This window comes from Aquarana catesbeiana, linkage group LG07, assembly GCF_042186555.1.
Source record: "Aquarana catesbeiana isolate 2022-GZ linkage group LG07, ASM4218655v1, whole genome shotgun sequence".
NCBI classification, from domain to species: domain Eukaryota; kingdom Metazoa; phylum Chordata; class Amphibia; order Anura; family Ranidae; genus Aquarana; species Aquarana catesbeiana.
This window is the reverse complement of record NC_133330.1, coordinates 246,883,857-247,172,214: the sequence shown is the minus strand read 5'-3', so window position 1 is coordinate 247,172,214 and position 288,358 is coordinate 246,883,857. Positions and strand designations below refer to the sequence as shown.

The 288,358-nt window shown below is 43.8% G+C and overlaps 1 protein-coding gene across 1 annotated transcript; it reads left to right on the top strand.

Moving 5' to 3' along the window:
- The first annotated feature begins 126,903 nt into the window (after positions 1-126,903).
- Positions 126,904-249,394, top strand: LRRC8C (leucine rich repeat containing 8 VRAC subunit C). Its single transcript, XM_073593179.1, has 3 exons — positions 126,904-127,199; positions 222,673-222,814; positions 243,674-249,394. Exons 2-3 carry the CDS (start codon positions 222,677-222,679, stop codon positions 245,936-245,938), a joined length of 2,403 nt encoding a protein of 800 aa, XP_073449280.1. The 5' UTR covers positions 126,904-127,199; positions 222,673-222,676; the 3' UTR covers positions 245,939-249,394.
- The last annotated feature ends 38,964 nt before the right edge of the window (positions 249,395-288,358 follow it).

Genomic DNA, 288,358 nt, shown 5'->3' with positions numbered 1-288,358 from the left:
CGAGTGGTGGGGTCTCCTTTCTCTTGCGAGGAGTGAGGGGTAAAACTTCCGCTGTCTACATTTCGCTCTAAGTGTCCCCAAAAGAGGGGTCTTAGTATGGGGAGGTGCCAGCCAGGTCCCAGACAACCCTTAAATTAGAATGTGTCTCCGCAACGACCGGAAATGACGTATATTCCAAAAACCGGAACTCGTAAGAGTGAATAGAGAGCCGAACAGACCTTGCATTCCAGAGGACGGAAGTTTAGGTTAAAACCCACTACTTTATATTAATCGGAAGTAACCCGCTCCTTCCTGTTTAGGAAATGATCCCCAACCAGGAAGACATATAACCGAAAAAGGCAATAATATCAAAATGTGTTCCCTAGCTGAAAATTAAATATAGCTCAATAGTTAATTCAACAGCAAAACTAATTACTGTCTAGGAGCTAAATAAAATTATCAAACAAAAATATTAATAAAAATTACATAAATTACACAAAAAGCGTCAGCACAAAACTTCCTCCGTAACAATAAGTTATTAAAGGTAATGATAAAAAGTGAATTCATTAAAAAGGAAAGATTACTTCCTTCTAAGGTTTAGAAATTCAATCTGGGCAGGGATCGTACGTGCATGTGAGCTCAGAGTGGCGACCTCTTGTGGCAGGTACATATAACAACCCAAAAAATTTTTTTTTTTTTATAAAAACAATAAGCAAAATAAAATAACTATCGTGGAGAGAATATAAATATTGCTCTATATAAATTATAACCAAACTTAACAAAGGAGATAAAACACGCCGACCAACAGGCCATCGTACTATGTAAGATACACATGAACCTCAAACAAGAGATTAAAAATGAACCATTATTAATAAATGCATTTATATCCCATTTGATATTAATACCGAATGGAGTATAAGTCTGGGCCTGATAGATCCACTTAGTTTCCAGTCGTGAAACTTCCCTAACCATGTTGCTACCCCTCCAGTGGCCACAAAACTTGTCTATGCCCAAAAATGTGGTCCCCTCAAGATTGCAATCATGCCTCCGTGCATAGTGATGGGAGAGGCTATGTTTAGGGAAGCCACGTCTGATATTAGCCACGTGCTCACTTAACCTCACATGTAGCATGAACATTTGATCACATAGACCACATATTTTGTCGCACATGTGATAAAGGGTTTAATGGGGAAGGTCTCATGAGTGGATGTTGACTGGAAAGAATCTATTCTCCTAGTTCTACATGCATTGATTTGGCAAATAGGACATTTTCTGCATAGATAAAAATCCCCCATATTTTGAAAAAATGCTTTGGTGGGTCGACAATATTCGGAGCGATTTGTAGCCTCAAAGGAGGAACACCTCGATATACAGTACAACTCGAGGTTGTTCAAGTAGAGCTGGGCTCTTCCTCTTCAGCTTTCTGTGAGTGGCCGCCATCTTGCTGGTAGGAAGCGCTGGACGCTTTCTGTTTGCCTGTCTTTTATATATCACATGTGAATTTCTTTCTACTTTATGTCAATAAATTAAGCTTGATGTCAGATGTTTGCGCAATGAGAGTCTTCCTTTTCCCTTTCTCATGTGAATACCGGGTTGTACCTTTGGGGACACTCTGCTTGGCTACTGAGTTATACTTACCTGGCTTGTCAGTGAAAGAGGGACCTCTCTAATGCAGTGAATCTTATGGAGCGGAGATCCAATCTACCATACATCTCTTACTGTGTATATCCAATGCACTGGCGGTAAGAGTCAGTATTATTGGGTGTTGGTGACGGCTCTTCCTCTTCAGCTTTCTGTGATGGATTTCTGAAATTTTTGTGATGGACTTTACAATCTATTAACTTGTTAGAACTATATGATGAATTAATTGCTCATTATTGCTATTTATTAGCGCTGCACTTTTTACCCTTTATCTTTTTTGTTGTACCCAGCAATATAGTGCTAGCAGCTCTTTATAAATTACACATTGCATGTTACTAGGTTTAGCGCAACAAATCTTCTTCTTTTGGTTATCTTTTTTGGTTATATTGTGTTGCAGCTGTCCAGGTGTCCTTGAATTGATATTTTTGATTTTTGGGCTTCTCATGCCATTAATACAGATGGTATCTTTTGTGAGACCATCTGTTTCAATGACGATATCAGCGGTCTCTTCATGAGATTGAAAAATCTAGTGACCACTGAACTTCACACAAAATAGGATATTGTATTTTTTGAACAGTATCTTACTGATAAAATGGTTCCCCGCAGCTTAAGATGGGATGTAACCCCTCTAAGTGATGTTTTAGATACCGCGGAATGGTTCCAGTTCTTTAATGATGCTGGTTTAAAACTTATTCAGTTTTTGGTTGAGAGGAAAACACAGAAATTGGTGAAGGTGGACACAGAGATCTGCACCCTCAAAGAAAAACTGAATCCATTTAAGGGCACTGGTGAATACGCCAATAAATTAGAATTACTGAAAAAGCACCTTGAAAAAGAGGAGCTAGAACAGAAATAAACAAAAGAAAAAATATATTGGAGACATGACTGATTATCAAAGTAAACAGGTATTTAAGTGGAAAAATAAAAATACCACTAACACCAATATAGAGTCAACAGATACTACCAATGGAGATAGGCTGATTGCCCCTAAACGGAGTTTGGGTGTAATTCGGCCCCCTCCATTATATTTAGCCTCTAGCCAACCTCAACCCCAGAGAACTTCCTCTGGGGTGAATCAAGGGGAGGGGGAGGTAAGAAGAGAGGAGGACAAGGTATGCCTCATATACCTTTCCCTACTATTACTCAGAAACGTTTTGGCCCCCTAAGGGATAGCCCCCATAATAATGATAGGTACATCACTGAATTTCAAGATGACTGGGGGAGCAATTATTATCAGCGAAATGGTCATCCTCCAGCAACTCCCATCAGGGATGAATGGTGGCAGGATATAAATCATCCATCTCCATCCAATTACCCGGGAAGGGATGGCCCCAAGGTTGGTGGACCCAATAATGTTTTTTTTCACAGGGTCCAGAACTCAAAAAGGGGTATAGACCAAAAAGGGGTTCCAGAGGGGGGAGGAGGATCCGAACAAAAAAGGAGGTGGGTTTGAAAGATTCGGGCCTCTTTAATCTCAGTAGGGCTACTCTTTCTAAGGAAGAGAAACATGTCCTTGATTATGGCCTAAAATTTGCACCTTCTAGACCTCTCAATAAATTTGAGACATTCATTGATGTCCAGAAATTCATTCAGAAAATCAACATCCAGCATTATATGATTTGTAACCCCTTTCTTTCTGATGTAGCAGTCCGTCCAAATATGAGGAATTCAGAACTAAGGAATGCTTCATTATTTAATCCTCCAGGCCCTGTGGCTCCTGCTATCACTGTGTTTAAGGATTTAGTCAACAGGGACCTGCGATCCTTGCAGATCAAGAAAAATAGGAGAGAATACACCTTTAAGAAAGGTTTGGAGTTGCTTAAAAACAGAGATGACATTATTGTTCGTCCTGCAGATAAAGGGGGGGTTGTTATCCTTGACAAAGAAGCCTACAATACGGAGATGTTGAGGCTACTGTTGGATAGAACCACGTATCAACCCCTTAGAGGGGATCCCACCACAGGCTATAAGAAAGAATTGGTTTCTTTGGTTGAGGGTGGATTTCAAATTGGTATTGTGTCTAAAAAAGAAAAGGCCTTTTTGGTCCCAACAGCACCGAGGGTCCCTGTTAGATATTACCTACCAAAGGTGCACAAGGACCCTGTTTGCCCCCCTGGAAGGCCAATTGTTAGTGGCATCGATTCGGTTACTCCCAGGGTGGGCAAATACATTGACCACTTTTTGCAACCGTTGGTTATTAAGACTCCCTCATACTTGAGAGATTCTACCCAAGTGATTAATACTCTCCAACATTTAGATTGGAAAGATACATATATCCTTGCAACTGCTGATGTGTCTTCATTATATACTGTGATCACGCACCAGCATGGGAGGGAAGCTGTTGAGCATTTTTTGCAACAGGATACTCTCCATGAAAAGCAGAGGTCTTTTATTTTGGGACATCTTGATTATGCCATGGAACGGAACTATTTCTGGCATGATGGCTCCTATTATTTGCAAAAAAGGGGAGTATCCATGGGAGCTAAATTTGCTCCGAGCATGGCTAATTTGTTCATGGCCAAATGGGAGGAGAATGTCGTCTATCAGGAGTCTGGACCTGAACTGGTACTCTGGAAGAGGTATATAGACGACATCCTCCTCCTGTGAGATGGCAGCTTTGAATCCCTCAATAATTTTAATACAGGCCTGAATAATAATGATAGGGGTATCATCTTAACACATGAAGCTAGCTGCACAGAGATTCGCTTTCTTGATCTCCGAATAAGAGCAGTGGATGAACAGATTATTACATCAACATATTTCAAAGAAACCGACAGTAACGGTTTCATTGATGTTAAAAGTTGCCATCACAGGGCTTGGCTGGAATCCATTCCCAGGAGTCAGTATCTAAGGTTGAGGCGAAACTGCACAAGTCTCGATGATTTCTGTAGGGAAGCCTCAGTCCTCAGAGGACGATTTCTGGAGAAAGTTTATGAGGAAAAGAAACTTGATGAGGCATTTAGTGTAGCCCTAAATAAGAATAGAGATGATCTGTTGGTTAGCAAACTCAGAGCTAAGGATGATACTTTTAAGCTTTCTCTTGTCACTGGCTATTCCAACCACCATTATGAAATAAAAAAGATAATGCGTAAACATATGTATGTTATATGTACCTACCACAAAAGGTCGCCACTCTGAGCTCACATGCACAGATTGAATTTCTAAACCTTAGAAGGAAGTAATCTTTCCTTTTTAATTCATTCACTTTTTATCATTACCTTTAATAACTTATTGTTATGGAGGAAGTTTTGTGCTGACGCTTTTTGTGTAATTTATGTAATTTTTATTAATATTTTTGTTTGATAATTTTTTTTTTAGCTCCTAGACAGTAATTAGTTTTGCTGTTAAATTAACTATTGAGCTATATTTAATTTTCAGCTAGGGAACACATTTTGATATTATTGCCTTTTTCGGTTATATGTCTCCCTGGTTGGGGATCATCGATTCGGTTACTTCCAGGGTGGGCAAATACATTGACTACTTTTTGCAACCGTTGGTTATTAAGACTCCCTCATACTTGAGAGATTCTACCCAAGTGATTAATACTCTCCAACATTTAGATTGGAAAGATACATATATCCTTGCAACTGCTGATGTGTCTTCATTATATACTGTGATCACGGACCAGCATGGGAGGGAAGCTGTTGAGCATTTTTTTGCAATAGGATACTCTCCATGAAAAGCAGAGGTCTTTTATTTTGGGACTTCTTGATTATGCCATGGAACGGAACTATTTCTGGCATGATGGCTCCTATTATTTGCAAAAAAGGGGAGTATCTATGGGAGCTAAATTTGCTCCGAGCATGGCTAATTTGTTCATGGCCAAATGGGAGGAGAATGTCGTCTATCAGGAGTCTGGACCTGAACTGGTACTCTGGAAGAGGTATATAGACGACATCCTCCTCCTGTGGGATGGCAGCTTTGAATCCCTCAATAATTTTATTACAGGCCTGAATAATAATGATAGGGGAATCATCTTAACACATGAAGCTAGCTGCACAGAGATTCACTTTCTTGATCTCCGAATAAGAGCAGGGGATGGACAGATTATTACATCAACATATTTCAAAGAAACCGACAGTAACGGTTTCATTGATGTTAAAAGTTGCCATCACAGGGCTTGGCTGGAATCCATTCCCAGGAGTCAGTATCTAAGGTTGAGGCGAAACTGCACAAGTCTCGATGATTTCTGTAGGGAAGCCTCAGTCCTCAGAGGACGATTTCTGGAGAAAGTTTATGAGGAAAAGAAACTTGATGAGGCATTTAGTGTAGCCCTAAATATGAATAGAGATGATCTGCTGGTTAGCAAACTCAGAGCTAAGGATGATACTTTTAAGCTTTCTCTTGTCACTGGCTATTCCAACCAGCATCATGACATAAAAAAGATAATGCGTAAACATATGTATGTTATATGTACCTACCACAAAAGGTCGCCACTCTGAGCTCACATGCACAGATTGAATTTCTAAACCTTAGAAGGAAGTAATCTTTCCTTTTTAATTCATTCACATTTTATCATTACCTTTAATAACTTATTGTTATGGAGGAAGTTTTGTGCTGACGCTTTTTGTGTAATTTATGTAATTTTTATTAATATTTTTGTTTGATAATTTTTTTTAGCTCCTAGACAGTAATTAGTTTTGCTGTTAAATTAACTATTGAGCTATATTTAATTTTCAGCTAGGGAACACATTTTGATATCATTGCCTTTTTCGGTTATATGTCTCCCTGGTTGGGGATCATTTCCTGATCAGTAAGGAGCGGGTTACTTCCGGTTAATATGAAGTAGTGGGTTTTAACCTAAACTTCCATCCTCTGGAACGCAAGGTCTGTTCGGCTCTCTATTTACTGTCATTTCCGGTCGTTGCATTCCACAGGCGGGGAATAGGTCATTTCCACCTTGTGGAACGCAAGACCATATCCAGTTTTCTTCCATTCATCCCCTTTATAAATGGCAAAGTCACACATCATAGCCACGCCCCTGAGGGTGCACGCTTGTGAAGAAACGTCGGGCGATACGAGGGACGCGTGACGTAGCAGCGTGGACGGGAGAGTGGCCGCCATCTTGCTGGTAGGAAGCGCTGGACGCTTTCTATTTGCCTGTCTTTTATATATCACATGTGAATTTCTTTCTACTTTATGCCAATAAATTAAGCTTGATGTCAGATGTTTGCGCAATGAGAGTCTTCCTTTTCCCTTTCTCATGTGAATACCAGGTTATATCTTTGGGGACACTCTGCTTGGCTACTGAGTTATACTTACCTGGCTTGTCAGTGAAAGAGGGACCTCTCTAATGTAGTGAATCTTATGGAGCGGAGATCCAATCTACCATACATCTCTTACTGTGTATATCCAATGTACTGGCGGTAAGAGTCAGTACTATTGGGTGTTGGTGACGGCTCTTCCTCTTCAGCATTCTGTGATGGATTTCTGAAATTTTTGTGATGGCCTTTAAAATCTATTAACTTGTTAGAACTATATGATGAATTCATTGTTCATTATTGCCATTTATTAGCGCTGCACTTTTTACCCTTTATCTTTTTTGTTGTACCCAGCAATATCGTGCTAGCAGCTCTTTATAAATTACACATTGCATGTTACTAGGTTTAGCACAACAAATCTTTTTCTTTAAGTTAGGACATACCTGGAGTCTCACGTTCAGCTCCACCTCTCACGCCTCTTCCATTCCGCCATAGTGAAGTACAATGGGTATCTGGAAGGGAAAAAATAATTTCCCTTCCCCTATAGGTTGTTAGAATAAGTTAATCCGCTGTGTCTACAATCTCTGCTCTCGCTTGTGAAGTCCGAGGGCCTAGTTTAAGGGATGGGTCTGCTAGTTCTAACAGGGCCACGTCTAAGCTGGAGTGTACCTAACCTGGGTTTGAGACATATGTTGTCCAGACTGACCAGGTGCTGGAAAAGCGGTCCCTGGTTCCCCTACAAGTGGCAATCCAGTCTTCTGCTTCCCTTATCTCATTCACCTTACGCTTCCGTTCCATCCTATTCGGGATTTGTGGGCTTTTCCAAAATATGGGAAGTAACCTCTTAGCTGCGTTCAATAAATGAGATAGGATACTTTTTTTTATATTGGGTTATCCGCATAGGGGGAATGTGCAATAGGTAGTGTATCAGGGAAAGAGGATATCCAGGTCCATAATGTCCTTAATAGGGATGAGCTGAACACCCCCCGTTCGGTTTGCACCAGAACCTGTGAACGGACCGAAAGTTTGAACTTTAGAACCCCATTAAAGTCTATGGGACTCGAACGTTTGAAATCAAAAGTGCTAATTTTAATGGCTAATATGCAAGTTAACTTAAAAAGGGTTTGGGGACCCGGGTCCTGCCCCAGGGGACATGATTCAATGCAAAAAAAAGTTTCAAAAACGTCCGTTTTTTCGGGAGCAGTGATTTTAATGATCCTTAAAGTGAAAAAAAAGTGAAATATTCCTTTAAATATCCTACCTGGGGGGTGGCTATAGTATGCCTGTAAAGTGGTGCGTGTTTCCCGTGCTTAGAACAGTCCCTGCACAAAATGACATTTTTAAAGGAATAAAAGTAATTTAAAACTGCTTGCGGCTTTAATGTCGGGTCCCGGCAATATGGATGAAAATCAGTGAGACAAACGGCATGGATACCCCCTCCCAGTCCATTACCAGGCCCTTTGGAAATTGGGGCCTTAGGTCTTGGTGTTGCCACAACACTGTAAGCCCTCACAATTACTCTTGGTGGGTGCAGGAACGGGCCCTGCTGTGAAATATTAGATCAAGAATTGTAATTACATGCTATTGTTGAACAGTGGTAGAAAAATTGGGCCTTTGTTGGTGGTGGTGGTGGTTGTGCTGGTGCCACAACACTCTAAGTCCTCTCAGTTACTCTTGGTGGGCGCTGGAACTGGCCCTGCCGTGAAATATTAGATCAAGAATTGTAATTATTTGCACCTGTTGAACAGGGGCAGAAAAACTGGGCCTTTGGTGGTGGTGGTGTTGCCACAACACTGTAAGCCCTCACAGTTACTCTTGGTGGGCGCAGGAATGGGCCCTGCTATGAAATATTAGATCAAGAATTGTAATTACATGTCCCTGTTGAACAGGGGCAGAAAAATTGGGCCTTAGGCACTGGTGCCACAACACTGCCACCCCTCACAAATGCTATAGCTGGAGCGCAGGAATGAGCCCTGCTGCAAAGTATTGCATCAAAAATTGTAATTATACGCCCCTGTTAAACAGGGGCTGAAAATTTGAGCCTTGGGCACTGGTGCTGGTGCCACAACACTGCAACCCCTCACAGATACTCTAGTTTGAGCGCAGGAATGAGCGATGCTGCAAAGTATTGCAACGAAAATTGTAATTACACGCCCCTGTTAACCAGGGGCAGAAAAATTGGGCCTTGGCCACTGGTGGTGGTACCCAGAACCAAAAATGTTCTTACAAGCTATCAGCATGAAAATTGAGGAGGAAGAGGATTGTCATTTAGCGTAACAGGATAGTCTCTCAGCATCAGAATAGGCAGTCTTGAAGGGATCTCACATTAAAAAAAAAATCAATCGGTTACATCAGCATCAGGTGCTTGGTAGCTGGTGATCCAAGACTGATTCATTTTTATGAAGGTCAGCCGATTGACCGATTCAGTGGACAGGTGCACCCTGTGATCGGTTACAAAGCCTCCAGCAGCACTGAATGTGCATTCCAAAAGAACGCTGGATACAGGACAGGCCAGTAGCTCAATTGCATACTGTGCAAGCTCTGGCCAGTGATCCATCCTCAAGACCCAGTAACCCAGAGGATTTTCGGTGGGAAAGGTGTCCAAGTCAGATCTTTCCCCTAGGTAATCCTGCACCATGTGAATCAGACGCTGGCGATAGTTGCTGGAACCATCAGACCTTGGGGCTGCGGACTAAAAAATTGTCTGAACGCATCGGTCAGACGGCCACCTTCTCCACCGCTCCTTCTGTGACTGACAGAAGCCTCAGCAACATGTTGTTCAGGAGGACCAGGAAATTGTAACCTCCCAGGCTCTGGAAACGCGTTGCACAAACCTTTCTGCAAGGCCTCCCAAAGATGTTTCATCCTCTGCTCCCTCTGCGATGGCAAGATAAGGTCCGCAACCTTACCTTTGTAACGTGGATCAAGGAGGGTTGCCAGCCAGTAACCATCCGTCCCCTTGATACCACGAATACGAGGATCCTTCCGCAGGCTTTGCAGGATCAGGGAGGCCATGCAGCGTAGGTTTGCTGAGGCATTCAGTCCAAAGTCCTCTGGGTCACTAAGGATGACATGATCCGCAGCCACCTCCTCCCAGCCACGTACAATCCCTTGAAGACTGCTGCTGATGCTGAGTGCCAGGCTCCACCTCCATGCTGATACAATCCTCCTCCTCCTCGTCCTCTTCCTGTGTGATCGGTGGGCATGCAGGAACACTGTCTGGATAAAGGGGGCCTTGAGAGGTAAGGAAGTCCTCCTCTTCCTCCCTCTGTTCTGCCTCAAGTGCCCTGTCCATTATTCCACGCAGCGTGTGCTCCAACAGGCGGACAAGAGGGACAGTGTCTCTGATGCATGCACTGTCACTTCTCACCATCCTCGTGGCCTCCTCAAATAGTGACAGGACAGTGCATGCATCCCTGATCATAGCCCACTAGCATGGGGAAAAAAAACAAGCTCCCCTGACCCTGTCCTGGTGCCATAGTCGCATAGGTACTCATTGATGGCCCTCTGCTGCATGTGCAGCCGCTGCAGCATGGCCAACGTTGAGTTCCACCTGGTGGGTATGTCACAGATTAGGCAGTTCTTGGGCAGGTTAAATTCCTTTTGGAGGTCAGCCAGCTGAGCACTGGCATTATATGACCTGCGGAAATGCACACAAACTTTCCTGGCCTGCCTCAGGACATCCTGTAAGCCTGGGTACCTGCCCAAGAACCGCTGCACCACCAAGTTAAGGACGTGAGCTAAACAGGGCACATGGGTCAGTTGTCCGTGTCGGAGGGCGGAGAGGAGGTTGATGCGATTGTCGCAAACCACCATACCTGGTTTAAGCTGGCATGGCGTCAACCACCTCTGAACCTGCCCCTGCAGAGCTGACAGAATCTCTGCCCCAGTGTGGCTCCTGTCCCCCAAGCACACCAGCTCAAGCACCGCATGGCATCTTTTTGCCTGCATGCTTGTGTAGCCCCTTGAACGCCTACGGAGCACCGCTGGTTCCGAGGAAAAATCAGTACAGGAAGAGGCCATGGAGGAAGAAGAAGAGGAAGGGGTGGAGGAGAGAGGTGTGACAGAATCACCACTGGTAGAATTTTGGAGGTGTGGTGGCGGAACAACCTCCAACACTACTGCACCCTGTCCTGCATCCTTCCCAGCTGCCAAAGAGTCACCCAGTGCACTGTGAAAGATAGGTAACTTCCCTGTCCATGCCTGCTGGACCATGAGTCAACGGTAATATGCACCTTACCGCTGACCGCCCTGTCCAGCGAGGCCAAGACATTGCCTTCCACATGCCGGTAGAGAGCCGGAATCGCCTTCTGTGAGAAAAAGTGGTGTTTGGGAACCTGCCACTGAGGAACCGCACATTCCACAAACTCACGGAAGGGGGCAGAGTCTACCAACTGAAAAGGCAGCAGTTGAAGTGCTAGCAATTTAGCCAAGCTAGTATTCAACCGCTGGGCATGTGGATGGCTGGGAGCGAACTTCTTTCGGTGGTGCAGCAGCTGGGGCAGGGAAATTTGCCTGGTACAATCTGACGTCGGTGTACCGATAGCAGATTGCCCGCAAGTACTTGGCTGTGACACACCTAATTCTACACCTTCATTCCTCTAAGTGCAGGTTTCAGAGAGGACTGAAGGTATAGTGGGGTTGGAGATCCCAGCTGATGAGGAGCAAGGAGAGGTCCGCTTTGTTCCTTGGTGTGGGTCTTTTAGGTACGCTTGCCAACGAACTACATGGCAGGTCGACATATGTCTGGTCAAGCATGTGGTGCCCAAGTGGGTGATGTTTTGGCCACGAGAGATACGCTTGAGACATATGTTGCACATAGCAGCGGTGGGATCTGATGCACTCATCTCAAAAAAGGCCCACACCAAAGAACTTTTGGAATAACGCGCAGAGACAGCAGCTCCCTGCACATTTGGAGCTCTGCGGTGTGATGCAGTCGGTGTGCTGCCCTTAAGCTGGCTCCTGGAGGGCATCCTGCCTCGTTGGAGATGTGCCTCCTCCTCCTCGTCCTCCTCCTCTGTCCTATCAGGCACCCACGTAGAGTCAGTGACCTCATCATCCCCTCCCTCCTCATCACTGGAGCAAATCTGGCAGTATGCTGCAGCTGGGGGAACATGACTGCCAGATTGCTATCCTTCTTGGGCACCCCCTCTCTCTGGGCTCACGTTACTGCCTTCCTCTAGCTGGGTACCATCATCGGAACCTTCAAAATTCTGGGCATCCTCCTGGATCATGTACCCAACACTGTGGTCAAACAGTTCGGGGGACTCCTCAGGAGGACATGGTGAGGCTAGCGAAGGAGTGACTGATGCCATTGAGCCGAGGGTAGAATGGCCGCATTGGCAGATGCTTTGCCAGACAAAGTACCCTGAGCCTGGGTGAGAGAGGATGAGGAGGATGAGGATGGCTTGGTCATCCACTCTACCAAGTCTTTCGCATGTTGTGGCTCAACACGGCCAGCTGCCGAAAAAAAGGACAAGCGTGTCCCACGGCCAAGTGCTGATGAGGATGCACCATCTCCACGACCAGCACTGTTGCCTCCAGACACAGAGCCTGCTTGCTCTCTTTTATTGGCTTGTAACTGTCTGTCTCTCCTTCCAGAAATGCTAATGGCCTGCAGTGAGATGTAGCTGCACAAAGCTGGGATGTATATATATACTGATACTGCAGCTAGCAGAATCAACTGCCTGCCTGTAGTATTATTAGTATGAGAACACCAGCATTTGTCTTCAGGTAGCTTTAGGTGCACACTGTGCAGAAGACACAGTACACTAACTGTAAATACTGCAGCTGCCTGCCTGTGGTACTAATAGGATCAGAAGAACACCAGCAATTTTCTTCAGGTAGCTTTAGGTGCACACTGTGCAGAGGACACAATACACTAACTGTAAATACTGCAGCTGCCTGCCTGTGGTATTAATAGGATCAGAACAACGGCAATTGTCTTCAGGTAGCTTTAGTGCACACTGTGCAGAGGACACAGTACACTAACTGTAAATACTGCAGCTGCCTGCCTGTGGTACTCATAGGATCAGAAGAACACCAACAATTGTCTTCAGGTAGCTTTAGGTGCACACTGTGCAGAGGACACAGTACACTAACTGTAAATACTGCAGCTGCCCGCCTGTGGTATTAATAGGATCAGAACAACAGCAATTGTCTTCAGGTAGCTTTAGGTGCACACTGTGCAGAGGACACAGTACACTAACTGTAAATACTGCAGCTGCCTGCCTGTGGTACTAATAGGATCAGAAGAACACCAGCAATTTTCTTCAGGTAGCTTTAGGTGCACACTGTGCAGAGGACACAGTACACTAACTGTAAATACTGCAGCTGCCCGCCTGTGGTATTAATAGGATCAGAACAACAGCAATTGTCTTCAGGTAGCTTTAGGTGCACACTGTGCAGAGGACACAGTACACTAACTGTAAATACTGCAGCTGTCTGCCTGTGGTACTAATAGGATCAGAAGAAGACCAGCAATTTTCTTCAGGTAGCTTTAGGTGCACACTGTGCAGAGGACACAGTACACTAACTGTAAATACTGCAGCTGCCTGCCTATGATATTAATAGGATCAGAACAACAGCAATTGTCTTCAGGTAGCTTTAGGTGCACACTGTGCAGAGGACACAGTACACTAACTGTAAATACTGCAGCTGCCTGCCTGTGGTACTAATAGAATCAGAAGAACACCAGCAATTTTCTTCAGGTAGCTTTAGGTGCACACTGTGCAGAGAACACAGTACACTAACTGTAAATACTGCAGCTGCTTGCCTGTGGTACTAATAGGATCAGAAGAACACCAACAATTGTCTTCAGGTAGCTTTAGGTGCACACTGTGCAGAAGACACAGTACACTAACTGTAAATACTGCAGCTGCCCGCCTGTGGTATTAATAGGATCAGAACAACAGCAATTGTCTTCAGGTAGCTTTAGGTGCACACTGTGCAGAGGACACAGTACACTAACTGTAAATACTGCAGCTGTCTGCCTGTGGTATTAATAGGATCAGAACAACAGCAATTTTCTTCAGGTAGCTTTAGGTGCACACTGTGCAGAGGACACAGTACACTAACTGTAAATACTGCAGCTGCCTGCCTGTGGTACTAATAGAATCAGAAGAACACCAGCAATTTTCTTCAGGTAGCTTTAGGTGCACACTGTGCAGAGAACACAGTACACTAACTGTAAATACTGCAGCTGCTTGCCTGTGGTACTAATAGGATCAGAAGAACACCAACAATTGTCTTCAGGTAGCTTCAGGTGCACACTGTGCAGAAGACACAGTACACTAACTGTAAATACTGCAGCTGCCCGCCTGTGGTATTAATAGGATCAGAACAACAGCAATTGTCTTCAGGTAGCTTTAGGTGCACACTGTGCAGAGGACACAGTACACTAACTGTAAATACTGCAGCTGTCTGCCTGTGGTACTAATAGGATCAGAAGAACACCAGCAATTTTCTTCAGGTAGCTTTAGGTGCACACTGTGCAGAGGACACAGTACACTAACTGTAAATACTGCAGCTGCCTGCCTGTGGTACTAATAGGATCAGAAGAACACCAGCAATTTTCTTCAGGTAGCTTTAGGTGTACACTGTACTAAGGACACAGTACACTAACTGTAAATACTGTATATACTGTAAAAACACGTGCCTGCCTGTCAGTAGGAAGAGAATAACAGGAACACAACACCTAGGATGCATATATATATACACAATACACTGTAAGTGCAGCTAACTGACTTGCCTGCCTACTCTATCTAACGTAAATCAAATTACACTGTCTCTCTGTCTATCTCTCTCCACCGCAACACACTACACAAGGCGGCCTTATATAGTGTGGGGCGTGTACTAAACCCCCTGAGCCATAATTGGCCAAAGCCACCATGGCTTTGGCCAATTACGGCTCTCTGTACAGGTGGCGCTGTGATTGGCCAAGCATGCGGGTCATAGTGCATGCTTGGCCAATCATCAGCCAGCAATGCAATGCCATGCCGCAGTGAATTATGGGCCATGACGCGCCACTCGAATTTGGCACGAACGGCCCATAACGTTCACAATTCGACAAACGGTTGAACAGGCGATGTTCGAGTCGAACATGGGTTCGACTCGAACTCGAAGCTCATCCCTAGTCCATAATCTGGGACTTGATGTCTTCCCAATATGGTCTGACCACCGGGCAGTCCCACCATATGTGCAGGAGTGTACCCCGATGGCCACAGCCCCTCCAGCACCGATCCGTTGTGGAGGGGTAGATCTTTACTAGGTCTTCGGGCACCCGGTACCAGCGCGATAGTATATTATAATTTGTTTCTTGAGTTTTGGAGTGAATTGAGCTGGATCTGGTGAGTTGATAGAGGTGGGACAGTTGGGTAGGGGTGAAGACTAGCCCCAGATCCCGTTCCCAGGATCTGATGTATATGGGCTTCATCCCAGAAGCCTCTGATCCAATCATATGATAAAGTTCGGAAACCATATGTGGGAGTGGATCCTCAGTTATGAATATACGTTCAAAGGGTGTAAGACTAGTGATATCACGTATGGAGCGTCTGTGTGATTTAAAAAAATTGTGTAATTGTCTATAGAGCCAGACGTCCATATGGAAGCTACGCAAAGTTTTTCAACCTAAAGAGGAACTGCAGTCTGCTCACATAAATTGTAATAAAAACATCTTTGCCATTCTGAAGCTTCCCTCCAACCACTTTGCATATTATGTTATATATACTGTGATTCTGTACTTGCCAAATATGCTGCAGAAATCTCCCTCCGCTAAGTATGGCTGCAACCATTTTAACTGTGGGCAGCTGAAGCTGCTGTCTGTTCACTTCCTGGATTTACACAGACACACACCTCCAGCTCTGCAGCTCTCATTGGCCCTCTTATGACTCATCCCCCTCCCTTCGTGGCAATCTCTCAGGAGAGTGAGAGCTGTGCATGATGTCATAAGGCAAGGCTTCTTACCAGACAAGAAACATCAAGTGGGCTGTATAAGATATTTACTGGCAGAAAAAAATGTTTTATTGTCTAAAGTTAAAACAACAAGGGCAGAAGATTTAATAGATGGAAAGATGAAAAAATGACTGAAGGTCCACTTTAATGCATAGAATGCATTAAGGTAAAAAACTTCAAGGCTTTAGAATCACTATAAATCTGCTAATACATTTAGCATTCCCCCCTTCCACCCCAGACTGACAATGCTGCTGTCTGCATTTACACTGTGCTCCTTCATCCAGAGTCTAGGAACTCTAATACAGAAGGTGTATTACTGGCCAGATCACCAGGTAAAAACAGAGGGAAAAAAGCCTAATAGAAAAACTAATGCAGCCACTACATCTAATGATTAGTAAGCTGCAATATATTACATTTTGGCTTTGGGTTTAATACGGCTTTAATAATGATAAATGATTCCTAAAGACTCATAAGTTGCTGTGTAAAATTGGGAAATAAAACAGGTGCATTTTAAACTTGTAGGTAAACATTTATGCATCAGCTTTAACTGTGCTCACAGTGTGGTCACGAATGCATGTCTACATACTGCAGTCCCCTCTGGTAATTACTCAGTGCCTACAGCCACCTATGTTGATGTAGTTAAACAAAGAGAGAGGCACCTCTAGGTGCAGAAGTATTATAAGTTTAATAGCACATAAGACGAACAACTCACATTTGGAGGTAAAAAGCAGGCATATAGTTTGTCCCAGCACAGTGGGGAGTAGAAGAAGGTGTCCTCAGTTGGCGCTCCAATCCTAGATAGGAGGCGCTGTATCCTCTTGTTCGCCGCTCACTGCTGCTCCGCTGTTGTGGGGGCCGGTGTTCTGCCGAGAAAGTTCCGCTCAGCGGATAAGGACCCCCCTCTACTGCGCAGGCGCTGCGCCTGCGCAGTAGGATCCGGCGGAAATAGCCGAAGATGAATAGGTGAAAATCAGCTGTACATGGCGCCTGTAAGAGGGCCCCTCGCCACGCTTCGGGCACGGCCTTGCTTCGCTCGGCTCTTTTTTATTCCCCCTCTAGGTCCACTTGGATGGTGGGGAAGGAACCTGGACCTTGGGCGCAGGCGCCGTGTACAGCTGATTAAAGATTTTGAGCTTCGGCTATCTCCGGCGGCTCATGGTAGTTCGTACTGCGCAGGCGCTGCGCCTGAGCAGTACAGGGGGAGTCCTTATCCGCCGAGGGAACTTTCTCGGCAAGACACCAGCCACGGTGGAAAGGAGCTCAGAACGAAGCCTGGAACGCTGGTGGTATGCAGGACGAGGACGGATGTCATCACTGGCAAGCAACGCATTTCCCGAGCATGCGCACTTCGAGTGACAGGGCAGCCACGCTCCTTTATCAAGCTTACCACTTTCTTCTACTCACCACTGTGCTGGGACAAACTATATGCCTGCTTTTTACCTCCAAAATGTGAGCTGTTCATCTTATGTGCTATTAAACTTGTAATACTTCTGCACCCAGAGGCGCCTCTCCCTTTGTTTATTTGCAGTGTACTGGAACATGGCTTCTGTTCCCATATGATGGCTGCCCTGAGCGGTGGATCTCTACACCCTCCTTGTGGTCTGTGGACTTTTCTTCCATACCTGTTGGACATTTACATATATATCATTGCATTCCTTCCACACTCCTCCCCCTCCCCCCTTTTCTCATTTATTTGCCTCATTACCTATGGGTTAAATTGTGTTCAGTTCTTTGCGCATAAACTTGTCTTGTTGATGTGGTTACAATGTGAAATTAGCTCAGAAACAGACATTAAATCCCTTCCATCAGGAGAAGTCCCCTGCAGTATCTCTTGTTTGTCACAAGATGTCCTTGCACTTCCGTGTTGAATGACGCCCAGAATTTTTCAAACCAGAAGATTGAGGAAAGGCTGGAAATGCAGGTCATCATGGCCATGTCCCCTGAGCATGGCTCCCAGCACTCACAGTATATTGATGCATAGAGTATGAATCAGGAGTACCCAAGGAGGACGAAGACCCAGTGATCCATTTGAACGGCCAGAAGAGAACTTAAAAAAGATTTTTAAAAAAAGCAAATATTGCCAGCTGGGACCCCAAGTAGTGAGCAAAGGGTCACTGAGGGACGGGGAGCATGGAGTATAAAGTTAGACTTTATATTAGGTCTTTGAGGCTGTATAGAGAGGTGGAGGCAGAGCGGTTAAATCGCGCTCTTCACCTCATCCAATCAGAGAATTCTTTGCATTCATTGAAAAAATCAGCCAACCTCCTTTGCTCACAATGCAGCAAGGCAACCACTTGGCACAGTACCCAGAAGCTAGTGGAGAAAACTGGAGAAGTGGAGTCCACTACAGTGATTTCCCGCTTCTCGTGGGATACCGCAGGTACAGTATATACATAAATGCATTGGCCTAAGCCAGTTGCGGAACTACCAGGGTCGCAAAGGTCGCAATTGTGGCTGGACCCTAGCATTCCGCCACCATGGAGGAGGGTCCCAAGAGGGATAGATACTGCTTGGGTTCGGGCAGGCTCAGGGGCCAGGGTAAGCACTTGGTGATGTCTGTAGAAAGTAGGAGGGTAGGCCAGCAAACAGTTGCACACCACACACACACACACCAGCTGCTGAAATGAGAATCCTCCACATTTTCCACGGAACCGCACTCCAGACACTGGCTTGGACGGAAGCTCTCCATCCCCAGGAGCTCGCCCTTCGCCAGGCCAGGCCAATGTCTCCATTGCCGCCACCATTTTTTTAAAGTCTGCCCATATATAAAGAGTGGAGTTGATTTTTAACAATTTGGCACCCAAAGCCCCAAATATAGGACAAATGTTACTTGTTTTGCAGCATCCTACTGAATGGGGGACTGGAGAAGTGAACCTACACTGAACGGGTGGTTAATATAAAGAGGGGGAGTGGGAGCACTAGGAGGAGAAGAGAATGATGGAGCAAAGCCAATGCCTGTCTGACTGAACCTGCCCTCAAACAATGACCAGGGTGAGGTGAGTATGACATCTTCAGCCAGGCCACACAGTCTATGGGGGGGTCACTGTAGTCACCAGAGACCCCCCTCCACATCATCCCCTTTACATCGAAGTCTGCAGGATTCCCCCTTACCTTAACTCTGCGGACCCTGATGCTGCAGACCCTGATATAAGTGTGAACTCTGATGTAAACGGTAACGCTGTGGACTCTGATATAAAGGGGGCTCTAGTGTCCAGTGACCACCTTACATCAGAGTTCCCTTTTACACCAGAGTCCGCAGAATTCCCCCTTGCATCATGGTTCGCAGCCTTCCCCTTAACATCAGGATCCCCACAGTTCTCCTGTACAATGAAAGGGAGGGCCCTGCAGACTCGGATGTAAGGGAGAACTTTATGGACTGTGAGGGGAACTCTGGAGTCTAATGTAAGGGGGATGTAAACTAGAATGCTGCAGACCATGATGTGGGGGGGGGGGGGTCAGGGGGACTCTTCATGGTTTCTTGCACCGGGGTTGTGAAGGTTGTAAATATAAATAAAAGGTATTAAATATGTAAAAAAAAACATACCTAGAATTCATCTTTGAGTATGAAAAACTATAGGGGAAACAAATATTCAAAGGCAGTTTCCTAACATTTTGGAAAATACCAGTGGCGGCTGGTGGGTTCTTTTTTGTTGGGGGGCGGTAAACAACCCCCCCCGGGGATCTTGAGGTCGGTCGATCACCCAGCAATTACCCCATCTAGGTTCCAGATGGGCAGCGCTCCTATGGGCGGTGGGCGTGCATCTCCTCTACCTCTGCATCAAGGTGGCTTCTGCATGCGTCTCCTCCCTCCTCCTCCTAGGCGTCCAATAAGATCGCCTGTCCTTTCAGCTAATTGGGTGGTGGGTCTCACGACCCGCTTGCTGACTGGCCAAGAGGAGGATCAGTGTAAAAATAGCGAATATTAATTCGCTATTGTAAAATAACTGGGTAGGCTTGGAGCACAGTGCTCTGCGCCCCGAGCCCACCCTTTTTTGAAGCCTATTAGAGCCTCTGGCTCTAATCATGTGCTTCAAACCCCCCATCCCCATTGGAATCCATGCATTTGGTGCCCTGCATGTAGATTAGGTGGCTGGACGCATGGATGGGGGGGTGGTGCCCATGCGCCCCTAATGGATGGGCCGCCACTGGAAACTGCCATCAGTAAGAATGTAGCAGAAAACAAGAACAGTTAGAGAAAAGTAGGAAATGTAACAACCAAGAAAGAAAGCAACAGCACAACTAACAAAAAAGTATGGAATCGATTCAGGCCACATGCCCACCTTCTGGGGCAGAAACTAGAGACATCAAACAATATCCATCTCCATGTTGTGTAACTGTATCCAGAGTTCCCATATATGTATACATTTCTTATGCTTGTCTTCTAGGATACTTGAAGAAAACTCATTTACCATTATATTATCTACCCTCTGCTTGAGCTCTGGAAACAGTATGAGCTGCTGCTTCCAATTTCTAGTTAAAGTTAGTTGAACTGTGAAGAAAATATGATGTGTTAATGCATTTTGTGATTCAAAGGTAATATGTAAGAGAGCCTGCCAATGGTTCTTAGTAATATCTCTGAAATAATGATCTAAGCAGACAAAAAATGCCACAAATGAGCAGACCCAACAAATATGTAACATATCTCTAACTGCATGACAGCCACAGAAACAACTACAGTAACAGAGCAACTAGGGTTCAAATTAGATATTCGAGAGGTGCATGCATGTGTATTTCAACTCTGTATTTAGTGGTTTGCTTGGAACATGAAGTGAATGTGAATTGAGAGACCTTACCTGAAACAGACCCTGTTTAAGCTAGAGAGTGGCAAGATGATCATACGTGTGTGTGCTTTCAGCTGTGTGACTTCTGCATAGATCATCAAAGTGGTTCACTTTAAGCAAAAAAAATAAAAAATGGGTATCTTCTTTTTATGGGATCCTGAAATGATTAGGTACAGTGGTAGGGCCTCATGGTCTAATAGTAGGGCCATTGTTTTTTTGTGTCTAGTTCTGGATAAATGCATAGGGGTCTATTTCTAAAACATTACTTCCTATGATTGTTAGCTTGGTCTAGTGGACATAATGCAATATTTTCTTGATAGGGGTATTTTAGGAAAACACTGCATTATGGCCACTAGATGTAGCTGCTGACCATAGGAAGTAAACATATTAAACAGATTACAAGCATTTAACCTGAACTTCGAGGATAGAAACATGGCAACTGCTACATGCTTGTTCCTGGACTGTCGTTCTAATTATATCTGACTAGGACAAGAATGCAGGACAGAAGTTCAGATTTTTCATATTTCACTGTCTACACATTTGTTCCATGTCAGAGACTTACAAAGCAGTAAAGCCAGAATCAGAATGAGGGCCCTGAGCTTTTGCCTTTAAAAAAAACTCACCAAAGCAGCTACCATATTTCAGTTTTGGGAGAATATCAGTTGGTTGTATATGGGGTCCTATATTCATTATGTAGTGCCACCCCCAGAGGAGCAGCTAAATTGTTTTGTGATTTCTCTTTGCACTTGAAGATGACACACCTTGCTCACCAAACACATACTGACACACCTCGAGGTATTTCATTTTTTTTTTTTTAAACCAAGCATAGCCTAATTGAAGAGAGGTTTAGCAAGTGTACTTATACAAACAATCAATAAAACAACAATACTCTGAGAGATATGGTTAAACATCAGTAATGAACAGAACTGAATTGTTTTCATCTAGCAACAGTATATAAAGACAGTATTAACTTGATATAACAGTCACAGTTTTATCCCACTGGCCAGTGACTGATGAAAAAAACAAGTTGGCTGGTAAAGTTGGGGCCCTTGCAGAAAGCACAGCAGTACCTAGCAGACAATAGATTATCTTGTTCAATGTTAGTCTCTTACCAGACCCAGGGCTCCCTCTTCTGGGTCTTTGGACATGTGCTCTTATTCAGTGCAAGTCCTCAGATAGGGATAGGAGTTGCTGTGATATCTCTCTTTCAGTCCTGCTGAGACCACCCATATTTACCTTCTTTACACGTGGTAGGAGTGCTCTCTAGTACAGTCTGATCTCACCAGGCATTCTAATCATACATCCCAAAGAGAAGCTTTCTGGTCTCTAAGGCAAGGTCTTGTGCGATGAGAAGTCTCTTTGCTTCTCTGAGGTCTCCCTCAATTGCGGTCAGCTATGGCAGGGTTCCATTCAGCCAGCAGCCCAGTCTTTTTTCTGACCCCCCTGATAGCTTTAAGACGATCTTCTCCTTTCTTCTCAACAGCCTGCAGACTTTGTTGCATCAGCCAATCGCTGTCCTCCAGGACCGATCCAGACCCAGCCAAGATGGCTGCCCTCTGCACTGGATACACTCCATAGACAAGCACTGTAAAGTGGTCTCTTAAAAAATGGCTTCTGAATAAATGGATGATACAGACGCAACAAAGAAAGAATTTCCACAGTACTTATCAGCAACAGTCCAAGTTGTATCCAACAATCCAGATGTATTCACCAGTAATATTTGCTTTAACAGCCCCATTCCTTTTGTAAAAGCACCACTCTGGACAACAGGCAAAATTTGCCCTGTCAGTGGAGCCTTCCCGCAAGAGTAAATGTTTGTTAAGACTACAGGTAGAAGAATAAGCTGTAATATTTACTTTATTTCTTGCTCACACAGGCTTCCACCACCACTCTGGCATCGCAGGCTTTTAGAAATCTTTATGTACAATACAGGGCCAGCAATCCTGTACTGTATATGAGGACAGCGAGGGCCGTGCACAACCTGCAGCATAGAAGAGAAGAGCGCTGGCTTTCAGGAGAGGCGAGGATAAAGGTTGGGCTAGGTGAGGATGAAGGCTAGGTTAAATGAGAATGTAACTCCTGCAGTGTTTTTATTTCTTTTTCATCCCACAGTTCAACTTTAAAGTGTATTTCCACTGTTGCAGCCAAATTGGGATAACACCTACTTTATATTTGTTACATGTTCAAATTAACATACCAAAACTTATGAAATATTTAAAAAATGCTGGTTACCTTTATATAAGTATATTTTACATGCTTAAAAAATCGTACATGCTCTCCCTGCTTTGTGATGTTTAGGAGAGGGCTGTTGAGTAATATTTAACATACTTAACCCTGTCTGTGCTGTGCTCACCGTTCTTCGATATCAGCTGTCGACAAGATTGAAACACTGTCTGTCCTAACACAGGGTTAAAAATTTAGAAGCCCCCTCCTGCATTGTATGGTATTGAGGTATAGCTCATTCTGGGTGGGGCACCGTGAGAATATCCAGAAATTCTTAGAATCAGGCATAACACCTCTTCTTTAGAAACACCTAAATGGTAAGTAGTATTTAAAAAAAACATTTTTTTTGAGATTCTGTTTGAATGGAAATACATAACAAACATATAGTGGATTTTTCTCAAATCTGACTGCAAAAGAAGAAATACCCTTTAAGACTAGAAAATAATGGTGTCTCACTCTTCCTTTTGCATGCATGATCATGTAAAATTCATGAACAGAAATAACCTACCTAATGGTTACATTGGCTAGGCTGACCTGGTAGCTCAGGGATCTTGTTGCAATATGTTATTTCTTAGTTCCAAAGAAATAAAATAAGGTAGTGGGTAATGCAGCCCATCCAAAATTGAAAGATCAGTTTTGGATGTACTTTTAAATTCCATATTTCTTGTTGTATCGTTTTGATACTGTAACCTTATAAGAAGGGTTTTCAATTCTGTTAAGCTGTACTTTGACCATATGAAATTGAGTTTATTCTCAGAACATGATACAGCAGACAAATATATTGAATTTACCTGCCTCACAATTGAATTTTGTTTCTCATGATTGTCTCAAGATCTGGTCTGCACTTACAAATTATTATGGTGTGTTTTATAAAGGTTTATTTGCAACTACCCTTTATTTTTGCTTTGGAGCTCTTTTAAAACGGTAGTAAATTCTATTAATTTTTAAAATGCCCCCCTGTAGTATTGTGACAGATTTACCTGCCCTCCAGCGCTGAGATCTCACCACTCTCGGTGCTTCCGTCTTCTCCCGGTCTTCCTTCCAGGTTCATGCTCTCTAAATAACCAAGCCGCAATGATGTCACTCCCACACATGGGCACGGCAATACAATGCTCTCTGCATTCATGGCACACTCAGTGCACTGTAAATGCTGAGCGTACTGCACATGTGCAGTAACGTCATTGGCTAGAGCTGATGTAAATATCTACTAAATGGCGCAAGTTTAGTACTTAGTCATCAAACCTACAGATAAGACTTAGCTATAGCAGGCAGCACTGATCGAATGGCAAAAATTCCAAAAGAGTGGTTGTGCAGAAGTAGATCAGTAAATCCACTTCTGTACAACCATCCTTGGCCGTACATGGTTTGAAATTTGGTCAGTCCCTGCTGAATTTCTATCTATGTGTCAGGGAATTAAGTAGACCAGACTGTGTGGACTGCACAGAGAAAACCAGAAGCACATGTAAATGAAAAACAAGGGTGTTTATTATTAAATGGGTGACAAATAAGTGAAATATATACAGTGCAAACCAACCACAGACCCACAAACAAATGGTATATACAAATGGATGGGAAATACCGTAATCGTAACAAAAGCTGGACCGAGGTCATACACAAGGAGGTCAGTCAGATGGGAAAGGACGGGGAACCAACAGGACAGGGAGAGGATGGATGGATAGGCTGCAGGGCAGGGATCAGGGAAACCAGGAAACTGGAGGGACAAGAACAGGATGTGCTCAGGATAGGGATCGGATCAGGTCAGGACAGATGCAGGCTCAAGGACAAAATACAGGCAGCAAGATCAGGGCACAGGGAGAGAGAGATACCAAGGCAAGCATGTGAGGGCTTACCGGGTATTTATAAGGCTGCAGTAATGGACCTCATGTTACACCTGAGCGCAGAGGGTGCTGTCTGCTCCACACTGCTGGAGTACACCCGCTGGTGAACACCAGTACTACGGCCCAAGGATGCAACAGTGTCACCAGCAGATGAGTCCTCTTACTACAGGTCCTAGGTGTTGGAAGACACCCGCTGGTGGACACTGGTACTGCGGTCCAAGAGACTGATAGCACCACCAACGGGTAAACCTTCTCATGACAGTACCCCCCTCAAAGGAGCAGCCTCCGGACGCTCCAACAAGATGAAATTGTCCAAAGTTCATGGCCTCAAACCAAACAACAGATGAGGGCACATCAGGCTGGGCATCGGGTACATCAAACTGGACAGCGGGCACATCCGAGCAGACAGCGGGCACATCCGAGAAGACAGCGGGTACATCCAAGAAGACAGTGGGCACATCCGAGAAGACAGTGGGCACATCCGAGAAGACAGCGGGCTCCGGGTCGTCGAGCTGGACAGCAAGCTCCGGGTCGTCAGGCCAAACAGTGAGCACCATCAGGGCAGGTTGGATCACAGGCACCGGCTCAACAAACTGGGTAACGGGCCCCGGCCCAGTGGGCTGGGTAACGAGCCCCGGTTCAGGGAGCTGGACACCGGGCACTGGTCCGGCAAGCTGAATAACGGGCACTGGCTTAACGGACTTCGATTTAGCAGACTGGGTTAAGGGCACCGGTTCAGCAGACTGGGTCAGGGGCACCGGTTCAGCAGACTGGGTAACGGGCACCGAAACTCCAGGCTGACACACGGGCATTGAAACTCCAGGCTGAGACACCAATATCAAGACATCTGGCTGGAAGGCAGGCAATGAGACACCAGGCTGGAAGGCAGGTACCAGGACATCAGACTGAGAAGCGGGCACATCAGACGGGGAAGGGGAGACATCAAGCTGGAAGGCAGGCTCCGATACATCAAGCTGGAAGGTGGGCCCATCAGGCAGAAAGGTGGGCACATCAGGCTGGGAAGCGGGCACATCAGGCTGGGAAGCGGGCACATCAGGCTGGGAAGCGGGCACCAAGACTTCCGGCTGGAAGGCAGGCATCAGGACATCAGACTGGAAAGCGGGCACATCAGACTGGGAAGCGGGCACATCAGACAGGAAGGCATGCACCAAGACTTCGGGCTGGAAGGCAGGCATCAGGACATCAAACTGGAAAGCGGGCACATCAGACTGGGAAGTGGGCACATCAAACTGGAAGGCATGCACCAAGACTCCGGCTGGAAGGCAGGCATCAGGACATCAAACTGGAAAGCGGGCACATCAGACTGGGAAGCGGGCACATCAGACAGGAAGGCATGCACCAAGACTTCGGGCTGGAAGGCAGGCATCAGGACATCAAACTGGAAAGCAGGCACATCAGACTGGGAAGTGGGCACATCAGACTGGAAGGCATACACCAAGACTCCGGCTGGAAGGCAGGCATCAGGACATCAAACTGGAAAGCGGGCACATCAGACTGGGAATCAGGCACATCAGACTGGGAAGCGGGCACATCAGACTGGGAAGCGGGCACATCAAGCTGGAAGGCAGGCACTGAGACATCCGGCTGGAAGGCAGGCACATCAGACTGGAAAGCGGACACCGACTGGAAAGTGGGCACATCAGACTGAAAGGCAGGCATCGAGACATCAGGCTGGAAAGCGGGCACATCAGACTGGAAGGTAGATACATCAGGCTGGAAGGCAGGCACCGAGACTTCGGGCTGGAAGGCAGGCATCAAGACATCAGACTGGAAGCGGACACATCTGACTGGAAGGTAGGCACATCAGGCTTGAAGGCAGGCACAGAGACTTCAGACTGGAAAGCGGGTATATCAGACTGGAAAGTGGACACATCAGACTGGAAGGTAGGCACAGCAGGCTGGAAGGCAGGCACCGAGACTTTGGGCTGGAAGGCAGGCATCAAGACATCAGACTGGGAAGTGGGCACATTAGACTGGAAGGTAGACACATCAGGCTGGAAGGCAGGCACATCAGGCTGGAAGGCAGGCACCAAGACTTTGGGCTGGAAGGCAGGCATCGGGACATCAGACTGGAAAGCGGGTACATCAGACTGGAAAGTGGACACATCAGACTGGAAGGTATTCACATCAGGCTGGAAGGCGGACACATCAGGCTGGAAGGCAGTCATCGGGACATCAGGCTGGAACAGGTTGGTTGGTGTGGAGGCAGGTTGGGTTGCTGGCAGGATGGTGTGGCTCAGGAAGAACTTTCGTTTCTTTTTTGGTTTAGCCACTGCAGCTTTGTACGTAGGTGCAGAGTCATAAGAGAAGTAAGTAGCTGGGCAAAAGGAAGACCAAGGAACAGTGGCTAGAAGAGGGTTCTGTGGGGTTGTTACAGGTGGAGGAGAAGAGACAGGTGGATTAAAGGCAGGATAGGTGCAGCACTTGGAGACTGGGTAGTAGTATTTGGTAGGGAGCTGAGAAAACTGGACTGTAGCTGAGGTTGCCATGGGTGACGGGGAGATAGATTTTTGGGAAGGCAGGTGTTTGATGGCAGGGTTGGAATGTTGAGGCTTAGCTAAGTGCAGGAGATTTGACCATGTCTGTAGTACAGGTTGAACAAATGCTGATTCACACCCGGCCTGACTAACCAGGGATTGCACTGAATGGATGCAATCAGACAACACCTGCTGTGAACAAGCGGAATAATGTTCCATAAAAAAGGCTGGATCATCTTCTAATAACCATACCAGGGATTCGACTTGGCCATAATTGAAGGGGGGAGAAAAATCATCGCTCCCTTAGGGAATGCAGGACAGGGCTGGTTTTGCACATAACTGGATCAGGGGCTGAACATCTTCAAATGACATATACCCCTGATCCACTAGGGAATGAGCTGATCGGATAGTTTCCATCAGCTGGTCACTAGTCCACCCTTTCAAAATCTGGCGACAATATTCACCATCATCTTCTGCCAGCAGGGAATAATAACTGATTTCATTGAAATCCATATTAGCAAAACTAACAACCCGGATGGTTCCTCAATGCAACCACGTCTGGTCAGGGATGGCCTTGGTATACTGTCAGGGAATTTAGTAGACCAGACTGTGTGGACTACACAGAGGAAACCAGAAACACATGTAAGTGAAAAACAAGGGTATTTATTATTAAATGGGTGACAAATAAGTGAAATATATACAGTGCAAACCAACCACAGACCCACAAACAAATGGTTTATACAAACGGATGGGAAATACCGTAATCGTAACAAAAGCCGGGCCAAGGTCATACACAAGGAGGTCAGTCAGATGGGAAAGGACGGGGAACCAACAGGACAGGGAGAGGATGGATGGATAGGCTGCAGGGATCAGGGAAACCAGGAAACCAGAGGGACAAGAACAGGATGGGCTCAGGATAGGGATCGGATCAGGTCAGGACAGATGCAGGCTCAAGGACAAAATACAGGCAGCAAGATCAGGGCACAGGGAGAGAGAGATACCAAGGCAAGCATGTGAGGGCTTGTCCGGTATTTATAAGGCTGCAGTAATGGACCTCATGTTACACCTGAGCGCAGAGGGTGCTGTCTGCTCTACACTGCCGGAGTACACCCGCTGGTGGACACCGGTACTACGGCCCAAGGATGCAACAGTGCCACCAGCAGGTGAGTCCTCTTACTACAGGTCCTAGGTGTTGGAAGACACCCGCTGGTGGACACTGGTACTGCTATCCAAGAGACTGATAGCGCCACCAACGGGTAAACCTTCTCATGACACAATGTGTGGTAGGCTAAAGAAATATTAGGAAAAAAGAGAAAGATGCTAGAGGATAGGGTCTCCACAGTACCGTCAGAACAGAGGTGAGCTGCATCACTTAAGCCTATTACACAAGCATTAAGCACCTATCAAGATCACTAGGAAGATAATATTCTATCCATTGGGACCAATCCTGCTCAAATTTGTGAGATTTATCACTACATGTCATTTTTTGTTTCACCCAAGCAATCATCGAAGTAGAGGACCACCGCGCTCTCACCAAAGTTTGTTTTACCGTGGTAAATAAAATACCGCATTTATCAGCGTATAACACGATACAGGCGTCTAACACGATACAGGTGTATAACATGCACCTTCATTTTAAAGAGGGAAGTTTCAGGAAAAGCAATGCCCATCTGCAGCCTGATCAATGTCCATCTGCAGCCTGATCAATGCCCATCTGCAGCCTGATCAATGCCCATCTGCAGCCTGATCAATGCCTGAGCCATCATCTCCTGTTTACTCGGCTCTCACTCGGCAGTCACACACTGTTACGTACCTAAAGGGTGAGCCCGAATTGCAGAGGATGGCCTCTCCTACGCCTCCGACTCGAGAGCCCCTGATAGTGGTGACAGGGGTGCAGGAGTGCGGAGTGGTATGAGTGCCTGGCAGGATCAACAGCAGAAGGATCAGATGGCCGGCACAGCTGATGGGATGGATCAGTAGACAGGAACTGCAGACTGGACGACTCAGCAGACAGGACAGCAGACTGGATGGATCAGGCAGACAGGTGAGCAGCCTGGATGGCTCAGCAGACAGGCCCAGCAGACTGGATGATCAGCAGACAGGTGAACAGCCTGGATGGCTCAGCAGACTGGATGATCAGCAGACAGGTGAACAGCCTGGATGGCTCAGCAGACTGGATGATCAGCAGACAGGTGAACAGCCTGGAAGGCTCAGCAGATTGGGTGGAAGTCCAGGATCGTCAGACAGGCCGGGTCGGTAAGCAGGCTGGCAGCAGAGGTACAAAAGGAACAGGCAGAGGGATCGTCAAACAAGCCAGGGATCAGGTACAGGCAGATAACAGGAATAGTCTCAAAGCAAGCCGGGTCAAAACAGAAGCAGATATCAGGTTTGCAGGGAACACATACACAGAGCTGCAGAGCAAACAGCAATGATGCAAGTGCCAGACAGGTTTAAATAACCCGCCAGACACTAACGAGTGCATGTGCGCGTGCGCATAGACGCCCGCAATCGTGCACCGATGGGTCTACTCTGCCTGTTACTGGCAGGATCTTCATGACATTGCCCCCCCCCAAGGGGCAGCCTCCGGATGCCCATCCGAGCCAATTTTTCAGGATGGGACCTTTTGAAGGATTGAACCAGACTCTCAGCGTGGATGTTTTCTTCAGGTTCCCATGAATTCTCCTCGGGCCCATAGCCCTTCCATTTGATCAGGAATTGAGTTTGATTGTTTCTCCTCCTGCAATCCACTATTGCTTCTACCTCAAACTCCTCTTCCCCATCTACTAATACAGGATCAGGAGGGTCAGAGCTTCGGCCAGGAAAGGGATTAGCAACAGAGGGTTTTAATAGTGTTACGTGGAAAACAGGATGAATTTTAAGTGACTCAGGAAGTTCCAACTCGTAAGCCACTTCATTGATTTTCCTCTTCACAGGAAATGGGCCTATGAATTTAGGACCCAGCTTTTTCGAAGGGCATGCCATCTTCAGGTTCAGTGTAGACAACCAAACTAGATTACCGGGTGCCAGTAACAGTTCTCCACGTTTCTTTTTATCAAAAACTTCTTTATTGTGTTCCTGTGTCCTGGCCATAGTTTCTTGCAAGAGCTGATTGTTGACAGAAAAAAAATTAATTGTTTCATGAACTGCTGGTACAGGACATTCTGGGATGGAGCTGGGCAGGAATGATGGATGGAAGCCATAATTGGCAAAAAATGGGGTTTGTTTTGTAGCAGAGTGTGTAGAATTGTTGTAGGCGAATTCAGCCAGCGGAAGCAAAGAGATCCAGTCATCTTGAGTAAATGAAGAAAAGCAGCGGAGGTATTGTTCGAGGGTTTGGTTGGTCCTCTCTGTTTGCCCATTTGTCTGGGGGTGATAAGCGGAAGAGAAAGATAGCTCGATCTTCAAAGCTTTGCATAAGGACCTCCAGAATCGGGAAGTAAATTGTACCCCCCGATCTGAGACAATGTTGGCCGGTACTCCATGGAGTCTGATAATTTCTCTGATGAATACCTGTGCAGTCTCAGAAGCAGAGGGAGTGCCTTTCATAGGGATAAAGTGTGCCATTTTTGACAACCGGTCTACCACCACAAAGATGGTGGTATGGTCCTCTGCTGGGGGTAACTCTACAATGAAGTCTATGGATAACATCTTCCAGGGTCTATCCGGAACAGACAGTGGTCTCAATAATCCCCAGGCCTTGGCTCTACTGCTCTTGTTCCTAATGCAAGTGACACAGGATTCCACAAACTTCTTGCAGTCTCTGCCTACCTGAGGCCACCAGAAGGTACGTTGTACCAAATCGGTGGTTTTAGTTATGCCAAAATGTCCAGCTAGTGCGTGATCGTGACAGAGTTCTAATATAGGGACTCTAACGCTTTCAGGTGCAAAAATCTTGTCCCTGTACCAGAACAACCCGTCTTTTGCTCGTAGTTCCGATTTAGCGGGGGGCGTCCACCCCAGAGTAGCCTGTTTGATCCGGGAGAGAAAATCTTCCTGCAGCAGAAGAAAATTCCCTGGAGAAAGGATGGTATCGGGGGAAGTCATTTCTTTGGATTTGTGAAACATTCTGGACAGGGCGTCAGGTTTTGTATTCTTAGAGCCTGGCCGGTACGTAACATGAAAAGAGAACCTGGAGAAAAACAACGCCCATCTGGCTTGCCGTGGCTTCAACCTCTTTGCCGACCTCAAGTACTCTAAGTTCTTATGATCAGTGAAGATTAAGATTGGGTGAGTTGCTCCTTCAAGTAAGTACCGCCATTCTTCAAGTGCCGATTTGATTGCCAGCAGTTCCCGATCCCCCACATCGTAATTCCTTTCGGCAGCCGAAAGTTTGCGGGAGAAGAAGGCTACTGGGTGGAGCAGTGCCTTGGTTCCTTGGCGTTGGGAGAGTACTGCTCCAACAGCAATCTCAGAAGCATCTACCTCAAGTACAAATGGCAGGGCGGAATCAGGGTGTTTTAGAACAGAGGCAGATGTAAACAATTTTTTGAGAGATTCAAAGGCAACTTGAGCTTCTGGGGTCCAATGGAAGCGAACCCCCAGTTTGGTTAATTGGGTAATAGGGGCAATGATGGCAGAAAACCCCTTAATGAATTTCCGGTAGAAATTAGCGAATCCAACGAAACGTTGGATTCCTTTTTTGTCAACAGGAACTGGCCAGTCAAGTATTGCAGCGATCTTCTGCGGATCCATCTTGATACCTTCTATGGAGATGATTAATCCCAGGAATGGTATACTCTCTTGTTCGAATTCACATTTTTCTGACTTCGCGTACAGGCCATGCTGTCGAAGTCGTGTCAAAACACACCTGACGTGTCTGCGATGAGCATCTAGGGAGGAAGAAAAAATTAGAATATCGTCTAAGTAGACGATGACAAACAGATCTAAATAATCCCGGAAAACATCGTTAATAAAATACTGGAACGTGGCAGGAGCGTTACATAACCCGAAGGGCATTACTAGGTACTCAAAGTGCCCAAAACGGGTGCGGAACGCCGTTTTCCACTCATCTCCTTCCCTGATGCGGACCAAGTTATAGGCTCCTCGAAGATCAAGTTTAGTAAAGATAGTAGCTGTTCCCAGTCTCTGGAATAACTCGGGGACCAAGGGAAGGGGGTACCTGTTCTTGACGGTAATTTTATTTAGCTCACGGTAGTCTATGCAAGGCCGAAGTGTGTGATCCTTCTTCTCTACAAAAAAGATACCCGCACCTGCCGGGGAAGTGGATGGACGAATGAAACCCTTCTTTAAGTTTTCATCGATATAGTCCTTAAGGGCCGCCTGTTCTAACTCGGTTAACGGGAAGATTCTTCCGAAGGGAATTTCGGCCCCTGGAAGGAGCTCGATAGGGCAATCATACGCCCGATGGGGAGGTAGAGTTTCTGCTCCTTTCTTGCTGAACACATCAATGAAGTCATGGTAGGCTTTCGGGACAGTTTGGCATAGCTCAGCTTCAGTGTCCAGACATAGCAAAGGAAAGGGCCCATGGGGGTCCTTTGAGGCACAGAATTGCTGGCAATAAGGAGAGGAAAAGGTGACCTCCCCTGTGGCCCAGTTGACACCAGGATTGTGGGCTTGAAGCCAAGGCATTCCAAGAATTACAGGAAACAGAGGTGAGGAGATAATGTCCATACGAAGCAGTTCGTGGTGGGCACCGGCAATGGTGACTGGCAAAGGGGAAGTCTCTTGGATAACCGGCCCAGATTTAATAGTGGACCCATCAGCTAGGTGAATGGACAGTCTTTGGGTCCTAGGAAGCAGAGGAATCTGATGCCTTGTTGCAAAAGATGAGTCCATAAAGCAGCTGCAGGCTCCTGAATCAATAATGGCGGGCACTAACAGAGTCTTTCCTGGAAGCTGCAAAGAGATAGAGAGGGCAAGATGAGAAGAGGTCTGGATTCCAGTAAGCACATGTTCAGGAGATTTTCGGAAACACTTACGAAGTTTAGTAGGGCAATTCTTGACATAGTGACCGGGTTCCCCGCAGTAGAGACATAGATTATTTGCCCGGCGACGTTGGCGCTCTTCCATAGTAAGAGAAGGGCGAAGCACCCCCAACTGCATGGGTTCCGAAGTGTCCGTTGTAGAAGTGGACTGAGAGGTAGGGGCCGGATGCAGGTGACTGGGCACTCTAGGTAACATCCAGGTTGGTCGGGAAAATTTTTCCGACCTACGTTCCCTCAGCCGCCGGTCAATCTGTATGGCAAGATTGATTAATGCGTCTAGGGTCTGGGGTACACCAACTCGGGCTAGCTCGTCCTTCAAGGGGTCAGACAGTCCCATGCGAAACTGGTAACGGAGCGCAGCGTCATTCCAGTCAGTGTCTGCGCTCCACCGCCGAAATTCAGCCACATAATCTTCCGCCGCCCGGCGCCCTTGCTGAAGGGCGTGCAGTGCGGCTTCGGCAGTTGCAGAAAGCTGAGGGTCTTCATACAGTTGAGCCATGGTATTAAAGAAGGTGGTAAGGTTGGTCAACACATCGGCTTTCTGTTCCAGGAGGCGATGGGCCCAGGTTTGAGGTTCACCCGAAAGTAAAGAGACGACAAAGCCCACCTTGGTGGCTTCCAAGGAGAAGGTACGTGGCTGGAGGGCAAAGTACAGTTCACAGGAATTGCGAAACGCCCTGAATTTGCTACGCTCCCCAGCAAATTTTTCGGGTGTGGGGACACGTGGTTCGGGCGGAAGCATCACCACTGTAGGAGAGGATGCGGTGCCTGTAGAAGAGGTAGAGACTTGAGGGGTTCCTTGAATTCCAGTGGGAGAAGACAGTACTTGGACCCGTTCCTCCAACCGGGTGTATCCTTCCTGAAGGCTTTTGACAGCCTGGGTCAGGCCTGCTAAGTGCAAACAAAGTTCCTGCATAGGAGAGGTTCCCTGCTCGGGCTCAGACATGGCTGTTTGCTACTGTTACGTACCTAAAGGGTGAGCCCGAATTGCAGAGGATGGCCTCTCCTACGCCTCCGACTCGAGAGCCCCTGATAGTGGTGACAGGGGTGCAGGAGTGCGGAGTGGTATGAGTGCCTGGCAGGATCAACAGCAGAAGGATCAGATGGCCGGCACAGCTGATGGGATGGATCAGTAGACAGGAACTGCAGACTGGACGACTCAGCAGACAGGACAGCAGACTGGATGGATCAGGCAGACAGGTGAGCAGCCTGGATGGCTCAGCAGACAGGCCCAGCAGACTGGATGATCAGCAGACAGGTGAACAGCCTGGATGGCTCAGCAGACTGGATGATCAGCAGACAGGTGAACAGCCTGGATGGCTCAGCAGACTGGATGATCAGCAGACAGGTGAACAGCCTGGAAGGCTCAGCAGATTGGGTGGAAGTCCAGGATCGTCAGACAGGCCGGGTCGGTAAGCAGGCTGGCAGCAGAGGTACAAAAGGAACAGGCAGAGGGATCGTCAAACAAGCCAGGGATCAGGTACAGGCAGATAACAGGAATAGTCTCAAAGCAAGCCGGGTCAAAACAGAAGCAGATATCAGGTTTGCAGGGAACACATACACAGAGCTGCAGAGCAAACAGCAATGATGCAAGTGCCAGACAGGTTTAAATAACCCGCCAGACACTAACGAGTGCATGTGCGCGTGCGCATAGACGCCCGCAATCGTGCACCGATGGGTCTACTCTGCCTGTTACTGGCAGGATCTTCATGACACACACACACACAGTCCCCCCTCCGCCATCGGCATTGGACCAGCTCCTGTGATAGACAGAACACTGGTCCAATGGTGGTTGCAGAGGGGGGACAGTGTGTATGACATGAGAGCCGAGTGAGAGCCGAGTGAAAGAGTAAACAGGAGATGTCGGCTCAGTGAATTTCGGCAGCACTCGTCCCCCTCCTTCCCCTCCGAGGTACACTATCAGCGTATAACACGCACCCGTGATTTGCCCCCTATTTTCAGGGGGAAAAAGTGCGTGTTATATGCTGATAAATACGGTAGTTAAAAGGCAAAATTGCTAATTGGTGTAATCAGGTGGTTTCAGATTCAACAGCGCTTCTTTTGGTGATTTCTGTATGCCTTTACCTAATAGTGAATATATTACCTGATATACTGTTACATAGTTACATAGTTACATAGTAGGTGAGGTTGAAAAAAGACACAAGTCCATCAAGTCCAACCTATGTGTGATTATGTGTCAGTATTACATTGTATATCCCTGTATGTTGTGGTCATTCAGGTGCTTATCTAATAGTTTCTTGAAGCTATCGATGCTCCCCGCTGAGACCAGCGCCCGTGGAAGGGAATTCCACATCCTTGCCACTCTTACAGTAAAGAACCCTCTACGTAGTTTAAGGTTAAACCTCTTTTCTTCTAATTTTAATGAGTGGCCACGAGTCTTGTTAAACTCTCTTCTGCGAAAAAGTTTTATTTCTATTGTAGGGTCACCAGTACGGTATTTGTATATTGAAATCATATCCCCTCTCAAGCGTCTCTTCTCCAGAGAGAATAAGTTCAGTGCTCGCAACCTATACTCATAACTAAGATCCTCCAGACCCTTTATTAGCTTTGTTGCCCTTCTTTGTACTCGCTCCATTTCCAGTACATCCTTCCTGAGGACTGGTGCCCAGAACTGGACAGCATACTCTAGGTGCGGCCAGACCAGAGTCTTGTAGAGTGGGAGAATTATTGTTTTATCTCTGGAGTTGATCACCTTTTTAATGCATGTCAATATTCTGTTTGCTTTGTTAGCAGCAGCTTGGCATTGCATGCCATTGCTGAGCCTATCATCTACTAGGACCCCCAGGTCCCAGAGGTTCTCCCCCAGTGTATAGATTGCATTCATATTTTTGCCACCCAAATGCATTGTTTTACATTTTTCTACATTGAATCTCATTTGCCATGTAGTTGCCCACCCCATTAATTTGTTCAGATCTTCTTGCAAGGTTTCCACATCCTGCGGAGAAGTTATTGCCCTGCTTAGCTTCGTATCGTCTGCAAATACAGAGATTGAACTCTGAACTTGCCCTTGTAGATAGTTTTCAATCCATGTACTCACCCTATGGTCCATGCCAACGGAACTTAATTTGTACAGTAAACGTTTAAGGGGAACTGTGTCAAATGCTTTTGCAAAATCCAGATACACCACGTCTACGGGCCTTCCTTTATCTAGATGACAACTCACCTCCTCATAGAAGGTTAGTAGAACGATTCTTCATGAATCCATGCTGATTACTGCTAATGATACTGTTCTCATTACTAAAATCTTGTATATAGTCCCTTGTCATCCCCTCCAAGAGTTTACATACTATTGATGCTAGGCTAACTGGTCTGTAATTCCCAGGGATGTATTTTGGGCCCTTTTTAAATATTGGTGCTACATTGGCTTTTTTTCAATCAGCTAGTACCATTCCAGTCAGTAGACTGTCAGTAAAAATTAGGAACAACGGTCTGGCAATCACTTGACTGAGTTCCCTAAGTACCCTCGGATGCAAGCCATCTGGTCCCGGTGATTTATTAATGTTAAGTTTCTCAAGTCTAATTTTAATTCTGCCCTCTGTTAACCATGGAGGTGCTTCCTGTGTTGTGTCATGAGGATAAACACTGCAGTTTTGGTTACTGAAGCCCCCCGATTCACTCGTGAAGACTGAGGAGAAGAATAGATTCAATACCTTCGCCATCTCCCCATCCTTTGTAACCAGATGTCCTTCCTCATTCTTTATGGGGCCAATATGGTCTGTCCTCCCTTTTTTACTGTTTACATACTTAAAGAATTTCTCAGGATTTTTTTAGCTCTCCTCCGCTATGTGTCTTTCATGTTCTATCTTAGCCGTCCTAATTGCACCCTTACATTTCCTGTTGCATTCTTTATAAAGACTGAATGCTGAGGATGATCCCTCAACCTTGCATTTTTTTAATTCCTTCTCCTTTGCTTTTTATATGCATTTTTACATTGGAGTTAAGCCATCTAGGACTTTTGTTCGCTAAATTTATTACCCAATGGGATACATTGGCTAATGCCCTTATTTAATAAGCTCTTAAAGCAAACCCATCTCTCCTCCGTATTCTTTGTTCCTAATATTTTATCCCAATTTATGCCTTTTAGCAAGGTTTGTAGTTTAGGGAAGTTGGCTCTTTTGAAATTCAGTGTCTTTGTATTCCCTTTATGTTTCCTATTTGTGTGATTTATACTGAAACTAATTGACCTGTGATCGCTGTTACCTAAATTGCCCCATATTTCCACATCCGTGATCAGGTCTGTATTGTTGGTAATCAGTAGATCCAGTAATGTTTTATTTCTAGTTGGTGCGTCTACCATCTGACCCATAAAATTGTCTTGCAAGACACTGAGGAACTGGTGAGCCTTAAATGAATGCGCGGTTCCCTCCGCCCAGTCTATGTCTGGATAATTAAAATCCCCCATTATGATAACACTTCCCATCCTTGCTGCTAATCCAAATTGTGATAGGAGATCTGTCTCCACTTCCTCCCTCAGGTTAGGGGGCCTATAGCATACTCCCAGTATTATTTTCCCCTTAGCTTCATCCCTTTGGAGCTCTACCCATAAGGATTCCACCTCCTCCCTAGCTCCCTCAGTAATGTCATCTCTCACATTCACTTGTACATTATTCTTGATATACAGGCATACCCCTCCCCCTTTTTTACCCTTTCTATCCTTGCGGTAAAGGGTATACCCTTGAATGTTTGCCAGCCAATCATGAGAGCTGTTGAACCAGGTCTCAGAAATTCTCACAAAATCCAAAACCTCCTCGTACAACAGTATCTCTAGTTCACCCATCTTGTCTGCCATGCTCCTGGCATTGGTGAACATGCCACATAGTTTAAACTGGTCGCATATTGTCCTCATATTGGGTGTTTCGAGATTGCAACTAGGACTTGCTACTATACTTACCTTGTGTTTTTGTGCTTTGGTCAACCTACCACTAATGCCCCAATACTACCCTCTGGAATATCTTCCGCGTTGACTATCTCTACCTCTGGACCCACCCCCCCATCACCTAGTTTAAAAACCCCTCTAACTTTTTGGCCATCTTCATTCCCAGCAGATCTGCACCCTCCTCATTTAGGTGCAGTCCGTCCCTTCTATAGTAACGGTTATTGACTGAGAAGTCGTCCCAGTCCTCCAGGAACCCAAACCCCTCCTTACTACACCAGCTCTTCAGCCACTTGTTTACTTCCCTAATCTCCCTCTGCCTTTCTGGTGTGGCTCGATGTACCGGTAGTATTCCTTAGAATACTACCTTAGAGGTCCTTTTCCTCAATTTAGCTCCTAAGTCCCTAAAATCGTTCTTTAGGACACTCCATCTGCCTCTGACTTTGTCATTGGTGCCAACGTGCACCATGACAGCTGGGTCTTCCCCAGCCCCTCCCAGTAATCTGTCCACAAGATCCGTGATGTGCCGAACCCGAGCGCCCGGTAGACAACATACTGTTAGGCGCTTCAGGTCTTGGTTACAGATTAAAAGAAAAATAAAAAAAAGACTGCGCTAAAAAGAGAACACATAATTGACAACATATATGATTATGTAGATAATAAAAAATTCAATCAATCAGGTGATCAAAACAAATATTGTGAGTATAAACAATACAGTAAAAATGAATTATCAATGTAGTAAACCAAGTATAACACAAAATTGTAATATTGAAAACAAATGTGTCAAATGGCAAAAAGTATCCAAAAGTATAGTGGAAATGTTCGAAGGGAATTAGTCCTTAGAGCCAAAGCAGATAGAATAGGTGATCCTACGGTTAAACACCCAGCACCCAGTGAGAAATCCTCCACCTTAATAGATGTACGCTTACCAGAGGTAAGCTAGATAACAGCTTATCTGTGGACATCCACACAGGGGACACAGCTCCTTAGATCTCCTCACACGGAAGGGGCAGACAGGAACTTTCTTTCAGCAAACATAAAATCGTAGTATAAAGATCAAGAGAACAGCCGGCCGGCTTGCATACACCCGTTCTAACGAGATAGGATGGAAACGATGACGTCAGCGCGTCGACCTTCCGACGTACGTTTCGTCCTATTGGACGTCGTCATGGGAACGGGCGACGCACTGACTCATCGCTACTTATAGGCACAGAACGAAACCAAGCCTCGCTGTGAAGCTCGGATGGCGTCACCACAACATCCTGTTAGGGGAGGATGTGTGTGTCGAATACTGGTGGGATAGGCAGACGATTCACCCATCCGCCAATCACAACCTCCCGATACCAAGGAAGGGTTTATATTGTTAGAACATTAGAGGACACATAGAAATACTCACACGTGCCCTCTAGTGGAACAAATAGAATTAGCACTCAGAGCTAAATTCCATTGTGTGGAATAATGGATCCTAAATTTGAAGCTAAAAAAACAGCAATTATTTGTATTAAAAATATTGAAAGTCAAAATCTATTATCTAGTTGTTGGAAAAAATATTGACATACTAACGCCACCAGAGAATCAAAGCAAGTTCACAAAAGTTTGATGAACATCATCAAAATACACAATATGCAATGTAACCTGAAAATAGAACCATCCAATTACTGTATTAAATATATCGCCCCTCTCACCCCAACACATTAAAATAAATGGAATAATGATGGAAAGATGGGATTAAAAACATACAGTATAATGATTTATGAATTATCCAAAAAGGCATTTAAATCTACATCAACATTAAGCCCAAAGGGGGTATAACACTTCAATCTGTGTATCCAGGCCATCTCGAGCCTGGAGATCCCCCGTACAACAGACCCCCCCTCCAATGTGGGGTGTATCTATCGATACCCAGAAAGATGGTCTTCCTGGGGTCTCGGTCGTGTGCTTCTAAGTAATGTCTGGAGACCGGGTGTTTGGGGAAACCTGTTAGGATATTAGTGATGTGCTCGTTAAGCCTTACAGATAGGGGGCGCTTGGTTCTTCCCATGTATTGTAAACCGCAGGGGCATTGGAGAAGATACACCACCCGCTCTGTGGAACATGTAATGAATGATCTAATCTCAAATTCCGTCAGAGTGCTGGTGGAAATGAACTTATGTGTTCTTCTATGGGTACATCCACTGAGAGAACACACCCTACACCTCCTGCATTGGTAAAAACCAACCATGTATTCAAAAAATCCCTTCTTAGTAAGAGGAGGGTCCAGAACATTCGGGGCCACTCTGCTTCTAAGCGAGGGGGCACCCTTATAGACCACCTGTGGCTTGGCCGGAAGAATAGGACCAAGCACGTGGTCATTCTTAAGGACATGCCAATGCTTCCTTATTAGCTTAGCTACATTTTTATGTTGTAAGGAATAGGTGGTAATAAAAGGAATTGTGGGTACCCTCCCACAGTCTGGCATCTTAGTCTCAAGTAAAGTGCATCTATCAATGTTGGCCACTTCCTCTAATGTATTCCTCAGAGAGGTCTCTAAATAGCCCTTCTCTAGGAAACGTTTTAATAAAATATCTGCTTGGGCTAAAAATTCACCATGGTTAGAACAGTTACGTTTTAAACGGATAAATTGGCTCTTCGGCACAGACCTCAACCAGGCCTCATGATGGCAGCTGTCAGTCGGTATATAGGAATTTCGATCTGTGTTTTTAAAAAAAGTAGCTGTGGTAAACTCCCCATCCTTAACTCCAATTTTAAGATCTAAGAAGTTGATCTCAGACTGACTGGCCTCATAGGAGAGTCGGATCCCCCGGTCATTGTCATTCAACCCCGTCATGTATAAATCGAGATCCTCACGATCACCGTTCCATAGGAGGAGGATGTCATCTATGTATCTAGCCCACAACACCACCTGAGGTTTCTGTTGGGCATAGATGACATCCTCCTCCCACAGGGCCATAAAGAGGTTCGCCAAGCTGGGGGCATATTTAGCCCCCATGGCGACACCTCTATCCTGCCTGTAAAACTGACCCCCAAACCAAAAGTAATTCCTAGTGGCCACAAAATGGAGTAGTTGCATAATAAAACATATTTGTTCATCGAACAGTGACGAGTCACGTCTGAGATAATATTCAACCGCAAGCAGCCCCAAATCATGTGGTATTACGGTGTATAATGAGGCGACATCCGCTGTCACTAGCCACCAACTAGGGCCAGGAGTGTAGTTAGAAAGTAAATTAATTACATGGCGAGTATCCTTTAAGTATGACGGCATCTTTGTGACCAATGGCTGCAAATAGAAATCTATATACCTGCCCACCCGGGACGATATGGAATCAATTCCACTAACGATGGGACGTCCCGGGGGGCAGGTAGGATGCTTATGGATTTTTGGCAGGTAATAAAGAACAGGGGTGCGAGGAGCTTTTGGTACCAGATAGGATTTCTCCTTGCTGTTTAAGATACCCTGTTCTGACCCAAACTTGATCAGCGCCTCCAATTCTTTTTTATATTGAACCTTAGGATCTGATCTGAGGGGGGTATATGTATCTCGATCCCCCAAAATTTTGGACATTTCCATAAGGTAATCCTTTCTATCCAAAACAATAATACCCCCCCCTTTGTCCGCTGGTCTGATTACTAAGTTTTTATTCAAACACAAAGAATCCAAACCCGATTTCAGATTTCTATCGAAATATACTCTTTTAAGGGGTAATTGTTCTAAATCCTTGAGGACTAAATCTTTGAATACCTTCAGTGAGGGGGCTACAGCCCCGGGGGGATTGAAAAGGGAGGCATTTGATAACCCGGAATGACGGTACTCATTGGGACCAGTTATAGTGTTAGTAATGGGATTAGAGGCTAGATATCTTTTAATATTGACCTTACGGACAAATTTGTGTACATCAATATAAGTTTGAAACTTATTTAGACCTCTTGGGGGTGCAAATTTGAGACCCTTATTAAGTAAGGATTTCTCAGAATCACTCAGGGAGACTGAACTTAAATTAAATATACCATTGCTGGTTATGCTTTTTTCCTTTTTTGATCGCAATCGCCTCCCCCCTCTAGTTCCTCTCTTTGATCTGCTGGCCTTTTGGTGCCTTGGCTTGGCCTGTGAAAACCCCATTGTTGATAGTTTGAATTTGAGGGGCCCGGTTTACTTCCATCATCAATGGGTCCCAACAATCTAGGATAAGACTGTGAGGCTAATTCATTGCGTTCTTCCACAATGGTGGAACCGGTAGGAGGGCCATCGAGGTCACTTAAGGGGTAAAACTGATTGTGGGTACTGATATTATACTCCGAGTACCCTCTACTATTACTCCTGGGTCCAGGATTTTGAAATTCCCGTGACCTTCCTTCATAGTAGCCTGTGTTGGGGTCATAGTTAGGACCATAAGAACGGTCTGGGTGAGGTTCAAAATTGAAAATGCGAGGAGATGGCAGATGATCCTCATACCCATTGTACTGGTCGTGTGATCTGCCCCCAAAGGGGCGACCGCCTGTAGGTCCCTTATTACCGAAACCTCTACCTCTACCACGTCCTCCATGGTTGGAACCCCCTGTCCCACGGGATCGTCTTGGTAGAGAGGGCGGGTAATAAGATGGAGCACCTCCCCTCTCTCCGCCCCCTCGTCTAGAGGAAGATGGTTGTGTTCCCTGTTGGGATCTGCCCGAGGGGCCATTGTGGCCTCCCGGGAAGGACCTTGAAAGGTTAGGCTGTGGTGGAGGGGGGGCATATACCATAGCTGGGGGTGGTCCCCCTACATTGGACGGACCCCACTCCATATTATCAGCTGAGGTTTGCTCTGCTAACAATTTTTTTTGCCATTCGAAAACTACTGCCCCTTGATAGTCAAGTAGGTCTCTGTTATATTTCTTTTTCTTTTTAATTCTCTGGTCCCTCTCTTCCTTTTCTAATAAAGTAAGAAGGGAGAGGGATCTTTCTTTATAGTCATTACTCTCCTTGAGGGGGTTCAATTTCTCTTTGATGTTTTTGATCTCATCATCTAGTCTAGTGAGTTTGGTCTTTTTACGACCAATGAGAAATTTTTAAAAAGTCAATTCCCGCTGTGTTAAAATAACTGAACCACTCTTCAAGCTGGACATCACCTTTCTGTGGGCTGACCTCCCACCTAAGGCTTCTGGGCACCATACCACCTTTAACATATGTGTAAAGATAGGCTATGTCCCACTGAGTGTGTATTTCAGATATTGTCAAGTTCTTAAGCCTTGTAAAAAGGCCACTGAGGTCTCCCTCATCCTCTTTATATGACTCAAATACACCATCAGTGTTAAACTGCCTAGCGGCTCTATAATCAAAAACGTCCATTGAGATGCCGAGAAAAACCAATAAAGGACACTAGTTACAGTGGACACCTAATAGGTGAGAACCTATATTATGTAGCAGCAGTAATAAAGCCACAAATAGCGAAAAGACAAAATAAACCACAAAAAATTACAGCGCTACTCTTAAAGATGTGCTACTAATAATTAGTAGGATATTTCAAGCTGCAGTCCTAAAGTGAGGCGTGCACACATATATACAAAGAAAAATCAAAAAAAGACTGCGCTAAAAAGAGAACACATAATTGACAACATATATGATTATGTAGATAATAAAAAATTCAATCAATCAGGTGATCAAAACAAATATTGTGAGTATAAACAATACAGTAAAAATGAATTATCAATGTAGTAAACCAAGTATAACACAAAATTGTAATATTGAAAACAAATGTGTCAAATGGCAAAAAGTATCCAAAAGTATAGTGGAAATGTTCGAAGGGAATTAGTCCTTAGACTAATAGGTGATCCTACGGTTAAACACCCAGCACCCAGTGAGAAATCCTCCACCTTAATAGATGTACGCTTACCAGAGGTAAGCTAGATAACAGCTTATCTGTGGACATCCACACAGGGGACACAGCTCCTTAGATCTCCTCACACGGAAGGGGCAGACAGGAACTTTCTTTCAGCAAACATAAAATCGTAGTATAAAGATCAAGAGAACAGCCGGCCGGCTAGCATACACCCGTTCTAACGAGATAGGATGGAAACGATGACGTCAGCGCGTCGACCTTCCGACGTACGTTTCGTCCTATTGGACGTCGTCATGGGAACGGGCGACGCACTGACTCATCGCTACTTATAGGCACAGAACGAAACCAAGCCTCGCTGTGAAGCTCGGATGGCGTCACCACAACATCCTGTTAGGGGAGGATGTGTGTGTCGAATACTGGTGGGATAGGCAGACGATTCACCCATCCGCCAATCACAACCTCCCGATACCAAGGAAGGGTTTATATTGTTAGAACATTAGAGGACACATAGAAATACTCACACGTGCCCTCTAGTGGAACAAATAGAATTAGCACTCAGAGCTAAATTCCATTGTGTGGAATAATGGATCCTAAATTTGAAGCTAAAAAACCAGCAATTATTTGTATTAAAAATATTGAATTGGTTACAATATTGGTTACAGATTGCCCTCTCTGTCCTTCTAAGAATTGAGTCCCCTACCACCAGAATCTGTTTTTGCCTTCCCTTCGCTGCCCCCCCACACTCACTGGAGGAGTTCTTCCCCCGGCAGCTAGGAGAGTCCCTCAGCTCTAGCAGTGCTGGTCCCTGACTGGTTTCACAAATGTCACTCAATGGAGCGTACTTATTGGGATGCTCCAGTTCTGGATTGGCCTCCCTGGCACTTCCCCCTCTACCCTTCCTGACTGTCACCCATCTACTCTTTGCTAGTGCCTGCACCTCTTTGTCTCCACCCGCCTCTGTGCTGGCCCCTGCCGGCACCTGCTGTGTAGGTTCCTGGCTCTCCTTTAGTATGGAGGGACTTCTCAGTGCTGACAGTTGCTTTCCCAGATTCAGAACCTGGGCTTCCAGGGAAACAATGTGCTTACATTTTGTACAGCAGTATTCGCCCTCGATCGGATGATCAAGGAACGCATACATGCAGCAAGATGTACAAAGAGTCGCCTCTCCACATCCACCGGGCATCATACCTATTAAATTTAGCGAGGATTGGGGATTTTACCCTGTACTGTATGTTTGTCCAAAACCTTTTAATTTTGGAACAATCCCACCAGATATGCAAAAGGGCACTTAATGATCAACATCCCCTGAAACATTGTGCCAAAGTTACGGGTCTAAATTTCACCAAGCTTTGGGGTTCTATGTACCATCTTATAAGCAATTTGATATTGGACTGCAATTTTTACATTTTCACTTTGAGGCTGGTTATTTGGTGATAACTTTGTCATTTTATAATAAAAATACATCAAATATTTATTTTTTGGTGGGGCAAACTTATTTTTAATGTTTTGTCAGTATTGTCTTGCAGAAAATATTTTATTTTCTCTGTAAACTTTAGACAAAAAAAAAAATTATATTTTGGAGTAGTGTTGAGTAGTAGTTAAAAAAGTAGCTTTGCTGTAAATAAAAAAGTATACCATTTATTATAAATGTTTTTATTTGAGCCCACAACAGGGATGCTCCCGTCTGCTTCTCCTTTACCCAATACGTCTGGCCCTGTGGTTGTTCCCAAACAAACATCTTTGCCCAAGTCGTTTCGCCTACGATCACGTAGGTTCCCCGACCTTAATACTTGCCCGGAGATTTGAGCCTTTCTCCGAGCAACAATCAATGACCTTAAGAAACAGAAATGGCCTGATTTCCCTTCGAACCTTGATCCCAGTCAAACCCGAGCCCTTCGATCCCTGCAGCAACGCTCAGATGTCGTGATTAAACAATCGGACAAGGGCGGTAACATTGTCCTTATGACCAACCACCAATACCAATCAATGTGCCTTGCCATCCTCAACAACAAAAATTGGTATAGACCCATTTCTTCTACCCATGTATCCTCCTTTGCACAGGAACTCCGGGCTCTTTGCACTGAGGTCTATTTCACAGGCCTCATTGACAAAGACACCTTGGAGTTCCTGGTCCCCAAATTTCCCCGTACCCCCACCTTTTATTCCTTACCCAAGACCCACAAGAATGTGCAGACCCCCCGGGAAGACCCATAGTTTCGGGGATAGGCTCGCTAACAGACAACGCTAGTAAATTTGTCGATGCATTTTTAATGCCTCATGTCCGTAGCCTCCCATCCTACATTAGAGACACTACCGACCTATTGCAACGCCTTGAGGGAATCCAGATCTCTCCAGACGCCCTGCTCGTGGCTGTCGATATTGAGGCTTTGTACTCTAGTATCCCCCACGAGCAAGGCGTACGGAAGGCTGGTTCCTTTTTATTTGAACAAGACACAGCTACATGGCCCCTAAATCAGTTTGTACTTGCACTACTGTATTTCATTTTAACGAAAAATTATTTTACTTTTAATAACCAGTTGTTTTTGCAAATACAGGGAGTTGCAATGGGGACGTCGTGTGCCCCAGCATACGCAAACTTATATTTAGACACATCCATGCTCATGACCAATATGTGGAATTCCTAAACGATATCCTTTTATGGTATCGTTATATTGACGACCTATTCATAGTATGGACGGGTCCCAGAGACAAATTATTACAATTCCTGCGTGAACTAGACATCAACGATCTAAATCTCAAATTTACTTTTAAGATCGAGACAGAGCAGATCCCCTTCCTAGACCTGATGATTATTAAAAAACCGGATGGAACACTGGGCACTGACCTTTACAGAAAACCAACTGCTGGCAATACTCTTTTGTTTGCCACTAGCGCACACCCGAGCCCCCTGGTGCGGAGCATACCATATGCTCAGTACCTACGTTTACGTAGAAACTGTACACGCAACAGCGACTTTAAACTTCAGGCCGGGGCATTACATGAACGCTTTTTATTACGTGGTTACTCCTCTACAAATTTACACAAAGCATACAACAAGGCCATGTCACGCTCCCGGACCTCCCTACTTTTTAAAGGCAGGGAACCCTCTCCTCCAACAGAAACCGTAAGATTCATCACGACCTATTCCGCACACCAAAACTTACTCCGTAATATTCTAACCAAAAATTGGCATCTTCTGGCGGAACATCACACACTGACCAAATACATCCGACCCACTCTGGAAGTTGTCTTCCGTAGAGCTCGGTCGCTACGTGATCAACTGACCGCTAGCCATTATACTCCTACTAGACCCTTGAGGAGTGGACCCAACGGCACATTTAAATGCGGGGATTGTCCCCGGTGCCCTTGGGTCCACGAAGGCAGACACGTGGTTTAACCTAATGGGGAGACCTTGGAAAATGGAAAATTGACTACCATTGGCCGACATATTGGCCTGCACCACAGATTTGACAACTCTGTTGTCAAGTTTCTGGTGCTGGAGGTAGTTCAACCCAATCCCAGGGGTGGGGATTGGGATCGCTCGATACTCCAAAGGGAATCCCTTTGGATCGAGCGACTCAACGCTACTATCCCCCCCGGCCTTAACGAGTCAGTGTCGTACAAGGCCTTTCTGTGAGGCCCTGGGTTTTCTTCTCCCCCGTCCCCTCCCTTGTCCTTCCTCCCCGTCCCCTCCTTTCCCCCCCCTTATCCCCCTTTTCCCCCCTCCTTGATCCCCTTTTTCCCCTTCCCCTCCCCCCCCTTTTCCCCATTCCCTTCCCCTCCCCCTCCTTGTCTCCCTTCCCCCTCCTTCCCCCCCCCCCTTTCCTCCCCCCTTTTCCATTCCTTCCTCCCTACCCTTCCCTGTTCCTCTTTCCCCCCCTCTTATCCGGTTTTCCCTTCCGGGTTGGGGAGCTTCCGGGTTGGGGAGCTCTTATAGTGGCCAGCAATGGCTGCTATGTGAGCCTCACAGCCTCTTGACGCTGCGCTGGCTGAGGATCGCCCCTTACAGGTGAGTTCCCTCTTTCTCCCTTGCTGTCTGTTAGCTTTCCCGTTCACTCCCTACCTTAGGTCCCACACGATCGTAATCTTGCTTGGCGCCTACTGCACAGTCTTGTATGTAGTGTCATCAGACACTCTGTTCACTGCCATATCCTGACTGTGTATTCCTTCTCTCTGATACTAGCGCCTCCTAGCCTGGAGAAGACTGCCTTATACTAACTGTTACAGTCTTCACTACTTTTTCTTCCCCCATGTAATTAAAACCCTGTTTAAATGCAATTGATCTCCATTGTCTGTATTTGCAGCATTATGCTATCTGTGGAATAACCCCTTTTTATATCAATGTGTATTCTAATCTTTACACATTAATCTTGATTTCAGCTGCTGTGACTCCCTTGTTACGCACACGGCTCCAGCTCTAGGGGGCTTGTATTGCTAACGTTTCCATGGCCCTTTTTGACCTTTTTGCCCTACGGTCCTTTTAATGGGAAGCTTTCATCCATCCCAGCTTATGCGTCATATAGTCGTTTAATCTCTAGGTGGTGAGTGCCAGTCTTAATACTATCAGTGTGCAGTCTTTTTAGTCCTTTTACTTTTTTTCTTGCATGGATGGGATCACTGGGTTCCTTTTTCTTTCCTGGCCCCCCGCTTTCTCCCTTCCCTTTTTCCCCCCTCTCTCCCCCCATCCTCGTCCTCTCCCTCCCCTTTTTCCCCCTGTCCTCCTCCCCCCTCCCTTTCCCCCTCCCTCCTTCCCCCCCCTCCCTTTCCTTTCTCCCCTCCCCCTTCCTTTCCCACTTTTTTCCTCCCCTCTTCCCTTTCCTTTCCCCCTCCCCTTCCCCCCCCTTCCCTCTTCCTGTTGCTCCCCCTCCCCTCCTTCCTCCTCTCCCTCCTCCTGTTTCACCTTCTTTCCTTCCCCCCCCTTCCCCCCTTCCCCCCCTCCTCCTTCCTTCTCTCCCTCCTCCCTTTTCTCTTTCCTGTCTCCCCAGTACTTTACGTCTATAAGTAACACCACACAAATCCCCTCCACTGCACCACTTTTTGGGATTTTCTGACAGACATGTTACTGGCACCTATACACCCCACCTTTCTTCTGGATATCATAGTCTGGCGACTTGTACAATTCATTAATTCAAAATTTATTCATCAGAGGCTGTTTGTCATCCCCTGTGTCCGCCGCAGGGGGAATCACATGGGGTCTTGCATACCCACAGAGAATCCCTGAATGGGTGAGCTTGTCCTTATTGTTTATATTTTGTATGGAATGGTTTGATGTATCATTAATAACTCTGCTGCATTAATAATTTTGTTATATGTACTTGAGATGTCTGTATATGTTACAATTACTTTATGTCACATTGTAGATATGGCTCTCCTGAAGAAGCAGTGATAACCGCGAAACCGGTCGAGAAATTAAGCTGTATACATATCTACCATCAAAATTGTGTGGAATCCACTGGTCCAACTCTGTGGTACCCCCCCCCCCCCCCCCTCTTTTTTAAAGAAGTTTATTGAGTATACAATGTTATAAAGATACATAAAGTAAGTTTACAAGGATCTATAAAGTAAGCTCATTGTTTTACAGTAGGGTTTATATAGGTAAATATCATGAAATTTCAAATATTAAACATTGGGTTCACGTAAACCTAAATTAAAGATATATATCATTTCCTTAGTTACTTTTGTAGGTATTTAAATGATTTATACCTACTATACATATTGTTTACAAGTAGAGTGTATATAGGTCAAATAAATTCTGATAATGAGCTTTAATCGTAAGGTGGAGAAAAGGAAAGAGAAAGAAGAAAAAGGGTTGAAAGGTAGAGGTATGGTCCACAAGGTTGTCCCGCTCGTCAGTTTATTATTCTTTTTAGTTCTCTTTGAAGCCTTAGAATGGGTGTCTCTGTAAGTCATTTAATCTGTTACCATGGCAACAGGACAGAGTCATTGAAGTTTGACAGGAACTGTTGTTTTATCTAAGGATGCCAAAGTTTTTCAAATTTTGGAATTTGATTTTGATCGATGGCTACCATCTTAGCATGGGACATTGTATTATTCATTCTGTGAATTGTTTCTGCTAGTACCAATGTAGGAGATTTCCATGCCTTGGCCACTGTTTGTTTTGCAGCCGTTATTAGTTGGATCATAAGTTTGAATTGAGAGCGTGTTAACCATTCCGGTTTTAGATTAAGTAAAGTTAAATATGGATCTGGTTGTATTATTTTTTTAAATATTTTAGATGCAATCACGAAGACTTCCTTCCAGAAGGTTTGGATTACTGGGCACGTCCACCATATGTGTAAATATGTGCCTATTTCTGGGCATCCTCGAAAACAAAGAGCTGAGGTATTAGGTGAATATTTTGCCACTCTAGCGGGTACAAGGTACCAGCGAGTTAGGACTTTATAATTTTTCTCCAGTGCTAAGATGTTGGGTGAAGATGACTTAGATGTGAGCCATATGTTAGACCAGTCCGTGTCTTCTAAAGTTCGTCCCAGGTCCTCCTCCCACCTCTGAACGTAAGAGGGTCTATTAAGATTTGCTACTCCATATAATTGATTATAAAGTGATGAAATTGTACCTTTAGCAAATGGATCTTTTGTACAGATTGATTCAAAAATGGATAATTGGGATAAGGGTGTATCCCCCTTTAGGAATGGTGTATAGAAATTTTTGATTTGGAGATATCTAAATATCTCAGAGTTTGGTAGATCATATTTTTCTCTAAGCGATGGGAATGAAAGGAATGATTTAGATGCTATGAAGTAATTTAGTGTCTGAATGCCTGATGTTGTCCAAGCTTTAAAAGAATTTGGGTAGATCCATGCCGGATAAAAGGCCGGATTTCTGATAAAAGAAAGGAGAGGATTGTGTGGAGATTGTAACTGATATTTGGTTTTTAGTTTATCCCAGAGAGATAAGAAGTGTTTAGTTATGGGATTATGAATTTTAAAGCGGTCTTTAGGATCAAGCCATAATAAATTTGATATTAATAGAGGGTCATTTTCTGAAGCCTCTATAAATACCCATAATGGGATTTCCTGTTTTGCATGGTATTTGGACAGACTGGCCAAATGTGCTGCTCTGTAGTAGTTAGTAAAATTAGGGTATCCCAGGCCTCCTTTATTTTTGGGAAGATGTAGTGTGTGTATAGGTATACGTGGTTTAGAAGAGCCCCATATAAACGAAGTTGCTCTTTTTTGTACTATTCTCAAAAAATAGGAAGGAATTGAAATAGGGAGGACTCTGAATAGATAAAGCAATTTGGGTAGAATAGTCATTTTGATTGCATTAATCTTCCCTATCCAGGATAAAGGAAGTTGGAACCATTGTTTTATTAGATTTGTGATCTGTCTTAATACAGGAGGATAATTGGTTGAGAATAAGTCAGAATGAGATGCTGTTAAATGAATTCCAAGATATGGGATTGATTTTTCTGCCCATGTGAATGGGAGTGCAGCCCTAGCCGGGATCAATTCCATGTTTGTGAGTGAAATATTAAGCACTAGGCATTTCTTAGGATTAATCATAAGGCCGGATAGGGCTGCAAATCCATCAAGAGCTGGTATTAAGTTAGGACCAGAGACCTGTGGTGATGATAGAAAAAGTAATATATCGTCTGCAAATATACATAATTTGTGTGTAATACCTCCTACTTCAATGCCAGTTATAGTTTGGTTTGTTCTGATGTATTGGGCCATGGGTTCGAGTATAAGGGCAAATAATAAGGGAGATAATGGGCAACCCTGTCGGGTACCTCTTTCGATATTAAAGGCTTCAGATTTGTATCCAGCATATTTTATATAGGCTTTGGGTTTATTATATAATGCTTTGATCCATGTTAAAAAGTGGGGTCCAAAACCCCATTTTTGTAATGAATATTGCATATATTGCCAGGATACTGTGTCAAATGCCCTCTTAATATCGAGAGATAGAAAACATAAAGGGATTTTCCGTTTTTTAGCAATATGTGCCAATAACACTGCCCTGCGTATATTATCGCCTGCCTGTCTATTTGGCATGAAGCCTACTTGATCTCTATGTATTAATTTTCCTATAATGCTATTGAGGCGTTTTGCTATTATTTTTGCTAATAATTTAATATCGAGGTTTAACAGAGAGATAGGCCGATAATTCACACAGGAAGTATCATCAGAAAGGGGTTTTGGGATCATACAAACAATTGCCATTAGTGTTTCTTGCCGAAAAGAATGTCCATCTAGAAGTTTGTTAAAAGTTTCAGTGAGAATGGGAGAGAGTATTTCTGAGAGTGTTTTATAGTATAAAGCCGAGTAGCCGTCTGGGCCTGGTCTTTTGTTAAGTTTTAGGTCTTTTATGGCGTTAGCAACTTCATCTATAGTTATAGGCTCATCCAAACTGCTTTTTTGATTCTGAGATAACTCAGGTAAGGTTATTTTTGAGAAGAAGGATTCAGCCTCTGTAGGATTAAATTCATTGTTTGTCTTGTATAAAGTTGCGAGATGTGAGTGAAATTTATGGACTATTTTAACTGGATTACAAGTGTAAACATTTTTTGATAATTTCAAACGTATTGGTTTGAAAGATTTGTTAGTTGAATTTAATGCCGAAGCCAAATATGCACCTGGTTTGTTTGTATTCATGTAGAAATTGTGTTTGGAGCGTTTGAGGGATTTATCAACTGACTCAGTGAGAAATAGATCGTATTCCAATCTAGATTTTTCCAGATGAGATTTTGTACTCTGAGATGGATTATCTTGAAATAATATGTAGGCTGCATTAAAATTGAGTTCTAGTTTTTTTGCTAGATTTTTGCGTTCCCGTTTAAATAGTGCCATTTGTCTTTGTATTGTACCACGCAAGACAGGCTTATGAGCTTCCCACAATGTTATTGGGGAGATGTCTGTTGTATTATTAATTGATATGTATTCCTTTAAAGCTTGTTCAATGGCCATCTGATGTAGTGGGTGTTTGAGCATTATGTCCGGTAAGTACCACGTTGGGTCATGCGCTTTTGGTATGGCTGAGGCTATAGTAGTGTATACTGCATTATGGTCAGACCACGGAATCGGAATTATATCTGATTCAATAATTTCTGGTATCATTCCTATTGTTAGAAAAATATGATCTATTCTGGTGAAGGTTTGATGAGGGTGCGAGAAATAAGTGAATTTCTTTTTCATTGGGTTACTTTCTCTCCACGAATCTACCAGATTGTATTTGGAAAGAAGTTGAGAAAAAGGTAATCTAGAGGTTATTTTGGATGGTGTAAAAGGTGATTTATCTAGAAATGGGAGGAGGACCTGGTTTGAATCCCCACACATTATCACTGTTCCTATTTTGTGTGTATTAATCACTTGTAATATATGTGAGAGGAATGGTGTAGGTTGTTTGTTAGGAGCGTAGTAGGAAATCACCGTGATTGCTGTATCCATTATATAACCCATGAGTATCAGGTATCTACCTTCTGGGTCTTTAATTTCTGATGATAAGGTGAATGGTGTGGATCGGTGAAATGCAATTAGAGTTCCCCTTTGTTTGGTACAGACAGAAGCCGTGTAAATTTGTTGATAAAAAGGAGAAATATATTTTGGAGTAGAATCTTTGGTGAAGTGTGTTTCTTGGAGGCATACTATGTGAGCCTTCTTGTTATGGAAAGTACGGAAGACTTTGGTCCTTTTTTGAGGGACATTTATTCCCTGAACATTCAGGGAAAGTATATTCAGTGGTGCCATGGCAACAGATCAAATAGTTTTGACTTACTTTTTGTTATGCAGAGCTGACTGCGCAGATCAACCTGTGTGGACTGAAGAGATGAATAGATAGAAAAGAAACCAGTGAATTCTGGAGTAAAGAGTAAACAAAAAAACATATGAGATTAGATGGTACATTGTATAAATTATTTTTTGCAAGTAATCACAATTTACCCGTGAAAGAGAATAAATATCTCTCTCAGGGGAATAAGTGCCTTCGTCACAATCCCACATAATATGGTTGGGAGAATGAGGAGGGCTAATGGGGGTACACGGATCTTCCGCTTACAGGAGAGAAGTGCTATGTCAAAAGACATCAAAATGATGTTTCATTAATTGGAATGCAGAATATAGTTTTTGTTGAAATGATTTATTCCAGGGTGGTTGTATATGGTTAGTCTTGCCCTAGGCTAAATAATTCAGTTAGAAAGGTACTGTTAATAACTTTGGTATTGATGAAGATAGTTTGAATTATTTTGGGATTTTAACCCTTTTAGAGTAAACAATTACATATTTTATTCATATGTAACTGTTTAGATATGTTAACTCATAAAATTGAGGTTGTATTGCTTCAGATTAGAATAAACAAAAACATAATTCTAGGAACTAGTAACTGAACAAGAATTTCCTTATTTCACTTATATATTCTAAGGCTATATGAATCAGAAGTAATAAGAAATATAACTGGAATGTAACATGATCCCACACAGTGTGTGACTATCAGAATGCATTTACATTCAGTTATAAATACAGGTTTTTTATAGAGAACCATCTCTTAGTATAATAAATGAAGAGATATCAGGAATTAGGATGTCAGTCCATTGAATCTTCTTGGTCCATGGATGATGTGGCATAACGGCCTCTTTTGTGAGAATGATGATTCCCATTTTTTTCTGAAATTTTCTGAGTACTGCCTGAAGGTGAAGATGATGCCATTCTTCTGCGTGTGGGAGAGTTGCTGCTTGTGGGTTCTGTCAGATTTAATTTTAAAAGGGTTTGTTGTAGTTCATCTGCTGATCTGCTTCTGTAAATTGTACCTTGGTAGTTAAATCTGACTGAAAAGGGGAAGCCCCATTGATACATAATGTTGTGGCGTTGCAGTTCCATTAGTTGGGGTTTCATGGATCGTCTTTTAGTAATAGTAAGTTGGGATAGGTCAGCAAAAATTTGATAATTGTGTCCTTGAAAATTAAGTTCCTTTTTTTCTCTTGCAGCAATTAGTATTTGTTCTTTTGTTCTGTAATAATGAAATTTTGTGATTATATCACGTGGGGGTCCATCTTTCTTTTTGGCTGTGAGGGCTCTGTGTACTCTGTCCAGTTCTAAACGTTCAATAGGGATATCTGGCTTTAGTTCTTGTAATAGAGCAGTAATAGTAGATTGCAGGTCTGTCACAGTTTCAGGTATTCCCTTATGTGCAAGTTTGAACGTCTGGCTCTATTTTCGTAATCTTCCAGCTTAGTTTGAAGTATTAAATTCTCTTCTTTTAATTGTTCCAATTCTGTTATATTTACTTGGGTTGTAATTTCAGTTTCATCCATTTTTATTTCTAGGGCTGCGGTGCGGTTTCCCAGCTCTCTTATTTCTTTGGTTAGGCTTTTTGTTATTTGGTCTGAGGTTTGTTTTAAAGCCTTATGAAGCATCTTTTCAAATTGTAATAATATTACTGGGGATGCTGAGGAGGCTTGTGGAGAAGTTTGTGAGAGGATTTGTTCTGTATCTGACTCAAATGGAGAGTCTTGCTGTGACATTTTCTGTCTGTGAGAGCGCCCTGATGCTGTATATTGTGAGGTGACTGGAGCTGCTTTAGTTGCAGTGAGTGCCTGTGAGCTCTTTGTGAGGTGATTTTTATTTCTGCCACGGTTTCCTCCCAGTACCATATTTCCTGCCCAAACTTTCACAGTTTGTTCCCTGGGGCAAAAAGGTTCAAATGGATACCTTTTGAGCCTGCAGGCTCCGCTTTGTCCTTCTCTTCTCTCCTCAGCGGTGCGGAGCTCTAACAATGCATGTCTGCTCCGCTAGGCTCCGCCCATCTCCCCCCCCCCTCTTTTTTATGGTTATATGTAATGTCGTTGTTTTTTCCAATTGCAATTGTATGCGGTATTGTAACTTTTTAAATACTGTTTCTATTAAAAGTGAACTTTTATAAAACCTGTTATTTCCCTTTTTACCTCTTATTTCTACTGCATACCTACACTGAGTACCGTAATAGTCCCTTTCTTTTCCCCGTCGGGGGGTGGAGACATTGGCTGACAGGAGCAGCAAACTGCGGCCGTCACCCTTTCCCTTCCTTTTCTTGATCTTAACACTTTGGGATGATGGTACCTTTACCCTTTGAAATAACCTTGTTAACCTAGGCGGCTTTTCTTATTATAAATGTTGTCCTAAAATTATGTTTCTGGTACAAAGCATGGCAAAGTTATTTATAAATGAAATAAAGGTGTTTTTTCCACTTTGCTCATTTTCTTTTTATGTGGCACTGTAAAAAATAGCAAACAAAATTAAAAAATGAAATATTAATAGTACAAAAGGTTGAATTAACAAACAAAAAAATCTGAAGAAAAATAATAGAGGAGAGGGCTGATTACAGTTAACCATTAATAAGGGGGTGAATAGGAATACATTTAAAAGAAATATATGTTTAGTTGTAAGGTTTCATCTAATTGATATTGTATGCAAATCAGAGGTCACACCTTTGATCTACAGTGCCTTGAAAAAGTATTCATACCCCATTGAAATTTTCCATATTTTGTCATGTTACAACCAAAAATGTAAATGTATTTTATTGGGAATTTATGTGACCAACACAAAGTAGCACATACTTGTGAAGTGGAAGGAAAATGATAAATGTGTTTCAAAATGTTTTACAAATAAATATCTGGAAAGTGTGGTGTGCATTTGTATTCAGCCCCCTTTACTCTGATACCCCTAATGAAAATCTAGTGGAACCAATTGCCTTCAGAAGTCAGCTAATTAACAATTAGAATCCTCCTGTGTGTAATTTAATCTCAGTATAAATGCAGCTGTTCTGTGAAGCCCTCAGATGTTTGTTAGAGAACCTTAGTGAACAAACAACATCATGAAGGCCAAGTAACACACCAGACAGGCCAGGGATAAAGTTGTGGAGAAGTTTAAAACAGGGTCAGGGATAAAACAAATATCCCAAGCTTTGAATATCTCACGGAGCACTGTTCAATCCATCATCCGAAAATGGAAAGAGTATGACAACTGCAAATATACCAAGCTCCTGCAGCTCCTCCAGATGCCCATGGTAACTCATGGAGGAGCTGCAGAGGTCCACAGCTCAGGTGGGAGAATATGTCCACAAGACAACTATTAGTCGTGCACTCCACAAACATGGCCTTTATGGAAAAGTAGCAAGAAGAAAGCCAATGTCAAAAGAAAGCCATAAGAAGTCCCGTTTGCAGTTTGTGAGAAGTCATGTGGGGGACAGAGCAAACATGTGAAAGAAGGTGCTCTGGTCAGATGACTTTTTGCCCTTTTACACTGTACATCATCCTGAACACACAATGGAACATGGTGGTGGCAGCATCATGTTGTGGGGATTCTTTTCTTCAGCAGGGACAGGGAAGCTGGTCAGAGTTGGTGGGAAGATGGATGGGGCCAAATACAGGGCAATCTTAGAAAAAAACCTGTTAGAGTCTGCAAACGACTTGAGACTGGGGCGGAGGTTTACCTTCTGGCAGGACAATGACTCTAAACATACAGCCAGAGCTACAATGGAATGGTTTAGATCAAAGCATAGTCATATGTTAGAATGGCCCAGTCAAACTCCAGACCTAAATCCAATTGAGAATCTGTAGCACGACTTAAAAATTGCTGTTAACAGATGTTCTGCATCCAATCTGACAGAGCTTGAGCTACGTTGCAAAGAAGAATGGTCAAAAATGTCACTCTCTAGATGCACAAAGCTGATAGAGACATCCCTAAAAAGACTTGCAGCTGTAATTGCAATGAAAGGTGGTTCTACAAAGTATTGAAAACAAATACATGCCACTTTTTTAACATAGTTATTTGTAAAAAAAATTGAAAACTATTTTCCTTCCACTTCACAATTATGTGCCACTTTGTGTTGGTCTATTACATAAAATCCCAATAAAATACATTTACGTTTTTGGTTGTAACATGCCAAGATGTGGAAAAGTTCATGAATAATAAGTGCAAACAGAGAAAATTTGGTGGGATTTTGTAGGCGCCAGGTAAGTAATTTTAAACAGACATCACAGCAATAAAAAATATCAATTACATTTTATTGAACATAGACAAGGTTTAAAAAATTATGCTGGCTGTGCATAATATAACAACATAGAAAATAATGGGTCACTCAGCACTTATAATCCCTACATGTTTTGCCCGTTGGGGCTTCCTCAGGGGATATGTGTTGAGGGACCAAGCTGGATATATCTCTAAGTAGAATAAACATACAGTTAGAAACCATCAACAAAAGAAAAAGAAAGAAAAAAGAGGTGAGGGGAGAGGGAAAAAGGGGCACAGGGAGAGGGGGTGAGGGGTGTGAAGGTGAAAAAATAAATAAAAAGGTGAAATGTGAATAAGTGCAACCAAGAGATGTTGGTGGTAAAAAAAGATGAAGTAATGCAGTGATAAAACTGGATTAAATAAACCAGAGAAAGGACATACTTACACAGGACCAATTGAGTCTAAAGGGAAGTAAGGGCTGCCAGATAGGAAGTTTATCTGATTGAGGAAAAGAAGGGCCAATAATGAATGACTGTATTAATAAATGCTGATTAAAAGAAGTGTGTATGGGGAGGAAGGGTAATATCAAAATAGGGTTAATTCAGAAAGGAAGAAAGTTTGTAAATACTGTCACTTATATTGGTCATCCATATAGCAAAGTCAAAACCCTTTATACAGATCGTCTAAAACCATCTACCAAACGAAAGGTGAGAGGAAAAGTTCCTCTAAAAGACGGTAACAGGTGCTTGTGTTTAGTGAGTGGTTCACATGAACCAGCATAGTTATACAGATAAAGCAAATGGATTCAGAGGGAGGGTCAAAAACAATAGGCAGCAGATTTATGTTGGAAGGAATGGCAACAGAGGAAAAGTTGTGGGAAATACCTTGTGCAGGAGGATACACCAAAGTGGCAGCCTGTTCGTTATCTAAATGTGATGTAGTGAGAGAGGTTTAAGTACACTTTAATGCCGGTCACGTGTCTGCCGACATCCAATGGAGCGGGGGACACTGGAGAATGGCAAACAGACACATGAGAATGGGAGTAGAAAACTACATTACCCATAAGACAGCACGGCTGTGTGGGGAGAAGGAGGGGGCGGGCGCTTGAGCAGCTGACATAGCCCATTTAGTGGGCACACCTCTATCCTCTATCATGAATAATAATTTTTATGAATTCTTTTTCAAGGCACTGTACACATGACTGTAATAGTAAATACAATTAAACAATCTATTGTTACATTTTATTTACTCAATGACAATTGCTGACAATCTGCAGTGTCGTTTTACATCTTTAAAGATTTTTATTGGATTATCAGAAATATAACAAAAATAAAACGATACATTGCAGTTACAAATCTATCCATTTGTGTCACAAAACAATATATTGTACTACAAGTATCTTGTTTAGTTAACTTTAATCAATCTGAGAACTAGTAGTTGAATGATCATTAATATAATCCCTGTTTACCCCAAAGGGAACACGCTGTAAACAAGGAAAAGTTGCTCAATGTGATAGAAAGAAGAAGAGAAAGAATGGTTGGAAGTTACTTTATATATCACCGAAATCTTGGAGAATTTTACAGTGCAATATCAAATTTAATAGTTCTTGTGATCTTTTAGGTAAATCGAAGCTCTGGGGTGTGTGATCCAAGTTTGCCATAATTTTATAAATTTAGCAGTGGTGCAATTTTTATGAGCCAAGGCTCATAAGCTAATAAGGCCATTGCTGGTGTGAGTGCAGTTAAATTTCCCATAAGGGACTCCATAAATGTGGAGATTGTCTTCCAGAAACTGTTTACAGATTTACAATCCCATAATGTATGTATTAGATTACCAATATGAGTATTACACCTCCAGCATGTGGAAGGTGAGGATGGGAATATCTTGGATAGCCTGTATGGGGTCAGATACCAGCGATTTAATATTTTCTGGGAATTTTCCCAGTATTCGATGCATGATTTTGCTGAGCTATTTATCTTTATGGCTTTCTACCATGATTCCCATGGGAAAGTTTGGGATAAGTCCTTTTCCCATTTCATCATGTTGGTAGTTTTGATGTTGTACAGAAAGGAGGTGAGAAGTTTATAGAAAAGGGAAATGCCTCTTTTATTCTTGACCTTGTTGGAGGTGAAGAATTCCCAAATCAGAAGAGGGATTCTCTATGCTCACTTCGGGCTTAAAGTTTTTGAGATTTTTTTTATTAGTCAACTTTTTAGAGATCTGGGTTTTATAAGAGTCAGGCAAGTTAATACAGAAATTAATTCCCTGTTGAGTCCAGGGCTTTACATTAGGATGTGCTTTGCATTACTCAATAACTCTAATCGGTAGTGGTGTAAGGATTCCAGGCAGTTAATGTGGATCTAATTGTTAGAAAAATGTTTACTTTTGGAATTAGATAGTAGGCAGTGGCTAATTAAAATAAATCATTACCTTTAGTTTTTTCAAGTTCAATATTCAGCCACAATTTATCATTGGAATGTTTAAACCAGTATTACATCTGATCTAATAATGAAGCATAGTAGTATAGACGAATATCAGGGAGGTTCATACCTTTAGATTTTGCTGTAGTCATAATTGAGAATGCAACTCTGGGTTTTTTCTCTTTCCAGATAAAGTTGCTCAGCTTTGAGTTGATTTGTGTAAAAAAAGAAGATACTGGTATAGGGAGAGATCTAAAGTAATATAAAATCTTGAGTAATGTTTGCATCTTGAATGCTGCTATTTTTCCGATCCAAGAAAATTTAGTTTTTTGGATGGACTGGAGGTCTTTGTTAATTTGACCCTAAGAGATTGGGATAATTGACTGTGTGGTGGGTGAGTTGAATTCCCAAATATGAAATAGAGGGGTTGTTCCAGTTATAGATATGTTTATGACACAAGTCATCATCTTATTTAGGTGTAATATTCATTGGCAAGGCATAACATTTGTTAGGGTTCATCTTATAATAGGAAACAGATCCAAAGGCTTCTAAAGTATTTCTAACCTCATTTAGAGAGGTATCAGGACTGGAGAGTGTTAACATTATGTTATCTGCAAATAAACCTAGTTTTAATGCCAGTGATATTGGGGATATATCTAATGGATGTCGTAAGGGGCTCAATTACTAGTTAGAAAATAATGGGCGACAAATGACATCCTTGTCTGGTTCCATTAGACAGTGTGAAGCTTTTAGAAATGTTGCCAGATGTAAATACCCTGGCTGATGGTGTCGTGTAGAGGGACATTATGGCTTTGTGAATGAAGCCAGAAAATCCAAACTTTCTAAGGTCTCCACGATGTATCCCCGGTGAACTCTGTGGAATGCCTTCTCTGCATCCAATCCAATCTGCAGAGAAGGGATTCGATTGTGCTCTATATTATTAATCAAGTTAATCATTCTCCTGGTACTGTCAGGGCCTTGACGTCCTTTAACAAATCCCACTTGATCTTGTTTAATAAGATGAGGTGTTATTTCTAGCAAGCGATTGGCTAGTACTTAGGAATAGATGTGTAGGTCAGAATTTAATAATTAGATGGGCCTGTAATTAATAGGTGGCATTGGATCTTTTCCCTGTCTTGGAATCGTAATGATGACAGCTTCAAACATGTCTTTGGGAAATGACTGATTATTTACAGCATAGTTGAATAGTTCAACTAGGTGGGATGGTAAAGTTTTGCTGAATGTCTTATAGTATTCACTGGACAGACCGTCTGCTCCTGGGGCTTAATTCATTGGTAGGGATTGGATAACCTTATTCATTTCTTCTACCAATATTGGCTCGTTTAAAGTTTCCAGGGTAGAAGAGTCTATAGTTTGGAGGTTGATCTTGCTTAGGAATTGAGTAATATGTGAGGGTTGAGGTTGGAGGGTGTCTTTGTCATTTTTTAAATTATATAATTCTTTCAAATATTCTGCAAATGCATCTGTTATTTCTTGCGGATTATGTATGACTTTCCCAAAGTTATGATGAGTTAATTTCTGTGTTTTTTGTTTATTTTGTCTATGGCTTAGTTGGGAAGCTAGATAGTTACCCGCTTTGTTTCCTTGTGAGTAAAAATTCAATTTGAGGATATCTTTTGTGGTTGGAAATTAGGTCGCTCGGAGTTCGTTCCCTGCGTCATTAATTTGTTGGAGAAGGGGAGATTGTTTTGGGGAAGTTTTGCATTCTTCTTCTAGTTTCTAAATGGTAGCTAGAATGTTACTTATTGTGTAAGTTCTTTTTTGTTTTTTTTTCTAGAAGCCATTTGGATCAATAATCCCCTAGCATATGCCTTATGAGCACACCATAAACTAGAATCGGAAACAGATTCATTATCATTAATTTCGAAAAACTCTTCTAGTCTTTCTTTCATCACCGACATTAGTCTCTCCTGAGATAGAATGTATGTATTTTTTCTCCAAAGAGAGGAGTTAGAGGTTTGTTGCCCTAGATCAATGATCATTAAAATTGGGGCATGGTCGGACTGTGTTATGTTATGGATACGGGTATCTGTGATTTTTTTGTAGGAGAAGTCTGTCGGTGATGAAAAAATTGATTCTAGTATATGACTTAAGAACGTTAGAATAAAATGTGTAGTTCTTTTCTGTTGTGTGAAGACATCTCCATGGATCATGAAGGTCTTCCTGCGAGAAGATGTTTTTCAGTCCCTTTCTTTTAGAGTGACTTCCTTTGGTGGTGTCCATAGTTTGATCCATTGGGGCGTTAAAATCTCCACATATTACAACATTTCCCCTTTTAATTTTACTAATTAATTTAAGGACCTTCTGGAGGAATTGCTGGGGATTTTTGTTGGGAGCATATACATTAGCAATTGTCAGAATTTAGTTTTCAATATTAGCGACCAGTATGACATATCGCCCTTGAGAATCTATTTTGGAGTCTATGGGGGTCATTTACTATAGCGCCAAAAAATTCTCCTGCAGTACCAAAAAATAACTCTCAAAAAAGGCCAGAAAGACTTCAACTCTCAGAAAGTCAGCGATAATGCAAATGGAAAGCAGCGCTATTGCGGTAATAATGCCTGTCAGATCACATATGCTGGAATAGTGGAAGTCAATGGGGCGCGAACCTGCAAAATCCAAAGTTCTCACTGAAGGCTTATATGCAAGTTCTTTGCCATAAAAAGTGTCTGGAGACCCGGGTCCTGCCCCAGGGGACATGGACCAATGCCAACATTTTTTTTAAAAATGGACGTCTTTTTGGGAACAGTGATTTTAATAATGCTTTGAGTGAAACAATAAAAGTGTAATATTCCTTTAAATTTCGTACCTGGGTGTACTCCTCTTTTATGGAAGAAAGGTTATCTTATTGGCCTGGAAAAAGCCAGAGGCACCGAGTATTTCATCCTGGAAGGGCCTAGTAAACTCCATGTTATCTTACTACAAGGCTACGTATGAGGCTAGAGGCTGTATGAAGAAATTTGATAGAGTGTGGCAAACGTGGTTTAAGTCTAGCACCACGGTGGGATAGTGGAGGAAGTTTTCTGACTGAAGGTGCTATGTTTGGATGAATGTGTCTTCTGGAGGTCTCATGTATTTCAAGGCTTGCTTTTAGAGGCGTCTAAGACCGTAATATATGTATACTTAAATAAGCTTCTCCTTTAGTTTATTGATGGGAAACTAAAGATCCTGATATCTTGTCGAGCTGTGGTTCGTGGGTGGTGGGAGGGGGGAATTAGGGGGGAGAATGGGGTGTTTTAGTTAATAGGTCTCTGTTAGATAGGTATGAGGTCATGTTGACCTAGTATGGACGTTGTCTTAGTTGGCATGTCCAAATGTTTTATGATATGCTTATAAAACCAATAAAAAGAATTAAAAAAAAAAAAAAAATGCCTGTAAAGGGGCACGTGTTTCCCGTGTTTAGAACAGTCTGACAGCAAAATGACATTTCAAAGGAAAAGAAGTAATTTAAAACTACTCGTGGCTATTAATGAATTGCCGGTCCGACAACACACATAAAAGTTCATTGATAAAAACTGCATGGGATTTCCCCACAGGGGAACCCCGAACCAAAGTTAAAAAAAAAAAATGACCTGGGGGTCACCCTAAATTCCATACCAGGCCCTTCAGGTCTGGTATGGATATTAAGGGGAACCCCGGCCAAAATTTAAAAATAAAAATGGCGTGGGGTCCCCCTCAAAATCTATACCAGAACCTTCAGGTCTGGTATGGATTTTAAGGGGAACCCCGCGCCAAAATTAAAAAAAAAAAGGCGTGGAGTCTTCCCAAAAATGAATACCAGACCCTTATCCGAGCATGCAACCGGGCAGGCTGCAGGAAAAGAGGGGGGACGAGAGAGCGCCCCCCCTCCTGAACCGTACCAGGCCACATGCCCTCAACATTGGGAGGATGCTTTGGGGTAGCCCCCCAAAACACCTTGTCCCCATGTTGATGGGGACAAGGGCCTCATCCCCGCAACCCTTGCCCGGTGGTTGTGGGGGTCTGCAGGTGGGGGGCTTATCGGATTCTGGAAGCCCCCTTTAACAAGGGGACCCCCAGATCCCGGCCCTCCCCCCCTGTGTGAAATGGTGCTACCCCAAAGCACCATCCCAATGTTGAGGGCATGTGGCCTGGTATGGTTCAGGAGGGGGGGGCGCTCTCTCGTCCCCCTCTTTTCCTGCGGCCTGCCAGGTTGCGTGCTCGGATAAGGGCCTGGTATGGAATTTAGGAGGACCCCCTACGCCATTTTTAAAAAAAATTTTGGTTCGGGGTTCCCCTGTTGAGAATTCCCATGCCATTTTTATCAATGAACCTTCATGTGTATTGTCGGACCCGCAATTCATTATTAGCCGCGAGTAGTTTTAAATGACTTTTTTTCCTTTGAAATGTCATTTTGCTGTCAGACTGTTCTAATGCGCCCCTTTACAGGCATACTATAGACACTCCTCAGGTACGAAATTTAAAGGAATATTACACTTTTATTGTTTCACTTTAAGCATTATTAAAATCACTGCTCCCTAAAAAAAGAGCCATTTTTAAAACTTTTTTGCATTGATACATGTCCCCTGGGGCAGGACCCAGGTCCCCAAACACTTTTTATGACAATAACTTGCATATTAACCTTTAAAATTAGCACTTTTGATTATTCATGTCCCTTAGACTTTAACTACTTGCCTACCAGGCCAATTCTGACATTTCTCTCCTACATGTAAAAATCATAATTTTTTTGCTAGAAAATTACACAGAACCCCCAAACATTATATATGTTTTTTTAGCAGAGACCCTAGAGAATACAATGGCGGTCATTGCAACTTTTTATCTAGCACGGTATTTGCGCAGCAATTTTTCAAATGCATTTTTTTAGGAAAAAAAAACAGTTTTGGGCTTTAAAAAAAGAAAAAACAAGAAAGTTAGCCCAATGTTTTTGCATAATGTAAAAGATGAAGTTACGCCAAGTAAATAGATACCCAACATGTCACGCTTCAAAATTGCACACGCTCGTGGACTGGCGCCAAACTTTGCTATTTAAAAATCCCCTTAGGCGACGATTTAAAAATTTTTACTGGTTACATGTTTTGAGTTACAGAGGAGGTCTAGGACCAAAATTATTGCTCTCACTCTAACGTTCACGGTGACACCTCACATGTGTGGTTTGAACACCGTTTTCATATGTGGGTGGGACTTATGTATGCGTTTGCTTCTGCATGCGAGCTCACGGGGACAGGGGCGCTTTAAAAATTTTTTTTTTTTATTGTTAATTGAACTTTTTTTATTTTAGCTTGACACTTTTTTTCCCCCAAAAATTTTTTTGATCACTTTTGTTTCTATTACAAGGAATGTAAACATCCCTTGTAATAGGAATAAGCATGACAGGTGCTCTTTACAGTGAGATGTGGGGTCAATAAGACCCCACATCTCACCTCTAGGCTTAGAAGCCAGAAATTAAAATAAAAAAAAAGATCTCCCCTTCCCAGCCGAAGCGGCGCCGTTTTTTTTGAATACAGAGGCCGGGCATGGCATCATAACATCACGCCCGGCCTCCGAACGATCATAGAGATTCCAGCGACCATCTGGTCCACCGGAAATCTCTATGCTAAACATCCGGGGCTGGCGGATCCTGTGACCGACTCACCAATCGTAGCAGTGAGTCGGTACAAGCACCGGAGGGTGGCGGGAGGGGGGGACGGCCCCTCTCGCCTCCCGTAAGAACGATCAAGCGGTGGAGCAGCTGCTATGATCATTCTTATGGTGTGCAGAATCGCCGGCTCTAAAAGACGATATCTGGATGATGTCTGTAGCTACAGGCATCACTCAGATATCCATGCTCAAAACCGAGGACGTCATTTGGCATACGGCGGGCGGGAAGCAGTTTTAATGGTGTTCGCACAAATTTTTTGTCTGTTCGCATGTTCTGCTGCAAACCGAATGGGGGGGATGTTCGGCCCATCCCTAGTTATCATTGAGAATCATAGGGTACAACTTGTCAAGCAACTCGGAGGTCCAAAGTCGCCCAACTGTGAAACAAGTCATATATATTTTAATAGAAAGGAGCTCTCATTTATACTTGCATTTACATCAGCAGAACAAATGCAGGAAGTGATGTGTGCACATGGGCCAGAAGCAAATGTGTGGGGATGCCAAACAAATCAATAAATCCCACCCACACCAAATCTAACTACCACGTCCACCCCTGCATTGATTAAGCACAAGTACATATCATACCCTTATCTGGAAAATGAGCAGCGACTCCTCTTTGGTAAAGAGGGACCTCACCATGTCCACCTAGATGCAGTGGCATCTCCAGCTTTCATATTTAGGGGGGGCACATGGGGGGACAGGGACAAAAGTAGGGGGGCAACTATAAAATGCAAATATATATATATATATCTCCTGGGGCCCTTTACTACGACCCCACAATGGCCCTTTCACATGTTCTGCAGTGAGTTCCCTTCCTACTGTATTGGGGCCCCCCAGGGTGGCAGAAAACAAGAGATATATGTCACCAGCATACCAAGAAAATATAAGGATCCAAAGCAGTGGGAGAACTATCAGGGTTGCAAAGGTTGTCTTGCCACCGGGCCCTGGTGTTCTGTCACTGTAGGGTTCCCCAGCCTCCTCTTGCTGTCCTGCCCCTGCTATTGACAGCGCTGGTCTGAGAAATCAGTCTGTTTTTTCAGTAACTGAGAGTCCTGGTGGAGTCCTTCCTGCAACTCGCTCTTCTCCCTGCCAATGAGGATGGAGGGGAAAGAGCAGATTGGGCGGCCGTGGTTGTGTGAGCGCTTGCATTATGCAGTGTCAGTGAGCAGAGGGAGGGGGGAGGAATCACCCGCAGGAGCTGACTGGGGACTCTCTCCCTCTTAGACATTGATTTTTTGTAAAAAAAAAAAAAAACATTTTTTATTGGGGGGGGGGGGGGGGGGGGCACAGCATAATGTTGGGGGGGTTAGGGCCCCCTCTAGCCCCCCCCCCAGGGATGCCATTGCCTATATGGAGATCTTGACCAGCACTGGGACTTCCGCGTGATTACAATTACTTATTTCTGGGTCAGAAGGCGAAACCACACTCTTTTGATCGCTGCTGCGAATATTTGATCGCAACCACTATTAGAATTTTATTATTTTTGTTTATTTGCAGATATGCAAATTTGTATTTCTACTTATGATATTTAAAGGCGTTCGATAATAAATGGTGTCCCTGGGTTAGCAGCGGGAGGAAATCGTTCATTCCCGCATGTCAGTCCCGACTGCAGGGGGAATTTCAGAGACATCTGTGCAGGTTTCTGCATCAATATCAATACAAATTGTACCCCAAAGTCGCACCAATTAAAACAGTGCAATTGTCACCGCTTTGATATGTCAAATCGCACCAATGTGCACTAAAGCTGACACATATAACACTGCCTATCCACCAGCTGAATTCATTACCTGCAATTCTCCACAGCTGTTATATATGAAGATTCCACCTTTATCATTAACTTGCAGGTGCCTAGGTTTACATTGGAGCGATTTGTCATGCGATTTGAGAGATCAAATTGCATGACTATTGGCAGCAATGGCACTGTTCCAATCGATGCAACATTTTTTTCGTGGCACCGCACCAATTTGCTAAAGTAGTTCCTGCACTACTTTTGCCGATTTCAGGTGTGACTTCGAAAATTGAGTACTGTCCGTGATACTTTTTTTTATTTGCACTAACATACAATTTTTCAGGACAAGCTTTCGGGGTATGTCCCCTTCTTCAAGGTCCAAGCAGTACTGCTTGGACCTTGAAGAAGGGGACATACCCCGAAAGCTTGTCCTGAAAAATTGTATGTTAGTGCAAATAAAAAAAGTATCACGGACAGTACTCAATTTTCTCTGTCACAATTGCACTAATACGGCTACAATCAAATCAGGTGTGACTTCAATAGACATTTGTGTATGAAGCCACACGGATGTCTATCAAGTAGCACCTGAAATCATACTGACCTTGCTACTTTGAAATTGTGCTACTTCAAGTGAAGTAGCGCGATTTCAAAGTAGCATCAATGTGAACCAGGGCAAAGAGATTCATTTTTTGGTGCACAAATACATATTGAAATAAAATAAGATATTGCACTTTCCCAAAACCACCACCCACAAAAACTAAAGAGAAGAAAGTAAAAGAAAAAACCACCACAACAAAGCTCAATAATGTACTTTTATTTTACCAGCAGAAAAAACAAACAAAAAAAAAATTTACATTCATTTACTAGCTTCAAAAAAATTTGGACAGGATATATGGTGCTACATTTAGCAATGGGATTTTGAGGGCCCTGCTCATAGGAGCTTACAATCTAAAATTTGACAAAACCTTAGAGCGGACACAGCTTTAATTTCAGTGTATAACGGGCAACACATCACATTTTTATCTGCAAGATTATAGAAACATACTTAACAGTCATTCTTACAAAGCATTCCAACATAATATTAAAAGATTTATTCAAAACACCCACCACCAGCCCACAATCCACACATACATACATTGGTGACCATGTTCTGCTGGAAGCTGCATTTTGGTGTACACGATTAAACAAGATCAAAAAGAGTAGGTCAGCAGATGCTTCCAAGCAATGTTTGCATGATCAGACAGGAACAATACACACACAACATTGACAGCATGGCCACATAAGCCCACTTTTGATTGAAAAAATGCACAATAATTTCATCAAATCTCCCAATATCATTCCTTCTCCTCCACAAATCACAGCAAAAAACCTGACCTTCTCAGGCCAAACAAACACCCCTGCTGCAGGCCTTTATATAAGAGAGGTTGTATTGTTAGCACACTGACACACCCAATAGAAGTACACGCCCACCAGTATCTTTCAATCTATCTCTTCATGTATGTCTAAAGTGATTGCACCTGATGAGCAGGAACACATAATAGTATTTGCAACTGTGTTAGCCCTTGGCTATGTGCATCAAATCTCCAACTACAGGCCAAAGATCAAAGTCTATTTGCATCCACATAAAAAAAAGCAACAGTTTTCTAAGCATATATACCCGTGCAGTGTAAACCCTAAAATTTGAAATGTCCAAGTCCCTGGGCATGATTAGTGCTAATAAACATTAACATCAGTCCCTGGCTGCAATGAGCTTCCAATCTAAAGTCCAAAATTAACTTTCTTACATTAGAACCTATTTCAACAGGAGACAAGTAGGGTGCCAGCATGTCTTTGGATTGTGGTGAGAAACCCACACAGGGAGAACATATAAACTTCAACACAAGGATTAGCATGTTGGGGAATTGAACCAACATCCCTGGTGCTGCTAGACAGAACTGCTACCCACTTAGCCACCAGGCAGCTCCACACATGTTCTCTGCATCTCTGTGGTGTGAACCAGTCCTAAGTCCATAGCCATGCTCAGTGTCACAAGCAATATACAATATATTGGCCTAAGTATTGGGAAGCCTGCCTTTAAACGCACATGAACTATAATGGCATCCCAATATTAGTATTGGGTTCAAAACTCATTTGGCCCACCATTTGCAGCTATAACAGCTTCAACTCTTCTTGTCCACAAGGTTTAGGAGTGTGTCTATGGGAATGTTTGACCATGTGCATTTGTGAGGTCAGGCACTGATGTTGGATGAGAAGGCCTGACCTACAGTCTCCTCTCTAATTCATCCTCAAGGTGTTCTCTTGTGTTGAGGTCAGGACTCTGTCCAGGTCAGTCAAGTTCCTCCACCCCAAACCCCCTCATCCATGTCTTTATGGACCTTGCTTTGTGCACTGGTCCAAATGATTTGGTGGAGGGGGGATTATGATGTGGGGTTGTTTTTCAGGGGTTGGGCTTGGCCTCTTAGTTCCAGTTAAGTGAACTCTTAAGGCGTCAGCATACCAAGACATTTTGGATAATTTCATGCTCCCAACTTTGTGGGAACAGTTGGGGAAAGCCCCTTCCTTTTCCAACATGATTGCACACCAGTGCACAAATCAAGGTCCATAAAGACATGGATGAGCAAGTTTGGGGTGGAGAAACTTGACTGGCCTGCACAGAGTCCTGGCCTCAACCCGATAGAACACCCTTTGGCTGAATTAGAGTAGAGACTGCGAGCCAGGCCTTCTCATCCAACATCAGTGCCTGGCCGCACTTCTGGAAGTTCATGTGTGTGTGTAAAGGCAGGTGTCCCAATACTTTTGGCTAAATACTCTATCTGGAAAAGACTTACAATGGTGGTGGAACCCTCCTACACATAAATACTACATTTAGACATAGTTATAGGACCTGGGAGATGAGACAACTTCTCTACATGAAGCAACATGGGATACTAAGCAGAAGTTTTAACCTCTAAGCCACAGAGCTACCATGTGTGAGAACCTCCTACACATAAATACACATAAAAACACATAAATACCGCATTTCTTTGGACATACAAGTGATGGAATTACATTACTCAAGAGTTATTCTTCTTGATTTATTCTGTGATATTTGGTGTTTTTTTGTGGCTGAGAGTAGAATATTAACCTCAAATTTTTGGGAATTACATTTTGCTTTCTGATGTTGGTACACATATCACATTTTTTGGGCTCAAATTATGAATATTTGGAAATAATAAAAAGCACAAAAAATTGTGATCCATTTTAAATTTGCATCAGCAATGGTATTGTTTGTGGATTATAAAGACACCTGTGTGAGTTTGGTTAAAGATTGTTGTGAGATGGAGAGTAACAAGTGAAAGTGACAGAGAAAAAACGGAAAATTGTATACTCACCTTTCCGTAATTTTCCTTTCCTGTCGTATCTTCATGGCAGCATACACTTTGGGTTGTGACTCCACCCCCACAACCTGATAGGACTACATAGCTATAAATTGTAGAGGTGGCCCCTGCCCAGTATTCTCCGTATATATATCACCTTAGACGGGTGGGAGATTGTATGCTGCCATGAAGATACGACAGGAAAGGAAAATTACGGAAAGGTGAGTATACAATTTTCCGTTTTCCTGTCGCATCATGGCAGCATACACTTTGGGGAGTAACTCGCAAAGACTGGGTGGGAATTCAAACTAAGTTTATTTAACAAAGAATAGAGGAATTGGCCTGGATAACGGATCTTCCGAAATCCACCGTGGATAAGCAGGCGGAATCCACCTTGTAATGAGACATAAAGGTGTTCCTGGAGGACCAGGTAGCCGCTCTGCAAATCGTCTCCGCCGAGACTCTACAATATGCCGCCCAGGAGGTTGCCACTGCCCTGGTGGAATGTGCCCTTAAGCCCTCAGGTACTTGATGGTTACTCAGTGAGTAAGATCTCTTGATGGTCTTTACTAGCCATGAAGCAATGGTGCGTGAGGATGCCGCTTGACCTCTCCTGAAACCATGTGGGATAATTAGGAGGCTCTTCGACTTTCTGATAGATTTTGTTGCCGAGAGATACTCCATGACGGTACCTTTAACATCTAATGGATGGGGATCTCCCTGATCCGTGCTGAGTGCTGGAAGATTAATCTCCTGGTTAAAATGGAAAGATGAGGATACCTTGGGGATGAATCGATCCGAAGGTCTTAGGACTAGCCTGTCTGGAAGAACAACCAAATATGGTTCGCTAACCATTAGAGCTTGCATCTCTGACACTCGCTTCGCCGATGTTATGGCTATTAAAAATGAAACTTTCAGCGTTAGATCCCAGAGGGATATGCTCTGTGTTGGAAAAAAGGGTTCCTTGGATAATGCCTCCAGAACGATTGAGAGATCCCAGACCGGGAATGACGGTTTCCTAGGGGGCCTCAGCTTTAGACAGGCCCTCTGAAACTGAATCACCAGAGGCTCTTGCGCCCATTTAACTCCTGTCAAGGCGGACAGGGCCGATACCTGGACCTTCAGGGTGCTTGACCTAAGGCCTTTTTCTAGGCCTAGCTGAAGGAATTCCAAGATCTGAGACACCGACGGGGAGGACGAGTCCCAACCTTGCTGCTGAGAGAAGGAGACAAATTTTTCCCAAACTCTTCTGTACGTGATGTTGGTAGTAGACCTTCTGGCCTGGAGTAAGGTATCCACCACCTTCTGGGAACAGCCCTGCTCTAAGTACCTAGCCCTTTCAGCCTCCAGGCCATCAAGTGTAGCTTCCCCGGGTTCGGGTGAAGAAGATGTCCCTGGGAGAGTAGGTCTGTCGTCAAAGGGAGAGGCAGAGGCTCTGCCGTGTTCAGCTGCATGAGGGTAGTAAACCATGGCCTCCTCGGCCAGAAAGGGATCACTGCTACCACCAATGCTGTTGACTTCTTGAGCCTCAGGAGGAATCTCGCTATGAGAGGCGTCGGGGGAAAAATGTACCCCAGGTGAAAGTTCCAGGGGTGTTGGAGGCAGTCCGTCCCCTCTGCCGAAGGAAACGGTACCCTTGATAGGAATCTCTGGCATTTTGTGTTCTCCGGAGTTGCTGCTAGGTCTATCTCTGGAGAGCCCCAGGTCCGGGATATGAGAGCATAGGCTTGTGGACTCAGAGACCATTCGTTGTTGGAGGAGAAATTCCTGCTCAGCGAGTCGGCTAAGGTGTTCTGGACTCCCGGAACATAAACCGCCCTTAGGTCCAGTAGATTCAGCTGCGCCCATTCCAGAACAGGACGGACCTCCTGCAACATGGACCTGCTTCTGGTGCCCCCCTGCCTGTTGACGTAGGCAACAGCCACCTTGTTGTCCATCCTCAGGAGGACGTGCTTCCCCCTCAAGTGAAAACTGAAGGCCAGGAGAGCCTGGAATGCTGCTCTCATCTCCAGAACATTCGACACTGTATCCTGTGCCCTGAAAGGCCAACGACCCTGAGCCGCAAGGTCCTGATAGTAAGCTCCCCATCCCTGTAGACTGGCATCTGAGGTCACGATTTCTTGATAGGGAGTGATTATATGCCTGCATCTTCCCAAGTTGTGAGGTCGTACCCACCACTTCAATGATTGCTTTACCTCCTGAGAGATGAAGATTGGTTGGGACATTGATGTGCCCTTCCACTGACGCAGGAAGGAGATCTGGAGAGGTCTCGAATTCCATTGTGCCCATTGGACCATTGGAATGGTGGAAGCTAGGGAGCCCAGGATGCTGAGACATGTCCTGGCCGGGAGCATTGTAGCAGAGATTGCCCTTTTCACCTTTTGAATTAGAGGAGGGATTTTTTCCTCCGGAAGTTCCACTGTGTTCTCCCTCGTGTCCAGTTCGGCTCCCAGAAAGACCATTCTCTGTGTGGGATTGATGTTGCTCTTCTTCCAATTTATCAGCCACCCTAGGGACTGTAACGTGGAGACGAGGATTTCCCTGTGAAGGACGAGAGAATCCTGGCTGTCTGAGAGAAGTAGGATGTCGTCCAGATAATGATGGACCCTCAGCCCCCTTTCTCTCAGGTGGGCTATTACAGGTAATAGGACCTTTGTAAACGTCCTGGGTGCGGTAGAGATCCCGAACGGGAGGCTTCGGAATTGGAAGTGCCGATGGTTTAGGGTAAACCGGAGAAACTTTTGGAACTCGGAATGGATAGGGATATGCAAATATGCGTCCTGGAAGTCGATTGACAGCATCCAATCTCCCAAGTTTATTGCTTGGAGGATTGATTGAAGGCTTTCCATCTTGAATGTTTCTATCTGTATCGACCGGTTGAGGTTTTTTAGATCCAAGACTGGACGAAGGTCCCCTGATTTCTTTTTCACTAAGAAGAGTGGGGAATAGAAACCCTTGCCTCTTTGAGATAGCGGTACCTCCACTATTGCTTGTTTTTGGAGCAACTCCTGAATATACTGGACTAAGGATAGTCTTTTCTGTTGAGAAGGAGGAAGTCTGGTTGAGCAAAATTGGTCTCTTGGAGGACGACCTCTGAATGCCCACGTGTGTCCGAAATGAATGGTGGACACCGTCCATGGGTCCTTTATCATTCCCGCCCAGACCAACTTGAACTTTGTGAGTCTGGCACCCACTACCGCTGGTTGGGCGGGCGAACCTTCAAAAGGACTTCTGGTCATTGGAGGCAGGGGTCTTGGGTTTCTGGAATTTGAGGAAGGACGTCTGGGGGTTCTTCCAGCTCCTTCTGTATTCCTTCCCGGGTCTATAGGATTTTGCATCCCTGTATCTCTCTGGAAGATTACGTTTAAAGGGAGGTGGCCTTTGTTGTTTCGGCCTTCTGTCCGATGGTATGAGACCCGACTTCCCGCCTGTCACTTTAGAGATTGCGGTATCCAGCTTCGTCCCAAAGAGGTTCACCCCGTCATACGGAATCCTGCACCAGTTAGATTTCGAGGCGGGGTCAGCCGACCAAGGTTTGAGCCATAGTGCCCTTCTGGCCATTACAGAAGCTAACATGGACCTTGATGTGGATCTGATAGTATCTACGGAAGCTTCCGCCACGAATTCTCCCGCAAGGCTCAGTTCTTGTAAGGCCTTAGTGATCTGCTCTTGATCTGCGCCCTCAGTGACGAGTCTCGCTGTAGCTGAGGACCAGCTGGAGATAGCTTTCCCAACCGCCGCTAATGCCACCGCTGGCCTGCAGGCACCTCCTGCGAACAGGTAAGCTCTCTTAAGGTCTGTATCCACCTTCCTGTCAAGCACGTTCCTGAACGTTACTGCATCTTCAATGGGGAGCGTCACGTGCCTGGCTAGACGCATCAAAGATGCATCCACTACTGGAGGAGAAAGTAAAGGGGATACTTTGGGTTCCTTGAGTGGGTACAGTTTGATAAGCCTGTTGGGCAGACTAAACTTCTTTTCAGGATTCTGCCACTCCTCCTTAATCAGTTCATCTAATTCGTCGATGAATGGGAAGGCCTCCGGGACCTTCTTGAGGTTTGGGAAATACTTTCTCTGTTTTGGCTGTGTCTCCTCAAGCTCCTCCCAGTTAATCGCTTCCTTAACCGATCTGATGAACGGTTCTATGAGCGCAAAATCAAAGCCAGCTGAAGCTTCCAGCTCCTCACCATCCGACGGGAGTTCTTGATCCCTTGATGCACTGGGAATGGTGGGTGAGGTGCTATAGGCCGTAAACTCTACATCAGGAGTTGAGACCTGGGGAGTAGAGACTCCAGTGGGTTCTATGGAATCCGGCTCTTTCTCCCTGGTGGCTTCATCCATGCACTTGCGGCAGGCTAGTTTGTCTGGGAGGGCCGTGGCCCCGCATACCCAGCAAGCGTTCCCAGCTGGGCGGGAAGGGTGCGCAGAGGATTGGTGTCCTCATGCAGGGGATCTTCTGTGGTAAGAACGGCTATGTCTTGAATGGGATCGACTCCGTCTACGACTCCCCTTGTGGCCTGAGCGACTTCTTCCGCGTGAGCGGCTGCGTCTATGGCCGGAGCGGCTTCTCCTGTGCGAAGACTCTCTTCGTCCTGACTTGGATGATCTTGCGGACCTGACAGGGCTGACCAATTAGGTAGCGTTAATACGGTCCTGCTCTCTTTTTCAATCTTCTCTACTTACCACTGGAATCCCCCCCCCCTTACCTATTAGGCTGGTGGTGATCTGCTGGGGCAGCGGCCTCCATAGGAGAGGAAGGTGAGCACCTGAGAAGGGTATAGGAAGGTAAGAGCATGCAAACAGGCCCCAAAAAGACAGTGCATAAGTATTAGACACTTACCCAGAGAGGGGATACTTTAGGGATGCAGCAAGTCAAAATACAGCAGTCAGAAGTCTTCCAGGAAGCAAGGAGAGCTCAGAAAAGACAAACAGGGCTTTTAAACTTGCCGCCATGGCCGCCGAGGTCACGACCCGCTCGCGCATGCGCAGTAGCGGCGCGAGGCGCCCGGCGCCATCTTGGAAACTGGCAAAATCGAAAGGACGCCCTGAGGGTGCGCACTGCGCATGCGCGGAAGCGCCGAGACGCCCGGGAAGCCTGAAGGGAGGCACAGAGGGACCACAGAGCCCAGCAAAGGAGGAGAAACAAACGAAAGTGAAACAAAGTGACATGGAGACCGCTGCACAACAACTAAGCCTGTTTAAGGCTTATACTGGAGCCGCAACATACCCCCGAGATCACCAGAGCGGGGTTCCTTCCATCTAGCTAGTTTAGAGGCTGTACAGGTAGGACTTCCACCCAGGAGAGGCTAGAACCTGGCTGGGGCGAATTCGGTAAGGGGGTGCTTCTGATATGTTCAGTCCTTCAGGTGAGGAAAAATAAGAGAATACTGGGCAGGGGCCACCTCTACAATTTATAGCTATGTAGTCCTATCAGGTTGTGGGGGCGGAGTCACAACCCAAAGTGTATGCTGCCATGATGCGACAGGAAATTTATTTTACCAAAACATCAAAACATTCCACATTCTAGCATTCTTGAAATCAAAATATTTTAAGTAGAAGCAACAATGTTGCAAAGGAAAATTTATTTCACAGAAAGATACATTTCATCTCAACATTAAAAGTTATTTTTGTGAAAGTTAGAATTGTTCTATTAGAATCAATGGCTGAAACTTCATTTTGACTAAAATAGAGCAGATTTTCATTAAAAAAAAAAAAAAAATGCTCTCTAATTAGCTCTCTTTTTGGTATTTACTATAGCGCCGGCTAAAAAAGACACTTGAGTTAAAATGAGAGTTTTTTCAGGTCTGAGCACGCTCAGTTGTGTTGGCACCTAGTTGTCCAAAATGGGGAATTTTTCACTTCTCAGACTTTTAAAGATATTTCAGTGTAGAAATCACTTTTTCACAAAGTTTAAAAGCAGATTACCTTTAAATAATATACCGCATATTTCAGTACCAAGCAATTTAGGCAATTATATCATGCTCTAAACATTATTTCCATGTGCACTACTCCAGGTTTTAGCAGAGTAAGGGTTTGGGCGCTATTTGGTTTCAGGGAACTATAGTAAATTCGATTTTGTGAGTATTTTCTCACCAGCGCTATAGTGAATACAGTTTTAGCGCTAATTCGTGCTAATTATCGTGTGAATTAGCGCCGCAGTTCTATAGTAAATGACCCCCTATAAGTTGAAAAGAGACAGAGTCTTTAATAATTGTTGGAAAAAAAATATATAAAAGGTGGCGCTAAGCATATACAAGTGGATATACTGTATATATCATGAACCAAAACCATGAACATAGATCACTGAAAAATAATACATATATTGTTGAACATATAGCAAGCTAAAAAGTCCAATACACCCGAAGTACTGACAGCCTATTTAATTTCTTGAGACCCTAACATGCCAGAAAAGTACAAATACCCCCCAAATTACCCCTTTTTGAAAGAAGACATTCCAACGTATTTAGAAAGATGCATGGTGAGTTTTTTGAAGTTGTCATTTTTTCCCACAATTCTTTGCAAAATCAAGTTGTTTTTTTTTCTTTTTTCTTTTTCCACAAAATTGTCATATTAGCAGGTTATTTCTCACACACAGCATATGCATACCACAAATTACACCCCAAAACACATTCTGCTATTACTCCCGAGCATGGCGATACCACATGTGTGAGACTTTTACACAGCGTGGCCACATACAGAGACCCAACATGCAGGGAGCACCTTCAGGCGTTCTGGAGCACCCAGGCCAACTCTGACATTTCTCTCCTACATGTAAAATCATCATTTATTTGCTAGAAAATTACATAGAACCCCAAAACATTATATATGTTTTTTTAGCAAAGACCCTAGAGAATACAATGGCAGTAGTTGCAACTTTTTATCTCGTATGGTATTTGTGTAGCAATTTTTCAAACGCATTTTTTTTTGGAAAAAAAACAGTTTTGTGCTTAAAAAAAACAAAGCAGTAAAGTTAGCCCAATGTTTTTGCATAATGTGAAAGATGAAATTACGCCGAGTAAATAGATACCCAACATGTCACCTTTCAAAATTGCACACGCTTGTGGAATGGCGCCAAACTTCGCTACTTAAAAATTCCCATAGGCAACGCTTTAAAAAAATTTTCTGGTTACATGTTTTGAGTTACAGAGGAGGTCTAGGGCCAAAATTATTGCTCTCGCTCTACTGATCGCAGTGATACCTCACATGTGTGGTTTGAACACCGTTTTCATATGTGGGCTGGACTTGTATGCGTTCGCTTCTGCATGCGAGCACACGGGGACAGGGGCACCTTAAAAATTTTTTAGTTTTTAGTTTGACACTTTTTTCCCAAAAATTTTTTTTTGATGTAAACATCCCTTGTAATAGGAATATGGCATGACAGGTTCTCTTTACAGTGAGATATGGGGTCAATAAGACCCCACATCTTACCTCTAGGCTGGGAAGCCTGAAATAAAAAAAAAAAAAAAAAAAAGAGATCATGGTTTCGATCGTAGCGGTCAGTCGATAGAAGCACTGGAGGGCGGCAGGAGGGGGGGACGACCCCTCTCGCCTCCCATAAGAACGATCAAGCAGTGGAACAGCCGCTATGATCATTCTTATGGTGTAGGGAATCGCTGGCTGAAAAAGCTGATATCTGAATGATGCCTGTAGCTGCACCCATCATTCAGATATCCCCGCACAAAGTCAAGGACGTCGTATGACAGCCGGCGGGCGGGAAGTGGTTAAAATGCATTTTTTTTTAACACAAAGTTGTCCATTTATGCAATATTTCTAAAACATAGCATGTACATACCAAGAATGACACCCCAAAATAGATTCTCCTACTCCTCCTGAGTACGGCGATACCACATGTGTGAGACTTCCACAGCCTGGCCACATACAGAGGCTGAGTACAGCTGAGTATGGCTGAGCATGGCTGGGTATGGCAGGGTATGGCTGAGTATGGCAGGGTATTGCAGGGTATCGCCGAGTATGACTGTGTATGGCAGAGTATGGCTGGGTATCACCGAGTATTGCAGAGTATGGCTGTGAGACTTCCACAGCCTGGCCACATACAGAGGCCGAGTACAGCTGAGTATGGCCGAGCATGGCTGGGTATGGTTGTGTATGGCAGGGTATTGCAGGGTATCGCTGAGTATGACTGGGTATGGCAGAGTATGGCTGGGTATCACCGAGTATTGCAGAGTATGGCTGGGTATGGCAGTGCATGGCTGAGCATGGCTGGGTATGGCTGGGTATTTCGGGGTATTGCAGAATATTTCGGGGTATTACAGAGTATTTCGGGGTTATTGTGGGGTATTGCAGAGTATTGCGAGGTATTGCAGAGTATTGCGGGGTATTGTGGGGTATTGCAGAGTATAGCAGAGTATTGCGGGGTATTGCAGAGTATTGCAGAGCATTGAGGGATGGCTGAGCATGGATGGCAGTTGTCACAGAGCAGCGCTGTGGGCACTACAGATCCAGCCCACAGCGCTGCTGCCATCTGATCCCTCCCCCTCTCCACTCAAAGTGTACCGATTGGTACAGAGAGGGGAGGAGAGGAACCAGCGTCATGAGATGACGCCGGTTTGTTTACATGTGATCGCTCCGTCATTTGACGGAGCGATCACATGGTAAATGGCCGCGATTAGCGGCCATTTACCGGGATCCATGATGCGCCGGGTCCAGATGTTCTCGGATGCGCGCCTCAGGGGGCGCGTGAGCAGAATTCTGGGAGGACAATATTTCTAACACATAGCATGTACATACCAAAAATGACACCCCAAAATAGATTCTCCTACTCCTCCTGAGTACGACGATACCACATGTGTGAGACTTCCACAGCCTGGCCACATACAGAGGCTGAGTACAGCTGAGCATGGCAGAGCATGGCTGTGTATGGCAGGGTATGGCTGTGTATGGCAGGGTATTGCAGGGTATCGCCGAGTATGACTGGGTATGGCAGAGTATTGCTGGGTATCACCGAGCATTGCAGAGTATGGCTATGAGACTTCCACAGCCTGGCCACATACAGAGGCCGAGTACAGCCGAGTATGGCCGAGCATGGCTGGGTATGGCCGAACATGGCTGGGTATGGCTGAGCATGGCTGGGTATGGCTGAGTATGGCAGGGTATTGCAGGGTATCGCCGAGTATGACTGGGTATGGCTGGGTATGGCGGGGTATTGCAGAGTATTGCGGGGTATGGCTGGGTATTATGGGGTATGGCAGAGTATTGCAGGGTATTGCAGGGTATTGCGGGGTATTGCGGGGTATTGCAGGGTATTGTAGGGTATTGCGGGATATTGCAAAGTATTGCGAGGTATTGCGGGGTATTGTGGGGTATTGTGGGGTATTGCAGAGTATTGTGGGGTATTGTAGAGTATTGTACAGTATTGTGGGGTATTGCAGAGTATTGCGGGGTATTGTGGGGTATTGCGGAGTATTGCGGGGTATTGCAGAGTATTGTACAGTATTGTGGGGTATTGCAGGGTATTGTGGGGTATTGCAGAGTATTGCACAGTATTGTGGGGTATTGCAGAGTAGTGCAGGGTATTGCAGAGCATTGAGGGATGGCTGAGCATGGATGGCAGTTGTCACAGAGCAGCGCTGTGGGCACTACAGATCCAGCCCTCAGCGCTGCTGCCATCCAATCCCTCCCCCTCTCCGCTCACAGTGTACTGATCGGTACAGAGAGGGGATGAGATGACGTCGATTTGTTTACTTGTGATCACTCCGTCATTTGACGGAGTGATCACATGGTAAACGGCCGCAATTAGTGGCCATTTACCGGGATCCATGATGCGCCGGGTCCAGATGTTCTCGGATGCGCGCCTCAGGGGGCGCGCGTGAGCAGAATTCTGGGAGGACAATATTTCTAACACATAGCATGTACATACCAAAAATGACACCCCAAAATAGATTCTCCTACTCCTCCTGAGTACGGCGATACCACATGTGTGAGACTTCCACAGCCTGGCCACATACAGAGGCTGAGTACAGCTGAGCATGGCAGAGCATGGCTGTGTATGGCAGGGTATGGCTGTGTATGGCAGGGTATTGCAGGGTATCGCTGAGTATGACTGGGTATGGCAGAGTATTGCTGGGTATCACCGAGCATTGCAGAGTATGGCTATGAGACTTCCACAGCCTGGCCACATACAGAGGCCGAGTACAGCCGAGTATGGCCGAGCATGGCTGGGTATGGCCGAACATGGCTGGGTATGGCTGAGCATGGCTGGGTATGGCTGAGTATGGCAGGGTATTGCAGGGTATCGCCGAGTATGACTGGGTATGGCTGGGTATGGCGGGGTATTGCAGAGTATTGCGGGGTATGGCTGGGTATTATGGGGTATGGCAGAGTATTGCAGGGTATTGCAGGGTATTGCGGGGTATTGCGGGGTATTGCAGGGTATTGTAGGGTATTGCGGGATATTGCAAAGTATTGCGAGGTATTGCGGGGTATTGTGGGGTATTGTGGGGTATTGCAGAGTATTGTGGGGTATTGTAGAGTATTGTACAGTATTGTGGGGTATTGCAGAGTATTGCGGGGTATTGTGGGGTATTGCGGAGTATTGCGGGGTATTGCAGAGTATTGTACAGTATTGTGGGGTATTGCAGGGTATTGTGGGGTATTGCAGAGTATTGCACAGTATTGTGGGGTATTGCAGAGTAGTGCAGGGTATTGCAGAGCATTGAGGGATGGCTGAGCATGGATGGCAGTTGTCACAGAGCAGCGCTGTGGGCACTACAGATCCAGCCCTCAGCGCTGCTGCCATCCAATCCCTCCCCCTCTCCGCTCACAGTGTACTGATCGGTACAGAGAGGGGATGAGATGACGCCGATTTGTTTACTTGTGATCACTCCGTCATTTGACGGAGTGATCACATGGTAAACGGCCGCAATTAGTGGCCATTTACCGGGATCCATGATGCGCCGGGTCCAGATGTTCTCGGATGCGCGCCTCAGGGGGCGCGCGTGAGCAGAATTCTGGGAGGACGTCACTGTACGTCCTCCCAGAGTTACGCAACCGCCCTGTAGCCTTCATTCGGCTATGGGCCAGTTGTTAAGTGGTTAAAAGGTGGTCAAACACCTGTGGTGAGTTGCCACTTTTCCAATGAGCACCTGTGGTGGAAGAAGTAGAAGCTTAATTTAAAAGCATTTTTTTGGTGCTGGGAACACTATCACTAATGGACTTTTTAGCTTGCTATATGTTCAACAATATATGTGTTTTTTTGCAGTGATATATGTTCATGGTTTTGGTTCATGATATATACTATATATTCACTTGTATATGCTTTGCGCCACCTTTTATATATTTTTTCCAACTTTTTTGTGACTTGTTCACCTTCAAGGGGCAGCTTCATTTGTATATTCCTCATTCATAGGGCGCCAGTTCAAGATATACAATCACTTTAATAATTGTGATAACTCCTTTTTTTCTTCTAGCGGTTGTTGGACGCAAATATATGTGGAAATTTAATATGTGAACATTTGGGAGGATTGTCTCTTGCAAAATGAGATTCTTTTATAAAAAGAATATTTCTGTCAAGTTTTAAAGTGTCCTTCCACAGAGTTTTCCTTTTAACCACTTCATGCAAATCGCCGTACCCGTACGTCGGTACTTTAATGATAAATACCAGGGTTATGGCAGCAGCTAGCTAGCTGCCATAACCCTGGTATTTTTGTAAACGCTGTGGGTTTCTCTTTACGATAAAAGTGGTCTCCACGGCGCATTTACCGCAAGATCACTTTTATCGGTGGCGGGAGAGGTGCCCACCCCCTTCCGCTTCGGATGTCTCCACTGCTTACCGGACCCACCGGTAGTGGCAGAGATGATCACGTCCTCTTCCGTGGATGGCTGGCTGCCGACTGAGGGGAAGATGGCCCCGGCTCAGCTCCATGTCAAATGTCACTTCCGCCCATAGCTCTTAAAGTAGAAATTTATTTTATTTTTTTTTAATTTTTTGTTATTGCATTTTAATGTAAATATGAGATCTGAGGGCTTTTTGACCCCAGATCTCATATTTAAGAGGGCCTGTCATGATTTTTTTTCTATTACAAGGGATGTTTACATTCCGTGTAACAGGAATAAAAGTGACCCATTTTTTTTTTTTTTAACCACTTCAGCCCCGGAAGGATTTACCCCCTTCCTGACCAGAGCACTTTTTACAATTTGGCACTGCGACGCTTTAACTGCTAATTGCGCGGTCATGCAATGCTGTAACCAAACTAAATTTGCGTCCTTTTCTTCCCACAAATAGAGCTTTCTTTTGATGGTATTTGATCACCTCTGCCATTTTTATTTTTTGCGCTATACACGGAAAAAGACCGAAAATTTTGGAAAAAAATGATATTTTCTACTTTTTGTTCTAAAAAAAATCCAATAAACTCAATTTTAGTCATACATTTAGGCCAAAATGTATTTGGCCACATGTCTTTGGTAAAAAAAATGTCAATAAGTGAATATATATTGGTTTGCGCAAAAGTTATAGCGCCTACAAACTAGGGTACATTTTCTGGAATTTACACAGCCTTTAATTTATGAATGTCGTTTCTTGAGGTGCTAAAATGGCAGGGCAGTACAAAACCCCCACAAATGACCCCATTTTGGAAAGTAGACACCCCAAGGAAATTGCTGAGAGGCATTTTGAGCCCATTGAATATTCATTTTTTTTGTCCCAAGTGATTGAATAATGACAAAAAAAAAAAAAAAAAATTACAAAAAGTTGTCACTAAATGATATATTGCTCACACAGGCCATGGGCATATGTGGAATTGCACCCCAAAATACATTTAGCTGCTTCTCCTGAGTATGGGGATACCACATGTGTGGGACTTTTTGGGAGCCTAGCCGCATACGGGGCCCCGAAAACCAATCACTGCCTTCAGGATTTCTAAGGGCGTACATTTTTGATTTTACTCCTCACTACCTATCACAGTTTTGAAGGCCATAAAATGCCCAGATGGCACAAACCCCCCCCCAAATGACCCCATTTTGGAAAGTAGACACCCCAAGCTATTTGCTGAGAGGCATGTTGAGTCCATGGAATATTTTATATTTTGACACAAGTTGCGGGAAAGTGACAATTTATTTTTTATTTATTTTTTTTTTTGCACAAAGTTGTCACTAAATGATATATTGCTCACACAGGTCATGGGCATATGTGGAATTGCACCCCAAAATACATTCTGCTGCTTCTCTTGAGTACGGGGATACCACATGTGTGGGACTTTTTAGGAGCCTAGCCGCGTACGGGACCCCGAAAACCAATCACCGCCTTCAGGATTTCTAAGGGTGTACATTTTTGATTTCACTCTTCACTGCCTATCACAGTTTCGGAGGTCATGGAATGCCCAGGTGGCACAAACCCCCCCCAAATGACCCCATTTTGGAAAGTAGACACCCCAAGCTATTTGCTGAGAGGCATGGTGAGTATTTTGCAGCTCTCATTTGTTTTTGAAAAAATTTTTTTTTTCTTTTTTTAATTTTCAAAACTTTGTGACAAAAAGTGAGGTCTGCAAAATACTCACTATACCGCTCAGCAAATAGCTTTGGGTGTCTACTTTCCAAAATGGGGTCATTTGGGGGGGGGGGTTGTGCTATCTGGGCATTCCATGGCCTCCGAGACTGTGATAGGCAGTGAAGAGTGAAATCAAAAATTTACCCCCTTAGAAAGCCTGAAGGCGGTGCTTGGTTTTCGGGGTCCCATACGCGGCTAGGCTCCCAAAAAGTCTCACACATGTGGTATCCCCGTACTCAGGAGAAGCAACAGAATGTATTTTGGGGTGTAATTTCACATATTCCCATGGCATGTTTGAGCAATATATCATTTAGTGACAACTTTGTGCAAAAAAAAAAATTTGTCTCTTTCCCGCAACTTGTGTCACAATATAAAATATTCCATGGACTCGACATGCCTCTCAGCAAATAGCTTGGGGTGTCTACTTTCCAAAATGGGGTCATTTGGGGGGGGTTTGAACTGTCCTGGCATTTTATGCACAACATTTAGAAGCTTATGTCACACATCACCCACTCTTCTAACCACTTGAAGACAAAGCCCTTTCTGACACTTTTTGATTACATGAAAAAATTATTTTTTTTTGCAAGAAAATTACTTTGAACCCCCACACATTATATATATTTTTAAAGCAAATGCCCTACAGATTAAAATGGTGGGTGTTTAATTTTTTTTTTTCACACAGTATTTGCGCAGCGATTTTTCAAACGCATTTTTGGGGGAAAAAACACACTTTTTTACATTTTAATGCACTAAAACACACTATATTGCCCAAATGTTTGATGAAATAAAAAAGATGATCTTAGGCCGAGTACATGGATACCAAACATGACATGCTTTACAATTGCGCACAAACGTGCAGTGGCACCAAAATAAATACATTTTTAAAAGCCTTTAAAAGCCTTTACAGGTTACCACTTTAGATTTACAGAGGAGGTCTACTGCTAAAATTACTGCCCTCGATCTGACCGTCGCGGTGATACCTCACATGCATGGTGCAATTGCTGTTTACATTTGACGCCAGACCGACGCTTGCGTTCGCCTTAGCGCGAGAACAGGGGGGACAGGGGTGCTTTTTTTTTTTTTTTTCTTTATTATTTTTTTGCTTTTTTATCTTATTTTAAAACTGTTCCTTTCATTTTTTTTTTTTTTATCATTTTTATTGTTATCTCAGGGAATGTAAATATCCCCTATGATAGCAATAGGTAGTGACAGGTACTCTTTTTTGAAAAAATTGGGGTCTATTAGACCCTAGATTTCTCCTCTGCCCTCAAAGCATCTGACCACACCAAGATCGGTGTGATAAAATGCTTCCCCAATTTCCCAATGGCGCTGTTTACATCCGGCGAAATCTAAGTCATAAAATGCTCGTAGCTTCCGGTTTCTTAGGCCATAGAGATGTTTGGAGCCACTCTGGTCTCTGATCAGCTCTATGGTCAGCTGGCTGAATCACCGGCTGCATTCTCAGGTTCCCTGTTGAGACAGGAGAGCCAGAGAAAAACACGGAAGACGGTGGGGGGGGGCATTCTCTCCCACTGCTTGTAAAAGCAGTCTAGAGGCTAATTAGCCGCTAGGATTACTTTTACATGAAAGCCGACCGCTGGCTGAAAAGAATGATACCAAGATGATACCTAAACCTGCAAGCATCATTCTGGTATAACCACTCAAAGTCGTGAATGGCGTACCTGAAGACAAAAAAATGGTTAACAATAAAGCACAGTAAACGGTAAAGTATAAAAAATTGCATACCTGAAAAGCAAACATGATAAAACATAATAACAATAAAACATTGCAGAATAGAATACAGTAAAAAAGAGCAGAAGAATAGAGAGAGAGAGAATAGAGAGAGAACAATAAAACGACAACTATTATTTTTTATTTTATATTTTTGTTTGTGTTTTTTTTTTTTTTTACACTTTTTTTGTAACTGTAACTTTTATAACTGTAACCGGTTCCAGGTTCGGGTCTCTCAAAATGCGATGGCATCTTGGGAGACCCTGTGAAAGTGTGCCTAGTCTGTGCAATGCTGTACCCTACGCTAATACTCAACTAGTGAATGGTAGCGTTCAAAACATTCACCAATGCAAAGACCAGGATTGTCAGGACAGGAGGGACAATAATAGCGGGTGTCACGCCTATATCCGCGTTTGCTGCAGACACAACATCTTTTTTGGGGGGGTTCGTTGGGTAGGGGTACTCGGGAGGACATAAAAATGCCTCTCATGCAGCCGACTGCATTTGGTTGGGGATGTGAATGGGGGAAGTACGGGCGCTGCAGAAGTGGTGGGTTCCCAATTAGGATTGGCGAATGCAGCAGGAAGGGCATTATGGGCACGACGGGCCTGTGTTTGTCTTCTTGGTGGCAGCGGGACACTACTTGTGCTTGCCACCTCACCAGCTTGAACTGCACTTATGGGACTCGCCACGTCACCAAGTGTTACTGCAGTGCTGGTTTGACTACGACCGGGGTGTACTAGGCCGCTGGCGCTTGCCAGTTCACCAAAACGCTACCAAAAAAACTGTTAGCGATCGCAGGGATCAGGCCTGACTCTGCGAACGCTGCAGTTATGCATTTAGTGTTTTGTAAGTGACAGTGATCGATCGATACTGCACTTGGGTGGGCTGGGCTGGGCCTGGCGGAGGGGCAAAACGCAGGTGCTAGCAGGTATCTGGGCTGATCCCACTAACACTGCGTTTTTGGGAACCCTAAACTGCTGGGGACGCCAGTATAGATCTGATCGGATCAGATCAGATATTGATCAGTTCAGATACTATACCACTAAGGGAGGTGTACGGTGCGTGCGTGGGTGTTAGCGCTACTGGCACTAACCTGACGCTGCCTGGGGCTGGTGCTTGCCAGTTCACCAAAACGCTACCAAAAAAACTGTTAGCGATTGCAGGGATCAGGCCTGACTCTGCGAACGCTGCAGTTATGCGTTTAGTGTTTTGTAAGTGACAGTGATCGATCGATACTGCACTTGGGTGGGCTGGGCTGGGCCGGGCGGAGGGGCAAAACGCAGGTGCTAGCAGGTATCTGGGCTGATCCCGCTAACACTGCGTTTTTGGGAATCCTAAACTGCTGGGGACGCTAGTATAGATCTGATCGGATCAGATATTGATGCGTTCAGATACTATACCACTAAGGGAGGTGTACGGTGCGTGGGTGTTAGCGCTACTGGCACTAACCTGACGCTGCCTGGGGCTGGTGCTTGCCATTTCACCAAAACGCTACCAAAAAAACTGTTAGCGATCGCAGGGATCAGGCCTGACTCTGCGAACGCTGCAGTTATGCGTTTAGTGTTTTGTAAGTGACAGTGATCGATCGATACTGCACTTGGATGGGCTGGGCCGAGCCGGGCGGAGGGGCAAAATGCAGGTGCTAGCAGGTATCTGGGCTGATCCCGCTAACACTGCGTTTTTGGGAACCCTAAACTGCTGGGGACGCTAGTATAGATCTGATCGGATCAGATATTGATCTGTACAGATACTATACCACTAAGGGAGGCGTATGCTGCGTGCGTGGGTGTTAGCGGTACTGGCGCTAATCTGACGCTGCCTGGGGCGACGCATATCACAGCCGGGCGATCAGGGGGCTAAATCTTTATTCGGTAATAAACGGCGGGTGCCCTGACACTATAAAAAATAAACAAACTAACCAGCGTCACCCGTAACGGTTATACGGTGATCAGTGGTGAAAGGGTTAACTAGGGGGCAATCAAGGGGTTAAAACATTTATTCGGTAGTATATGGGGGTCCCTGTCGCTATAAAACGCTGACGGCGAACCTAAATATTTACCTCACTAACTAGCGTCACCAGCGACACTAATACAGCGATCAGAAAAATGATCGCTTAGCGACACTGGTGACAGGGGGTGATCAAGGGGTTAAAACTTTATTAGGGGGGGTTAGGGGGGTATCCTAGACCTAAAGGGGGCCTAACACTCACTGCCCTAACACTGTAACTGTCACAAACTGACACCAATCAGTAATCAGAAAAAAAAAAAAAAAAACAGCTTGGTGTCAGTTTGTGACAGGGGGGGGGGTGATTGGGGGGGGATCGGGGGGCGATCGGGGGGGGGGATCGGGGTGTTTTGTGTGCCTGGCATGTTCTACTGTGTGTGTGTGTGTTGTGCACTTACATTACAGTCTTCTCTCCTCGGCCCGGAACGGAAAATGCCGAGCCGAGGAGAGATGACATCATTTCCTCTGCCTCTGTGTACAATACAGAGGCAGGGAAATGATCCCATTGGCTGGGAGCGATCGCGAGGGGGGGGCCACGAATGGATGGCCTCCCCCTCACCACCGATCGCCGTGGGAGATTTGCCGACCGCCGCAGGCACCGGGGGGGGGTCCGATCGGACCCCCCACCCGCGGACAGGCAAGGACGTACCTGTAAGTCCTTTTGCCTGCCCGTGCCACTCTGCCGACGTATATAGTCGTGCGGCGGTCGGCAAGTGGTTAAACTGTGTCAAAATAAAAAACGAAACGTTAAATGAATAAGAAAAAATATGTTTTTTAAAGTGCCCCATCCCGATGAGCTCGTCCACAGAAACGAACGCATACGTGAGTAGTACCCGCATATGAAAACGGTGTTCAAACCACACATGTAAGGTATAGCCATGATCGTTAGAGCGAGAGCAATAATTCTAGCCCTAGACCTCCTCTGTAACTCAAAGCTGGTAACCTGTAAAAATTTTTAAACATTACCTATGGAAATTTTTAAGGGTAAAAGTTTGTCGCTATTCCATGAGCAGGTGCAATTTTGAAGCGTGACATGTTGGGTATCAATTTACTCTGCGTAACATTATCTTTCACAATATAAAAAAAAAAAAGGGCTAACTTTACTGTTTTATTTTTTTTATTCAATAAAGTGTATTTTTTCCAAAAAAGTGCACTTTTAAGACCGCTGCATAAATACAGTGTGACAGAAAGTATTGCAACGACCACCATTTTATTCTCTAGGGTGTTAGAAAAATATATATATAATGTTTGGGGGTTCTAAGTAAATTTCTAGGAAAAAAATATTTTAACTTGTAAACAACAAGTGTAAAAAAGAGGCTTTGGGGTTGAAGTGGTTAAAGGGCCTTGAGTCCTTTTACATTCAGTGATAAGAGCCTAAGTTTAGCCATGTTGACGATTTCTATCCTGTAAGTGTTGGTTAAATCTTATAGGTAGTAGAACCGTTGAAATTGTAAGAGTTCAAAGGGTGGTATAACTTCCGTGAGAAGAAAAAAACAGCATAGGTCCTTTAAGGAGGCAGATAGTAAGATGATTAGACTTCTGGTCTAAAACAAAATAGAACGTGTAAAAAACATTAAGTTGCCAGGCAACTCTCGTGTGCAGCATATTTAGCATCTTAACTTGTGGGACAGAAATTAGCATGAGGCAAGAGGGCACAAGGTATCCCTGAATACCGAAAACCTGAGGTGGTCAATAAAATGACAACATTGAAGTGATGATGAAGGAGGGGACCTCTATTGAAGGTTGTTACGTATTTCTTTCATCCATGAATAATACTCCATTGGGGTGAAATTTTTTCCGGAGGGGTTTTATTTTAGGTAATTTCTTCATCATTTGGGAGTAGGCCTCACAATTTCAAAATTTTAAGGCCATCTTCAATTGCGTAGGTCGAGTAGGAGATGTTGTTATTTATGTCTATTATCAATTTGGTGGGGAAGTTCCACTTGTATATTATCTTATGGTTGCATAGTATTTTAGTGTTAGAGTTCAGTTTTTTTCAAGCCAGAATGGTTGCCTGAGAGAGGTCAGAGTATAAAACTATCCCTGCATAGGGATCTGGTAGCGGTGAATGATGTCTTGCAAATTGCATCAACATATCTTTTACTTGAAAAAAGTGAATCTTGGCGACCACGTCTCTTTCCAATTTTTCAGCTATGTGTGATAGTTTTGGCAGCCTATGAGCTCTATCCATCACCAATTCTTGGTTTGGTATTGTGGGGATTACATCTAGGATCATTTTCTGCAAGAATTGTTTCAGGTCAGCGTTCTTGATTTTTCCAGGAATACCGCAAAATTTGATATTATTATGTCTAGATCTATCCTCTAGGTCTGCCACTTTAAGTTTTAGTTGTTTAAGTTCATCCTCAAGTTCAAAGTGTTTGTCTACCAGTTCAGTGTGTGCTTCAGTAAAGTCGGTCATTTTATGCTCTATATAGTCTACTCTCTTTCCCAGTTCAGCTATTTCCATTTTGGATTTATGCATAAAGGCTCGCATGTCATGTTGAATTGCTCCTCTCAGGAACTTTAGCATTTCTTTATTATCTGTATCTAATACTGCTTTTCCTGAGGTAAGGAAGGAATCTAGGTTTTCATCATAAGGGTTACCAGCAAATTCAGGATCACAGTCAATGTTAATATCACTTAAATGACCTCTGAATCAGATATTCTTTTTCTCTGTTTCACAGGACTGGAAACTTCAGGCTGTGTGTCACTGTTGTGCTGCAGTTGCTGGAGCTGGGTTTGTCCTCTCCCCCTTCTTCCAGAGTGAGCAGCCTGTGTGAATGTGGGAGGAAGAGCCAGCGCCATCTTCCTTCCTGGGAGTCCCGGCCGGGCTGTGGAAATCGCCAAATTTGCGGGGTCCATCCCACGATTTACGTTTTGTTCTCCTCACCTTTTCAGGATCAGACTGTGTCCTCAGGTTTGCTGTGGGTCGCCGCTACCCACGTCAGGGAGCCTCGGTGTCCTTGAGCTCTGCTAGTGTGCCCCCATTCACCTCCACCACCCACGTCCCCTCCTGCAGTGTTTAAAATAGGAGTAGCTGCATTTTGACAACTCCTCCTGCTGTGTAATACAAAGCAATTCTCTGCCACCTTTTTGACAGCCTGTAATTACAGGTAATAGCAGGATTCTCTTTTTGGATAAGATGGAGAGGTGCGGTAGTGATGCCATGATCTCCACCTTGTCCAATCAGAGAACGTCCTGTATTTAAGGAAAAAAATACAAAGCATTCTGTGAATGGTGGCAGTGACTCCCTGTGGTTGCTTTGCAGAAGAGCACTGGACCTGGAAGACTGCTGCTATTACTGTAGTAGTAGTGGCTTCTACAGTGATTTTCAGGCTTCCAGGGGGATTGCTCAGGTATAAGCTGGCCCAATGTAACTATGCAATAAAAGGCATACTTCAATTTCAGCTTAAGCAAAGAATACATTTTTGAAATGGAAATATGAATTAAGGTTATTATGTTTTTTGTATATATTTTAATTTATGGCTACAACTGACCATCACCTAAATACTATTTCAGCTTCACATTTTGTTCTTTACCAAAAAGAATCATGTGAGCATTTTATGTACTGGAGCCGCCCTGCAAACCATATTATCATAAAGTATTAATAAAACTTCACTTGCAACATTAAACTGGCGCCTAATACAACTTCATTCCAGCAAGCGCACAAGAGAAGCATTGTTTGCTGTCAGTAAATCATTTGAGATCGTTTCACTAGCTTTTTTCATGTATAAAGCAAATTATAGTGTAAACAAAAAAAATAACAATTTAAATCAATTAGTGCAATAAGGAGAGCCTAAATTGTGTCCCCTGACCCTTCTAGAGGCCCGCACAATAACAGTGAATTTTTGTGAACTGAGGTGCATTTCATCAAGTTAGGCAGCCCATTCAAAATGAATGCAATGCACACTGTAGAATTTGAAGTACAATAACCCCCAGCACTGATGTCAGTTTCAGTTATAATAACCTCCAGCATTGGTGTCAGTGGACGCAATAATAACCCCCAGTATTGGTGTTAGTGTGTGCAATAATAACCCACAGCATTGATGTCAGTGTCAGTAACAATAACCCCCAGCATTAGTGTCAGTGGGCACAATAACAACCCCCAGTATTGGTGTCAGTGAGTGCAATAATAACCCTCAGTATTAGTGTCTGTGTCAGTAATAATAGCCCCAAGCATTGGTGTTAATATCAGTAACAATAACCCACAGCATTGGTGTCAGTTTCAGTAACAATAACCCCCAGGATTAGTGTCAGTGGGCACAATAATAACCCCTAGTATTGGTGTCAGTGAGTACAATAATAACCCTCAGCATTGGTGTCTGCATCAGTAATGATAGCCCCAAGCATTGGTGTTAATATCGGTAACAATCACCCCCAGCATTAAGGTTATTAAGCAAAGAATACATTTTTGAAATGGAAATATGAATTAAGGTTATTATGTTTTTTGTATGTATTTTAATTCATGGCTACAATTGACCATCACCTAAATACTATTTCAGCTTAACATTTTGTTCTTTACCAAAAAGAATCATGTGAGCATTTTATGTACTGGAGCTGCCCTGCAAACCATATTATCATAAAGTATTAATAAAACTTCACTTGCAACATTAAACTGGCGCCTAATACAACTTCATTCCAGCAAGCGCACAAGAGAAGCATTGTTTGCTGTCAGTAAATCATTTGAGATCGTTTCACTAGCTTTTTTCATGTATAAAGCAAATTATAGTATAAACAAAAAAAAAATAACAATTTAAATCAATTAGTGCAATAAGGAGAGCCTAAATTGTGTCCCCTGACCCTTCCAGAGGCCCGCACAATAACAGTGCATTTTTGTGAACTGAGGTGCATTTCATCAAGTTAGGCAGTCCATTCAAAATGATTGCAATGCACACTGTAGAATTTGAAGTACAATAACCCCCAGCATTGGTGTCAGTTTCAGTAATAATAACCTCCAGCATTGGTGTCAGTGGACGCAATAATAACCCCCAGTTATGGTGTCACTGGGTGCAATAATAACCCTCAGCATTGGTGTTTGTGTCAGTAAAAATATCCCCAAGCATTGGTGTTAGTATCAGTAACAATAATCCACAGCATTGGTGTCAGTTTCAGTAATAATAACCTCCAGCATTGGTGTCAGTGGACGCAGTAATAACCCCCCAGTATTGGTGACAGTGAGTGCAATAATAACCCCCAGAATTAGTGTCAGTAATAATAGCCCCCAGAATTGGTGTTAGTGCCAGTAACAATAACCCCCAGCATTAGTGTCAGTGGGTGCAATAATAACCCCCAGTATTGGTGCTAGTGAGTGCAATAATAACCCCCAGCATGGTGTCATTGTTAGTAATAATAGCCCCCAGCATTGGTGTTATGCCCTGTATACACGGTCGGACATTGATCGGACATTCCGACAACAAAATGCTAGGATTTTTTTTCCGACGGATGTTGGCTCAAACTTGTCTTGCATGCACACGGTCAAACAAAGTTGTCGGAAAATCCGATCATTCTGAACGCGGTGACGTAAAACACGTACGTCAGGACTATAAACAGGGCAGTAGCCAATAACTTTCATCTCTTTATTTATTCTGAGCATGCGTGGCACTTTGTGCGTCGGATTTGTGTACACACGATCGGAAATTCCGACAACGGATTTTGTTGTTAGAAAATTTTACAGCCTGCTCTCAAACTTTGTGTGTCGGAAAATCCGATGGAAAATGTGTGATGGAGATTACACACGGTCGGAATTTCCGACAACAAGGTCCTATCACACATTTTCCGTCGGAAAATCCGACCGTGTGAACGGGGCAGTAGTATCAGTAACAATATTCCACAACTTTGGTGTCAGTGGGCGCAATAATAACCCCCCATAATTTGGGGCAGTAGATGCAATAACCCCAACATTGATGTCAGTGAGGGCAATAATAACCCCCAGCATTAGTTTCAGTGGATGAAGAGGGGAAACATGTAACAAATGCAGCAGGGGCTGCCCCCTTGGACTTTAAAGGCAGAAATAGGAGTAATGGAGTAGGTAAAAGGCAGCAGAGTGCCATTTTTTTGAGTACGCAATATGTAATAAATTTTATAGACATGAACAGTGACATTAAAATATACAAAGTATACCAATGAACCAGTTATTACATAGATACATATAGTCAAACCCAAAGCTAATAATCCAGGCACTGCCAGAGTCAAGCTGAGGTCAGTCCATGAAGATTTGTAGCATACATCCCGACATGTTTCGGAAATGTATTGGTATATATTTTTCCTTCATCAGGGGAGGTTTAAATTTGGGTGACTTTATCTTTATCTGCAACATAGATACAGTTACATAGTATTTGTACTACAATACATAAAAGGCAAGTAGTTTTACATAGTGAGCTAAACAGTTTTTTAGGCTTAAAGGTACTTACATACAGGGTTCATTGAAGGACATGGGGAAATAGTAAAAACAATTGTGAGGATTCCACGTTGGCTGAGAGAGACAGCACGGACAACATGGGTGGACAGGGATGCAATTCTGGACCAGCCACTGATTCACATCCACAGGCGACACCCTGACTTGCTGTCTATGTATATGGGCCATGTACTTGCATAGCATCGCTACATAGATGACGTGTTCATAATTTGGGATGGATAAGATGATCTCCTACATGAGTTTATGGCCTGTATTAACATTAATGAATTTAATTTAAGTTTTTCCATATCACAGTACAACTGAGATCACCTTTTTAGATGTACTTATTAAAAAACAAACAGATGGTAGCCTTTCAAGTGCACTATACCGTAAATCTACAGCAGGGAACTCATTATTACACGCATCAAGTTTCCATCCTAAACCCTAACTTGCACCAATCCCTTACAGTCAATATTTGAGAGCTCGCCAGAATTGCTCGGATGATGCCAGCTTCAAAAATGAGGCTGACACCCAGAGAAATAAACTTCTAGAAAGGGGATATTCAAGTACTTGTCTTAAGAAAGCCTATTGAAAAACAGTTAATCTATCCCGCCGAGATTTATTAAATGCACATAAACAACCTTCAAATGACGATACAACTAGCATTATTACAACTTATTAGACACAGCACAAACAAGTCAGGCGTATCTTCAACAAGTACTGGCATCTACTAATGATGGACTCATTACTTGCTCCATTTGTTTTTATCCTGCCAGCTGTCACCTATAGGAGGGCCCCCTCTGTGGGTGACAAATTGGTAGCTAGTGAACACAAATCAGTCAAGGGCGACATATGTAAAACCTTGGGAACCTTTGTGTGTGCTGGATGTAGCTGTTGCCAATACATGGACAGGTGCAATCACACCTGATCTACCTAATGGATGCAATTTTCATCTGAAACAATATGTAAATTGCAGGACTCCCAGCATAGTGTACCTACTCACTTGTGAATGTCGGTGCTACTATGTCGGGAAGACCATAAACAATTTACATAGTGTTTAGCTTACTATGTAAAACTACCTTTTATGTATTGTAGTTCAAATACTATGTAACTGTATCTATGTTCCAGATAAAGATAAATTCACCCAAATGTAAACCTCCCCTGTTGAAGGAAAAATATATACAAATACATTTCCGAAACATGTCAGGATGTATGCTACAAATCTTCATGGACTGACCTCATCTTGACTCTGGCAGTGCCTGGATTATTAGCTTTGGGTTTGATATATGTATCTATGTATTAACTGGTTCATTGATATACTTTGTATATTTTAATGTCACTGTTCATGTCTATAAAATGTATTACATATTGTGTACTCTATAAAAGTGGCACTTTGCTGTCTTTTACCTACTACATTACTCCTATTTCTACCGTTAAAGTCCAAGGGGGCGGCCCCTGCTGCACTTGTTGCACGTTTCTTCTCTTCATGTTTTAAGGATATTGGCAGTCCCATACACTCAATTCCCATAAACAATTTTTCTCTTTTATAATTGGGTAGCAAATACCTGCTTAAGACCCCCGCTCACTGGGATATTGATGTGTGTGTATATATGCATAGGCTATAACAGGCAACAGGGTTCACTCACCCTATCCTTTTCTCCTCCTTCCCCCTTTTTTTTTTTTTTTTTTTTTAATTACTTTTTTGGCATGGCGTCCTATCAAGGAGATCAATGGACCAACTTCATGTGCAAACTACACCATGATTTTGAGCAAAAAGAATCCCTTGAATCTGAACTAGCATCAGTTTTTTCCAATATAAGTCAAACTTTGGAGAAAAAATCCCTATTGTATTGGCACATTAAATCATTTGAGGACTATATCACTGAGAACCTGAACCCTTTTGGGCTCAGAATCCAGATTTTTCCTTCCTTTGATAACATCGACCCTGTATTCAAAATTGCTTTGGAGGATAATTTGAAATTATGCTCCAGGACAATGATGTCATTACTAATTGATGAATACCGCAAACACATGACTGATTTAGATGGCAAATTGGAGAAATTACAAAACCAAATGATACCTCTACAGACACATATGCTCTTTACTGAGATTGAAGAAAAAATAAAAGGCCACCTAGAACAATTCAATAGAAATATTTTGATTAAAAAGGATAAAAAGTTTCAACGTGATAAGAGGGCCTTTGGGGACAGAAAAGCCTATAAATGGCAATTAAATCAAACCAATAATTTTCCTAAGTATTAAGAATAATAGACGCATAAATGTTCACGAATTATCTGTACACTCACCTATTTCTTCTTTCTTCGAGTCTTCCACTCAACACAAAGGTCGGAGACGACAAAAAAAATGTTGCCATCACGGTGACGAGTCACATGATGATTCCTTTCATATGGAGGGTTCTCCCCTACGGTCAGGTAACAGTCATGGTAGCCATTCTCGTCACAACACTAATAGTGACACATCGGACACACATACACTGGCTAGTCACTGTAGATCATCCTCGAACACATCACCCACCACACTGTCCACCCCACTTCCACAACAGCCACTAGGCACTTTTTTAGATCAAATGAAGGGTCGAATACAGACCCATCAAAAAAGTCTCAAGCACACCCACCCACAATACACAAACCCGATACGCACAAACTATGTTAGGGGGTTGTAAATCTGTCCTCTTATTCTTTGGATCAGGATGAGATGGCTGTCCTTGCACGTGGCCTCACTTTTTCCCCAGACTCAAGTCTTGACAAATTTGAGGCCATCAAAGACATCCATCTCTTTATACGCAACTTTTTGCCTAAAAGTCTATATGCTAAGAAACGAGCCCTAGAACCTGGGCAAACTAATGAAGACACACAAGCGCTGGATAATTTGATATCATTATTGGAAGAAAATGAACCGGAAAGTCTAATTGACTTACTTGATATAGAGGCTCTTCTTGCAGCTGTGGACAATTCATCCACTGCACAAGGCAGTACGCATACTATTGATCCCTCCTTGAAAAAGAAAGCCACATACATCCTCCACGTAGCTCTAATCATAATGCAGCAGTATTCTTAAAATTGGTATCTACGGACATCCAGAGAATTAAAAACTTTTCTGGATCTCATACCAATCTCAATCATAATGAGAAAAGGGGGCTAGACTCGTTGGCTCGTAACATTGACATTGTCATCAAACCCTCTGACAAGGGCGGCAATGTCGTGGGTATGAATAGTGTCTTTTATATTGAAATGTGTCTAAAAATACTCAGCAATTCTGAATGGTATTGACCTATACATAGGTCGCTGCTAGATAAATTTACTCAAGATTTTTATTTGATGGTGGATGCGGCATTTTACCATGTCATATCCAAACAAATATGGGAATTTATAAGAGTGGGCTCCCCTAGGGAAGCCACCTTTTATACTTTGCCTAAGTTGCACAAGCACTCTACGAATCCCCCACGTAGACCCATCATATCTGGGTGTGGCAATCTAACTGAAAATCTCAGTCGTGTAGTGGACAGTCATCTTAAACCCTTTGTAACATGTATGTCATCCTATGTATGAGATACTATCCATTTTCTGCAAATCATCCAAGATATGCACATTGAGAACAATACACAATTGGTCGCTATAGATGTTGAGGCCCTGTACAGTACCATTCCTCACGAGAAGGGCCTTGCAGTAATATGCCATGTACTGTCACAATCCAGTGAATGTGAACCTAGTTACACTGATTTCATTTTAACATCTTTAGAATTTATACTTCACCACAATGCCTTTTGCTTTGATGGTTTCCACTACCTCCAGATACAGGGGGTGGTGATGGGGACATGCTGTGCCCATCATACACCACCCTACACCTGGGGGAGTGGGAACATTCACTGCTTACTATTGACTCGCTGTCTATGTATATGGGCCATGTACTTGCATGGCATTGCTACATAGATGGCGTGTTCATAATTTGGGATGGATCAGATGATCTCCTACATGAGTTTATGGCCTGTATTAACATTAATGAATTTAATTTAAGTTTCACCATGTCACACAGTACTACTGAGATCACCTTTTTAGATGTACTCATTAAAAAACAAACAGATGGTAGCCCTTCAAGTGAACTATACTGTAAATCTACAGCAGGGAACTCATTATTACACACATCAAGTTTCCATCCTAAACCCTAACTTGCATCAATCCCTTACAGTCAATATTTGAGAGCTCGCCAAAATTGCTCGGATGATGCCAGCTTCAAAAATAAGGCTGATACCCTGAGAAATGGACTTCTAGAAAGGGGATATTCAAGTACTTGTCTCAAGAAAGCCTAAAAAACAGAAAAACAGTTAATCTATCCCACCGAGATTTATTAAATGCACATAAACAACCTTCAAATGAAGATACAACTAGAATTTGTTGTGGAAATTTTTATATTAATGTATTCTCATAAGAGTCTCCCAGTGTCTGTTCTCTCGCAGCCAGCTCTAAAGAGCTGACTGGAGCAGACTGACGCTGGTTGAGACCTGTTAGGTAGTGTAAAACTTTCTGGTGTTTGGAGAGAGGTGTTTGCCGAGAGAAGACATGTCCACCAACAAAGGGCCCCTGTGCAATGCACAGAATGATCGTCTGGTGGGGGTGTGTTGGCTCTGCAAAGACATTATCGGTTTAGCGGTTGTTTGCTTTTGTCACCCCGGTATGCATGATCAACATATTTGGGGTGCCATGATGTACACCTGCAAATAATCTCCCATCCACGAGGAACTCTAGTCATCGTCATTTGGTTAATGGATTGTTGTATTTTCCTGTGTTGAAAGTCATGTCTTTATTTGGTCATGTCCTTATGTGTTCATTTCCTGTGAGGTCACAAGCTTTGTAAGAGGTGTTTGGCTGTTGGAAGCCCAACCCTCGAGTTTTGGGACTTCCTGTTATGTTAATAAAGAGCCAGGACACTGCTCGGCAGGGGGAGCTTGCTGGCAGAGTGATGCTGGAGCTGAGAACGTAAGGATGTGTTGATGTTTGTGGGTAATGGGGCACACACCAGAGGATGGGCTATGGCAGAGGGATGGCATACGATCAGAAGGTGAGATGCATTTATATCATTAGACGAAATTGTTATTAATATTAGAAACAGGAGATTTGGCTGTGTGCAGCCAAATTTCGATAACAATTATTACAACTTATTCGACACAGCACAAACAAGTCAAGTGTATCTTGAACAAGTACTGGCATCTACTAACAATGGACTCATTACTTGCTCCATTTGTTTCTATCCTGCCAGGTGTCGCCTATAGGGGGGCCCCCTCTGTGGGTGACAAATTAGTAGCTAGCGAATACAAAACTATCAAGGGTGACATATGTAAAACCTTGGGAACCTTTGCTTGTGGTGGATGTGGGCTACTGCCAATACATGGATAGGCACAAACACATTGATCTACCTAATGGACGCAATTTTCGTCCAAAACATTACGTGAATTGCAGGACTCCCGGCATAGTGTACCTACTCACTTGTGAATGTGGGAAGACCATAAACGAATTTTGGAAATTAATATACCAACATCTATCCACCATATGCAAACGAGACCCCGATGTCCCCATTGGCTATTTAATTTACAGGCCACTTCACCACCTGTCCTAAATGAGGCATTCAACTTTAATTCTTCACTTCTGGGCTTTGTTTCAGGGGGCAGTGAATTAAACTTATAGCTTCCCCTTTAACGGCCTGATTTCAACTATATCTTAATTCTCTTATTCCATGTTATATCATTTATACCATGGTTTCACAGACCCATCAGCTATATAAATGCCCCTTCTGACAATATGGGGATACTATGATTAGTGACACTATGGTTTACCTATACTGTGATGCATCTCTTATAACACAATCCTGTGATTGCATTATTGTCCTCATGTATATAATATGGATGGGCTCCACTTACGCAATGGCTGGTGGATGACAGGGATTCTCCTGTCTCCATACAGGCCATATGTGCAGGGAGGAGCTCCTACCTGTCTCCGCTGTGTCACTCATCATTTGATTTCCTATATATCAGCGCTCACACACAGCAGGCATGTCTCGGTCTGAGCACGGCCGCTCTGATGTCTGCGCTTCCACCACTGTATTGAAAGGTAATGTAATACTCAATTACAGGCAATTCTGGGCAATATACACCTTTGTTTTGCTGCCACACGCACACTGGTTGTGTCTGTGTACTAATTCTAAAACCCTGATTGCCTTCCTTTCACTTTTATGGTCCTCTAGAAAGTATTATCTTAGTCCTGGTGTAGCCATCAGGGTGTCTCCTGTGGATGTGTATCAGTGGCTGGCCCGGAATTGCATGCCTATCCACCCATGTTGTCCATGCGGTCTCTCAGCCAATGTGGAATCCTCACAATTGTTTTTACTATTCCCCCATGTCCTACAATGAACCCTGTATGTAAGTACCTTTAAGCCTAAAAAACTGTTTAGCTCACTATGTAAAACTACTTGCCTTTTATGTATCGTAGTACAAATACTATGTAACTGTATCTATGTTGCAGATAAAGATAAAGTCACCCAAATTTAAACCTCCCCTGATGAATGAAAAATATATACCAATACATTTCCAAAACATGTCGGGATGTATGCTACAAATCTTCATGGACTGAGCTTGACTCTGGCAGTGCCTGGATTATTAGCTTTGGGTTTGATATATGTATCTATGTATTGCCTTGTTCATTGGTATACTTTATATATTTTAATGGCACTGTTCATGTCTATAAAATGTATTACATATTGTGTGCTCAATAAAAGTGGCACTCTGCTGCCTTTTACCTACTCCATTACTCCTATTTCGGTCTTTAAAGTCCAAGGGCGCAGACCCTGCTGCACTTGTTGCATGTTTCCTCTCTTCATGTTTTAAGGATGTTGGCAGTCGCATACACTCAATTCCCATAAACAATTTTTCTAGTTTCAGTGGATGCAATAATAACCTGGTAGTGAAAGGTAACCCCCCCCGCATTGTTGGTCAGGACAGAGAAATGTAACCCCACCCAATTTGGGGATCAGTACAGGGCCGATCCTAGGGTCAAAGACGCCTGGGTGCAGAAATATTTCTGGTGCCCCCACATGGGTGTGGTCATCTTACCAACTCCTCCCCTTTACAAATGTTTCTATGGCAACGACTCAAACACAGAGATGCTCCCCTAAGAAGTCTTAGTTTCCTTGGGATCCTCCCATGATCTCTTAACAATAAAGAAAATACAGGAAGAGAGTACACTAATGAGACCTGGAGGGGAGTCTCTCTGATGCACACACAGAGGGCTGTCTGTTAGAAAGAGCCCTCAGACATAATACAGGATATGGTCAAAGACTGTAGACATGATACAAGAGACGGTCAGAGACTGTAGACATGGTACAAGAGACGGTCAGAGACCGCAATCATGGTATGGGAGATGATCAGAGACTGTAGACATGATACAAGAGATGGTCAGAGACTGCAGACATAATACAGGAGATGGTCAGAGACTGCAGACATAATACAGGAGACGGTCAGAGACTGCAGACATGATACAAGAGACGGTCAGAGATTGTAGACATGATACAAGAGACGTCAGAGACTGTAGACATGATACAAGAGACGGTCAGAGACTGCAATCGCAGTAGAGGAGATGGTCAGAGACTGCAGACATAATACAGTAGATTGTCAGAGACTGTAGACATGATACAAGAGACAGTTAGAGACTGCAATCATAGTACAGGAGATGGTCAGAGACTGCAGACATGATACAAGAGATGGTCAGAGACTGCAGACATGGTACAGGAGATAATCAGACTGCAGACATGGTGCAGGAGATGGTCAGAGACTGCAGACATAATACAGGAGATGGTCAGAGACTGCAGACATGATAGAATAGATGGTCAGAGACTGTAGACCTGATACAAGAGACGGTCAGAGACTGCACACATGGTACAGAAGCTGGTCAGAGACTGCAGACATGATACAAGAGATGGTCAGAGACTGAAAACATGATACAAGAGATGGTCAGAGACTGCAGACATGATACAAGAGATGGTCAGATACTGCAGACATGATACGAGAGATGGTCAGAGACTGCAGACATTATACAAGAGATGGTCAGAGACTGCAGACATTATACAAGAGATGGTCAGAGACTGCAGATATAATGCAGGAGATGGTCAGAGACTGCAGATATAATACAGGAGATGGTCAGAGACTGCAGTTCCTATGGACGTTATTAGATAATGGCCGATCGGCTCTCTCACCTGACCCAACGATACAGCAACGGTTCCTCTGATCAGGAGTCAGCTCACTCTGAATTGCCCGTGGCAACTTCGCTGGGTAGCACCCAGATCTTCTGGCAATGACTCCATTCCTTTCTCCGCCAGGGATGGTGCTAGGCCGTGTGGCTTTCCCTCTGGTGGCGCAGGGCAGTGGGGTTCTCTCTCTGATGGTATTCTCTCAGCACTGCCCTCTCCCTCTGGAGTCCTGGGTGTACTTCCCTGAAAGCTTTCCCTGGCTCCTGGCTCTCTCTCTCTCCCATTTAGCTGAGCATGCTGTGTGGACTGCAGTTTCCGTGTTACAGTGGGGCTGTCAGTCCTCGGGACTACATGTCCCACAATCCTCTTCTCTGCTCCTTTTTCTATTCTATTTCTTCCCTGGCTGATATGAAGGCGGGGGAAGAAACATAGTGGGAGGCTGTGCTGGCCAGCGCCACTTACTAGTACAGCAGTGCGCGTGAGAAGGAGACGGAGAGGGAGGGGGAGGGGGGAAAAAAGAGCCTGCAGCTGCAGTGGTGTCGCTAGGGCTGGTGTCACCAGGTGCGGTATAACATGGTGTCATTCCCCCTTCCACCAGCTATAGTCGCCCCTCAGTACAGACCCCCCTCCACTAAGTATAGACCCTCCTTCGTCAGTGCAGACCCCCCACTAAGTATAAACCCCCTTTGGTTTATACTTCACCCCCTTCATCAGTATAGACCCCCCCAGGACAAACCACCCCCCTTCATTAGTACAGACCCCCACCAGGACAAACCACCCCCCTCCATTAGTACAGACCCCCTCACCAGGACAAACCACCCCCTCCATTAGTACAGACCCCCACCAGGACAAACCCCCCTCCATTAGTACAGATCCCCCAGTAAAAACCCCCCTCCATTATTACAGACCCCCCAGGACAAACCCCCCCATCCAATAGTACAGACCCCCTCAGGACAAACCCCCCTCCATTAGTACAGACCCCCCAGGACAAACCCCCCTCCATTAGTACAGACCCCCCAGGAAACCCCCCCTCCATTAGTACAGACCCCCCAGGACAAACCCCCCTCCATTAGTACAGACCCCCCCCCAGGAAACCCCCCCTCCATTAGTACAGACCCCCCAGGACAAACCCCCTCTTCATTAGTACAGACCCCCCTAGGAGAAACCCCCCTCCATTAGTACAACCCCCCCTCTATTAGCACAGACCCCCCCACCAGGACAAACCCCCCTCCATTAGCACAGACCCCCCCACCAGGACAAACCCCCCTCCATTAGCACAGACCCCCCCACCAGGACAAACCCCCCTCCATTAGTACAGATCCCCCAGGACCCCCCTCCATTATCTCCATTATTACAGACCCCCCAGGACAAACCCCCCTCCATTAGTACAGACCCCCCAGGACAAACCCCCCTCCATTAGTACAGACCCCCCTGCATTAATACAGACCCCCCAGGACAAACCCCCCCATTAGTACAGACCCCCCAGGACAAACCCCTCCTTCATTAGTACAGACCCCCCAGGACGAACCCCCCTCCATTAGTACAGACACCCCCCCACCAGGACAACCCCCCAGCTCCAGATCCGCGGACTGCACACTGCCTGGGGCCTCCCCGCCGGACGCCATGTTTGAAGCCTCGGCCTCAAGTCCGGACCCCTTCTCGCAGCTCTCATCTGAGGACCCCGAACGGTCTTCCGCTGTCAGCGGGGACCCGCTCCAGCAGCCATCATTGCGGGATGCTGATCTCCTCTCCCGTTTTAAGATAATGCTGCAGGCAGAGCTTTCTACAGCCACCACAAAGCTGGCTACCCACCTCACTAAAGAGATCAGGGAGCTCAGCTCCCGCACCAATGACCTGGAAGACAAGATGGATGCCGCAGCCACTGTTCTGGAAAACCATGAGCAGGACATCTCTGATATTAGAAAAGAACTGGATGTAGCCCTACTACGCCTAGAGGATTTTGAGAACAGGGCCCGCAGGGGTAATCTGCGCTTGAGGGGCATCCCCGAAACGGTCATGGATCTCACTTCCACTGCTACGGCCCTGTTCCAGGAGCTTGTCCCAGCCATCCCCATTGACAGGCTGGAATTCGACCGCATCCACCGGTCACTTGGCCCCAAGAAATCAGAGGGACCACCCCGTGACATCATTATAAAGTTCACCTACTACCGCACCAAGGAAACCCTCCTCCGCGCGGCCCGGGACAAGTCCAATCTCACGTTCCAAGGATACCACTACCAAATTTTTGCGGACCTCTCCCAATCCACGATCGTGAAAAGGAGACAGATGAAGCCCTATACCTCAGCTCTCCAGTCTCATCAAATTCGCTACCGCTGGGGCTTCCCCTTCAAGCTCTCCTTCACGTATAATGGTCGCAGCCACACGCTGACCTCACTAGACGAAGCACAGTCCGTCCTGGACTCTCTCCAACTGCTACCATCTGGTAAAAGCACCCGAAGCCCAACTGGATCAACCCCCCCTCGGCCCTCCACCAACCTCCCGGGTCGCGCATGGGAAAAAGTCAAGGGGCCAAGACGCTCTCCCCCCCCCGCTCCGACCGTAGCTGGCTCCCAACGTTCTGACCCAGGATGACCTCTGAAACCGTGAATCTTGTCTCCCCCTTTGGTCCCCTGGACCTTTTTGTATTTTACCAACCATCTCCCGTAAGTGATGGTTGGACCGTACCCTCCCTTGTCACTGGCTTTTGATTTACCCCATCCACATACGCCCAATGATGGTCAAGCTTGGGTTGGGTTATGTACCCTCCTCCCCATCACCTGCCTGCCTCGACTCAATCTGGTGGGGAGGACCCTGATGCCTCCCTCTCTCCACCCTTGTTTATGACTACCCCCTCCTTCTTTTACACACTCTTATTGGAACTCCCTGCGCACTCCCATTTGCTTTTGCACCCTGCCAGACTTAATTGTGTTGCTCCGGAACTTTCTGAATGCATTGGTATACTCCAAGTTGTGCAGCACCTGACTCTTATTGCCACTCACCACCCGAATTACCTCCTCAAAACCTCCACTCTGGACTTCCAAGTCATCTTACTATCAAACGCTCCATCGCACCTGAAACCCCACGGTTTTGTCTTATTTGAATTACAGGGTTCTCCCCTATCCCCTCAAGCAGAGGGTCTTGTAGATGCTTGATACCTGGGAGCCCACCGTGCTCCTTCCCCCCATGCTTCCCCTCTACCATCCCTATCCCCCTTTTCCTCCTTCCTCCCTTCACTCCCCTCCTTCCCCCTCCTTTTTCCCCCTCACCCTCCCCTTTTCCCTTCTCTCTTCCCTCCCCCCCCCCTTTTTTTTTTCTCTCCCTTCCCTCCTTTTTCCCTCCTTCCCCACCTTTCCCTCCCTCCCCCCTTCTTCCCCCCCCCTCTCCTCTCCCCCTCTCTTTCCCTTCCCCGGTCTCTTGGGGTCCTGACCCCCCTTCCCTACCCCCTGTATGTTTTTGCCTGAGCTATAACCGGCAATGTCTCTGCCCTTTACCTCATCGGGGGTCTCCGGGGACCCGTCCCCCGCCAGCGATGGCGGCTGGGGGTCGGCCCCGGGGGGCTTCCAGATGGACCCCATAACAGAGCCCCCTAGCCGGATGGCTGGGGATTAACCTGACTGCATGAGGTACTTCACAAATGTTATTTACCAGTTATGTTTAATACTGTTTCCAGATAGTTCTGAACTATTTGTTTATTAAGTGCATAATCCCTGTGACTCATTTCCAGGTGGATAATTAATGTCCAGCCTCTAATACTAGTTTAGTTGGGCTCTCTGGAGGCCCGCCTCCTAGTGACGATTGGACCTGGGGGCGGGCTTCGGGAGACCCCCTGATAGACTTTAGGCCCGATGTCCTGGGCTGGATGATTGGGGCCTGGTCTCGTTATATGACCCGAATCACAGAAGTTGCTTTTTTCATTTGTGCTCTTTATTGAAATGTAACAATTTTATGTTTAAAGTTCGACTGGTAATCCTTTGTTGTAGCTTATTCTCGGATTGACAAAAATTTTCTTTTGGTTCACTCAACCGGTGATTCCCCCCCCCCCTTCCCGATACCCCCCTCTTCTTGCTAAACCTTGAGCTACCTAGACCTAAAATGACCATGTGTCCGGCGGTCGAGCCCCCCCGCCTTACACGCCTTGCCGAAGACGTGGTCCACGCCCACCGTGGCGTACTTAGTACGTTCGTACTGTTTTCGTGTTCTTTTTGTGTTTTTTTTTTCTTTCCCTCGTCCTGTCTCTAGTCTCTTGTCTTGCGTGTTTCTTTGTCTTTCTCTTTTCTTCTCCCCTCAGGCTGGAAACCCACAAAAGTTGTTGACCAGGATCCCTACCGACCTTAACTGCAGCTGCTGGACACCATCACGTGGGCTAACCTTCATCTCCTCACTATGACCCAACCCCCGCTGAAGTTTTATTCCCATAATATCCATGGATTTAATTCACCAGTAAAACGTTCCAAGGTATTTCATCACCTAAAATCTAGTTGCGTAGACGTAGTATGCTTGCAAGAGACCAGGTTCTCCTCCTCTTCTGCCCCAAAATATGTTTCCTCTCACTTCCCTACATTTTTTCAAGCTTCCGCCCCCGAAAAGCAGAGGGGGGTTCTCATAGCCTTTAGACGCAATCTCCTATTTTCATGCTCCAAAGAATTAGCGGATCCAACCGGTAGATACCTGCTACTCCAGGGCACATTAAATGGCCAGAATGTAACCCTAGTTGGGTACTATGCCCCCAACCGCTTCCAACATAAATTTTTCTCCCACCTTCTCAAGGTTGTATCCCAACACAGCTCCGGGACCCTCATTTTGATGGGTGACACAAACGTAGCTCTGGACTCCTCGGTGGACAGGAAATACTCATCTGGATCCTCCCCCTCCCATGATTCGGTCGTGGAGGAACAGATGAGATCTCTTTTACAATCCCATGGCCTGGTGGATGCCTGGTGGGAGCTCCATCCCCGCGATCGTGACTTCACCTACTACTCTAGCCCGCACGATAGCTTCTGTAGGATCGACCACGTTTTCGTTCCCCTACGCCACATCTCTAATATCCACAAAATTACGATCCCCCTTCCGTGTGGTCAGATCATGACCCTATTGTTTTTTCATTTACCCTCTCAGGTCTGACACGCCCTACTTTTCAATGGCGATTGAATGACTCACTCCTTACAACACAAGATGCCCTTCTTGAGATCCAGACACGACTTAAAACCTTCTTTAAAGAAAATGTAGGCTCCGTGTCCTCGCCCATCCCTCTTTGGGAGGCCCACAAGGCTACCATGAGAGGCCACTGCATACAACTGGCATCCTCCCGCAAACGCCACAAAGAAAAGCGGACCCGGGAACTTACAGTTCTTTTGGCCTCCGCGGATGCGGAGTGGAAATCCCACCCCTCGCTAGCAAACAGAAAAGCTAGGGACACCCTAGCAGCCGAATTAGACTTGTTGGCCTCCGATCAAGCCGAAAAGGCCCTGCGGTGGACTAAACATAAATTCTATTCCTGCGCAAATAAACCGGGAGCAATGCTGGCTAAAAAACTCAACGCTACATCTCGCAGCCATAAACCAATCCGCCTTTGTGTTGCCAACGGAGACCTCACTTCGGATCCGAGCAAAGTCACCGCAGCCCTGGCAGACTTCCTAGCCTCGCTTTATAGCAAGCCTTCCCCCTTCCCTCTCAATCTCGCGGATGACTTCTTCCGTGACCTTCATCTACCACCTCTCTCCTCAGCAGCCTGTGCGACTCTTAACGCTGATATCACTGAACTGGAGGTGGCTCAGGCCATCAAGGGTATTCGTGTTTCAAAGGCCCCGGGCCCAGATGGCTTCATCGGACTATACTATCGCAAGCTCTCTCCCCTCTTGCTCCCCCACCTGACGGCCTACTTCAACAGCATGAAACAAGGTGCGCTGCCCTCCTCGGACTCCTTGCGAGCTCATATCTCCATTATTCCTAAGACCACGGAGGAGGCTCACGAACCTCAGGCGTTTCGCCCAATTTCCCTATTAAATGAAGATGTGAAACTTTTGGGGAAAATCCTGTGCTTTCGCATTAATAAATACTTGCGCTCCTTGGTTCACAGAGACCAGGTGGGCTTCGTACCTGGCCGTCAGGCGGGGGACAATGTCCGGAAGGTTGTCCACGTAATCACCCTACTACAACAACGCAAAATCCCAGGCTTTCTCCTCTCTCTCGACATATATAAAGCTTTCGATACCCTCTCATGGGACTATCTACGCTACGTGCTACAACGTTGGGGCTTTGGCAACTCGATTCTGTCATGGTTGTCGGCCCTTTATTCAACCCCCTCTGCCTCAGTTCGTTATGCTGGTTGCCTCTCACCTTCTTTTCCTATCTCTAGGGGAACGAGGCAGGGCTGCCCTCTATCCCCGGTCCTTTTTGTTCTTGCCCTCGAGCCGCTAGCTATTGCCCTTAGGGCAGACCCTAATATCACGGGCATCCCTTATGCAGGTGACAACTATAAATTGAATATGTTCGCTGATGATGCCCTCTTGACCCTCACCAATCCTATCATCACCCTACCAAATCTCCAGGCCCTTCTAACACGCTTTTCAACCATCTCCGGCCTCTCTATTAACCCACACAAAACTACCGCCCTGAATGTAACTCTCCCAGACCCCCTAGTCTTACACCTCCAATCTTCCTTTCCTTACCGCTGGGCAAGCTCTTCCCTAGACTATCTGGGCGTCAAGCTGACCCCCTCTTACGCTTCCCTTTTCTCCGCCAACTACTACCCACTCTTACGTACAATTACTACTCTCATGTCATCTTGGCGATTCCCCTCCTTATCCTGGATCGGACGTATCCATGCGGTCAAGATGACCATCCTTCCGAAGATTCTTTATTTTTTCCGAACCCTTCCTGTCCTGGTCCCTACCTTCTATCTGAGGCTGCTTCAGAACAGACTTCTCGCCTTTATTTGGGCACATAAACGCCCCAGGGTTTCCCGCTCTACGCTCTATGCTCATAGGTTATGGGGTGGGCTGGGCGTTCCGGACGTTGCAAAGTATTATCAAGCAGCCCAAATCTCCCAACTCTCCATGCTCCACGCCACTTCTGATGTCCCCTTATGGGTTCTCCTGGAGGTACCCAATTGCGCGCCTGTCCCCATCTCCGCACTATTGTGCCTACCCCCTAAAATGCGACCGCCTTCTGCCAGCCCCCTTATGATACACAGTCTGAAATTATGGGACTCGATACGATACTCGGGCAAGCTTATGTCCCCATTTTTACCGCTGCTTCCCCTCTTGAATAACCCTATGTTTCCACCTGGCCTAGAACAACCCCACATCTTCTCATGGTGGCCCACCCATGGGTTTTCCCTGGTTCGCCACTTTCTTCATACCCGCGCCTTTCCCACGTGGACCTTGTTTCGAGAGACCCATGAAGCCCCACCTGCCGAACTCTTCCGTTATATCCAACTACGACATTGGATAACTTCCCTTCGACGCCTGGGCTCCTTCCCGTACCAAGTGACTGCCTTTGAACACTCCTGCCAACATTGCCCAGGTGCCCGTGGCACCATTTCCATGATATACTCCTTACTAACTGCCGGCAACAATTCCACTACCCTCTCCTATACGCTAAAATGGGAACGCGACCTATCCCCCATAGATCCCGCAGATTGGAGTAAAGCCTGGTCCAGCATAGCAAAATGCTCCTTTAACACTGCCACGCTGGAGGCGGCCTATAAGGTCCTCCTGCGCTGGTATTGGGTTCCAGCCCATATCGCCAAATCAAATCCATCATACAACGACAGGTGCTTTAGGGGTTGTGGTCAATGAGGAGATGAACTGCACACGTGGTGGTCCTGCCCCCGTCTTATAGGTTTCTGGTCAAGGGTCTTTGGTCTACTCTCCTCCCTATTTCATGCTCCCTTCCACAAAGACCCCAAATTTGCATTACTCCATTGCCCGCTCCCGGGCCTCTTTTCTCATCAACAAAAACTAGCCACATACTTATTTATTGCCGCCAAACGAACAATAGCGAGGGCTTGGAAAAAACCCTCTGTCTCATTTGCAGAGGTGAAGAATTCCTTGACGACCCTCATGATTCACGAAAAAATGTCCAGCATCCTCCACGGCTCCCATGCTAAATTCCTTAAGGTATGGGCCACGTGGTGGTCCTACACATTCCCCAATCTAAATCCGACTAGTCTAGGTCTGTAGATCCAACTTGAATCAGCCTCCAGCCTGAGGGACCTCTTTTTCCCCCTCCCATCCCCTCTTCTTCTGGACCTCTTGTCCGCCGCTCTCTGTTCTACTCTTATATCTCTTCCTCCTTCCCCCTCTGTTGCTGTACATGTGTTCTTTTCTCCCTTTTTCTCCCTTCTTCCCCTTTTTTTTTTTTTTCTTCACTCCTCCTTCCTCCCTTCTCATGCTTGTTTGTCTCCCCCTATCCTGTTTTGCGGATAACTCTGTTCACTTTTGTCCGCCTTAGCCCCTGGGCCTTACGGCTTGGGCATAGCGCACTGACCACCGGCCCTGGCCGACGGGTCAATGTCAGAACGATAAAATGCACTTAAAAATGTTCATTATGTGCTTTTATGTAAACCTGTTTCCTATGTTTCTGTACATATCCCCTGCGTGGGAACTCATTATCTGGGGTTTTTCCCTTTTTATATTTCAATAAAAACATTGTACCAGAAAAATAGAACCACTTGTGGGTTTAACCATTTATTTTTAGTACAATTCTCCATTAAGGGGGCGTGGTAGGGGGTGTGTCCTATGCCTACATACTTTTGCTAATAGGTGTCCCTCATTCCCATCTCAGAAAGTTGGGAGGTATGCAGAAGTATGTTTGTTTTTACACCCAAATATCTATAGTATTTCTATTTTTTTTTATGCAGCCAGTTTGGTTTTGTCAAATATTGCATGTCTTCTTTTCCTGATGGCTGGTTCAGACCTGAATCGCACAGGAACGCGTTCCTATGTGCCTCAGTGCAGTGTGATTTTCAGCCCATCCATATGAATGGGCTGACATTGCACTAGATTGCACCAAAGTAATGCATACACTACATTCAAAAAACGCAGTACCATGTGATCCCGTGCAGGCAAATGCACTGCGTTTGCGATCAACTTTTGAACAAGGTGTAGGAAACGCACATGGAACGTGGGCTTTCTAGCTCTACATTCCAGTGTGAACGAGCCCTAAATCAGAAATTCTACATGTTTCTTTCCAGGGCATATTTCAATTAAGTGAGCTGTATCCCCCTAGTGTCTGAAACTTAAGACTGTCAGAACTGCTGACTTTGGAGAACATATGCATATCTGAACCTGGGATAGCAACTTGATGGTTAGACATTCACACTGCACATCTCATTAGCAATATTACATTACAACTATAGGCAAAACTTTGTTTTCAGTTTTGGATGGAGTAGAGAGGGACTAGGCAGCTGTCAGATTTTCTTATTGCTGTCTATGTCCCACTAGGGAGATTCACCCCCTTTATTTGTTATGTTTACAATTGTCACTAAGAGTGAAAAAGAAAATCCCAAACTCTGGGTTGTCACCAGAACAGTAATAGAGGGAAAATCTAGTTCTGGTGACAACCAGGGATTCCCTCACTTTGGGGGATTTCTTCTCACTTCCTGTTTTGGCTATGAGATAGGAATTGAAGGGAAATCTCCCCAGTGGGACACAGAGATCTATAGCCCTCCTATACTCTATCCAAAATATTAAAAAAAAAAGCAGCTTTGTCTTCTACTTTAAGGGCTTGTTAACACTACAAATGGTGACTTGCAATTTTCTGCACTTGTTCAAAACCAGTCACCGCAAGGGCACACTTCTTTCTCTTCTTTCCTAGAGCTTCTGGGACAGATCAGAGTGACTCTGATTGGTCATGTGCTGGCATGTGTCCACTTTGACCAATTGGAATCGCTCTGATCCCTCCCAGAAGCCCTAGGGAAAGAAAAAGAAGAAGTGCGGGCTTTCAAATCCCCAGACCACAGCATTGACTGTGTTGGCGGTGACAGCTGATCACCCATGGAAGTAAGTACAGCGGGGACCAGTGGGAGGTGGGGAGGTTGCAGGGTGTTAGTTAGCCTTTTCATTTTTTGTGAAAAGGTAAACTTACACTTTAAGGCTTATAAACAAGGCCAAGAATAAATCCAAGGAAAAAAACAAGCTTAACTTACCGACCAGCCCGCAGATAACCAATTAAACCTGTCTAACTGTATGCGTTAAAAGCAGGGGTTTAGTCTGCACACATTTGCAAATGCATGCGTAAGCCACAGAGCCTTGTCAAGGCACCCTGGTATTTGTGGTATCTAACACTAACTTATGAGTGTCCCCACAATGGAGGCACATGCATTCTGATGGATAGGTGAGAGCAGGTGGACTGAAGGGGAGCCACCCCTTCTTAAAGGTACAGGGGCACATCAAACACTCAGCATATAGCACAATGGCTTCAAAGGTGTCAGTGCGTTGCCTGACCATAAAACACAACAGTGTTACAAAAAGGGTACACCACTTGCCCCCATCTATAGCTGGCTATCATAGTAAGAAGCATTGGAAGGCTAACAACATTTATAAACAAGGCCAAGCATAAATCCAAGGAAAAAAACAAGCTTAACTTACCGACCAGCCCGCAGACTGCCGGTAAATTAAGCTTGTTTTTTTCCTTGGATTTATCCTTGGCCTTGTTTATAACTGTTGTTAGCCTTCCAATGCTTTTTACTGTGATAGCCAGCTATAGATGGGGGCAAGTGGCGTACCCTTTTTGTAACACTTTAAGGCCCCTTTTACACGGGCTTTGTGATCAGGTCTGTCTGCTTTTCAGGAAATCAGAAGCTCTATGCAAGTTTATGGGCAGGCAGATGTAAACAGACTTGTGTTCATCTACTGTATCTCTGCCTACCTACGACCACCCAGGTCTGAAAAACAAAACTGAAAAGACTGCATCTTTTTCTGTTTTTCAGGACCTAAACAACACATATCAGTGGTAGCTTTATGTAGCTGGTCATATACCCAAAAGATCCAAGATGGTCATATACCCAAAAGATCCAATGCAGGGTTGCCACAATCTGTTGTCAAATCTCAGATGAAAAACTGAGTGGGCACGTCATGACACATGCACACGATCAGGGGGCGGTCTGTCTCTTCATGGGTCTTACAGCTGGCCCCCTGATAACACATTGTGGTGCATGAAGAATAACAGGGGGAGTCTGCATGAACCCTGAAGAGACAGCTGCCCCTCTGATCATGTAAGTAAAAAATGGCGGTGTGAGACCCTGCATGCACTGATTACAACAGGTCAACGCTGGATTCACTGGAAGTGTGAGTATGTATTTTTAGAATAACCCAACAAACAAGACAAGTGGGGATTAAAAAAACATGACACAGGGTAGATGGAGTTCACCTTTAAATAACAAAAAAGTAAAATGTAAATGTCAGTGATCTAGTTTGAATGTTAGTGATCTGTGAATGTCAATGACCTAGTGTGAATGTCAGTAATCTCCCTTAAATTTTTCACTCTTTATTATATTGCAGCCATTTGCTAAAATCATTTAAGTTCATCTTTTTCCTCATTAATGTACACACAGCACCCCATATTGACAGAAAAACACAGAATTGTTGACATTTTTGCAGATTTATTAAAAAAGAAAAACTGAAATATCACGTGGTCCTAAGTATTTAGACCCTTTGCTCAGTATTTAGTAGAAGCACCCTTTTGATCTAATACAGCCATAAGTCCTTTTGGGAAAAATGCAACAAGTTTTTCACACCTGGATTTGGGGATCCTCTGCCATTCCTCCTTGCAGATCCTCTCCAGTTCTGTCAGGTTGGATGGTAAACATTGGTGGACAGCCATTTTTAGGTCTCTCCAGAGATGCTCATTTGGGTTTAAGTCAGGACTCTGGCTGGGCCATTCAAGAACAGTCACAGAGTTGTTGTAAAGCCACTCCTTCGTTATTTTAGCTGTGTGCTTAGGGTCATTGTCTTGTTGGAAGGTAAACCTTCTGAACAGTCTGAGGTCCTGAGCACTCTGGAGAAGGTTTTCGTCCAGGATATCCCCGTACTTGGCCGCATTCATCTTTCCCTCAATTGCAACCAGTCTTCCTGTCCCTGCAGCTGAAAAACACCCCCGCAGCATGATGCCACCACCACCATGCTTCACTGTTGGGACTGTATTGGACAGGTGATGAGCAGTGCCTGGTTTTCTCCACACATACCGCTTAGAATTAAGGCCAAAAAGTTCTATGTTGGTCTCATCAGACCAGAGAATCTTATTTCTCACCATCTTGTATCCTTCAGGTGTTTTTTTAGCAAATGCCATGCGGGCTTTCGTGTGTCTTGCACTGAGGAGAGGCTTCCATCGAGCCACACTGCCATAAAGCCCCGACTGGTGGAGGGCTGCAGTGATGGTTGACTTTCTACAACTTTCTTCCATCTCCTGACTGCATCTCTGGAGCTCAGCCACAGTGATCTTTGGGTTCTTCTTTACCTCTCTCACCAAGGCTCTTCTCCCCCGATAGCTCAGTTTGGCCGGACGGCCAGCTCTAGGAAGGGTTCTGGTCGTCCCAAACGTTTTCCATTTAAGGATTATGGAGACCACTGTGCTCTTAGGAACCTTAAGTGCAGCAGAATTTTTTTGTAACCTTGGCCAGATCTGTGCCTTGCCACAATTCTGTCTCTGAGCTCTTCAGGCAGTTCCTTTGACCTCATGATTCTCATTTGCTCTGACATGCACTGTGAGCTGTAAGGTCTTATATAGACAGGTGTGTGGCTTTCCTAATCAAGTCCAATCAGTATAATCAAAGACAGCTGGACCCAAATGAAGGTATAGAACCATCTCAAGGATGATCAGAAGAAATGGACAGCACCAGAGTTAAATATATGAGTGTCACAGAAAAGGGTCTGAATACTTAGGACCATGTGATAGTTCAGTTTTTCTTTTTTAATCTGTAAACATGTCAACAATTCTGTGTTATTCTGTCAATATGGGGTGCTGTGTGTACATTAATGAGGAAAAAAATGAACTTAAATGATTTTAGCAAATGGCTGCAATATAACAAAGAGTGAAAAATTTAAGGGGGTCTGAATACTTTCCGTCCCCACCATATGTGTATTGTGGGAACGTGTGCTGACAAAAAGGGTAATGCACGTATTTTGTGTGATTTTCCTACACAGGGTAGCCCATTGAAATGAATGTGCTGTTCTAAAAGATATCACGCAAAAAATGTGTATGCATTGTTACACTTCCATAGGTATGAAGCATAGTGATCTTGTGTGAATAGTAGTGATCTTGATTAAATGTCAGTGATCTGGTATGGATGTAAGGTGATCTAATGTGAATGTCAGCGATCTGGTGTGAATGTTATGGGATCTAGTGTGGATGTCAATGATCTGGTTTGGGTATTAGGGGATCTGGTGTGAATGACAGTGATCTGGTGTGGATGTCAGTGATCTGTTGTGAATGTTAAGGGATCTGGTGTGAATGTCAGTGGTCTGGTGTGCATGTTAGGGGATCTAGTGTAAATGTTAGTGATCTGGTGTGGATGTTAGAGGATCTAGTATGAATGCCAGTGATCTAGTGTGGATGTTATTGGATCTTTGTGAATGTCAGTGATCTGGTGTGAATGTTAGCGATCTGGTATGAATGTCAGTGATCTGGTGTGAATGTCAAAGATTAGGTGTGGATGTTAGGGGATATGGTGTGCATGCCATTGATTTGGTGTGGATGTTATTGGATCTTGTATAAATGTCAGTGATCTGGTGTGGATGGTATTGGCTCTTGTGTGAATGTCAGTCATCTAGAGTGAATATTAGGGGATCTAGTGTGCATTTTAGTGATCTGGTGTGAATGTCAGTGATATGTTGTGAATGTTAGTGGATCTAATGTGAATGTCAGTGATCTGGTGTGAATGTCATGAATCTGGTGTGGATGTTAGGGGATCTAGTGTGAATGCCAGTGATCTGGTATGACTGTTAGGGGATCTAGTGTAAATATTAGTGATCTGGTGTGGCTACTAGGGGATCTAGTGTGAATGCCAGTGATCTGGTGTGGATGTTATTGGATCATGTGTGAATATTAGTGATCTAGTGTGAATGTTAGCAATCTGGTGTGAATGCCAGTGATCTGGTGTAAATGTTATTGGATCTAGTGTGAATGTCAGTGATCTGTTATGAATGTTAGGGGATCTAGTGTTGATGTTAGGGGATATAGTGTGAATGTTAAGGGATCTGGTGTGAATGTCAGCAATCTGGTGTGAATGTCATGGATCTGGTGTGGATGTTAGGGGATCTAGTGTCTATGCCAGTGACCTGGTATGAATGTTAAGGGATCTAGTGTAAATATTAGTGATCTGGTGTGGATGGTATTAGGCATTGTGTGAATGTCAGTGATCTAGCGTGGATGTTATTGGATCTTGTGTGAATGTCAGTGATCTAGCGTGGATGTTAGGGGATCTAATGTGAATGTTAGGGGATCTAGTGTGAATGGTGGTGAACCGGCGTGAATGTCAGTGATCTGCTGTGAATGTCAGTGATTGTGTGTGGATGTTATTGGATCTTGTGTGAATTTTAGTGATCTAGTGTGAATTTTAGTGATCTGGCATGAATGTAAGTAATCTGTTGTGAATTTTAGGGGATCTAGTGTGCATGTCAGTGACTTGGTGTGGATGGTATTGGATCTTATGTGAATGTCAGTGATCTTGTGTGTATGGTAGGGGACCTAGTGTGAATGTTAGGGATCTGGTGTGGATGTTAGGGGATCCAGTGTGCATGTCAGTGATCTGGTGTGGATGTTATTGGATCTTGTGTGAATGTCAATGATCTGGTGTGGATGGTATTTGATCTTGTGTGAATGTCAGTGATTTAGTGTCAATGTTATGGGATCTAGTGTGAATTTTAGTGATCTGGTGTGAATGCCAGTGATCTGGTGTGGATGTTATTGGATATTGTGTGAATGTCAACGATCTGTTGTCAATTTTAGGGGATCTAGTTGGGTTGTTAGGGGATCTGATGTGAATGTCAGTGATCTGGTTTTAATGTCATTGATCTGGTGTGGATGTTAGGGGTTCTTGTGTGAATGTCAGTGATCTGGTATGAATGTTAGGGGATCTAGTGTGAATATTAATGATCTGGTGTAGATGTTAGGGGATCTAGTGTGAATTGTGGTGATCCGGTGTGAATGTCAGTGATCTGCTGTGAATGTCAATGATTGTGTGTGGATGTTATTGGATCTTTGTGAGTTTCAGTGATCTACTGTGAATATTTGGGGATCTAGTATGAATTTTAGTGATCTGACATGAATGTAAGTGATCTGTTGTGAATGTTAGGGGATCTCGTGTACATGTCAGTGATCTGGTGTGGATGTTAGGGGATCTAGTATGAACGTCAGTGATCTGGTGTGGATGGTATTGGATCTTGTGTGAATGTCAGTGATTGTGTGTGGATGTTATTGGATCTTTGTGAGTTTCAGTGATCTACTGTGAATATTTGGGGATCTAGTATGAATTGTAGTGATCTGACATGAATGTAAGTGATCTTTTGTGAATGTCAGGGGATCTCGTGTACATGTCAGTGATCTAGTGTGCATGTTAGGAGATCTAGTGTGAATGTCAGTGATCTGGTGTGGATGGTATTGGACCTTGTGTGAATGTCAGTTATCTAGTGTGAATGTTAGGGATCCAGTGTGAACATCAGTGATCTGGTGTGAATGTCAAGGATCTGGTGTGGATGTTAGGGGATCTAGTGTGCATGTCAGCGATCTGGTGTGGATGTTATTGGATCTTGTGTGAATGTCAGTGATCTGGTGTGGATGGTATTGGATCTTGTGTGAATGTTAGGGGACCAAGTTTGAATTTTAGTGATCTGGTATGAATGTCAGTGATCTGTTGTGAATGTTAGGGGATCTAGTGTGCATGTAAGTGATTTGGTGTGGATGTTAGTGGATCTAGTGTGAATGTTAGGGGATATGGTGTGAATGTCAGTGATCTGGTGTGAATGTCATGGATCTGGTGTGGATGTTAGGGTATATGGGGGAATGTCAGTGATCTGGTAGGAATTTTAGGGGATCTAGTGTAAATATTAGTGATCTGGTATGGCCATTAGGGGATCTAGTGTGAATGCCAGTGATCTGGTATGAATGTTAGGTAATCTAGTGTGAGTATTAGTGATCTGGTGTGAATGTTAGGGGATCTAGTATGAATGATGGTGATCTGGTGTGAATGTCAGTGATCTGGTGTGGATATTATTGGATCTTGTGTGAATGTCAATGATCTGGTGTGGATGGTATTGGATCTTGTGTAAATGTCAGTGATTTACTGTCAATGTTATGGGATCTAGTGTGAATTTTAGTGATCTGGTGTAAATGTCAGTGATCTGTTGTGAATGTTAGGGGATCTAGTGTGCATGCCAGTGATTTGGTGTGGATCTAATGTGCATGTCAGTGATTTGGTGTGGATGTTAGGGGATCTGGTATGAATGTCAGTGATCTAGTGTGAATGGCATGGATCTGGTGTGGATGTTAGAGTATATGGGGGGAATGCCAGTGATCTGGTATGAATGTTAGGGAATCTAGTGTTTATATGAGTGATCTGGTGTGGATGTTAGGGGATCTAGTGTAAATGATGGCGATCTGGTGTGAATGTCAGTGATCTGGTGTGGATATTATTGGATCTTGTGTGAATTTCAGTGATCTACTGTGAATATTAGGGGATGTAGTGTGAATTGTAGTGATCTGTTGTGATTGTCAGTGATCTGTTGTGAATGTTTGGGGATCTAGTGTGCATGTCAGTGATTTGGTGTGTATGTTAAGGGATCTAGTGTGAATGTTAGGGGGTCTGGTGTGGCTGACAATGATCTGGTGTGAATGTCAATGATCTGGTGTGAATGCCAGTGATCTGCTGTGGATGTTATTGGATATTGTGTGAATGTCAGCGTTCTGTTGTCAATGTTAGGGGATCTAGTTGGGTTGTTAGGGGATCTGATGTGAATGTCAGTGATCTGGTTTTAATGTCATTGATCTGGTGTGGATGTTAGGGGATCTTGTGTGAATGCCAGTGATCTGGTATGAATGTTAGGGAATCTAGTGTGAATATTAATGATCTGGTGTAGATGTTAGGGGATCTAGTGTGAATTGTGGTGATCCGGTGTGAATGTCAGTGATCTGCTGTGAATGTCAGTGATTGTGTGTGGATGTTATTGGATCTTTGTGAGTTTCAGTGATCTACTGTGAATATTAGGGGATCTAGTATGAATTTTAGTGATCTGGCATGAATGTAAGTGATCTGTTGTGAATGTTAGGGGATCACGTGTACATGTCAGTGATCTGGTGTGGATGTTAGGGGCTCTAGTATGAACGTCAGTGATCTGGTGTGGATGGTACTGGATCTTGTGTGAATGTCAGTGATCTAGTGTGCATGTTAGGAGATCTAGTGCGAATGTCAGTGATCTTGTGTGGATGGTATTGGATCTTGTGTGAATGTCAGTGATCTATTGTGAATGTTAGGGATCTAGTGTGAATGTCAGTGATCTGGTGTGAATGTCAAGGATCTGGTGTGGATGTTAGGGGATCTAGTGTGCATGTCAGCGATCTGGTGTGGATGTTATTGGATCTTGTGTGAATGTCAGTGATTTGGTGTGGATGTTAGTGGATCTAGTGTGAATATTAGGGGATATGGTGTGAATGTCAGTGATCTGGTGTGAATGTCATGGATCTGGTGTGGATGTTAGGGTATATGGGGGAATGCCAGTGATCTGGTATGAATGTTAGGGGATCTAGTGTAAATATTAGTGATGTGGTATGGCCATTGGGGGATCTAGTGTGAATGCCAGTGATCTGGTATGAATGTTAGGTAATCTAGTGTGAGTATTAGTGATCTGGTGTGAATGTTAGGGGATCTAGTATGAATGATGGTGATCTGGTGTGAATGTCAGTGATCTGGTGTGTAAATTATTTGATCTGGTGTGAATTTCAGTGATCTACTGTGAATATTAGAGGATCTAGTGTGAATTGTAGTGATCTGGTGTGAATGTCAGTGATCTGTTGTGAATGTTTGGGGATCTAGTGTGCATGTCAGCGATCTGGTGTGGATGTTATTGGATCTTGTGTGAATGTCAGTGATTTGGCGTGTATGTTAGCGGATCTAGTGTGAATGTTAGGGGAGCTGGTGTGAATGTCAGTGATCTGGTGTGAATGTCATGGAATCTAGTGTGAATATTAATGATCTGGTGTGGATGTTAGGGGATCTGGTGTGAATGTCAGTGATCTGCTGTGGATGTCAGTGTTTTGGTGTGAATGTCAGTGAGCTTCTGTGAGTTTTAGGGGATCTAGTGTGAATGCCAGTGGTCTGGTGTGAATGCTAGGGGATCTTGTGTGAACGTCAGTGATCTGGGGTAAATGTTAGGGGATTTAGTGTGAATGTCAGTGATCTGGGGTGAATGTTACAGGATCTAGTGCAAATGTAAGTGATCTGGTGTGAATTATAGGGGATCCGATGTGGATTTGAGGGGATCTTGTGCGATTTTAAGGGTTCTAGTGTGACTGCCAGTAATCTGGTGGGAGTGCTATTGGATCTAGTATGAATGATAGGGGATCTAATAGGAATGTCAGCGAACTGGTGTGGATGCCGGGAGATCTAGTGTAAATGCCTGGGATATGGTGTGGATGTTAGGGGATCTAGTGTGAATGTCAGTGATGTGGGGTGAATGTTAGGGGATCTAGTGTGGATGTCATGGGATCTAGTGTGAATGGCAGTGATCTAGTGTGACCTTTAGCGATCTAGAGTGAATATCAGGGGATCTGGGGTGAATGTCTGTGATCTGCTGTGAATGTTAGGGGATCTAGAGTGCATGCCAGTGATCTGATGTGAATTTTAGGGGATCTGGTGTGGATTTTAGGGGATCTGGTGTGAATGCCAGCGATCTGTTGAGAATGTTATTAGATCTGGTATGAATGTTAGGGGATCTAATGTGAATGTCAGTAATCTGTTGGAAATGTTATTGGATCTGGTGTGGATGTCAGGAGATCTAGTGTAAATGTCAGGGATCTGGTGTGGATGTTAGGGGATCTAAAACAAAAGGAGGGGTTTGGGACTTTAAATGAGGTGTGTGGGGTCACACATCTCCATCCCTAAATCTATCATCTGCCTTTTATTAAGAGCGATGTTAATACTGAGTCAATACTCATATTACACATAGTCATTTTTAATATGAGGTCAAGTCTGTCTGACCTCTTGTGATTCCTTTCTGGTGGGCTGGTCTGTGCTCATTACCCGGGAGCTGCGAGTTGCATTGGGCGCCTTCGCTCTTCCCTCCCATCCAGCTATGGTTGATGCGGGAGATTGGGTGGGCCAGTCCCACTGAGTATCAGCGCCACACCTCCCCACGCCATGCACACGGCGCTCTCTCTGGCATACTTACCAACTGTCCTGAATTTCCCGGGATATTTCCGGGATGTAGATTATTTTCCAGATTTTTTTGTTTCCTGGGAAATATCCCGAGAAACCTGTTTTTTCACGATTTTCCGCCGCCGCCGCTAGAGGTCCGCGGCCGACGGAGACTTTGTCTCCGCCGGCTGCCATTTTCAAAAAGACCAGGAACATGGCTGAGCTGCTAGATGGAGATCCTGTGTCGCCGCCCACCCTCCGCCCCGCCCTGCCTACCCCCCCGCCCCGCTTCGCTCTGACCACCCCACTTTGCCCCGCTGCCGGTCTGTTATGGAAAGGGGCAGTGGTTCTATCGTAATCACGTGGCCGGCGGAGACCTACTAGGAAACCTGATGTAAGGGGGGGCTCTGCTGGGGAAACCTGATGTAAGGGGGGGCTCCGCTGGGGAAACCTGATGTAAGGGGGGCACCGCTGGGGACACCTGATGTAAGTGGGGCTCCGCTGGGGACACCTGATGTAAGGGGGGCACCGCTGGGGACATCTGATGTAAGGGGGGCACCGCTGGGGACATCTGATGTAAGGGGGGCCCCGCTGGGGACATCTGATGTAAGGGGGGCTCTGCTGGGGACATCTGATGTAAGAGGGGCACCGCTGGGGACACCTGATGTAAAGGGGGGCTCAGCTGGGGACACCTGATGTAAGGGGGGCTCCGCTGGGGACATCTGATGTAAGGGGGCGCCACTGGGGACACCTGATGTAAGGGGGGCTCCGCTGGGGACATCTGATGTAAGGGGGGCTCTGCTGGGGACATCTGATGTAAGGTGTGGCTCCGCTGGGGACATCTGCTGTAAGGGGGGCCCTGCTGGGGACATCTGCTGTAAGGGGGGCCCTGCTGGGGACATCTGATGTAAGGGGGGGCTCCACTGGGGACATCTGATGTAAGGGGGGCTCCGCTGGGGGCACCTGATGCAAGGACGGACTCTGCTGGGACACCTGATGTAAGGACGGACTCTGCTGGGACACCTGATGCAAGGACGAACTCTGCTGGCGGCACCTGATGCAAGGATGGACTCTGCTGGGACACCTGATGCAAGGACGGACTCTGCTGGGACACCTGATGCAAGGACGCACTCTGCTGGGGGCACCTGATGCAAGGACGGATGGCTGGTGGCAGGCGACGTGGCAGGTGAAACGCTCAGGGATCCCACTGATTCGGCATTATGGTGAGTTGAATGATTTCATTTTACAATTTTACAATGTAATAATAGAAATAATGCACTTCAATCATCCTGACACCATAACAACCATGGTGCCGGAATGATTGAAGTGCTAACACCAGGTGTTTGGAGTCTCTTTATCTGCTGATTGTTAAACTTTCTGGAATACACATATTTCTATTGTTGTGTAGGATCTGGGGCTGCTGTCCCTCCATCCCTCGCTCCCTCTCCCTCCATCCCTCGTTCATCTCAGACGCTAACCACACCCCCTTTGAGCCATGCCTATTTAAGACACGCCCACTATTTTGTGTAAACCATGCCCATTTTCAACGCGGCGTGAGGAGCGTGCCACATTTTTACTTTCCTCCTGTGCCACACCTACAAATGCATGCCCCGCCCCTAATTATAATAAGACTCCGCCTACAGCCAAAAAAGAGTCCCTAAAATTTTTTTTTACAATGTTGGCAACTATGCTCTGGGCATCCTGTTGCTGGCGTAAGCAGGATTTTAATCATGGCCAGCACATGGGGAGATGCGTCTCACTGTTGTGGGCGGCTCTGATCGCTCCAACAGGGGGGCCCCCCCTTTTTTGCTGTGCCAATGCCACGCTGGGAGGAGCCTGTTTGGTCACTCTGAGCACATAAGGATCCCCGTTTCACTTTGCTAGCTCTCTTGGCAGCACCTCCAGCAGCACACTGCACAGATCTGTGGATCATGGGTCTCTGTCACAGCATTGTGTAATCACCTGGCCGGGCTTTCTGCCAATGCTTTTCAGTGGTTGATTGAAGACAGCATTGGCTGGCTTTCATCATTTTTCTTATACCCTCTGCAGTCTTCTTTTCCTTCTGAGCAGGTATGGCTTTTCCCACTATTTCCACACGCCATTTGTACTTATCTTTTATTCACTTTTATAGCATTGGAGCCCAAATGGCTTACTTTTTGATCACTTGTCTCCTTTTTTCTGGGGATCCTGATGTGCGTCTGTCTTTCCTGCGGCCCTTCCTCAGCTCCCGGGATAAACATTTCTAGCAGCCACCAGTTTTCAGGTTCACATGGTTTAGACTTAATTGACATGTAAGTACTTAATGGGATGAGTTCATTTCTCCCCTCCTTTACATATATAGTCCCCCTCATGTTTGGGTGTAACATTGCAACATATCGTTTTATTTATGCTTTTTTACAGACATTGGTGCACTCACCCCTGATGATGTGGTTGGAAATCACAAAACGTGCGTCGGGCTAATTTTGATGCACCATTTTCTTTGTAGATGTTTTTTATTTCATCCACTCCCATGTTGCTTTTCAAGCGATCCTATATGATGGACAACTGTCTTATCTCAATATGTCATCTCCAAGTTGCTATGATTGTTTTCATGAATATCTGGTTAATATGTGATTGATATGCTTGTTTACCATGCATGTACTCATTTAGCTAGGTCATGTTTTGTAATGTATTAACTAAAACGTGTCTTCTTACATTGACTCATCTTTTAGCCATGCTAGATCTACCTCATTTAGTCCCAAACCCTCTCTTTCTTGCATGTTAGGGGATCTAGTGTGAATGATGGTGAACTGGTGTGAATGTCAGTGATCTGGGGTGAATGTTAGGGGATCTGGTGTGAATATCTGTGATCTGTTGTGAATTTTAGGGGATCTAGTGTGAATGTCAGTGATCTGGTGGGAATGCTATTGGATCTAGTATGAATGTTAGGGGATCTAATGGGAATGTCAGCGATCTGGTGTGGATGTTAGAGGATCTAGTGCTATGCCAAGGATCTGGCGTGGATGTCATGGGACCTAGTGTGAATAGCAGGGATCTTGTGTGGATGTTAGGGGATCTAGCGTGAATGTCAGTGATCTGGGGTGAATGTTAGGGGATCTAGTGTTAACGCCAGGGATCTGGTGTGGATGTCATGGGATCTAGTGTGAATGGTGGGGATCTAGCATGAATGTAAGTGATCTGGGGTGAATGTTAAGTGATCTAGTGTGAATGTCAGTGATCTGAGGTGAATGTTAGGGGATCTAGTCTGAATGTCAGTGATTTAGTGTGAATTTATTGATCTAGAGTGAATGTTAGGGGATCTGGTGTGCATGTCAGTGATCTGATGTGAATTCTAGGGGATCTGGTGTGAATGTCAGGGATCTTGAGAGAATATCATTGGATCTAGTATGAATGTTAGGGGATCTAATGTGAATGTCATGGATCTGGTGTGGATGTCAGGAGATCTACTGTGAATGTCAGTGATCTGGTGTGGATGATAGAGGATCTAGTGTGAATATCAGTGATTGGGTGTGGATTTTAGGGGATCTACTGTGAATGTCAGTGATCTGGTTCTGATGTCAGCGATCTGGTGGGAATACTGTTGGATCTAGTATGAATGTTAGGGTATCTAATGTGAATAATTCTAAAGAAAAAATTTGCGCTAGGTGTGCAAAAAATTATTATTGTGTGAGTGTAACAACCTGTGAAAGGACATCCTGCAGCTATACACTATAACCTTGATAAGGGGCACCACAAAATAAGTATAAAAAGAAGTGCAGCGCTGGATATATAAAACACAAAAATTGGTAATATTAAATAGATATATGCTATACGTAATCCGAACAAATAGTGCAAAAATCATATGATTTGTCCATACATGATCAAACAAATTAGATGATGAAATTGCTTCACTGTAGGGATATGTATGTGGTTCCCACCACCGCAAACGCCTATCCTAGTCAAATTTAAGGTGCATCAACAAACATAAAGTGTCCATAAAAAGTATGAAGTGACTTTGCTGTATGAGTAAATCTGTGACTTCCACCGTGATGAATGCCCATCACCTTGAAGAGATTAAAGGCTTACCAGACGGCCTCTAATCAGAGGCATGATAACATCAATTTGGGGTGTTGTCTTCTCAAGGAATGGGTCTCTTCTGGGATGGTGGATGCGTGTCAGCAGACGGTCACCATAAGCCTCCAAATAGCAGTCCAGTCGGGAGAGGTCACTTCCAGCGATAATAAAATATCTTTCAGCTCGGTCAAATCTAGGGAAGGTAGACTCCTCATTTCTTTCATCTTCTATCTGCCGCTGTTCTGTTCATAATTTCAAACCCACACGGCTCCTTCGCTGCATTCATCACGGTGGAAGTCACAGATTTACTCATACAGCAAAGTCACTTCATACTTTTTATGGACACTTTATGTTTGTTGATGCACCTTAAATTTGATTAGGATAGGCGTTTGCGGTGGTGGGAACCACACACATATCCCTACAGTGAAGCAATTTCATCATCTAATTTGTTTGATCATGTATGGACAAATCATATGATTTTTGCACTATTTGTTCGGATCACTTATAGCATATATCTATTTAATATTACCAATGTTTGTGTTTTATATATCCAGCGCGGCACTTCTTTATATACTGATCTAATGTGAATATCAGCGATCTGGTGTGAATATCAGTGATTTGTCGGGAATATTATTGGATCTAGTATGAATGTTAGGGGATCTAATGTGAATATCAGTGATCTGGTGTGAATGTCGGGGACAGAACTTGCAGCATCCATAGATGACATTGAGGCAGAAATAGATGAGACTTCCTTTTTCCTCATATTGTTCTGTATTTTTACCCCCCTCACACTCAGGACACACTGAGCCGATGACAGGGGCAGACCAGAGCCAGGACCCCCTCCCCCTCCCCTCCTCTGTACTGGGGGAGGAGTGCGTCACCGCTGGGCAGAGCATCGGCCGCATCGTCCTGGAGGAGAGGAGAGGAGAGGAGAAGAGGCTGGAGGCGGCGGAGAGGAGAGCGGAGGGGCGGCGGATCAGGCGATGGCACACCGGGCAGACATGAGGATCGGCTGAGATCACACGGAGCACCATAGACGAGTCCTCCGGGATCGGGGTGAGTGATGGGAGCCCCGCCCGGGCTATATGGGGACCTGTGTGCGGGGATGTCCCCCTCCTCCTCTCTATACACGTGTGTGGGGTGTCCCCCGGATCGGGGGGTGACAGTCCTCTCCTCCTATGACACACATCATGGACCCCACAGTCCAACTTCCACTCACAGCCACAGGTTGTCCCCTGTAGTGTCACTGCTGTCTACACGGGGTCCTTGTCACCCTCACATTGTATGGGAGATGACCACCCAGGTGGGTCTGTTCAGCCAATCAATGAAGGCCTGACACTGTCCACAGCTTTTCACCATTAAAGTGGAACTAAAGTCACTTTACTCCCCTCCCCCTCTGATCATCATTGTAAGGGACATTCTTCCCACTGATCATCATTGTAAGGGACATTCTTCCCACTGATCATCATTGTAAGGGACATTCTTCCCACTGATCATCAATGTAAGGACAATTCTTCCCACTGATCCCCAATGTAAGAAGCATGACCCCCCAATGTAAGGAGTATTCTTCCCACTGACCCCAATGTAAGGAGCATTCTTCCCACTGATCCCCAATGTAAGGAGCATTCTTCCCACTGACCCCCAATATAAGAAGCATGACCCCCCAATGTAAGGAGTATTCTTCCCACTGACCCCAATGTAAGGAGCATTCTTCCCACTGACCCCCAATATAAGAAGCATGACCCCCCAATGTAAGGAGTATTCTTCCCACTGACCCCAATGTAAGGAGCATTCTTCCCACTGACCACCAATATAAGAAACATGACCCCCCAATGTAAGGAGCATTCTTCCCACTGACTACCAATGTAAGGAGAATTCTTCCCACTGACCATCAATGTAAGGAGAATTCGTCCCACTGACCATCAATATAAGAAGCACGACCCTCCAATGTAAGGAGCATTCTTCCAAATGACCACCAATGTAAGGAGCATTCTTCCCACTGACCACCAATATAAGAAGCATGACCCCCCAACGTAAGGAGCATTCTTCCCACTGACCCCCAATGCAAGGAGTATTCTTCCCACTGACCATCAATGTAAGGAGTATTCTTCCCACTGACCCCCAGTGTAAGGAAAATGCTTCCCTTAAACCCCCCAATTTAAGTGGTATTCTTCCTACTGACCCCCCAATGTAAGGAGCATTCTTCCCGCTAATCAATGTAAGGACAATTCTTCCAACTGACCACCAATGTAAGGAGTATTCTTCCCACTGACCCCAATGTAAGGAGCATTCTTCCCACTGACCCCCAATATAAGAAGCTTGACCCCCCAATGTAAGGAGTATTCTTCCCACTGACCCCCAATGTAAGGAGCATTCTTCCTACTGACCCCCAATATAAGAAGCATGACCCCCCAATGTAAGGAGCATTCTTCCCATTGACCCCCAATATAAGAAGCATGACCCCCCAATGTAAGGAGTATTCTTCCCACTGACCCCAATGAAAGGAGCATTCTTCCCACTGACCCCAATGTAAGGAGCATTCTTCCCACTGACCATCATTGTAAGGAGCATTCTTCCTGCTAATCAATGTAAGGAGAATTCTTCCCACTGATCATCATTGTAAGGACAATTCTTCCCACTGACCCCAATGTAAGGAGTATTCTTCCCACTGATCCCCCAATTTAAGGAGCATTCTTCCCACTGATCCCCAATATAAGAAGCATGACCCCCCAATGTAAGGAGTATTCTTCCCACTGACCACCAATATAAGAAACATGACCCTCCAATGTAAGGAATATTCTTCAGACTGACCACCAATGTAAGGAGAATTCTTCCCACTGACCACCAATGTAAGGAGAATTCTTCCCACTGACCCCCAATATAGGAAGCATGACCCCCCAATGTAAGGAGTATTCTTCCCACTGACCCCAATGTAAGGAGCATTCTTCCCACTGACCATCATTGTAAGGAGCATTCTTCCCGCTAATCAATGTAAGGAGAATTCTTCCCACTGATCATCATTGTAAGGACAATTCTTCCCACTGACCCCAATGTAAGGACAATTCTTCCCACTGACCACCAATATAAGAAACATGACCCTCCAATATAAGGAGCATTCTTCCCACTGACCACCAATGTAAGGAGAATTCTTCCCACTGACCACCAATGTAAGGAGAATTCTTCCCACTGACCACCAATATAAGAAGCATGACCATCCAATGTAAGGAGCATTCTTTCCACTGACCCCCCAGTGTAAGGAGCATTCTTCCCACTGACCCCCCAATGTAAGGAGTATTCTTCCCACTAACCCCCAATGTAAGGAGTATTTTTCCCACTGACCCCCAATGTAAGGAGTATTTTTCCCACTGACCATCAATGTAAGGAATATTTTTCCCACTGACCATCAATGTTAGGAGCATTTTTCCCACTGACCCCCAGTGTAAGGAAAATTCTTCCCTTAAACCCCCAATGTAAGGGGTATTCTTCCTGCTGACTCCCAAAGTAAGAAGCATTCTTCCCACTGACCATCATTGTAAGGAGTATTCTTCCCACTGACCATCAATGTAAGGAATATTCTTCTCACTGACCCCCAATGTAAGGAGTATTCTTCCCGCTAATCAATGTAAGGAGAATTCTTCCCACTGATCATCATTGTAAGGACAATTCTTCCCACTGACCCCAACGTAAGGAGAATTCTTCCCACTGACCACCAATATAAGAAACATGACCCTCCAATATAAGGAGCATTCTTCCCACTGACCACCAATGTAAGGAGAATTCTTCCCACTGACCATCAATTTAAGGAGAATTCTTCCCACTGACCACCAATATAAGAAGCATGACCCTCCAATGTAAGGGGTATTCTTCCCACTGACCACCAATATAAGAAGCATGACCCTCCAATGTAAGGAGCATTCTTCCCACTGACCCCCCAATGTAAGGAGTATTCTTCCCACTGACCCCCAATGTAAGGAGTATTTTTCCCACTGACCCCCAATGTAAGGAGTATTTTTCCCACTGACCATCAATGTAAGGAATATTTTTCCCACTGACCATCAATGTTAGGAGCATTTTTCCCACTGACCCCCAGTGTAAGGAAAATTCTTCCCTTAAACCCCCAATGTAAGGGGTATTCTTCCTACTGACTCCCAAAGTAAGAAGCATTCTTCCCACTGACCATCATTGTAAGGAGTATTCTTCCCACTGACCCCCAATGTAAGGAGTATTCTTCCCACTGACCATCAATGTAAGGAATATTCTTCTCACTGACCTCCAATGTAAGGAGTATTCTTCCCACTGACCCCCAATGTAAGGAGTATTCTTCCCACTGACCATCATTGTAAGGAGTATTCTTCCCACTGACCATCAATGTAAGGAGTATTCTTCCCACTGACCTCCAATGTAAGGAGTATTCTTCCCACTGACCTCCAATGTAAGGAGAATTCTTCCCACTGACCCACTGAAAATAATGTTGTCATATGGAGTAGTCCTGGGTGTCACATACGCTCGATATGCCACATTTCATGTTTTCTTGTATATACAGCTTAGTGTTCCTGCTAATGCCTCATGGGCTGTAGATATATTTATAGCATTATAATTATTAGAAGGGTTCCCTGAGACTGTGTATTGGTGGAAGGACTTCCTGTGTTAAAAAAGGCTGAGAGAGGTTGATGTACAGAATACACACATGTCACAAGTATTGCATTGTCTTGGTACCTACCTTTCTCCTATCTGATAATGCAGTGAATGCTAATAAACTGTAGGTGGTATTGTTTGGGACCCATTCACACCACACAGTGGGTATTATGTGCATAACTCCATTTGATTGGATGCCTTGGAGGGCAAAGGAAAGATCAGGGGTCTAATAGACTCCAGATCTCTCCATAAAGAGGTCCTGTAAAGTTGAATGAAGAAAATTGTGTAAATAATACATAAAAAAAAGTTTAAAGCACCCCTGTCCCCCCCCCCCCCCCCCCCCGTGCTCATGCTCAAATGCAAACACATGCATAAGGCCCATACACATATGGTGATTACCCCACACATATCGCCATGAATGTTATGCCGTGTACACACGACCGGACTTTCCGGCAGAAAAGGTCCGACGGAACAAATCCGTCGGACATTCCGATCGTGTGTGGGCTTCATCTGACCTTTTCTGTCGAAAAATCTGACGGACCTTAGAAATAGAACATGTTCCAAATCTTTCCTACGGACTTGATTCCTATCGAAAAAAATGTTCGTCTGTGTGCTAGTCCGACGGACCGAAAACGACGCAAGGGCAGCTATTGGCTACTGGCTATTCAACTTCCTTTTCTAGTCCGGTCGCACGTCATCACGTTTGAAATGATTGGACTTTGGTGGGATCGTGTGTAGGCAATTCCGTTTCGTCGGAACTCCGTCGAAAAGTCCTTCGGAGTTCAGTCCGACGAGAAGTCTGCTTGTGTGTATGCGGCATTAGAGTGACAGCAATAATTCCAACAGCAAAGCCCATGGTTAACTCTAAACTGGTAACTGGTAAGTCTTTTTAAGTGTCGCCTACAGAGAGTTTGTTTCCATTTCATGAGCATGCAACATTTTTAATCTTGACATGGTTGGTATCTGTTTACACTGTCTTTTATATTTTTATATTGTGTTTGTGTGCACTAAAATGCATTTAGTTGTATTTTTTTCCTGAAAAATTGCATTTGAAAAAAGGCTGTGCAAATATCGTGTGACATAAAGAATTACAATAATCACCATTTCATTCTCCAGGGCCTCTGCTTTCAGAAACAATTTAATATTTGGGGTTCTAAGTAATTTTCTATAAAAAAAAAAAAAAAAAATGCAAATTTTAACATGTATGTGGAAAATGTCAAAATTGCCCCGGGCAGCAAGTGGTTAAAGTATATGTGATTCTTATGCGCATTGCGATGCATTACAGTGCGACGGAACATGATGTGCAGAAATGCAATATGTCTTATTTTTTTCAGTGCACACCAATGCTGCCTGCTGGTGTCAACTGAATCCACAGCAAATAAGGCAAATTGCAGCCATGCCACTGGTGTGGATTTAGGGGAGTCCGTAGCTCCGACTCCTAAGCCTCCTGCAGGCAGAATCCATTTCTCCTGTATCTTCATGTGTGGTTGTTGCAACTTTAAATAGCTACGTTGTTATTATGGTGTTAGGTGGAGGGTTTTTCATACATTATATGTGCTGACATTTTTTTAAGCAAGTCCAATAAAGATTCAATTTTTACAAAATAGCCTGGGGTCACTTTATACCTACTTTTTTTTTTTTTTTTTTTAGGGTAATTCTCTTATTGCCTCCTTCCTGTTACTTGCATTTTCATGTGTTTAGCTACAGAAACACAGCTAGATTGAATGCATGAGTCGCAGCTGAACATCTAGATGTGAATTCAGCCATCGCTAAACACTGCGCGGTCCCGGGTGTGCTTAGAAATGTGCTCCATCTGCATCCCAACGCATGGAATTTGATTGTTTCTGTGTGTGAGCCCAGAGTGTTCTCATTGTTAATGAGCTTCAGAAGGTTAATGGCATCCTGGGTTCTCCTATTTTGACACAGTCAGCATTAGGTTAAACTTCCACGTGTTTGTGAATCGCATATAGCATTAAAAATGCAGGCGCAATTTCCCCATATTTCGGAGGCATTTGTAAAGTGCTCTGTAAAGTTATGAGAATACCTTGTTCATCAGTTAAGTAGGAAATCCAAGATTTCCGGAACACCTAACAATCGTCTAAGGTGCGTTCGGGGGACACGATCATTGACTTGAACTGAGGCATTTAGCAAATTTTGCAGGTTTCCAATGCCTGCCCATTTTTTAGGTGAGATACAAAACAATGCAAAGCAGCGTAAGCACAATGCAAATTTTGTGTGTGTGCAAGACTATTTGTTTTCATGTTACAGAGCAGGTAATGGCTTCAGGAAAACATGTCAGTAAAATAAAACAAAAGCTGTTTCTTTACACCATTTTGTGAATGAGGCCCAAACTCTGTCCTTGCAAGTAACGGACCTTTCCCTGATTGTCACATGGCAAAATGTGTGTGAATAAACATGCCTGGCTCAGTGCCAAAATGTGGTCCTTGAGTTTCTTTGGTGCAACAAACGCATATAGGAGAGCACATTCAAGTGAATGGGCTGCTCAATGTGCAACACGTGGAAACATATGTACTGTAAATTGCACCAAAAGAAAAAAAAAAACATGAGCTGGAACGCACATTCATGCATGTGTATCCTTGATGTGTTTTGTGTATTTCTTCCAGATCTGTGCTGTAATCCAGAGTAATTTTTTTTGCAGGAGATTCCTGTTATGAAGACCAGTCACTGCTGCTCTCTTTGCTCTTGCAGGGAGATTGGTCTTGTATCCGCCCACCTCCTGGTTGTCTGCAGGCAGCCTGTAGTGGGTGGAGCCTGCTGGGTCACTCCCACAGCTCTGCTCTGTACACATGCTATGTACAGCACAGTGATGATGTCACTGCTATCCTTACAAGGTAGAATTTGGGTTTACAAAGACATTTGGTGCACATAAAATGGATTTATATCCTTTGTGACTATTGAGAAATATATTTTAATTAGAGTTGTTTTAAACCTGGAGTTCAGCTTTAAGTGCAGCACCCATATTGCCCAGTGTTCAACCTATTCTAGTTTAGTAAATGCTGCCTGATATATCAATCTGATGATACATTAGACAGTTCACTGTTTTAATGTACTGAACATCTTTATTTAAAAAGGTGAGACAAAGCTGTGAGGTTGTCTCACAAAACGCCTCCTGCTCCTCCACCAAACCATCTCCACCTTGCCCTATAAACAGTTATTATATATATATATATATATATATATATATATATATATATATATATATATATACACACACAGTATCTCACAACAGTGAGTACACCCCTCCCATTTTTGTAAATATTTTATTATATCTTTTCATGTGACAACACTGAAGAAATGACACTTTGCCACAATGTAAAGTAGTGAGTGATCAGCTTGTATAACAGTGTAAATTTGCTGTCCCCTCAAAATAACTCAACACACAGCTATTAATGTCTAAACCGCTGGCAAAAAAAGTGAGTACACCCCTAAGTGAAAATGTCCAAATTGGTCCCAATTGGTCATTTTCTCTCCTCGGTGTCATGTGACTCATCAGTGTTGCAAGGTCTCAGGTGTGAATGGGAAGCGGGTGTGTTAAATTTGTTGTTATCGCTCTCACTCTCTCATCCTGGTCATTGGAAGTTCAACATGGCACCTCATGGCAAAGAACTCTCTGAGGATCTGAAAAAAAGAATTGTTACTCTACATAAAGATGGCCTAGGCTAGAAGAAGATTCCCAAGACCCTGAAACTGAGCTGCAGCACGGTGACCAAGACCATACAGCGGTTTAACAGGACAGGTTCCATTCAGAACAGGCCTCGCCATGGTTGATCAAAAAAAAAGTTGAGTGCACGTGCTCCGCGTCATATCCAGAGGTTGTCTTTGGGAAATAGATGTATGAGTGCTGCCAGCATTGCTGCAGACGTTGAAGGGGTGGAGGGTCAGCCTGTCAGTGCTCAGACCATACGCTGCACACTGCATCAAATTGGTTTGCATGGCTGTTGTCCCAGAAGGAAGCCTCTTCTAAAGATGGTGCACAAAAAATCCGCAAACAGTTTGCTGAAGACAAGCAGACTAAGGACATGGATTACTGGAACCATGTCCTGTGGTCTGATGAGACCAAGATAAACTTATTTGGTTCAGATGGTGTCAAGTGTGTGTGGGGGGAACCATGTGAGGAGTACAAAGACAAGTGTGTCTTGCCTACAGTCAAGCATGGTGATGGGAGTGTCATGGTCTGGGGCTGCATGAGTGCTGCCGGCACTGGGGAGCTACAGTTCATTGAGGGAACCATGAATGCCAACATGTACTGTGACATACTGAAGCAGAACATGATCCCCTCCCTTCTAGGACTGGGCCGCAGGGCAGTATTCCAACATAACAACCCCAAACACATGTTCAAGACGACCACTGCCTTGCTAAAGAAGCTGAGGGTAAAGGTGATGGACTGGCACCAAATATTGACACTTTGGGCCCAATTTGGACATTTTCACTTAGGGGTGTACTCACTTTTGTTGCCAGTGGTTTAGACATTAATGGCTGTGTGTTGAGGAGGTTTTTTTTTTACACAGTTATACAAGCTGTACACTCACTACTTTACATTGTAGCAACGTGTAATTTCTTCAGTGTTGTTACATGAAAAGATATAATAAAATATTTACAAAAATGTGAGGGGTGTACTCACTTTTGTGAGATACTGTATATATAATACGTTAATGAGTGGGAAAGGTGTTTAGCCGTTTTATAAATAACTCCCTATGAAAGTTTAATGGTCTTTTATTTCTGTTTGTGATTTACCCTGGTGTTGTATCAACAAGGAATCTCATGAATTGGCTGCTTGTGAAGATCCTGGGGTATGGAATTTTAGAAGGAATGTATAGTTCAGCACTATGACTCTATAGTGAGGATGTAGTACATGATTCATATAAACAGGGGACCATATGTGTCTGTGCCATTCTTCATAAAGTGGAGAGACACCAGAATTGGCAGGAACTGGAGATGTGAAAACGGAGGTCTGTAGGAAGTGCAATCTAATATAGTGTTTTTTTATTTTAAGCTGACTGTTTATACCACTGTGAGTACAGTACTTCTGTCACCCATGGTTCCTATAGGCCTCATGCACACTGGGCATAAAAAATTCTGCACATACAGACGTTTGGCGTTTTTTCTTTTAACTCTATGTTAGACCCCTTTCACAGTGAGGCACTTTTCAGGAGCTTTCACGTTAAAAAATGCGCCTGAAAAGCTCACAAAAAAACTATTTCAATTAAAATCAATGAATGCTTTCACACTGGGGCAGTGCGCTGGCAGGGCGGTGAAAAAACACCCCTCTCCATTGAAATGAATGGAAAACTCTTCAGAAGCGACTGAAAAGCGCTTCAAAAGCGCTCAGTGTTTTACTGGCAGTTTAGAAGCGCCTCAACGTGAAAGGGGCCTAATGGCCCGTACACACGATCCGAATATTGTACGAAAACTGTCGCCCGATGAAGAATAGTGCGATTTTCGGATCGTGTGTACACTACTTTCGACAGCCGATCAAGACAGTTCATCCGATATTATTCGATCGAACATGCACGAAAATTTTCCTTGTACGATTCCAGATCGTACGATTTTCGTTTAGTCAGTATAGTTGTCCTCTGAAAATACAATACAAATACATTACAACACATGACATCACTTCTGACTTTTTTTTTCTGTCGTACGAGAATTTTCGTGACTTTATTTACCTATTCAATTTCTACTTGCGACTACTAAGCGAAAAAAGTCATACGATCTGTCGTACGATATTCGGATCGTGTGTACGGGCCATAAGGCTATGTGTCCATGCACATTTGAATGTTTGCAGGCATATTTGTCAAGGAGAGTTTACAGCAGTGGCGACTGGTGGACCAACCCCCGGGTTGGTTGGTCGAACACCGGCCCTGCACTTACCCCATCTAGGTCATGGGTAGCGCTTCCTCCGGGCGGTGGCTTCACCCTGCGTCTCCTCCTCCTTGGCTTCGGCGGCTTCCCCTGCATCTCCTTCCTCCTCCTCTGCAGCCAATAGAATCGCTTCTCCTCTTGGCCAATCGGGTGACGGGTCTCAAGACCCGCTACCTGATTGGCAGGAGGAGAATCAGGAAGACAATAGCGAATATTAATCCACTTGGGGATTAATGGCTTGGGGCACAGTGCGCTAAAAAAAAAAAAAAAAAAATTGGAATCCATGCGCCCAGCATGTAGATTAGGGGCTGGAGGCATGGATTAGGGGGGGCGGCACCCCGTATGGACGGACCGCCACTGGTTTACAGTCTGAAAAAAAAAAAAAAGGAGAGGAGCTTTCAGGCAGAAAAAATGCTTGGTGCACCTAAACACTTTTTTGAGTGTACATTTTTCTAGTGTTTTGGGGAAAAACACTTAAAAACTCAAACATGCATAAACACGTAGTAATGCAAGGCAATGTTTACTTTTATTTTTTTATTATTTTTTTTAACTTTATTGAAACCAGGTAGTGACTTCAGGTGAGCTCCGGTGTGTTTGAGAAAAATACATATTTCTGCAATGCACTAAACGCACTGTTTAGTGTTCTACGTGCCCTTGCGGTGACTGGCTTTGATCAAATGCAGGAAAAATGCCAGCCACTGCAGATAGTGGGAACAGGTTCTTACAGATATAACTCTTGTGTAATGGATACAATTCAGTTCTTATTCTTAAAGTGTTACTAAACCCAGGACCCTGCATTCACTATATCTGGTCTCCCACAGCACACAGAACATGGAAATGCAATTATTTTAGTAAATATAAACTGCTAATGACCTTTTCTCATCAGCATTATATAGCAGTCTTGTGACTTGTATCAGTACCGGCTTAAAGTTTGTAGGAGGAGTTTTCATTCCCCCCCTGTTCCTCTGTCTGGACAGTGCTGATTGGCCCTGTGCTGATCACATGCACTGTCCCAAGAAAAAACAAAAAACTCTCTAGCAATACACACCAAACTGAGCATGTGCAGCCTGACTCCTTATGCTCTGTTCTACCAGTAGATGGGTTGGAGTCAGTTAAAGAAGAGGAGGATCATAGAAGACAGGATCACACAGCCTTTATACACAATGCAGAGCATCAACCCCTTAGGTTCCACAGTGAGTATAACAAGCATGCTTATACAGACTGATTTTTCTGTTGTGGGTTTAGCAACACTTTAAGACCGATGTTGCAAAAACAATTCTGATAATTGTATAGGGGTATGTATAGTACAGGGGTGTCAAACTAAATTTCATTGTGGGCCGCATCAGTATTCTCGTTACCCAGTTGTAAGACTAGATGTCCTCCCACCATCAGAAGCCAAGAGTTCCCCACCATTTCTTACATTACAGTGCACCCTCTTACCTTGTGCTGCTGCAGGTAAGAAGATAGGCAGAGAGCTGGGAAGCAGAAAGTGCAGGGTCTGGAGGAGGACCAGAGCAGGCTGGAGTCAGCTGCTGAAGTCTGTGGAAAGGTGAGAACAGGGAAGGTGGAGACAAGAGGGTGCTGCAGCTGCACAGAGGCACAGGATCTGTAGGAGGAGTTCTGTCCTCCTCTCTGCTGCCAACTGTTGAGAAAATGTGGGGGCAGAGACAAGGGAGGTGCCACCGCTGTACAAGAGGTGCGAAGGGCCACACAAATTGGACTGGTGGGCCGTATTCAGCACGTGGGCCTTGTGCTTGACACATGTGGTATAGTATATTACTTTTTTAATCTTGTGTGCTTTTTAAGGAATACCACTTTATAACAAAGTGCACTTTACTCTTATCTAAGCTAACTCATCTTCCACATCCACAGACGTTTACTTACCTAGATCAGGTAGCCATTGCCTTGGGTGATTGTTTACATCCTGGTTGTACCTGGATGTTACAGCTTGATAGACTTGTAAAAAGGGTTGTCACTCACCACCTCTCTTCATCTCCAGCCTAGCGACACAGCCCAGAAGACGTCTTTGGGCTGTAATGCATAAGTACGGCCTGGAGAGGGAGACCTGTGATCCTGGGTGTAAGCCCTGGCCATCAGATTGAGGTGTACATTGGTGGAAGGGATGGGTGGATTCGTGCAGATCAGAGCAAAGAGGCAAAAAGCATAAGTGCCCTTTGACTTAAAGTGCACTTATCCTTTAAAGAAGCATTCCAGGCCTTGTGTTTTTTTTCATAATTCTATTCTATGCACTATGCTGAACACAGGCGTTCGGTCTAGATTTGTCTGTCAGTTTTTCAGACTGAACCACAATGTATTTCTATGGGTGGGTGGATGTAAACAGATGATCAGCCTACATCTGTGTTTGTTTGGATTAGTTTTTTCAAACGGAACAAAGCTACATCTTCAGATGGACATGGACAGATGTAAACACATCTCATCAGTCTACATCTGTTTTTTAATCCATTTTTCTTAGTTGTCAGAGGTGACAAAAGTATAAACAACATTTTTTTCTTGCCTAAAAACAGACATAAAGGCTCTGTTCACATCTTGGCGTTCCAAATCTTGGGGTGGAATCGCTGTGATTTTGCCCACGATTCGAAATAGCGGCAAATCACAGAACGCCCGTGCGATCCCCCTCACTTCCAATGGCACCCCGATCGTGACGCGATTTTGCCGTGATTCATCAGGGGCGACAATTGGGGTCAGGGTGTGACAGGGATCACACGGGCGTCTTGTGATTTGCCGCTATTTCGAATCGCGGGCAGAATCGCTGCGATTCCGCTCACGATTCGGAATGCCAAGATGTAAACGGAGCCTTTATGTCTGTTTTTAGGCAAAAAAAAATTTTGTTTATACTTTTGTCACCTCTGATTTGTCACCTCTGACAACTAAGAAAAACGGATTCAAAAACAGATGTAGACTGATGTAATCTGAATTTGACTGATATAAACTGAACTAAACTGATATTAACTGATGTAATCTGAACTGATGTAAACTAAAAAATGTAGAAAAATGTAACATAATGCATTTGGGTGGCAAAAATATGAATGCAATCTATACACTGGGGGAATCCAGGATGGAAAAAGACCTGGGGGTCCTAGTAGATGATAGGCTCTGCAATGGCATGCAATGCCAAGCTGCTGCTAACAAAGCAAAAAGAGGATCAACTCCAGAGATAAAACTATAATTCTCCCGCTCTACAAGACTCTGGTCCGGCCGCACCTAGAGTATGCTGTCCAGTTCTGGGCACCAGTCCTCAGGAAGGATGTACTGGAAATGGAGCGAGTACAAAGAAGGGCAACAAAGCTAATAAAGGGTCTGGAGGATATCAATTATGAAGAAAGGTTGGGAGCACTGAACTTATTCTCTCTGGAGAAGAGATGCTTGAGAGGGGATATGATTTCAATTTACAAATATCGTACTGGTGACCCCACAATAGGGATAAAACTTTTTCGCAGAAGGGAGTTTAGCAAGACACGTGGCCACTCATTAAAATTAGAAGAAAAGAGGTTTAACCTTAAACTACATAGAGGGTTCTTTACTGTAATGCCCTGTACACATGATCGGAATTTCCAACAACAAATGTTCGATGGGAGCTTGTTGTTGGAAATTCCGACTGTGTGTAGGCTCCATTGGACATTTTTTGTCAGAATTTCCGACAACAAAAATCTGAGAGCTGGTTCTGAAATTTTCCGACAACAAAATCCATTCTCGTAAATTCCGATCGTATGTACACAATTCCGACGCACAAAATTCCACGCATGCTCGGAATCAAGCAGAAGAGCCGCACTGGCTGTTGAACTTGAAATTTTTTTCAGCTCGTCGTACGTGTTGTATGTTACCACGTTCTTGACGTTCGGAATTTCTGACAACATTTGTGTGACCGTGTGTATGCAAGACAAGGTTGAGCCAACATCCGTCGAAAATAAATCCAGGATTTTGTTGTCGGAATGTCCTATCGCATGTACGCGGCATTAGAGCGGCAAGGATGTGGAATTCCCTTCCACAGGCGGTGGTCTCAGCGGGGGGCATCGATAGTTTCAAGAAACTATTAGATAAGCATCTGAATGACCACAACATACAGGGATATACAATGTAATACTGACATACGTATAATCACACACATAGGTTGGACGTGTGTCTTTTTTTGACCTCACCAACTATGTAACTGATGTAAACTGAACTGAAGACGTATGTGCAAAACGATGTATACTGAATCAGTTTTTTATTTTGAAAAATCACGATTGAATGGATGAGGCCTGTGTGAAAGGGGCTGAACCTGTCTATGGGGACACAGACAATTGAAATTCGAAAGAGGCTTAAGGCCCCTTTCACATGTGCGGATCCGTATTCAGACATCAGCCTGCTCAGCAGGGATCGATCCGTGGATCCCCGCTGAGCCGGCGGATGACAAGTCTGTCTCTGCACACTGTGCAGAAACGGACCTGTCAGATCTCCGCTCTCCTCTATGGGGAGGATCGGATGAAAACGGACCAGCTGTCCGTTTTCATTCGATCCAATCCTCCTGATGGATGGAAAATAGGGTTTCCATTGGTCTGGATTTAGTGGATCGGATCGAGGCAGATGGGATGTTAGTGGACATGTCACCGCTGGCATCTGTCGCTCCATAGAGATGTATGGAGTGTCCATTCAGGTCCGCCTGAAAAAACTGACAGGCGGATCTGAGCGGTCCGCACGTGTGAAAGGGCCCTTACCCTTTCTCTTTTTTTTAAAGCAGTGTTCCGGCCTCCCCCTCCAATAAGTCAAAAGCTACACATACTGTAGCTGCTGACTTTTAATATATGGACACTTAAATGTCCTGGAATCCAGCGATGTCGGCACCCCCGCCAATGTTTCCATCGGCTGTTGGGTACTGCCGCTGCTATTGCCAGTACGGGAACCCGTCAGTGAAGCCTTACGACTTCACAGCCGGGTCCCTACTGCACATGCGCGAATCCCGTTGCGCTCTCTTACTGGCTCAGCAGCAGGGGGAAGAGGAGGAGGAGGAGGAGGAGGGGGCCGAACTTCTGATGTACCACACCATGGCGAGGTCTGACAGAAAGGTGCCAAATGTGGCACCAGATGGGGGGAGGAATCGGATAAGCGGAAGTTCCACTTTTGGGCAGAGCTCCACTTTAAGTTTTTATTTGTCTGGGTAGCTATTGGGATGGCAATTACCTGAACAGGAAGTAAGTAGGAATCATTTGGACATGGATGCAGAGAAAAGGGAAACCTTTTAAAGGTTCTACGGACCAAGTCACACGAGCGACCCTTGCTGGTGACAACTCACCACTCGCATCTCACTATAGGACAGTTTACCGGTTTTCTATGAATTGGTTTCCTACTTACCAGGTCACTGCCCCTTTTGGTAGCACATTTACGGCCAGAGAGGGAGTGATTCCATAGAGGTGCTTCTAGATGATTCTGCTACTAACGTGTTCCTCCAGAAGCTGAAATGCCCATGAGGCATTGTCTTATAGATCTTTATCCACTTGACCTCTGAAAGATTTTACCCCCTTCATGGCCAGGCCATTTTTTGCTATTTAGCACTGCACTACTTTAACTAATAATTGTGTGGTCATGCAAAGCTGTACTAAAACAACATTTTTATATATATTTTTTCCCCCACAAATAGAGCTTTGTTTTGGTGGTATTTGATCACCACTGATTTTTTTCATTTTTACTATATAAACGAAAAAAAAAAAAAACAATATTTTTTACTTTCGCACCCACCCCCTACGTAGAAATACAAAATCACCTGTATATATACGTGATTCTGTGCAGCCAGCCCACACTGTAGCAGTAACGCTACAGTGCGCGGTTTGCAAGTGGTTATACAAAAGTTTAAAAAAAAAAAAAAAAAAAAGGTAATTTAATGTAGTGCTGCCATGAGTCATGAGATAGGATCAGACGTCAATCTTGCGTCTTTGGAGTTTGTTCCTTGAAAGGGCAATGTCATTTGGAAAGGTTAATGGGTAGAATTATTATATTAAAGGATTCATTTGTTAGGGGAACTATGTAGGCAGCATTATTGGCCTCTCCTTACCATACTAACTGCCTGGCTCTTTCAGTTACAGCATTCTAAATAAGTATGCCTGGATTTCTGTCTTCTGTCACCGTATGCTTGTTTCAAGTCAGTAACTCATAGTCAGAGAATGAACACGCCTGCCCGGCATCTTGCACTTTAAGAAAGAGAGCTCAGTAATGGAATCCCGTGTATGTATAAAGATTCACAAGTTGCATTTCCAATGTGAAAATGTGACATGTCTTGTTCCAGGCTGTAATTTACTTAATTTAGGCTTGGGCTAATTGTCATTGGTGGTAAACCTGGTAAATCCAGAGGGCCACAAGTGCGGCTCCTAAACAATAAAAAAATCCTGCTGGCTCCTGGAATATAATGAAAGTGCCGCACAGCAATAAAACACTTAATTCCTTAGAAATTGCAAAAATGATCCTGTGTGCTGGAAAACAGATACAATACAACTGAGTATAGTCGAAAAACAACAAGTGAAATAAATGAATAAAGACAACATAAAAGCCCAATGTATTTGTTAATCACAAGTGCCATGTGGCGCAAAGAAATTAAAACCATTGTGCTTTCCACTCCATTAAAACCAATTAATTGTAAAAAATGAAATGATGAAATCACACTCACATATTATAGTGCACTTAATTCTGGTGCACCGCAGTATAGACCACCTTTAAGTGGAGCTTCACCCTCTCAATCAACGCTGACTATTTCTATTCCATATGCCACTAGCATTAGTAAGTAGTAGAGCTGCACGATTAATCGTTAAAGAATCAAAATCACGATTCTACCCCCCCTCCTGATCCTTAAACAGCATTTCTCGATTCTATGTAACAAGTGCAGAAAGTTCTCTGCTCACTTCTGACAGCTGACAAAAATAAATAAATCAATCCAGGCAGCCTGCCAAGTTTATCTTAACATTGAGATAAATAGAAAAATTGTAACAGTTCTTAAATAAAAGGAATGAACTTCAGTCTGTAGATGAGGTCAGTTTAACCACTTCAGTACCAGGTACTTATACTCCTTCCCACCCAGTCCAATTTTCAGCTTTCAGCGCTGTCGAAATTTGAATGACAATTGCGCGGTCATGCTACACTGTACCCAAACAAATTTTTTATCATTTTGTTCCCACAAATAGAGCTTTCTTTTGCTGGTATATGATCACCCCTGCAATTTTTATTTTTTGCACAACAAATAAAAAAAAACTGAACATTTTGAAAAAAATAAAGTTTTTCTTCGTTTCTGTTAAAAAAAAATTTGTAAATAAGTAAGTTTTCTCCTTCAATGATGGGCACTGATATGGCTGCACTGACGGGCACTGATAAGGAGGCACCGATGAGGTGGCACTGATAGGCGGCACTGATGGGCAGCACTGATGGGCACTGGTATGCGGCACTGATGGGCACTGGTAGGCGGCACTGATGGGCACTCATAGGCGGCACTGATGGGCACTCATAGGTGGCACTGATGGGTAATTATGGGTGGCACAGATGGGCACTGATGGTCACTGATAGGTGGGCACTGATGGGAATGGATGGGCACTGAGAGGTGGCACTGATGGACACTGATGGGTGGCACTGATGACACTGATGGGTGGCATTGCTGGGCATCACTTGTCTGATTTGCTGCATAATGTTACCAGTCAGTGCCCATTTGTGGGCACTGATTGGCATATATTTGGCATATTTTTGTATATGTGGATGGCAATGGGGTACGTACCTGGCCATCCACATGTTGGGGGCTTCCCTGGTGGTCCTGGTGGCTTCCCTGGTGGTCCAGTGTGGACATCTGAGGGGGGGTCTGCACTGATTAACAATCAGAGCAGACCCCCCCCCGTCAGGAGAGTTGCCGATCAGCTCTCCTCTACTCGCGTCTGTCAGACGCGAGTAAGGAAAAGCCGATTAACGGCTCTTCCTGTATACATCATGATCAGCCGTGATTGGACATGGCTGATCACATGGTAAAGAGCCTCCGCCGGAGGCTCTTTACTGAAATCGGTGTAGCGGTGTGTCAGACCGACACACCTCACCACCGATCGCTGCGATGCGTGCCCCCACGGGCGCTGTTATCCTGCTGGACGTCATATGACGCAGCGCAGCCTGCTGTCAATCAAATCCAATGAGGCGAGAGTCGGGAGCCATGGGGCGGGGCCGAGTCCCGCTGTCTGTGTCAATAGACGCACAGCAGGACACGGAAGCCCGCCTGCACGAGTGCCCCGAGGGAGAGCGGCTCTCCAACGGTGCACTCCAGAAAAGGAGGAGCCTGGAGCGACGCTGAGGGACCCCAGAAGAGGAGGATCAGGGCCACTCTGTGCAAAACCAACTGCACAGAGGAGGTAGGTATGACTTGTTTGTTTTGTTTTCTTTAATGAGAATTTAGATACCCTTTAAGAGAATTTCAGATTGGCAGACTCACAATGTATACCATTCAGTTAGATGTGTGGGCTAACTGTTGGCTCCTGGATTGGACAGATTGGTTCCCCAATTCCATGTTAATTTGTCCACCCCTGATTCGTGTAGCTGCAGCAGCCCCCCGCTAATACTTACCTGAGCCCCATCTTGATCCAGCGATGTCCATGAGAGACTTGCCTCTCCAGGGACTCGCACTGCTGATTGGCTTTTGGCAGCAGCGGGATCGCTGACTCACTGCTCTTAGAAGCGCCCTTCTGTACATATGTATGTTCAGCACATCCCACCTACCTCTCTCTGTCTTTACCGAAGATATTTCATGGAACTCTTGTGTGCATAATGTAGCGAGTCCTTACAGAAATCGTTTGCATAATGTAACATCTGACTTGTACAACCACCATCACGTCTCATATAAAGACAATTGGGTGATTTGTAGACAGTGGTAACGCAGTATGAAGTCCAGACACACCATACAGAGATTCTTAAGCCAGACTTTCTGAAAGCTTTTCTTTGGTTTTACATCTATCTGCCCTACGGGGATCCCAGAAAAAAACACATCCACGCTGTTCCTCAAAATGAATATTTTGCGGTTGCCATGGAAATTATTATTAGTACCCTTGGACACATTTACCAGCTGAGAACTTGTTTTTGAAGTCTTTAATCAGTATGAACAATTGGTATTAGAAAAGGATCCGAAATAGGATGAATTACAGTAAATAACCATAACTACTGACATTTGGAAGGTTTTTCTTCAGAAGTGGATTTTAAAGTGCCTAACAATCTCAAAGAGGACCAACAATTGAATCTTCTTTCCCAGGGATAGTATTGGGTAATAACTATGATCTTCTCTATGGAAGAGAACACTGTAGTAAGTTTATTGCTAACAACTCAATGAGAAAGCTTATATAGTGTGTAGGAAGACCCTCTCGAAATTGCATTTCATAAAACTCTTAAACTGAATGGTGAACATCTGAAGGCTGTTATTGAACATTCTGTTTTTAAAGAGCAATTATGGGCAACCAGTGAATGGATTCACGGACTTACTCATGCTTTCCAGTAAATGCAGCAATTATGCTAAAGCTTAGGGCTGCAACTAACGATTATTTTCATAATCGATTAATCGGCCGATTGTTTTTTGATCAATCGAATAAAATCATAAAAAAATCGTAATGTGACATTTTTTCTTTTCCTCCCAGGGACACCAATGACGGGGCGCTATTCGTCCCGGGAACACCAATGACGGGGCGCTATTCGTCCCGGGAACACCAATGACGGGGCACTATTCCTCCCGGGAACACCAATGACGGGGTGCTATTCCTCCCGGGAACATCAATGACGGGACGCTATTCCTCCCGGGAACATCAATGACGGGGTGGCGGGGCGCTATTCCTCCCGGGAACACCAATGATGGGGCGCTATTCCTCCCGGGAACACCAATGACGGGGCGCTATTCGTCCCGGGAACACCAGTGACGGGTCGCTATTCCTCCCGGGAACATCAATGACGGGGCGCTATTCCTCCCGGGAACACCAATGACGGGGTGCTATTCCTCCCGGGAACATCAATGACGGGGCGATATTCCTCCCGGGAACATCAATGACGGGGCGCTATTCCTCCCGGGAACATCAATGACGGGGCGCTATTCCTCCCGGGAACATCAATGACGCGGCGCTATTCCTTCCCGGGAACACCAATGACGGGGCACTATTCCTCCCGGGAACACCAATGACGGGGCGCTATTCCTCCGGGGAACACCAATGACGGGGCGCTATTCCTCCCGGGAACATCAATAACGGGGCGCTATTCCTCCCGGGAACATCAATGACGGGGCGCTATTCCTCCCGGGAACATCAATGACGGGGCGCTATTCCTCCCGGGAACATCAATGACGGGGCGCTATTCCTTCTGGGAACATCAATGACGGGGCGCTATTCCTTCCGGGAACATCAATGACGGGGCGCTATTCCTCCCGGGAACACCAATGACGGGGCGCTATTCCTCCTGGGAACACCAATGACGGGGCGCTATTCCTCCTGGGAACACCAATGACGGGGCGCTATTCCTCCCGGGAACACCAATGACGGGGCGCTATTCCTCCCGTGAACACCAATGACGGGGCGCTATTCCTCCCGGGAACACCAATGATGGGGCACTATCCCCCCGCCCCTCCCAGGAACACCAATGGGGCACAATTCCCCCCCCTCCCAGGAACACCAATGGGGCACAATTCCCCCCCCTCCCAGGAACACCAATGGGGCACAACCCCCCCCCTCCCAGGAACACCAATGGGGCACTATTCCCCCCCCCCTCCCAGGAACACCAATGGGGCACTATTCTCCCCCCTCCCAGGAACACCAATGGGGCACTATGTCTATTCCCCTCCCTCCCAGGAAAACCAATGATGGGGCACTACTATTCCAGGCAGCCACCCCCCGGAACACCAATGATGGGGCATTTGACAACGATTTTCATTATCGATTATTATTGACAATATCGATTAATCATTTCAGCCCTACTAAAGTTACAAAGTTCACTCAACCTGCTGAGGAATAATAAAAAAAACACCTGTTAGACAACGGCATAATGTGCTAGCATGCATCACATACTAGCCCATTATGAAATACTTACCTTAGAACGAAGCCCCTCCAGCGTTGCCTTAGATGGCTGATATCTTCACTTGAGTTCACAGGCTCAGGCGCTGTGAGTGGCCAGAGCCACAATGACTTCACTCCTGCACATGTGCGCGGCTGAATGCAGTCTGAATATCTCCTAAACTGCGCAAGTTTAGGAGATATTCACAGTACCTACAGGTAAGCCTTATTATAGACTTACGTGTAGGTACAAGTGGTACAACAGAGTTTACCATCACTTTCAAGTGGTTGTAGAGGCAGAAGGTTTCGTTTATCTTAATACATTTCATGCATTAAGATAAAAAGACTTCTGTGTGCAGCCCCCCCCCCCTAATACTTACCTGAGGTCCCTCTAGATTCAGCGATGTTGCAGGAGTGTCTCGGCTGCCCAAGACTCCCCTCCCCATTGGCTGAGACAGTAGCGCAGCACCATTGGCTTCTGCTGCTGTCAATCAAAATCAGTCAACCAATGAGGAGAGAAAGGGAGCCAGGCCGCAGCTCCATGTCTGAATGGACACAGAGAGCTGCGGCTCGGCTCAGATGCCCCCATAGCAAGCTGCTTGCTGTGGGGGCACTCAACAGGAGGGAGGGGCCAGGAGCGCCGGAGAGGGACCTGAGAAGAGGAGGATCTGGACTGCTTTGTGCAAAACCATTTCAGGTAAGTATAACATATTTGTTATTTTTAACTTAAAAAAAACCACAAGACTTTAGTACTTTAAAGCTGATCTCCAGGCAGATATAAATAACACAGATTAATTCAGCTCTGTATTTAAAGTGTTAATAAATCAAAAAACAATCAAGTATTATATTACAGCTTATCAATTCTTACATGTGACAACTGCATTGATTTTATATTTTTTAAGGCTTTTTTATTCTTTTTCCACCTGGTGATCCCTCCAGCAAGTCTGTTGTTTTTCAGCTTCCTTTCACAGACCAAGCTGTCCAACAAAAGGGATCTGCGGATCAGATGAGTATGAGCTTTCTACTCACCCCTAGAAAAAACCAGTACAGTGACAAAAATGTTTTGCCTGGAGATGGCCTTTAACTATGAGGGTTCTGTTATTTTATACTCTTAAGGAGTACAAGCAAAATCTGTCAGACCTCTGACCTCCTAACAAGCTAAAGTGTCAGTAAATAAAGCTAAATATGGTTATGGGAAACCTGTGGCCGGTTCTCTTTGTCTACTTCAGTTCCTGCCTGTAATACCCCTTCATTTATTTGTACTATCCAGAGGAAAAAATGTTGGAAAAAAATATTTCCTTTACTTTCTGTTAAAGTAAAAAGTACAAACCAGGAAAGTACAAACACCCCAAAATGACCACTGTTGGTAAGTAGACACCCCAAGATCATCTCATTTTATTGCTACAATGTTTTGGAAATGAAGAAATGTGCTGGAAATGAAAGGGTTAACACATGGAGTTTGCTAATGGTGCACTAGATGCAGCATGTACAGATCCTACACAGAGGGGGTTAATGTGATGGGTTATTATACGAGGGGTTGCAAGGATTAAAAAAAAAGAACTTTTCTGCTGCCCTGATGTTTTGCTCTGGAACTAATGAATGACTCATTCATTAGTTCCTCTTCCCTTCCCTTCTCCTGTTGTAAGAGGAAGGGCAGGCTTTTTAGGTGTATACACTACACTGTTCGCATCTGTAATTACTGTGATTAGTCTCTATGATTATAATGTATAGAGTGACTTGGATTGGCTCTGTACACATGTTTGTGAATTGAGCCTTCCAGTGGCATGTCGGTACACAGACATTCATCGGCACAATAGCTGCTTGGCAGTGTTTTATCCAGTGCTGTTTATAAACGTCTCTGGGTAAAAAAATACATCCACTATAATGTGCAGTGGTAGGCAAGTGGTTAAAGATAGATTCCTTCCATTAACCAAGTCCCTCACGGCCAGTGTATATACTGTACGGCCAGACAAGTGCTCTCCAGTTCTGGGAGGACATCCTCCCGCTTGCACGCACCCTGTGGGGCGTGCAGCAGTGCAAGCTGTAATCACTGGGTCTGGTGGACACAGCAGATCACAGTGCTCAGTACTGGGCCACTGTGATTGGCCCAGGTACCATGTGATCACTGTGACCAATCACAGCAATCACATGATAACAAGTAAACACAACTGTCATGAATGGATTTCATTCATACAACTTGCTTACTATTGTGATCTCTGTGATTGGTCACAGTAATCACATGTACAGGGCCAATCACAGGAGACCTGTTCCATGTGATAGCTTTAGCCAATCACAGCAATCACAATAGTAAACAGACAAAAGCCATCCATGACAGTTAAAATGATTGCTTTTACAGTGATTAGCACGCAATCATAGTAAAAAAAAAAAAAAAAAACAGATCACCGTTCCAGAGTACTGCACTGCACTACTCTAGTGACAATATGTAAAAAAAATTGCAAAAAATAACAATTAAAAAAAAAAGTTATAATTAATAAAATTGAAAAAAAATGATCTTTTTTTAAATTTTTTAACATACTGTCGCTAGTCAGTGTCCATAATCACCGTCTCCCACTCACAGTGTCACTAATCACTGCCGCAGCAGTCCCAGTGTCCCGGATTACTGCCATACCAGTTATATTGTCCCTTATCACTGCCACATCAGTTACAGCATCCCTAATCTCCAACACAGCAGTTACAGTGTGCCTGAACACTGCCATACCAGTCATATTGTTCCTAAACACTGACACAACAGTCATATTGTTCCTAAACACTGCCACAGCAGTTAAAGTGTCCCTGATCACTGCCACACCAGTTATATTGTCCCTAAACACTGCCACCCCAAACACAGTATCATTGATCACTGCCATGGCAGTCACTGTGTCCCTCATCACTGTCACAGCAGTCATTGTGTCTCCATAAGGACTTGTTCCCATGTGCGATGCTCTCTCAAGAGAGAGTGGTAAAACCACAGCTCAACCACAAGGTTTTCCACTGTCCTGGTGCTCTAGGGCAGCCATTCTCAACTAGGGTTCCTCCAGAGGTGGCTAAGAGTTCCTTTAGCTATGGCTAACTGACCTATTATGTGATGGTGCCTGCTTAGTTCCAGGTCCAACACCACTTGACAGAGCCAGAGCCATGTCTGTAAAGGGAGCATTCTTCCCACCACCAATGGAAGGGGCAAATTCCCAAAGACCATCAATGAACTACTTTTAGCAGGGGTTCCCTGAGACCTGAAAATGATTGAAAGGGTTCCTTTTGGGTAAAAGGTTGAGAAAGGCTGCTCTAGGGCCTCCAAAAGTGTAATAGGCAGTCAGGAAATTAAATGTGTAATTTACATGTAATCTATGCTCCTTGAAAGCCCAATTTATGCTTCTTGGATATTTGGCCCCTCTCTGCATCTAGGCTGTGAAAAAGTCTTGTACACGTGGTATCCCAATACTTGGGAGACATAGCAGATTGTGTTTTGGGGTGTAAATGTAAGTATGCCTATACTGTGTATTAGACATGACTTGCTAAACTGACAACTTTTTGAAAAAAAATTCATTCATTTCTTAATTTTCGAAAAAATTCTGACAAAAAATGACAAATTCAAAAAAACTCACTAAAAACTTTGGACTGTCTACTTTCCAAAAAGGTCCTAGGTTGGGGGTATTTGTACTGCCCTGGCATTTTAGGGCCTCTAGAAATGAGATAGGCAGTCAGTATAACAGCATTGATCAATTTTAAACATTTATACCATAGTTTGTGGACTCTATAACTATAATATACACTGATTTGGGCTATTGTTAGCAAAGAAATGTAGCAGAAAACATTTTGGTGAAGAAAGATTTATTTGCAATGATTTATATAGAGGTGCACATGAAAATTTTGGTGGCGAAACCGAAAATTTAGGATGCTATTGACCAAAACCGAAACCAGAAATGACAGTTTTTAAAAAGTATATATATTTTTATATATAATTGCATTATATTCAACTTTTTAATTAATATCATGAATTTAAATTAATCTGAATTTATTATTGCCCATTATCGGCACCCTAAGCAGTTTTCAGGCGGTATTGCGCTAAAAATACCGCCTGAAAACCGCCCCTAAACAGCCTCCGCTGTTTGTTCAGTGTGAAAGCCCGAGGGCTTTCACACTGAAGCGGTGCGCTCGCAGGATGGTAAAAAAAGTCCTGCGAGCCGCTTCTTTGGAGCGGGGAAGGAGCGGTGTATTCACCGCTCCTAAACCGCTCCTGCCCATTGAAATCAATGGGACAGCGCGGCTATACCGCGGTAATACCGCGGCTATAGCCGCGCTGTACGAGCGGATTTAACCCTTTTTCGGCCGCCAGCGGGGGTTAAAACCGAACCGCTAGCGGCCGAATACCGCTGCAAGAACGACGGTACAGCAGCGCTAAAAATAGCGCTGTTGTACCGCCGACGCCCCCACCGCCCCAGTGTGAAAGGGGCCTTAGAGAAAGGCTCAAGAAAAATGCATCCCTTTAAATTCTATGTATGTCTACACACTGGTGCCTTGCACTTTCCTTGTGGTGTTAAAAATATTGCTTGCTGCATTTTTTGTCAGTTAAAAAAAAACACACCAAAACGCACCTCCCTGTTGAAATGCATTGAAAACACAGTAAGAACACATCAATAACGCACTGTTACGTTTTTGATACGGTTTTTGAGTAACATGGCCTATGAAAAACACGGTAAAATCGTGGCAAAATTGCGTGCATATTCGTGGCTAATATCGGCAACTTTTTTTCGCTCGAAAATTTTTAAGCGGCCAAAATTTCGGTGCATCTCTAGTTTTGTAAAAGAAACGAAGAAAATGTGTAATTTTTCAAAATTTTTGGTATTTCATTTTATATAGCCAAAAAAAAAAAACATTGGTGATTAAGCACTTCAGTATCAGACACTTTTACCCCAGACCAATTTTCAGATTTCAGCACTGTCACACTTTCAATGACAATTACTCAGTCATGTAACACGAGTGTTTATTTATTTGAAAAATGTTATAACAGAAACAAAACAAAACGTGTTTTTTTTTTTTTCAAAATGTCAGCATTTATTTCACACACACACACACACACACACACACACACACACATATATATATATATATATATATATATATATATATATATATATATATATATATATATATAATGTATTAAAAAAAAAAAAACCCAAAGAAAGCTCTGTCTAAAAAAAAATGCTAGAAATTGGGACTGATTCCCCCATCCACATTAAATCTGTGGATGTGAAAATCGGGTAATTTTTTTTTTTTTTTTTCAACCTGTTGGTTGAACGAAAAAAAAAAAGATCAATGTATCGCCGGCTTAAATCATTTGTTCGTCTTAGAAAAGTAAACTAGGGTTGCATCGATAGCGTTATCTAAGCATTTGCCTGAGTATCGGTACTCGTGCAAATGCTCCGATACCTGAAACTGATACTTTCAGGCTCTGTTCTTTCAGCTGACAGCTAAAATGTAAAAAAAAAAAAAAAAGCTGTCAGTTATCGTTTGTTAACCACTTACCGACCGCCGCACGACGATGTACGTCCAAACTTTGAACGGAGATATCGTTGTTATGGCAGCAGCTAGCTGCCATAACCCCAGTATCCCTGTTTTCGTGCGGTGGCCGGCTTTCAGATAAAAGTGGTCCCTGCGGCGGATTCTCTGCAAGATCACTTTTATCGGTGGCGGGAGAGGGGGCCCCCCCCCCCCGCCGCGATCCGGTGCCCTCCGCCGCTTACTGGAGCCGTCGGTAGCGGCGGAGGCGATAGCATCTGTCTCCGTCCTGTGCCTGGAGACGAGTGAGGCTAAGATGGCGCCCACTCGTCTCCATGACACTGCTGGGCGGAAGCGATGTCAAAACATCACTTCCGTCCACGCCTCTTAAAGGCACATTTTTTCAAATGTCATTTTTTTAAATGACTTTTTTTTTTTTTTTTTTATTGCATTTTAGTGTAAATATGAGATCTGAGGTCTTTTTGACCCCAGATTTCATATTTAAGAGGTCCTGTCATGCTTTTTTCTATTACAAGGGATGTTTACATTCCTTATAATAGGAATAAAAGTGACACAATTTTTTTTTTAAAAAACAGTGTAAAAATAAATAAAATAATGTAAAATAAATAATAAAAATTAAAAAATTTTTTTTTTAAAAACCCCCCTGTCCCGACGAGCACGCGCGCAGAAGGGAACGCATACGCGAGTAGCGCCCGCATATGAAAACGGTGGTCAAACCACATGTGAGGTATCACCGCGACCGGTAGAGTGAGAGCAATAATTCTAGCCCTAGACCTCCTCTGTACCGCAAAATATGTAACCTGTAGAATTTTTTAAACGTCGCCTATGGAGATTTTTGAGGGTAAAAGTTTGACGCCATTCCACGAGCGGGCGAAATTTTCAAGCGTGACATGTTGGGTATCAATTTACTTGGCGTAACATTATATTTCACAATATAAAAATTGTGGCTAACTTTACTGTTGTCTTTTTTTATTCAAAAAAGTGAATTTTTTCCCAAAAAAGTGCTTTTAAGACCGCTGCGCAACTACGGTGCAAAAAAAAGTATTTCAACGACCACCATTTTATTCTCTAGGGTGTTAGAAGAAAAACCATATATAATGTTTGGGGGTTCTAAGTAGTTTTCTAGCAAAAAAACCTGTTTTAAACATGTAAACACCTAAAATCCAAAACGAGGCAGGTCCTTAAGTGGTTAAGGAGCGGGGCCGTCGCGTCCTTAGCAACCGACGACTCATTTAGCTGTCAGGTGGGGTTCCCCTGTTGACAGCTCAAATGTAATCCGAAGTCCCGGCAATTGGAGCTGTCAAAAAAAAAAGCAGCCATGCAATGTTTATCAACAACATTGCTCAGCCACTCAACCAAAAGATAAAAATAAACATTGTTTCTTTTTTGTATCTTACTGTTTTACTTCATCTACAGATCAAAGGTATTAACTTTGATCTGCAGATGAAGTCAGTTTAACCAGTTGCCTACTGGGCACTTTCGCCACCTTCCTGCCCAGGACAATTTTCAGCTTTCAGTGCTCTCACACTTTGAATGACAATTGTGCGGTCATGCAACACTATACCCAAATTAAATTTTTATCATTATTTCCACACAAATAGAGCTTTATTTTGGTGGTATGTAATCACTGCTGGGCTATTTTTTTTTACTAAAAAGAAAAAAGACCGAATATTTTGATTTGATTTATGTGGCACTGGTGGGCACTGATCGGTGGCACTGGTGGGCACTGATCGGTGGCACTGGTGGACACTGATAGGAGGCATTGATAGGTGGCACTGATGGAAAAGAAGAAAGGTAACGGCGCTCTCTGCAGGAACAACTTAATCCATACACCAGGTCCTCTCACAGGTGCCAAGGATCGTTTTGTCTCAACACACTCCAATGCAACAGTAGTAAGGAGAGCAGGCAAAACTATAATCACTGAAGTGACGTTTATTGGTACATCAGAGTGACAATAAAACAATAAATCTGACGCGTTTCGGCAATAGCCTTAGTCATAGCTAGTGGCACTGATGGACAGCACTGATGAGCAAGCACTGGTGGACACTGAAAGGCGGCACTGATTGGTGTCGCTGATGGGCACTGATTGGTGTCACTGATGGGCACTGATTGGTGTCACTGATGGGCACTGCTGGGGCTTTACTGTAATCAGGGTACTGATGATCAGTGCCCTGATTACCTGTCCTGGTCTCCCCTGCGAGGAGATGCCACTGAGTACTAAAAAAAAAAAAGTATTGGTACTCATACTCATTGTAAAAAAAAAAAAATGGTATCGGTGCCATTATAGCAAGCGTGGTGGCATATGAGTCAGCAGATCAGACTCAGTACTTGGGGCCAAAACAGATGTATCCCCTCTGCAAAGTCCCTCTTTGACTTGCCTTTACTCCAGCACTTAATGCATATAATTCCAATAAATATGGTAAACAATCCAGCAATGCGGCTATTATAAGAGCACAGGGTAGTCTTTTCACCTTATTGATTGTCGAGATCTATTTAGTTTGAACAATGGCATTGTTTCTATTTTTCCTCAGGAAGCAGATGTGTTCTGGCTTATGACATTCCTCGACCATTACATTGAACAGATCATCAAACATAGACAAAGGCTTTTTCAATTATTTAAGAGACATCACACACCCGTAATGAGTAGGCAAGAAAAGATTGTAGAAGTTTTCACAAAGCACTGGACAGAATCAGACGTCTATAACACTCTCTATACTTCTAGTGAGGTTTTGCTAGCAAAGTAATGTAAAACACCTCTAAGTCAAGAATAATGGAAAATACTACAAAACAATTGCCAAAGCTTGGAAATCCTCATCTTTAATAATTGCTGAAACTAAAAATAAAGTCAATCAAGCAATGATCCATGCCAAAACATAGGCTATAACTCAAGATAAAATATCCAACTTTGAGAATATATGGAATCCGTGGATGACTGACTGCATTCCAATTGTGATGCTTCCCTACTAAGACCTTGGTAATCTCGATTTATACTTCCATTTTCTGCATTCATGGTATGTGTTTATTACCATGTACTACCCCGGGGACCCTCACTACCTCTCATTTCTTCCTTCCCGATCTATTTTTTTCTCCTACCTAAGATTACTTTTTCTCTTCTTTCTCTCTTCTACTTTTCCCCCCTATTCTCTCTCTCCCCTTTCAATTTACTCTTTATATAGTTCTGGTAGCAGAACTTTTATTTCCTTGGTTATCACTATACCAATTGTACATAGTTCCAATATGTAGTATAAGATTTTAGATTCTATAATAAATTATTTCTTTTTTTTTTATTTTTTTTTAAAATGAAAATTATAATTAATAGTGTGCTAAAACCTGTAATACTAATCCACAGTGCAAAATAAAACGATCACATAAAATAAATATGTCCATAAACATATGATTGCTGAAGAAACTTTGGTAGGTAAACTCTGTATCAAAAATCCATATGCCGTGATAATGAAAAAAGCTAAATTGGAAAAGTGCAGACAGAAAGTCACCACCACCTCAGTGTGAACTGCCTGCTCACCTTCCAGAAATTTTCAGACAGGGATCCTTATAATGATCAGCCTTTATGTGTTCAGATCCTGGGTAATGGCACAAACAATTTTCCTGGAATTCTCCAAAGATGATTTAATGTCTCACATTTGACTCAATATATAACACATATTGAACGATCATGGATGTGTAGTGAGGAGGAGAGCTACATTCTTATGCTGATCGTTCAGTATGTCTTATATATTGGGTCAGTGTGAGTGCTTATTTTTTACTAAGTGGAAGCAATTAGTTTATTAGCAATCTTGCGCGATGATGTTGTGTTAATTCTTTTGAGAATCGACTTATCCTGGAGAAGTTAAATCATCTTTAGAGAATTCCAGGAAAATTGTTTGTGCCATTACCCAGGATCTGAACACATAAAGGCTGACCATTATAAGGATCCCTGTCTGAAAATTTCTGGAAGGTGAGCAGGCAGTTCACACTGAGGTGGTGGTGACTTTCTGTCTGCACTTTTCCAATTTAGCTTTTTTCATTATCACGGCATATGGATTTTTGATACAGAGTTTACCTACCAAAGTTTCTTCAGCAATCATATGTTTATGGACACATTTTTTTATATGTGGTTGTTTTATTTTGCACTGTGGATTAGTATTACAGGTTTTAGCGCACTATTAATTATTATTTTCATTCAATTATATGTGGTGTTAGAGCACATTAGAATAGCTGCAGCTGAACTTTATTGTTTTTAGTAGTTTTATATTCATATTAGCGCTTGAGTTTTCCATTTTTGATTTATTTAAAAACTATACTCTTGATAATAATTAATCTGAGGTCATCTTATATTAACCAGGTCTGAGTTGGTTTTATCCTCTCTTATACAATGTATGACACAATCTTTTGAGTAGTTAGATCCATGCTAAAATTGTTTTAGTTAAACTACTTTTAGTTTATGTTGGAACTACAACTCAATATTATTACCATATATGTGATCTTTTCTTTTGCTGCCACCATATATACTTATGTATACTAATTGTTAAAACTCAATAAACAAATTTGACAAGAATAATGGAAAGTAGAAGAGTGAGCCCCAGAAATGTTTCAGCTGAAAAGAAAATGTATGTTGTATAATATGACACGCTTTTTGTTGTGGTACTCTGCATTATAAAACAAAAAGTGCAGGTGGGGGTCATTCTCCTTTGCTGCACATTGGCAGCTCATTCCAAATATTTGGGCTGACTTAAAGCAGTATTAAACCCAAAAGCAAAACATTTATTATATTGCAACTTACTAACTCTTAGATGTGATGGCTGCATTAGTTTCTTTTTTTTTTAGGCTTGCTTTCCTTTATTTTCACTTGATGATCCAGCCACTAAGTCTGTTGTTTCTCAGCAGAAAACCTCTCTTGCAGTTACAGGGATGTGGCAGACAATTTAACACTGGCAGGGGTACTTAAATTGATCACCTTTTATTTATTTATTTAGTTTGCTGTAGTTTGCTTTCACACTGGGGCGGTGGGGGCATCGGCGGTAAAACGGCGCAATTTTTAGCGCCGCTTTACCGTCGTTTTAGCAGCGGTATTCGGCCGCTAGCGGTGTGGTTTTAACCCCCGCTGGCGGCCGAAAAAGGGTTAAAATCGCTCGCATAGCGCCGCTACAGCGGCGGTATAGCCGTGCTGCCCCATTGATTTCAATGCTTTCACACTGAAGAAACAGCAGCGGCAGTTTTAGGTCGGTTTGCAGGCGATATTTTTAGCGCAATAACACCTGCAAACCGCCCCAGTGTGAAAGGGGCCTAACTGATTATAAAGTATTAGCTAGAGTTTGGCTTGAGTTTGTTAGTGTATTTAAATCTGCTAGTACTTCTAACACTCCCCTCCCACCCAGACTGATCATGCTGTTGTTCAGATCTGCCCCCTGTACTAATTCATCCAGAGTGGTGTCTACATATAATACAGTATAATAGTATAGTACAGTATTATACTATACTATAATAGTATAGTGTAATACAGGGGGGTTGTTACTGGCCAGATCACCAGGGGAAAAAAGTCTAAAAAACTAAAGCTAATGCAGTCACCACAACTAAGCATTGGTAAGCTGCAATATATTACATTTTTGGTGTTGGGTCTTAATACCGCTTTAACCTCTTGCCAACCGTGTTATAGCTGAATGACGGCTACAGCACAGTCCTCCAGTACTGGGAGGCCGTCATATGACTGTCTCCTGTGATTGCGCCGCCGCACGCCCACTGCTGGGAGCAGACAGCATGCTCTGTGATCACAGGACACTGCTGATCACAGATTAAGGTAAAGAGCCAATTACCGGCTCTATACCACGTGATCAGCTGTGTCCAATCACAGCTGATCATGGAGGTAAACAAAAGATGGGTATTGGCACTCTTTTCTTCATGCTGACAGCATGAGGAGAGGAGAAGAGAGCTGATAACCGGTATTCTGTAAATGGGACATGTACACTGATATTCAGGGCACTGATTATCAGTGTCCTGATTATCAGTGCAGTCCCAACAGTGCCCACCAGCACTGCCAATCAGTGCTGCCTATCAGTGCCGCCTCATAGGTGCAGCCCATCAGTGCCACCTTATCAGTGCCCATCAGTGCAGCCTCATCAGTGCACATCAGTGAAGGAGAAAAATTACCTGTTTGCAAATTTTCTTTATTCGTTTATTTTACAAACAATAAAAAAAAAACCCAGTGGTAACTAAATACCACCAAAAGAAAGCTCCTATTTGTGTGCAAAAAAAAAAGTGAAATGTTGTATGGGTACAGTGCTGCATGACCGCGCAATTGTCATTCAAAGTGTGACAGCACGTAAAGCTGAAAATTGGCTTGGGCAGGAAGGGGGTAAAAGTGCCCAGTAGGCAAGTGGTTAATGTAACGCACATTGACACATGAAATACTGCTCATTAACATGTATGCGTTTATGCACTGCAGCTAGTGTGGGGTTCCCCGCTGGCGCTCTAGGCGCCTCCTCTTCTCGGTGCTCCCTATAGGAAGCCACTTCCTGTGAGGCCGCAGCTGTGGGCTCAATCCTGAGCCAGGCTGTGTGCATCTATTGACACACACAGCGTGACCCAGCCCCCCCCCCTGCTCACAGGATTTGATTGACAGCAGCACTGATTGATCAGCTTTGGTCCCTGCACCAAGATCTTACAGTGCCTAATTGTTGTCCCTAATATGAAATTATTCAAAGTTGACAGTACTGAGACTGTATAGCATGGTATCCTATAAGACTATACTACTTATACAGACATGTATGAAAAGTCATAGGAAATGAATGGGAAGAAGGTATATTGTTTATATAAATAATCCTTATGTCGGCAGCCATTCTTATAAAATGCAATGTTTTCCATGCGAACACATGCAGCTACATTCAAATAGACACAGAGCAAGAAAAGGCAAGGTTTGTCCTGCTTTGCCCGTGGACAGAACCCGACCACTGCTCTGAGGATTTCTGTTTACATGCCAAGCTTTAATAGTGGGACCAATACTGCTTGGTAATCTTGTCCGTGTGTATGACATCATTACTGCATAGCAGCAATTATCCTAATCTAGTTACAGTGTGAATCTGATAACGTTGTTGGAGATTTCCTGGAGCTCTCATCCTGAGTGCAGTGCTGTAATCTTTCAGTTATGGATTTGGAGATAACCAGTTGCTAGTAAGTATACACTATATTCCCAAAAGTATTGGGACACCTGCCTTTACACGCACATGAACTTTAATGGCATCCCAGTCTTAGACAAGGGGTTCAATATTCAGTTGGGCCATCCTTTGCAGCTATAACAGCTTTAACTCTGGGAAGGCTGTCCACAAGATTTAGGAGTGTGTCTATGGGAATGTTTAACCATTCTTCCAAAAGTTTTTAATCGGGTTGAGGTCAGTACTCTGTGCAGGCCAGTCAAGTTCCTCCACCCCAAACGCCCTCATCCATGTCTTTATGGACCTTGTTTGTCCCTGTTTATGGACTCTCTCTGCTCTTAAGTATCCTTTTTCTGGTGTGTTGTTCTCAGAGAGAGGGTTGGTGGTGTGACTTGGCCCTTTATCCTAAACTATTGTAATTGTGCTGGCTTACCTATGAAAATATGTATATTTGCTCCCTTATTTAGCTCTTCTTAGTTATTCTGAGACTGACCCTTGGGGTTGTGACTCTGAGCTGACAGCAGCCCCTCTGATGTCTGATGTACTGCCTGATTTTCCAACTCAGCTGCATTCTGCATTTTCCAACTCTTTTGCCTCGTACACACGATCGCACATTCCAACAACAAAATCCATGTTTTTTTCCGAAGGATGTTGGCTCAAACTTGTCTTGCATACACACGGCCACACAAAGTTGGTCGGAAATTCCGAACGTCAAGAACGCGGTGACGTACAACACGTACGATGAGCCCAGAAAAATGAAGTTCAATAGCCAGTGCGGCTTTTCTGCTTGATTCCGAGCATGCGTGGCACTTTGTGCGTCAGAATTGTATACACACAATATGAATTTCCGACAACGGATTTTGTTGTCGGAAAATTTGAGAACCAGCTCTCAAATTTTGTGTGACGGAAATTCCTATGGAAAATGTGTGTCTGACAACAAGGTCCTATCACACATTTTCTGTAGGAAAATCCTATCGTGTGTACGGGGCATTGAAGCGTGTTCCGCCGGAAAAAAAAAAAATTAAAAGTCAGCAGCTACAAATACTGCCGCTGCTGACTTTTAATATATGGACACTTACCTGCCCACGGCGCCCACGTTGTCCTTACTCGAAGCCGATTTGTCCTTCTGCTCCCAGGTGGAGGCGCCGCCATCTTCGGTAAGGGAATCAGGAAATGATCACAGCCTGGTTCCCTACTGCATATGCGTGAGTCGCCCTGCGCAATCTCATTGGTCCCTGCTGTCTTCTGGGACCTGTGTGTCTCCCAGAAGACAACGGGGGGGACGGAGGAGGGGCCGGACATGGCGTAGATACCTGCGGATACTGTGGCAATCTATGCCCGGAAGTGGGAGCAAATACCTGGATTATACAGGTATCTGCTCCCCCCTCCCCCCTGAAAGGTTCCAAATGTGACCCCGGAGGGGGGGAGGAATCCAAAAAGTGGAAGTTCCATTTTTGGGTGGAAGCTACTGACTTTTAATATTAGGGCACTTACCTGTTCAGGGATCCCGCAATGTCTTCACCCGAGCCGATTCTTCAGTCGGCTCTCGGGTGCTGGCGGCACCATCTTAACTAAGCGAAACCAGCAGTGAAGCCTTGTGGCTTTGCGCTTTGTGAATGAGCCACAGTCTTCTGGGACCTGTGAAGTGTACCAGAAGGCTGCTGGGGAAAGAGGGGGGCTGAACTTCCTGCTCAATTTGCTGCGGCAAACTGAGCCAGAACTGAGAGCAGGTATCTGCGCCCCCCCCCCCCCCCAAAAGGTGCCAAATGTGGTAGCGAAGGCTTCCCCTTTTGGGTGGAGCTCTGCTTTAAGTACCAAATATTAGAAGCAAAACAGAGCCCTGTAGTCCCCTTAAAGTGGAATTGAAGTCCTTCTTTCAAAAACTGCATGCAGGCAGACTTTTTATTGCAGAAGAGACATGCAGTAAGGGTTGGTTGACAGCACAAAAACACACTCCAGATCAGCTCCGGATGCGTTTCTGCATGTATGTTTTTAACGCGTTCTGGTGCGTTTTTGATGCATTTCTGGATGCATTCCAGGTGCTTTTTTAAAAATTTTTTCCTGTTTTATTTTTCACTGTACTGGGATCCAGTGCATTTTTTATGTGTTCTAGTACAGTCCAGTTCAGGAAAAATGCAGCATGTTCTACTTTTTTTTGGAACTGGAATACCCTGGAACTGATGTAAATTATGCAATTGGAAACCATATAACCTACTTTCCATGTGTTTTTGATGCACTAAAAAAACACACACTGCATGTGGTGTGAACTGGCCCTCAATGAAACTTACTTCTTTGAAATGTACACTGAGCTGCGCCTGCATTTATGCATTTTACATTCAGGCACAGCACCTGTGTGCTGACATAACTGCACTGCTGGCCATGTGCAAGAGTGATGTCATCAAATGTTGGCCAATGAAGACAACTGCAGCCCGACACCTGGAAAAAGTTAGAAAACACCGGTGAGGCACGTCAAACCATTGAAGGATAGGTACAGTATCACAAAGTTTAACTCCAGTTTAAAGGGTAACCACATCTTAAATTGTTCTTTTGAAGATTCGGAAGAGTCTTTCCTGCACCCTCAGCACAAATGTAGTTTGTGACTCAGACCTCAGATGGGCATTAAGCTCCTTGCCTAAAGTATACAGTTAGGCTTCATGTACACTGCTGCTGGTAAACAGAGCAGTGGGGCTTTTTTTTTTCAGCTGCCCCTGAACTCTCCTCTGTTATCTCATCAGTACATGTACACAGGGTCATTTATAGCCATTTCTAGGCAGTTGAGTTTAGAAGCATTTTTTGGAAAGCAAAAAAATGCATTCAGGACGGATGTTCAGAGGCATTTGAAACGCCACATGCCTGTAACAGCTTGTAAATGTGTGTAAACGCGGTAACTCGCACGTAGCCGCATTTTGTTTACAGGCGTTTTTTTCATTTTTGACAATTTGCAAAAATCAATAAATAGATTAATAATTTTAAAAAACGGTTCTAAATGCAAGCGCGGCTAAATGCAGCAAAATGGACGTATCTGTCCATAAAATGTCCTTTGTATATTAAGCCTAAGGTCGGGTACACATGGGCGGCCGCGGTTCCCAGCATGGGCGATGGTGCATTCTTGTTCACTGGTTCAGGTGCGAATCAGGTGCGAATTTTTGCCTGAATGTGTACCTGAACTGGACCCAAACATGCACAGGACCCTTTTGGAAGGCGGACTGCGGCCGCCCCATGTGTGAACTGGCTCTATTGACAGCCAGTCACACTCGTATGTTATGCGAATTAACAAACGTGTTATCCCGCGCTACCTAAAAATGACCTACGACTGGGCTAATAATCCACCTCTTTCTCTCTCTCTCCTGGTGTTCTAACTCTATTGCAGTAAAAGACTTTAAACTTCTAAAACTGACAGTAGGGCTCGAAGGCTCCTGCATCACTTCTGGTTTCAGCAGCGTCACCTGGCTCCACCCACTCCACGCGTATCATCACGGTCACATGACTTCCTTAAGAGCGCATAGTTTAGAAGGAGGTTGGAAATTACTGAAGCACCAGCACTGATGAGTCAATTAATGCAAGCGCTAGCAGCTGTCATCTGGATCACTTTGTTGAGAACCACTAAGACCCCTTTCACACTGGGGCGCTTTCCAGGCATTTTAGAGCTAAAAATAGTGACTGTAAAGCGCCTGAAAAGCACCTCTCTAGCCACCCCAGTGTGAAAGCCCAAGTGCTTTCACACTGGGGCGGTGCGCTTCCAGGATGGGAAAAGAAGTCCTTCAAGCAGCAACTTTGGGGCGGTGCGGGAGCGGTGTATATACAGCTCCTAAAACACCCTGCCCATTGAAATGAATGGGCAGCGCTGCCGCACCGCAACACAGGCGCTATTAACCCTTTCTTTGGCCGCTAGCGGGAGTAAAAAGCGCCCCGTCAGCGGGCAAAAAGTGCAGCTATAACATCGGTAAATCGCCGCTATAACTAGCAGTGTCAAAGGGGTCTAAATGAACTGCACTATATGGTTTTAAAAGATAATAATGATTTAATACATATAGCACAGAGGGTATAGGTGCAGCAACATTTGCACTTTTTATGTCATGCGAATCGGATGCGGTAAATCCGCATCCAATTGACACATATGTGAACCTGGCCTAACTAAAGGCAGAACTTTTTCCATTTTGGATAGAGTGGGGAGGAATCAGAACCCCAGTCAGGTTTTTATTGTCAGTTCCCAGTCAGAGAGATTTAGGCCTCATTCACATGGGCTTACTACAGCGTACACCCGTGCAAGGTTCAAGTTTGTGCACATGAGGATGTACAGATGTTTCATGCATCCCCGTGCAGGAGTCCCATTTATCTCATTTGGGACACAGAAGCTGCCTCCCAGTTTGACAGTTGCACACACTGTCTGCATTCGGGGCCGTGTGCTTGCACCCGCACAGTTATCAAATTGGAGGCGGTGGTTGTGTCTGTGGAACCACTGCATTTCAACTGACAAAAATGGGACTGCCTGCACTGGAATGCACAGAACACCTGTACATCCCTGTGCGGGCAAATGTCACACAGTGTACGCTGTAGTACACCCATGTGAACAAGTCCTTACCCTGTCTGTTTGTCCTGATTACCATTTGGCTGATGTTACATATCGATCCTGTTGTTTTGCTAGCATATGGCCAGCAGCAGAATCACCTGGGAGAGGCTGCCACTTACTTTTTTGGGGTCACTTTCTTGGGGGAGTGACCTCTCAAGTGACTCCAAAACAGATAAGTGATAGGTTAGGATCCTGTTGCAGGCAAGTTCTCTCCTAAAGTCTTCCTCCAGCAGAGAAAATGAAAAAGAAGCAGTTATGATTGGAATCTGAATGTTTACTATTAACCCCTTTCTACCCGTCCACCCGTGCATTCCTTTAAAAACTTCTGAACACCATGGGATCGGGATTGACTGTGATTGGCTGTCACAGTGGTCCTGTGATTGGCAGATGGTTCTGCTGGCATCTGGAGATTAGTGGGGGCCGAGAGCTGTTGACAGTGCACTTTCTCTGCTGGGAGCGTGCAGTGAGCGCGCTCTTAGGCTCCATTTACACCTATGCATGTTGCTTTTGAGCGTTTTTGGAGGTTTTTTTTTCATGCTTGGCACGTTTTTGAGCTGCGTTTTTGTAGCGTTTTTGCGGCGTTTTTGCCGCGATTTGCGTTTTGCGTTTTTTTTTTTTTTTCATTTTTTTTACAGTCTTAAAAAAAAATTACAAAAGAAAAACGGCAAAAACGCACCAAAAACGCTGCAAAAACGGTGCACTTGCGTTTTTGATGCTTGTCCATTGAAATCCATTACATGCAAAACGCTGCTTTTTGCATGAAAAAAAGTTCCCGACCCTTTCCAAAAACGCAGAGATACAAAAAAGCATTGATGTGAACATGTTCCATAGGAACCCATGTTAAAAAATTCCCGTGCATTTCTGCAAAATGCAAAATGCATCAAAAAACGCGCTAGTGTGAATGGGGCCTTAGTGCTGGTTCACACCAGATGCAGTTCCGTGCGCTTTTTTCTGCACAAGTGCTAGTTCACACCAGGTGCAGTTCTGTGTGCTTTTTTCTGCACTAAAAATGCATGCACAGTGTTTTCCATTTATTCCAATGGCTCTAGTTCACACCAGTGCAGTCAGTTCCAGTCAGTTTCCAGTGCAGAAAAAAAAAGTAATGCATGCTGCATTTTTTCTGCACAGAACTATACTGGAACATAGCAAATTGTATCAAAAATGCAACTGCGTTGCAGCATAGCAAAAACTGATCTGGAACGTATCCGGAGTGCATTTTTGTGGTGTGAACTGGCCGTAAAAATGCATGCACAGTGTTTTACATGTATTCCAATGGCTCCAGTTCACACCAGTGCAGTCAGTTCCAATCAAATTCCGGTCAGTTTCCGCACCGGGAACTGACCAGGAACTAACTGCATTGGTGTGAACTAGAGCCATTGGAATACATGGAAACCACTGTGCATGCATTTTTAGTGCAATAAAAAAAGCGCACGGAACTGCATCTGGTGTGAACTGGCCCTTAGCACGGAAACATTGGCTGCCCAGTGACGTGTTAAAGTCCATCCGTTTACAACTGCACATATGGATTACACAGGTGGCAACAGGTTTAATATAACTCTGCCAGCTTTCTTTTAGACCCCTTTCACATTGGGGTTTTTTTTAGGCGCTTTAGCGTTAAAAAAGCGCCTGAAAGAAGCCTCATCTGCAATCCCAATGTGAAAGCCCGAGTGCTTTCACACTGAGACCCCTTTTCACACTGGGGCGTTTTTCAGTCGCTTTAGCGTTAAAAAAAGCGCCTGTAAAGCGCCTAAAAGAAGCCTCATCTGCAACCCCAATGTGCCCGAGTGCTTTCACACTGAGGCACTGTGCTGGCAGGGAGTCAAAAAAAGTTCTGCAAGCAGCTTCTTTGCAGCGCTTGGGATTGCAGATGAGGCTTCTATCAGGCGCTTTTTTTAACGCTAAAGCGCCTGAAAAATGCCCCAATGTGAAAGGGGTCTTAATTTGCACTTATTTACCTTTCCTTGCTTTGCCTGAGACAGACATGTGTGTGCCAGGATCACAATTCACCTACCTGATATTCCAGCACACTCAGAAGATGGTAGGCAGTGTATGAGGCAATTGACAGACCAGGATTTGTAGGCCTCAGGAGGCCTCCCAGCTCTGACTCCTGGTTCCTAGAGCTTTCCTGGCACAAAGTAAATATCCAGAGACTTGCACGAGGCTATTCATGACTGGGACTATTGTAATGATGACCTTCCTGCTGCTCTTACCTAAAACATCAGTTTCATTTTGATTCAGGACCAAGCTAAACTTGGGTGCACCAATAAAAACAGAAGATGCTTTTATTTTGTCTTGTTTCGCTTAAATTAAATACATCCATATACATAAGTATCTCTGCAATAATCTCCTTGCATCAATGAGGAACAGATATACCCAACGGGACTTTACTGCAGTCAATTGAATCCAAACAAGTGTTCTGTCTGCAGTCTGTACATTAGACTTTTATGGCCTTCCAATACATTTAATTCACTTAAGTACGCCTGCCAAATATTTTACAGCATGTCAAGTGTTGTGCTTTATGAGCTGACTTTGGGAATCCAGATAAAAGGAAAATAAAAGTTAGACTTGGCTGCCATCATTGCTAAAAAATCCAGGAGATTTAAAAATGTTTATAGCAAAAAGAAAACTGCCATTTAAGACAAAGTTTCTGTTTAAGTTTGCACACATAAAAAAAAAAAAAAAAAAAAAAAAAAAGATAAAAAGCTCTATACTGTTAGACAACAAGCAGTGTTTACAACCACTAATGCAGCCATGACTAAGCTTTGGTTCACACCAGTGCAGCTTTGAAATCGTGCTACTTTAGTGCAATTTCAAAGCCCAGGATCAGTGTGATTAAGGCCTCATGTACAATGCTGCTGGTAAACGGACGTTCAGAGGCAGTTGGCTGCTTTTTTCAGCTGCCCCTGAACTCATCCAATGTTATCTTATGTGTACATGTACGCGGTACCGGCATTTAGCCGTGTTTTCGTTTAGAAGTGTTTTTAAAGGTGCCCTATTTTTTATATACCCCTAATGAGCCCATGATCCAATCCAATCCACCACTAGCATTACTGTTAGCCAAAGTAGAATTGGAATTTGACCTATATGTTGTTAGATTTGAACCAGATGACCCCACCATTGAGCCTGAACCCCGACTTGATCAAACATAGTTGCATGATATTTAATATCTGGCTTTTTTAATTTCCTCACATATGCTCATTATGGGATCCATAGTAAAAGAAAGAAATTGAGGTAGATACAAGTACACTGCTGCTCTCTCAGCTGCTGCTACTCACTCTGGTCTCACAGAATGTCTGAAATAGTTAAATAATACTATTTTTTGTGCTTTAGGAGGGTCTTATGATGTTATCTTAAATAAACGCTCCTAGACGCAAACGTGTCTAAACGCGGCTAAAGGGCCGTTTTTAAATGCCAGTTTCAAGCTGTCAAAAAAATAGTTCAGAAGAGGTTGCCTCAGCATCCCGTGCACATTAGGCCTTACACCTACAATTTTATTGTGGTTTGTGACTTCTTTTAACAGAAGTCTATGCAAGTCACAATGAAATCAGTAGTGCAGAGTCGCTGAGACATGAGTTGAACGGTTTCATTGCCAGCAATGGGGTGCGATTTGGAACTGTCAAATTGCATGACAAATTGCACTGGTGTGAACCAGGGCTAAATGTCATAGCAAGCTTAGTGAATATATGCATCCCATCTAGTATATTTTGGTTGACAACAAAAAAGGTACCTGTGGCATCATGAATACTGACTTTTTTCTGAATCATAAATGGAAGTTGCAATCAAAACTTCTGCACATATACTTGGATGTAATACACATGGGACAAGACTGGGGCTAGGTTCACACTTATGCAGTTTTATGAATTTTAACACAAAGGGATTGGTTTACTAGAACTGGAGCATGCACAATCTGGGTTTTATATTGTCATAGCTAAATTGAACAAGCTGAAAGCTGATTGGCTACTATGCACAGCTGCACCAGATTCTGAGTACTCCAGTTTTAGTAAATCTCCCCCAAAGCAAAATCTGGAGCATTTGAAATTGTAACAGAGAGAGTGACAAAAATAATTGTTCTCCACCCTCTGCACCCTGGTCAGGATCATTAACAGGGTAAGAAATGATCCATTACTCCCTCAGACATCACACAAAATAGGGTGTCATATGGACTAGGCAGCATGTTGTAAACCTACAGAGAAACGAATACTACAGAGCAAACATCAAGCCCCCACAAAAGCAGAGGACAAGTCCCATGGGAAGTCTCCAGAGGGAGATCCGGTGGAATTCACTGTAAGTCAGAAAAGCTGACGCATAAAGAAGTACCCTAATATGTAGAGCAATGCCTCTTCCTTCCAATCAAAATACAAAAGGCAGTCAAGTCATAATCGCAGCAATGAGGGGGGGGGTCTTAAGCCATGGGGACCACCCTTTATCAAATTTGGAAAGCCATCATCTTGTTGTACATGGCTCTATACAAGAGAAGAACATTATTGACTTTCAATTTACATTTATCTAGATTCAGTAAAGTAGGGGATTTCCAGTGAAGGACAATAGCTTCCCTGGCGTAAAAAAGTAAAATACCAAGCATGGTTCTGGTTGCTCTCCCACCAGCCAAGGTGTCTACAAGGCCCAACAAACAGCAACCAATTACCGTATAAATGAAGTGCATGACCCATGCCTAATAGTCATGATGAATAGCTGGATGAGCCTAATGCCCTGTACACACGGTCGGATTTTCCGATGAAAAATGTGTGATAGGACCTTGTTGTCGGAAATTTCTGACCGTGGGTGGGCTCCATCACACATTTTCCATCGGAATTTCCGACACACAAAGTTTGAGAGCTTGCTATAACATTTTCCGACAACAAAATCCGTTGTCGGAAATTCCGATCATGTGTACACAAATCCGACGCACAAAGTGCCACGCATGCTCAGAATGAATTAAGAGACAAAAGCTATTGGCTACTGCCCCGTTTATAGTCCCGACGTACGTTTTTTACGTCACCGCGTTCAGAGCGATCGGATTTTCCGACAACTTTGTGTGACCGTGTGTATGCAAGACAAGTTTGAGCCAACATCCGTCGGAAAAAATCCATAGATTTTGTTGTCGGAATGTCCGACCGTGTGTACAGGGCATAAGATATGGAGGAAGTCTTCACTGAGAGCGTAGCACCTCCAACACTGTAAAGACAGGGTAGCTGAGAATCTCCCCACCATGGCTGGAGTAAGGTAATACCAATGAACAATTTTAAACTGTTAAGTCAATCTCTGGCTGAGATCTTTGTTTTCGCTTTAAAAGAAAACTTTAATGGTCTGGGGGTCAATTATTTTTTTTTTTTTACTTAGACATTTTTAAACTGTATGGTTTATTTTATTATATGTATACGACCTCTATTTAACAAATACATATTTGGTGCTTGACAAAGGACCACAGAGCACTATAAGTTAGCTAAGTAGACAGCACAGCAGTAGCAGCCTGCCCTGTGGTAGGCTTTGTCTGATTTAACCACTTACGGACCGCCCGCCGCAGTTTTACATCGGATGTTTGCCATAACCCCAGCATCCCCTTCTTCAGCGGGCGGTCTGCTACAAGATAAAAGTGGTCTCTGCGGCGAATTCCCCATGAGATCACTTTTACCGGCAGTGGGAGAGGGCCCCCCCTACCATCGCTTACCGGAGCCATCGGCAGTGGAGGAGGCGATCGCGTCTGTTCTCCTGTCAGTTATGGAGACGAGTGAGGGGAAGATGGCCCCCACCCGTCTCCATACAATTGCTGGGCGGAAGCGACGTCAAAACGGCACTTCCGCCCACAGCTCTTAAAGGGCCATTTTTTTGACAAATGACAATTTTTTTTTATTGCATTTTAGTCTAAATATGAGATCTGAGGTCTTTTTGACCCCAGATCTCATATTTAAGAGGTCCTGTCATGCTTTGTTCTATTACAAGGGATGTTTACATTCCTTGTAATAGGAATAAAAGTGACAGTTAAAAAAAAAAAAGCAGTGTAAACATAAAAAATATAAAAGGTAAAATAAATAAGAAAAAAAAAATCAAAACGCTCCCCGTCCCGCCGAGCTTGCGCGCAGAAGCGAACGCATACAAGAGTAGTGCCCGCATATGAAAACGGTGTTCAAACCACACATGTGAGATATCGCCGCGATCGTTAGAACGAGAGCAATAATTGGAGATGTTTAAGGGTAAAAAATTGTCACCAATCCACGAGCAGATGCAATTTTGAAGCGTGACATGTTGGGTATCAATTTACTTGGCTTAACATCTTTCACAATTTAAAAAAAATGGGCTAACTACTGTTGTCTTATCTTTTAATTAAAAAAAGTGTATTTTTTCCAAAAGTGCGCTTGTAATGCCCTGTACACACGGTCGGATTTTCCACCGGAAAATGTGTGATAGGACCTTGTTGTCGGAAATTCCGACCGTGTGTGGGCTCCATCACGCATTTTTCATCGGATTTTCCGACACACAAAGTTTGAGAGCAGGATATAAAATTTTCCGACAACAAAATCCGTTGTCAGAAATTCCGATCGTGTGTACATAAAAATCTGACGGACAAAGTGCCACGCATGCTCAGAATAAATAAAGTGGTGAAAGCTATTGGCCACTACCCCATTTATAGTCCCGACGTACGTGTTTTACGTCACCGCGTTCAGAATGATCGGATTTTCCGACAACTTTGTGTGACCGTGTGTATGCAAGACAAGTTTGAGCCAACATCCGTCGGAAAAAATCCTAGGATTTTGTTGTCGGAATGTCCGAACAAAGTCCGACCGTGTGTACGGGGCATAAGACTGCTGCGCAAATACATTGTGACAGAAAGTATTGCAACGACCGCTATTTTATTCTCTAGGGTGTTAGAAAAAAATATATATAATGTTTGGGGGTTCCAAATAATTTTCTAGCCAAAAAAATTTATTTTAACTTGTAAACAACAAGTATAAAAAAGAGGCTTGGTCCTTAAGTGGTTAAAACACACGGTTGAGCATGTTTACTGCCCACTCAACTGCTCCCCCTTAAGCTGCAAAGGCAGCCGACGGGGGGTACACACATGCTATGGGTCTGACACATTGCATTGCGGCATAGCGAAAATGATTCACCCTGTTGCGTTTGGAGAGCAATAGTGAATAGGCTGTGCTGCAACTGCATGCAATGCAGTGTGTTTTTTTTTTTTTTTTCAATTTTAGGGTTTAAAAAGGCAACATAACACTTTCACACTGCCTGTCAAATGCCCTCTGAAAAGTAATTCACAATGGATTGTTCTTCAGAGGGCACCACTAGTTTAATTTAAGTGAGCACTAATAGAATGAGTGCGAAAGAAAGACACACAGAAACCTTACTACTTTACTAATATTGTATTGCTGTCTTTGTCTCCATTGGAAAACTGACTTTTTCTAGTAGTAACACCACAGCAAGTGAAGGAAAATCCTCCTAAATTAAACACCAGGAGCAATAAAATCAGACAGAGATTCTATTTAGAATTAAAAAAAAGTTCTGGCTGGAGTTCTTTTAAATCAAAATGTACCCGCTGTGTGATTTATATTTCATAATGAAAACTAAAAGCTTATTGATTTTTTTTAAAGTTTCATTATATCAGCAGTACTTGTGAACGGTACAAAGGGTTATGAGAAGGATGTTAGCACATCTAGCAGTCATGCAGATGTAGTATATACCAGGAATATGAAAGTGAATGGAAGTCATGACATATAATTACATGGATATCCCTCAACTCTAGGACCAAGGTCTATAAACATGTCTGCTAACATAAGCTGTTCCAGGGAATAAAGTACAGCAGACAGCTCTGAAACTAGAACAAGTTCTGGAAAAGACATTAATAGATTGCAGATCTTCTTTGTCCCAAGAGTAAAACATGATGATCTAAAAGCCTTAGGTGGCTGGGAAATCTGAGCAGAAAACAATTTGACTTGACTCTGTAAGGCAATATACATTCATCCTGGGCCTATTTTTCTCAGAGAACAGGAACTCAACCATGCCCCCGCCAAACTGTATTGAATGGTGGGTGCACTAGGAGGATCTTAAACGGGCGATAAATACCTCCTCATTCATTCATTTAACTCAGGACGGATCAAGCGCCTTGAAGCGATTCAGTTCGCATTTGTAGCACTATACAAATTCCTCATTCACTCATTCATTCATTCAATACCAGGAGTGCATTATGTGCAGAGTTCAGGGGGTGCGCTATGTACCAAGTTCACAGTTTAGGGATGCACTATGAACAGAGTGCAGAGTTCAGGGGTGCACTATGTACCGAATGTAGGGTTCAGGGGGTACAGAGTACAGTTTTAGGGGTGTCCTATGCACAAAGTGCAGAGTTTAGGGGTTCACTACATACAGAATGTAGAGGTCTGGGGTATGCTGTGTGCAGAACGCAGGGTTGAGGAGTGCGCTACATACAGAGTGCAGGGTTTAGGGGTATGCTATGCACAGTGTGCAGGGTTCAGCTCTCTTTCACAGGCTGTCGACATCTCACATCCACCCCTCCGCTCTTACCTCTACACCACCCCCCCCCATCACCTACCTCTGCACATATCTCCCTCCACAGACCTCCCCAAAAAGCAAAGCTTCCTCGCATCTCACTTACCCAGCATGGTTCTAGTACCTCCTGGCAGTGTAGGCAGCTCCACCTCTCTCTTTCTCTCTCTACCTCACTTGCAGGATGATCATTAGTCGGCATCTGTGCACCCGGGCACAGATGGGGATCACAGTGCAGCTTACCACATGGTGCTCCATCCTACACTGCACCTGCATATGCACCTCCCTTGTCCCCTCTGTGAGTACAGGGCAGGTAGGGATCTGTGAGAGCTGCCGAGAGGAAAGCTGTTCTTTTAAACACAGAAGGCTTCTGTGTTTATAAGGGACAGTGGTGAGTGGGGAGTAGAGGATGAGAGCGGTGTGCCCCCCTGGTGTGTGCCCTCCTGCCCCCCCCCATATTTTACCCTCGCTCCCTGCACAGTGCCCTGCGCTCTCCTGACCCCTTTTACTGTACCATGCTGACCATCCTGTACTGTGCTCTCTTGATCCCCTGTCCTTTGCCCTACTGATCCCTGTACACTGCCCTACACTCTAATCTCCTTTGTACACTGCCCTACAAACATGTTTCTGGTGTGTCAGTATGGTACTGACTCTGTATCTGCGGACATGTTTCTGGTGTGTCAGTACGGTACTGAATCTGTATCTGTGGACATGTTTCTGGTGTGTTAGTATGGTACTGACTCTATATCTGTGGACATGTTTCTGATGTGTCAGTATGGTACTGACTATAACTGAGTTGGTGTTTGCGGGCGTATTTCTGGTGTGTTTGGTACCCATTTCTTGTCTGCTGACATGTTTTTGGTGCGTAAGTATGGTAATTATTGTTATTCCACAGGCATGTGTTGTAAAAAAAAAGGATGTTAAAAATGGATAAAAGGCTGTAACCTTCAGCAACCAATCAGTGAGCGGTAAGGATGTGAAGTAACTTCTAGCAACTAATCAATGAGTGGTAATGATATGCTGTAACCTCTAGAAACCAGTGAGTGGCAATGATAAGCAGTAACCTCTAGCACCCAATCAGTGAGTGGTAATGATGTGCAGTAACCTCTAGCAACCTATCAGTGATCTGTAAGGATGTGCAGTAACCTTTAGCAACCAATCAGTGAGCAGTAGGAATGTGCAGTAACCTCTAGCAACCACTCAGTGAGTGTGAATAAGTTCTTTATGTTTACATTATTAAAGTTTTTGAGATGAGTCTATGTGCGTGTTTATTTGTTTTTTGGCATGTTGGGGTGGAGAGCCAAATTGCATAGGGGGGGGGGGCAAGAAAATGTTTGCCCAGGGTGAAATCCAGAGGCGTCGCCAGGGGGTGGCTATTGGGGCTACAGCCCCGAGCCTGGGGCCAATAGCCCCGAGTCTTTTGTGCCAGTCCAGAATGCAGGGGACAGGGGCGGATTGAGCCGTGGTAGCACTGGCTCCGGCTCCAGCTCCGCCCCCGCCTGACTCTACTTTTGGTCACTGGTTGCTATAGCCGCCTAACGCCCAGCAGTCAAAGCGGAGGAGGATTGCACTTCCTCCTCCTCCGCTATAGTGCTCATGGGGCCTGCGACTTGACCGTCCCTCCAGTGGCGGCGTCAGTGCAGAGCAGCAGGGATGGGGATACCTGGGCAGCCGGGAAGAGCCCAGGAGGGAGAGAGAAAAAAGACACCGCCACCCTGAGCAGCATCCCCAGCGTCTCCCAGAGCCTGCACTCCACCTATCAGCGTGCTGTGACTGGAACAGGAAGAAGGCGGGATCAATCGGCGCTCGGGCGGGCGGCTCTCCTCATCTACTCTGGCAGCCTCACACACCAGCACCACGGCTGAGCTGCTGCTGCAGGACCCGGACACATGAAGTCTGAAGTCTGTTTCCTTCTGGTCAGGTAGGTCAGTCAGTGTGTGTATGTCAGGTACCAGGTCAGTGTATGTAGGTCAGTGTGGGTCAGGTAGGTCAGTGTGGGTCAGGTAGGTCAGTGTATGTAGGTCAGTGTGGGTCAGGTAGGTCAGTGTGGGTCAGTCAGGTAGGTCAGTGTATGTAGGTCAGGTAGGTCAGTGTGTGTCGGGTAGGTCAGTGTGTGTCGGGTAGGTCAGTGTGTCGGGTAGGTCAGTGTATGACGGTCAGGTAGGTCAGTGTGTGTCGGGTAGGTCAGTGTATGTCGGGTAGGTCAGTGTATGACGGTCAGGTAGGTCAGTGTGTGTCGGGTAGGTCAGTGTATGATGGTCAGGTAGGTCAGTGTGTGTCAGGTAGGTCAGTGTGTCGGGTAGGTCAGTGTGTGTCGGGTAGATCAGTGTATGTAGGTCAGTGTATGTCAGGTAGGTCAGTGTGTGTCAGTCAGGTAGGTCAGTGTATGTAGGTCAGGTAGGTCAGTGTATGACGGTTAGGTAGGTCAGTGTGTGTCAGTCAGGTAGGTCAGTGTATGTAGGTCAGTGTGTGTCGGGTAGGTCAGTGTGTGTCGGGTAGGTCAGTGTGTGTCGGGTAGGTCAGTTTGTGTCGGGTAGGTCAGTGTGTGTCGGGTAGGTCAGTGTGTGTCGGGTAGGTCAGTGTGTGTCGGGTAGGTCAGTGTATGTCAGGTAAGTCAGTGTGTGTCAGTCAGGTAGGTCAGTGTATGTAGGTCAGTGTGGGTCGTGTAGGTCAGTGTATGTAGGTCAGGTAGGTCAGTGTGTGTCAGGTAGGTAAGTGTATGACGGTCAGGTAGGTCAGTGTGTGTCGGGTAGGTCAATGTGTGTCGGGTAGGTCAGTGTGTGTCGGGTAGGTCAGTGTGTGTCAGGTAGGTCAGTGTATGTCGGGTAGGTCAGTGTATGTGGGTAGGTCAGTGTGGGTCAGTGTGTGTCGGGTAGGTCAGTGTGTGTAGTTCAGTGTAGGTCAGTGTATGTAGGTCAGGTAGGTCAGTGTGTGTCGGGTAGGTCAGTGTATGTCGGGTAGGTCAGTGTATGACGGTCAGGTAGGTCAGTGTGTGTCGGGTAGGTCAGTGTATGTAGGTCAGTGTGTGTCAGGTAGGTCAGTGTATGTCGGGTAGGTCAGTGTATGTGGGTAGGTCAGTGTATGACCATCAGGTATGTCAGTGTGTGTCGGGTAGGTCATTGTATGACGGTCAGGTAGGTCAGTGTATGTAGGTCAGTGTGTATCGGGTAGGTCAGTGTGTGTGTCAGGTAGGTCAGTGTATGTAGGTTAGGTAGGTCAGTTTAGTGGTCAGCATGTGAGCTTACCCCCCGCCACACAACCCCTCCGCCCAACCAAAAAAACCCAGCGCCACTAGAGGGCCCCCCCCCCCGTGCCGGCCTTGGACTTCGGGCTGAAGCCCCTGGTCTTTTTGCCACCTAGCAACGCCCCTGGTGAAATCCAAAGAAAATGTTTGCCCAGGGTCCAATCAATATTAAAGATGGCCCTGCCCATTGTAAATAAGCCTCAATGGTATATTACTTACATTTTTAAAAATTTTTTATCAATGATTTCTCCAGGGATTATGCTGCGCCATTTTAGGTATTGTTTCCCGTGTCTGCACTGCAGATTACTTCCCCCTTCCATATATGTCTTGCTGTATTCTCGCATACGCATGATCGTGTCTTAACCAAGCCTCGGTTTCAATCCACCGTTGCTATGGCGACCGTGCTCCGCTTCAGAAAGAATCTGAAGTCTCGCGGGTTTTGATCGCAGTGTCGCTGGGAGAGGGAATCACATCCACGGTATCCTGTCAATGGATAGACAGTGTAACGGCACTCAGAGCGTGCTTTGAAAAACGGGAGAGATGCGCATGCGCCAGTGACGTCACTACACAGAACGGGATGGATTACAAGAAAAGTAAGCAAGTAAGGAGACATCTATCAGCAGCAATCATAAGGGTTTTTTAAGCAGAAATGTGATAAAGTTGTGGGGGAGAGTCTACAACCACTTTAAAGACTAAGACCCCTTTCACACTTATACGACTTGTCCCACGATTTTGGACTGCAAAATAGCATGACAAATCATTCTCCATGATTTTGAATGACTACCATTCATATTGGCATGACTTTAAGTCGTGCCGACTTCAAAGTAGTTCCTGCACTACTTTTTTTCTGAAGTCGGATCAAAGTCGGATTCCGTATTAACTGATCCGACTTTGGCATGCGACTTGTGCATAAAGGGGAACTCCACGCCAATTTTTTTTTAAAGAAAAAACCGGCATGGGTTCCCCCTTTATGAGCATACCGGGCCCTTCGGTCTGGTATGGATTTGAAAAAAACGGCGTGGGGTCCCTTCCAAAATCCATCCCAGACCCTTATCCGAGGACCAGCCTGGCCGGTCAGGAAAGGGGGTGGGGACGAGCGAGCGCCCCCCCGAGCCGTACCAGGCCATCAACATGGGGGGGTGGGTGCTTTGGGGCAGGAGGGGCCCTGCGCCCCCCCCACCCCAAAGCACCTTGCCCCCATGTTGATGAGGACAAGGGCCCCTTCCCGACAACCCTGGCCATTGGTTGTCAGGGGGCTGCTGGCGGGGGGCTTATTGGAATCTGGGAGCCCTCTTTAATAAGGGACCCCCAGATCCCCCACCCTATGTGAATGAGTATGAGTACCCCTTCCCATTCACCTGGGGGAAAAAAAGTGTCAATAAAAAAAAACACACTAGACAGGTTTTTAAAGTAATCTATTAGGCAGCTCCGGGGGTCTTCTACCGACTTCGGGGGTCTTTTCCGACTTCTCCGCTCTCTTCTCCCACTCTCCGGTGTCTTCTCCCGCTCTCCGATTCTTCTCCCGCTCTCCGGTGCCTTCTGCCAGGCTCCTCCACTATCTTCTTCCAGCTCTTTTACTAGCGTTGGCCCAATCTTCTCCGTCGTCTTCTTCCTTCTTCTCTTCTTCCAATGTTGACACAATGCTCTCGCCCGCTGTAATGCCGTGTGCACAATGATTTATATAGGCATGGGGCGTGGTCACTGGGTGATGTCACCCAATGACCCTGCCCCTTTATGACATCACAGTCCGGGGCATGATGGGACTCTGACGTCATAAGGGTGCAGGGGTCACCGGGTGACATCACCCGGTGACCATGCCCCATGCCTATGTAAATCGTTGCGCACCGCGCACATGGCATTACAGCGGGAGAGAGCATCATGTCAACATCGGAAGAAGAGAAGAGGGGAGAAGACGACGGAGAAGACCGGGCCAACGCTAGTAAAAGAGCTGGAAGAAGATAGCGGAGGAGCCTGGCAAAAGGCAGAAGGTCAGGAGAGCGGGAGAAGAATTGGAGAGTGAGAGAAGATACCGGAGAGTGGGAGAAGAGAGCGAAGAAGTCGGAAGAGACCCCCGAAGTCGGAAGAAGATCCCCGGAGCTGCCTAATAAATTACTTTAAAAACCTGTCTAGTGTGTTTTTTTTTTATTGACACTTTTTTCCCCCAGGTGAATGGGTAGGGGTACGATGCACCCCATACTCATTCACATAGGGTGAGGGGCCGGGATCTGGGGGTCCCTTATTAAAGAGGGCTCCCAGATTCCGATAAGCCCCCCGCCCACAGACCTCGAAACCAACGGCCAGGGTTGTCGAGAAGGGGCTCAACATGGGGGCAAGGTGCTTTGGGGTGGGGGGGCTCGTTCGTCCCCAGCCCCTTTCCTAACCGGCCAGGCTGGTGCTCGGATAAGGGTCTGGTATGGATTTTGGGGGGGACCCCACGCCATTTTTTCGGCGTGGGGGTCCCCTTAAAATCCATACCAGACCGCAGGGCCCAGTATGCCCATGAAGGGGGAACCCATGCCGTTTTTTTTTTTTTTTTTTTTAAATTGGCGTGGAGTTCCCCCTAATTATTTGGTAATCAAAGTCACGTCCCTGCTCATTGAAGTCCTACTTCAAGTCGTGGGGCAAAGTCGGATCCACAGTTGTATGACTGTGTTGTCAAAATCGCGGCAGTGAAAATGCGGCAAAATCGCGCACCTTTGGAGTAGCACAAGTGTGAAAGGGGCCTAAACCTTTTTCTGACACTTGTTGCTTACAAGTTAAAATCAGTATTTTTTGCTAGAAAATTATGTATAACTCCCAAACATTATATTTTTTTTTTTGCAGAGACCCTAGAGAATAAAATGGCAGTGGTTGCAATATTTTATTTCACACTGTATTTGCACAGCGGTCTTTCAAATGCAATATTTTGGGAAAAAATACCCCTGTCAGAACTGAGATATGCCTTGTTTACAGTTCTCTGTGTATTGCCAAAGATCCGCGGGTGCCGGAGGACATGGAGTGCCCAGCACCCACAGATCGGCTTTTGCTGTGAATTATTACAGCAGAAGCGACCTGCTAGTGGCGCGATCGTGCACCCCCTGCAGGCAGAAGTCTGGAATTGTGTGTGTGTGTGTGTGTGTGTGTGTATATATATATGTATGTATATATATATATATATATATATATATATATATATATATATATATATATATAAAATATATAGTATTATTATACAGGATTTATATAGCGCCAACAGTTTGCGCAGCTCTTTACAACATGAGGGCAGACAGTACACTTACAGTACAAATCAATACAGGAGGGATCGGATCAATACAGGAGGGATTTATATATATATATATATATATATATATATATATATATATATATATAAAAATAATGTGATACGGCGCACAGCTGCCACCCCGTAGCACTAAAACTGGCAAGCAGTTAAAGTACAAGTTTTACTTTTTAACTAAAAGGACTCTGTATGGGTATCCATACCCCCTCCTATCTTTCATGCCCCAACACACACCTTCACCCTGCTAGGAATTGTTTACTTCTGTCTTGTCCCCAGGCTCCTGTACTGCAGTGTGTAGGCAATGCAGCATTGATGTCCTGCAGGAAAGTAAAGGTGAACACTCTGGTTCAGTGGTGGTGCAGTAATTGGGAAGTTGGTCCTCGCTGCAGCTGAGGTCTGTGTAGTAGCATGTAGGAGCAGGAGGGGGAAACAATTTTTTTTTGTTTTTGGTTAAAACATAAAGTGAAGAGCAGTGTGAATTAGAGAAACATTTCAGTGGTTTTTAGACGGGGGCACTACACATCTCTCTACTCTAAGTTGTAAGTCAATTAATAGCAAAAGTTTGACAGCTTCCAAAAAACAACTGTTAATGCCCATCTTACAACTCCCGTAAAAGACGACTCCAGCCATGTGTGGGATTGCTTCAAAAGCAGAGTGATGCGTTTCCTACCACAGCTCCTCACCAGGTTATTCTGCATTCCCCTAGGAGTCAGAAATGCTATTTTAGACTCGGTACTACACAGTGTTGTGTAATACAGGATACTCTGCTTTACTTTGTATGGAAGTCTGAGTGTTTCCAAGTGTGACCATATGAAGTTAAAAGCCCCTAGATATGTCACACAGTCGGTTAAAAAAACAAATGTTGAGAGACTACTGTTTGAGAAACATTGGAGATATTTTCTATCCCCTTATATTACATTGCATGATTATTCCTTATATTATCCAAAATGTAAAGCCTCGTACACACGGATTTTCGGCAAAGCGTCAGACTTTTGTCCGAAGAGCGTGTGCCTGGATTCTGTCTTGCATACTAACGGCACACAATTGTCAGCCAAAAAACATGAACGTAGTGGTGTACTACGTGGTATTTCATCTCTTGAGCGCCACCCTTTGGGCACCTTCTGCTAATGTCGTGTTTGGTGAACATTGATATTGAGCAAGCGTGTATGAACTTTGGACTTTTGTGTGACGGACTTGTGTACACACAATACGAAAATCTGACAAAAGACCATTGTCCGCCGAAAATTTAATAGCCTGCTAACCAACATATGTTAGCGGAAAGTTGGCCAACAATTGTCTGATGGAGCGTACTAATGGTCGGTTTTTAGGCAAACAGTCTGTCATCACACAATTCCCTGCTGAAAATCCGATCGTGTGTACGAGGCTTTAGTGTAAAGGCATCATGCAATACAGTCATTTGGATTAAAAGACAAATGAAAAACGCAAAATGTCTTTTACTACATTGCAAAAACACAAAGTAAACTGCTAGTTCCAGTCAGCATAACATCATAGATATGACCACATTTGTTTTGAAAGGGAAGCATTGAAAAGTACAGGTTTAATAAACTAAGTTGTTGGGATATTGTGGATTTCAGTGCAAGAAAAAGTAAAACATCCTATTTATCTCCAAAAACAAAAAGAGAGTAAAGTGTTAGTAAACCCACAACAGTAAAATCAGTCTATATATGCAGTAAGGGGTTAAAGTGGTTGTAAACCCTGTTACACCACTTTTACCTACAGATAAGCCTATATTAGGGCCTATCTGTAGATACCATGAATATCTCTTAAACTTGCACCATTTAGGAGATATTCACTGTATCCGTATGTGCTGACGTCATTGGCACATGCGCACTGAGGAAATGGCCCGATCGTGCTGTTTCTTCAGGAGCAGTGTCGTAACCAGCGGCTCTGGCCAATCACAGCGCCAGAGCCCACAATCCTGGAAATAACTCCGGGAGACATGTCACCGGTCACATTGGTGTCCAGGGACAGCTGCAACAGCTTCGATCTAAGGTAAGTATTTCCTAATGAGCTAGTATGCTCATACAGGGATATACAAGGTAATACTGACATATAATCACACACATAGGTTAGACTTGATGAACTTGTGTCTTTTTTTAACCTCACCTACTATGTAACTATTATGCCTTTGTCTTGCAGGTTTTTTTTTTGCTTTTTGGAGTGTAATACCATTTTAATCCTCTGCATTTGAGTCTGTCTTCTCTGATCCTCCCCTTCTTCCACTGACCTCAAACCATCTTCTGATAGAACAGAGCCTTGGGGGCAACCTGCACATGCTCAGTTTAGTGTTTATTGCGAGAGAGTTTTTTTTTTTTTGGGAGAGTGCATGTAATCAGCACAGGGCCAATCAGCAAGCACTGTCCTGACAGAGGATCAGGGGTCATGCAGCCTCATAGGCAAATCAGGGGAGAATGAAAACTCCTCATACAAGCTATAACTAAAGAAATAAATGTAACAGTAGGTAGCAGCGCTAAGCCTATTATAAGTGACAGTAACACCAGTGTTTCACAGTGAACAATATCGATACATATATGTGGAAATTATAAAGAATAAGAGTCCATCTATATATAATAGGCAGTGCTCAAAATAGTTAGCCAAAAAAGTGGATGAAATTCAGTTGGTTGAATAAATACTCCGCCGCAACCCCAGTGATGACACCACACAAAATGCTCGCTTACCGAAAGGCAAGCTCTATAAGCCTGCGACCTGTACTCTGCCAGGGCCTTAATCCAAAAGCGAGAGAGTAGACCGGAAGCGGAAGTACAACCTCGCCGGAAGTTGTTTTGTGGAGGCGGGAGCGGAGAGTGAAAACAGGGAACATCTGAATGATACCACCATCTGCCTACCTATTTGATCCGTGATTGGCGAGTCTGGCGCATCCTGTGCTGTATGATGACCACCTTCGTGGGGTTTGCCTGGATATCGCCCTCTTGGTTTCCTTTTGGATTAAGGCCCTGGCTGGGTACAGGTCGCAGGCTTATAGAGCTTGCCTTTCGGTAAGCGAGCATTTTGTGTGGTGTCATCACTGGGGTTGCGGCGGAGGATTTATTCAACCAACTGAATTTCATCCACTTTTTGGCTAACTATTTTGAGCACTGCCTATCATATATAGATGGACTCTTATTCTTTATAATTTCCACATTTATGTATCGATATTGTTCACTGTGAAACACTGGTGTTACTGTCACTTAGCGCTGCTACCTACTTTTCCATTTATTTCTGTGTGTATCCCACTTCTAGCAGCTGCTTTTTTAGTTTTTGTTATAAATTGTTTGTATAATTTTTTGCATATCAATGTTTTTCTCACCTAAGTTCTAAGAACATTTTATCTATAGCGCAGTATTTTTGATAAAGCTATAACTACACACTGATAGAAGTCAGAAGACTGCTATATACTGCTGATGATAAAAGGTATTTAACAGTTTATATTTCCTAAAACTACTGCATTTCCATGTTCTGTGTACTGTGGGAGACCAGATCTAGTGAATGCAGGGTCCTGCCAACACAGAGCTCTGGGCTGTGATTGTACATAGCCGATCAACAGGTCCCAGCTGTGAATTATTGGCCAGGACTTGCTGACATGCTCCCGCCTTGTACAATCGGGTGCCGGCAGGGGGGTGCACTTGCTCGCCTTAAACCCAGGAGTAGGCAGCAACGTACGGATACATCGCTTTGCCTGTGTGGGCCACCTGTCCTTAGTACATTGTGGACGGGCGGTCGGCAAGTGGTTAAACAAAAATTGGAGACCATGATGCGCTGTTTTTCTCTCAAATCAGACTGGTAACCATGTCTGGAGGGCTGAGAGTGTTGACTTCAATCCACCCCTTACTGGGATCCCCTTTCACACTTGAGCAGAGCGTATTTAGCAGATTTTAAGGAGTTTTTTTGCCTGTTTTTAGAAGTACTGTGCTGTTCAGATGCTTCTTTAGGGCAGGATCACATGTTTCTGCACACTCCCATTAAAGTACGTAGGACCCAAATGCTTGAATTCTGCGTGAAAAAAAAAAAAGAAGCAAGCTAGTGTAGTTTTTTCGAGTGACAGGCACTGAGCTATAAGAAAGTGAGAACTCAGATGTGAACAGGCATATATTAAAACAATGGCATTCTGGATGTTAAGTGTTATTGCACCAAGGATAACGGGCAACAAAATTCTCAGGTGTGAATGGGTACTTACTACTACCTCAGTGATGGCGAACCTTGGCACCCCAGATGTTTTGGAACCACATTTCCCATGATGCTCAACTACGCTGCAGAGTGCATGAGTATCATGAGAACTGTAGTTCCAAAACATCTGGGGTGCCAAGGTCCACCATAACTGTGCTACCTCATCTAATTGCTGCCCCTTCCCATTTGATTTGGGATGAAACAGGACCAAGAGCAGAAGATGAGTAAGGAAGTATCACGGTACCAATCCTCAGCAACTTCCTCTGCCATAGAAGATCTTAATATGGCTCCTGTCTGTGGCTTTTGGTGTTGCTTGTCCTCCATGTCTTTGGATGTGTTTGGATTGAGCATGTGGATTATGTCCTCATGGGGACCTTTGTGCTTTATGTATTTGTGTATAGCAGGGGTCTCCAAACTGCGGCCCGAGGGCCAAATGTGGCCATTTGCCAGCCGTTATCCGGCCCTTGGGGCACTATTCCTCCCACTGATATGAGTTACTATTTCTCCCACTGACACCAACAATGGGGCACTATTTCTTCCACCGATACCAATGATGGGATACTATACCTCCTACTAATAGGGACACTACTCCTATTGACCACTAACCCTGAGGCCATATTTATTCTCACTCATGCTGAGCCCATGACATTTTCTGTCCCTGCTGGCCACAATTCGGGCCTCCTAAAGTCTGAAGGACAATAAACTGGCCCTTTGTTTGAAATGTTTGGAGACCCCTGGTGTATAGGATAGGTGTCTTTCTTTTGAAAGGACATAGTGCTGTTCTGGTTGTGTTGCTTTACTGTGTAGAGGGGTGTGGTGTGTGGTTGCTGAACCACTTTGTCATGTTGGTGCTTGTTTGGATGTGGTATTTGTGTGGTGGTTTTGGATGCAAGTTGGGCCCTGTGTGTTATATTTCAGTTGATTTTTTTTTATACCTGTAGGTGTTGGATTGGGTGTAATAAAAGTGTGTATTTTACTTTTGATTCAGTGGCATTTTGATATGTGTTTTTTATACTTACTGGGACCCATCATAAAGAACACATAGATTTCTCCCTTTGCAAAAAATACATTTATAAGGGTTTGATCCCTCTATACCAGTGATGGTGAACCTTTTTGAACCCGAGTGCCCAAACTGCAACAAAAAAACAACTTATTTTTTTCAAAGTGCCAACACCGCAATTACACCTGAATACTGAGGTTTTAGTTTAGAAAAAAACAACTCGTACAATTGTCCAAACTAATTAACAGCTTTTATTTAAAAAGAAAAACACAATAACAGAGCTTTCCATTAAACTTTTTTTTTTTTTTTTGGGCAGAGTATGGGCAGAGTATGGGCAGAGTATTGCAGAGTATGGACATTTCACAAAAAAGGTACATAATAAACACAGAATTGTAGAAGAGCAACTCATGATTTTGTCCAATGTCCTGTGAAACCGCTGACAAAGCTCTGCTGGGTCTGCTGTAGATACAAAGGGCTGGAATGAAAAAAAAAATTGTCATTGTTGTCCATAGGCCAGGACACAGGTTCAAAGTACTGCAGAGTATGGGCAGAGTATGGGCAGAGTAGCGCTGTGGGCTGGATCTGTAGTGCCCACATCGCTGCTCAGTAACCATACTCTGCAAACGATCTCTCCTCCTCCCCCTCTCCCTTCACACTGTAGGGCGCATGGGAGCAAGATTCTGGGAGGACGTCCATGGACGCCCTCCCAGAATAAGCCAACCGCACTGTAGCCGTCTTTCAGCTGTGGCGGGTCGGCAAGTGGATAAATCACATTTGTCTAGTTGAAATCTGGGCTGCAGTGTGGGGTCAGTTCCCGGGCGCTTCGGTGGTGTCCGATGAAGAGATTTCCCACAGCAGGTGCGTTGGCAGGGAACGTCAGAAAGAGACGTCAGATAAAGAGAACGGGGGGCGTGGCTTCAGCTCTCTCGTTTGGAGGGTGCATCCCGCCCACTCGGACACATCACCAGCCCCAGAGAACTGTGGGAGATGTAGTTCACGGGTGCGGTGTCGACGATTCCAATGATTTGTCAGTGCAATCTCTCAATTGTCACGGCGGGCCCACAGAGACGGCTCGACGTGCCAGCAGCGGCACGCATGCCATGTGTTCGCCATCACTGCTGTATACTGTATGCAAAACACTTTAAAGCAGAACTTTACCCATAACATCAGCTATTTGATGGTTTGACAGTTTGGTTGAGGGCACAAGCAAATGTGACAGTTAGCAATCCTGGCATTCCAGGAATCTAACTGTGTTTTGAAACCCTAATGCCCCGTACACACGGTCGGATTTTCCGATGGAAAATGTCCGATCGGAGCGCGTTGTCGGAAATTCCGACCGTGTGTGGGCTCCATCGGACATTTTCCATCGGATTTTCCGACACACAAAGTTGGAGAGCAGGAGATAAAATTTTCCGACAACAAAATCCGTTGTCGGAAATTCCTATCGTGTGTACACAAATCCGACGCACAAAGTGCCACGCATGCTCAGAATAAATAAAGAGATGAAAGCTATTGGCCACTGCCCCGTTTATAGTCCCGACGTACGTGTTTTACGTCACCGCGTATAGAACGATCGGATTTTCCGACAACTTTGTGTGACCGTGTGTATGCAAGACAAGTTTGAGTCAACATCCGTCGGAAAAAATCCTAGGATTTTGTTGTCGGAATGTCCGAACAAAGTCCGACCGTGTGTACGGGGCATTAGACCGCTTTCACACTGGAGGCATTTTTCAGGCACTAAAGGGCTAAAAATAGCGCCTGTAAAATGCCTGAAAAATGCCTCTCCTGCAGCCCCAGTGTGAAAGCCAGAGTGCTTTCACACTGGAGCGGTGAGCTTGCGGGACGTTAAAAAAAAGTCCTGCAAGCAGCATCTTTGGGGCGGTGGAAGAGCCGCCCCTGCCTATTGAAATGAATGGGCACCGCTGCCGAAGCGCCCCTAAAACGCTTCAGCGGCGGCGCTTTTCGGGTGCATTTAACCCTTTCTTCGGCCGACAGGGGTATTAAAAGCGCCCAGCTAGCGGCTGAAAAGCGCAGCTAAAACTAGCGGCGCTTTACCGCTGACGCAGCCACGCTAGCAGTGTGAAAGGGGTCTTATAATTTATTTCAATTCTGGGGCTCTGGGCTTCAGCAAAATGGCAGCCTCCAGCAAGAAGAAACAGGAGCAATGTTGAAGGCAATTTACAGCACACACTAATTTTGGTAGCATAATTATTATTGTGGAATGTATGTTCCTTGCTAAAGACCATTATTTTTTATCAAGTTGTTATGGGTAAAGTTCCGCTTTCAGCTTTAAGGATGTCAGCAGATCGGCCTTTACAAACTAGTCAGTGCCTGAAAATGTAGAGCAACTGAGCATGTGCAGAGCAGGGTGGGACAGTGTATTTCTGGATCTTAACCCCTTCCCGCCGACGTAACACATATATGCGGCCTCATGGAAGTGGTCTTTTTTCTGTGGGGCTGCATATATGCGTATCTCACTTTGTGCAGGGAGCGCACCACACAACGCGCTCCCAGCACAGAGACCAGGTTCTCACTGAGAGTCGCGGGCCCCGTACTAACAATTGGGACCCAGATCTCCCGATTTGGGGTCACTGGATCGCTGTGGTAGCCTCTGGGTAGCTAACACAGTGATCAGTCATTGTGAAGCCCACCCCTGTGTTTTTCTTTCTCTGCGAATGGAGAGGAAAGATATAATGTATCCTTCTCTTTCCTTGCACAGAGAAAAAAAGTGTTTGTAAATTTTTTTTTAAATCAATAAATAATAGAAAATAAAGAAAAAGATACATAGATCTAGGTCAGTGCCAGGGTTAGTGTTTAGGTCAAGTAAGGGTCAAAGGTTCAGGGTCAATATATTTTGAGCAGAATTTTCAGTGTGTTTTAGGTAGGACAAAAAAAAATAAAGCAAAATGCGCACTATTACTTCTGGGCTGTATATACACATATGTGGTATTGTTGCGATCATCAGGAGCAGGAGAATTTATTTTGGATTGTTCTTTGGTGCTAGGTTATGGTAGTAACAAGAAATATACAGCTAAATTTAAAAAAAAACATGTTTTTTTTTTACTATTTTGGGCCAGTTTTCCTTTGACAATAAAAAAACAGGAGATATCCAAAACCATTTACTACCAAATGAAAGCCCAATTTGTCCTGAAAAAAACCAAGGTATAATCCACCTGGATGCACAGTAGTTGTGATGATATGTACGGTTTTACTAACATGTCAGAATTGCAAAATTGTGCATTTAAATTTGTTTTACCCTTAAGCTTGAAGGGGTTAAACAGTATATGCACTTATTTCTAATGTTTTACATAGCTATACCTGTAAAAGGGTCCAGCCTGAACTCCTCTAGCAGGACTTAATTTTCTGACTAAAGTTCCACTTTAACCACTTGAAGCCCACGCTATAGCCAAAAGACCGCTACAGCACGGGCTTAAATTGACGGGAGGGCATACATGGACGTCCTCCCGAGCTCCTGCTGCTCGTGCACCCCGTGTGTGCTGGCCGCATGCTATGTGATTACCGAGTCCTTGGGACTTGGCTGATCACAGATCAGAGTAAAGGGCTGATCCCAGCCCTTTACCACGTGAACAGCTGTCAGCCAATCATGTGACGTAAACAGGAGTTGGCAATCTGCTTTTTTTTTTTTTTTCCCTCATGCTGATGGCGTGTGGAGAAAAAAACAAGCCAATTACCGGCTCATGTAAAAGGGACATCGGTCCCACACACCGACATCCATTGCTGCTAAGCAGTGTCCACCAGTGCCACCTACCAGTGCTGCCAATCAGTGCCTCATCATCATTGCCACCTATCAGTGCTACCTACCAGTGCCACCCATTAGTGCTGCCAATCAGTGCCTCATCATCAGTGCCACCTATCAGTGCTACCTACCAGTGCCACCTATCAGTGCTGTCTATCAGTGCCACCTATCAGTGTCCTTCAATGCCGCCTTTCAGTGCCACCTATAAGTGCCACCTGTCAGTGCAGCCTCATCAGTGCCTCCTCATCAGTGCTGCCTCATCAGTGCCCATCGGTGCCACCTATCAGTGCCTATCAGTGCAGCCTATCAATGGCCATCAGTACAGCCTCATCAGTGCACATCAATGAAGGAGAAAAATTACCTGTTTGCAAAATTTTATAACAAACTATGAAAACGTTTTTATTTTTTTCAAAATTTTTGGCCTTTTTTTTGTTTGTTTAGCAAAAAAGTAAAAAACCTAGTAGTGATTAAATACCACCAAAAGAAAACTATTTGTATGAAGAAAACGGTAAAAATGTATGGGTACAGTGTAGCATGACCGCACTGAAAGCTGAAAATTGGCCTGGGCAGGAAGGGGGTATAAGTGCCCAGTAAGCAAGTGGTTAAAGTAGATGTAGTAATTCCTGTGCTCCAAAGCCCCTTGCTTTGTGCACTATGTATCATAAACCAGTACAGCTCCTCTCCAACTGGTGAATTCTTCTTACTTGGAATGCTAATAAGAGGTAGTAAAGAGAAGGGATAAGAGATGCCGGTGCTACAATCCTGTAAGTTACACCCTTGTTAGTGTGTCTAGTATACATTATACATATACATACACATACTATAGGCATCTATTTATAAATCTCACAGTCACTTGAACACTTAGGACATATTATTACTGTATTCACACAGTCTAAAAATTTCACTTGAGGAAACGTGACGTTATGTCTGTGTCTGTCCGAAATAGATATTGTACCTTATCATTTTAGTGTTTGTCTTCTCCGGGGACTGAAATGGATTTTCCTCTGCATGAAAATGAAACGTAGAATGACTTAAGCGATACAAGACCACATCTCTATTCACACTAACAGGAAAGGCCTAGCAGCATCCTGTTGAGAAGAATACATGTACTGTAGAGGCTGCAGAGCCATGTTTACCTGCTAAATGAAAGTCTGCAGTCATTTTCCGATTTTTAAGGAGGATTACAGATGCTTGTCTATTTCAGGTTTGCAGATGCTTACTTATTTTTGGCCAGCCTGAACATTTTCCTTTGCATTTTTCAACTGATTCTCTGGAAACCTGTTTTTATAAGTAAAAAAGAAGGGTAGAAATGTGTCTGGGAAAGTCCATGCCGATAGACTGAACAGTACGTAAGAAAGCAGCAGATAGTATTACAGAACTCTAGGCTACTTTAAAAAAGGGATTGAAGATTTGTTGAAATTGTTTAATATTTATTGTAATCTAGGTTTTTCCAGTGAGAAAGCGTCTCACCCGGGACTTTCTCCTAATGAAGGTGGTGTGACCGTCTGTGTCACCTTAAGACCCCTTTCACACTGGGGCGGTGCGGGTGTTAGCGGTAAATCGCTGTTAGCTTTAGCGGTGCTTTACAGCTGTTATAGCGGGTCCCCAGAAGGGGTTAAAAAGGGGTTTAAAGGGCCTGCTTAGCGCTGCTTTCAAATAGCTTTTAAGGTGCTTTCAAATCGTCGCCCATTCATTTCAATAGGCAGCAGCAGTGGTGGAGGAGCGCTGTATACACCACTCCCGTACCGCCCCAAAGATGCTGCTTGCAGGACTTTTTTTCCTGTCTTGAAAGAGCACCACCCCAGTGTGAAAGTGCTCAGGGCTTTCACACTGGGGCTGCAGAAAAGGCAGTTTGCAAGCGCTTTACAGGTGCTATTTTTAGCGCAAAAAAAGCCTGTAAGGCGCCTTAAGCAGGCCATAGATGGTCGAATTTCGAACAAATTTTCTTTTCAAAACAGAAAGTTTTTTGGTTTTTTTTTGTGATCCGATGATGCCACCATTGATTTTCAAAATTCACCCGACTAAGCCTTCAATTTCACCTCATGTTGCTACAGAAAAGAATTTTCATGGCCGGGAATCTTCTTTTCTCTCCGTAAATTTTCTTTTCTTATTACATTTCTCGCACGATTCTCCCATCATTGATTAGAAAATCATTTGTTTTTCTAAAAATTTCCAACATGTCCGATTCCTCAAATTTGATTGCTGCACAAAAATCGGCCGTTGCTGCAGCCCACTAATGGTGCGAAATTCGTACGAAAATTCTTGGATACGATTTTCAAAAGAAAATTCTTTCGAAATTCGAACCGTGTATGGCCGGCATTATTGTGAAAGGGGTCTAACATTGCAAGCTACACATTCAGATATATTGCTGATGCTGAAAATGTGAAATGTGGGTCATATGCACATTACAAACAGAATAGGCCCTTTACTGTCACGATTTCTCAAAAAATTACAAATCTGCTGCTTTGCTGCTGAACTACAGAAAGCATATAAGGAAAACATTTATTTGGGAGTGAACTTTTAACGTAAATAACTTAAAAATGTATAAAAGGCTTTGTTCTGAAACTGCACTGGGAATATTTAAAGTAGTTGTAAACCTCAGACATGAAATATGAACAAAGCACATGCCTCTATAGTGTGTACTTGCCTCAATCCAGAGCACTAAGTGTCATTTCTGTCTGCTGTCTTGTTCCTTTGCTATAAGCATGAGTCACTTCTGACGAATTTTCCTGACACCAAGAGAAAAATGGCGAGGGGGAGGAGTTCCAGCAGGTTGACAGCCTCAGCTCTGTTCCTGTGTGCTGTGTGAAGGGGGGTGTGTCCCTTCCCTCCAATCAGCTTTCAGAGCCCACTTTATGATGCAACTTCACCTCTCCACCCCCTGCTATTCAGAGCTGAGAGATCCTGTGTAAATTCTGCACTTTGAATGGATGTAGAGGAAAGACTGCCATAGATAAACAGGTACAACTTATGTATCATCGGTGTATCTGTATATCATATTATCTGTGTATCACCTGAGGCCAGTCACTTCACTGGGTATATGTAACTGTTTACAACCAATTTAAATATTAAATTAAATATTTGAAATATTAGTAATAAACGGGTTACAACGGTGGTGAGAATAGCTAACACAAAACTTCCACTATGATAGACAAAAAACACTTTCAAAGTATAGCATCTCAAAGTGTCTGCATAGCTGGTCAGGCATCTTATATAGCCCTCCTGTTCCCCCAATGTATTCTGCTGTGCAAATATCAACCAATTTACCTGCTCAAGAACCTGGCTTAATCCCCTCCAGTACCTTTTCATTAGTTACTGAGGCTGTCGATCATGGTTGGACCACTTTTGCGGGTGATTAATATTTGCATAGCAGAAAAGAAGAGGAAGTAGACTAGCCATGGAGGTCCACACTTTTTTTTTTTTGTCCTACCTTAACCACTTCTGGACCGCCACCTTCCGATATACGTCCTTACTTTGAAGAGGAATATCGTTGTTATGGTAGCAGCTAGCTGCCATAACCCCGGTATCCTCTTCTTTGGCTGGCGGTCCAGTTTATGATAATAGTGGTCTCTGCGGTGGATTCGCCGCAAGATCTCTTTTATCGGCGGCGGGAGAGGGCCCCCCCTCCCACCGCGCTCGGGTGCCATCCGCCGCTTACCAGAGCCATCAGCAGCGGCGGAGGCGATCGGATGCTGTCCCTTGTGTGACATGGAGATGAGTGAGGGGAAGATTGTCCCCACCCGTCTCCATATCATTGTAGGGTGGAAGCGACGTCAAAACATCACTTCCGCCCATAGCTCCTAAAGGGCCATTTATTTTTATTGCATTCTAGTGTTAATATGAGATCTGAGATCCTTTTGACCCCAGATCTCATATTTAAGAGGTCCTGTCATGCTTTTTTTTTCTATTACAAGGAATGTACATTCCTTTTAATAGGAATAAAAGTGACACATTTTTTTTTAAAGAACAGTGTAAAAATAAAAAATAAAAGGTAAAATAAATAAGAAAAGCGCGCCCCATCCTGCCGAGCTCGCGTGCAGAAGCAAACGTATCCGTGAGTAGCGCCCGCATATGAAAACGGTGTTCAAACAACACATGTGAGGTATCAACGCGATCGGTAGAGCAAGAGCAATAATTCTAGCCCTGGACCTCCTCTGTAACTCAAAACATGCAACTTTTAGAATTTTTTAAATGTAGCCTATGGAGATTTTTAAGGGTAACAGTTTGTCTCCATTCCACGAGCGGGCGCAATTTTGAAGCGTGACATGTTGGGTATCAATTTACTCGGTAAAAAATTATCTTTCACAATATAAAAAAAAATTCAGCTAACTTTACTGTTGTCACTTTTTAATTCAAAAAAGTGTATTTTTTCAAAAAAAAGTGCGCTTGCTTGTAAGACCGCTGCGCAAATACGGTGTGAAAGTATTGCAACGACCACCATTTTATTCTCCAGGGTGTTAGAAAAAAAAATGTATAATGTTTGGGGGTTCTAAGTAATTTTCTAGAAAAAAACCTGTTTTTAACTTGTGAACAACAAATCTCAAAAAAAGGCCCGGTCCTTAAGTGGTTAAGTAATCTTGAAGTGGGACTGCCAGTTATTTTCAAGCAACTATAATACTGAAGTAAATGGATTTCCATTCCCTTGTAACATTGTAAATGTGCTTATAAAATGGCTGGATACTTTTAAAACAATATTATATCAACAATGAAGTAATGCAGTAGAAACATTGAGCTATGGGTGGAATAGCTTGTGCCAGACAGATGTTTTCCTTAAAGCGAACCTTGCACTATCAAGCACTGTCTTCTTTCTTTCATGGTCACGGTCACCCCCCTGGGAAAAAACTGTTTAAAATTTTTTTTTTAAAGTCTGTTGGAAAAACAGGTTAGTAATTATACTTACCTTACCCAGGCTTCAGTACTGCAGAGGGTAATGTCACCATCAATTACATCAAGATCCTGGGTATTGCTGAGGACCTCCGAGAAGACGCTCCAGAACTGTGCAGTAGAGATTTGGGGTACTCCACTATGCCCAGGCTTCTGCTGGAAGGGGTAATGTCACCTTTGGCACAAGTGGAAGCCACAGTGGTGGCCACAGCCACAGAAGAGCCAGGAGGAAATAGAATAACCATCCCCCTACTTACATATAGGCTCAGAGTATAAACACATGATACTGGACGAAAAGGGACCATCTCGAGTGTCTGTCCCAGGAGCTGTGGCAGTGAGGACCCGCAGGTAGGCCAGGCGTGTACCCAACTCACCAAAGGTATGAAGATGTCCATGTTGACGTCGCTGATAGTGCACAGCAGTGGCTCCAAAGGTGTCTATAAAATAATATGTGTATAGCTATAGTGTAATAAATAGTAAGTACCATAATTAAGTAGACCCATAATGATTAGTGATTAGGCACATAGGAGCAAGTGTGGATAAAAGAGCATGGGTTAAACCAAAACCACTAAGTAGAAAGCAGAATTCAGAATGGTGATCAGGTGAAGTGTTTGCATGGAGCCCACCATGCGGTATCCCAAGGATAAGAGAAAAATGAATGATATAAACAAAAGAGTGAAACGTGTAACTGAAAACCACTGTGAAGAAATAAAAAGTTCCCAATATGAATACCTGTGTGTTCCCAAAAAGGGAGATCTGGTACACTGTGTATCACCCAAGTCCATATGAAAAGCGTTAATAAACACTACACCTGGTCCTGTTATACCACACACACACTGTTAAAAAGTTCAGCAATATTGCCATTAAACAAAAATGGCTAGTGTGCATATGGGTGGCTTGGCCTGGTTTAAAAATAAAATAATCTTTAGTTTTTCCTGCACCTAGCTCCCAATATTGTTCTAAATTCCAGGACCATCGCATTAACATTATGAACCCTGTTTATTATTATTATTATTATTATTACAGATAGTTATATAGCGCCGTCAGTTTATGCAGCAGTTTACATCTATATTGTACATTCACATCAGTCCCTGCAGTCAAGAAGCTTACAGTCTAAGGTCATTTAGCTATTGAAAATGTAGCCACAGAATTGTGGGCTGTTGCCCTTTGGACCACATCCAGTCTTGGGTGCAGGTGTCCCTTCATCTTCTTGTAACTGGGCAGCGTGCTTTTCAGACCACCCAAACTACTGCTATGCTTAAGGCTGGTTGATTCTGAAATGGAGACAACTTAACTAGGAAAATTACCCCTTAGTTTCTAGGTCATGTCTATAATAAGTTCACACTATATTTCTGCATGTGTCAGAGATCTGCCGATTGTAAATTCCTCAAACAGTTAACACTGAAAAAATGAGACTGCAGGAAGCCTGCCTTAGTCACTTATGCTGCGTGTATATGCTTCCTTTTCCATTTATGAGTAATATAAATGTTTACTTACTGCTGAAGCTGAATTTATTCAACAAGTAAGCAGGCCACTGTATTTCTCAGACCTCTTTGCGCAAGTTACTGAAGATTCCCCCCCTTTGTTGGGTAAAGAACGTTTTTATATCATGAACTGATTTTCACTAGACTCAGAGTAACTTGTAATGATATATTACAATATTAACATTATTGTAGAACAACCGAGAGGGAGCTATTTAATAAAAGAGAAGTATTTTTTAAAAGAGTACTTTTTTTTTTTTTTTTTTTTACTGATTCATACTACCTAGGTGGATGCAGCATCGGTCTGATGCTGCATTTGCCCCCTGCCGTTTCTAACACTGAGAACCAAGGGATCAAACACCGCAGATTGCTTGGTTCTCAGAGCTCCCCGAGCAGAGAGCTGGTGACTGTTATGCCGCGTACACACGAGCGGACATTACGGCGGACTTTGCCCGGCGGACTTTTCAATGTACTTTCCGACGGACTTTCTGAATGAACGGACTTGCCTACACACAATCCACCAAAGTCCGTCGAATTCGTACGTGATGACGTACGACCGGACTAAAACAAGGAAGTTCATAGCCAGTAGCCAATAGCTGCCCTAGCATGGCTTTTTGTCCGTCGAACTAGCATACAGACGGCGGACTTTTCGACCGGACTCGATTTCAACGGATACATTTTAAACAAGTTTCAAATCTAAGTCCGTCCAACTTTTGAGAAAACAAAGTCCGCTGGAGCCCACACACATCGAATTGTCCGACGTAATACAGTCCGCCGGGCAAAGTCCGCCGTAATGTCCGCTCGTGTGTACGCGGCATTAGTCACCAGCTCTCTGCTCTTCCCCTCCCTCACTGGAGCCCTGGGCTGTGAAGGGGGTAGGAGTTGCCGGGTGCCGGACCAGGCATGTGGGCGGATCCCGACTTCATTGTCGCGATCTTGCCTGAGCCTGGACCGGCTCTGTGACGCCATCTGTCAGCAGGCTGCAGCCCGCTGTCTGCTGAAAACAGGTCACAGGAGTGCAGAATGGACAAACAGGCTTTGGCTGTACTTCTCCTTTAAAGCTTGAAAACAGAGAATAAAAAAAGTGAAATAAATTTGAAGTTGTCACCCAAGTTTGTGTTTCTTTTTTTTTGGGGGGGGGGGATATCGAACAAGAAATCTGATTGGCCATTAGAGCCATAGAACTCTTCTGTTCCTATTTTCTCTGTTATAAAGAGCCCACATTATAAAGTATAGCATTTCATTTTTAATTTGGAAGGAACTCACGGGTCTTTACTTCCGTCATCAATCCAAAAACAAGGTTTTATTTTTCATATAAGAAATATATTATTTCTCATATACCCCTGTGGCCAATTATAAACTACTGATTTACAGTATTAATGCAGCTTTAAATACAGAGCAATGGATCCAACTTATATACAGCTGTATGGCAAAGCTCTGAAATGACAGGTGCTCTTTAAATGTAAGGACTGGTACTTAGAATCTTTAATATTTGCAAACAAAATGAAGGTTTCCTATTAGCTGTCAGGTTAGTAAAACAGCGATATCAGAACCGATTTAATCATACAGTTTGTGGTGCACATAGATTTGCAAAACATCCCTAGATAGATTTTTACTCCTAAAGCATTTATATTAAAATAAATTTGATAAAAATCAAAAAAATCTAATTTAAATCCCAAAAATCAGATTTTTTTTTTTTTTTTTTAAATCATCAATTTTTATCCATCCTGGCCTTGGTGATTGGTCCAGTGGTTCAAGTGAGTTTTAAGCTTCTTTACTTGCTCCTAGCAGATGAATGGAGTAGTGGGGTAGTGAAGGAAATGTGATTTTGTACTGCTTTGGAGGTCGCTCATTCAGCATGGGCACCTTTCAGGGAACACTTTGCATTTTCTCAATGAATGCAAAGATTTTGCAGATTAGACAAGGTAGGGAAATGAGGCTGTGATCTCATGATATCTACCTCTTCCAATCAGAGAATGTAGAGTGTTCTCTGAATGGCGATCATGACGAGCATATCTTTTAACTAGCTGACAGTAGAAGCGACTCAAAAAAGTAAATCTCTAGACACATTAGCACTACTTTGGATGTGTGTATATTTTATGTTCAGCTTTAACATACTTATGAATATTTTTTTAATATCAATAATTCTGAAATTTTCAGACAATTTTTGGTCCATGGGATGCTCTTGATTGCATTTGATTTTCTTGAAACATTGCCATTTGTGGAATATTTCTAGTGGGTATCTTTTTGGTAAAAGTAACTATGATGGCAAAATTCATACATACATACTTGTCACATACAAATGATGAGGCTTATGTGAGTTTTAAGAGTCATTTTTTTCAAATATTAGATTGTTTCCAAACATATCCTTTCTATCTAATGTCTATGGCGAGACTGCGGCTGTTGAGGGAACCAACTTCATCACTCAAATGAAAGTGGTTCTAAAGGCAGAAAGTTTTTGCATAGAATGCAGTAGGGTAAAAAAAAAAACCTCTGCATGCAGCCCCTCCTAAATACATACCTGAGCCCGATCTCGATCTAGGGATGTGCAGGGGAGCTGAGGCTCCCTCGAGTCTCTTGTTACTCATTGGTTCAGATACAGTAGAAGTCATTGGCTCTCGCTACTGTCAATTAGAGCCAGTGGCAGGGGGATACACAGAGCAGGGCTCAGGAGCGAGCATGCACAAGTGCCCCCATAGCAAGTTGCTTACAATGGGGACACTCGGTGAGGGGGGGGGCAAGAGTGCCAGAAGGGGACCCGAGGAGAGGAGGATTGGGGCTGCTACCAGGTAAGTATGACATGTTTGTTATTTTAAAACACAAAACTCTAAGCCTTTAGTATGACCTAAACTTAAAGGGGTTGTAAACCCATTCTATGCATTAAGGTGAAAAACCTTCTGTAGTGCAGCAGCCCCCCAGAGCCCCCCTTTTACTTACCTGAACCCGATCTTTCCAGCGACGAGAACGAGCATAGCAGCTCCAGCCGCTGTCTTGGGCCCCTCATTGGATAGATTGAGAGCAGCAGCAGCCCTTGGCTCCCGCTGCTGTCAATCAAATCCAGTGACATGGGGGGCGAGGCTGAGTCCTGCTGTCTGTGTCAATGGACGCAGCAGCAGGACTTGGGAACGCGCCCACACGGGTACCCCCTTGGAATGCAGGTCTCCGAAGTTGACCCAGGAGAGCCGCTGGGGAACCCCAGAAGAGGAGGATTGGGGCCACTCTGTGCAAAACCCTTGCACAGAGGAGGTAAGTATACCATGTTTGGGGGGCGTGGCCAAGATGGAGTCTTGAGTAGACGTGTTTCTTGAGCTCTCCTGGAGTGTGATCCGAATACCGCATCCGCAACTAGTGGCTGCGTGGATCGAATAGATCCTACTACAGCTGGATGCCTTCTAAATCATCTGGGAATCAGAAGAGGGGTAAGCGGCTGAGATTCCCGCCGGGTGTATCTGTGTCTGTGACCTGAACTCTCCTGCACGCCTTCACAATATGGCGTCTCAGACTGACCACGAGGAGATCCCTGTGCTGACAACCCCCGGGAATTCCAGAGGTCATGGCGGCTATTAGCTCATGTCAGTCTGTTCTCACATCCAAGATTGAAGAAGTGCAAATGGATGTGGGTTTGATCAGGCAGGACTTGGATAAAATAAGAACCCGAGTAGCGGAAACCGAGAGGCGCGTGGGGGATGTGGAGGATACAGTGACCGATCATGCAGCGTCTATCCGGGCCCTGCAGACTAAGGTACGGGCATTGGAATACAGAGCGGAGGACGCGGAAAACCGAAGCCGCCGGAACAACCTACGGATCGTGGGGCTTCCTGAGGGAGTTGAAGGTCGGTCCCCTGCTCTTTTTATTGAGGAACTCCTGCGCTTTCTGATGCCGGCGGCCCAGCTCTCCCCGCACTTTGCTGTGGAGCGGGCTCATCGGGTGCCATCCAAGCCTGGGCCGGAGGGGGCCCCGCCGCGCACGTTCATACTGAGGCTTCTAAACTATCGGGACAGAGATGAATTGCTGAGAGCAGCCCGAGCGGCTGGAACCCTGCCCTACCGTAATGGGAAACTTCTGCTGTTCCCGGATTACACCATAGAAACCCAGAGGCAGCGACGCTCCTTTGACAATATTAAGGCTGCTCTGCGAGTCAAGGGGATCAAGTATAGTGTCCTGTTCCCGGCTAAGCTGCGAGTAGTGGATGGAGAGACCGTGCGTTTTTTTACTGCCCCTAAAGATGCTGCTGCTTGGCTGGAGGCGCTGCCGCCGTAACCCTGTGGTTTCTGCTGTTACTCGTTTTCATTCCCTGTATATGACTTCCAGAGTAAGTTGTTCCCGGTAAGCCATTAACTACATGCAGAAGTGCACTGTTTTGTGTTATATCTGACTTTGTCTCCATTGTCTGCATGTTGGAAGAAATGCGGTGGGAAACAAGCTTGCTGGACCGTTAGAAGGTTATTATTTCCATGTGACATTTCTTTACTATACCTACCTGAGGAGGGATGGGTTTACTGTCTCCCTATGACTGGCTTTGCTGGAGATAGTGTTCCTTAGTTGCCCCACTATCCATGGAACGTTAATTTTTTTGTTTTTTTTGGCAACTGTTAACTAAGTATGTGCCCCTGCTTTGTCAGGAGAAAGCAGTCCTAAAGTTTTTCTTATATGAACTCACTCCAAGCAGATAGTTCTGGACTAGATTTGTACACTCTATACTGCCAGCCCCTGTGCTCAGAGTGTTCTGTGTTCTGGCCGTATTGGTTGCACGTCCCCAACCTGTGTGATTTTAGTCTATAGACTAAGGGAGTTATGGGATTCAAATGCGGCTCCCTGTTCTGAGCTGCATGGGGTGGGGGGTGGGGGAGGTTGCACGTTGCTGACCAAAGGTTTGATTATTGGTTATTTGTCTGTTTTTTCTTTTGTTTTATCTTTTATTTAGGTTGGTCTATTAAAGCCGCTGACTACCCGCGGTGCCCCGGATCTGAGCTTATAAATTCTCACAGAAGGAGGCTCCTCGCTGGGATCCACCGTCCCGGAGGGGGCGTTTTGCCTCATGGGGACGTGGGAGCTCGAGTAGGGCCGTTACTAGTGTATATCCGGTCTGTTGCTTCAATACCTATGTTATGGCCAAATGTATGATAGTATCATGGAACGTGCGAGGACTTAATTCTGCTGTCAAACGCTCTTTTTTGTAATTAATTATCTGCGGAAACTGCACCCGCACATTTGTATTTTGCAGGAGACGCACCTGGTGGGCTCCAGGGTCATGTGTCTGAAGAGGGCATGGGTTGGTGCACATTATCATGCCCCTTATTCTAATTATGCCAGAGGGGTCAGTGTTTTGATCCACTGATCCCTGCCCTTTCAGCTCATTGATGTTAAACTGGATCCTGGCGGCCGATATATTTTATTACATGCAATGATCTCTGAAACTCCATATGTGATAGTAGGGATTTACTTACCTTCTCCTGTGGATATCGATATACTACATGGGGTGATGCAGCAGACTACGGTATATAATGTAGAGAATGTTTTGGTGATAGGAGACTTTAATTTGGTGCCGTCCAGGGAGCTGGATAGGCTGCATGCTTCCGGACCTCCGCAATATGGGCTTGCTCATTGGGCTGCAGCCTTTCATATGACGGACATCTGGAGACATTTCCATCCTTCGGACAGAGAGTATACCTGCCTCTCCACGTCCTATCGGACTATGTCACGAATTGACCTGGCATTTGCCTCTTCAGCAATGGTACAGAGAGTGCTCTCTGTTGAGATCCTGTCCAGGGGTATCTCGGATCATGCGCCATTGGCTGTAACCATTCGGACTTCTCCGGTAGAGGGTGTGAGAGTGTGGAGGCTGTCCGGGAGCTGGATCGCAGACCCTGAAATTCAGGCGGTTATGCCTGAAGCTCTCTGTAATTTTTGGTTAGACAATGCAGATTTTGGAGACCCCAGAGTGCTCTGGGATGCCTTTAAGGCATGGCTCAGGGGGGAATTTATCACCCAGATAGCTCGGCGAAAAGACAATCTGTGCAGTCTCTGAGGCAAAAAGAGGAACTGGCTAAGGTGCGGGAGGCAGAGTTTGTGAGGGCCCCGGGGCAGAATAATTATATACTTTGGCAGGACGCGCTGAGGGATTTATTCTTACTTAGAATAGACCTTACCAGGAAGTCGATGCTAGATGGAGCTCAAAGAGTATTCGAATTTGGGAATAAAAATGGCAGATTACTGGCTTGGTTAGCCAGAGGGCAGCATGCAGTAACTCATATAGGGCGCTTGAAGGGCTCAGATGGTCGCCCTTTAATGCGGCAGGCTGATATAGACGAGAGATTCTTAGAGTTCTACCAGGACCTGTACTCCTCTAGGGTTTCCTATACCAAACCTGACCTGCTTCGCTATCTGGATCGTATCCAGCTCCCATCTCTTGGTATGGTTAAAAGTGAACAATTAGATGCAGACATCTCTCTGGAGGAGGTACAGGAGGCTCTGGGCTCTATGCAGTCTGGGAAGACCCCGGGACCTGATGGGATTCCAGTAGAATTCTATTCCACATACCAGGAATTGTTGGCGCCCAGGTTGACAGCCCTGTTGAAACAATTTATGGAGAAGGAAAGTCTCCCTGAATCCATGTATGATGTGATAGTGGTGTTGGTGCCCAAGCCCGGCAAGGACCCCGAGGAATGTACCTCCTATAGGCCGATATCACTAATAAACGCGGATGCCAAATTGTTGGCAAAAATACTAGCCACGCGGCTTGGTACAGTGATGGATGATTTAGTCCATGTAGACCAGACGGGGTTTATGGCGGGTAAGGGCACCAATATTAATATCCGTCGCTTATTTTTGAATCTGTCCACATCCCATGACAACACTGGTAAGAGAGTCATAGCCTCTCTAGACGCGGAGAAGGCTTTCGACTCCGTGGAGTGGTGATACCTGTGGGAGGTATTGAGGAGGTTTGGTTTTGGTCCAAGGTTTCTCCACTGGTTGGGTCTCCTTTATTGCGCTCCTAGGGCCAGACTCCGTATAAATGGCAACCTCTCGGATTACTTTCTCCTTCAGAGGGGGACCCAACAAGGGTGTCCATTGTCACCCAGCCTGTTTGGCTTGGCGTTGGAGCCGCTGGCAGTCCTAATCAGAGATTCTGTACGCATTGCAGGTCTTCAGGTCGGCCCTCTGGAGGAGAAGATATCCTTATATGCAGACGACACTCTGCTGTATCTGCAGGATGCTGAGGAATCGTTAAACGCTGCCTTAGCAGCCTTTGATGAATTTGGGGGTTTTTCTGGTATTCGCATCAATTGGTCTAAGTCTGCCTTGTTCCCCTTGGATGCGCAAGCCAAAACGTGTGGGGCTCAAACCCCACTGCAATGGGTGGAAGAATTCACATACCTAGGAATTAGAGTCACAAGGGATCTGGGCTCCTTTCAGCGCCTCAATCTCCAACCTATAGTACATTGCCTTCGAGACCACTGCTCTCGATGGGCTAATCTCCCGCTTAATCTTCTAGGTCGCATTAATATTTTAAAGATGATATACCTTCCCAAATTTACCTATATCCTCAGGAATTGTCCTTTCTGGATATCCCCGTCTTTCTTTAAGGGCATAGACGGCTGAATTGGTTCTTTTCTGTGGCAGGGGGCCTCTCCCCGGTTGGCTAGACAAACCCTTCAGCTCCCGGTGAGTAGTGGAGGACTTGCCTTACTCAATTTATTGGTATATTACTGGGCAGCTATGCTCGTCACGGTGAGGTGGTAGTTTCAGCAGTCCAGGGCGAATGCAGCTGTGTGCCTGGAGGCAGCCATAGTGGGTTCTCTGAAGGAACTGGGTAATTTGTTTCATAGGGGATCCTCTGCGTATCCTTCCCTTCCGTCTTCGACTGTGGCGACCCTCAAGGTGTGGGGAGCGGCTAGAAGACGTTTTGTAAAACCTAATAGGTGGTCCCCCTTCTGCCCTCTATGGGGGAATCCCTCTCTTCCTCACTTCCGTACTATTTCGGACCCACAACTGTGGGCCCCGGTATGGTGTCAAACTGCTACGAGACCTGTTTCAGGCTGGAACTCTTGTCTCGTTTCGTGTGCTAGTTGGCAGATTTGGACTTCCAGCCTGGATATTGTTTAGGTACCATCAGTTACGACATGCAGCCAGGGCACAGTTCCCACTCCCTCCTAGTCTTGCAGTCGATCCTATTGAAGAGTTAATGGCGCAGGAGACCCTCACTAAGACTATGTCCACAATATACTTTGTTCTCCTCCAGAAGGATTCACCTAAAATTGAGGCCCTATGGGTTAAATGGAAGACTGACTTGCCTGATCTGGATAGAGAGACCTGGGAGGAATGTTTTGAGGATAGCTCTAAACTGGTAATCTCATCTAGAGACAAATTAATTCAAACAAAATTTCTACATAGGGTATACTACACCCCTCAGAGATTGCACGCTGCGCTCCCCGAATTGCCCGCGTTGCCAATCACCGGACAGCACCTTCTTTCACATGTTTTGGTTGTGTCCGCGGTTGGCAGGATACTGGGCTGAGGTGGGGAACTCTATTAACATTAGGCTCCAGCTGGATGTCCCAGTGACGCCGGAGCTGGCGCTGTTGGGTATTCAGGATGATGAACAGAGACCCAGAAACACAAAGATATTGATTTCACTGTTGTTATTATATGCAAAAAAACAAATATTGCTGAAATGGACCTCACATAGACCCCCCACGGTGAGATCATGGGAGGACTCGGTTAATGCAGTTTTACCGTTATATAAGTTAACCTACATGAGTAGAGGGTGTCCCCAGAAGTTTGACCGGATTTGGAGGCCATGGATGGATCCCACATATATTGCTGACCCTTAGTTCCAGATGTTCCTGCGGGTGATTCTAACTATATGTGGTACCCGGGAGGCTTGTCTCCCCCACGCCCCTTCCCTCCCCCCTCCCTACCCCCCCCCCATCCATCTATTGATAGTAGACCTTCTATGTAAAGTATGACAATTTCATTGTATAGGATATGTCGTATACCATGCTGTAAGTGTACACGATTGCGTTCCTTGTATGATTATGACTACGATTATTCAATCTCGAAATACTATGTATTGTACTTTTCTCCTTTTTTCAAATAAAGACCAACCTTGTTGTTAAAAAAAAAAAAAAAAAAGTATACCATGTTTGTTACTTAATAAAAAAAAAAAAACGAACCTTTACAACCCCTTTAATAAAATGAATTTACATTTAATTCTATTATCCGTTAGTGTTCTTGGCTTAGACGTCAGCCATTTTCTCTTGACTTATTTCATGTGTTTTTACGCTTTGTCATATATATTTTGAAAAACAAGTCTGTTAATATGATGTCAGTGGTTCTGTCCAATTACATTTGGAATAAATTGCCAAACATGAATCAGTTGGACATAGCTAGCATGACGACCAGCTGTTAGAATCAACACCACCCAGCAACCTGTTTTATAACAAATATCTCAAGGGCATTCCAGCGAGCATTGTGCTGAGAATGATATGCAGAAGCAACATCCATTTATTGTACATAGGGTGTGGAAGAAATGCCTTTCAGTATCACGGTCACAGACATTATAGGCATGAATCCCCTGAATCTGGTACAGCTTGTTCTAAAATGGTGATGTGAGCTTGGTGTGCTCACATGACATTGCATCACGGGGGTGGGTCCTAAGGGCTTGTCTTTGATTTATAAAAGCAAATATGCTTGGTTGCCGATTGTTACAGCACATTTGTACTTTCTTATAAAATAAAATAAAACACTGTACCACGCACTCATGTATTGCAGTTCTTGTAAAGCAGAGCTCATAAGAAGCAGCACAAGAAGTCAATCAGTTTATGAGCCAATGGTGAGCATGCTGATAGTATGAGAAAGAGTGACAGACAGATGAGGTCTGTGCTGCTTCTCCTTCACTGTCCAATTGTAGGCTGGAAGTCTCAGACAGCCTGGGTTCAGAGGAAGTGGGTTGAATGATAATGGCTGTAACAAGTGATAACATCTAGTGGCAGAAAAGTACTGCGGGGGAGAAAATTGGAGTGAAGGTGAGTATTGCAACACAGGTTGATTTTTTTTTTCATAGTTTTTTTTAATTAGAGTCCTGTCTTAGTATTACCTGGTGATTCTGCCCTGATTGAAAAACTAAAAAAAATACAGTTTTAATACACTGTGCTTCTGCAAAGCCAAGGTTTGTTAGTTTGAGTCCTGTTCTATAAAAATAGCAAGGCTTTTGTGCAGTTTCAGTTCCAGCTGCCACTTTTCCCATAAGCCTTGTATGCTTGCAGTGCTGTAGTCGTAGAACTGTGATCTTCCCCAACAAGCTTTAAGATGGTAAGGTTTAAGGAGGATGCTGTATGCAGGAACAACCAGGGCTGGTGGGATACCAAGCTTGCAGTGATCTGAACAGACAGCAGATACCCTGTTTCCCCGAAAATAAGACGAAGCGTGATTGTCGGTGATGGCTGCAATATAAGCCCTACCCCCCAAATAAGCCCTAGTTAAAGTCCTTGTAGGTCTTATTTTCAGGGTAGGGCTTATTTTTGGGGAAACAGTGTAGGGCTTATTTGGGGGGTAAAGTTTATATTGCAGCCATCACTGACAATCATGCTAGGTCTTATTTTCGTGGAAACAGGGTAGTAGCGTAGTTTATTATCCAGGAAAAGGGTCCAAGGCATGCAGCAAACAGAAGAGTATCTGTATCCAGCGAGGGTCAGGGCAGGTGGCAATCAGAAGAGAATTCATATCCAAGCAAGGGTCGAGGCAAGCTCCAAGTAGAAGAATAATCAGTACCCAGGCAAGGGTCAGTAATAGAAGCTATCCAGAGTCAAAGCAAGGCACAAGGTACAGGAGCCAGGTAGCAAATGCTATCACAAGCCTTGGGTTTGTAATGGTCAAAAAGGGTGGCAATGTCCTGATGGTCAATCAGGGCAGAGGAGATGGAACAGGTCGAGCAACAAGAAAACCTCCCGCTGCGCCGGAAAGTAAAAGCAGGGGCATAGCTGACAGTGTAGGGCCATTGCCTGGCAATCATCTATGATCAGGTCAGGAAGGAAGAATGGTTAAGTGCTGCCTGCAAACAGAAGGCAGGAGTGTGTCTGACAGCAGCTGCAGGAACTGTAGGAGCGCGTCTAGCACTCTTAATACAAGTTAAATATCATCTAGTTAGTGTTTAGATCTACTTTAACATGCAGAATGTTCAGTGATGTGGGTCTTCTGCCAACCAAGCCTATAAATCAACTATAAATCATCTGCATGCTCAGTTTTGTAATGTGAGCCTTTGTGAACATCCCTTCTGTAATTGAAAAATGTGAAAAGGATTCATGTAGAAATTGTAGTTACTGTATGTGAAATATAATCTAAATATCAGGAAGTATATTTTCTATAGCATCCTATGTCAATTATGAGCATCATTATAGTTAATTTGTGCAAGAGTTGTAAGCCTGTTGGAGCCTGTGCTTAGTATTCAGACTTCCTTATCTGCAATGTGCAGTGGTGAACATGCATTATCTAACTGAAAACAATGGTAAAGCTTTTTATACTTCATTATATAATTTCCAACCGTTCGAGATACTTCTAGCAGTCATATTGTACTACATTAATTATTGCTTTTAGTGGCAAATGCTTTCTGTTAAAGTGCATCTGTAAAAAAAAAAAAAAAAAGAAGAAAAAACAAAATCACATCACCAATGTACGCCACCTTGATTAAAGAGTACCTTTTTCTTAATAAGAGTCAAAGAAATATCGCTCCAGAGTGCGCTTATGTGACCCTAGGCAAAGGTCCCCTCTCTCGCTGCCAGGAGTACTGTAGATTATTAGAGACCGCATAGAGTTTTTTGTTTCCACTTAGACAGACCTTGAATGGCATGGTCACTTATTCTCCATCCTCTAGCGCTGGTGTCTCACCTGTTACTCACTGCTGTGGATACTTCTGGGTAATGATAAAAGAGTTACAGCCACATAAAATGACTTTTTTTAAAATCAAACAGGAGTGCTTGTCCCCACTCGAGCACCGAGTCGAACTACCGACAGTTTAGTTGAACTCCCCTCAGTCTGCTATAGTCGCTAACAGTGGTCCTGCTGCAGTCTGCTACTAGCCTATCCAGCTACAAGTTGTTCACTATAGTGTACCAGCCTTCCCCTTCCTATTAGGGTTCGGTACCAGACAGTACTGTTATAGTTGGCTACTTCTTATGCTCTACAGGCACTTACCCACCTCCACATCTGTGAGTACCTGTTGATTGACCTGGGGGTAGCTGTCAGATAAACCCAAACTCCCATGATGGAGTTTCTGGCAGAACACTAGCTATCGCTTAGACCAGTGGTCTCCAAACTATGTCCCGATGTGGCCATTTGCTTGCCTTTATCCAGCCAACAATGGGGCATTGTGTATTCCCAACTGGCCACAGTATGGCCCCTTAATGCTTGAAGGACAGTAAACTGGCCCTTTGCTTCGAAAGTTTGGAGACCTCCTGCCTTGGATTCTAGCCTCAGCGAATTCAGTCACTTCCAGGAAAGGCCACACCCACTCTTGTGACAGCGAGTCAACACCCACACATGTGACACTGAAGTTCTAAAGTGATATAGACGGATTAGGTACTACTAGGAGGCAGATCTTTTTGATGAAACAAAAGTACATATTGTATATAAATGTGTACTTACAGTTTATACATATTTTTTTTAAAACTTCAACATTCATCAATAAGCTTATTTACATTAAACTAATCTCTTTCACATGTATACCTAAAATACAAACAATAATACAGTTCCTCTTTTAATCTGTTGTTATTTGTATTCGAAACCTACACACACTTTCCCATATATACTTTGCATCTGTTGCCTCCTCTCCATTCACATGAAGCCATCATGCAACCTTCTCAAACATCAACCTTACCCTTCCCTCCCTTGTGTTCTAAGCAGACAAAACTGAAGGCAGGTCATCATTAGCCGTTGGAGCAAAGGGAACACTGGTGGATGCAAACTATGAGTCACTGTTGTGGATACAAGCCACAGGATTGGTGGCGTGAGTAATACAAGAGATGTGGAAATGTATATAGCACCATCATATTACACATCAATTTACTAAGTACATAGAACCCTTCACATCTGCATTCCCCAAATTAAGTCACAATCTAATGTCCCTTTCACACTTGCAAAGATACTAGGGTCAGCTTTGAAAGAAATCTTACCAGTGTGATTTTTGGTTGTTGGAGGGGCCAGCTTGGGAGGAAGCCAAATAACCAGTATGATTTTTGATTGTCGAATAGGCCAGTTTGGAAGGAAGCCAAGAAACTTGCCAGTATGATTTTTGGTTGTTGGAGGGACCAGCTTGGAAGATAGCCAAGTAACTTATCGGTATGCTTTTTGGTTTTTGGAGGGGCCAGCTTGGAATGAAGACAAGTAACTTACCAGTATGATTTTTGGTTGTCGGAGGGGCCAGCTTGGAGGGGAGTCAAAAAACTTACCGGTGTTATTTTTGGTTATCTGAGGGGCCAGCTTTGGAGGAAGCCAAGTAACTTATCAGTGTGATTTTTGGTTGTCGGATGGGCCAGCCTGTAAGGGAAGCCAGGTAACTTACCAGTATGATTTTTGGTTGTTGGAGGGGCCAGCTTGGAATGAAGCTGAGTAACTTCACCAGTATGATTTTTGGTTGTGGGGAAAAGCCAATATAAATGCAATCAGAACTTTCAAAGGAAAAGGAAAAGAAACAGAGAGTTTACTGGGCCCTGAGAGCAATAGTGTGAGTAAATCGTTTCTGCCATATCGCTGTAACTTTGTCATGGAAGAGATCTCACCTTGGCAGAGAACATCTGCATCAAGGTAAATTTCTTACCAAGGACACCTGATTTCCAGTGTGGCATTATTTAAAGTAAAGCTCCAGGCTCCTTCAGAAAAAAATTAAAAGTCAGCAGCTATAAATACTGTAGCTGCTGACTTTTAATATTAGGACACTTACCTGTCCACAAATCCAGCGGTGTCTTTACCTGACCTGATTTTTCAATTGGCTCTTGGTGCTGTCTCCACCATCTTGGCTAAGGGAATCTGGCAGTATAGCCATGTGGCTTCACAGCCGGGTCCCTACTGAGCATGCACAAAGTGGCTGTGGGGGAAGGTGGAGGTGGGCAGAACTTCCAGCTGAGTTTGCCTTGGCGAACTGTGCAAACTGGTTTGCACAGGTACCCGCTCCCCCCTGAAAGGTGCCAAATGTGGCAGTGGAGGAGGGGAGGAGGCAGACAAGCGGAGCTTTCCCTTTTGGGTGGAGCTACGCTTTAATGAGAAAATTTCAAAGGCTTTAACCACTTGCCTACTGGGCCTTAGCCAAAAGACGGCTACAGCGCGATTGGCTTATTCTGGGTGGGCGTCCGTGGGACGTCCTCCCAGAATGTTGCTCTCGCGTGCCCCCTAGGGCGCACTTACGTAAACATCCGTGACCGACGGGTCCAGAAGACCCGGCGCATCAGGGATCGTGGTAAATGGCGGTCTTGTAAACAAACCGGCGTCATGACGCCGGTTCCTCCCTCCCCTCTCTGTACCGATCTGTACAGTGAGAGGGGGAGGGATCGTTTTTAGCAGCGCTGTGGGCTGGCTCTGTAGTGCCCACAGCGCTGCTCTGTGCCCATACTGTGCAATACTCTGCAATAATGTGCAATAATGATCTGGAGAATTCCTGATTTGGCACATCTTGCGTCTTACTGCGGCAGAGAGACTTGTCTGTTTTATTTTGCTTTATATAAAATACATTCCAAATTCAACAAAGAGCAAGCTTATGTAATGGCTGTAATGAGAGAGCAGCCCTCATTGTTGCAATTCCTCATAAATATAAGAAGCTATTTGTTCATGTAACCCACCAACATCCACCCGGACTTGAAATATCCATAAATTACTTAGAGCTTTCCATGTAACATTGGTATTGCAGTTACAGATTTATAGGAAAAAGTATATGTAAGCCTGTCCATGGAGACTATTAGCCTGCAAAATATAACATAATTACCAACTAAATGTTTTTATTTTGTCTGTTAATACAAATACATTCATCTGGAACTCTTGATAGGGCTTCTGTATTCATTTTCTAAGAGTCTTAGCCCTTCCTAAATCGATAACAGATGGGATTTTATTTGCCTGACATGTAATGTAATCAACAGAAAGCTAAGGGAGGCTGGATGCATTTATTTCTAAACCTCAATCATACAGTACTGAATATATTTAATACTTCCTTTTTATAATTTATATTATTCTTATCGACCAAGAGATTTTTTTACATTAAAGTAATAGGATAAAACTATTGTACATTAATATACATTGTAAATGCTTTTGTAGTCTCTCCAAAGAAGACATCCATGCAAAACTAACTGGTGTATGAGATAGGGCAGTGGAGTAATTAGAACTTACCTCTGTACCCCTAATTCAGTGAACTGTTCATTGAAAGCTCCCATCCTAAGAACATTTAGGCCCCCTTGAAACCTTTTGTAATTGTTTTAGGATTTAAAAAGTTTCCCCATATGTATGTGCATACAAAACGCAGAGCACAGCTTGAGAACCTACCGAAGGAAGTTGGGTGGATTGTGGCCACAGACTTCAATCCTATTTAAAAAGCTCTATCATTACACATTGTTGTTTAACCACTTGACCTCCGGAAGATTTACCCCCCCTCCTCAAGACCAGGCCATTTTTTGCGTTACGGCACTGTGTTAATTTAATTGACAGTTGCGCGGTCATACAACGCTGTACCCAAATAAAATCTATGTCATTTTTTCCCCACAAATAGAGCTTTCTTTTGATGGTAATTGATTGCGCTATAACCAAAAAAAGGCTGACAATTTTGGAAAAAATATATAATTTTTACTTTCTGCTATAAAACCCGTCCAAGAAAAAAAAAATGAAGCAATCTAATTTCTTCAAAAATTTAGGCAAATAAGTATTCTGCTACATATTTTTGGTAAAATAAACCCCCATTAAGTGTATATTGATTGGTTTCCGCAAAAGTTATAGCGTCTACAAACTATGAGATATTTTTATTTATTTTTGTCATTAGCAATGGCGGTGATCAGTGACTTATAGCGGGACTGCAATATTGCGGTGTACACTGACACTAACTGACACTTTATAGGGACCAGTGAAACTAATATTTTGATCGGTGCTAAACAATATGCACTGTCACTGTACTAATGACACTGGCTGGGAAGGGGTTAACATCAGGGGCAACCAAAGGGTTAACTGTGTGCCTAGTCAGTGTTTTACTATACTGTGTGAGGTGCTTTTACTAGGGGAAGAGATTGAATTTATTTCCTGCCTTTGCAGGGACACAAACTCCATCCCTTTCCTCCTGTCAGAATGGCGATCTGTCTTGTTTACATAGGCAGATGGTAGCGCTGTCTCTCTGCCTGACGATCGGCGGATGCCGGAGGATATCGAATACCCTGCACCTGCCGTTCAGCTTCCGCTGTGTGTAATCACAGTGGAAGCGAGACGCTGTTGGCACGCATGCGGGCCCCCTACCTGGGAGTGTCAGATCATTATATATATATATATATATATATATATATATATATATATATATATATTTATATTTATATAGATATATTTATATACAGTATCTCACAAAAGTGAGTACAGCCCTCACATTTTTGTAAATTTTTTATTATATCTTTTCCTGTGACAAAACTGAAGAAATGACACTTTGCTACAATGTAAAGTAGTGAGTGTACAGCTTGTATAACAGTGTAAATTTGCTGTCCCCTCAAAATAACTCAACACACAGCTATTAATGTCTAAACCGCTGGCAACAAAAGTGAGTACACCCCTAAGTGAAAATGTCCAAATTGGGCCCAAAGTGTCAATATTTTGTGTGGTCACCATCATTTTCCAGCACTGCCTTAACCCTCTTGGGCATGGAGGTCACCAGAGCTTCACAGGTTGCCACTGGAGTCCTCTTCCACTCCTCCATGATAAAATCACGGAGCTGGTGGATGTTAGAGACTTTGCGCTTCTCCACCTTACATTTGAGGATGTCCCACAGATACTCAATAGGGTTTAGGTCTGGAGACATGCTTGGCCAGTCCATCCCCTTTACCCTCAGCTTCTTTAGTAAGGCAGTGATCCTCTTGGAGGTGTTTGGGGTCGTTATAATGTTGCAATACTGTCCTGTGGCCCAGTCTCCGAAGGGAGGGGATCATGCTCTGCTTTAGTATGTCACAATACATTTTGGCATTCATGGTTCCCTCAATGAACTGTAGCTCCCCTGTGCCTGCAGCACTCATGCAGCCCCAGACCATGACACTCCAACCACCATGCTTAACTATAGGCAAGAAACTTGTCTTTGTACTCCTCACCTGGTTGCCGCCACACACGCTTGACACCATCTGAACCAAATAAGTTTATCTTGGTCTCATCAGACCACAAGACATGGTTCCAGTAATCCATGTCCTTAGTCTGCTTATCTTCAGCAAACTGTTTGTGGGCTTTCTTGTGCATCATCTTTAGAAAAGGCTTCCTTCTGGGACGACAGCCATGCAGACCAATTTGATGCAGTGTGCGGCGTATGGTCTGAGCACTGACAGGCTAACCCCCACCCTTTCAACCTCTGCAGCAATGCTTGCAGCACTCATACGTCTATTTCCCAAAGACAACCTCTGGACATGACGCTGAGCATGTGCACTCAGCTTCTTTTTTGGACCATGGTGCGGCCTGTTCTAAGTGGATCCTGTCCTGTTAAACCACTGTATGGTCTTAACCACTATGCTGCAGCTCAGTTTCAGGGTCTTGGCAATCTTCTTATAGCCTAGGCCAGTGATGGCAAACCTTGACACCCCAGATGTTTTGAAACTGCAGTGTGGTTGAGCATCATGGGAAATGTAGTTCCAAAACATCTGGGGTGCCAAGGTTCACCATCACTGGCCTAGGCCATCTTTATGTAGAGTAACAATTCTTTTTTTCAGATCCTCAGAGAGTTGCCATGAGGTGCCATGTTCAACTTCCAGTGACCAGTATGAAAGAGTGAGAGCGATAACACACCTGCTCCCCATTCACACCTGAGACCTTGTAACACTAACGAGTCACATGACACCGTGGAGGAAAATTGCTAATTGGGCCCAATTTGGACATTTTCACTTGGGGTATACTCACTTTTGTTACCAGCGGTGTAGACATTAATGGCTGTGTGTTGAGTTATTTTGAGGGGACGGCAAATTTACACTTTTATACAAGCAGTACACTCACTACTTTATATTGTAGCAAAATGTCATTGCTACAATGACACTTTGATACAAAAATGTGAGGGGTGTACTCTCTTTTGTGAGATACTGTGTATGTGTGTGTGTGTATATATATATATATATATTATGCATATATGTGATCCGGTGCACAGGTGCGGCCCTGTAGCAGTAAAACTGCTATGGGGGGAACCTAACGTGGTTAACTCACTAGAGGACCAAGTGCATATAGCATTTTTCCCTTTCAAATCCTTCCCTTTGTTTCTAAGTAGCATGATTGGAGAAACACCCCCTTCCCACCCTTCCTGGTCAGCAACGGTGCTACAGAGGTAATACAGATAATAATAGTGCGCTAAATTTCAAACATAAACTAAATAATAAACTCCAGTGAATATGTGACAGACCGTGATCTTTAAAAATTATATATATGCAAAAAGTCCACATACACAATGATATAAATAAAAACTCTTGATTGCTGAAGAAACGTGAATAAACTCAATCCATGCTCTGTGACAGTCTCTGCAGAAATAAGTGCTGATAGATATTCACCACCAACTCTGTGTGCAATGCTTGTTCACCTCAATCAAAGACCCCCTTGGGTCTATTGGAACTTTTAATAATAATCCACAGATGGGTCAACTCGATCGTAAACAGGTTTTCAGCTAATGGCTCCAGGAATACCAGGACCTTTGCATAGACAATTTCTTTCTCCACATTCCAGTTTCTCAAAGCAAAAAAAAACATAATCATTGTGCAAGATTGCTTAAAAATACTTGCTTTTAATAAATAACATCGTATACACTCAGATTTAAGCAGAGATAAAACTGCATTGAACGATCGGTTGAGTATCGGATAGGTATTAGGACAGCTCTCCTCCTCACTACACATCCAGGGTAACAAGACACCGGAAAGTGTCATCACCGGCTCCTCCCGACGCGTTGCGTCACAGGTCACATGACTTTCTCAAGGGAAATGAAACCATGTGACAATCGTTATGGTATAAGAGCTACAATTTGTGTATCAGTTAACCATGGTGACGCATGAGTCATTGGATCATCTTGCTGTCATTCATACTCATAGTCCTCTTCATTGTGAGAGCATTTATACATAGTATTACACAATCAAGAGAGACAATATTACACACTCCTTATAACACTATCTAACTTAAAACTTGTATGTGTGTTTTAGAATAATTAAAATAATTATGACGCTTTTTGTTATGACCCCTTTTTTTTAAATAAAAAAAAAAAAAACACTTATATCTAAAAAGACTATTTGGCACCATCTAGTGGCATATATTAAAAACACCATCAAAATTCAGAAGTAAAGCAGTTCAGATCAAAATCAATATTTAACCCCAGTGGCGAAAAAGTATTGATCTCAAAAATCCATCTTGATTCGCTTTTACTCAGCTTTATTGCTTCCCCTCCAATGGGGCTTGTATTTATCAATTGCCCAAAACTTAGGGTCCATAGGATTTTTATTATCACACTGTGCAAAATGTCTAGAGACATTGTGTTTCGGAAAATCGTTCCTAATGTTCTGTATGTGTTCTTGTATTCTTTTCCACATTGGTCGCTTAGTTCTTCCTACATATTGCAATGAACAGGGGCATTGCAATGTGTACGCTACCCCTTCTGTTCTGCACAATATGAACTCTTTTATTTTGTATTCTTTCTTTGTGGTATTAGAAAAAACGTAAATTCATGTGATTTTTTTTTTTTGGTGGATCTGGAACATTTTTTGCTATTATTATTATTTTTCTCTTAATGTGCATACACATTTTGGTTTTTCCGGTAAAATAGTCCATAATTGTTTATCCGCACTGAGGAGTGGCCAATATTTTTTGAAAATGTGTTCTATTTGTTTATGTTCAATATTATAATTTAGGATCATAGGTACTCCTTGATACTTAGTTTCCTTTCTTTATCCTTAAATAAAACATCTTTTGATAATCCAGATACTTCTTCAATCTCATCCTTTATGAATTCTTCATTATAGCCTTTATGGATAAACTTCTTGCCTATCTTCTGTGCTTGTTCTAAAAAGTCACTTTGACTACTACAACTTCTTCTTATACCGCGTACACACGAGCGGACTTTTCGACCGGACTGGTCCGACGGACCGAGTCTGGTGGACAATTCGACATGTGTGTGGGCTTCATCGGACCTGCAGCGGACTTTTTCGGTCGAAAATCTGACGGACTTTAGATTTGGAACATGCTTCAAATCTTTCCGACGGACTTGAGTCCGGTCGAAAAATCCGCTCGTCTGTATGCTAGTCCGACGGACAAAAACCGACGCTAGGGCAGCTATTGGCTACTGGCTTTGAACTTCCTTATTTTAGTCCGGTCGTACGTCATGTACGAATCCGTCGGACTTTGGTGTGATCGCGTGTAGGCAAGTCCGGTTGTTAGAAAGTCCGTCAAAAGTCCGTCGTAACTCTGTTGAAAGTCCATTGGAAAGACCGTCGGGTCTTTGTTGTTGAAAAGTCCTTGGGGATGTTTATAAGCCACGGATCATAGTGGCAACTGTCCACTGGTATGTAACTATTTCTCTCTACCGGTTTGAAGAATGTTTTTGTGGTTATTGCATCTTCTTCTAATTGAATTTGCAGATCCAAAAAATGAACGGTCTTCTCATGAAATTCATACGTTAAAATAATATTTTTCTGATTATCATTTCATTTCTGAAAAAATTGAATCAAACTCTTCTGATCACCATTCCATATTATTATACAATTATCAATAAATCTTTTATACATCACCAGTTGTATAGGAGTGTCAGAATAAATGGCTTCTTCTATCCATTTTGATATAAAAATATTAGCAGCACTCGGTGCATATTTTGCTCCCATTCCAATCCAATTTAGTTGTCTGTAGTGGTCAGAATTGTACAAAAATAGTTATGTTGTAAACCATATGCTAAACATATTTGATCCTTATGTAGTTTTGAAATTGTATAAATAATCGTGACTCTACAGGTTTCCGGTATAAGATATTTCTTATCTTTCTTTGCGAGAATGTTCTTCCTGCTTCCTCTTTGTATCAATTCCTGTAATTCGCTTTTATACTGTCTTGTGGGGTTTCCCCTTAATTTAATATAGGTATTGCTGTTGCTCAAGTGACCCATAAGCTCAGTACTGTAGTACTCTTTTGAGAGTACCACAATAGCACCCCCTTTGTCTGCCGGTCTTATAACCACATTTTTGTTATCCTCTAATTCCTTTAAACCTTTTCTGATATCTTGAGGATCCTTCATTCTTTTAATTTTCAATTTTTCCAGATCTTGTAACACCATTTTATTAAATACCTATATATTTATTTATTTTTATTTATTTCAGGTACTTATATAGCGCCGTCAATTTACGCAGCGCTTTACATATACATTGTACATTCACATCAGTCCCTACCCTCAAGGAGCTTACAATCTAAGGTCCCTAACTCACATTCATACATACTAGGGACAATTTAGACAGGATCCAATTAACCTACCAGCATGTCTTTGGAGTGTGGGAGGAAACCGGAGTACCCGGAGGAAACCCACGCAGGCACAGGGAGAACATGCAAACTCCAGGCAGGTAGTGTCGTGGTTGGGATTCGAACCAGCGACCCTTCTTACTGCTAGGCGAGAGTGCTACCACTACACCACTGTGCCGCCCTATATGCTCATTATTATGGACAGGTGGATTGAATAATGATTTATTTCTTAATTGGCTATGTGTGACACCACTGGGTATGTCCCCTCTTCCTTCACTTACGACTGGTGGTTTATTGAGCATATACTTCTGAATATTTTGTTTCCTAGTATATCTTTGGCTATATATAAGGAGGATACAAGATCAAAAAGAAAAAGAAAGTAGTAGGGGAAGGTATATATAATCTAAGTGGAATAGAGTTGACTAAAACAGAAATATTGGCACTGGAAAAAGGATTAAAGTATGCCCCGAAACGTAATTTTAATAAATTTGAAACGTGTACAGTGGGGCAAAAAAGTATTTAGTCAGCCACCAATTGTGCTCCCACTTAAAAAGATGAGAGAGGCCTGTCATTGTCATCATAGGTATACCTCAACCATGAGAGACAAAGATGAAGATGAAATGTGGCTGGGTCTTTCAGCATGACAATGATCCCAAACACACTGCCCGGGCAACGAAGGAGTGGCTTCGTAGGAAGTATTTCAAGGTCCTGGAGTGGCCTAGCCAGTCTCCAGATCTCAACCCCATAGAAAACCTTTGGAGGGAGTTGAAAGTCCGTGTTGCCCAGCGACAGCCCCAAAACATCACTGCTGTAGAGGAGATCTGCATGGAGGAATGGGCCAACATACCACCAACAGTGTGTGACAACCTTGTGAAGACTTATAGAAAACGTTTGACCTCTGTCATTGCCAACAAAGGATATATAACAAAGTATTGAGATGAACTTTTGATATTGACAAAATACTTATTTTCCACCATAATTTGCAAATAAATTCTTTCAAAAATCAGACAATATGATTGTCTGGATTTGTTTCCACATTTTGTCTCTCATAGTTGAGGTATACCTATGATGACAATTACAGGCCTCTCTCATCTTTTTATGTGGGAGAACTTGCACAATTGGTGGCTGACTAAATACTTTTTTGCCCCACTGTACACGTTTCAAATTTATTAAAATTACGTTTCGGGGTATACTTTAATCCTTTTTCCAGTGCCAATATTTCTGTTTTAGTCAACTCTATTCCACTTAGATTATATATACCTTTCCCTACTACTCTCTTTTTCTTTTTGATCTTGTATCCTCCTCGGCATCCCCTCTTTGGTTTGGACTTTTTGGGTTCCCTGTTCTGTCATGCTGTGGAAGGGCTCTCTTGTGCCTGCGGCAAACTAAAAAAGAACGTTGTTCATCCTCTTTTTGATCTCTTAATACATCATATCTGTTTTGGGTATACAGTAGATGGGACTTCTTCTAGATTCATATTGGTATTGGTCATGATACACATAACCCCCCTGTTGATATTGTGGATATTCTCTCGATTCTCTCCTCTCCTGGTTATAATAATTATGGTTACCTTGATTACCATACTGATTATTTGGTTGATTCCTTGGTTTCTGATTATTTTTATTCCCATTATTTTTCCAAAACGGTCTTTTAGGTGATTTGGACCATGGTTTAGAATTGTTTTTATTCTGCCACCAGGGTTTGGGGGTTCTATGTCCATTGTACTCTTCCCTATGTTGTTGTCTTGGGGGTCCATTGTAATCTTCCCTATTTTGCTGTCTTGAGGGCTCAGGAATTCTATATCTGTGATCCCTGATTAGGGTCATAATTTGAACTTCTCTTTCAGGGGTTGTAGTTGTTGAGCCTAAATTGCCTTCTTTTAGATTCAATTGCCATTTAAAGGCTTGATCCAGTTTGTAATCATTTACATCTCTTAAGTACTTTCTTTTTTTTCCTTTGTTTAATTTCAATGTCCTTTTGTTCCAATACTTTATTTAACTGATTAGTTAGCGTAAAAAATGATGCAGAGCCTTCCAATATAATTTTACAATCGGCAATCTGTTTGTTGATATTCGCGATCTTTCTTTGCTTCCTTTTGATTAAAAATAACAATACTTCTGTCCCTTTTTCATTAAAAAATTTGAACCATTCATCCACTGATTATTGATCTAATAAACCATCATTTATGGGAACAAAATTGTGAAATAAAATACTAAAGCGCTGATAATGGCCCGTACACACGATCCGAATATCGTACGAAAACTGTTGTCCGTGTAAGAATCGTATGATTTTTGGATCGTGTGTACACTACTTTTGAGAGCCGATCACGACAGTTCATCCGATATTAGACCAGACAAGCATGAAAATTTTCCTCGTGCGATACCAGATCGTATGATTTTCGTTTAGTCAATATAGTTGTCGTCCGAAAATACAATACAAATACCATACAACAAATGACATCACGTCCGATTTTTTTTTTTTTTCTGTCGTACGAGAATTTTCGTGACTTTATTTACCTATTCAATTTCTACTTGCGACTATTAAGCAAAAAAGGTTATACGATCTGTCGTACGATATTCGGATCATGTGTGCGGGCCATAAGAGTAACAAACAACCCACAGACTATAAATACTGTGACTAATTATATTCATGAAAAACAGCTGCAAATATTTGAAATGTGTTCTGGAACCACATATACTATAAATAATAAACTCCAGTTAATATGTGACAGACCGTGATCTTTAAAAATTATATGTATGCAAAAAGTCTACATGCACAATGATATAAATAAATACAAATGAATAAACTCAATCCATGCTCTGTGACAATCTCTGCAGAAATAAGTGCTGATAGATAATCACTACCACCTCCGTGTGCAATGCCTGCTCACCTCAATCAAAGACCCCCTTGGGTCTGTTGGCACTTTTAATAATCCACAGATGGGTCAACTCGATCATACACAGGTTTTCAGCTAGTGCTACAGAGGTGATCTCCCAGACAGAAGGGGCCGCTCCAGAGACTTGCACTGCCATTCACAAAAACCCCAAAAGATCAAACAGCCTGTGGTTCTGTGTGTCTATCAGGGCTGCCTTTACACAGCCCATCTGATGGATGACACTGCACTGGGTGAGCTGTCAAGTTTATGAATGAGCATTCAGCACACAAGGCAGCAACCTCACATCGCTGATCGATCACTCATTTATAAATAGTAGAAGATCACACAGCCCTGCAGCACTGTGTGATCTGTCAGCCAGACTGTGTATGTGTAAAAGCAGCCCTGATGGACAGCAGCCATTCGAGGGCTTCAAAAGGTTCACTCCTGTGATGGTGGGGGTGAACAGTAAGACCTAGGTATCTCTTAGCAACATCCTAGGAGTTTTCCAGTCAGGCTTCATGAGGTACATGAATGGCCTACATCTATAGCAAGGGCATTATTCAATGTTGGTTTAAAGCGGAGTTCCGCTTAAAAAAAAAAAAAAAAAATTAAAAGTCAGCAGCTACAAATACTGCAGCTGCTGACTTTTAATAATCGGACACTTACCTGTCTCAGGGTCCAGCGATGTGGGGGAATGAAGCCCCCTCCTCTCTGCGGCACCTGGATAGTCACTGTGAGCGCCCGGCTGTGGCTTCACAGCCCGGCACACACTGTGCATGCGCAAGCCACGTGGTGTGTCGTGACTGGCCGGGCAATCATCTGGGACCTGTGATGTGTCCCTGATGATTGCTGAGAGGGAGGGGGGAGAGGTGGTCTCCCTTCCGGTGCCGCGGTGTGCCGGGAGGAAGTGGAAGCTGGGACCCTCTAAAAAGAAGATATCCGCCCCCCCCCCCAAAAAAAGGACATGCCGAATGTGGCATGTCAGGGGGTCACCTCCCTTAAAGCTGAAGTTCCATTTTTTTGGGTGGAACTCCGCTTTAAGCTACATAGTTTGTTTTTATCTACAAATTTTCCCTATCTGCATAGGCAGTTTTTTTGTTAAAGGTGAACGAACTAAGCACATAGTAAAATCTCTTCTCAGCTGTATACTATAAAACATGTTCAGAAGGCATGATCTTATGTGAATATAGCGATCATGTAAGTGTGCACTGTCCTAGAAGCAAAATGAAGAATAATTATAGAATGTTGGCAATGATGCTCCAAATGATTTGGATTTTATTATGAACAGCATGGGGACAAAAATACCAAAGATAAGTATTGGCCAAAATTAGATAAAGTTGAATTCCAGGCAAACAGCAATTCATTTTATTCACCAAAGGATTTATATTTCTGTCCATGCGGTGCGGATTAAAGACATTTTGATTCCTCCATCAACATAGGCAGAGTTGATATGGGAATCCCTCCTGCCAAGACATTGTATTTTCCCGGCGGAGAAGCCGTCCCCATCCGGGAAAAGACAGTGATTATTGTTAGCGGCTATACCAGCCCCTAGCGATAATCACAAGTAAAATCTGGCACACTGGTTGTACCTAAGTTGATCGATCAGCTTGGTACATTCAGCCTGTCCATACATGGTTCGAATCTCAGACGGTTCCTGCTGAACCAGCCGAGATTCGAACCACGTATGGCCGGCATTACATTACACTTGTCCCTCCCCCAGTCTGTGACTGAATAGTGAAGGATAAGAAGCACACTCATTTCTCTGCCGCTCTGTTCTTTCCTCTGATCAGTATGCTGCTTTTTATCACAGGAGCACTGAGGCACAGCTGTTTGGCTCCTTGTGCTGCTTCTTCCTTTCTTAGTCTGAGCTCTTCTCTACAGGGGACTTCCAGAGGCTAATACCAAGTCTAATGGAGGTGCTTACATCATTTACATTCAAAACATGGGTTTAAAGACGTATTGATGAATTGAGATATTTATTTTGTATCTACCTGGAGTTCACCTTTAAAGTGGTTGTACAGCTTCGTTTTTTCTATTAAAATAACAAACATACCTATACGTACTTGCTCTGTGCAATGGTTTTGCACAGAGCAGCTCCGATCCTCTTCTGGGGTGGTCCCTCCTTCTTATCGGGTGCCCCCAGGGAAAGCCAGGGGCACCCATGCATGCTCGCTCCTGAGTCCCGCTGCTGCATCCATTGAGACAGACAACGGGACTCGGCCCGTCCTCCCGCACCTTTGTCACCGGATTTAATTGACAGCAGCTCCCAGTCACTCCGGCTGCTATCAATCTGTCCAATGAGGTGAGAGATGGCGGCGGGAGCGCTTGTGCACATGATTTGAATGGATGGGCTCAGGTAAGGAAAGGTGGGTGGGTGGGGTCTGGGGGGAGCTGAAGGATTTTCACCTTAACGCATAGAATGTGTTAAGGTGAAAAACCCTTAAGACTTTAGAACCACTCTACGTCCATTAAATGCAAAGGATTAAACGTTGTGCAGTATGATTCTTCGTAGGGCAAGCTGAATTCCATTTCCCTTTAATATCCATTTCCAAGCCAGGATTGCACTTAACAGTGAAATTGAACAATAAAAGCAAAGTATTAGATTTCATCAGCTTGATAATAATCAGCTGTAGTTTCAGAACTTTGTCATTTCTTTTGTTTCTTGCCATAAAATATGCATCAAGGTTTGAAAACGGTAATTGCACTTTTAGGATCTGGAAGTTCTAACGTCAGAGTATGTAGATCTAATCTTTGTACTCCGGTATGTTTAGACTGTGAATTTATGATTGCCAGTAAATGTATGGCATGTAGAGTAGATATAATCTTATCATGCATGCTTGTCAGTGAATGCGGCTGATTTCTATCATCTGTATTTGTGTTTTTTAGGAAAATGATTCCAGTTACTGAATTCCGTCAGTTCTCGGAACAACAACCAGCGTTCCGTGTACTAAAACCCTGGTGGGACGTCTTCACCGAATATCTCTCAATGGCCATGCTGATGATTGGCGTATTTGGATGTACATTGCAGGTACTCTATTTGTTTATCAATTTTCTAAAGCCAGTAAGGGCATAAAGATTACGTCCAACCAAAAGTGATACTTCAGTTTTTTAAATCTTACAATTTGTAGGGCCACATCTCATCTCTCTGTACTGCATTCCCTCACATGGTATTGTGCGTGTTAACCTGCATTAATCACTTCAGCCCCGGAAGATGCTGAATGACCAGGCCATTTTTTGCGATTCAGCACTGCGTCGCTTTAACTGACAATTGCGACAATCATGCGATGCTGCACCCAAACAAAATTGATGTCCTTTTTCCTCCACAAATAGAGCTTTCTTTTGGTGGTATTTGATAATTTCTGCGGTTTTTATTATTTGCGCTACAAACAAAAAAAGAGCGTCAATTTTGAAAAAAAACATAATATTTTATGCTTTTTGCTATAATAAATATCCCCATTTTTATTTTAAAAAGCAATTTTTTCTCAGTTTAGTCCGATATGTATTCTTCTACATATTTTTGGTAATAAAAATCACAATAAGCGTATATTGATTGGTTTGCGCAAAAGTTATAATTTCTACAAAATAGGGGATAGATTTATAGCATTTTTATTTTTATTTTTTTTTACTAGTAATGGCGGCGATCTGCGATTTTTATTATGACTGGGACATTATGGAGGACACATCGGACAATTTTGACACATTTTTGAGGCCATTGGCATTTATACAGCGATCAGTACTATAAAAATGCATTGATTACTATAAAAATGTCACTGGCAGTGAAGGGGTTAACACTAGGGGGTGATCAAGGGGTTAATTGTGTTCCCTGCTACGTGTTCTAACTGAAGGGGGGATGGGACTTGCTAGGGGAAGAGATAGATCAGTGTTCATATTTTGTATGAACACACAATCAGTCTCTTCTCCCCTCAGAAAACCGGGATCTCTGTGATTACACACAGATGCCGGTTCTTGCTGTATCACGAGCACTCACGGGAGTCCGGCGCTCATCGCAACCGTGGGGCACTCACATCGGCTTCGGGGGCGCGCCCCTAGTGGCCACACAAAGAAGCGACGTAACATGACGGCGATTCGCGCAGCCGTGCCATGTTGCCGCAGTACAACTGCGGCGGCTGGTCAGCAAGCGGTTAAGGCCATCTATTCATTTTGAATGGGTTTCCAACTAACGACATTGGAATGAAAATCGGACCTGCACGTTACATTTATTTAAAATGTATTTACTTTTTATTGACAAGATGTACAACAAGAAAGACCTGGTGGTACAATGACCAAGGTGCTCAACATGAGCACAATGAAAATACAGTTCAGTACACAATTACGTATCATATTTACAGCTGTATATACAGAGACCAGTGATACATTTTATACATAATAGGATAACATCCAGTCATTTAGCAACCAAGTGTTGGTGGGTCAGACATCAGCCAACTCTCTATCAGGTATGGATGTATGAGCACGTCCAGATCTTTAAACCAAGTATAGGCCCTAAGCTCTTCAAGTAGTAATGATAGTGAGAGTGGATGAGCACCAAGGGTCCCACACCTTATTGTATTTGGTGGGGCAACCTATGTTCAAAGATAATTTTTTCAAATGGGAGGATCTGGTTCACCATCCGGATCCACTGTCAGGTAGATGGAGGAGTAGATTGATTCCATTTAACCGCTATGGCCTTGTGAGCTAAGAACAGAGTTTCTCAACAAAATCCTAGTGAATTTTGGCCACTGTTCCTCAATGCACGTTACTTTTTAACATGGCACACAACAACCTATTGTATGCCAATGGCTCCTGCTGTTGTCTCAGCCAATTAGAAAGGAGAGTCCCTGGAGAGCTGAGGCTCTTGTGCACATTGCTGGATCGTAATAGGGCTCAGGTAAGTATTAGCTGGGCGGCTGCACACAGGTTTTTTACCTTCTTACATAAAATGCATGAAGGTAAGGAACCTTGAGTCTTTAAAACCACTTTAAATGCTCTGCTAAGAATTACTCACAAAGATTAGTGGCTTATTGTTACACGGATGGAATAAATGGCATCTATTTTGTAATTTACACAAGTGGCAGGAAAGAGGTGTTTAGAGGTGGTTAAAGAGGAATTTTACCTCCCCTCCACTTTTTTTTTTTTGTAATCGAGTTATTACCAGGTAATATCGGGCTTACAGGGTTGCGTGTTATGCGCAATTCGGATACTAACCATCCCAGTGGATCTAACATTATCCTGCTGAGATCCTCTTCTCTATTGTCACCACTTGTGTTCCCCACCACCATCTTCTTTTGTGCCGCCTCTTCCAGGCTCAGCGTTCCGGCCTCCTGATGTAGTGCCGCTAGGCATGCCCCATCCATCTTTTATAAATGAAAGACTATGCCTCTTGAGGATATGTGATGTGCACATATGTGATGTGCCCAGGAGGCCCAGTGCACGTCATTTGCCTAGGCGAGGACAGTTGGAGTGGAGGGACGTTTATTTTCAGGGTTAATATTCTCTTTAACTGTGCATGATCACACATTACTAAAGTTTTGTGCAATTAGCTGCTACTACATGCTCTCCTAGAAGTCTACGGCTACAATGGTAATTAAATCCTTTGGACAGTGAAAGAGTTAACTGCTTGGTGGCAGTTATCTCATTGGAATGACATTGATTTTAGCAGGCTGCAAGGTGACAAGTGGCTAAACAAGTGGCTAAATCTGTTAGTAGCAACGAGATTGAATTGCCTGTGTAGTCGTAGCCATTTATTTCTTTTATTTAGCATTCAATAATAAGATAAGTTCATTTTTTTAGAAAAAAATAATAAATGCACCTTTTTTTGAAGGTTAAAAAATTTGCATTTTATTTATTTATTTTTTTCAGACCCTGTAAAGCATTGCCCCAGGGATCAGCAGATCGCTGGTGCCATACAGGTCTCCAGCAGATCTACCAGTGTATCTGTGTGCCCATACATCCCGTACGGGTAAGCAGATACAATCTGACAGGAAGAGAGAATGAATCCCACAGCGCCATGGTAGTTCATTGAAAACCACAAGCCGACAGCCGCAAAGGCTGCTGAACTTTGTTGTTTACCTTTCACAGAACATTGTGAATGAGTGATGCGGCCAGGCAGGCCACTTTTTTTATTTTTTCAAATTGTGACAGCTGGGGGGGGGGGCTTGGGGGAGAAGATCCCGGCTAGCTGTCAGATCAGGGATGAGGGAGGTACGGGGGCCGATCCATTCGTAACATGTTACACCCTGACAATGGGTGTAACATGTTACAAAAGGTGAATTAACAATTTTAGTACTTCAGTTGGGCTACTAAAATCCATTTGTTTGGGTCAAGCCTAAATAAGGTATATCATAGAACTTATTAAAGAGGGCTGCACTAGCAGAGTGTGCTAGCACATGAATTCATTTTATCATCACTAACAACAGCAGTAAGAAAGAATTCAAACAACCGCTGTTCTGTTTAGTTTGATCATGTTTATTCAAAATTCAATAATTATGCAAAAGCCCTAAAGTTCACATGGGCAACAGGGGGCAGTAAAAACAGACAGGTGATGTGATTATAAAAAGCTTCCCAGAGACTTTAAAGATAATTAACCTCAAGAATAAATCCTAAACATATTGCAGCTTACCGGTTCTTAGATGTTAATGATGGCTGCATTAGTTTTCATTTTTTAAGGCTAAGAACATTTTCAACAAGTACAGATCTTATTAGAAATTCATTTTCTTTGCCACTTCCTGTAAGCTGAAATTAATGCATAAAACAATGTTATCTTTCTTCTGTAAATGTCTAATCTCCCCACCCCCATGTAAAGGAGATTAAGGGCAGACATTGGATGTCCTCCCGGGTAGCAACCATGGCTCCCTCCATAGATACAGTTGAGTGAACATAGCCACCCAAGGACAGGAAATGTGTTATTCCCATGATTATCAGATGCAAATAAAGGAAAAAAAGTATGAAAAAAGAAAACTTATGTAGCTATCTTATCTTCAGGTATCTTAGTAAACTTAGGAAACTGCTATAAATCATGTTTTTGATTTTGGTTTTCATACACTTTGAGGGCAGATGCTCATGCAGAAAGTGGCAATAGGTTAAAAAGGGAAAGGACAGAGAGCCACAAACACGAAGCTAGTTCCAGCCTATCAGAGAGAACTGCAGTGATCAGGGCAGGCCTTCTAACCTGTCTAAATACTAGTTTCTACTTTCTGACAGTGGCTGTCTAAATCTGCAGGTATGCAATTAACCATCAGGCAAATGTCCCTTTTCCATACTTTGCACCATGTGAACTCTCCTTATTTCTCTATACAGTGCTGTGAAAAAATATCTACCCCCTTCCTGATTTTTTATTTTTTTGCATATTTGTCACTTAAATGATTCAGATCATCAAACAAGTGTTATTACACAAATATAACCCGAGTAAATACAAAATGCAGTGTTTAAATGATGATTTTGTTTATTAACCTTCTTTGCAGTATTCCCGAGTGTGGCTCAGGGTGAATTTTCCATACCAAGAGCCGTAACCCTGAGCCACACTCGGGGCTGCATCGCAGTATCCAGGGAAAAAAGGTTACTTACCTTGTCCCCAGGATCCTGCGATGTCCCTGCGCTTTGTGTGGCGGCTCTGTCTTCCGCCCAATGCGCTGTATGCCGGGCTCCGTTCCCTGCAAGCGGCGCAACGCACAGGGACAGAGCCCGGCGGAAAATTCAAAAAGTGCAAAAAACAGAACACACACAGTACAATGTAATCTTACAGATTACATTACTGTATCAAATTATTTCACATCCCTTTTGTCCCTAGTGCTTTGCCCATGCCCTTCATTCAGTTTTATATTATATATACTGTTCTTGCTGCCTTGAAACTGGAGAATGTCCATAGCAACCAAAAAGTGTCCCTTTAGCTTGAAAACAGCGATAGTAAATTATAACACTTGCAGAATTGAGCGATAGTTATTTGTGGGGAAATTCGTCATCAGACACTGAAAGTGATGACAGCGACAATTCTGCGAGTGAGCATATTTCAGTGTTTTTGAGTTGATTACATTATTGAATTAATTTTATTATTATTATATTAACATTTTTGATAATTATTTATAGTTATTTATTATATTATAATTTATGATTTTGTGTTTCAAACTTTATCATACCCGGGACGTCTACTAGACTCTCGTTTAGACAGATTTAAGTGAGTTATTCCTAAGAATTACAGGCCTACAATATAAAACGCCGAATTTCCTTGCAAAACAATGTATCGCTTTCAGCACCAAAAATCTGACATAATTATACCACCAGGAAGGTTAAGGGAAAAAGCTGTCCAAACCTGCCCTATGTGAAAAAGTAATTGCCTCCTAAACCTAATAACTGGTTGTGCCACCCTTGGCAGCAAAACTACAATCAAGCGTTTGCAATAATTGACAATGAGTCTTTGACATCGCTATGGAGGAATACTCTTCTTTGCAGAATTGTTTTTATTGAGCCACATTTGAGGATTTTCGAGCATGAACGGCTTGTTTAAGGTCATGCCACAGCATCTCAATCAGATTTAAGTCCAGACTTTGACTAAGCCGCTCCAACACCTTAATTATTTTTTTTTTTTGAGCCATTCAGAGGTGGATTTGCTGGTGTGTTTCGGATCATTGTCCTGCTGCATAACCCAAGTAGGCTTGAGCTTGAGGTCATAAACTGATAGCCAGACATTCTCCTTCAGGATTTTCTGGAAGAGTGCAGAATTAATGGCTCCATCAATTATGGAAAGTCATCCAGGCCCTGAAGCTGCAAAGCAACCCCAGACCATCACACTATAACCACCACGTTTGACTGTTGGTATGATATTCTTTTTATGAAATGCTGTGATAGTTTTACGCCAGATGTAAGGGGACGCACACCTTCTAAAAATGCAACTTTTGTCTCATGAGTCCACAGAAAATTTTCCCAAAAGTCTTGGGGATAATCAAGTTGTTTTTGGGTGAGATGAGCCTTTGTGTTCTTTTTAGTCAGCAGTGCTTTCGCCTGGGAACTCTCCCATGGATGCCATTTTTGTCCAGTCTCTTTCTTATTGTTGAATCATGAACACTGATCTTAACTGAGGAAAGTGAGTCCTGCAGTTCTTTAGATGTTTTTCTGGGTTCTTTGATGACCTCCTGGATGAGTCGTCATTGCGCTCCAATGCCCCGTACACACGGTCGGATTTTCCAACGGAAAATGTGTGATAGGACCTTGTTGTCGGAAATTCCGACCGTGTGTAGGCTCCATCACACATTTTCCATCGGATTTTCCGACACACAAAGTTTGAGAGCAGGCTATAAAATTTTCCGACAACAAAATCCGTTGTTGGAATTTCCGATCGTGTGTACACAAATCTGACGCACAAAGTGCCACGCATACTCATAATAAATAAAGAGATAAAAGCTATTGGCTACTGGCCCGTTTATAGTCCCGACGTACGTGTTTTACGTCACCGCGTTCAGAATGATTGGATTTTCCGACAACTTTGTGTGACCGTGTGTATGCAAGACAAGTTTGAGCCAACATCCGTCTGAAAAAATCCTAGGATTTTGTTGTCGGAATGTCCGATCAATGTCCGACCATGTGTACGGGGCATTAGACTAATTTTGGTAGGCCAGCCACTCCTGGGAAGGTTCACCACTGTTCCGAGCTTTCTCCATTTGTGGATAATGGGTCTCACCGTGGTTCGCAGGAGTCCCAAAAGTTTAGAAATGGCTTTGTAACCCTTATCAGACTGATACATATCAATTACTTTGTTTCTCCTCTGTTCATGAATTTCTTTAGATCGCGGCATGATGTTTAGCTTTTTGAGATCTTTTAGCATGCTTCACTTTATCAGACAGCTTCTATTTACCGTATATACTCGAGTATAAGTCGAATCTTTCAGCCCTTTTTTTTGGGCTGAAAGTGCCCCCCATCGACTTATACTCGAGTCACCGCCATCTGTCTGCATGATCAGCGTGTCATGCAGGCAGACAGCGGCCGGCGTGTGATAATTCGTTCGGAGGCTATTCCAGCTTTCAAAAGCTACGCCTCCTGCTCGTCTGTGATAGGCTAAATAGCTGTCAGTGTACAGCCTATCACGGACATTCTCTCATCCTCGTCTGTGTTATGAGAATGAGAGAATGTCCGTGATAGGCTGACCGCTGACTGCTGAGTGTTCTGCCTATCACAGAGGAGGAGGAGGCGCGGCTTTTGAACAGTGGAATGGCCGCCGAAGTGTATTATCACACGCTGATCGAAGGATGGAGATCGCCACAGGGAGGATGGAGATCGCCACAGGGAGGCTGCACAGGACACAGGTAGGCTGCATATGCACACAGGATACATGCACACAGGACACATATATATGTACAGGACACAGGACACATGTACAGGACACAGGGACACATACACATGTACAGGACACATGTACAGGACACATACACAGGACACATGCACATGTACAGGACACAGGACACATGCACAGGATACAGGTAGGCTGCACAGGGCACAGAGGCATGCAGCTGCAGATGGGCATTGTTGACCCTCTGCATTTCTCACCCTCGTCTTATACTCGGGTCAATACGTTTTTCTCAGTTTTTTGTGGTAAATTAGGGGCCTTCGACTTATACTCGGATCAACTTATACTCGAGTATATACGGTAAGTTATTTTTCTCGATTCAACAGGACTGGCAGTAATCAGGTCTGGGTGTGGCAAGTGAAATTTAATTCAGCTTTCCAAAAAATGTGTTTAATCACAGTTCATTCATAATTTAGTAAGGAGGGGGATGGGGCAATTACTGCAAGGAAAAGTGGGCTAAAATTCCTCCACAGCGATGTCAAAGACGCATTACCAATTATTGCAAATGCTTGATTGCAGTTGTTGCTGTCAAGGGTGGCACAACCAGTTATTAGGTTTAGGGGGCAATTACTTTTTCACATAGGGCCTGGCAGGTTTGGACAGCTTTTTTCTCTTAAAAAATGAAATCATGTAAAAACTGCATTTTGTATTTACTCAGGTTATCTTTGTGTAATATTACAATATATTTGATGATCTGAATCATTTAAATGTGAAAAATATGCAAAAAAACTCAGAAAGGGGGTACATACCTTTTCACAGCACTGTATATCAGACAAAGATCCTATTAATACATTGTTGAAAAAGTTGAACTATGATAGCTAGCTACAATACCTGTTCTTTATGCTGAAAGTGTATCTAAATCCAAAAACAAAAAATGTAATATATTACAGCTTGCCAATCCTTAGATGTGACCTGGTGATCCTGCCAGTAACACATTTTTGTCCTAGAGTGACAATGCTCAGTCACTGTACTGGATCTATTGAGCAGCAGCTTTATCTCCCTAGGCTGCTCTCCTGATTTGGACTACAATGACTCCCTCCTCACTTCATGCCCATTTCATACAGTAGGTGTTTTGTTGTTCACAGAAAACAGCTGGGAAAGCTGATAATTGTTTGAGATTTCAGTTGAGTGCAGAGGAAGTTACAAAGACACATTTTTGGCAATTACTGAAAAAAGAAAACTGATGCTTACCACAATTGGTAAGCTGTAATATAATATACTTTTGTTCTTGGGTTTAGATATTATTTAACGTACAACTGCAGCCAAAACCTTTTTTTCTATTTTTTCTTTTGAATATATTGGGGAAGGGTTAGAAACAATGTCAGATTTTTATTGCCATTTGTGCTCCTGACAATGGTCACCATTGTCAGAAGGAAAACATTGTGACCATTGTCAAGAAGGAACATATTTTTTCAGCTAAAATATGGGCATTTATTCATTTTTTAGAGTGAATTTAGCCTTTAAAGAAGTCCCCTGTAACATAGTTTCACGAGGTTTTGATCTTGCCAATGGATCCCTTAAATTTTTACCATACTTTAGTAGGGTGACAACGTTGTTCATTCTGCAGTGAAATCAGAGCGCAATTGTCACCCTGTGAATGGGGTCATTTTAGATGAACAGGTAGCGTTTGATGGACTTTTAGTAAGACCCCTTTTCACTCTGAGCTGCCCCAGCACTATTTCGGTTTAACCCCCCGCTAGCGACCGAAAAGGCGTTAAATCTGCCTGCAAAACGCCGATGTGGTGTCCCTTTGCCGGTGGTATGGTGGCGCTGCCCCATTGATTTCAATGGGGAGGAGCAGTGGAGGAGTGGTGTATTCACTGCTCCTTCACCGCTGCAAAGAAGCTGCTGGCAGGATTTTTGTGATGCCCTGCCAGCGCAGCACCCCAGTGTGAAAGCACTCAGGCTTTCACACTGGGTTTGCAGCTGAGGCTTTTTTCAGGCGCTATTTTTAGCGATGTATCGCCAGAAAAACGCCTCCAGTGTGAAAGGGGTCTTAGCGACAAACAATTAAAGCCCATTTCCAGGTAATGCCGCGTACACACGAGCGGAATTTCCCTCTGAAAAATCTTGGATGGTTTTTCCAACGGAATTCCGCTCAAGCTTGGTTTGCATACACATGGTCACACAAAAGTTCTCTGAACTTTCGACCGTCAAGAACGCGATGACGTACAACACTACGACGAGCCGAGAAAATTAAGTTCAATGCTTCTGAGCATGCGTCGGAATTGCATACAGACGAACGGAATTTCCGTCAAGAACTTTTTCCGTCGGAAAAATAGAGAACCAGCTCTCAATCTTTTGCTGGCGGAAATTCAGACAGAAATAGTTGGATGGAGCATACACACGGTCGGAATATCCGACCAAAAGCTCCCATCACACTTTATTTCACGGAAATTCCGACCTTCTGTATGCAGCATAACACTTTTTAGGCAGTTACATCAACAAATGTTATTCTTTTTGGAAGCTGACTTTTGTAAACATCCCTAACAGTAAGTTTTTAGAAACTTTTACAGGTATCAAGCTCTTGGGCATTAATTCATTTCACGTTTAGCAGTGTCAAGCGTTTTTTCTGCCCAAACTCTGCTGCTCCTGGACGCACTGGCAGTGGGTTTTTTCCTTACCTCTAATGCCCCGTACACACGGTCGGACATTGATCGGACATTCCGACAACAAAATCCTAGGATTTTTTCAGACGGATGTTGGCTCAAACTTGTCTTGCATACACACGGTCACACAAAGTTGTCGGAAAATCCGATCATTCTGAACGCGGTGACGTAAAACACGTACGTCGGGACTATAAACGGGGCAGTGGCCAATAGCTTTCATCTCTTTATTTATTCTGAGCATGCGTGGCACTTTGTGCGTCGGATTTGTGTACACACGATCGGAATTTCCGACAACGGATTTTGTTGTCGGAAAATTTTATAGCCTGCTATCAAACTTTGTGTGTCAGAAAATCCGATGGAAAATGTGTGATGGAGCCTACACACGGTCGGAATTCCCGACAACAAGGTCCTATCACACATTTTCCATCGGAAAATCCGACCGTGTGTACGGGGCAATATAGTTCCAGCCCCTGCAGCTGTCACTTTTGCTGCACAACTTGGTCTGCATGCAACTGGACAGAAATATAACTATAGGCATTTAAAACAAAAAGGAAGTCAAATAATGATCACCATTTGGCATGTATTAATCCCATACAGTTATCAAAATACAGTATTTTTTACAATAACGGGCCTTTAAAAAAAAAAAAATACCATTGCAGAAATATCTAGAATAATAGCAAATAACCAGTTTTTTTATTTCTGCATTAGGAACCATCTAATTTCAATGATTTTAGTGTTTTCATTAAAAGGCAGCCAAGCAGGCAGGTAGGTCAAGGAAATTCCTTTGTGGTTTCCTGTGATGAACACATTTGATAATGTAATTAGTTTGTTTCTACTTCTTTCCTTTGCACCCTTAAGCCTTGTACACACGATAAGAATATTGGACGAATAATCATCTGTTTTTTTTTTTTTTTTTTGCAAGCCAGTCTTATATTGAAAACCAGTAGGTTGCTACTAAAGTTACGAAAATACTCGTACGACAAAATACAACTTCGGAAGTGTTGTATTGTATTGTATTGTATTGTATTGTAGTGTATTTAATTTCTGAGCATGTGTTGTCTTCGTCACATGATTTGCTTTGTACAAATACCACACTAATTACACAAAAATCGTTCGTTCTGTTATTGTGCGAAAACATTTTGTGCTTGTCCCTTTGGATATTTTCATATGAACTGTCATGATTGGCTTTTGAAAGCTGTGTATTAATGATCAGATTATTGGACAATCGCTCAGAAAGTGGTATTTTTCATCCAATTTTCTCATTGTGTGTACTAGCCATTCACATAGCCACAGAAAGCCACACCAGTCTAATCTAATGGCTGGGAGAGGATCTGGCCATGCTTCCCTAGAAGGATATAAAGAGCACTTTAATCTGTCAGGAACAGTTCCTGAATGCTAATGTCACTAGAAAATTATGTCTCTGGGGCACATAAATGAAGCACAATGTTGTCTTTTAAAGGAGAACTCCTGTTTTGTTAACATTTATTATGCACTGTATACATAGTTGCCAAAAAATATACTAACTGTTTAACCGCTTCACCCCCGAAGATTTTACCCCCTTCCTGACCAGAGCACTTTTCGCGATACGGCACTGCGTCGCTTTAACTGACAACTGCACGGTTGTGCGACGCTGCACCCAAACAAAATTGACGTCCTTTTTTTCACACAAATAGAGCTTTTATGGTGGTATTTGATCACCTCTGCGGTTTTTATTTTTTGCGCTATAAACAAAAAAAGAGGGACAATTTTGATAAAATCGCAACATTTTTTTCCCCAGTTTAGGCCGATATGTATTCTTCTACATATTTTTTGTAAAAAAAAACTCGCAATAAATGTAAATTGATTGGTTTGCGCAAAAGTTATAACGTCTACAAAATAGGAGATAGTTTTATGGCATTTTTATTATTTAATTTTTATTATTATTTATTATTAAATATAATTTTTTTTTTTTACTAGTAACAGCAGTGAGCTGCGATTTTTATCGGGACTGCGCCATTATGGCGGACACATCGGACACTTTTGACACATTGGCATTTATACAGCGATCAGTACTATAAAAATGCACTGATTACTGTAAAAATGTCACTGGCAGGGAAGGGGTTAACACTAGGGGGTGATCAAGGGGTTAATTGTGTTCCCTAGTGTGTGTTTCTAACTGAAAGAAGGGATGGGACTGTGTAGGGGAGATGACAGATCGCTGTTCATGCTCTGTATGAACAGACGATCAGTCTCTTCTCCCCTCAGAGAACCGGAAAACTGTGTGTTTACACACACAGATCCTGGTTCTCGGTGTGTCAGCAGCGATCACGGGAGCCCGGCGGTGATCGTGACCACCGGCCACTCGCATCAGCTCCGGGGGCGAGCCCCTGGTGGCCACAGAGCGAAGCGACGTAAAATAACGTCTTTTCGCCCAGCCGTGCCATTCTGCCTCAGTAAAACTGTGGCGGCTGGTCGGCAAGTGGTTAATTATGATTTTTCTATAATTATGCAAAAATGTTACTGTATCTGCCTTGCAACCATGGCAACAGTCTACAGTTTGTTTATGGATTTGCATGTAATCCTCATCTCCCTCCTGTAACATGCTCACATCCTCTTCTAAAAGTCTGCACAAAGCTTTAGGTGGCCCATTGTATGAAATAATGCAATGCCGTTAGCTTAATTGCACTGGGAGGTTCATGTTAAAGCCTAGTACACAGGAACAGAATATCGAACAAAAAATACTGCTTTTGAAGCAATTGTACGATATTCTGATGGTTAGTACACAGCTCTTATCTGAAATAATGCAAAGGGACAAACACAAATTTTTTTTCTTGTACAATTATCATTTAATCAATTTAGTTTTAGTATTAGTTTTTGTCCAAAAATACAATACAAATACATTGCTTCACTTCTGAATTTTTATTCTGTCATACAAAAATTTTGTACTTTAGTAACCTTTTTGTTTTCGATATGGAGACTAGCATGCAAAAAAAAAAAAAACTGGACAATCGTTCGTCTGATAATCTCATCATGTGTACTAGGCTTAAAGAAGAAGTCCAGCCAAAGCTTGTTTGGCTGTACTTCTCCTATGGATCACAGGAGTGCAATTCGTTTTTTGATACTACTTTTGCTTGAAGTGTTGAATGTCTAAGCCCTGGTGCCCAACCAATGTTCCTTTGGTACTTATTTTGAAGACTTTATGCCCCAGCAGATATATTTTCATTGTTTTCTTGTTAGCCACTTCCGGTCCGCCGCACGCCGATGTACATCCTTACTTTGAGGACGGATATCGTTGTTATGGCAGCAGCTAGCTGCCATAACCCCGGTATCACCGTGTTCATCCGGCGGTCCGGTACAAGATAAAAGCGGTCTCTTCAGCGAATTTACCGCAAGATCACTTTTATCGGCGACAGGAGAGGGGCTCCTCCCCTCCCGCCGCGATCTGGTGCCCTCCGACGCTTACCGGAGCCATCGGCAGTGGCGGAGGCGATCCGGTCCTTCTCAGGGCTGTGCATGGAGACGAGTGAGAGGAAGATGGCTCCCCACCCGTCTCAATGACACTGCAGGGCGGAATCAATGTCAAAACGTCACCTCCACCCATAGCTCTTAAAGGGCCATTTTTTTTTCATTTTTTTAAATGATAAAATATATATTTATATATATATATATATATATATATATATATATATATATTTTTTTTTTTTTGCATTTTAGTGTAAATATGAGATCTGAAGTCTTTTTGACCCCAGATCTCATATTTAAGAGGACCTGTCATGCTTTTTTCTATTACAAGGGATGTTTACATTCCTAGTAATAGGAATAAAAGTGACCCAATTTTTTTTTTAAAAAACTGAAAAAATAAATAAAATCAAGTATACGAAGAAAAAAAAAATTTTTTTAAAGCGCCCCGTCCTGACGAGCTTGCGCGCAGAAGCAAATGCATATGTGAGTAGCGCCCGCATATGAAAACGGTGTTCAAACCACACGTGAGGTATCGCCGTGATCAGTAGAGTGAGAGCAATAATTCTAGCCCTAGACCTCCTCTGTAACACAAAACATGGAACGTGTAGAATTTTTTAAATGTCGCCTATGGAGATTTTTAAGGGTAAAAGTTTGTCTCCATTCCAGGAACGGGCGCAAATTTGAAGCGTGACATGTTGGGTATCAATTTACTCAGCGTAACGTTATCTTTCACAATATAAAAGAAGATTGGGCTAACTTTACTGTTGTCTTATTTTTTAATTTAAAAAAGTGTATTATTTTAAAAAAAGTGCGCTTGTAAGACCGCTGTGCAAATACAGTGTGACAGAAAGTATTGCAATGACCACCATTTTATTCTGTAGGGTGTTAGAAAAAAAATGTATAATGTTTGGGGGGTTCTAAGTAATTTTCTAGCAAAAAAAAATGTTTTTAACTTGTAAACAACACATCTAAAAAAGAGGCCCGGTCCTTAAGTGGTGGTACTCACTTAGGCCAGTAAAGGATAAATATTCATTCAATTCATTTTTTTCTGCATTCAAGGGTACATCAGTACCCCTTTCTCTTTCTTTTTTTGTATTTTTTTTCCATAATGGATCTTGCTGAGAGTAAGGGTCCTTTCACACTGGGGCGGTTTGCAGGTGCTATTGCTCTAATAATAGCGCTTGCAAACCGACCCGAAAGTGCTGCTGCTATAATTCCAGTGTGAAAGCCCCGAGGGCTTTCACACTGGAGCGGTGCGCTAGCAGGACGGGAAAAAAAGTCCTGCTAGCAGCATCTTCGGAGCGGTGAAGGAGCGGAGTGTATACCGCTCCTTCGCCGCTCCTGCCCATTGAAATCAATGGGACTGCGCGGCTATACCACCTGCAAAGCTCCTCTGTAGAGGCACTTTGCGGTGGTTTTAACCCTATCTCGGCCGCTAGCAGGGGGTAAAACCGCCCCGCTAGCGGCCGTATACCGACGGTAAAGTGCCGCTTACAATAGCGGTGCTTTACCGCCGACGCCTCCCCCGTCCCAGTGTGAAAGGGCCCTTATAGGAATTGTGGCCCCTGTAAATAAGGGGGATTGCTCGGGGAACAAATGTGGACTGTAATGGTGGTGATCTTCTTCGTTCCCTCTTTAATGCTCTCAGAATTGTTGTACAATAAAAAAAGACATATCCAGTAAATATATATTTATATATATATATATATATATGTGTGTGTGTGTGTGTGTGTATATATATATATATATATATATATATATATAATTTTTCTCAGTATATATATATATATATATATATATATATATATATATACTGAGAAAAATTATAAACACCACACTTTTGTGTTTGCCTCTATTTATTATGAGCTGAACTTAAAGATCTACGACTTTTTCTATCTACACAAAAGGCCTATTTCTCTCAAATATTGTTCACAAATCTGTCTAAATCTATGTTAGTGAGCACTTCTCCTTTGCCGAGATAATCCATCCACCTCACAGGTGTGGCATATCAAGATGCTAATTAGACAGCATGATTATTGCACAGGTGTGCCTTAGGCTGGCCACAATAAAAGGCCACTCTAAAATGTGCAGTTTTATCACACAGCACAATGCCACAGATGTTGCAATTGCAATGCTGACTGCAGGAATGTCCATCAGAGCTGTTGCCCTTGAATTGAATACTAATTTTTCTACCATAAGCCGTCTCCAAAGGCATTTCACAGAATTTAGCGTACATCAAACCGGCTTAACAACCGCAGATCTTGTGTAACCAGACCAGCCCAGGACCTCCATATCCAGCATCTTCACCTCAAAGATCGTCTGAGACCAGCCACCCGGATAGATGCTGCAACAATCAGTTTGCATAACCAAAGAATTTCTGCACAAACTGTCAGAACCCATCTCAGGGAAGCTCATCTGCATGCTTGTCGTCCTCATCAGGGTCTCAAACTGACTGCAGTTCGTAGTTAAAAATAAATAAATATATTTTTAGCACTATTTTTGCAGTTCGTAGTTGTAACCGACTTGAGTGGACAAATGCTCACATTCGATGGTGTCTGGCACTTTGGAGAGGTGTTCTCTTCACAGATGAATCCCGGTTTTCACTGTACAGGGCAGATAGCAGACAGGGTGTATGGCGTCATGTGGGTGAGTGGTTTGCTGATGTCAATGTTGTGGATCGAGGGGCCCATGGTGGCGGTGGGGTTATGGTATAGGCAGGCTTATGCTATGGACAACGAACACAGGTGCATTTTATTGATGGTATTTTGAATACACAGAGATAACGTGAGGAGATCCTGAGGCCCATTATTGTGCCATTTATCACCTCATGTTGCAGCATGATAATACACGGCCCCATGTTGCAAGGATCTGTACACAATTCCTGGAAGCTGAAAACATCCCAGTTCTTGCATGGCCAGCATACTCACCGGACATGTCACCCATTGAACATGTTTGGGATGCTCTGGATCGGCGTATACAACAGCGGGTTCCAGTTCCTGCCAATATCCAGCAACTTTGCACCGCCATTGAAGAGGAATGGACCAACATTCCACAGACCACAATCAACAACCTGACAACAGCCATGAACTCTATGCAAAGGAGATTTGCTGCACTGCGTGAGGTAAATGGTGGTCACACCCGATACTGACTGGTTTTCAAACCCCCCCCGACCACCCCAATACAGTAAAACTGCACATTTTACTGTAGAGTGGCCTTTTATTGTGGCCAGCCTAAGGCACACCTGTGCAATAATCATGCTGTCTAATCAGCATCTTGACGGCATCCTCTCGGCAAAGGTTAAGTGCTCACTAACACAGATTTAGACAATTTGTGAACAATATTTGAGAGAAATAGGCCTTTTGTGTAGATCTTTGCGTTCAGCTCATGATAAATAGGGGCAAACACAAAAGTGTTGTGTTTATAGTTTTGCTCAGTGTATGTATATATATATATATATATATATATATATATATATATATATATATATATATATACACACACTATATTGTCAAAAGTATTGGGACACCTGCCTTTACACGCACATGAACTTTACCGGCATCCCAGTCTCTTAGTCCATAGGGTTTAATATTGTGTTGGCCCACAATTTGCAGCTATAACAGCTTCAACTCTTCTGGGAAGGCTGTCCACAAGGTTTAGGAGTGTGTCTATGGGAATGTTTGACCATTCTTCCAGGAGCGCATTTGTGAGGTCAGGCACTAATGCTGGACGAGAAGGCCTGGCTCGCAATCTCTGCTCTAATTCATCCCAAAGGTGTTTTATCAGGTTGAGGTCAGTCACGTTCCTCTACCCCAAACTCGCTCATCCATGCCTTAATGGACTTTGCTATGTGCACTGGTCCAAATCATTTGGTGGAGGGGATTATGGTGTGGGGTTGTTTTTCAGGGGTTGGGCTTGGCCCCTTAGTTCCAGTGAAGGGAACTCTTAAGGCGTCAGCATACCAAGACTTTTTGGACAATTTCATGCTCCCAACTTTGTGGGAACAGTTTGGGGATGGCTCCTTCCTGTTCCAACATGACTGTGCACCAGTGCACAAAGCAAGGTCCATAAAGACATGGATGAGCAAGTTTGGGGTGGAGGAACTTGACTGGCCTGCACAGAGTCCTGACCTCAACCCGATAGAACACCTTTGAGATGAATTAGAGTGGAGACTGCGAGCCAGGCCTTCTCATCCACATCAGTGCCTGACCTCACAGGGAAGAATGGTCAAACATTCTCATAGACACAATCCTGTAAAGGGTGGACCAACGCATTTTCAAACCCTATGGACTTTTAGCAAAGAAAGTGTTTCACCGCACAGGTAGATCTGAACCCAGGTGTGAGATTGATGTGAAGCCTTCAGAGTTGAAGAGTCCCAGGTGCTGGCTAAATGCTCAGTAGGGCAAAATGTTGAATAGAAAGATCTGGATGCCGCACACCGGATGAAGTAGAAAACTTGTCTTTATTATTAAAATGGGACCATCAGAAGTACAAGACAATCATGCAGGATGTACAGGATCAGCTGACGCGTTTCACACTCGGAACTGAGTGCTTACTTATAGCTGCAGCTATGAGTAAGCACTCAGTTCCGAGTGTGAAACGGGTCAGCTGATCCTGTACATCCTGCATGATTGTCTTGTACTTCTGATGGTCCCATTTTAATAATAAAGACAAGTTTTCTACTTCATCCGGTGTGCGGCATCCAGATCTTTCTATTCAACATTTTGCCCTACGGACTTTTAGACTGGGATTGCCATTAAAGTTTAGTGCGTGTAAAGGCAGGTGGCCCAATACTTTTGACAATATAGTGTATGTATCTGTGTACAAAAGGCAAATAATTTAACAGTGGATGATGAAAGAAAACAAAACAAAGTACCGTATTTATCGGCATATAACACGCACTTTTTTCCCCTGAAAATCAGGGGAAAATCGTGGGTGCGTGTTATAGGCCGATCCCCCCCCAATTGTGTGTGATCGGAGCGATCGCAGCAATTGCCGCGATCGCCGCCGACATACACAGTCGTGTGGAAATTCAAATACGGCGCCAAGACTGCAGGGACTCGGTGGAGCTACACATAGCCGAGAGTCCTCGGGTTTTCTCGGCGCTGCTTACAGTCCCGCCCATAGGGCGGAACTGGGCGGGACTGTAAGCGGCGCCGAGAAAACCCGAGGACTCTCGGCTATGTGTATCAGCGCTCCGCCGAGTCCCTGCAGTCTCGGCGCCATATTTAAATTTACACAGGGCTGTGTATGACGGCAGGGATCGCGGCGATCCCACAAAGCTGCACGGGGGCAAGGCTGCACGGGGGGGGGGCAAGGCTGCACTGGGGCAAGGCTGCACTGGAGAAAAGCTGCACTGACAAGGCTGCAATGGACACTGGGGCAAGGCTGCACTGACAATTCTGCACTGGGGCAAAGCTGCACTGACAAGGCTGCACTGACAAGGCTGCAATGGACACTGGGGCAAGGCTGCACTGACACTGACAAGGCTGCAGATGGACACCGATAACGCTGCATTGATGGGCATTTTAATGTAAGTTTTTCTTCCTTAAACTTTACTCCTAAAAGTTTTTTTCCTTAAAATTCCCTCCTTAACTTGGGTGCGTGTTATACGCCGGCGCGTGTTATACGCCGATAAATACGGTACATCCTTTAAGGTAAACTTATAGTAGAATTTCCAAGATTACAGTAGGAGGATCAGAGTGGTCTTATCCCAAAGTAAATGTAGATTCACAACATACGTCTCAAACTCTCTAAGGACAGTTTCACATATATAACCTTTTCATAAGTGATAATTTGATTTATTAACAACTTCCACTAGGATGCGCTTGGGTGGTGATTGGTTCATCTTTCTAATAACAATGGCCTTGCTAGCCATGAACAAGTTTTCCCATAGGAATATTTTGGATCTTTAACAAAGCTAGAACTAAAGGAGGAAATACTGGATCTTCAAAGTATTTTGATAGATGGCTTTTTATTTTCTTCCCTACCATAACCAAACTAAGGCTGGGTACACACACAACATTTTTTTCAATTCAACCAGAGGATTCAATGAAGAAAAAAAAAAAAACTGAGAGATCCCACAAGCAATGTTGATATTGGGATCTCTCCCGCTGAGACATTATATTCTGACGGGGGGACTTCTCCCCCCACCAGAATACACTGATCTGTGCTTGCAGTGCTATTGGCTGCAAGCGCTAATCGAATTCTGTTTTTCCAGCATGCCCGTTTGATAATAGCTGGCCGCTTCTGGAACTTCCGCTTTTCCAGATCCCCCCCCCCCCCCCTCTGGTGTCACATTTGGCACCTTTCAGTGGGGAGGGGGGAGCAGATACCTGTCTAATACAGGTATTTTGCTCCCACTTCCGGGCATAGATACCCGAGCCACTTGCCCCCCCTGCTGTCTTCTGGCATACACACGGATCGCAGAACACAGCAGGGACCAGTGGGATAGCGCAGCGCAGGACACGCATGCGCAATAGGGAACCAGGAAGTGAAGCCGCAAGGATTACCAAGGATGGCAGGGATAGATCAGCTTCGGGTGCCGACATTGCGGGCGCCCTGGACAGGTAAGTGTCCTTATTTTAAAAGTCAGCAGCCGCAGTATTTGTAGCTACTGACTCCGCTTTGAAGTGATATTAAAAGTCTTGGGGTTTTTTTTGTTTAAAAATAACAAACATGTTATACATGAAAACACCATTTTCGGACGATGTGACCTATGGGCAAAAGTTCACTTGATGCAAGTCATACAAGGGAGACAGCGATTGTATATTTATATTATAGAGCAGGGATATGCAATTAGCGGACCTCCAGCTGTTGCAGAACTACAAATCCCATGAGGCATAGCAAGACTCTGACAGCCACAAGCATGACACCCAGAGGCATGATGGGACTTGTAGTTTTGCAACAGCTGGAGGTCCGCTAATTGCAGATCCCTGTTATAGAGGATGTGATCCTTCTGTATAAGTAATCTTATTGGTTACTCTGCGAAGAGGATTACCAATGTGTTTTCTACTAGATACAGCAAGAACATAAGTAATAATTAAAATGATTGGTTCTCAATGCAATAACCAACTGCATATTTATGTTTATATTCTCCTTTGTGAATCTAGTTTGCAAGTTACTATATTTAGACCACTGAGCCATATAAGTGGGCCTATTTGACAATGTAGGCAGTGACGGTGTGCAAATTGTAGCTCCCACAGCAACCAGTCAGAAATAATCCTTTATCAGTTTTAGGTAGACAATAGAATGAAAGGATAGTTGACACACTGCTATAACTATTCTACTTTACACATTGTTTTTTTTTACCTAAATGAACAGTCTTTTGGCATTAGGGAAAAGTATAGCAGTGCATATAACAAACACAGAAACAGAAAGCAAAATGATAAATATCCTTTTAAAGAAAGAAAGAAAATACAACCATGATATAAATCTTTGGACTGGTATATGTCAACGTTGTGTCATTCTTAAATAAATATTCTACCTCTTTTGTACCATTCACTTTCAGGTCATGCAGGACAAGATCATCTGTCTGCCAAAAAGAGTACATACAGTTCAGAACACTTCTGTCTATAACTCATCAGGTCCTGTCCTCAATGTGCCTCTTCCAGCTCCCAAGCCATTAACGTCTTCTGGGACTGTGGAAATGAAAGGGTTAAAAACAGATCTGGATCTTCAGCAGTATAGTTTCATTAATCAAATTTGTTACGAGCGTGCTCTTCACTGGTATGCTAAATATTTTCCATATCTAGTGCTTATTCACACCTTAATTTTCATGGTTTGTAGCAACTTCTGGTTCAAATTTCCCGGATCAAGTTCAAAAATCGAGCACTTTATTTCCATACTTGGAAAGTGTTTTGACTCCCCCTGGACAACACAAGCATTATCTGAAGTATCTGGTGAGGATCCAGAGGAGAAGGATAATCGAAAAAACAATATGAGTAAGTCCATGGGTAACCCTACTGCTGTGGAGAGCCCCCTTGTTAAGACTCAGTCACTCAAATCCATACCAGAAAAAATTGTGGTTGATAAAGCAGCTGCTGGGGCCCTGGACAAAAAGGAAGGAGAACAAGCCAAGGCCTTGTTTGAAAAAGTAAAAAAGTTCCGGCTCCATGTTCAGGAAGGGGATTTGCTCTATGCTATGTATGTTCGTCAGAACGTCCTAAAGGTTCTTAAATTCCTCATTATTATCTGCTATAACAGTGCGCTTGTTTCAAAAGTACAATTCACGGTGGACTGTAATGTTGACATACAAGATATGACCGGCTATAACAACTTTTCCTGTAACCACACAATGGCACATCTGTTCTCCAAACTATCCTTTTGTTACTTGTGCTTTGTTGGTGTGTATGGATTAACTTGCCTTTATACACTTTACTGGTTGTTCCACCGATCCTTAAAGGAATACTCTTTTGAATATGTGCGTCAGGAGACTTGCATTGATGACATACCGGATGTCAAAAATGACTTTGCCTTTTTGTTTCATATGATTGATCAGTATGACCCACTGTACTCAAAAAGATTTGCTGTTTTCCTTTCAGAAGTGAGTGAAAACAAACTAAAGCAGTTAAATTTAAATAATGAATGGACAGCAGATAAGTTGAGGCAAAGGTTACAAACAAATGCCTCCAACCGTTTGGAGCTACAACTGTTTATGCTTTCTGGTCTTCCCGACACTGTGTTTGAAGTTACAGAGCTACAATCTTTAAAGCTGGAAATTATTCATAATGTCGTCATACCAGCAACAATTGCTCAGCTCGATAATCTTCAAGAATTGACATTGTATCAGTGTGCCATCAAAATTCACACAGCAGCCCTTGCATTTCTAAAAGAAAACCTAAAGATACTAAGAGTGAAGTTTGACGATGTTCAACAACTTCCACCTTGGATGTACAGCCTTAGGAATCTTGAGGAACTATATCTCATTGGCTCTTTAAGTCCTGATTTGTCAAAAAACATCAACCTTGAGTCTTTTCGTGAGCTTAAGAGTCTAAAAATACTATATATCAAAAGTAATTTATCTAAAATTCCTCAAGGAGCTGTTGATGTTTCTGGACATCTTCAAAAGTTGTGCATGCATAATGATGGCACCAAGCTGGTAATGCTGAACAATTTGAAGAAGATGGTAAACGTGACCGCGCTGGAACTTGTGCACTGTGATTTAGAGCGCATACCTCATGCCATTTTCAGTCTCTTATCACTCCAAGAACTGGATCTGAAGGAAAATAATCTCAAGTCCATTGAAGAAATTCTCAGTTTCCAACACTTACGCAAACTAACCACCTTAAAGCTTTGGCACAACAGTATTACTTACATCCCAGAACACATAAAAAAACTTACCAGTTTGGAACAGCTATGCTTCAACAACAACAAAATTGAAGTGCTTCCTTCTCACTTGTTCTTGTGTCACAAACTCCGACGTTTAGATTTGAGTTATAATGACATCAGGTTCATTCCCCCTGAGATTGGGGTTCTCCAAAGCTTGCAGTTTTTTTCAATATCTTGCAACAAAGTAGAAAGTGTTCCAGATGAACTATACTTTTGCAAGAAACTGAAAACTTTAAAGATTGGAAAAAATAACTTGTGCTCGCTTTCACCAAAAATTGGAAACTTAGTGTTCCTAACTCATCTGGACATTAAAGGTAATCAATTTGAGTCTTTACCGCCAGAACTTGGAGACTGTAGATCCTTGAAGAAACATGGATTTATTGTAGAAGACTCTTTGTTTGAGACACTTCCATCTGATGTTAGAGAACAAATGAAATCAGAGTAACACTTGGTAGTCTGTCAGCAGCTGTCAGCACTACCGTATTGATTTATTACTTTATGGCCTTGGAAACAAAATCACAAACTACTAGGGGAGTTCTTGCTACACCTTATTAATGGACTTCAAACTGCCTTATGATTTTATTTTCCTAACTTGGTCCTTTCATAGTGGGCATTACTCCTGTATAAAATATGTTCTTTTTATTTAACACATCATGATGCATATTGACCTTAAACATATGGCATTTAAAAAAATATTGCAGGGCAATATACATTTTATGGACATGCAAGACTTTTGAATTTTTAAGTGCTCAGGTACTGTATGAGGTTCTGAGAAACATTTTATGTTTTTTTTTACCATATCCTGTTGTACAGTTATTTGTGTTTTTGTTACCATTATAGGGACCAATACATCACTGATACATTACTTATTAATTATATTTGTTTTTCTGTGAAGTAAATGAATGCCAAAAATGTAAAAAAAAATGTAATGGTATTTTGTGCCTTAAAGTGATTGCATAGGCAGACTATCAAAATGCATACCCTAAATACATGGCTAAAGTTTTACATTATGGCCAGACATATTAATTAGTGCTTGTTTTTCATTGTTTACACAGCTTTCTGTCCCTGTCTATTATTTGGCTCATGCTAGCCTTCCCAGGAAGGGCAAACTGCTGAAAGATTTTTATCATTTCTACATTAATGGCTCTAAAATCCTCTCTGATCTTCATTAAAGACTTATTTAACAACACCTGCCATATTTACATTGCAATTGCTTTATGTATTGGATGTTTTAACCACTTAAGCTCTGGAAGGTTTGCCGCCCTTCATGACCAGGCCATTTTTTGCGATGCGGCACTACGTTACTTTAACTGACAATTGCGCGGTTGTGCGACGACGCTGTACCCCAAAAAAATGTATGACTTTTTTTTCCTACAAATAGAGCTTTCTTTTGGTGGTATTAGATCACTTCTGCAACATTTATTTTTTGTGCTATAAACAGAAAAAGACCAACAATTTTGTAAAAAAGAAAAAAAAACAAAAAACAAACAAACAATATTTTTACTTTCTACTATAAAACATATCCAAAAAAATTTAAAAATCTAATTTCTTTATCAATATAGGCCAAAAAGTATTCTGCTATATATTTTTGGTTAGAAAAATCCCAATAAGTGTATATTGATTGGTTTGCACAATGGTATAGCGTCTACAAAACTATGCAATATATTTTTGGAATTTTTTTTTTTTATTAGTAATAGCAGCGATCAGGGACTTATAGCAGGACTGCGATATTGCAGCGAACAAATTTGGCCACCTAACTGACACCTTTTGGGGACCAGTGACACTAATACAGTGATCAGTGCTATAAAATATGGACTGTAACTGTACTATTGACACTGGCAGGGAAGGGGTTAATGACATCACGCCCGCTGGACCCGCCGATTGGATCCCGCTGTGTCCAATCACAGCGGGAGCGGGTCGCCGGCGGCACTCGTTCGCACCCCAGACCCGGAAGTGCAGAATTGCGTACCTGAAATTTCACCTAAACACATTGAAATTGATTTACTAAAGGCAAATAGGCCATGCACTTTGCAAGTGCAGTTGCACTCCTCAAGCAACTGCCATTGCAAAGTGCACAGTCTATTTGCCTTTAGTAAATCAACCCCATTCTGTAGCTGCTGATGAGCAGTTTTTTTTTTTGGAAGTATTTGGCCAATCCTCGTATGCAAATTTTTTTTCAGTTCATGTATTTTTTCTGGACTGTCTTGTTTGAACAATGAGATCATTCTACAGCACTCCAATGAGACTGAAATATAAACCCTAATAGGACGTACACACGGTCGGACTTTGTTCGGACATTCCGACAACAAAATCCTAGGATTTTTTCCGACGGATGTTGGCTCAAACTTGTCTTGCATACACACGGTCACACAAAGTTGTCGGAAAATCCGATCGCTCTGAACGTGGTGACGTAAAACACGTACGTCGGGACTATAAACGGGGCAGTGGCCAATAGCTTTCATCTCTTTATTTATTCTGAGCATGCATGGCACTTTGTCGGTCGGATTTGTGTACACACGATCGGAATTTCCGACAACGGATTTTGTTGTCGGAAAATTTTATCTCTGCTCTCCAACTTTGTGTGTCGGAAAATCCGATGGAAAATGTCCGATGGAGCCCACACACGGTCGGAATTTCCGACAACACGCTTCGATCGGACATTTTCCACCGGAAAATCCGACCGTGTGTACGGGGCATAACACTGGCTATACACTAGTAGAATTTTGTTTGAAATTTTTAATAGAGTTTATTTAATTTTCTAATCGTTAGTTTTCTAGTTCAATAAGTTTTTATTGCAGAAGTAGTGTTAAACATACAACAATGTCAAAGGCACCTAGATTGCCCATGCAGGGGCTAGAACTGGTACATAAGAGACAAAAAAATACAACATAAACAGAGGAGGGCAGCCTCCTATTTAAACAGTCACAGAAATCCTGAGTACAACATACATAATTTGGGGTAACCCCCATAAGTGCAGGAATAACCAGGACAAAAATGCATTAACTCTGCATTAAGATTATCTTGGGCATCTGTTAGCAATCAAAAAGGGCTAAGAGCCCTGGTAAGAGAAGGAAAACAGAGAAAAATAACAAAGAGGGGGAGAATAAGGGAAACCAGTTAGAGATGATCCATACTAGCCAGAGGAAGTTCGGGGAGGGCATATGTCAGCCATGGCTCTCAAACTTTAAGAAACTTGGCATGTGTGTCTTTGAGTATACTAGACATTTGTTCATTGACTATCATGGTCATCAAGTGGTTTTTCACTTCCTAAAAGGGGACTGTGTTTTTTTTCCATGCTTGAGCGATAGTTCTTTTGGCCACTATAAACAGACAGGTTGCCAATTTCTGTTGACGAGCAAACAAACCCGGGATGGGGCAATGTAATAGTGCAAATTTGGCCTCTTTACGGACATTCAAATGGAACAGACAAATCGTTGGTTTTCAATCATAGTGATGAGAAAATTCTAAAGAGCAGGATGGAAATTATTTTTTTGAATGAACAAATGTGTAACAGTGTATGTGTTTCAGTTCAGGAAATTACATTTATTCCAAAATCAGATGTTAAAAACAAATGAAATCTTGGAAGTAATTTCAAACGCCATTTATCCAGTCATCAAATGTACAAAGAATTTTCGAGAATCTAATAGAGTATAGCCAGCTTGACTTCGTCAATCTAAAATATATAAAATTTTTTTGCTGTTGTTTTTCTCCTGTGTTTATATAATTGTCATGTTGCATAATTCAACTTTTTTACTTTTAGATCACAGATAGATATGCTGACATTCTGCTGTGGAAATTCCTGACACTGTGTGAAATTCATTCAATGTTGTTTTCCCAAACACATACCGCTGTCTACCTTTCCAAAGAATTAAACATTCTTTTATACATTTTTTTATCCTAATTGTAAAGTGTAGGACTCACGCTTGATATTCCTAGACCCTGGGTTAAAGACTGGTACCTTGAGGTGAGTGGACACTGCCAGAGATTTTGAGGACATGGCCCTGGTCGTCCTCCTATACCCCTACACCACCTTGTGAGTCTTCTGTATTTTGCTAGTGTCCTAAGGTTGTGGACCCTTTCTTCTTTACGGAGAAATCATGAGAGAAAAAAATGACAAAAATTGGCTATTGTAAATGTACCACATCCATATTATCTATTTACTACAAAAGAACACATTTTTGGACTTTACTGGTCCCAAAAGAGGGACACTCACAAGAAAATATAATAAAAAAGTATTTTTTTATTTACAAATGTTAAAAATTATGGTTCAAATCAATACATATGTATGACAATAATCACTAATATATGATGTAGGCCATATCAACTATCATTTCATATCTAGCTTTGCTGTACAATCCAAGAGGTTTCACATCTCTAAGCTTTTTCAGGACCTTTTTTTATCTTGGCAGCAAAAAGAAATGGCCTAGCCAAAGAAAGCACAAAAATCAATATATGACAATGTCATAACATATATACAATTTCATACAATCTGTGTCAACTTACACGTCACTTAAAATATATAGCAAGGAGATGGTGGTGAGGTATCGAGTGTCAACAGTAGGCTTGCATAGTTGACAGAGCAACACCTGGAAAGCTATAATGATGATACTTGGTGTTCTTTTTGTAGTTTACGGAGAAATCACTCTTAGTTATCAACTCTTCACTGTCTTCTAATACAACACTAGTGGCAGTGCAACCATGGTAAAACCTTTGGAGCCACACTCAGACCCCACGTTGTGGGGATGGCCTGTATTGTTTCTTTGTGCTCTGGATCCTTTTTTGGTTCCCATCTTGGAACTTCATGCAATGGATATAGTTAGCCACAGAGTGCTATACAGGGCCGTGGGCCATCCCTATGGAACCCAGATCCTGAAGACCCGTTTAAGGTATGCCCACAGTGATGGGCAAAGCCTGAACCTATAAATATATAGGGACCATCAACATGGACAGTTAAGGCAGAGTCATTCTGTTTATTGGACCGTTACTGGAGCCCCATAGCAAGTATCAGACATAATATCTGTTACTTTCTTTACACATATGTGCATCCTGAATAGTATTCATTTAGACAGGCGATTGAGCCTATCCTCCGTGCAGAGCTTTTGGCAGTTGCATGTGTGTCCACCACCTCAGAGATGTGTGCAGGCAGCCCATAGAAGTAGAATACAATCGCATGTCAAAGTTTGACATGCATCCAGGAGTGAGTGCATGGATCCGAACACGAACACCATTTGTAACTAATTCACTTATACAGTGGTAAACTTTTCAAACTTGACATTAAAATTCCACCATTCAGAGCTTAGTCTGATGTTGATGAATAAGGTATTACATCATACCACAGGTCGCGTTATTACTGCCACTTCTGCCTAGAACCTTTTGAATGGTATTCAGGCACTTCCTACCTTCCTTTTGCAATAAGGACTTTGCTACAGGATTGTCAACACCTAAGTTACTGCATACTCCTTCATGGACATGCTTACCCTTTTCCCGCTCTGTAATAGGGGAATACCCTCGCTGACGGCAATGGCAGAACCAGGGCACATGGGAACCATGGCAAAAGCTCAAACATTTGCTCTGCTGAGCGCCTGCCAAAGGAATTGCTCAGTGATGACACTTGTAGCTGAGCAGGACCGTATTTTATCACCATTGTCTGCATTTCATGCTAGTTCTATTTCAGGCATGCACACACAGCCTATCTAACTAAAGCAGACTTTTCTGCAACTATGTCACAATTTCTTGGATAACTAATGGCTTTAGTACAGCCATCATTTTCCAGGTCTCAAACATCCCAGGCTCCTCCATCTCTGCTGTTTCTACTGGTGCCGGGAAGTGAAATTCCTCTTTTAGATGATGCAAACATTGAGGGGCAGTGTTAGAAGAGGCTTCTGAAGATTTATCACCCCCAGGCTACTGTACATCTAATGTTACAGCTTCACACAATATACTTGCCAATGTTGATATGCTCACTGCTGCTGTGCTCAAAAGTGTTGGCATTGCCACACTTAAATTCTCCATCATCTCGCCATGTCCCTTTGGGTACTAAGTGACCTGCTCAATCAAAAAAATTCCCCATTCATGAATAAATAGAACGGACAATTTATGACAAGTCAGTCCTGGAAAGATTTTCAGATATCTGAGAATCATTGCCAGACTGTATCCAGTGGAAACAAATTCACAAAAAAGTGGACTGTTCTGGTAGTAGACCCTGCCATCTCAGCCATAAACAAACATCTTACTGTACCCATTGAAGATGTTCCTTCATTCAAAGATTCTGCTAAAAGAACTTTTGAGACGCTCTTAAGGCTCTCTTTACTCTGCAACCAACTATTCCTGCAACTTCTGTTTGTTAAACTGCAGCAACTCGGACTAGGGCAGTGAACAACCAACAGAATCCTGTCTTCCCAGACCCATACTTTGACAGGGCAAATATGAACATTAACTTTGCTCATGTGTTGATGCCCTAGAACTGTTATGGCGAACCTTGGCACCCCAGATGTGTTGGAACTACATTTCCCATGATGCTCAACTACACTGCAGAGTGCATGAGCATCATGGGAAATGTAGTTCCAAAACATCTGCGGTGCCAAGGTTCGCCATCACTGCCCTAGAACAAGTCATGACACAAATTCCCAGAACAACTCTGATTTCTGTCTATATACAAAAAATCTTGTGGCTAAAAGTCTAGACAGCTGAAGATGCCTGTAAAAGACATCTCATACATATGCAGTTTGAAGGAGGCTAAGAAACTTAACAAAATCATCAAAGATGTCAAAGGAAAAAAGGCCCTTCTTCCACAAAGGAAGGTTCCAAGATTCCCCTCCTTGAGGGCTTTTCCCTCCTCACAACAAAGAGTACCTCAACACTCTACATAGGCATTAAAGTGGTAATTAACACTCTGTGTGGATTTGTACTTACAGGTAAACTTACAATCAAGCTTACCTCTAGGTACATGAAGATCTCTTAAACGTGCACCGTTTAGGAAATAATCACATCAGCAATAGCCAAGGATGTTACCCGCACATGCAAAGTAATACACTGCATTCAGGATCACACAGCATATTGTGGAATGCAGAGCGCCATGTGGCAGTTATGGCTCCCATGCGCATGTGTGGGAGTGATGTCATTGTGACTTGGCTATTCAAACAGCTGGAGCCTGCGAACCAAGAAGGAAGAGCGGGTGAAGATCGAATCCCTGGCAGCGGTGACAGTGTGCCATTGGAGGGCTTAATTTTAAAGGTAAATTTGTAATAATGTGCTGGTATGCGTTGCACATTATGGCATAAACCTGAAGGGGACCCTTACTACTGCTTTAACTTCTAAGCCAAAATTCAGCCCTATTGGGGCAATACTTGGAAAACAAAATCCCCAAATCTAATCCAAAGTCCTTTTCCCAATGAGTTTGGGGGGGGTGTCTTTGCCCTTCCCTGAGTCACAGGTGTCCCAAACCTGTGGGTTAAATCACTGCTTTCTTCTCTCAAACCAACCAAAATATGCTCAAGGACAGTGAGATTTGCAGGATGCCCTGGTCCATCTCTTTCCCCAGGTAGTACTTACTACTTACTTATTACCTAGTAGTTACTGCAGTACATCTGTAGGACAGGTTAAAAGGATTCTATCCAAACTTGTTCACGCTTTCAGTCACCTGAAGCTACCAGCCTATAACCCAGGGCTATGAATATCAAACCCGTGTCCTGTCCTGTACTGTACTACAAGATATGGAATTTATAGGTAACTCAATTCTTTCTTTTCAAATCTCTAGAATACTTTTGCTACAATCTGCCTGCTCATAGAGCTCAGCGGGCACGAAGTTAACATTTATTCCGCTCGGCTCCAATTAGCAGGGAATATGAGAGCAGATCCCCTGCTGATAGGAGCAGACTCCGCTCTGTGTGGAGTCTGGAGTCTGCTGCCTCATCATAGCTCTTTGCTCAGGATGTCTTATCCCCAGTCCCAGACTGGGAAAGGCTTCAGAGTTTATACCCAAGTCTGTTTACCATTCCCAAAGCCAATAAAGGCATTTGCCCCATACTAGATTTGAAGGTTCTCAACACCTTTATTTTTGTTACAAGTTTCTACATGGAATCTGCATAGCCAGTCTTTCATCAGGGAGACTTTCTGTTTCTAATGAAATCATGGATGTCTGCCTGCCCATCCCTATCTTTCCAGCACATCAACACATCCTGCGCTTTTCTGTGTGCACAGAACACTGCCAGTAAGCTCTTCCCTTCGGACTGTCCACTGCACCTTGGGTATACATTAAGGTACTGGCTCTACTCCACATTGTGGGATTTTTGGACCACCTCTTACTGAGGGCACAGTTGGCACAGGCCCTTGTGGCCACTGTCCAACAGACTGATCAGATGCAACAGACATGTGGGTTGATCCTAAACCTCCAGAAGTCATCACTGGAACCTACTCATTGCTTAGAGTAACTGAGCCTCTTCTCTTAACAAGGCCCTATCTAGGGATTTTCTTTCATGAGTGAAAGTTCTGAACCATCACTCCTACGTTTGAGCTTTACAGTTCAGGAACCAACCAGCTTTCTGCATTAGGGTCTTGGGTTTGAGTGGAAGTCCCATTTGTCCAATTCCACTCCAGACCATTGAAACTTGACATCCTGTCTGCATGGAACAAGAAAGCTTATAATCATCACTGCAATCGCCTTTTGCTGAAGACCAAATTAGAGTTGGCCTAGTGACTCATGAGTCTGACTCTAGAGTTTGGAAACTCTCATGCTGGCTGAAAGGTTCTTATGACTGATGCCAGCCTGACAAGCTGAGAAGAAGTCCTGGACACACCTTCATTGCAAGGCTTTTGTCTGTGGCAGAAACTCATTTTCCAATTAGCATTCTAAAACTACAAGTAATTCGACTTTCCCTTTAGTTCTGGACCTCTAAAGTGCAGATCACGTTATCCAGATTTGATCGGGCAATGCGACAGCTGTGGTTTACATAAATCATCAAGAAGGATCCGATGTCTTGCAGCTCTAAATGAAAGCAAACTTATTCTGGTTTTAACATAACTTTGCGTTCCAGCACTGTCTATCATGCTTACTCAGGGTGTGTAAAATTAGCAGGGGGACTTCCTCAGTCGATGCTGACTGGACTTAGGTGTGGGGTCTCTTCAGCAGAGGTTTTCTCTGAGATTCAACCACAAAATTACAAAGTTTGTCTCCAGGACCAGGGATCCATTGCTCTTACCAGTGGATGCCTTGATGACTCAGTTGGACCAGTTCAACTTGATCGATGACTTTTCTTCTCTGAAACTCCTACCCTGACTTTTGTGCACTTCTCATTGCACTGAACTGGTCCAGGTAGATGTGGTACAGAAATCTTGAGGATCTCCTGGCAGACTCATAGGCACTTCCAGACCTTTTGTCACAAGGATCAGTTTACTATCCTGCTGTATGATCTTTAGCATTATCAACCTGGCTGTTGAAGCCCAGGTCCTAAAGGCTTCTCAAAGCTAAGAAATCCACCTCTCACAAGACCTTCCATGATACCTGGAAAGTGTATTTTGCATGGTGCAAGGCTAGGAAGATTCATCGCAGAAGATTTTCCATGGCACAAATCCCGTCTTTTATTTTTCTTCCTGGGATGGAATCAACTCCTGGCCCTCAATGTTCAAATATTGGCTCTGGCTTGCAGAGGCTACTTGCCTCTCCTTTCCTAGTGAAGACCTTTGTGCAGGGTGCTGCTCACATGATCCCCTCTCTTCATTCTCTGGTGCCTCTGTGGGATCTCCACCGGCTTCTGTCGGTTCTTCAGAAGTTTCCCTTCAAAGCTATCAGGTCTGCTCATACTCATAAAGTAGCATTTTGGTTGCCATCACCTTGGCAAGTTGGCTGCCTTAACATGTAGCCCTTTCTTGTGTACAAAAGAACAAGATTTATTTTCGAAATCACAGTAAGGATTTGATGATACCACAATGGAAATATGTTATTAAAACATTTTTTTACTTGATATCACTTAAAATCAATTCAAAATAATAATAATGTAACACGAAATGCAATGTGATCATTTAACTTCTTTTCGTTACTCCTGCCTGGCTACCTAATCTTCAGTTAACGACTTAATAAATATTCAGCTGAATAAAAAGCAGTTTAAATGCAAAAAGATAACTGCAATACAATCATTTAAAAATACATAAAGCACTACATACTAACGCACTTGTACACACTTGTACACACTTGTACACACTTATCTACATTTACCCATTAAGGATGGACAGCCCTATACTAACCTTTATTTTACTATATTTAAAGGTTTTTCGTATACTGAAAAATTATTTTATGGGCCTTTTTTTAAGCATTAAGATAAGTGGATGAGTAAATGTTTTTAGCGTAAGTTGCTTACCAATTCCTGTTTTAAAATATTCATTGTTTTACTGTACTATTTAGAAATGTTTGTTATTTACTAACATGTTTTTGCAGAAGATGCCTAAAATCTGACTTGTACCTTACCAGGGGTGGATCCAGAGTCTTGTCTCGGGAGGGGCACTGTCAGAAATAAGTATTTTTGTGGGCAATTTATCGGGTAAATGGCTGATGTTGGCGCTTCATTCATCACGGCACCATGGTTGTTTTGGTGTCAGGATGATTGAAGCGCATTATTTCTATTATTACATTGTAATATAAAATGAAATGGTTCAACTCACCGTAATGCAGAATCAGTGGGAGCCCCGAGTGTGTCACTTTCCACCGTCGCCTGCCACACGTTGCGAATTGTCACTTGCCTGCCACCAGATGCAGATTGTCACTTGCCACGTCACCTGCCACACAATGCGAATTGTCACTTGCCACGTCACCTGCCACACCTTGCGGATTGTCACTTGCCACACCTTGCGGATTGTCACTTGCCACGTCACCTGCCACACCTTGCAGATTGTCACTTGCCACGTCACCTGCCACACCTTGCGGATTGTCACTTGCCACATCACTTGCCACACATTGCGAATTGTCACTTGCCACGTCACCTACCACACCTTGCGGATTGTCCACTTGCCACACCTTGCGGATTGTCCACTTGCCACATCACCTGCCACAATTTGCGGATAGTCACCTGCCTGCTAAGGTGGTGTTTTGTCTGTTTCTTGCTGTGTCCCAGATCTCATCTCTCTGCTCCCCATTCTTCGGCTAGCTGATTGGCCAGCTGTGCGCTCATGCCTCGCTGCCCACACACTGACGCGGCAGCCCGGCCCTCCCGCCCACAAACTGCGCTGACTGCTCGCAAACCTCGCCGCCTGGTTCGCCCGCGGAGAGACCTGCGGAGCGGCTCACGGAGCCACCCACTCTCTTATCTGCCAGGCCCGCAACCAATTTCTCAGGGGTGGCAATTGCCCCCTTGCCCCCCCCCCCCCCGATCCGCCCCTGTACCTTACAGACCTCTGGGAAAATCAGTGAGCCAATCACACATACAGGAAATTACTTTTCTGGGGGGCTTTCCATACAGCAGTGGTGTACAGTGCGCCTCTAGGTAGCCACCATATTGCATTGAATTTTACAGAAAATTTCAGCCCCACAGATTGAAAATGAAACATAATTTTAATGAGTATGGTTTGTATAGCAATTGTATATGCTATATTATTTTCTTTTATTTGCTATTCCACCCCCCGCCCCACAAAAGTTTCCCTTTAAAGCAAGCCTTCACTCACCTCTCTAGCTGCCATTAATGTGATGTTGTTCATTCTCAATATCCTCAAAGATCACAACAAAGACTCTAAAGTTGAGTGTCAGGCAGTGTTTGCACAGACACAACAGCCCATTCATTTGAATACATTCGGAAAGCGCAGGGGAAAAGGTCCCTGCACTGCTTCCAAAATGGCAGCCACAGGGAAAACACGTAGTGATATGTAGTTCCCAGTGCGGGACAATGTGCTTCATTTCCAGTGCTTGGGGGTGCTATTAAGAATTAATGGTGCCCTGTATGTCTGCTAACAGCAGCACATTTTTGATGCTGGTTCAGAAAAGCATGTGATTTACACACAGTCCCGCATATAGTGTGAACCTAGTCTATTTAGACGTGCGGCAGACCTTGCTGTCCCTCTGAAAAGCGATCTGCGGTGGATCGTTTTTTAGAAGCATTTGACAGGTGGCAAGGAGGCGACATATTGCTTCCTTACTGTCTGTTTTAATCCTGTAAATGCACACCACGCTGCAACCATATACATTACACATGGTTGCAGGGCAGTTGTGGTGTGGCCCCATTTACTTAAATGGGTAACGTTCAGGAGCAGTACTGCCTGCTGAACATGATATTGGGTATATTTGCAACAAACCAAAGCATCATGATGGCATGTGCAGATGATGTGATGTTGTTCATTCTCAATATCCTCAAAGATCACAACAAAGACTCTAAAGTTGAGTTTCAGGCAGTGTTTTCGGAGACACAACAGCCCATTCATTTGAATATCTGCGGAAAGGGTAGGGAAAAGGTCTCTGCACTTTCTCCAAAATGGCAGCCACAGGGAATACTCCTCTTCTGGCTGCAGGATGGTAAAAACATGTCTCAAAAGCTGCCCCCTTCTACAATTGCAAGTATAAAGCCCTTATTGTGTTCAGCACTTTGAAAATGTATTTAGCCACAATGTACAGGTTCACTTTAGCCACTTGCCGACCGGCTCACGCCGATATACGTCGGTAAAAGTGGGAAGGGTGCGCAAAACAACGCACCCCGTATGTCGCTGCATCATCAGCGGCTAGCGCGCGTGCGCTGCGGGAACGTGCCCGTTGCTCCCGCGGACTAGAACAAGGCATTTCCCTGTTCTGCCTAGCAACATGACAGGGATCTACTGCTCCCAGTGCTCTCTGTCATGTTCTAGTGAGCCCATCCCTCCTACAGTTAGAACACGCCCAGGGAACCCACTTAACCCCTTGATCGCCCCCTAGTGTTTAATCCCTTTCCTGCCAGTGACATTTACACAGTAATCAGTGCATTTTTATAGCACTGATCACTGTATAAATGCCAGTGGTTCCATAATAGTGTCAAAATAATTGAAGAAGTGCTAAATGTCACAGAGTACACGCTAAACTGCCTCACATCCCAAGTAGCAAGACATTGAAAGAATCAGGTTTCCTCTGAGTGGGACTTTTGGAGAGGGGTAGATAGCACAATGAGGTATGAAAACGATATATAAAAAGTATATAAGATTTTATTGAGAAACATAAGTTTAAAATAGTGAGCACATATATACATTACACATATCAAAAGGTCATAATTGGATACTGGACAGGACTATTCGTACAATAAATGTTCAAAGAGGACAGCTGGTAATTGCAGAGATCTGTTAGGTTGATAGTGAACACAACAGAAAAAACCAAACGCGTTTCAAAATTGCTATTTCTTCATCGGGGGTGTATGCGATCTTGTCGCAGAACGTGCAAACGTCTGCAATTTAAACAAATGAGCACAAATTAAATGCGTAATATTGATTATACACAAACTAGTAGGTACGTATATAATCATATCGTACTTTGCATTTTAATTTGAACACTGACCGTGCAAGCTGTGTAATTCTTGAATTGGTTTCCTATCCAGGACTAGTCATTTAAAAGCACTGTGTATTATAATTGTCAGCCTGTGAGGCCCCTGGCCTGGCGGGGTAAATCAATGCACCAGCACAGGTGGATAGGTCCAACGGCAGCAGGAGGGGGAACAAAAGCAGAGTCCCACACAAAGGACAACCCAGGTTGGCCCTCCGAGGTATACCCCTTACTGTAATAGTATGGAGAGAAGAGGGAGACAAAGAGGTGGCATGTGTAAGGTCGGTTCATGGGACTGTCACCCACCATAAAACCACCCAGCAAACAATATATATATATGAAGTTAAGAATGCATGCATTCATGTACATACATACATATATATACATGCGTACACATACACACATGTGCACCTAGACAATTCCAATAATGGATAATCAACTAACATAATGGTATGTACCTTGCCAGGAGGCGGTCAAGTGGAGGGGGAGGAACAGGTGCAAAAACCAACAAGCAAGGACCTGTTTGTGTGCAGCTCTACAGACACATGGATCAGGAGACTAGAGTAGCGCCCAAGAGATTGATCTATAATAATAAGCAAAGGGCATAGCATCAAAAGGAGGCAGCCATTAAAGGCAGCCATAGGAGCGCATAAGGCATGAAGCCTGGGCGCCTCCTTGGTTAAGTAATGGTAAACATAAAAAATAGCCAAAGTTCAAAAGTAAAAAGTGTTACCTGATGGGTCTGAGAGCTCAGTGATGCAGATCCTAGCTTGTGTCCACCCTCACAGCGAACAGACAACAGCTGGAGGGTGGAGGGGTTTAAGACAGCATGAGCGACTGGCAAAGAGCCAATCACTGCATGCATGCATTCGGAGAGGCGGGGCTAGCCGGGGCGTCCCCCGAGACGGCGGCGTGCAGACGGCGCCTCTCAGCACATCAGGGGGCGTGTGGTTGGTGACGCACTGCTCCCGGAGGATGCAGTGACGTCAGGCCCTGGGATCCCCTGTGTAACAGGTGAAGCCTAATGCGCCGGCTGCGCCACCGCGCGTCGTCCTCCCGCGGCGCACAAGACATAGATCACGTGACCCCGGATGGGGCAGGCGATGTCATGTCAACAAAGGAGCCGCCCATGCCAGACGGCAGTGGGTGGCCCCCGTGCGCCGAGTGTGGAACTCGAACTGCCGTGAGCCTGGTGCGCTGCTGCACAGACACCCTGCCGCGCACGGGGCACACACAGGCCGATCAGATGGTGCACCGATCTAAGGGACATCACTATATAAACATACCCAAAGAGAAGGAAGGAGCAGCATATTTAATAACCCCTAGCAATATGTCTATGTTTTCTGGACACAGTAATAAGCTGAAATATGATTTACATCATAGTAGTACAGTTAACAGTTACATCATGATAGTACAGTTAACATTATTATCAATGGATGTCCTAGCCTGAATGGACAATATGTATATGCATTCTAAACAGTACATCAGGCTGAAATAGAATTTACAACATAATAGAGATGATTACATTATTAACAATGCTGGACATAGCCCAAACAAACATGTATGGTTGCTGGAAACACAGAACATAGAAACCATAGTGAGTGGGGGTTAGATAACCTGAGACTATCTTAAATGCGGATTATTCACATTCGTCCACCAGTACAGTTGAATGGGGAGAAAAGAAGACATAGTGATGGAAGAGACAATGAGATGTTTGGTGGAAAAAGTTTAGCCAGAGACCGAAGAGCTTAATGCGTACCATAATGATAAACCAAATAATTCTGAGTTATTTAGGTCGGGTCTGGTGGTTCCCATTCTGACCCTCCAGAGGAGAAGCCCTCCAAAAAGGGCCTATAGGAAATTGACCCGTTTAAACCGGGTGGCGAGGTGGCGTTTAGGCGGAAAATCCATCTCTGCTCTCGTTGGAGCAGGGTTCTGTTCCAATCACCACCTCGCATCCCGGGATGGACGCGGTCAAGGATCACAAAAGAGACTTTGGGAAAGATACTATCATGGACATTTGTGATGTGTCGTCCCAGGGGGAGACTGGGATTGCACGTCTGCATAGATGCGAGATGGCGGTAAGCACATCGCCAAAATTCTTGGGCAGTTTTGCCAACATAAAAGCACCCGTAGGCACATAGAAGAAGATAGACTACACCGGACGTTTTGCAGTTTGCAAAGTGTCTTGGTGAGTATTTTTCACCATTAGGGAGTAGTAGGTTCCTCGAGGTGTTCATGAAGCGGCAATAACCACAACCCCCACATGTAAAGGAGCCAAAGCGTTTACATGGATCCTTACAACCCCCTTCTTTGAACTCACTGGCCACCAATTGATCCCGGAGTGATCTTGCCCTCCTAAAGGTGAAAGACGTGACATTTGGCACGAAGGGGCCTACATTTGGGTCCATCGTTAGGACATGCCAGTATTTATTTACAATTGCTTTGATTTTTTTGTGTTGATTAGAGAATCCTGTGATGATTGATATTGGGTTCTCATTTTGGGTCTTAGATGCTGGGTTGTACAATAGGTCTTGCCGGGTTTTTTTACATGCTCTATTGTATGCTTTTTTCAAGCATGACTTTGAGTAACCTCGATTTAGAAGTCTCGTCCTTAGTGCGTCGGCCTCCTTCTTGAATGCAATACTGTCCGAACAGTTCCTTCTAATCCTTAAGTAACTGTAGGGAATGGAGTTTGTGAGTGCCCGAGAGTGAAAACTGCTTGCGTGTAAGATCGAATTACCAGCTGTCGGCTTTCTGTAAAGGCTACTGCTCAGAAAGCCATTTGCATCTTTATGTATGGTCACATCAAGAAAAGTGATGCTAGAGATATCATGAGTCATGGTGAATTTGAGGTTGAACATTTGTCTAGTAGTTCAACGGATGCATCCCATATCAGGAACACGTCGTCGATATATCGCATCCACATCACCACATGCTCCATGAGAGGGGCAAGATTGTCATCTCTACTAAGCGCCAGCTCCCACTCCCCCAGGTACAGATTCGCATACGATGGGGCACATGAAGTCCCCATCGCAACACCCTGCACCTGGAGGTAGTGGGAGCCGTTAAAGACAAAGTGATTATGGTAGAGAATGTATTCCTAGGCTCCCAGGATGAAGTCCTTAGTGGATTGATTGAGTGCATTGTCCCGCGAGAGGATATGTCGGATACAGAGGAGCCCTTTATCATGTGGAATACTGCTGTAAAGTGCTTCCACATCGATTGCCACTAGGGAGGCTGATGGAGGGATAAAGATGCCATCAATATTTTGAAGTAATTTCAGGGTGTCTTGTATGAAGCTAGGGAGTTCGGCCACATATGGACGGAGGTATCCATCTACATATTCACTCAGTTTTTCAGAGATTGAACCATTGCCTGATATGGTTGGTCTACCGGATGGTTTCTGTAGACTCCTGTGTAATTTCGGTAGGCAGTAAAAGGTTGGTATATGTGGATTCTTAGTTCTTATATATTCCCATTCATTTTTGCTGAGTGCATTAGAAGTCATGGCCTTGTCAACCAGGTCGTAGAATTTTTGGTTAAATTACGTGATTTTGGTGTCTGATATCTTCTGGTACCATGTTTTATTGTTAAGGATTTTGTTGCACATGTCAACATAAAGGGCATTGTCCATAACCACTATATTTCCACCTTTATCGGATGGTTTAATGGTTATGGATGTATTGCTGGATAGTGATTTTAATGCATCTCTTTCCGTTCTGGATAGGTTGTCCTGATCTGGATGTGAGGTCTTAATCTTGCATATTTCACTGTACGTCAATTTGATGAAGGATAGAACATTTGCATTGGTGCTTAGCGGTGGAAATTAGACTTCTTTTTCAATAAAGGCCCGGGAGTTGCAATAGGTTCGGTTTGATCATACCGTCCAAGAAGTTGTTCAAGATTGATTTGATCGATCAAGTTTGGGGGATCGTTCTCATCGAGAAGATCAATAAGGTCATCCAGGGCCTTCAGTTCCTTGGGTTCAAATTCTGGTTTAATAGGTTTTTCTTTTGAGTAGAGTTGTTTTAAGATGAGATTCCTGGCAAACAACTGTAGGTCTTTCAAGACCTCAAATTTGTCCAGATTTTGGTTCGGGCAAAAACTCAGACCACGTGCAAGAACCTGAATTTGGATGGGATCAAGGGTGTAGGAAGATAGATTAATTACATTCAAGTCGTTCGAGGTAGGGTCTGAGGATGGCTTATGGTAATTCCCCGCCCTAGTTTAAGTTCATTGTGACTCCATTTTATCACCATGTTTGACTAGGCGGTCATAGGTTGATTTGCTGCTAATAGATTGCACCATGGGGGCCACTGTACCTGTATCGATATTAAAGAGTGACGGAATACCGCTAGTGCCTGCCTGGTTTCCCGGAGTAGTCTGATTGGGGGTAGAGGGCATGAATGGCCCAATCGCCTCCGTAATATGCTTTTTATTATTGCGTTTCTCATTTGAATTTGTCCCACTAGAGTCTCTTTTTACTTTCTTAGATTTTCTCGAACCCCGATAGCCCTTGGATGAAACTGATGAGACAGAGGAAGCATCTGAGAAACCGGGGTCTCCACTCTGTGTATTTGACCTAAAATTTGGCCTAGCTTTCATTCGCAAATTTTTCCAGGTGTATGCTTTCTGTTCATGGAAGGCCCTCTGGTCTCTTTGGAATTTATTCTCTTTTTTTATAAGTATACCTCTGTTGAAATGCTCCAAGTGTTGGATGAGTTCGTTGTCATATTGCATGTAAAGTTCATGTTGCTTGAACGCTGTTAGTTGAGTGTAGATGGTTTCAATATCTTTATCAAAGTCTCTGTTGATTCTCTGGTATTCTTCCATCAGAAGAGACATCATTCCATTTGAACAGGATATCAGGTTCTTCTCCCATTCCCTTTTAAAGGCAGGTCCCACATTCTCCAACGTGGGAAATATTTGGACTCGCAATCCCAACGGGTTGATCTTGTGTTTAATGTAGTTTTCAAATGATCGTATGTGCCAGTGATTGGCAGACTTTTTCTCCAATAATCCCCCTAAGATGGAGAAAATGGATAATAGCTCAGTCTCCTTCTGTTCCTTTGAGGCAAAGTCTCTATAGTGGCCTGACATGGCAGTGTTCCAATTGGCACCTGCATATTTGGTCATGTTAAATTCAATAATCTGAATAGTAAGGTATGAAAATTCAAAATTGTAATTCTAGAAACAAGTAGAAGAGTGACAGGTAAAGCACTGAATGAGGAGTGGATATCTACTATCCGTAACTGAAAGAATAATTGAAGAAGTGCTAAATGTCACAGAGTACTCGCTAAACTGCCCCACATTGCAAGTAGCAAGACATTGAAAGAATCAGGTTTCCTCTGAGTGGGACTTTTGGAGAGGGGTAGATAGCACAATGAGGTATGAAAACGATATATAAAAAGTATATAAGATTTTATTGAGAAACATAAGTTTAAAATAGTGAGCACATATATACATTACACATATCAAAAGGTCATAATTGGATACTGGACAGGACTATTCGTACAATACACGTTCAAAGAGGACAGCTGGTAATTGCAGAGATCTGTTAGGTTGATAGTGAACACAACAGAAAAAACCCAACGCGTTTCAAAATTGCTATTTCTTCATCAGGGGTGTATGCGATTTTGTCGCAGAATGTGCAAACGTCTGCAATTTAAACAAATGAGCACACATTAAATGCGTAATATTGATTATACACAAACTAGTAGGTATGTATATAATCACATCGTACTTTGCATTTTAATGTATTTGAACACTGACCGTGCAAGCTGTGTAATTCTTGAATTGGTTTCCTATCCAGGATTAGTCATTTAAAAGCAGTGTGTATTATAGTTGTCAGCCTGTGAGGCCCCTGGCCCGGCGGGGTAGATTAATGCACCAGCACAGGTGGATAGGTCCAACGGCAGCAGGAGGGGGAACAAAAGCTGAGTCCCACACAAAGGACAACCCAGGTTGGCCCTCCGAGGTATACCCCTTACTGTAATAGTATGGAGAGAAGAGGGAGACAAAGAGGTGGCATGTGTTAGGTTGGTTCATGGGACTGTCACCCACCATAAAACCACCCAGCAAATAATATATATATATATATGAAGTTAAGAATGCATGCATCCATGTACATACATATATGCACACATGTATACCGTATTTATCGGCGTATAACACGCACTTTTTTCCCCTTAAAATCAGGGGAAAATCGCGGGTGCGTGTTATACGCCGATCCCCTGCGATCCTGACCTGTCAGAATTAAAAAATCGCTGACCGCGATTTGAAAATGGCGCCGCCGGCGCCGAAATACACAGTGCCGGTCCTTGGCTCTTCTCGGCGGCTTTCGGTTTCACTCGAGCGCCGCCCGAACCTAGCCGAGTATACTCGGCTAGTTTCGGATAGCTCCGCTCACCGTCCGAGTGAAACCGAAAGTAAACGAGAGCCGCCGAGAAGAGCCGAGGACCGGCTCTGTGTATTTCTGCGCCGGCGGCGCCATTTTCAAATCGCGGTCGGCGATTTTGAAGCTCACAGGTTTCAGCAAGGCTGGACTGGGGCAAGGCTGGACTGGGGCAAGGCTGGACTGGACACTGGGGAAGGCTGCACTGACATGGCTGCACTGACATGGCTGCACTAGCAAGGCTGCACTGACATGGCTGCACTAGCAAGGCTGCACTGACATGGCTGCACTGGCAAGGCTGCACTGGCAAGGCTGCACTGGCAAGGCTGCACTGACATGGCTGCACTGACAAGGCTACACTGACAAGGCTGCACTGGGCAAGGCTGGACTGGGGCAAGGCTGCACTGAGAAGGCTGCAATGATGGGCATTTAAATGTAAGTTTTTTTCCCTTCAACTTCCCTCCTAAAAGTTTTTTTTCCTTAAAATTACCTCCTAAATTGAGGTGCGTGTTATACGCCGGTGCGTGTTATACGCCGATAAATACGGTATATATAAATGCGTACACATACACACATGTGCACCTAGACAATTCCAATAATGGATAATCAACTAACATAATGGTATGTACCTTGCCTGGAGGCGGTCAAGTGGAGGGGGAGGAACAGGTGCAAAAACCAACAAACAAGGACCTGTTTGTGTGCAGCTCTACAGACACATGGATCAGGAGACTAGAGTAGCACCCAAGAGATTGATCTGTAATAATAAGCAAAGGGCATAGCATCAAAAGGAGGCAGCCATTAAAGGCAGCCATAGGAGTGCATAAGGCATGAAGCCTGGGCACCTCCTTGGTTAAGTAATGGTAAACATAAAAAATAGCCAAAGTTCAAAAGTAAAAAGTGTTACCTGATGGGTCTGAGAGCTCAGTGATGCAGATCCTAGCTTGTGTCCACACTCACAGCGAACAGACAACAGCTGGAGGGTGGAGGGGTTTAAGACAGCATGAGCGACTGGCAAAGAGCCAATCACTGCATGCATGCATTCGGAGAGGCGGGGCTAGCTGGGGCGACCCCGAGATGGCGGCGTGCAGACGGCGCCTCTCAGCACATCAGGGGGCGTGTGGTTGGTGATGCACTGCTCCCGGAGGATGCAGTGACGTCAGGCCCTGGGATCCCCTGTGTAACAGGTGAAGCCTAATGCGCCGGCTGCGCCGCCGCGTGTCGTTCTCCCGCGGTGCACAAGACATAGATCACGTGACCCCGGATGGGGCAGGCAATGTCATGTCAACAAAGGAGGCCGCCCATGCCAGACGGCAGTGGGCGGTCCCCGTGCGCCGAGTTTGTAACTCGAACCGCCGTGAGCATGGTGCGCTGCCGCACAGACACCCCGCCGCGCACAGGGCACACACAGGCCGATCAGATGGTGCACCGATCTAAGGGACATCACTATATAACATACCCAAAGAGAAGGAGCAGCATATTTAATAACCCCCAGCAATATGTCTATGTTTTCTGGACACAGTAATAAGCTGAAATATGATTTACATCATAGTAGTACAGTTAACAGTTACATCATGATAGTACAGTTAACATTATTATCAATGCATGTCCTAGCCTGAATGGACAATATGTATATGCATTCTAAACAGTACATCAGGCTGAAATAGAATTTACAACATAATAGAGATGATTACATTATTAACAATGCTGGACATAGCCCAAACAAACATGTATGGTTGCTGGAAACACAGAACATAGAAACCATAGTGAGTGGGGGTTAGATAACCTGAGACTATCTTAAATGCGGATTATTCACATTCGTCCACCAGTACAGTTGAATGGGGAGAAAAGAAGACATAGTGATGGAAGAGACAATGAGATGTTTGGTGGAAGAAGTTTAGCCAGAGACCGAAGAGCTTAATGCGTACCATAATGATGAGCCAAATAATTCTGAGTTATTTAGGTCGGGTCTGGTGGTTCCAGTTCTGACCCTCCAGAAGAGAAGCCCTCCAAAAAAGGCCTATAGGAAATTGACCCGTTTAAACCGGGTGGCGAGGTGGCGTTTAGGCGGAAAATCCATCTCTGCTCTCGTTGGAGCAGGGTTCTGTTCCAATCACCACCTCGCATCCCGGGATGGACGCGGTCAAGGATCACAAAAGAGACTTTGGAAAAGATACCATCATGGACATTTGTGACGTTTCGTCCCAGGGGGAGACTGGGTTTGCACGTCTGCATAGATGCGAGATGGCGGTAAGCACGTCGCCAAAATTCTTGGGCAGTTTTGCCAACATAAAAGAACCCGCAGGCACATAGAAGAAGATAGACTACACAGGACGTATTGCAGTTTGCAAAGTGTCTTGGTGAGTATTTTTCACCATTAGGGAGTAGTAGGTTTCTCAAGGTGTTCATGAAGCGGCAATAACCACAACCCCCACATGTAAAGGAGCCAAAGCGTTTACATGGATCCTTACGACCCCCTTCTTTGAACTTACTGGCCACCAATTGATCCCGGAGTGATCTTGCCCTCCTAAAGGTGAAAGACGGGACATTTGGCACATGCCACCTCTTTGTCTCCCTCTTCTCTCCATACTATTACAGTAAGGGGTATACATCGGAGGGCCAACCTGGGTTGTCCTTTGTGTGGGACTCTGCTTTTGTTCCCCCTCCTGCTGTCGTTGGACCTATCCACCTGTGCTGGTGCATTGATCTACCCCGCCGGGCCAGGGGCCTCACAGGCTGACAACTATAATACACACTGCTTTTAAATGACTAATCCTGGATAGGAAACCAATTCAAGAATTACGCAGCTTGCATGGTCAGTGTTCAAATACATTAAAATGCAAAGTATGATGTGATTATATACGTACCTACCAGTTTGTGTATAATCAATATTACGCATTTAATTTGTGCTCATTTGTTTAAATTGCAGACGTTTGCACGTTCTGCGACAAAATCGCATACATCCCTGATGAAGAAATAGCAATTTTGAAACGCGTTGGATTTTTTCTGTTGTGTTCACTATCAACCTAACAGATCTCTGTGATTTCCAGCTGTCCTCTTTGAACGTTTATTGTACGAATAGTCCTGTCCAGTATCCAATTATGACCTTTTGATATGTGTAATGTATATATGTGCTCACTATTTTAAACTTTTGTTTCTCAATAAAATCTTATATACTTTTTATATATCGTTTTCATTCCTCATTGTGCTATCTACCCCTCTCCAATGCCATAATAGTGTCAAAAGTGTCCGGTCTGTCCTCCGCAATGTTGCAGTCACGATACAAACCGCAGATCGCCGCTATTACTAATAAAAAGAAATTAAGAATAAAAATGCCATAAATCTATCCCCTATTTTGTAGACGCGATAACTTTTGCGCAAACCAATCAATATAAGCTAATAAAAAGAAATTAAGAATAAAAATGCCATAAATCTATCCCCTATTTTGTAGACGCGATAACTTTTGCGCAAACCAATCAATATAAGCTTATTGCGATTTTTTTTACCAAAAATACGTAGAAGAATACATATCGGCCTAAACTGAGGAAGAAATTTGTTTTTTTTATATATTTTTTTGGGATATTTATTATAGCAAAAAGTAAAAAATATTGCTTTTCTTTCAAAATGTTCGCTCATTTTTTCTTTATAGTGCAAAAAATAAAAACCGCAGAGGTGATCAAATACCACCAAAAGAAAGTTCTATTTGTGGGAAAAAAGGATGTCAATTTTGTTTGGGTAATACATTGCACAACCGTGCAATTGTCAGTTAAAGCGACGCAGTGCCATATCGCAAAAAAAGGGCTTAGTCAGGAAGGGGGTTAAGAGGGGATTTCAGAACTAGTAGCCTGGGTACTGATTAATACAGAACTTTAGTAACAGGCCATATGCCAGAAGACTACTGTGTAACATTGCATATGGCAACTGTATGACATGATAACATCAGACCTGAGAGAAACAAAATTCTGCTTGGAATTACACACACATTCTTTTTCTTATTATGTACATCCATACATGTAATCTTTTTTCTCCTTCATTATGGGACACAGGATTCAATTATTCAGAGTCAATTGGGTTATACTGCTGTCTACAGGAGGAGTTGGACCCTAGAAAACAAAAAAGCTATTGGACAACAGGGAAAAACCCCTCCCTCTCCCAAGCGGACATGGAAGACTGGCCTATCACCTGTGTGTTTCAGCAAAAATTGAGATTCATCGGACCAGGCTACATTTTTCTATTCTTCAACTGTCAATTTCCATTACAGAAATACTCATATCAGCCCATCTGGCACCAACAACTGCGCTACGGTAAAAATCACTGAGATACCATCCCTACTCCACTGTTTAAAATGAACATTAAAGTGTTACTAAACCCACAACAGTAAAATCAGTCTGTATACGCAGTAAAGCATGCATGTTATACTCACTGTGGAACCTAAGGGGGTTAATCCTCTGCATTGTGTAAAAAGGCTGTTTGATCCTGTCTTCTCTGATCCTCCACTTCTTCCACCATCCCCAATCTATCTGCTGATAGAACAGAGGCTAGGGGACAAGCTGCACATGCTCAGTTTGGTGTGTATTGCTAGAGTGTTTTTATTTTCTTGAGAGAGTGCGTGTGATTAGCACAGGGTTAATCAGCACTGTCCCAAAGCATCATAGGACAATCAAAGGAGAATGAAAACTCCTCCTACTAACCAGACACTGATAGAAGTCACAACACTGCTATATACTGCTGAGAAAAGGTATTTAGCAGTATATATTTACTAAAATAGTTGCATTTCCATGTTCTGTGTACTGTGGGAGATCAGGCATAGTGATTGCAGGGTCCTCGGTTTAGTAACACTTTAAGGGTCTATTTATTCTTAGCAATACATTTGCATGTTACTTTGCACACAATGGGGAGCAAAAAAAACTGGAGAAGCCAGAATCTGGGGCAGCTGTGCATGGCAACCAATCAGCTTCTATCTTATCTTAGTTAAGTTTTGAAAATGAAGGATAGAAGCTGACTGGTTGCCATGCACAGTTGCTTCAGATTCTGTCTGTTCCAATTCTGATAAAATCTCACATTAGGGCGGCCCTGTCATGCTGCAGTGCATTGCACTTTACTGTTCAGTGTATAGGGATGCCTTTCACAATGAATGGCACCACAAAGCACTGCACATAGAAAAGGCACGTTGCAGAACTGTGCAGTAAAGTAAGCATTTTACCAATCACTACCACAGTTTAATGGGCACCCCCAAGCAAATACATTAATCGAGGTAGGAGTGGGCTATTTAACTAGTTCCCCACCGTGCTATAGCCAAAAGACGGCTACAGCGCTGCTCTCCAGTTATGGGAGGACATCCTTTGGACACAGCTGATTGCAGTAAAGGGCCAATGACAGTCGCCCTTTACCATGTAATTAGCTGTGTCCAATCACAGCTGGGCACAAGTAAACAGACTTACCGGTTATCGGCATTCCTTTCCTCACACACGGTCTCTGTGTGAGGAAAGAAGAGCCTATAACCAGGAAATTAACAGGCCACAGTGTGTACATTGTTTACACTGATAATCTGCACTGAGGATCAGTGCCCTGATTATCAGTGCAGCCTCATCAGTGCCCATCAGTGTAGCCTCATCAGTGCCCATCAGTGCAGCCTCATCAGTGCCCATCAGTGTAGCCTTTAGGGGTGCTGAAATTAATCGTTGCATCGATGCATCACGATTCGGGTGTCCCCGATGCGGCATCGATGCATAAGGACCGGAAAATCAATGTCGGGTGACGTCATTACTACTAGCCCTGCCCCTCCCGGGAAAGCGCTCCGAGCGTATTTTTAAAATGACTTTATTTTAATAAATGTTGTGTTACTATGGATGCTGTGCCCCCGCTGTATGTGCTTTTTAAAAAACTATGTCACTTCATACAGAATTAAGCCGTAGTACGATACGATTCATGTGACTCCCGGCCCGTCCCGCCCCTCTCCGCTCTTCTCTTCCGTCTCCTGAGTCCTGACGTCAGCGGGGAATTCTCAGTCCCGCCCGCCTCACTTCTGATACGATAACTATAGTCAGCGGGCGGGACTGAGAATTCCCCGCTGACGTCAGGACTCAGGAGACACGTGAGAGGAGAGCGGAGAGGGGCGGGACGAGCCAGGAGTCACATGAGCAGGATCGTACTACGGCGAAATTCGGTATGAAGTGACAACGTTTTTTAAAAAGCACATACAGCGGGGGCACAGCATCCATTGTAATACAACATTTATTAAAAGAAAGTAATTGTGGGGGGTTTAGTGATGGCTGCATTTAATGGGCACAGGTGGCTGCGTTTGACGGGCACAAGTGGCTGCATTTGGGCACAGGTGGCTGCGTTTGATGGGCACAGGTGGCTGCGTTTGATGGGCACAAGTGGCTGCGTTTGGGCACAGGTGGCTGCGTTTGACTGGCACAGTGGCTGCGTTTGACGGTCACAGTGGCTGAGTTTGACTGCCACAGGTGGCTGCGTTTGATGGGCACAGGTGGCTGCGTTTGACGGGCACAGATGGCTGCGTTTGACGGGCACAGATGGCTGCGTATGATGGGCACAAGTGGCTGCATTTGGCGGGCACAATTGGCTGCGTTGAGGGGCACAAGTGGCTGCATTTGATGGACACAGTGGCTGCGTTTGATGGGCACAGTGGCTGCGTTTGACGGGCACAGATGGCTGCGTTTGACGGGCACAAGTGGCTGCGTTTGACTGGCACAGTGGCTGCATTTGATGGGCACAGATGGCTGCGTTTGACGGGCACAAGTGGCTGCATTTGATGGGCACAGTGGCTGCGTTTGATGGGCATAGTGGCTGCGTTTGATGGGCACAGTGGCTGCGTTTGATGGGCACATTGAGGCTGCATTTGATGGGGGAGGTTCAGTATTTTTCAGTTTGTTTGCGCCCCCCCAAAAAATTTTGAGCACCAGCTGCCACTGGTCAGCACAGAGACAGTACAGGGAACTTCACAGGGCTGTTTGTCATCTGTGGATTCTATCCCTTCTGACCTCCCAGCAGCCGTGTTTGTGTGAATCTCTGTACCTTGTAGTGCACCGGATTAGTGCACTTTTTAAGGGAGTGAGGTTATTTTTAATTCAAAGCGGAGTTCCAGTCAATTTTTTGTTTATTAGAAGTCAGCAGCTACAAAAAAAGTGCATCTTCTGACTTTTAATAAAAAGACACTCACCTGTCCCACAATCCAGTGACGTGGCCACCCAAACCCTCCCTTCTCTCCCCTGCCTGTCCACATCGCTGGTAATACTACTGTGGGCATCCGGCTGTGACAGCTTGCAGCTTCACAGCTGGGTGCGTATGTCTCACTGCGCTGTCCTGCATAGCCGGGCAATCTTTTGGAAACTGTGATGTCTCCCAGAAGATTGCAGGGTGGAAGGGCCGCCTAGGCGGCCCAAGCGGAAGTGGAAGCTCGTCGGTAATCGTGATGCATTGCGGAATCGAACCGAATTGTTGACCAGATCATCGGAATCGAATCGAATCGTGAGACCAGTGAAGATGTGCACCCCTAGTAGCCTCATCAGTGCCCATCAGTGCAGCCTAATCAGCACAAATCAGTGAAGAAGAAAAATTACTTATTTTTATTTTTATAACAGAAATGAAGAAAAACTTTTTCTTTCAAATTTTTCTGTCTTTTTTTTCATTTGTTTAACAAAAAATAATAAACCCAGTGGTAATTAAATACCACCAAAAGAATGCATTGTCTCAAAAACATGATAACAATTTAATTTGGGTACAGTTTTGCATGACCGCTCAATTGTCATTTCAGTGTGACAGTGCTGAAAATTGGCCTGGGCAGGAAGGGGATGAAAGTGCCTGGTATTGAAGTTGTTAAAATTGACCTTTCACCAGTATAATGTTGTTAGTTCTTGGAAATACAAAAAAATATTATCAGAGCATTCAATCTTTCCATCATTGAGGCTACTCATTTAGTTGGAAAGTCCTCAAAGTGGTTGTAAAGGCTTTTTTTTCTAGTTATACCCACAGGTAAGCCTATAATAAAGCTTACCTGTAGGTACAGTAAATATTTCCTAAACGTGCACCAGTGATGTCACTGCGCTCTCATTAGACGGTGTGAGAGGAGAGAGAGACCAGAGACAGCTGAGGCTCCTGTGCTGGATGGAGAGGGGGCCCAGGTGAGTATTATTGGGGGGGGGGGGCTGTAGGGGGAGCAGCACACAGAAGGTTTTTTTAATAACCTCTTTAAAGGATAAGTTTACCTTTGGGAACATGTTACATGTTCCACTCATTTTTAGGGTGGAGCATGTAGCATATTTCTACTGCTGCAGCCGCTCCCCGCTGCTTTCCTTGGGACAGCAGTACGGGGAGAAGCTCCCTGTACTAGCTGTCACTTTTTGAAAACAGCGCAGCTGTGCGGGGCTCTGCCCACACAGCCGTGTCATTCATACACAGAGCTCTGTGTATGAATGAACTATAAGCCCCGACTTCCTTTGTGGCTTTTGGAAGTTCATTGAGTCTTCCTATCAGTGTGAAACTGCCTGACCGTACGATGTACAGGGCAGACAGCTCACAGTCTGTAGGACTGAAAAGGTGAACCTATCCCTTAATGCTGGTTTGTTGCATATAGGGCTGTGTGCCCATGTTGATCCGTGTCCACAGCCGAAAGTGCTTATAATTGTCATGTTAGAATCAGAAATGGACCACAGAGCAATGGAGGTAGGTGGCCTGGTCTGTTGAATTCAAGAATGGTTTGAGGAACACCACCAGTTTGAGGTGTTGACTTGGCCTCCAAATTCTCCAGATCTCAATTTAAATCAAGCATCTGTAGGCTGTGCTGGAAAAACAAGTCCGATCCAAAGAGGCCCACCTCACAACTTACAAGACTTGTTACTAATGACTTGGCATATCTTCAGAGGTCTAGTGGAGTCTTGATGGGTTATGGTGGGTGGTCATAATATTATGGCTGATTGGTGTAGATGCATTATTGCTTTTTAGCAATGTTTTCTGATTACCTCTCTTAGGCTGGGTTTACACTATTGCGAATTGGATGAGGTTTTCCATGCATCCAATTCGCATAACAGAAGAGTGTGACTGGCTCTCAATGGAGTCGGTTCACAAATCTCCGGGGTGGCCACAGAGCACACAGCAGAAGAGTCCTATGCATCTTTGGCTTTGTTTCAAGTCTGAATTCAGCCAAAAAATTCAGACCTGAAACAGTGAACGGGGACGCATCGACCCCCTGCTGTGCCCTGCAGCCGCACATAGTGTGAACCCAGCCTCAGACTTACCACTTGCTTTTCACGATTGGCTACTTTATTTTTCATATTTAAACTAACATTAACCACAGGCAGCAGATTTCCAGCTATATCTTGGCAGCAATAGACCACCATTCAGAAATGTGTACTGAGCTTCAAGAGAGGGAGCTTGTCTGTGATGTTTTCTTCACAGAGGGAGTAATTACTGTAATCAGTGGTCTCCAAACTATGGCCCCTTACTTGCCTTTAAGCGGCCCTTTAAGCGTTTTTCCCCCCGATACAAGACACTATTCCTCCCACTGACACCAATGATGGCAAGCTTTTTCTCCTACTGACACCAACAATGGGCACTATTTCTCCCCCTAATACCAAAGATGCACTGTTTACGTCCACTGACGCCAAGACAATTTCTACTCCCAGTGGCCACAGTCTGGCACCCCAAAAGTCGGAAGGCCAGTAAACTGGCTCTTTTTTCAGAAAGTTTGGAGACCCCTGTTATAAAGAGTGATTCTTCAGGTATTTTCCCTTTAGTCCCTTGTCACCGCATTAGGCAATAATTTAACTTTTTGACTTCTAGATTCCATAACCATGGTTCAGCATTCTTTAAATATTGTTTTAAAAGAAATCTCCCCCCGTTGACCTTAGGGCTTTACTTTGGGGCTATAAACGTAACTTATCGGTTTTGGCTGATTCAACACCCCTCACAACAGCTGCCCTCGTACTTTGGTATAAGAGAGGTCTATGTGAGATTCTATCTTCGGACCCATCTCCCTTATCACCACTTTTCGATAATCCTGCCTTTCCACAAGGTATAGGGGCTTATTCTATTGGTTCTTTCTCCCGCTCCTCATGGCCCCAAGCACACTCCTTTGTTCGGGCGGACAATGGAACACCAAATATCCCTCCAGGAAATCGAGACTGGCTCACTTCCATTCACCTTTCCACCTTTACTAAACATCTTTTCACTTCCTCCCAGGTCCATCGCCCCTTGACTGACTTTGAACATCTCAGCTCTCTGCAAGAACTACCTAGACACTTGCTATCACAAATCTACAGTCTTATTCAATCTCTTACACAGAAAGACCTACCCACCTACACTAGAGTATGGTCGGCAGACCTGGGAAAGACCATTTCCAGAGCGGATTGGCAAACTGCGTTCCATTTCGCACATAAGTCCTCAATCTCATGCTACTCACAAGAAAAAATTTTTAAGGCCATGGCGAGGTGGTATAGGGACCCCGCCACTCTACAGAAAATTATCCCCTCAACTTCACCTATTTGTTGGCATTGTTCTCTCACAACAGGGTCGTATCTGCATATCTGGTGGGAGTGTGATCGGATCCGACCCTTCTGGAATCAGGTATCCCAGGTTTATGAAAAAATTTACGATGACCCTCTGCACTTGACTCCTGAAAAAGCCCTCCTATCTATTCTGCCAGGTTCAATAGCTTCTCAAAAGCGTAATCTTCTACGTTTCTTCCTGTCTGCGGATAGCCAACTCATACCCCTCTTTTGGAAGACTGCGATTATCCCCCCACTGTGTCTCTGGACTTCCACCATGAATGATATTATGCGTATGGAGGAGATGCTGGCGCTTGACAATGACACCTACGAGAAATTCACAATATTATGGTCGGTCTGGCGACGCTTCTCCTCCTCAGATACGCTGTTTTCCTTGCTTCCTGCCTCCCAGATTACAGCTTCCCCCACAGATTTGAATACCCGCAGATCCCTTGACCATGTCTGTGGATCTGGGGTCCTTCTTCCTCAACCCCAGCCAGCAGAATCCCCTCCCCCTACTCTTTTCTCCCCTTCCCCCCTTTTCCTTTTCTGCTTTCTTTTTTCCCTACTTATTTCCTCTTTTCTTTTTTTTCTTTTTTTACTGACCCTTCATCCTGATACTTGACATGATTTATCTTTGTTATAATTTACTTAATAACTATCAGCTTAGCTGTGGGAGATAGCCATTTTGCTCGCTGGTTGTTCTCTCAATATGTCATATTTTATGTCAATTGTATTACTTCTTTTGTTGCTTTATAACAATAAAAACATTTTCAACTCTAAAAGAAATCTCTTATTTTTCTCTATATATTTTCTTTCTGTACTATAAATTAAGTTTGAAAAATTTTCATTATGTAAATATATAGTAGATGAATATTTACAGTATATATTTATTTTCATACGGACTCCTTTTCAGGTGTCTACTAAGCAAGTCTGAGCTGCTTAATTGAAGAAAATCCTGTTTATAGAGTTCAATAACTCACATTAAACTTTATACTCTGAAGGAAAGAGAAGTGTGACTTGCACCCTTTTGCCCCCTCTATGTCTGCTCTGTTTAAATCAGTGGCGGCTGGTGTTTTTTTTTTTTTGGGGGGGGAGCAGCAAACAACCACAACCTGCTTCCTGATTGGCAGGGAGGAGATTCAATGTAAAAATAGCGAATATTCATTTGCTATTGTGACACAACTGGGTAGGATCAGGGCGCAATGTCCTGCTCCCTGAACCCACCCTTTTTCAAAGCCTAATCACATGCTTCAAAAAACACCCCCACACACATTGGAATCCATAGTCTGGCACCCTGTATGAAGATCAGGGGGCCGGATGCATGGATGGGGCTGCGCCCGTGTGCCCCTAATGGACAGGCCGCCACTGGTTTAGATGTGACCATATGGAAATTGAATTAAAAAGAGAAAGTCGGAATCCAAACAACTGCTCCTCTTTGGGAAATTCAGAATGCTTTTAAATCTCATGGGTGCTCCCTGTTTCAAATTTTTATTTGTAGAATAGAAAAATGTTATAAAGCATTTAAAAAAAATTATATTTAAAAAAGTCTAACATAAAATTGGCTCGAAACCATTTTGATTTCCCTTTTTTTGAAGTATTTCGGTATGGGTGCGGTTCACAAGCCTTTTGGAAGGATCTGATATTATACACATTTGTTCTCTTAATAGATATGTAGACTAAAGTTTCCACTGACATGGGGACCCGCCTGGCCCTGCTTGATTAAATTGTTTGTGAGACATTTTACCAGAGCCAAGAGAAGTTACAGCACTGTGTGACTCATTGTGGTCAATGTGCACTTGGTAAAGGTGGTATTTAACCACAGGTCCTGAGTCAGTGAAACTACTGCACCCCGTAAAGCACAGGATACAAGAAACTAAAAAAAAAAAATTGTATGTATTTTTTTTAATTCCAGAGACAGTATAACAATAAAAGCTATGGTAATAAAAGACTAAAGGAATCAAAAAGCTCTGTAAACAAATCAGTGTGTAGCACAGGTAGGTTTTTTTAATGTTTTATTCCATTACATATCCCAAAAATAAGAAATATTTCCCAAAATAAGATAATTATTCCTCATTTCAGGACAGTTGGAGAAGAAAGATGGGAGTTAAATAAGTATCAGTGGCAGAACTACCAGAGTCACAAAGGTCACACTTGCAACTGGACCCTGGAGTTCCACTACTGTGGGGGGCCCCAAGTAGCAGAATACATATTGGCCTAAATTAATTAAGAAATTAAATTTTTTCAATTGTTTTTATTTGATGTGTTTTATAGCAAAAAGTAAAAAATACAGTTTTTTTCAAAATTGTTGGTCTTTTTTTGTTTATAGTGCAAAAAATAAAAAAGGCAGAGGTGATCAAATACCATCAAAAGAAAGCTCTATTTGTGGGAAAAAAGGACTTCAATTTTATTTGGGTCCAGCTTCCCATGACCGTGCAAAGTGCCAGTTAAAGTAACACAGCGCTGTATCTCACAAAATGGCCTGGTCACGAAAGGGGGAGGGGTAAATCTTCTGGAGTACAAGTGGTTAATGAGTGCTATCACCTCTGCAAGGCATGCGTCTGAGCTGGAAACCTTGTCCTGTAAAGAAGTCTATCTGGTCTTACAAAAGGATAAGGTTGTCTTTGATGGCTAGAGCCATCTTTCTTCCTAGGGTGGCTTTGGCATTTCACCTTAGTCAGGACATTCTCCCTTTCTGGCTCCAGTTGATAAAAAATACATTTCCCTTTGCGGTCCCGATATAGTTCGTTCTGTGCAGGTTTACCTTTCAAACATTGCTTCGATTACAAACACTGACTCTCTATTTGTCATCTTTGATGGTCCCTAAAAGGCCTCATGCACACAGGAGTATTAAAATCCCCCTATGTATGCTGGATTTTTCTGCCAGAAGCTTGTAAGTAGGTTGAGTTTAATGCTTCCCCAGCCGGGAAGGTTAGAGTCAACTTGCTTCCCAGGTCTCTCTTGGCGGGCGTTTTTGTGTTCGACCCACTCATACTGTGCTTTATAAAAAGGGACAGGGGTCCAATGCAGGGGGTGTGCATAATGTGAGACATGATGCTTTTGCTGGATTCCATCCGTTCAGTTAACTGCTGAGTCTGGAGCACCTATGGATAAAGAGCCTTCTACAATGCATGGAACTGCTGAGATCTGCAAATCGCCCAAAGATACCAACTCTGGAGATCTTCTATAATGGACTCTATCCTGAGCCAGTATGCTGGGGGAAGCTTGGGTTAGGGATTAGGGACGTTAAGAAAATACTGTTACTGTTCTTATCTGGAATTACCAAGTTTTTCAGTAAAACTTTAGAAATTTTGCCTTTGCCTTGTCTGAAGTTATCAAAGAGGTGTAATGCAAGTAACCGACACACACATGTAGTTTTCAGCCTGGGTCAGAAAGCACATTGGGGTATGAAAACAGTACTGCAGGAGTAATGTGGTGCGGTGTACAAGCAAGTGATTACCAAAGGTTTAGTAAAGGTGTTGTAAATGTGTATATATGGCAGGTGGGACAACCTCTTGCAGGAGGAGTGTTGTCACCACTCTCTCCGTGAGTGGTCTGTCTCTCACAGCAACGGTAGCATATCAGAACTGCAGAGGTCCTCAGCCTGTGCACAGGTATGGAAGAGCCGAGTTAAGTGAGTGTGTACATGGAGCCCTTGTTAGGAGCATGGCAGGGCCCCATTTCGCTGCTGGGAGTGAGGTATAATTACACTGGACAGGAGAGAAGACGATGGCTCAGTGTGTCCCTCCTAAATGTAACACTGACCATGGTAGTGTACTGTATATTAACATAAAGAAAGTTAACAAGAGTTCAGTCGTCTGTTCAGGTAAAGGTATCCCATGTGTACTGCAGTGACCCTGTTCAAGGTGCCTAGCGTAGCCCAGAAGAACCCACCACAGGGTAGGCCTCCTATGTGACCCACTCTTGGCGCCCAACTGGGAGGGGAATGTGGAGGACATGTCATCTGCCTACCCTTACAAGCTAGTGACAGTATCCAGCTTAAAAATGCTTACTTTTCTGTGTAATTACTCACCTTTACAGGCATATGGCATTTAAAAGCATATGTGCGTAAATCACTCTGATGCCAGCTTTGGGAAAAAGGTCCTTCAAGCAGCTCTTTAAGCGGTGGCTGCCCCCAGTTCTATTATTTGGTATGTGTGCCTGTTAGTGTTTTGTTACCATTACCCACCCCTCAGTGGGACTGTTTTAAATGTCTCTGAATAAATTATGTCTGTGTCCCTTCATCAATGAGAAATAAAATAAGATTTTGTACTTACCATAAAATCTGTTTCTTGGGGTTCATCAACCGCTTGTCTACTGGATCAATGTTTTTAACTTTCACACACATGTAAATCTGCATTTTTTTTGCTGGAAATTACCTTAAAGGGGTTGTAAAGGTTCATGTTTCTTCCCCGTAATGCCTCCTATGCTTTAAGGTGAAAAAACATTCGCCGATTGCAGGCCCCCCAACCCCCCCCCCCGTTTACATACCTGAGCCCTCGAAAGTCCCGCGTCGAGAACGCGCTTGATGTCAGCCCAGTCTTCTCGGCTGTTCTCGGCTCTTCATTGGATAGATTGATAGCAGCGCAGCCATTGGCTTGCACTGCTGTCAATCAACTCAAATGACACGAGGGTCAGGGGCGGTGCCGAGTCCTGTAGTTGGCGGCTTATGGACGCCGGATACAGGACTCAGGAGTGCGCCCGCAAGCTAACCCCCTTGGGAGAGCGCTTCCCAAAGGGGGGTAGCTGATGCGGGGAGGAGCCGAGACAGCCGCCGAGGGACCCCAGAAGACGTGGATCGGAGCCACTGTGTGCAAAACGAGCTGCACAGTGGAGGTAAGTATGACATGTTTATTATTTTTTTTTAAAAAGTGAAGCTTTACAACCCCTTTAAGGCTGGGTTCACATATGAGAGCGGAGTGGCTCACAGCAGGAGTCCGGCGCGTCCTCGTTCACCGTTTCAGGTGCGATTTCAGCCCGAAGGTTTGGCTGAATTTGGACCTGAAACGGAACAAAAGACGCACATGGCTCTGCGGAGATACAGTATCTAACAAAAGTGAGTACACCCCTCACATTTTTGTAAATATTTTATTTATTTATAAATATTTATATCTTTTCATGTGACAACACTGGAGAAATTACACTTTACTACAATGTAAAGTAGTGAGTGTACAGCTTTTATAACAGTGTAAATTTGCTGTCCCCTCAAAATAACTCAACACACAGCCATTAATGTCTAAACTGCTGGCAACAAAAGTGAGTACACCCCTAAGTGAAAATGTCCAAATTGGGCCCAAAGTGTCAATATTTTGTGTTGCCACCATTATTTTCCAGCACTGCCTTACCCCTCTTGGGCATGGAATTCACCAGAGCTTCACAGGTTGCCACTGGAGTCCTCTTCCACTCCTCCCTGACGACATCATGGAGCTGGTGGATGTTGAAGATCTTGCGCTCCTCCACCTTCCGTTTGAGGATGTCCCACAGATGCTCAATGGGGTTTAGATCTGGAGAAATGCATGGCCAGTCCATAACCATTACCCTCAGCTTCTTTAGCAAGGCAGTGGTCATCTTGGAGGTGTGTATCATGTTGGAATACTGCCCTGTGGCCCAGTCTCCAAAAGGAGAGGATCATGCTCTACTTCAGTATGTCACAGTACAAGTTGGCATTCATGGTTCCCTCAATGAACTGTAGCTCCCCAGTGCCGGCAGCCTTCATGCAGCCCCAGACCATGACACTCCCACCACATGCTTGACTGTAGGCAAGACACACTTGTCTTTGTACTTCTCACCTGGTTATCACCACACACGCTTGACACCATCTGAACCAAATAAGTTTATCTTGGTCTCATCAGACCACAGGACATGATTCCAGTAATCCATGTCCTTAGTCTGCTTGTCTTCAGCAAACTGTTTGTGGGCTTTCTTGTGCATCATCTTTAGAAGAGGCTTCCTTCTGGGACGACAGCCATGCAGACCAATTTGATGCAGTGTGCGGCGTATGCTCTGAGCACTGACAGGCTAACCACCACCCCTTCAACATCTGCAGCAATGCTGGCAGCACTCATACATCTATTTCCCAAAGACAACCTCTGGATATGACGCTGAGCACATGCACTCAACTTCTTTGGTCGACCATGGCGAGGCCTGCTCTGAGTGAAAGCTGTCCTGTTAAACCGCTGTATGGTCTTGGGGACGGTGCTGCAGCTCAGTTGCAGGGTCTTGACAATCAGCTTATAGCCTAGGCCATCTTTATGTAGAGTAACAATTAATTTTTTTCAGATCCTCAGAGAATTCTTTGCCATGAGGTGCTATGTTGAAGTTCCAGTGACCAGTATAAGAGAGTGAGAGCGATAACACCAAATTTAACCCACCTGCTCCCCATTCACACCTGAGACCTGGTAACACTAACGAGTCACATGACACCGGAGAAGGAAAATGGCTAATTGGGCCCAATTTGGACATTTTCACTTATGGGTGTACTCACTTTTGATGCCAACGGTTTAGACATTAATGGCTGTGTGTTGAGTTATTTTGAGGGGACAGCAAATTTACACTGTTATACAAGCTGTACACTCACTACTTTACATTGTAGCAAAGTGTCATTTCTTCAGTGTTGTCACATGAAAAGATACAATTACATTTTTACAAAAATTTGAGGGGTGTACTCACTTTGTAAGATACTGTATGTGAACCGGCTCCATAGAGTACGAGTCACAATCTCCTGCTGTGCGAATTGGATGTGGCTTTCACCACATCCAATTCGCACAGCAGGAGATTGTGACTCGTACTCTTAATTGGATGTGGGGAAAGCCACATCCAATTCGCACTAGTGTTAACCCTCAAACAATTATATATCTTCTAAAAAGCAGAGGCCCTGTAGAATAAAATGGTGGGAGCTGCATTTTTTTGTGTTGCGCAATATTTGCACAACTGTTCATCAAATGCATGTTTTCAGAAAAAAAAGTATTAAAAACATTTTAGCGCAGGCATACACATTATTAAACCCAATGTTTTGGTAAAATATAAAAGATGGGGTTGCATTGAGTAAATACGTCAAGCTTTAAAATTGCATGTGTCGGCGAAATCAAGGGAACTCTGGTACACAAAATTCTCGTTAGGAGATGCTTTATAACCCTTTACAGATTATCAGTTTAGAATTAACCATGAATTGTGGTTCTAGAATTGTTACTCTTACTCTGACATTTATGTTAATATATCTCACATGTGTGGCACAATGTATGCTTACATACATGTGCACGCAATTGGCTGCATGTCTACATTGGGGTGTGTAAGGGGGTGGTGGGGATGTGGTGACATTTTTTTTTTTGGTTTTGTTACAATTTTTTTGTTTATTTTTACACGTTTTAATTTTTTTTCATGAACTTCATTCTATTACAAGGGGGCTAGAAAGCCCCCTATGTGAGCAATGTGCATGGCATGGGCAGATAACAGGTCCTCTTTATGGAGACATCAGGGGGTCTTTTAGACTAGCATTGTTTCCCCTGTCTGTACTTGATTAGCTGCATCCTGAGCTATAGTAGCTGAGGAATGACAGCTGTGGACCCAAAAGTGATGTAATGCATGTCGCTTCCAGGTTCATTAGCTACAGGGGGTTCAGGAAAAGGATGTCCCCTGACCACCTCCTGTTGTCTTGGTTACCACCATTTACGATGATCCCAGGCGCCCTGGAGGAATGAGGCCCCATACACAGTATTAGATTTTCTGCAGATTTTTGTCTTCAGATTACCAAAACCGTGTAGTGCAAGGGCCTGCCTGATTGCATACAAACTGAAACTCTTATGCCGCGTACACACAGTCGGAATGTCTGACAACAAATGTTCGATGTGAGCTTGTTGTCGGAAATTCCGCATATGTGTAGGCTCCATCGGACATTTTTTGTCTGAATTTCCGACAAACAAAATTTGAGAGCTGGTTCTCAAATTTTCTGACAACAAAATCCGTTGTCATAAATTCCGATCGTGTGTACACAATTCCGACGCACAAAATTCCATGCATGCTCGGAATCAAGCAGAAAAGCCGCACTGGCTATTGAACTTCATTTTTCTCGGCTCGTTGTACGTGTTTTACATCACCGAGTTCTTGACGTTGGGCATTTCCAACAACATTTGTGGGACCGTGTGTATGCAAGACAACATCCGTCGGAAATAAATCCAGGATTTTGTTGTCAGAATGTCCGATCGTCTGTATGTGGCATTGAGGTTTGACCTCATATTATATGGTTTTGGTAAATCTGAAGACAAAAATTTGCAGAAAATCTAATAGTGTGTATGGGGCTTAAGAGAGCCCGAAAACCAACGTGGGTGATAGGATCATTTTTACCTTAAAGAGTAACTCCACTTTTGTTGAGAAAAAAAAAAAACATTCCCCACTGTGTGATCAATGTACATTGCAGGGATTTTAACAAACTTTGTTGCAGATTTGCAGTGCGTGTTCTTGTGTGCTCCCCTGCAGTGCGATTTTCAGCCCATTCCCTTGAATGGGCTGAAAGTAGTGCATGCACTCTTTTGAAAAACTTGTGGTACCATGCGATCTTGTGTCCGCAAACACACTGCATTTGCTATCTGCATTAACAATGTATTGGCACCCACAGCAGATCTCAGCCCTGGTTCACACTGGTGAGATTTGACATATCAAATCAGCGGCAATTGCCGGCAATAGCACCATCCTAATCGGTGCAACGCTGCATTTGCGACGCCGCAGCGATTTCAAAAAGTAGTTTCTGTACTACTTTTTGAGATTTCGGGGTGAGATTTCCATTGAAATCTGTGCAGAAACCCTCACAGATGTCTGTGAAATTGCAGGCCGAAATCGTGATTGATAAGCAGGAGGTAAAGCGCGCGAGTTCAGCTGAACTTGCACATTTTCATTCCCGCAGCTCAGTGTGAACCTGGGCTTAAAGGCAGTGGGGGAGATTTACTAAAAGATGGTGCGTAGAGAACCTGGTGCAACTGTGTATAGTAACCAATCAACTTCAAACTTGAACTTGTTCAATTAAGCTTTGACAATAAGCCCTCGTTCACGCTGAGCACGGCTTTGAAATTGTGCAAATTAATCTGAACTGGCAGGATTTCAAAGTCGCAGTTCAGTCTGACTTGGGGGGCGACTTGAAAGATATCTGTGCGGGTTGATGCACAGATGTCTATTGAAATCGCCCCCTAAGTCGCCAAAAGTAGTGCAGGAACTACTTTTGGAAATCAATGCGGCGCCGCAAAGTCCTGTCAAGTCACATGTTAAATTGCACTGATGTGAACAGGGGCTAAAACCTAGAAGATGATTGGTTACTATGCACAGTTGCAACCGATTTTGTGTGCACTCATTTTAATAAATACCCCCCCAGTGTGTTTTCAATGCAGTACAGGAAACGTAAACAGATTGCACCTTTCTTGCACTGCATTCTGGTGTAAACCAGCCCTTAGTCAGCTTCCGCCCAGATCAAATTTCTCTCAGGTGTCCACCTGATATGATCTGTAGGTCCAGACAGGTCTGGATAGGACCCCTTGTGTGTCCACCTACACATCTCCTGAGGAGGGAGCCCTGACTGATTGGAGAATACTCTTTTTTTGGGAGCAACACTACCTGCGTCCAATCAGTCTCAGACCTTTCACTGATAAATCAGTCTCTCACCTTTCATTGTATGCATTTGTACACAGTGACCAGATGTCTGGCACAAAAGTAACAAACTAATAATATTCTATATCGGTGGTCACCAAATTGCGGCCCTTTGCTTGCTTTTATCTGGCCCTTGGGGCATTATTCCCCCCCAATGTCAGCAACAGTGGGGCATATTTCTTGCCACTGACACCAACAATGGGCCACTAGTTCTCTCACTGACACCAACTATGGCACACTATTCCTCCCATTGATACCAATGATGTGGCACTATTCCTCACACTGATGCCAACAATGGGGCACTATTACTCCCACTGACACCAATGACGGGGCACTATTCCTTCTATTGATACCAATGATGGGGCACTATTACTCCTCTTAATACAAATCATGGGGCATTGTTTAATTCCACTGATGCCAGGACATTTTCTTCTCTCACTGGCCACAGTCCGGCCCCCTAAAGTTTGAAGGACAGTAAACTGGCCCTTTGGTTAGAAAGTCTGAAGACCCCTGTTCTATATAAATTCAATATGCAGAAAAAGAGGGATGTTACCTTAAAACAGGGATGTTTCCACTGACAATTTTTCAGCACCTATTCTTCAGCTGGATTGTGTTGGGGATAGGGACTTTTTTTTTTAGTACCCTCAGAATGCAAAATCTCCAAGTACAGTTTTGAAATATAACAGCGCACATTTCTAATATGGATGGATTGTACTCCCAGAGGTATTTTATGGTTTCATACTGTGATATATAAATATAAATAGAAGAAAAGATAATAGGGAGATTTATTGCCACATTGTACACTTTCCTTTTCTTTTGTCCCTAAGCAGACAGAACATGGACTGTCTTCTTCCACCCTTCCTCTCTAGAATCCCTGAGAGACTGGAGAATAATGTGAAGGACAAGGCCATGGTGAAGAACAATTTCCTGTGTGTATAACACAGGACGAGAGAGGACACCGAGTTACAGGTCACTCAAAGTATCATCCTGATGGAGCTTTTTTCATACCATTTTATATGAGCAATTTTAAAGAGAACTGATTACCAATGGACAGCTATTGAAATCCAAATTCCTCGTCTTCTCTTGAATTTTTAACACCGCTGACTTATCGCTTATGGATTACTAATTATTATTTTATTTTTTTCTAATGTTCTTGTATTTTCTTCATGTCAAAAAGCAAACGCATCATCCAAAGTGTTGCTGTCTGAAGTGGAGTAAGCCAAGTTTACTGTCCCACTTTATGCTCTAAAGTGGAGGGTCTCCAGACTACGACCAGTGAAGGACTTATCTGGCTTGCAGCTGATGTGCATAGTCTTCATACCATTTGTTATTATATAGGGACTTATGTTTTTAGATGTTTGTACATAATAGTGTGTTTAGAGAGAGACATTTCTCTTTTTCCGATGCTTCTTCTTGTTATAGTATGTTCTTATCAATTTTTATATTTACAGGTGTTCCACAGAAGTCCATAGAGCAGGTTTAATCAGCAAATGCACCTCCCTCCCCGAGAGACAGATGACCTTTCATGGAGGCCTTACAGCCTGACACAGGAATTCAATTTTGCTCTGACAGGGAGAAAATACAACAAAGTAACAGAACACACAGTTTGAAAGTTAAAATTCATAATCTTTTTTTATTTTTTTTTTAACAGCCAGGATTGGCCTTTATTGAGAAAATGGCATGATACAATAATATAAATTCACAATGCAAAACAATGTTGTGAGGCAATAACAAATTAATGGGGGGGGGGGGGGGGGGGGGGGCGGAGGCGGTATATTTACCAACTATTTATTTTTTAACATAATGAAATAAGAAATAAACCATATTTTAGTGTTGCTAGGTCTCTGTTCATCATCCTAGATGCCCAGCAATACAAACTCAGGGAACAACGGTAGGGTCAACTGTAAACAGGTATTAATACATTCAAATAGATTTCTTTTTCATGTTCTCCCCATGCAGCTTACTCAGCCTCATTGAGAGAACACCGCCACTCTTTAATGGAGGATCTTCTGACTGTCATATTAGATGACCTTACATAGATCTTTGAGTATTGTGGATTTTCCATAATCTCCATTTGTAGCAAAGCCTGCCTTCAAGCTTAAAGCGGAGAGTGGAGTTCCACCCATTTTCTAAACTTTGTGCTGCATGCCCTTAGCTTATGCTTTTCACAATGGCTATTTTTTTAAATGCTTGTAAATACCTTTTTTTAGTTTGTTCTCTATGACTTCTGCTCCTCCCCGCCTAGGCGATTACGTCACTAGGCGATTCGCAAGGGTTCCTGGGATAGCGGCGTAATGTATCCCAGGAGTCCTTGCAAATCGTCTATTGCCAAAATCTCACTTTTTTTGCAGATAGGAAATGACGCGAATGAAAGGAGTTACTGCAGGAAGTGTAGTAGATATCTCCTCCTACCCAGGGCTGGACTGGGACAAAAATTTGGCCCTGGACTTCATCCAGACTGGCCCACTTTGACAGGTCTCTCCCATGCCGGCTGGACAAACCCGCCTCCCCCGGCCTGCCACCCAAGCCCCCCCCCCCCCCACTAGCCATTAGCCGTTCTACATTATTTCTCTTATAGGCAGTACCAGTGGGGAAGTTAGACATTATTTCACCTGGGGCAAAGAATCAGTTTGGCGCCCCCCCCCCCCCCCAATGGGACAAGATTAGGCAGGAAAATGAGGCCACCCTCCTTCCGGATCGTATGATGAGCTTCTCAGTGTTGACCCCTGAGCATCATGTCTGTATTCAGGCGCGCTGCATAACTAGCCAGGGAGAGGAGGTGAGCACTGTGGGGGGGACAGAGGACCGGAGGGAGGCGGCGGTCCACTGTCACTGAAATAGGCCCACTGAGCCATCGGC

Coding starts and splice junctions, on each gene's coding strand:
- LRRC8C (XM_073593179.1), top strand. CDS start 222,677: ATGATTCCAGTTACTGAATTCCGTCAGTTCTCGGAACAACAACCAGCG. Junction 222,815..243,673: donor TATTTGGATGTACATTGCAG/GTACTCTATTTG, acceptor ATTCACTTTCAG/GTCATGCAGGACAAGATCAT.